The sequence below is a fragment of the Rhinoraja longicauda genome, chromosome 23 (genome assembly GCF_053455715.1).
Source record: "Rhinoraja longicauda isolate Sanriku21f chromosome 23, sRhiLon1.1, whole genome shotgun sequence".
NCBI classification, from domain to species: domain Eukaryota; kingdom Metazoa; phylum Chordata; class Chondrichthyes; order Rajiformes; family Arhynchobatidae; genus Rhinoraja; species Rhinoraja longicauda.
The window spans coordinates 5311033-5583729 of NC_135975.1; the positions used below are offsets into that span (position 1 = coordinate 5311033).

The following is a 272697-nucleotide window of genomic DNA, read 5'->3' on the forward strand; positions in this document are numbered from 1 at the left end:
GTGTTAGTGTGTGGGTAATGTAGCAGTATTGGTGTGTGTAATGTAGCAGTATTAGTGTGTGTAATGGTGCCATGTAGCAGTAACAGCGTTAGTGTGTGTAATGGTGCTGTGTAGCAGTGTTAGTGTGTGTGTGTAATGCAACAGTGTTCGTGTGTGTAATGGTGCCGTGTAGCAGTGTTAGTGTGTGTGTACTGGTGCCATGTAGCGGTTTTGGTGTGTGTGTAATGTAGCAGTGTTAGTGTGTGTGATGGTGCCATGTAGCGGTGTTAGTGTGTGTGTGTAATAGTGCCATGTAGCAGTGTTGGTGTGTGTGTGTGTAATGGTGACATTTAGCAGTGTTAGTGTGTGTGTAATGGTGTCATTTAGCAGTTAGTGTGTGTGTAATGGTGCTGTGTAGCAGTGTTAGTGTGTGTGTAATGGTGCCATGTAGCAGTGTTAATGTGTGTGTAATAGTGCCATGTAGCAGTGTTGGTGTGTGTGTGTAATGGTGCAATGTAGCAGTGTTAGTGTGTGTGTGTAATGGTGTCATTTAGCAGTGTTAGTGTGTGTGTAATGGTGCTGTGTAGCAGTGTTAGTGTGTGTGTGTAATGTAACAGTGTTAGTGTGTGTAATGGTGCCGTGTAGCAGTGTTAGTGTGTGTGTAATGCAGCAGTGTTAGTGTGTGTAATGGTGCCGTGTAGCAGTGTTTGTGTGTAATGTAGCAGTGTTAGTGTGTGTGTAATAATGCCATGTAGCAGTGTTGGTGTGTGTGTAATGGTGCCATGTAGCAGTGTTAGTGTGTGTGTGTGTGTAATGGTGACATTTGGCAGTGTTCGTGTGTGTGTAATGGTGTCATTTAGCAGTGTTAGTGTGTGTGTAATGGTGCTGTGTAGCAGTTAGTGTGTGTGTAATAGTGCCATGTAGCAGTATTGGTGTGTGTAATGGTGTCATTTAGCAGTGTTAGTGTGTGTGTAATGGGGCCATGTAACAGTGTTAGTGTGTGTAATGGTGCCATGTAGCAGTGTTAGTGTGTGTAATGGTGTCATTTAGCAGTGTTAGTGTGTGTAATGGTGTCATTTAGCAGTGTTAGTGTGTGTGTAATGGTGCTGTGTAGCAGTGTTAGTGTGTGTGTGTAATGTAACAGTTAGTGTGTGTAATGGTGCCATCTAGCAGTGTGTGTGTGTGTAATGTAGCAGTGTTAGTGTGCGAGTAATGGTGCCACGCAGTAGTGACAATGTTAGTGTGTGTAATGGTGCCGTGTAGCAGTGTTAGTGTGTGTAATGTAGCAGTGTTAGTGTGTGTAATGGTGCCGTGTAGCAGTGTTAGTGTGTGTGTAATGGTGCCTTGTAGCAGTGTTAGTGTGTGTGTGTGTGTGTGTAATAGTGCCATGTAGCAGTGTTGGTGTGAGTGTGTGTGTAATGGTGTCATTTAGCAGTGTTAGTGTGTGTGTGTGTAATGGTGTTGTGTAGCAGTTAGTGTGTGTAATGGTGCCATGTAGCAATGTTAGTGTGTGTAATGGCGCCATGTAACAGTGTTAGTGTGTGTAATGTAGCAGTGTTAGTGTGTGTAATGGTGCCATGTAGCAGTAACAGCGTTAGTGTGTGTGTAATGGTGCTGTGTATCAATGTTAGTGTGTGTGTAATGTAGCAGTATTAGTGTGTGTAATGTAGCAGTGTTAGTGTGTGTAATGGTGCCGTGTAGCGGTGTTAGTGTGTGTAATGGTGCCATGTAGCAGTGTTGGTGTGTGTGTAATGTAGCAGTGCTAGTGTGTGTGATGGTGCCATGTAGCAGTGTTAGTGTGTGTGTGTAATAGTGCCATGTAGCAGTGTTGGTGTGTGTGTAATGGTGACATTTAGCAGTGTTAGTGTGTGTGTAATGGTGTCATTTGGCAGTTTTAGTGTGTGTGTAATGGTGCTGTGTAGCAGTGTTAGTGTGTGTGTAATGGTGCCATGTAGCAGTGTTAGTGTGTGTGTAATGTAACAGTGTTAGTGTGTGTAATGGTGCCGTGTAGCAGTGTTAGTGTGTGTGTAATAGTGCCATGTAGCAGTGTTGGTGTGTGTGTAATGGTGACATTTAGCAGTGTTAGTGTGTGTGTAATGGTGCCATGTAGTAGTGTTAGTTGTGTGTAATGGTGCCATGTAGCAGTGTTAGTGTGTGTAATGGTGCCATGTAGCAGTGTTAGTGTGTGTGATGGGGCCATGTAGCAGTGACAGCGTTAGTGTGTGTGTAATGGTGCCATGTAGCAGTGTTGGTGTGTGTGTGTAATGGTGACATTTAGCAGTGTTAGTGTGTGTGTAATGTGGCATGTAGCAGTGTTAGTGTGTATAATGGTGTCGTGGAGCAGTGTTAGTGTGTGTAATGGCATCATGTGACAGTGTTCAAGGTGGTGGTGGTGGAATTAAATATATAACATTACTATATAACGCGTATACAGTATATATTACATTGTCAAGTGGAGGCATGTTAATGTGTGTAATGGTGTCATATGGAGGTGTTAAGTGTATAATGGTGTCATGTAGCAGTTAGTGTTAGTAATGGTGTAATGTGGCAGGGTTAGGGATGGTGGTGGAGTTATATGTGTGTGTTATTTAACATTCATATGTAGCGCCACGATTTATGCACCACCTTAATCACAACGCTGATCGCTACTAGAAAATGATATTTTTATTTAATTCGGTCGTGTATTTTTTAAGTTACAGAGGTTTTAAAGCGCTGCCCCCCCCCCCTGATTTATTGGTTTTCAGGGGGGGCGCTGTTGCGCGGCTGTGCTCAGTACGCATGCGCGGCATCTCCTCACTCTGTGCTCGGTACGCATGCGCGGCATCTCCTCACTCTGTGCTCAGTACGCATGCGCGGCATCTCCTCACTCTGTGCTCAGCACGCATGCGCGGCATCTCCTCACTCGCACCAAAAAAATGGACGCCGTTAGCGGAGCCGCCAGCCCGCAATCACCGGATCACCTCTCCTCTCTCCCCTTGCTTCTCTCCTCTCTCCCACACCCGGGAGACCCTCTCCCCGCTATCCCCCCCCCCCCCCCCCGGGACCTTTCACTGATCCGCTCCCCCGCCCCCCCCCCCCCGGGCCTTTAACTGATAGAAACATAGAAAATAGGTGCAGGAGTAGGCCATTCGGCCCTTCGAGCCTGTACGCACCGCCATTCAATATGACCATGGCTGATCATTCAGCTCAGTAACCTGTACCTGCCTTCTCTCCATACCCCATAGAAATCTCTCCATACCCCATAGAAAGAGTGATGCTAAGAGTGTGTCTGGGGGAGAGAAAATGGGGGGCTCTGAGAATGGGGACTGGGGAGTGGGACATCAGGGGTCGTGCGGAGGGGACTTGGTGGTGGGGGAAAGAGGGGTACTGGGAAAAGGGGAGGTCCCCCTCCCTCCGAGGAGAGAATGGGGGGTGTGGGGACGGGCCCTCTTTGCTAGTATATATATATATATAACATTGTCATATGGAGTTGTTAATGTGTAAAGATGTCATGTGGAGTTGTTAGTGTGTGTAATGTGGCAGTGTTAGGGGTGGTGGGTTTGTGTGTATGTAATTGTGTTAGTGTGTGCAATTGTGTCGTAGCTGTGTTAGTGGGTATAATGTTGTAATGTAGCAGTGTTAGGGGTGGTGGGTTTGTATGTGTATGTGTGTATATATATAAACATAGCACAGAAAGTAAGGAAATTTGTGTTTGGTAGATTATTTCTTTGTTGTAACAATGCTTCTTGGCAATAAATCTTATACCGTTGGAAAGCCTGTTTATTTCCCTTTTAAATGGTGCCACATTTGTAAGGAACATGCATTTGTGGGATGAGCAGCAGAGCTGAGTATATGGGTTGCGCCCATGAAAAATTTGCCAAATCTTCTCTGCCAATGCCAAACAGCTTATTCTGCTGTTGCTATTGACTCTTGTTTTGAGCTTCTGGTACCCCCAGGTGCTGACAATCAGGTGCCTGATTGGCACCTGATTGCCAGCATCTGTGAGCATGGGCCCTGCTACAGTGGTCAGTAGGTGTCTGCTCCAAGAATCGGCATGCCACGTTTGACTGATCTGGATAGGGCCCGTGCGAGAGGGCAACTTCAAGCTGGTGTTCCGCAAAACCAAGTTGCGGCATTATTTGGAGTGAGCCCTAGTACCATCTCCAAAGTGAAGGCCAAGTTCCATATAACGGGGGATGTCAGAGACAGGCCGCGAAGTGAGCGTCCCAAGAAGACGACACCCGAAGAAGACCGTTTCCTCACCCTGTCAGCACTTAGGAACCGTAGGCTGTCTTCTACAGATTTGCAGTCAAGGTTTGCAGGACGATATGGCCGACGGCTCTCTGCCCAGACAATTCGGAACAGACTGCACGCAGCCGATCTCCGGTCTCATAGGGCTGCCAGGAGGCCTGCCATGACTGCCCTTCACCGTCAGGCCCGTTTGCGCTGGTGTCGGCAGCACGTGCACTGGAACCTGAACATGTGGAGGAACGTTATGTTCAGCGATGAGTCCAGATTCTGCCTACGGCAGTTGGATCATAGGGTCAAAGTGTAGAGAAGACGCAGAGAACGCTATGCTGATTGCTGCACCGATAGAGTAACATCTTTTGGTGGAGGCAGTGTGATGGTGTGGGGCGGCATCTCCCTCACTGGAAAAACGAGGCTTGTCATCATTGGAGGCAATCTCAATGCAGAGAGATATCGAGATGAGATTCTGCAACCAGTGGCAATCCCATATCTCCACAGTCTGGGACCAAACTCTATCCTTCAAGATGACAATGCTCGCCCCCACAGAGCAGGGTTTCTCAGAGACTACCTCCAGAATTTGGGAGTGGAGAGGATGGAATGGCCTGCCAGCAGTCCTGACCTCAACCCCATTGAACACTTGTGGGATCAGCTTGGGCATGCTGTTCGTGCCAGAGTGACCAACACAACCACGTTGGCTGACTTGCGACAAATGCTGGTTGAAGAATGGGATGCCATCCCACAACAGTGTGTGACCAGGCTGGTGACCAGCATGAGGAGGAGGTGCCTGGCTGTTGTGGCTGTGTATGGTTCTTCCACACGCTACTGAGGCTCCTGTTTATTAAATGAATAAATTGCCAATATGTCTTGTTTCTTCAGACTTCAATCATCCAATCCACCAAACAACACCGAACAAGAGTCAATGGCAGAATAAGCTGTTTGGCATTGGCAGAGAAGATTTGGCAGATTTTTCATGGGCGCAACCCACATACTCAGCTCTGCTGCTCATCCCACAAATGCATGTTCCCCTACAAATGTGGCACCATTTAAAAGGGAAATAAACAGGCTTTCCAACGGTATAAGATTTATTGCCAAGAAGCATTGTTACAACAAAGAAATAATCTACCAAACACAAATTTCCTTACTTTTTGTGCTATGTTTATATATAGTGTAGGAAAATAACTGCAGAAGCAGGTACAAATCGAAGGTATTTATTCACAAAATGCTGGAGTAACTCAGCAGGTCAGGCAGCATCTCAAGAGAGAAGGAATGGGTGACGTTTCGGGTCAAGACCCTTATTCAGACTGATGTCAGGGGCGGGACAAAGGATATATATATAGATTATAGATATAGATAGATGCAGATATATATAGATACAGATATATATATATATCTATATCCATATCTATATATATCTATATAAATAGGATATATATGTGTATATCTAAACCAGTGTCATGTGGAGGTGTTAGTGTGTATAATGTAGTAATGTAGCGGAGAAGGAGTGGTGGTGGGGTTGTGTGTGTAGTATGTCATGTTGTAATGCATGAAAGACTTCATGAACTGAAGTTGTCAAGTGTTGTGACCACCTACAACTTGCTTGGTTTTGTCCTGCCCCACCTCTCTTCCAGCTATCTCCCCCTACTACAATCAGTCTAAAGAATGATCTCGACCCGAAACATTGGCTATCCATGTTGGCCGGAGATACGGCCTGACCTGCTGAGTTACTCCAGTACTTTGTTTTTTGCTTGAAACAGTTAATGTGTCAGGTTGATGAAGTGAAGTGTTCCGACCTGTGTGCGAGAATACACAAATAACAGAAAATCCTTTATTGATGGAAGTGACCCTGAACTGTGCTGCCTGGTTCAACAACACATCAGTCACAACGCACAACGACCTCAGTTCTTACACTGCGTTATTTTCCCTTTGTGAAGTAGGCCAGCCCATGAGAAACAGTCAAGCATTACACATGTGAGGTCATGCAGTAAGTTAAATATTGCCACATGTTTAACAGGTGTAATCATTGTAACAGGTTTAATGGATGTAATCATTGTGAATTCAGTTTTTGCATCCTCTGAGATTGCCTCAACAGGAAACTATTTGTCATCTTCAGGAACTCCTCTTGTGGTTCATGCGTCATCTACTTGCTTTTGACCCCAACCAGTGACTGTTGCATCAGTGAAGTCATCCTGTAACTCAAGTCCACACTTATGTTGCACATCATGTTCTCAGCCAGTCTTCTTGGGTGTTATGTGCAGCTATTAAATAATTTATGTGAACCTTCCGACTTCAGTTCTTCGTCACTCTATTAGGTCATAATAGGAACAGAATTAGGCCATTCGGCCCATCAAGTCTACTCTGCCATTCAGTCATGGCTGATCTATCTCTCCCTCCTAACCGCATTCTCCTGCCTCTTCCCCATAACCCCTGGTACCTGTACTTATCAAGAATCTATCCATCTGCCTTAAAAATATCCATTGACTTGGCCTCCGCAGTCTTCTGTGGCAGAGAGATCCATAAATTCACCAGCCTCTGATTAAAGAAATTGCTCCTCATCTTCCTAAAGGAACGTCTTTTAATTCTGAAGCTATGACTACTGGTCCTAGACTCTCCCACTAGTGGAAACATCCTCTCCACATCCACTCTATCCAAGCCTTTCACTATTTGGTAAATTTCAATGAGGTCCTCCCTCTTCCTTCTTAAACTCCAGCGAGTACAGGCCCAGTAGTTCTGATACATTAGTTCTGATCTCCAGTATTTCCATGATCTCTCCCTGATTCCACCTTGTCCATTGTCCAGCCTCTCGTGGTCAGTTGAGTTTAGTTTATCGTCACGTGTACCGAGGTACAGTAGAAAGACCTTGTTGCGTGCTGACCAGTCAGCAGAAAGACCATACATGATTCCAACCGAGCCACCCACAGTGTGCAGATACATGATAAAGGGAATATTGTTTAGTGCAAGATAAAGTCCAGTAAAGTCCGATCAAAAATAATCCAAGGGTCTCCAATGAGGTAGATAGTGGGTCAGGACCGCTCACTAGTTGTTGGTAGGATGGTTCAGTGGCCTGATAACAGCTGGGAAGAAAATGTCAGAGCACTTTAACTGCATATCCTAGTTAAAACAATCTCCCCTAACATAAGTCCATAAGTGATGGGAGCAAATTAGGCCATTCAGCCCAAAAAGTCTACTCCGCCAATTAATCATGGCTGATCTATCTCTCCCTCCTAACCCCATTCTCCTGCCTTCTCCCCACAACCCCTGACACCTGTACTAATCAAGAATCTGTCAACCTCCGCCTTAGAAATATCCCTTTCACCTCCTAGATGTGAAACACCAGTTGTTGTACTGTTGGAGACCGCACCTGGAGTACTGTGTGCAGTTTTGGTCTCCAAATTTGAGGAAGGATATTCTTGCTATTGAGGTCGTGCAGCGTAGGTTTACTAGGTTAATTCCCGGAATGGCGGGACTGTCATGTGTTGAAAGACTGGAGTGACTAGGCTTGTATACACTGGAATTTAGAAGGATGAGAGGGGATCTTATCGAAACGTATAAGATTATTAAGGGGTTGGACAGGTTAGAGGCAGGAAACATGTTTCCAATGTTGGGGGACTCCAAAACAAGGGGCCACAGTTTAAGAATAAGGGGTAGGCCATTTAGAATGGAGATGAGGAAAAACTTTTTCAGTCAGAGAGTTGTGAATCTGTGGAATTCTCTGCCTCAGAAGGCAGTGGAGGCCAATTCTTTGAATACATTCAAGAGAGAGCTAGATAGAGCTCTTAAGGATAGCAGAGTCAGGGGGTATGGGGAGAAGGCAGGAACGGGGTACTGATTGAGAATGATCAGCCATGATCACATTGAATGGCGGTGTTGGCTCGAAGGGCCGAATGGCCTACTCCTGCACCTATTGTCTATTGTTTTTGTTTGGTTAATAGGGGTTTGCACAGTAGGTTATAAGGTCAAAGGGTGTGTTGCATGGAGTCGCTCAAGCCTTCTGGAGTACAAGGCAGCTTCCGGCACACACTCGTAACACAGGCAACACGTATGTCCCGCTGAGTTACGCCAGCATTTTGTCTACCTTCGATTTAAACCAGCATCTGCACTACTGTCCTACACAATTTGTCCGTTCCACTGCAAAAACTTCCTCAAGGTGTGTCTACTTTGAAGAAGTTGTCGTCCTTTCACCGACGAGAGTTCAGCAACATCCTCTCTCACTGCTCCCCCTCTGTGATTCCGTGATATTACTTTGTCAGGCCAAACCCTTGGCCATCCTTTTCTCCTTAACTTCATCCAGCCTGGCTACACTCCTTGGCTCCATTGACTTCCAATTCCAGCATTGAAGAGAGCTGATTTAAATCCCTCCACCACTGGTATACATAACCTTAAAGGCTTTGCAGGAATATATTTTGAAATGTGACCAGAGCCATTGGTCTCCTGTGTACCAAAGCAAGAAAAAGGAACTGTAAAATATAAGTAAGATCTTTTTCATTGACCCCTAGGGAAAGACACAAAGTGCTGGAGTAACTCAGCAGGTCAGACAGCAACCCGGGAGAACATGGACAGGTGAAGTTTTGAGCCGGGACCCTTCTTCAGATCAGTCTGAAGAAGGGTTCCAACCCGAAACGTCGCCTAACCATGTTCTCCAGGGATGCTACCTGACCTGCTGAATCTGGTTTGGGAACAGCTCTGCCCAGGACAGGAAGGCTCTGCAGAGAGTAGTGTGTTCGGCTGAACGCACTATGGGACCTATACATCAGGAGGTGCAGATCCAGAGCCAGCAACATTATGAGGGACCCCTACCACCCCAGCAACGGACTGTTCCAGCTGCTACGGTCAGGCAAACGCCTCCGCTGTCACGCTGTGAAAACAGAGAGGATGAGACGGAGTTTCTTCCCACAGGCCATCAGGACTGTTAACTCTTATAACACCAGGGACTAATTTACAGTATTAATTTATTTTTTGTGTTGTGTCTTTTAGAAAAAAAATTCTATCCTGTTTTGTAGTTTAGCACAATCCGCAGGCATTGCCACTTTCATTTCACTGCACATCTTGTATGTGTATGTGACTAATAAAGTAGACTTGACGTGACTTATTCTGGCATACGTTGTAAGAAACAGCGTTAACCATGAGCCATTAAACGTCACTAAAAGGTGCTTTATTAAGATTACACACAGAGAGAACAGCTTTGCTGAACGGAACTAGTCCCATATCTGAGCAGGCATCAAAGCCCAGAAGTGGCACCATTTTGTTGCCATCGACGACGTAGAACTGCAGTTCGTGTGATTGTCCCCCTAGATGGCACTGCTGTTTGACCATTCCGACAGGGCTGACTGCACTGCCGCTGTGTGCTCGGAGGCTGGCATTACATGCTTTTAATTGCTCAGCACTCTTGGGATTCTGTACGCGAATGAAGACCGTTTTAGACATAACACATTGCATTTGGCTCCAGTGTCTATTTTCATTTCAACTGCCACTCCGTTTACCATCACTGTGGCCATTGGTTCGCTGTTCCGTGCATTTCGTACCTCAATGGAATGTGTTTGCAGCATGACGCCGTCGACCATCCATGCTGCTATCAGATAGATCAGACAAAGGCTCAGGCTGCAGCAAATGTGCAGCTTGTTTAGTCTTGTACTTGCTGAGACCACCTGGTCGGGATCTACAGCATTTCCAGAAATGATTGCGTCCTTTGCAGCCGTGGCAAATTTGGCCAAAAGCGGGACATTTCTCCCTCTTTGCAAACTGAGCACCTGCACAATTAGTGCACTCGGTAATAAATCGCAGCACAGGCTTGTCAAACTTTGCTCTCATTGCTATCTCAGGCTTCCGTTGTCTCTGAAACGCAGCCTGGACTGTATCAATTCCCAAATGTGTCAAATGTTGTGCCTCCGTCAGCGATCTGGCGTTACGAATAGTTAACTCATAATTCTCGCAAATGGAGACGGCCTTATGCAAAGTTAAGCCAGGGTCGCGGACAAGTTTTCTTCTTAGCTTATCACATGCGAGACCGCACACCAGTCTGTCTCTAATAAGCTCGTCACGGAGCTTGCCAAAGCTGCAACTCCTTGCTGCCTTTTTAATAGCGCAGATAAAAGATTCAATCGTCTCACCGTAATTCTGGTTCCATGAGTAGAACTTTACACGTTCGACAATAGGATTGGCCTGGGGCTCACATAAGTGGCGAAACTCAAGTTCTGGTCTCCAACTGGAGGCGTGGGTTCGAATCCCACTTCTGACACCATGTAAGAAACGACGTTAATCATAAGCCGATAAACTTCGCAAAAGGTACTTTATTAAGATTACACACAGAGACCATAGCATTAGCCTCTGTAAGGTTTCTCATCGTAGATCAGACTTGCACCAGCTAGTTGTATACCACTAGATGGCCTAGTGGAAAACCCGGCCTGGTCCAATGATCAGGAAAACCAGGTGTGGATCAAGTCAGCAATAGACAATAGGTGCAGGAGTAGGCCATTCGGCCCTTCGAGCCAGCATCACCATTCAATGTGATCATGGCTGATCATTCTCAATCAGTACCCCGTTCCTGCCTTATAGACAATAGGTGCAGGAGGAGGCCAGTCGGCCCTTCGAGCCAACACCGCCATTCAATGTGATCATGGCTGATCATTCTCAATCAGTACCCCGTTCCTGCCTTCTCCCCATACCCCCTGACTCCGCTATCCTTAAGAGTTCTATCCAGCTCTCTCTTGAATGCATTCAGAGAATTGGCCTCCACTGCCTTCTGAGGCAGAGAATTCCACAGATTCACAACTCTCTGACTGAAAAAGTTTTTCCTCATCTCAGTTCTAAATGGCCTACCCCTTATTCTTAAACTGTGACTCCTTGTTCTGGACTCCCCCAACATTGGGAACATGTTTCCTGCCTCTAACGTGTCCAACCCCTTAATAATCTTATACGTTTCGATATGATCTCCTCTCATCCTTCTAAATTACAGTGTATACAAGCCTAGTCGCTCCAGTCTTTCAACATATGATAGTCCCACCATTCCGGGAATTAACCTAGTAAACCTACGCTGCACGCCCTCAATAGCAAGAATATCCTTCCCCAAATTTGGAGACCAAAACTGCACACAGTACTCCAGGTGCAGTCTCACTAGGGCCCTGTACAACTGCAGAAGGATCTCTTTGCTCCTATACTCAACTCCTCTTGTTATGAAGGCCAACATTCCATTGGCTTTCTTCACTGCCTGCTGTACCTGCATGCTTCCTTTCAGTGACTGATGCACTAGGACACCCAGATCTCGTTGTACTTTCCCCGTTTCGTAACTTGACACCATTCAGATAATACTCTGCCTTCCTATTCTTACCACCAAAGTGGATAACCTCACACTTATCCACATTAAACTGCATCTGCCATGCATCCGCCCACTCACACAACCTGTCCAAGTCACCCTGCAACCTCATAGCATCTTCCTCACAGTTCACACTACCACCCAGCTTTGTATCATCTGCAAATTTCCTAATGGTACTTTTAATCCCTTCATCCGTCATTAATGAATATTGTAAATAGCTGCGGTCCCAGCACCGAGCCTTGCGGTACCCCACTAGTTACTGCCTGCCATTCTGAAAGGGACCCATTTATCCCCACTCTTTGCTTTCTGTCTGTCAACCAATTTTCTATCCATGTCAGTACCCTACCTCCAATACCATGTGCTCTAATTTTGCCCACTAATCTCCTATGTGGAACCTTGTCAAGGGCTTTCTGAAAGTCAAGGTACACCACATCCACCGGCTCTCCCCAGTCAATTTTCCTGGTTACATCCACAAAGAATTCCAGAAGATTAGTCAAGCATGATTTCCCCATCGTAAATCCATGCTGACTCGGAACAATCCTGTTACTACTATCCAAATGCTCTGCAATTTCGTCTTTTATAATTGACTCCAGCATCTTCCCCATCACTGATGTCAGATGCCTTCTCCCCATACCTCCTGATCTACATAGGTATCTTAAGAAAATAACTGCAGATGCTGGTACAAATCGAAGGTATTTATTTCACAAAATGCTGGAGTAACTCAGCAGGTCAGGCAGCATCTCAGGAGAGAAGGAATGGGTGACGTTTCGGATCGAAACGTCACCCATTCCTTCTCTCCTGAGATGCTGCCTGACCTGCTGAGTTACTCCAGCATTTTGTGAAATAAATACATAGGTATCTTTCCCTGTTATGAACCAGCATCTGCAGTTCCTTGTTATTACAAACCCCAAGGAACAGTGATTTGTGAGTTCTGCAGCTGGTATCTGGCTTATCATCTGTCATCAAAAGAGCATCTTAAACTTAAAGTGTAAGAAAATAATTGCAGATGCTGGTACAAATCAAAGGTATTTATTCACAAAATGCTGGAGTAACTCAGCAGGTCAGGCTTAACCTTAAATATCATCTTCACCATAGAATGAGGTCCCAAGGAACGCTACGACAAATGGCACAAGATAGCACAAGGACAAATTAGTCCATCCAATCAATGAGTAAGGGTAGGGAGAATGTAGGAAAGAAGTTGCGGGGGTTATGGAGAAAATACCAGAGCTCAGAACCAGAGCAGAGAGAACCATATTCCATATTTATTCACAAAATGCTGGAGTAACTCAGCAGGTCAGGCAGCATCTCAGGAGAGAAGGAACGGGTGACGTTTCGGGTCGAGACCCTTCTTCAGTCTGAACCATATTCCATAAGTCATTTCCAGAAAGGTGGAAACAAAATAGAAAAATTGAATTTAAAAAAAGGTCTGCTTCACAAGGAGATAAATATTGAGGAAATAATTTGTCTATTTTCAGCTATGAGATGAATTATTTACGAAGATTAGTTACGAAAATTATTTACGAAGACACGAAGATTTAAAACAAGATCAGATTTATTTAGAAAAACGTTAACATTATTATTTAGGAAAATATTATTTAGAAAAAATGTTATTTAGAAAAATGTTAACATTCTACTAAATATCACTGTAAAGAGTTACAAGGGTGCTGATGTATAAAACATAGAACATTTAAATGCTGTTTGTCAAACGGTGTTTTGGCCTTTATTTCTAAAAGGAAAAGGGAAGAAAAACAGAATTTGAGATAAAAAAATAATAAATAATAGTGAGAACACTGAGCGGTCAAGTAGCAAGTCATAGAATCATAGAGGAATACAGCACCTTATCGCGACTCTGCAATGCGTTGACGCGGGCCCGCTGGACCGGCAGCCACAGTAAGCGCTTGTCCTCCAGTTCACCGCTTGTCCTCCAGAAGGCAGTTCACGCCCACAGTCCGGGTGAGGGGCGGTCATAGACTAAGGCCCCGATCCCCAATCCCCAGCCGCGGCCGCCGGGCCCTGGTCATAGTCCCAGGCCCCGATCCCCAGCCTCGATTCCTAGTCGTGACCGCCGCTCCCCGGCCTGCGCCCCGGGTTCCAGCCTCGGCCGCCGGGTCTCTGCCGCCGCTCCCGAGTCCCCGATGCCCGGGACCCAACCTCGGCCGCCGGGCCCCGGTCATAGACCCAGGCCGGGCCTAGTCCCAACATCGGCCGGCGCTTCCGAGTCCTTGTTGCCGGGTCCCCGATCCCCAGCCTCGGCCCTGGTCATAAACCCAGGCCCCGATCCCCGGGTCCGGGCCTTGGCCGCCATTCCTCGGCCCCCAGGCCCTGGTCATAGGCCTAGTCCCAGGCCCCGATCCCCAGGCCCAGCCTCGGCCGCCGCCTCCCAGGTTCTGGTCTCGCCCGCCGGGCCCTGGTCATAAACCCAGGCCCCGGGCCTTGGCCGCCATGCCCTGATCATAGGCCTAGTCCCAGGCCCCGATCCCCAGGCCCAGCCTCGGCCGCCGCCTCCCAGGTTCTGGTCTCGCCCGCCGGGCCCTGGTCATAAACTCAGGCCCCGGGCCTTGGCCGCCATGCCCTGATCATAGGCCTAGTCCCAGGCCCGATCCACAGCCTCGGCCGCCGCCCCCCGGGTCCTGGTCATAGGCCCTAGGCCTAGTCCCAGGTCCCCAACCTGGGCCCCCACCCACACTAAACACTGCCCTCACTGCTCACCCAGGGAGTGCAGGCTCCTGGTAGCCCATCCATCCGTACGTGGAGCTGATGCTCTCAACCCCCAGCCCAGCGTCGGTCCACATTCACGGTGCTGAGGGTCCTGAGCTCTCTGCTGGCCCCACTGCACGTCCCAGGCCTTCCAATACCCAGCCCTCACAAGTAGCCTCCCCACCCTGAGCTGAGCCAGCGGGTGACTCATTGCAGTTGCACCACCAGGCTTCCAGCACAGCCATCATGGAACTTGGTACCATTTAGTGATGTTGAGCCTGGGACGAGCTGTGGGGGGCAAACAAAGAGAGGGAATGCACAAGAGGCATGGATAGGACAGGTTTGGAGGGATATGGACCAAATGCGGGCAGGTGGGACAAGTGTAGCTGGGACATGTGAGCCGAAGGGCCTGTTTCCAGGCTGTATCACTCTATGACTTAAGAGGCAACATTGTGAGTTCTCTGCAAAGCTTAATGATTCCTAGTTTTCACCAATGCTCTCATCCTTGGGGGAAGCAACTTGAGTGCAAAGTGAGGTGCTAGCTTAATACATTTAAACAAAATCTAGAATAATAGCTTGCAACCTATCGGTTTTACAGCCACCTCCATTGCCAGAGTGAGGCCACACACAAACTGGAGGAACACAACCTCGTATTCCTCTTGGGCATCTTACAACCCAAGGGTATGAACGTAGAATTATCCAATTTTAAGTAACTAATCTCAAATCTCCCCCGTCTCTTTTCCCAGTGCTCCACCTAGAGGCAACCCCCCCCCCCCCCCCCCTTATATTCCTTCCTCTGGCTTTACAAGTTGCTCCTATCTTTATCTCACACTTTTTGACTTTTTGTATCTGGCCTTTGTCCAACACTCTGCCTATCAAAAAGTGTCCTCTCGCCCCCCCCCCCCCCCACACCTGTATCCACCTATCACTCACCAGGCTTTGTCCTGCCCTTCTCTTTTCCAGCTTTCCACCAAGATGAGAGCCACCAAGAGTTGAGCTTATAGGACTTGGTATTACAATCCCTACTGTAATCGGCACCTTCTTAATCTCTTGAGTGGGGGTAGGGGTAAAGACTTAATTGGGGTCATCAGGTGGGCACCCTCCTTCCTTGGTGTTTCGTTGATAGGCAATGAATGATCCCTCACATTTTTCCCCAGTCTATGTTTCTATGTTTCTATGTCACCAACCAAGAGCATATCCTGACAAGCGCATTGAATTTGAAGCTCTCAATTCAACCACATCTCAGGTTATTTATTTACAGGGGTTGGACATCACTGCCAAGGCCTCTATTTACTGTTTATTCCTAATCATTGTGAGCAGCGGAAACAGATAAGAGTCCACTGCGTCATTGAGAGAACAGGTGTGGGGATAGTGCCGAAAACTGACACTGAGCTGCACTGAGCTAGAGGAGCAGCCATGGTCTCCATGAATTGTGAAGCAGGCTTGAAGGGCCAAATGGCCTTCTCCTGCCCCGATTCCTTATGAAGACTTATTTCCTTTCATGAAGGATGTTAATGAATGGGATACCAAACACAAGACACAATGTGCTGGAGTAACTCAGCGGGACAGTCAGCATCCCTGGGGAACATAGATAGATGACGTTTCGAATCGGGATTCTTCTCCAGACTGATGTTTTCAGTCCGAAGAAGGGTCCCGACCTGAAATGTCACCTATCCATGTTCTCCAGGGGTGCTGCCTGTCCTATTGCGTTACTCTAGCACTTTGTGTCTTTAGACATAAATTTAGCCTTTAGAAATACAGCGTAGATTGGAAGATTGTGACTGCATCCTAGCTTTTGGGAGGACTGTTCCAATATAATAATCTTCCAACCTACGTCATTGTGGACTTGCACTTTTTTACCTGCATTTTGTCTACAAAACTGTACTTCAATTATTATTTTCACTAGTTGTGCACTCTGTTTTAGTTTCTCTCTGCACTACCTGTTGTACTTCTGTATGGCCCGATTGCACTCGCGTATAGTATGACTTTATGAGGTTTTCACTGTATCTCGGTACACATGACAATAATAAGCCAAGAACAATACCAAAGCCAGAGAAACACAAGGGAGGATGTTGCCAGGACTTGAGGGCCTGAACTATAGGGAGAGGTTAGGCAGGCTAGGACTTCATTCCTTGGAACACTGGAGGTTGAGGGGTGATCTGAAGAGGTGTATAAACTCATGAGGGAAATAGATACGGTGAATGCACAATGTCTTTTTCCCAGGGTAGGGGAATCAAGAACCAGAGGACATAGGGACATAGGTTTAAGGTGAGTGGGGCAAGATAGGAACCTGAGGGGCAACTTTCTCACTCGGAGTATGGTGGGTAAATGGAATGGGGTTCCAGAGGGGATAGTTCAGTAGTATGATAACAGCAGGGAAGAAGCTGTTTCTGAATCTGGTGAAACATGCTTTCAACCTTGTATATTCCATGGCTGACAGGATTGGGGGGAATGACCAGGGTGAAAATGGCCCTCCGTTGTGATGGCTGCTTTTCCGAGGCAGCGAGAAGTGCAGATGCCTTAAATGCATCAATGAAAGCAATCTCAGATTGTAACAGAGAGTTCCACATTCTTGACGGCACAACAGGGAAGTGGAAGTATGAAGTAATGGGTTTACTGAAACAGGCCCACAAGATGTGACGAGGCTGGCTGACTCGCCAGGCTTGACGCAGTCTAATCTGCAGTCAGCATCGTCATCACCAGCACTTATTCTGAAATGTCTTTCATGCACAAATTTTATAATCCGACAGAGTTGTGGTTGTTCAGATGTGGCATACAATCAATTTTGAATTTCTAAACGTTTGGAAAGAACAGCAACATCGACACAAAATGGGGAGGGAATACAGTGTGCAACTGTAATGCTGCAAAATCAGCGGCAGATTCGAGCTCTTGAAAATCACGGAGAAATGCTTGCTTCAAATCTATTTTATTTTTAAATAACAGAAAACCTTATGCGGCCGCTGCATAGCAAAACGTAACAAATTTCCTGTAAGATGGCAGTTCTGCTTATGTTTGATGTTAAAAACAGACGCGGTTACACACAAATGCAAAAAACATCAATGGAAAACTACCAAATAAGTTACCTGAAAGTGGATTGCTGGTCGTAAATCAAACCTTCAACCTTCAGCAGAAGAAATTCTCATCTGACAACATTGGAAAAACTTGCGTGCAATTATTAAGCTTTGCTTTTTGGACACAAGGTAACAACTGAGAAAATCCTATTTCAAGTTCAAGTCAACGTTGCAAAGATATTGAAAAACCTTACAGAATTTACTCTTTTGTTTACTCAAGTAAAGCTCTGTTAATCCCTGACCATCCCTCTAAACAAGCTCAAACTAGAAACTGACGGAATGTGGCAGGGCACACCTTCGGAGTTGAGGAAATACATTCATAGCCCCAGAGAATTGCATAACACCACACGAGTAGGATTTTCAGAGCAGCACCACATGGCTAAACACAATGGCTGAGAATAGTCTGGGTAAGTAAACCACATTTTACATTTGTAGAGTGAACATTTCAAGGTAAACTCGATTAGCCTTATATACTGCTTTCTGTAAAACATAATCACGCATGTCAGAGTCGGTACAAGGGTCCAACAAGACTAATCTGCTTACTATTTCTTACATTCTTAAAACTGGAATCATATCTAAGAAATCTCTGAGTAAAGTAGTTTCTCCTGTAATTTATTCATCTGAATGTAACTATGTGTGTTAATGCAGAAATGAAGAGTTACTTACTTTTGACATCGAAATATATCATATCATATATCATATCATATATATACAGCCGGAAACAGGCCTTTTCGGCCCTCCAAGTCCGTGCCGCCCAGCGATCCCCGTACATTAACACTATCCTACACCTACTAGGGACAATTTTTACATTTACCCAGCCAATTAACCTACATACCTGTACGTCTTTGGAGTGTGGGAGGAAACCGAAGATCTCGGAGTAAACCCACGCAGGTCACGGGGAGAACGTACAAACTCCTTACAGTGCAGCACCCGTAGTCAGGATTGAACCTGAGTCTCCGGCGCTGCATTCGCTGTAAAGCAGCAACTCTACCGCTGCGCCACCAATATATCCCAATGAAATACCCTGAAGAGATTGGTAAGACTTTATGTTTAGTTTAGTTTAAAGATACAGCATGGAAACAGGTCCTTCGGCCCACACTGATCATTGATCACCCATTCACACTAAATGAGGCGCAAAGTGCTGGAGTAACTCGGCAGGTCAGGCATCTCTGGAGAACCTTTCGAAGCGAAATATGAGATGACCTCAAGCGAAATATGAGGTGCTGTTTTCATACCGCTGGGCTGTAAGCTGCCCAACCTAAATATTTCATATTGTCATAGTGAAGCCCACCGCAAATTGGAGGAGCAGCACCTCATATTTCGCTTGGGCAGCTTACAGCCCAGCGGTATGAACATTGACTTCTCTAACTTTAGATAGCTCCTCTGTTCCTCTCTTCCCCTTCCCCGTTCTACCACTGTCTTCCTGTCTCCACCTGTATCCTTACTTTGTCCCGCCCCCCCCTGATATCAGTCTGAAGAAGGGTCTCGACCTGAACGTCACCCGTTCCTTCTCTCCACCGAGTTACTCCAGCATTTTGTGATACCCTCGATTTGTACCAGCACCTGCAGTTATTTTCCTACCCTTCCAGTTTATGTATGTTAATAAGAAGTCCAAGTAAAATCAGATTAAAAGTTTAAAGTGACTCGGTTTGTTTTGGCAGAAAGATTGTCCATATATTTGATCTTCAAAATTACTATTTCTATTATCTTTTTGGGGCAATTGTGATCATTTTAAGTTTGCATACTGCAGGATTAGGAATCCACATAGCTATAATGAGAAAATAATAATAATAATAATAATAATAATATTCATTTATTGTCATTGCAACGAGTACAACGAAATTAAAAAATAGCCAATCCTGACGGTGCGTACAAACATATATGCAATAAATGCAAAAACAAATAAATACATAAATACAATTATATTAAGTACAAGATTTTTTAACGGTGTTGCCTAGTGCAAAGGTAGTGTTCAGTTCTCGTATGGCCCTGGGGTAAAAACTGTTCTTAAGTCTGTTTGTTCGGGATTTGATCGACCTGAAACGTCGACCAGAGGGCAGATGAACAAACAGACGGTGGCCGGGGTGGGATGGATCTTTTATTATTTTGCCTGCTCTACTGAGGCAGCGTAGGCTGAACAGGTGCTCCAGGGAGGGCAGTGAGCAGCCGATGATCTTCTGGGCCGTCGTGATGACCCTCTGAAGGGCCTTCCTGTCCTTTTCTGAGCAGCTGGCATACCATGTGGTTATACAGTATGCCAGCACACTCTCGATGGAGCAGCGATAGAAGGACAACATGAGCTTCTCCTGCAGGTTGGTTTTCCTGAGGATCCTCAGGAAGTGGCGTCTCTGCTGTGCCTTCTTTACTGTGGTGATGGTGTTGGTAGACCAGGTAAGATCCTCTGCGATGTGCGTACCCAGGAACCTGAAAGCGGGTACCCTTTCCACACAGACCCTATTGATGTAGAGTGGGTCGTATTCTACACTGGTTTTTCTAAAGTCAATTATAAGTTCCTTTGTTTTGGAGGAGTTCAGGACCAGATTGTTCACTGAACACCATGCTGCCAGCCTTTGGATTTCATCCCTATAGGCTGTCTCATCTCCTCCTGAGATGAGTCCAACCACAGTCGTGTCATCCGCGAACTTGATGATGGTGTTGGTGGGATGGGTGGGGGCGCAGTCGTGAGTGTAGAGGGAGTAAAGGATGGGGCTCAACACACAGCCCTGTGGTGAGCCGGTGCTCAGTGTAATGGCGGAGGAGAGGTGAGGGCCTATTTTGACGGTCTGGGGGCGGTTGGTCAGGAAGTCCTTGATCCATTGGCAGATGGTTTGGGAAAATCCAAGGTCGGAAAGTTTGGTGACCAGTCTGCTCGGGATGACCGTGTTAAAGGCAGAGCTGAAGTCGAGGAAGAGCATCCTCACATAGCTCCCCTGGTGTTCAAGGTGGGTCAGTGCAGTGTGAAGAGCAATGTCGATGGCATCCCCTGTAGACCTATTTGCTCTGTAGGCAAACTGGTGTGGGTCGAAGGTGGGTGGGAGGCTGGCTTTGATGTGCTGCAGGACCAGTCTCTCGAAGCACTTTGTGATGACCGGTGTGAGTGCTACCGGATGGTAGTCGTTAAGGCCGCTGATGACAGACTTTTTCGGCAGTGGGATGATTGTGGCGGACTTCAGGCAGGGAGGGATGGTGGATTTTAAAAGGGACAGGTTGAAGATTTTTGTGAAGACCTCAGATAATTGGTCTGCACATTCCCTCAGCACTCTGCCCGTCACACCATCGGGGCCTGCAGCTTTCCTGGGATTCACTGCTCTGAGCACGCGCTTAACATCATACTCCTGCACAGTGAAGGTGTTGCTGTCAGGTGCTGGAGAGGGTGTTATGTCTGCCACTGTAGCTTTCACCTCGAAACGAGCAAAGAAACAGTTAAGTTCCTCTGCCAGCGAGGCGTCGCCGTCGGCAGTCGTGCGGTTGCTGGTCTTGTAGTTGGTGATGTGCTGGATGCCTTGCCATACCCGCCGTGGGTCATTGTTGGTAAAGTGGTCCTCAATCTTCCTCTTGTAGGACGCTTTGGCATCCTTGATGCCTCTCTTCAGGTTGGTTCTAGCAGCACTGTATAGAGCTCTATCACTAGACCTGAAGGCGGTGTTACGGTCCTTGAGGAGAGACCTGACATCCTTTGTCATCCAGGGTTTCTGATTGGGATACAACCGGATGCGTTTGTCGACGGTGACATTGTCAACACAGTTTTGGATGTAGCAAAGTACAGTTGATGTGTACTCCTCCAAGTCCTGATCCTCAAAAATATCCCAGTTGGTCCTTTCGAAGCAATCCTGCAGCTGCGAGGAAGCTCCTTCAGGCCATGTCTTAACATGCCACAATATGCTGGTGTCATATGTCAGGGCAAGACACTAAATGTATTATCTGTAGCTCTTTAGATTGATTCATTTTAATGGTTAAACATTGCAATCTTCATGCCACAATCATACTTTGTTACCAAGATGCTGGCACGCTGGAGTTTGCTTTGTCATATTGAAAAGCCAACACTATGGTATTCTGTTTAGTGTAGCCTGAGCTCCAGCACTATGTTCTCACGCGAGGAAGGAGCCCCTTTGAGGATTGGTAACCCTGGCAAAGAGATTTTTAATTGAGTTTTCTATTGGTTCTCCTGCTCTTGTTGGCAGAATCAAACAACAGGAGTCTCCGAGGGGTACATTAAACCATATTCTCTACAGATGCCCACTTCATACTAACTCAGGAGTGACTCAGGACATAGCCTCTCTGCCCAGCATGTCCACATCAACCATCGAATCCGAATTCTATGTTCTCCTATTTTCTCAACACACGAGGGACAATTTACAAAGGGCAATTAACCTGCAAACCTTACATCTTTGGGACGTGGGAGGAAACCGAAGCACCTGGAAGAAACCCACGTGGTCACAGAGAGAATGTGCAAATTCCCCTCAGATAGCACCTGAGGTCAGTATCCATCCTGGGTTTCTGGTGCTGTGAGGCAGCAGCTCTACCAGCTGTGACTTAAGATAAAGCTTCAGAATAGCTACACTGTGAATACCAGGGAAATTGTTTTTTGTTTGCAGAAAAAGTGCTGGAGTAATTCAGTAGGTCAGACAGCATCTCTGAAGACATGGATAGGTGACATTTTGGGTCGGGACCCTTCCTCAGATTGAAGAAGAGTACTGACCCGAAACGTCACCTAACTATGTTCTCCAGAGATACCGCCTGACCCACTGAGTTACTCCAGTACACTGTGTCCTTTTTTGGTAAACCAGCATTAACATTTCCTTGTTTCGGCGTTCTTAATTTTAGAAGGTTTTAGTTTTCCCTGACTGTAATTCTGGTGACTGAAACCTTATATTCAAAACATAAATGCAAGCTTACAAGGAAGGTAATCTAATGTTCTGCAGTTGGAAAAGTCAATCCTCAACGTTGTATGAGAAAGTACATCTTGTTCAATTCCTAGTCAAAGGCATGGTTTGTAGCCAGTAATTGTGCCCAATCCTGGTGGCTCATTCAGATGCAAACAACTCTGAATTCTTCAGTGTCAGATTAAAAGATAAAAGACCAAGCGTTTAATTTTCATTAAGTGACAGCGGACTGATTTCACCCCCCCCCCCACCCCCCACCACAATCCTTTACCAAGGCTGTAAAGTTTACAAAATACAACCATGCATAAGATTAACTCGGTTTCTTCGTGATGATTAGAACTAATATCTGTTAATGTTGTTATTAGTGTTGCTGTTGGTACAACATATTAATTATATATAATTTCTCCTGGGGATCAAAAGCTAACATCACCCAGGATGATCAGCTATTTATACTGAGTGCCGAAGACAGAGCTGCATGTGCAATTCACTGATAAACTACAAATATACATACACACACAAATATAAACACTTGTGTGTGTATATGTGTGTGTGTATAAGCTCATAAGTGATAGGAGCAGAATTAGGCCATTCAGCCCATCAAGTCTACTCCGCCATTCAATCATGGCTGATCTAGCTATCCCTCCTAACCCCATTCTCCTGCCTTCTCCCCATAACCTCTGCAATCTGCACTAATATCATATCATATCATATATATACAGCGCGGAAACAGGCCTTTTCGGCCCACCAAGTCCGCGCCGCCCAGTGATCCCCGCACACTAACACTATTAACACTATCCTACACACACTAGGGACAAAAATTTTTTTTAACATTTACCCAGCCAATTAACCTACATACCTGTACGTCTTTGGAGTGTGGGAGGAAACCGAAGATCTCGGAGAAAACCCACGCAGGTCACGGGGAGAACGTACAAACTCCTTACTGCACCCGTAGTCAGGATCGAACCTGAGTCTCCGGCGCTGCATTCGCTGTAAAGCAGCAACTCTACCGCTGCGCTACCGTGCCGCCCTAATCAAGAATCTATCTATCTCTGCCTTTAAAATATCCGCTGACTTGACCTCCACAGCCTCTTTGGCAAAGAATTCCACAGATTCACCACCCTCTGACAAAAGAAATTCCTCTCATCTAATTCCTAAAAGAACGTCCTTCAATTTTGAGGCTGTGCCCTCTAGTCCTAGATTCTCCCACTAGTGGAAACATCCTCTCCACATCATTGGTACATATGTCAATTAAACATCCTCCCCTCCAATCCGTTACCCCTCCACCCCCCCCCCCCCCCCGTATCTCCCCTCTCCCTCATCCCCACCCTCCATCTCAGTCTCCCTCTTCAGTCCCCTATTCCCCTCCTCCATCCTCCCTCTCCCCACCCTCCACCAACCCTCCTCTGCTTCCTCCCCATACCCCCTCCCTCCCCTACTCTCTCTTCTCCCTCCCCTTCTCCATCACCACTCCATTCCCCGCCCCTCCATTACCTTGCCATCCCTCTTCTTTCCCCTATATTCCTCCATTCCCCCCATCGCCAGCACTCCATCCCCTCCACCCTTCCTCTCCTTTCCCCTACCCTCAGTCACTCCCTCCTTCCCTCCATAACCCCTCTCCCCTCCCTACCCCCTTCCCCCCACCATTCCCTACGCCCCTCCTCTCCCTCAATCCCACTCTCCCCCACTCCCTCTTTCCCCCCCACTCTCCCTCAGCTCCCCCACTCTCCTTCCTCACCTCCCCCACTGCCCTCCTCTCCCTCTATCCACCCTCCTCCCCCACTATCCCCTCCCTCCCTCTCCCTCCATACCCCTCTCCCTCAATTCCCTCACTCTCCCTCACCTCCCCACCTCTCCTTTCCCTCAATTCCCCCACTCTCCCTCCTCACCTCCCCCACTATCCCCTCCCTCCCTACCCCCTCCTCTCCCTCAATTCCCTCCGCTCCCTCCTCACCTCCCCCACTACCCCTCCCTCTCCCTACCACCTCTCCTCTCCCTCAATCCGCTCACTCTCCCTCAATCCCCTCACCTCCCCCACTACCCCCACCCCCTCGCCTCGATGTAAGCCACCGCCGACCCCGTTTCCTCCACCACGTCTGCGGTGAAGTTGACCCTGAGGCGGGGGCTGTGGGGCCGAGCGGCCTGGAGCCGGAGGAGGGGGAGGCCGAGGCTGCGGCCTAGGCCTTGCCCCGGGTCCCGCTCCTCTCCCTCCCCGTGGGCCCGGAGCAACGCCGCCGTCGCCGCACCCAGCCCGAGACCCCGGGTGCGGCCTCTCCCCGACCTCAGCCCAGGCCCCAGTCCGGACCGTGTCCGCTCCCCAGGCAGCGCCCGCAGCCCGGGCCTACCTCCAGCCCCAACCCCGGGGCTCAGCCCACGCCAGGCCCCGGCTCCGTTTCCGCCGGTCCCCGCGCCGACCCCAGGCCGAGCTCTCGGGTCAGGACCGTGTCCGCTCCCCAGCGCCCGCAGCCCGGGCCCAGGTTCGGCTCCATCCCCGGGGTGAGAGTGCGGGCCCGGCTCCCGGCTCCCGGCTCCCTCACTCGGGCCCGGAGCCGCCGGAAGCCGCGACTCATGGGCGCCGCCATCTTGTAACAGGACAAACTCGTGTGTAATGTGTATACCTGTGTGTGTTTCTATATATTTGTGTGTATATATAAGTACACGTGTGTGTGTATATATATAAATATTTGTATGTGTATATCAGTATATTTGTGTGTATATATATATACACACACACTAATTTATTTATATATATATATTTGTGTGAATATGTGTGTATATATATTATAGATATAAATTTGTGTGTATATATATATAAATTTGTATATATATATATATATATATATATATATACACACACAAATATACTTATATACACATACAAATATACATATACACACACACGTGTACTTATATATACACAAATATGTATACACACAGAGTTTGTCCTGTTGTAAAATGGCGGCGCCCATGAGTCGCGGCCTCACAAATATATATTTGTGTGAATATGTGTGTCTATATATATATATATGTTTATATATATAAATAAACATTTGTGTATATCTATATAAATTTGTGTGTATATATATATATATATATACACACACACACTCAAATATATATTTGTGAGGCCGCGACTCATGGGCGCCGCCATCTTACAACAGGACAAACTCGTGTGTGTGTGTGTATATATTTGTGTGTATATACAAGTACACTTGTGTGTGTGTATATGCATATTTGTATGTGTATATAAGTATATTTGTGTGTATATATAAGTATATTTGTGTGTATATATATACATATATATATATATATATAAATACATTTATATTTATACAAACAAATTTATATATATACACATATTCACACAAATATATATATATATAAATAAATTTGTGTGTGTATATATATATAAAGTTATATATATATATATACACAAATATACTTACACACACAAATATACAAATAAGTATATTTGTGTGAATATGTGTCTATATATATATAAATAAAAATTTGTGTATATATATATAAATTTGTGTGTATATATATATATATATATATACACACACAAATATACTTATATATATACACACAAATATATATATATATATGTGTGTGTGGGTGAATAAATACCTTCGATTTGTACCAGCATCTGCAGTTATTTTCTTATGTATATATATATATACATACACACAAATATATATATATATATATATTAGACCAAGTGAACCCGTTGGGCCCAAACCCCACCTGCATTGGTGCAACACTTTCTTCTCCCCTCTGCCTGCTCCCCCTCTGCCTGCTCCCCTCTCTGCCCTCTCCCTTCTGCCCTCTCTCCCTCTGCCTTCTCTCCCTCCATCCCTCTCAACCCCCCTTATCCTTCCTCCCTCCCTCCACCCCCTCCCTCGATTAGTCCCCCCCTCGAAGATAGATTTAAACTTTAAAATGTGAATAAATTAAAAAATATAACACCTATTTCAATTAAACTTCTTCCATTAGCACCAAAGGGACGACGGTGAGTAAAGTGGGCCTAAAATTGTCCCGCTATCATGTAGTTTTGGCTGTTGTTCAGGAACAAACAAACAATATATATATATATACACACACACACACACATTATACACACATCTATATACTAAAACTCTCGTTTGTTTATATATATATAATTCAGTCAATGCGCCATTTAAAAAAAAAGGAAATACGTCTTATAGGAAAAGATACACAATGTTCTGAGCTTCAGCTCCATTCCAAAGATCCGAGTACAAAAATCTAATGAGAAATTAGCCAACATTTCAAATTAGAAATTGGCCAACATTTCAAAGGTATTCCTCTTGTTATCACACCTTCCCCAGCCAACAATGGGCCATTCCTGAGGTCATCCATTGCCAGCCCTGATATGTGTTTTGGCCTTTTCTCACCCCCAGTTTATCCCCCCCCCCCCTTCACATCACTGCTTTCAATCTGAAGGAGGGTGTTCCAACCCGAAACGTCACTTATTATTTTTCTCCAGAGATGCTGCCTGACCTGCACAGTTACTTCAGCATTTTGTATCTATTTTAAAAGGCACAAATTAAAAAGGGAAAATTGTTAACGGTATTGGAAACAACACAATTCATTTTTGCGAGTTTAAAATCCTCAACTATGAACTTCAATACAAACATTCTGTTCTTAATCTGTTCTTATGTGCTCCATTAATTGTTTCTGCGTCGCTGCACAGATTCACAGAACTAAGTTAATTCACCCAATTTTGGAACGCAAGTATGCTCTCGTGTTAATAAAAAGCTACAGTGGTTTCTGTAGACTCATCAAATCCCTGAGCTGGGAGCTACCTTTCAGTAAAGAATTACCTTTCAGAGGTCATTGCGGTACATTATACACAGCGCCATCAATGTCAGTCATACAGCATGGAAACAGGCCCTTCAGCCTAACGCCTAAGGGTGGTGCAGCGGTAGAGTTGCTGCCTTACAGCACCAGATACCCGGGTTCGATCCTGACTATGAGTGCTGTCTGTACAGAGTTTGTAGGTGCTCCCCATGACCTGGGTGGGTTTTCTTCAGGATTTCCGGTTTCCTCCTACACTCCAAAGACGTACAGGTTTGTGGGTTAATTGGCTTGGTAAACTGTCCCTGAGTGGGCAGATGCAGTTTAATGTGGATAAATGTGAGGTTATCCACTTTGGTAGCAAGAACAGGACGGCAGATTATTATCTGAATGGTGTCAGATTAGTAAAAGGGGAGGTGCAACGAGACCTAGGTGTCCTTGTACATCAGTCACTGAAAGTAAGCGTGCAGGTATAGCAGGTAGTGAAGAAAGCTAATGTCATGTTGGCCTACATAGCGAGATAATTTGAGTATAGGAGCAAGGTGGTCGACGTTTCAGGTCGATCAAATCCCGAACAAAGACTTAAGAACAGTTTTTACCCCAGGGCCATACGAGAACTGAACACTACCTTTGCACTAGGCAACACCGTTAAAAAATCTTGTACTTAATATAATTGTATTTAATTGTATTTATGTATTTATTTGTTTTTGCATTTATTGCATATATGTTTGTACGCACCGTCAGGATTGGCTATTTTTTAATTTCGTTGTACTCGTTGCAATGACAATAAATGAATATTATTATTATTATTATTATACTGCAGTTGAACAGGGCCCTGATGAGGCCACAGCTGGAGTATTGTGTGCAATTTTGATCGCCTGATGCAGCATAGGTTCACCAGGTTAGTTCCCGGGATGGCGGGATTGACATATGATGAAAGAATGGATCGACTGGGCATTCACTGGAATTTTGAAGAATGAGAGGGGATCTTATCGAAACATTAAATTTCTTAAGGGATTAGACAGGCTAGATGCAGGAAACTTCACCTGTCAATGTCCTCCAGAGATGCTGCCTGACTCGCTGAGTTTCTCCAACACGTGGCATCTCACTCGTCCAAACCTGCAGCCTCTATTTTTGGATACCTCTGCCGTGGGGGAAAAGTTTCCGACTGTCAACACTATCTGTACTGCTTCAAAGCTTGAATACTTCGATCAGGTGCCACATCAGCCTCCTCTGCTCCAAGGAAAACAAACCCAACCTATCCAGCATCTCCTCGTTACTGAAGCGCTCCGTCCCAGGCAGCAGCCTGGGGGACCTTCTCTGCAACCTCTCCAGTGCCATCCTGCCCTTCCCTATTATACGGCTTCCAGAACCGTCCACAGTAGTCCAGCTGTGGCCAAAGCAATGGTCTATGAAGATTGACACAAAATGAGGGAGTAACTCAGTGAGTCGGGCAGTACCTTTGGAGAAAATGCTTAGGTGGCGTTTTGGGTCAGGTTACTCCAGCACAATGTCTGCACAGAACGAATGTTATGGGGGTTAATGTGTGGAGTTGAAGATGCAAGGGTCAACGTACAAGGCTGGAGATGGATGGTGTCAGTGTACAAGGCTGGAGATGGATGGTGTCAGTGTACAAGGCTGGAGATGGATGGTGTCAGTGTACAAGACTGGAGGTGGTTGGAGAACTCGACCAGTGTACAAGGCTGGAGATGGATGGTGTCAGTGTACAAGGCTGGAGATGGATGGTGTCAGTGTACAAGACTGGAGGTGGTTGGAGAACTCGACCAGTGTACAAGGCTGGAGTTGAGTCGGTCAGCGTCGAGGGCAGGAGGCGAGGCAGTTAACGGACAGCCCCAGGGAGATAGCAAGGACGTGGCATGAGGAGTTGAACCGCCGCCCGGGCGTCGGGCAGCGTCAACAATCGCCGTGAGCAGCCGAGCCATTGTGGCCGGTGGCCATTGTGACGCAGGCCCGAGCCCCAGTCAAACACAAACTGGGCGTAACAACTCTCGGTAGTGCCTCGATGTAGCGACTCTGTATAGCGACTCAGTGTAATAACTCTACTCAGTGTAGCGATTCAGTGTAATAACTCCGTGTAATGCCTCAATGTCGCGACTCAGTGTAACAACTGTGTAGTGTCTCAGTGTAGCGACTCCGTGTAATGACTATGTAGGGCCTCAGTGTAATAACTGTGTAGTGTCTCAGTGTAGCGACTCACTGTAACAACTCCAGTGTAATAACTCTATGTAGTGCCTCAGTGTAATAACTCTATGTAGTGCCTCAGTGTAATGACTCTGTGTAGTGTCCCAGTGTAGCGACTCAGTGTAATAACTCTATGTAGTGCCTCAGTGTAATGACTCTGTGTAGTGTCCCAGTGTAATAACTCTATGTAGTGCCTCAGTGTAATAACTGTGTAGTGTCCCAGTGTAGCGACTCAGTGTAATGACTCCATGTTGTGCCTCAATGTAGTGCCTCAGTGTAATAACTCTGTAGTGCCTCACTGTAACAACTCCATGTAGTGCCTCAGTGTAATAACTCTATGTAGTGCCTCAGTGTAGCGACTCACTGTAACAACTCCAGTGTAATAACTCTATGTAGTGCCTCAGTGTAGCGACTCACTGTAACAACTCCAGTGTAATAACTCTATGTAGTGCCTCAGTGTAGCGACTCACTGTAACAACTCCAGTGTAATAACTCTATGTAGTGCCTCAGTGTAGCGACTCACTGTAACAACTCCAGTGTAATAACTCTATGTAGTGCCTCAGTGTAGCGACTCACTGTAACAACTCCAGTGTAATAACTCTATGTAGTGCCTCAGTGTAGCGACTCACTGTAACAACTCCAGTGTAATAACTCTATGTAGTGCCTCAGTGTAGCGACTCAGTGTAACGACTCCATGTAGCGACTCAGTGTAACGACTCCATGTAGCGCCTCAATGCAGCGAGCGGCAACAATGTAGCGGCGCAGGCCCCGCCACCTCCAGACACAAGGACACGTTCCACGGAAGCAGCCAACATATATATTTTAAAATATATATATATATATATTTATTTAACTTATCCCATCCCCCCTCCCTCCGGCTATTTCCTGTGCCTCTTTCTCGGGTGTTGATGGGCGAGCCGTGTCCCTCCCCGGAGCTTGTGGAGAGACCTGAGCCTGAGGTCGGCATCGCGTCCCAGGCAGTAACAGCGGCGGCAGCAGCAGCAGCGGCAACAGCGACAAGCCTGGCCTGGCCTGGCCTTCCCACGATGCATGGTAACACCCGGCTTTCTCTTTCTTTTTTTAAAATCTTTTTCTCTTTATTCCCCCCCTCCTAATGTAGTGCTTCCGCCTCGGCTCGGTTCAGGCCAGAAACTTCCCCTCTCCCCTCCCCCTCTCTCCCCCCTCTCCTCCTCTCCTCCCCCCTCCCCTCCCCTCCCCTCCCCTCCCCTCGAGTTGATGGTTTCCCGAGCACGTTGCCGGCCGGGGAGAAACTGCAGCCCCAGAGTGTTGTGCGGTTCCCGTTTCAAACAAAAAAAACTATTCTCAAGGGGCTGGGGCTGGTTCCCCTGAGGGGGAAGGGCTGACATTGCCTACCGGCTCAGACATACACATACACTCTCAGAGAGAGAGAGAGAGAGAGGAGAGGAATATTAACTTTCTGTCGCCTCCCCCACCACCCAAAAAAAGAGGATGCATGAAGGAGAGAGGCCAGAGGCCGCTCTGCCGAGGAGAGGGAAGAATATGTCGTGCCCAGCTCGGGAGGCAGGTGAGTCCACACAACCCAAGACAAAACGCCAAGGCTTCCCACTATCCCATTATTTTTCTAAATCGGTTTCAACGATTGCACTTTTTGGTCGAAATAGTAGGTTGATTTTGTGGCTGGGCGGGAACACAACTTCCTCTTGTGGATCTGTGGGATTCCTTGCCTTGTTTGTGGAGGCCAAGTCAAGGGGGGGGGGGTTTGTGTGTTTTGTTTTGTTTTGTTTTGTTTGTTGCTGCTGTTGTTAAAAGGCGCAGAATGACAAATTCTTGATCGGTACGGGTTGTCACGGGTTGTGGGGAGAGAAGGCAGCGGAATGTGGTTTAGGAGGGAGGGAGAGATAGATCAGTCGGCCATGATCGAATGGCGGAGTGGACTTGAATGGCCTACTTCTGCTCCCCCACAACTTATGAAATTCCCACCAAACTGTCAGGCTATTAAACACAAGCTCCGGAAGACATAGACTTGTGAGCATTAGAAACGCACAGGCATAGAAAATAGGTGCAGGAGGAGGCCATTTGGCCCTTCGAGCCATTCATTGTGATCATGGCTAATCATCCACCACCATGTGCCTGCCTTCTCCCCATATCCCTTGATTCCGCTAGCCCATTAGAGTATCTAACTTTTGTCTTTGCACTATTATTGTTTGTTTGCTTTCTTTAATATAAATATACTGAACTTTTCTTAGTTTTATTATTGAGAGGGAAAGATAGATCAGTCCATGATTGAATGGTGGGGTAGACTTGATGGGCTGAATGGCAATTCTGCTACTGTAACTTTTGAACTTCCCAACAATTATCAGGCTATTTAAACACCATGACCTCCAAAAAAGCCCTGAACTACATAGACTTGGGGGGCATTGGCTTTGTCCTTCCATTATTATTGTTTGTTTGCTTTCTTTAATATATATATATATATATACTGAACTTTTCTTTTTGTTTATTATGGTGTTTACAGTGTACTATGTTTACATATCCGTTGTGCTGCTGGAAGTAATAATTTAACTGTTCTGTTTCGGGATATACATGACAATAAAACTCTTGACTCTTGTTCCAAGATGGAGGCTTCTGGGGTGAAGGTTTGTGAATGTCTTTGGAGTTTGAGTTATGTGGGCACGTACTAGTAATGGAAGGTCGCAGCCAAAGCCAGGAAGTGAGATGAGACTGAATGATATAATGAAAAAGAAATGCAGATGTTGGTTTGTACCAAAGATGGACACAAAGTGCTGGAGAAACTTAGCAGGCCAGGCAGCCTCCCTGGAGGACATGGATGGGCGATATTTTGGGTCAGGACCCTTCTTCAGACTGAATGATGTTGGTTCGGTTAGTGTGCTTGATAAGTCAAATGGTTTCAAGGTGATTTTTTTATAACACAGTGTTGAGGACCGACGGTGTTTAGCGATCACTTGATTTGACCAGTGACCTCTGCTGATTAATGGAAGTTAACCAGAAAACTTTAATTGCTTCAGATTGATTCTCTTGTGCAAAAACCCTATGTTGCAACGGCCTAGATTAACTGACAAAATATGTTCAGTGCGAGGAAGGGTCACGACCCGAAATATAAAATGTAGGAGTAGGCCATTCAGCCCTTCGAGCCAGCACTAATCATCCAAAATCAGTACCCCGTTCCTGCTTTCTTTCCCATATCCCTTGATTCCCTTAGCCCCAAGAGCTATATCTAACTCTCTCTTGAAAACATCCAGTGAATTGGCCTCCACTGCCTTCCGTGACAGAATTCCATCAATTCACAACTCTGCGTGAAAAAGTTTTTGCTCATCTCAGTCCTAAATGGCCTACCCCTTTTTCTTAAACTGTGATCCCTGGTTCTGGACTCCCCCAACACGAGGAACATTTTTCCTGCATCTCGTCTGTCCAATCTCTTAAGAATTTTTATATGTCACTATAGGATCCCCTCTCATCCATCTAAATTCGATTGAATACAAGCCCAATCGACCCATTCTTTCATCATATGTCAGTCCCGCCATCCTAGGAACTAACCTGGTGAACCTACGAGGTCGACTCCTTCTGTCGGGAAGGCAAAGGGCAGATAGGAAGATGCCGAACAGAGTTGGGGCTAGGACAAGTCCTTGCTTCACTCCGCCTCTCACGGGGAAGCTTTCCGACGTAGCACCATCAAACTGCACTGTCCCTTGCATGTTTCCTTGAAAGGACTGGTTGTGGTTTAGAAGGTGTGGTGGACACCCAAACCTCTCTAGCTCCTGGTAAAGGCCTCGTCTGCTGACAGAATCAAATGCTTTTGTGAGATCCACGAATGTGTTGTACAATGGGGTTTGCCGCTCTCTGCATTTCTCTTGAATTTGATGCAGGGAGAAGATCACGTCCGCCCGAGATCTACCTCCACGAAAACCACATTGCGCCTCTGGGTATATTCTGTCAGCGTGTTTGTGGAGTCTTTGCAGGATCACACTGGCAAAGGCCTTTCCTGTAGCGCTCAGGAGTGAGATGCCCCTGTTATTGCAGTCGCTGCCATCTCCCTTGTTCATCCTCCCACGGGCCCTTGCTCCTCACCTCCCACGTCTCCAGCAGCTCCCTCCCGGTCACACCGTCTGCCGAGCCTTTGGGCAGGTTCCCGATGGATGGTTTCTACTTCGTTTTTGTGAGACTGTTTGAGTGCACTCTGAAAATGATTCATGTGAAAAATGAGAATGAATGCAATAGATCTTCTCATTCAATTTCTTCGCCGGGCAATACACAAAACTCTACTTCCCCCTTTGCTGACATGTGCCTATCTTAGTTTAATTGTCATGTTCATAAATGATAGCAGCAGAATGAGACCATTCGGCCCATCAAGTCTACTCCGCCATTCAATCATGGCTGATCTATCTCCCTCTCAACCCCATTCTCCTGCCTTCTCTCGCTAACCTCTGACACTCGTACTAATCAAAAATCTGCCCATCTCCACCTTAAAAAAAAAAAATAGTCAGCTTTATCTGATAGAAATAAGCAAAAATGTCAAGTGTATTTGAACCATTGAGTGCAAAGATAGAGAGAGAGCGAGAGAGAGAGAGCGAGAGAGAGAGAGAGAGAGAGAGAGAGAGAGAGAGAGAGAGAGAGAACCTCAAGGGCTGAATTCTGAATCCCTACGGTCCTAAATTCTTGGTTAGAAGGTTAATGTATCCTCTTGATTCAGTGGAACCCATTTGGACAGCAGAAGCCACTGTGGCACAGCGGTAGACAATAGACAATAGGTGCAGGAGTAGGCCATTCAGCCCTTCGAGCCAGCACCGCCATTCAATGCGATCATGGCTGATCACTCTCAATCAGTACCCCGTTCCTGCCTTCTCCCCATACCCCCTCACTCCGCTATCCTTAAGAGCTCTATCCAGCTCTCTCTTGAAAGCATCCAACGAACTGGCCTCCACTGCCTTCTGAGGCAGAGAATTCCACACCTTCACCACTCTCTGACTGAAAAAGTTCTTCCTCATCTCCGTTCTAAATGGCCTACCCCTTATTCTTAAACTGTGGCCCCTTGTTCTGGACTCCCCCAACATTGGGAACATGTTTCCTGCCTCTAATGTGTCCAATCCCCTAATTATCTTATATGTTTCAATAAGATCCCCCCTCATCCTTCTAAATTCCAGTGTATACAAGTCCAATCGCTCCAGCCTTTGGTAGAGTCGCTGCCTTACAGCGCTTGCAGCGCCAGAGACCCGGGTTCGATCCCGACCACGGGTGTTGTCTGTACGGAGTTTGTACGTTCTTCCCGTGACCGCCTGGGTTTTCTCTGAGATTTTCGGTTTCCTCCCACACTCCAAAGACGTGCAGGTTTGTACGTTAATTGGCTTGGTGGATGTGTAAATTGTCCCTAGTGCCTGGGTTTTCTCTGAGATTTTCGGTTTCCTCCCACACTCCAAAGACGTGCAGGTTTGTACGTTAATTGGCTTGGTGGATGTGTAAATTGTCCCTAGTGTGTGTGGTGTTGCGTTAACATGCGGGGGATCGCTAGTCGGTGTGGACTCGGTGGGCCGAAGGGCCTGTTTCCGCTCTGTATCTCTAAACTGAACGATACTAAAAGACACAGTATCTTGGTAGTTGCTCTGCCGTTTAATACAAGTTGGATGTGAGAATTGTGTAAAGCATTTATGAAGCGAAGGTGGAAATTGAAGAGAATAATCTCAGTTAGGTTACAATGCCTGTCTGCCACCATGCATTTACTCACAAAATGCTGGAGTAACTCAGCAGGTCAGGCAGCATCTCGGGAGAGAAGGAATGGGTGACGTTTCGGGTCGAGACCCTTCTTCAGACTAATGTCAGGGGGGCGGGACAAGGGAAGGATATAGGTGGAGACAGGAAGATAGAGGGAGATCTGGGAAGGAGGAGGGGAAGGGAGGGACAGAGGAACTATCTAAAGTTGGAGAAGTCGATGTTCATACCACTGGGCTGCAAGCTGCCCAGGCGAAATATGAGGTGCTGTTCCTCCAATTTCCGGTGGGCCTCACTATGGCACTGGAGGAGGCCCATGACAGAAAGGTCAGACTGGGAATGGGAGGGGGAGTTGGAGTGCTCGGCCACCAGGAGATCAGTTTGGTTAATGTGGACCGAGCGCAGGTGTTCAGCGAAGCGTTCGCCGAGCCTGCGATTTTGTGAATAAGCATCTGCAGTTATTTTCTTATACTAAAAGACACAGTATCTTGGTAGTTGCTCTGCCATTTACTACAAGTTCAACGTGTGTGGATGTGAGAATTGTGTAAAGCATTTATGAAGCGAAGGTGGAAATTGAAGAGAATAATCTCAATTAGGTTGCAATGCCTGTCTGCCACCATACATTGTTGCTTACCAGATGAAAGTCTTGACAAGAAGATAGGACAGGAAGAGTGGATCCAAGGAACTGCAGATGCTGGTTTACAACAACAAAAAAGACACAAGTGCTGGAGTAACTCAGCGGGCCAGGCAGCATCGGGTGTTGGGTTAGGGGGAGAAGATAGGAGAATGAGGTTGAGAGGGAAAGATAGATCTGCCATGATTGAATGGCGGGGTAGACTTGACGGGCCGAATGACCTCTACGGACACTGTGACATCATATGTCAGCTTCTGTGAGGACAGTTGCATTCCCACGTGGACCCGGATCTGGTTCAACAATGATAAGCCCTGGTTTACAGAAGAACTCGGGCAGCTCCGCCAGTCTAAAGATGAGGCCTACAGGAGTGGGGATGCAGACCTCTACAGGCAGGCCAAGCACAAGCTGAGAAGGGGAATCAGAGCTGCCAAGAAAAGGTACTCTGGGAAGTTGAGGAGCAGGTTCTCAGCTAATGACTCAACTTCAGTGTGGAATGGCTTGCAAGAAATCAGCAGCTACAAGAGGAACCCCCCCAAGCTCCTTGGACAATCGTCAGCTGACCAACGACCTGAACGAGTTCTACTGCAGGTTCGATAGACCAAAACATAACCTCGATCCCCCCCCCCCCCCCCCTAATCATCACTTCACACCTACTGACAGCCTGATTGCTGTCTGCAAAGACTGGGCCCCTCCCCCCCCTCCTTCCCCCACCCCCTCCTTCTCCCCCCCCCCCTCCTCCCCCCCCCCTCCCCAATCACCACTTCACACCCACTTACAGCCTGACTCTGCAAAGACTGGACCCTCGTCCACAACCCACCCTCTCCTTGTTGCCCAACATCAGTCTGCCCACCTCCTCATCACTAACAATAGCAATTGAGGAGGTGGAAAAGCTATTCAGGGGACAGAAGTGCCGGAAATCTCCAGGACCGGACAATGTTTCCCCCTCTTACCCTCGAGCTCTGTGCCGAACAACTGGCACCGGTCTACATAGACATTTTCAATCAGTCCCTGCAAAGCTGCACTGTCCCTGCCTGCTTCAAAGTCTCCACTATTGTTCCTGTACCCAAAAAGACAAGGATTACTGGTCTTAATGACTACAGGCCTGTCGCACTGACCTCTAGTCATAAAGACCATGTGCTGGCCCACCTGAAAAATATCACAAACCCCCTGCAGTTTGCATACCGGGCAAATAGATCAGTGGATGACGCAGTCAACCTAGGCCCGCACTTCATCCTCCAGCACCTAGACCACCAGGATTTTGTTTGTGGACTTTAGCTCTGCATTCAACACCATTGTGCTAGAGCTACTACACTACAAACTCTCCCAGCTGACTGTGCCTGAACCCCTCTGTCAGTGGATCATCAACTTCCTGACAGACATGAAGCAGCATGTGAGGCTGGGAAAGCACATCTCGGACCCACAGACCCTCAGCATAGGAGCACCGCAAGGCTGCGTACTCTCCACTCTCCTTTACTCTCTCTACACCAACGACTGCACCTCCACAGACTCCTCTGTCAAACTCCTCAAGTTTGCAGATGACACTACCCTGATTGGACTGATCCAGGATGGGGAGAAATCTGCCTACAGACAGGAAGTGACACAGCTGACATCCTGGTGTCTTCGCAACAACCTGGAGCTCAATGCTGTCAAGACAGTGGAACTTAAATGACTCCACAGATGTGACTGTGGACTTTCGAAGAGACCCCCCTCCCCTCCCCCCACTCACCATAGAAACATAGAAAATAGGTGCAGGAGTAGGCCATTCGGCCCTTCGAGCCTGCACCGCCATGCAATATGATCATGGCTGATCATTCAGCTCAGTAGCCTGTACCTGCCTTCTCTCCATACCCCCTGATCCCTTTAGCAAAAAGGGCCACATCTAACTCCCTCTTAAATATAGCCAATGAACTGGCCTCAACTACCTTCTGTGGCAGAGAATTCCACAGACTCACCACTCTGTGTGAAGAAATGTTTTCTCATCTCGGTCCTAAAAGACTTCCCCCTTATCCTTAAGCTGTGACCCCTGGTTCTGGACTCCCCCAACATCGGGAACAATCTTCCCGCATCCAGCCTCTCCAACCCCTTAAGAATTTTATATGTTTCACAACACCACAGTCACATCTGTGGAGTCATTTAAGTTCCTTGCAACCATCATCTCCAAGGACCTTAAATGGGGGGCCACCATCGACTCCACAGTCAAAAAGGCCCAACAGAGGATGTACTTCCTGCGGCAGCTGAAGAAACACAATCTTCCACAGGCAATGATGGTCCAGTTTTATACTGCCATCACAGAGTCTGTCCTCACCTTCTCCATCGTGGCCTGGTTTGGCTCAGCCGCCAAGCACGACATCCGGAGGCTGCAACGCATCGTTCGATCAGCCGAGAAGGTTGTTGGCTGCAACCTTTTCTCCCATCGACGAACTGTACACTGCAAGGGCCAGGAAGCGAGCGGGCAAGGTCATCTCTGACCCCTCTCACCCCGGCCACAAACTCTTTGAAGCACTTCCCTCTGGAAGGCGACTCCGGACTGTCAAAGCAGCCACAGCCAGACGTAAAAACAGCTTTTATCCAAGGGCAGTTGCTCTACTCAACAACCAAAGTTCTGTCACCTCCTTTTGCTCTGGCATTTTACTTCATTCTTCACCTGTGTAAATTATAATGTTTTGTTCTGAAGAAGGGTCTCGACCCGAAACGTCACCCATTCCCTCTCTCCTAGATGCTGCCTGACCTGCTGAGTTATTCCAGCATTTTGTGATACCTTCCTATTTTGTTCTTAATTGTTTACTGTATGTCGTGTTGTTACTTGTGAGCAAAGCACCAAGGCAAATTCCTTTTATGTACACATGCTTGGCTAATAAAATGGATTCAATTCAATTGTACACCTAGAACTGATGAACTTATGTACTTATGAACTCACTGATGCCCAGTAATTCGATCAAACAAGCAACTCGTATAAAACTCCATAACATCTCGGGGCAGGTGAGGTTCGGGTCAGGGAATCCCCCCCCCCCACCTGTAACAACCCTAATACCTGCCAGGCTTGCCCCGCCTCTATCTTCTCTTTCCCCACCACAATCAGTCTGAAGAAGGGTTTCAATAGACAATAGGTGCAGGAGGAGGCCATTCGGCCCCTCGAGCCAACAGCGCCATTCAATGTGATCATGGCTGATCATTCCCAATCAGTACCCCGTTCCTGCCTTCTCCCCATACCCCCCGACTCCGCTATCCTCAAGAGCTCTATCTAGCTCTCTTGAATGCATTCAGAGAATCGGCCTCCACTGCCTTCCTTAGGCAGAGAATTCCACAGATTCACAACTCTCTGACTGACTGACTCGGAACGTCTCCTGTCCATGTTCTCCAGGGTTGCTACCTGACCCGCTGAGTTACTCCAGCGTTTCGTGTCTTGTTTTATTGCAGGGGCAGTCTACTTTTGGTGTAGAATTGGGCTTAACCTTGTTGCTTTAACTTTAGAGTGCAAAATTGTGAAAAGATTACCAGTCTGTCGTCGAGCAGTCGATCCTCCAAGACGAGCAATTCTCACTCAACTTGTCGTGAGAATAGCACAAAAATTCCAGTGGCAAGTGGTTCTTGAAAGCTTGAAAGACCACCCTGTTATCAACAGCAAAGTTATTGCTATGCATGCATCACAGCATTATTTTTGAAATGTTATAATTATTTTGTCTAGGTGAAAAATTTGTTTGTGCTTCTCTGTGAGAGTAAATACTTGCAAAAGTTAATCTGCTGTACCAAATTATTATTATTTTTTATCTTTTGCAGAAATATTTTGTCCCATTCCTCTTGGCTCTAGCCAGTTCACACAAGAAATTCTACCCATCTTGCATCGCGCCTATCTGGATGAGACTTCGGTGGATTATTTTCATTATAACCAAGTGACCGTGGTAAACAATAAAAGGCTGCTACATCAGGTATTATTATTAAAGGAAAGAATCTCCTTTACTGGCCCACAAAATAGTGAGGCATTTTCTACGTGCAGGAAGGAACTGCAGATGCTGGTTTGCAGCGTAGAGACAAAATGCCGGAGTAATCCAGCAGGGCAGGCAGCATCTCTGGAGGGAAGGAATGGATGACGTGTCAGGTCGAGACCCTTCTTCACACTGAGAGTCAGGGGAGAGGTAGACGTGGAGGTATGGAAGGGTAAGGTGTGAAAACGCAGATCAAAGGGGACGTTGGTCAAGGAAATGTATAATGCTACGTTGTTTTTCAACTCCCCCTCCCATTCCCAGTCTGACCTTTCTGTCATGGGCCTCCTCCAGTGCCATAGTGAGGCCCACCGGAAATTGGAGGAACAGCACCTCATATTTTGCCTGGGTAGTTTGCAGCCCAGTGGTATGAACATCGACTTCTCCAACTTTAAATAGTTCCTCTGTCCCTCTCTTCCCCTCCCCCTTCCCAGATCTCCCTCTATCTTCCTGTCTCCACCTATATCCTGCCTTTGTCCCGCCCCCCTGACATCAGTCTGAAGCAGGGTCTCGACCCGAAACGTCGCCCATTCCTTCTCTCCTGAGATGCTGCCTGACCTTACTGAGTTACTCCAGCATTTTGTGAATAAATGCTACGTTGTTGGCTGGAGGGGATGGTGACAACGAGGCACGCATTCAGTAACATTTATTCAGGAGGACAGCACAGAGCTAGGACGGGGGAGGGACGGAGAGAGAGAGGGAAAGCAAGGGTTACGAAGTTGGAGTATATTCATACGAATAATCGGCACACGTGACAATAGACTAAACTAAACTTCGATTCCCTTAGTGTTGAAAGGTCGACTGTCTTGCCTCGTATAAACTGGGCAACCGAAGGTCCATTGTCCACCAAAGATTCACAGCTACCGACTGAGGACATTTCGCTTTATCTTATCTCACATCTGACCACAACCCTCAGTTCTAGGTTGCTCGTGGCTATTTGGTATTTTTATAAAGTCAGACATAACAGAAGCAGCCACCTGTCCACACTGACTATTAATCATGTGTTTACACCAATCCCACATGGATCCCATTTTTTAAAATCCTTCCCATATTTCCATCTACTCCCCCCTGATTCAACCACTCATTACACACTAGGGGCAATCTACAGTGGCCAGTTAATATAGCATTGTTCCGAGTGGTTAATCGAGCCCCACAAAGAACTACAGAATTGTTTTTTTAGTTTAGTTTCGAGATACGGCGCGGAAACAGGCCCTTCGGCCCACCGAGTCTGGGCCGACCAGCGATCCCCACGTACTAACACAATCTTACAAGCGCACCACATACGCTAAGCCAATCAATCTACAAACCTGTAGGCCTTTGGAGTGGGGGGGAAACCAAAGATCTCGGAGAAAACCCACGCAGGTCACGGGGAGAACGTGCAAACCCTGAACAGACCTCACCCGTAGTGGGGATCGAACCCTGGTCTCCGGCGCTGCAAGCGCTCTAAGGCAGCAACTCTACCGCTGAGCCCGTGGTTGTACAGCGCGCATTTATTTTATTGGATAGAGAAGATGAATAAATTTAAAAAGAGGGAGATAGCCGTTTTTAAATTACTGCAGATTATTTTACGAAGGTTACGATATCCTTGGACTGTCTTTGATCGGACTTTACTGGACTTTGTCTTTCACTAAACGTAATCCACGTTATTCCCTTTATCATGTATTTGTACACAGTAGCCGGCTCGAATGTAATCATGCATAGTCTTTCTGCTGTCTAGCTAGTACGCAACAAAAGCTTGTCACTGTACCTCACTCAGTACACGTGACAATAAACTAAACCCAAATGACAGGACAATAAATGTCTTTAAAAACTCAATAGACAATAGGTGCAGTAGGAGGCCATTCGGCCCTTCCAGCCAGCACCGCCATTCAATGTGATCGTGGCTGATCATTCTCAATCAGTACTCCGTTCCTACCTTCTCCCCATACCCCCTGACTCCGCTATCCTTAAAAGCTCTATCCAGCTCTCTCTTGAATGCATTCAGAGAATTGGCCCCCACTGCGTTCTGAGGCAGAGAATTCCACAGATTCACAACTCTCTGACTGAAAAAGTTTTTCCTCATCTCAGTTCGAAATGGCCTACCCCTTGTTCTTAAACTGTGGCCCCTTGTTCTGGACTCCCCCAACATTTGGAACATGTTTCCTGCCTCTAACGTGTCCAACCCGTTAATAATCTTATACGTTTCGATAAGACCTCCTCTCATCCTTCTAAATTCCAGTGTATACAAGCCTAGTCGCTCCAGTCTTTCAACATATGATAGTCCCGCCATTCCGGGAATTAACCTAGTAAACCTACGCTGCACGCCTTCAAAGACATTGAAGTGAAATGAAAGTCACTTGGCAAATAGCAGAATGGTGAATGCTGTCTGACCTGCTGAGCTACTCCAGTATTTTGTATCTACCTTCGATTTTAACCAGCATCTGCAGTTGTTTTGCCGGTCCACTGCGAATTCTCCTCAAGGTATGTCAACTTTGAAGAAGTTCTCCTCTCCTCTCTGACGAGAGTTTAGCAGTCTGAAGAAGAGTCTCGACCCGAAACGTCACCCACTCCTTCTCTCCCGAGATGCTGCCTGGCCCGCTGAGTTACTCCGGCATTTTGGGTCTACCTGCTGTAACAGGAATCTTTTCTTTCTCTTTTTTTTTGTTTTTGAAAAGCATTTAATTTGCATGTAGGGAACCAGTTATGTTACTTGATACATAAACCCAACCCTGCATGTGGAAATGAGGGCACGACAACATGTTGTGATCTTGTGGTGTAAGAAAATAACTGCAGATGCTGGTACAAATCGAACGTATTTATTCACAAAATGCTGGAGTAACTCAGCAGGTCAGGCAGCATCTCAGGAGAGAAGGAATGGGTGACGTTTCGGGTCGAGACCCTTCTTCAGTCTGAAGAAGGGTCTCGACCCGAAACGTCACCCATTCCTTCTCTACCGAGATGCTGCCTGACCTGCTGAGTTACTCCAGCATTTTGTGAATAAATGCTTCCTTTCAGTGACTGTTGCACTAGGACACCCAGATCTCGTTGTACGTCCCCTATTCCTAACTTGACACAAAATGCTGGAGTAACTCAGCTGGACAGGCAGCATCTCTCTCTCACGAGCTAGCTTAATTTGCTGTCGAAACGAGGAACTGCAGATGTGGTTTATATCAAAGATAGGCGCAAGGTGTTGGAGTAACTCAGCGGGTCAGGCAGCATCTTTGGAGAAGGTAGACACAAAATGGTGGAGTAACTCAGCAGGTCAGGTAGCATCTCAGGAGAGAAGGAATGGGTGACGTTTCGGGTCGAGTTCTTCAGACTGATGTTTATACAACATCAATCTAAGAGTCCCCAAGGTGCCAATGATCTTGAGATGAGAGCACACAATAATGGTTTGAGATCCTACGGTGACACTAAGCAGGGTCCTGACCATAAAGAAAGTCGTGAACTGGACTGTCATGGGGGCAGTCTAATCCAAGGGCTTTATCACAATGTCCACTGAGCGTTTCGGGTCGAGACCCTTCTTCAGACTTGGGCGCAAGCAAGTCCCAAGAAAGCAGATGTGGCTGTGTTGGCGAGCCTGTGTCAAAATGTGGTCGTGGAGCAGGAGGGCAGGAGAGATCACAGGGGGGGAGCAGCGGGCGAGCATGTTGCTAAACTCTCGTCGAAGAGAGGAGGAGAATTCTTCAAAGTGGACATACCTCCAGTCTGAAGAAGGGTCTCGACCCGAAACGTCGCCCATTCCTTCTCTCCTGAGATGCTGCCTGACCTGCTGAGTTACTCCAGCATTTTGTGAATAAATACCTTTGGTGTGATCTTGTTGGTGTCGCTGTTTTACTTACTTTGAACAATAATCTTGTGCAGTTAAGTACTCTGTTGGGGAAATGTTTGTCATGCCAATGCAACATGTAGCCTCTTGAATCCAACCTTAAATCTGAACACATTAGGACACCTGCAAAGAACCTTCCAATCACTGAAACGTTGGTGGTAAAACATTCTTTGTTTACCGTCGGTGAGCCAGACCGGGATATAGCAGACTGCTTTATCCTGGGCTTTTACTTTTGTTCTGCCCGACGATAACGGGGTTGTATAAATTTATACTGATTAGCTAATTAATTGCATCGTATGGGAGGTGCATTCCCAATCTCGTTGTACAATGACAATAAAGATATATTATTGTATTTATGGATGGATGTGATGTGACAGATACATCTTCTGGATGCGCTGGGACGTATCCTCAGTGATGTGACCTGGGGTTATCGGGTGTTTCGGGCCCACAACGTCAGCCAACCTCGCCCAGGCCACCCAGCCGGGGTTGATCAGGCCCCGAGCAACCGCCCACGGATTAGCCCTCTTCATCCAAAGCCATCCAGTGGCTTTCTCTGCGGCTTCACTTGCGGATTGAATGGCCCTCTCCTTTGCCAGCCCCGTATAATAATATCTGGTCGTATTTTGGGATTGTTGGCATAAAAATTAAACAAACAATAGAAATCATGCGATCCAAATTAACTGACTTTTAACGATGCCCAAATCCAATAAGTTACTGCATGCAAATTGTTTCCTGGTAAATTGGAAGAAATAATGTCTTGTTTATTGATTATAGCACAATGACTGGCTGTTGGATATGGAGCAGAGAGGAAGCACCAAAGAGGAGCTGGCCACATCCTTTGCTTTTCTACTGTTTGAAACTGAAGATCAGGTAAATCAAATATCCGAATTTCTGGAGAGAAAGAACTGGGAATTTTACTGTTATAACCAAAGACTTTTTAAAATATCGGCAACACACGGATGTGTGAAAATTTAAAGATCAGAATTGCTTGTCGTCAGGCAACTCTGCAGCGACATAGTTGCCTTACAGCGCCAGAGACTCTGGTTCGATCCTGACTACCGTTGATGTCTGTACGGAGTTTGTACGTTCTCCCCATGACCTGCGTGGGTTTTCTCTAGAGAACTTCGGTTTCCTCCCACATTCCAAAGATGTGCAGGTTTGTAGGTTAATTGGCTTGTTGTAAAAAAAATTGTAGTGTTAAAAAAAAAAGGATAGTATTAATGTGCGGGGATCGCTGGTCAAGTCAAGTCAATTTTATTTGTATAGCACATTTAAAAACAACCCACATTGACCAAAGTTCTGCACATCTGATTAGGAAAAAAAAGAAACATACAGTGGCAGGCAGCCAAACACAACGGCGCGGCCATCTTGAACAAAATGTTTAACTAAAGCAGAATGGTGTCCCGCGGCTAGGATCATTGCACTGTGGCAAGGCCAGTGTTTATTGCCTATTCCTAAATGCCTCTGAGAAGATGGTGGGAGCTACCTTTGTGAACAGCTGCAGTCCTTCTAATGAAGGTACTTCCTAAAAAATAGGAAGAGAGTTGGGGAGAGAGTTCCAGGATTTGCATCCAGTGGTTTAGGTTTGAAGAAGGGTCCCAACATGAAACGTCAACTACCCATGTTCTTCAGAGATCGGTGCGGACCAGGTGGGCCGAATGGGCCTGTTTCCGCGCTGTATCTCTAAACTAAACTGAAGTAAACTGTCATCCTTAGTTTCACTATTTCACTCGTTAGTTTCACTCATTATCACCTTCTCCGCAGCCAACAATGGATCTTTGTGGGCTCCACCTTTCCTTGATCATCGATGCTGGCTTTGATTTGTCGTTTTGCATACATTTCATCCATTTGTTCTTCGTACCACTTCATATCTCTAGTTTCCCGTCTCCTCCGACTTTCATTCTGAAGAAGGGTCTCGACCCGAAACGTCGCCCGTTCCTTCTCACCAGAGATGCTGCCTGTCCCGCTGAGTTACTTCAGCATTTTGTGTCCATCTTCGATGTGAACCACAAGTTCAGATCGGTTCATAACCAGCGAAAGCAGAAGTTGAGCAGTTTAAAAATAATCTTTCCAAGTGGTTTAGTACAAGTTACATCCTGGTAGAGTGGGCTGTTGATGAATAACATTAAAGACGGATCTGCCATTGGCCGTTTTGAACTTGACCTGGTCCTGAGACTTGACTCCATCCTTGATCCAACCAACATCAATCTAAGGTATTTATTTCACAAAATGCTGGAGTATCTCAGCAGGTCAGGCAGCATCTCAGGAGAGAAGGAATGGGTGACGTTTTGGGTCGAGACCTTTCTTCAGACTGATGTTTATACAACATCAATCTTAAGAGTCCCCAAGGTGCCAATGATTTCCTTGAGATGAGAGCACACAATAACGGTTTGAGAGCCTACGGTGACACTAAGCAGGGTCCTGACCATAAAGAAAGTCGTGAACTGGGCTGTCATGGGGGCAGTCTGATCCAAGGGCTTTATCACAATGTCCACTGAACCTAATGTATATCTGGTTCAGGTCAGGCACCCAGACTCCCCGTATCTGTATACACAGTCATTAATAGGAATATTTGGGAAACAGGTTCAGTCTAAGGCCTTCAAGGAAGAAAGGTGCGTGACGCAAAAGAGAAAATTTGGGCGGCACGGTGGCGCAGCAGTAAAGGTGCTGCCTCACAGCGCCAGAGACCCGGGTTCGTGGCTGTCTACGGGTGCTGTCTGTACGGAGTTTGTACGTTCTCCCAGTGACCGCGTGGGTTTTCTCCGGGTGCTCCGGTTTCCTTCCACACACCAAAGCCTTGCAGGTTTGTAGGTTAATTGCCTCTAGCTGTGCAGGATAACATAGAACTAGTGCGCGGGTGGTTGTTGGTCGGCGAGAACTCAGTGGGCCGAAGTTCCTGTTTCAACACTGTATCTCGAAAAGTAAGTAGTTTAGTTTAGTGTAGAGCCCTTCGACCCACCAAGCCCGCCCGACCAGCGATCCCCGCACTTTAACGCCATCCTACACCCACTAGGGATGGTGTAGACATTTATACCAAGCCAATTAACCTACAAACCTGTACGTCTTTGGAGCGTTGGAGGAAACTGAAGGTCTCGGAGAAAACCCAGGCAGGTCACGGGGAGAACGTACAAACTCCATACAGACAGCACCCACAATTAGGATGGAACCCAGGTCTCTGGCGTTGTAAGTGCTGTAAGGCAGCAACTCTACCGCTGCACCACTGTGTGTGTGTGTGTGTGAGTTCCTTGCCACAGTGTGTTTTGCTTTCCTTTCTCAATGTCACTTTTCCTTTTGTTTTTTGTAGGCAAAAGCAGTCTGTCGCAAAGGATTGGAGACTGGGACCAGTGACTTAACGACCCTCGGAGATCCAGCGAAGGGTATGTTCATTTATACGCAATTACTACAGTGATTACTACTGCAATTACTGCAGTAATTACTGCAATTACACAGTCTGAATGAACGAGGGCATCTGTTACAGGAAGCGAAGATCACTTTATCGGGAGATAATTAATATACTTCCTTGTGATTGAGAAGTATAGACAATAGGTGCAGGAATAGGCTGATCATTCTCAATCAGTACCCCGTTCCTGCCTTCTCCCCATATCCCCTGACTCCGCTATCCTTAAGAGCTCTATCTAGCTCTCTTTTGAATGCATTCAGAGAATTGGCCTCCACTGCCTTCTGAGGCAGAGAATTCCACAGATTCACAACTCTCTGACTGAAAAAGTTTTTCCTCATCTCTGTTCTAAATCGCCTACCCCTCATTCTTAAACTGTGGCCCCTTGTTCTGGACTCCCCCAACATCGGGAACATGTTTCCTGCCTCTAACGTGTCCAACCCCTTAATAATCTTATATGTTTCGATAAGATCCCCTCTCATCCTTCTAAATTCCAGTGTATACAAGCCTAGTCGCTCCAGTCTTTCAACATATGACAGTCCCGCCATTACGGGAATTAACCTAGTAAACCTACGCTACACGCCCTCAATAGCAAGAATATCCTTCCTCAAATTTGGAGACCAAAACTGCACACAGTACTCCAGGTGCAGTCTCACTAGGGCCCTGTACAACTGCAGAAGGACCTCTTTGCTCCTATACTCAACTCCTCTTGTTATGAAGGCCAACATTCCATTGGCTTTCTTCACAGCCTGCTGTACCTGCATGCTTCCTTTCAATGACTGATGCACTAGGACACCCAGATCTCATTGTACGTCCCCTTTTCCTAACTTGACACCATTCAGATAATAATCTGCCTTCCTATTCTTACCACCAAAGTGGATAACCTCATACTAATCCACACTAAACTGCATCTGCCATGCATCCGCCCACTCACACAACCTGTCCAAGTCACCCTGCAACCTCATAGCATCTTCCTCACAGTTCACACTACCACCCAGCTTTGTATCATCTGCAAATTTGCTAATGGTACTTTTAATCCCTTCATCCAAGTCATTAATGTATATTTGTAAATAGCTGCGGTCCCAGCACCGAGCCTTGTGGTACCCCATTAGTCACTGCCTGCTATTCTGAAAGGGACACATTTATCCCCACTCTTTGCTTTCTGTCTGTCAACCAATTTTCTATCCATGTCAGTACCCTAACCCCAATACCATGTGCTCTAATTTTGCCCACTAATCTCCTATGTGGGATGTCCTACTGGCTCTCCCCTGTCCATTTTCCTAGTTACATCCTCAAATAATTCAAGAAGATTAGTCAAGCTGATTCGGAACGATCCTGTTACTGCTTTCCAAATGCTTCGCAATTTCGTCTTTTATAATTGACTCCAGCATCTTCCCCACCACTGATGTCAGACTAACTGGTCTATAGTTTTCTGTTTTCTTTCTCCCTCTTTTCTTAAAAAGTGGAACAACATTAGCTACCCTCCAATCCACAGGAATTGATCCTGAATCTATAGAACATTGGAAAATGATCACCAATGCGTCCACAATTTCTGGAGCCACCTCCTTAAGTACCCTGGGATGCAGACCATTAGGCCCTGGGAAATATGAAGTGATTGAAAGAAATATAAGCATTGTGCTCAGAAACAAATGTTAAGTTTGTGCTATAGTTTGTGCTATAATGGATAATAATAATAGTTTGTGCTATAATGTGGTATAAATGTTTGTGCTATAGTGGATGTTTAGGTCGATTCCTCAGTTTGGAATTTGCTCAAGGGAGAGTATATTTAATTATTATTTCTGTACTCTTGTTCTTGCTATTGAGGGCATGCAGCGTAGGTTTACTAGGTTAATTCCCGGAATGGTGGGACTGTCCTATGTTGAAAGACTGGAGCGACTAGGCTTGCATACATTGGAATTTAGAAGGATGAGAGGAGATCTTATCGAAACGTATATGGTTATTAAGGGGTTGGACACGTTAGAGGCAGGAAACATGTTCCCAATGTTGGGGGAGTCCAGAACAAGGGGCCACAGTTTAAGAATAAGGGGTAGGCCATTTAGAACTGAGATGAGGAAAAACCTTTTCAGTCAGAGAGTTGCAAATCTGTGGAATTCTCTGCCTCAGAAGGCAGTGGAGATCAATTCTCTGAATAAATTCAAGCGAGAGCTGGATAGAGCTCTTAAGGATAGCGGAGTCAGGGGGTATGGGGAGAAGGCAGGAACGGGGTACTGATTGAGAATGATCAGCCATGATCACATTGAATGGTGGTGCTGGCTCGAAGGGCCGAATGGCCTCCTCCTGCACCTATTGTCTATTGCTTCGAGGCATTGAACTGTAGCAGTTTACTTTACGTTAGAGAAGTAAGCCACGCGGAAACAGGCCCTTCGGCCCACCGAGTCTGTGCTGATGAGTGATCGTCCCGCACGCCAGCACTATCCCACACACAATAGGGATAATTTACAATCTATCGAAGCCAATTAACCTGCAAAACCTGTACGTCTTTGGAGTGTGGGGGGAAACTGGCACATCTGAAGAAAACCCGCAGTCACAGGGAGAACGTATATTTATGTATATTTATTTATTTATCTCTCATCTGGACAACCAGGGGGGCTATGTGAGGATGCTGTTCATTGACTTTAGTTCAGCATTCAACACAATAGTCCCCAGCAGACTGGTTGAGAAGCTGCTGGAACTGGGGCTTAGCACCCCTCTGTGTGCCTGGGTCCTGGACTTTCTCACCGCCAGGCTCCAAGTGGTCAGGATGGGGGAACACACGTCTAGCTCCCTCACCCTGAACATAGGATCCCCCCAGGGCTGCGTCCTTAGCCCCCTACTGTACTCCCTGTACACGCATGACTGTGGGGCCAGGTTCAGCTCAAACTCCATCATCAAGTTTGCTGATGACACTGTGGTGGTGGGCCGGATCTCCAACAACGATGAGAAGGCCTACCGGGAGGAGGTGGCTGATCTGGCACTCTGGTGTCAGGACAATAGCCTCCTCTTGAATGTCACTAAAACGAAGGAGCTTATTGTGGACTTCAGAAGGGCTAAACATCCAAGGACGTACACGCCACTGGAGATAAATGGGTCTACCGTGGATAGGGTGAGCAGTTTTAAATACTTGGGGGTCCGCATCACAGAGGATCTGACGTGGGCAACGGACATTGCCGCACTGGTGGGTAAGGCTAAGCAGCGCCTTTACCACCTTAGACAATTGAGGAAATTCAGGGTGTCTCTGAGGATCCTTCATTGCTTCTACTCTGGGGCTGTAGAGAGCATCCTGTCCGGCAACATTACAGTCTGGTTTGGGAACAGCTCTGCCCAGGACAGGATGGCCCTGCAGAGAGTAGTGCGTTCGGCAGAACGCACCATGGGAACTACACTCGTCCCCCTGCAGGACCTATACATCAGGAGGTGCAGATCCAGAGCAAGCAAGATCATGAGGGACCCCTGCCACCCCAGTAACGGACTGTTCCAGATGCTACGATCAGGCAAACGCCTCTGCTGTCACGCTGCGAAAACGGAGAGGATGAGACGGAGTTTCTTCCCACAGGCCATCAGGACTGTCAACTTTTGTAACCCCAGAGACTAAATTTTTGTCTACACTATAGTAACTTATTAACTTTATTTATATGCTGTAACTGTAATTCTTTTTTGTGCACAATCCGCAGGCATTGCCACTTTCATTTCACTGCACATCGTGTATGTGTATGTGACAAATAAATTTGACTTGACTATTTATGGAGTTATTTTTAAGGATTCGCACTCTGCAGATAAATTTGTGGCTGTATACTTTAGAGATGCAACGTTGAAACGGCTCATCGGCCCAGCAAGTCCGTGTTGAGTATCGATCGCCAGTCCACACTAGCTTTATGTTAGTCCACTTTCGCATCTGCTCCCTACACACCAGGGGCAATTTACAGAGGTCAACTAACTGACAAACCCACACATCTTTGGGATGTGGGAGGGAACTGCAGCACCCGCAGAAAGCCCACACGGTCACAGGAAGAACGTGCAAACTCCATGCAGGCAGCACCCGAGGTCGGGATTGAACCTGGGTCTCTGGCAATAGACAATAGGTGCAGGAGCAGGCCATTCGGCCCTTCCAGCCAGCACCGCCATTCAATGTGATCATGGCTGATCATTCTAAATCAGTACCCCGTTCCTGCCTTCTCCCCATACCCCCTGACTCCGCTACCCTTAAGAGCTCTATCCAGCTCTCTCTTTAATGCATTCAGAGAATTGGCCTCCACTGCCTTCTGAGGCAGAGAATTCCACAGATTCACAACTCTCTGACTGAAAAAGTTTTTCCTCATCTCAGTTCTAAATGGCCTACCCCTTATTCTTAAACTGTGGCCCCTGGTTCTGGACTCCCCCAACATTAGGAACATGTTTCCTGCCTCTAACGTGTCCAACCCCTTAATAATCTTATATGTTTCGATAAGATCCCCTCTCATCCTTCTAAATTCCAGTGTATGCAAGCCCAGTCGCTCCAGTCTTTCAACATATGAAAGTCCCGCCATTAACCTACGCTGCACTCCCTCAATAGCAAGAATATCCTTCCTCAAATTTGGAGACCAAAACTGCACACAGTACTCCAGGCGCGGTCTCACTAGGGCTTCCTATCCCACTGTCTCATCTCCCTGCACCCTAGCAGGAATTTATAGAGGCGAGTTAATCTACAAACCTGCACGTCATAAGATCACATGGCATAGGAGCGGAGTTAGTATATTTGGACCATTGAGTCCCGACTGCCATTCGATCATGACTGATCTATTTTTCTCTCTCAACCCCATTCTCCTGCCTTCTCCCCATAAACGTTGACACCCCTAACTAATCAACAGCCTATCACTGCTTTAAAAATATCCATTGACTTGGCCTGCACCTCCATCTATGGCAATGAATTCTACAGATTCACCACCCTGGCTAAAGAAACTCCTCCATGTCTACATTGTAAAGCTACGTCCTTTTATTCTGAGACTGTGCCCTCTGGCCCTGGACTCTCCCACTACCGTAAACATCCCGTCCCCGTCCGCTCTATCTTGGCCTTCTATTATTCGGGCTTGGGGATGTGGGGGGAAACCAGAGCACCTGGAGGAAGCCCACTCGGGCACATGAAGAATGTGCAAATTCCACACAGGCAGCATCCCAAGGTCAGGATCGAAGCCGGGTCTTTGGCACTGTGGGGCAGCAGCTCTACCTGCTGTGCCACTGTATGCATTGTATCTGTACCCATGACTGGGCATGTTAGAGCCACACAGATAACCGAGACTGAACGATCAGCTTCAGAATGCCCTCACCAGGCAACAGTCACAGAGGAGGTTGTGTTAAATTAGTCAAAACTCATATGTTGAAAGACTGGAGCGACTAGGCTTGTATACACTGGAATTTAGAAGGATGAGGAGATCTTATCGAAACGTATAAGATTATTAAGGGGTTGGACACGTTAGAGGCAGGAAACATGTTCCCAATGTTGGGGGAGTCCAGAACACGGGGCCACAGTTTAAGAATAAGGGGTAGGCCATTTAGAACTGAGATGAGGAAAGACTTTTTCAGTCAGAGAGTTGTGAATCTGTGGAACTCTGCCTCAGAAGGCAGTGGAGGCCAATTCTCTGAATGCATTCAAGAGAGAGCTAGATAGAGCTCTTAAGGATAGCAGAGTCAGGGGGTATGGGGAGAAGGCAGGAACGGGGTACTGATTGAGAATGATCAGCCATGATCACATTGAATGGCGGTACTGGCTCGAATGGCCTCCTCCTACACCTATTATCTATTGTCTATAAAACACCAGGTGACACGAGGGACTGCTAGATGTTGGAATCTTGAGCAAAACACAAAGTGCTGGAGGAACTCTGACAAAGGTCCGTGACCCTTCTTCATCCCGTCTGAAGAAGGGTCCCGACCTGAAACATCGTCTTGTCCATTTCCTTCCACAGACGGATGCTGTCTGACCCGCTGAATTACTCCAGCACTTTGCGTTTTTTTGCTGACGATTTCAGCAACTGCAGTTCCTGGAAGAAGTTTTTCTCTTTTTTCCGACGGTAGTTCTGTGAGACCTTCTGTCACTGCTGCCCCCCCCCCCCCCATGTAATCCCTGCTGCTTGACCATGTTCTGACCCAGGCTCACTACCCTCACCCACACTGCAATCAGCCTGACGAGTCCTGACCTGAAACGTCGCCTATTCATGTTTGGGATTGGGACCCTTCTTCAGATTGATTGTCGTAGTGGGGAGAGGTCCCAACCTGAAACATTGCCTGTCCATTCCCTCCGCTGATGCTGCCTGACGTGCTGAGTTCTTCCAGTACTTTGTTTTGTTAAGCAGTAGGTGCGTAATTAATGTAAAGGGGGTCAGCAAAAGCTGGTGGATGAGAAGCAAAACATTGAACCGCACAAAGTCTCAATATAGATGAGATACCCCTTATTAAAAGGGGCGCAGCAGTAGAGTTGCTGCCTCACAGCACCAGAGACCTAGGTTCAATCCTGCGTACGGGTGGTGTAAGAAAATAACTGCAGACGCTGGTACAAATCGAAGGTATTTATTCACAAAATGCTGGAGTAACTCAGCAGGTCAGGCAGCATCTCAGGAGAGAAGGAATGGGTGACGTTTCGGGTCGAGACCCTTCTTCAGACTGATGTCAGGTGGGCGGGACAAAGGAAGGATACAGGTGGAGACAGGAAGATAGAGGGAGAACTGGGAAGGGGGAGGGGAAGAGAGGGACAGAGGAACTATCTAAAGTTGGAGAAGTCAATGTTCATACCGCTGGGCTGCAAGCTGCCCAAGCGAAATATGAGGTGCTGTTCCTCCAATTTCCGGTGGGCCTCACTATGGCACTGGAGGAGGCCCATGACAGAAAGGTCAGAGTGGGAGTAGGAGGGGGAGTTGAGGTGCTCAGCCACCGGGAGATCAGGTTGGTTGAGGCGGACTGAGCGAATGTGTTGAGCGAAACGATCGCCGAGCCTGCTTACGGGCGCTGTCTGTATGGAGTTTGGATGTTCTCCCAGTGACCACGTGGGTTTTCTCCGGGTGCTCCGGTTTCCTCGCACACCCCAAAGGCATAGAGGTTTAAACCAGTGTCTGCAGTTCCTTCCCACAGGTATGCAGGTTGACTGGCTTTGGTTAAAAAAAAATCGTAAATTGTCCCTCGTGTGTAGGGTAGGTCTAGTGTACGGGGATGGCTGGTCAGCATTGCCTCGGTGGGCCGAAGGGCTTGTTTTTGCGCCGAAACCCTAAAGTCTAAAGATGCCATCGTTTTGTTTTACCCAGTTAAAGCTTCTTATTGGGGAGGGGGTAGGGGAAGAACAATGGATGCCCCCGGTGTAAGGACAATGGACAATATCATATCATATATATATATCATATATATACAGCCGGAAACAGGCCTTTTCGGCCCACCAAGTCCGTGCCGCCCAGCGATCCCCGTACATTAACACTATCCTACACCCACTAGGGACAATTTTTACATTTACCCAGCCAATTAACCTACATACCTGTATGTCTTTGGAGTGTGGGAGGAAACCGAAGATCTCGGAGAAAACCCACGCAGGTCACGGGGAGAACGTACAAACTCCTTACAGTGCAGCACCCGTAGTCAGGATAGAGGGGGGGGGGGAAGAACAATGAACGCCTGGGCGTGGGGGGCCGTCTTGAGGGAGGTGGGGGGAGAACAATGGACAATAGAGGGGGGGGGGACAAGGGACAATGGGGGCCGCTGGGGGTGGAGGGGGGACGGGACAAAAGGGGGAGTTGGTCTGTGTGCTTTGTAACTGCGAGCACTAGCTGGCCGCTATCTGTGTACATTGGGTAAGCAGGCAAGTTTGCACGCACTCTGTGCCTTGTCCGCGTGTGACAACAAAGTATTCTGCCGTTCAATTACCTTGCCTCTCCTTTGTGGCAGTGTAATAATGATTGCTATGCTGGTCTTCCGGTGTTGCTCCTGCTCGTCTTTATTGCTGTCGGGCGGTTGGTTTCAAATTGCGCGGGGAAGCTGTGGGCAGATCACATCGGGGTTGGGCGTTTCAAAGCTTTTTCCGGTGACGACTCAGGAAGTCTTTGAACAAAGTTTAATCTGTGCCTCGCTGAAGCCCCAAAACAAATGTGGATCCTGCTTTCGCCGGGATTATGAATGGATTTTGTCGACCACACCGAGAGAAGGACCTCACTGGACTTGTTGGGTTGTGCTTTTAAGGGAGGGAGAATCAATTTGGAGCTTTTTTTAAACAAAAAACAAAAAACGTGGCCTTGAGTCAGAAGTGCCTGTACGTCGACTATGGTGTCAAATGACAGAAGTAGACTTTTCACATCCTTATCTCCGGCGACAACTTATTGCAAAACAAAGAATTGCTGAGATATTTACCGGAATGTGAGCAAACACGGCACGGCACAGCAAATAGTGAGTACAGACAGAAAGTGCTGGAGTAACTCAGGGGGTCAGGCAGCATCTCTGGATACAACGAATGGGTGACGTTTTGGGTCGAGAACCTTCTTCAGGCTGGGGGGGGGGGGGGCGGGCTACAGAGATATGGAAGGGTAAGGTGTGAAAACGAGAGACCAAACGGGGTTGCAAATCAAGGGAAATGTAGCACAGACCGTTGCTAGCTGAGGGGAAGGTGCAAAGATAAAATTTAATCAGGTGGCTGGTGGGAGAACTGGGGGGGGGGGGGGATGGGGAGAGAGGAAAAGCAAGGGTCATTTGAAGTTAGGGAAGTCAATATTGATACTGCTGGGTTGTAAGCCGCCCAAGTGAAGTATCAGTTCTGGGACAGCAGTTGCCAAACTGGCATTCTTTTTTCATGTCGTGCATGGATCTAACGTGTTGTTTCTTGTGCTCCAGACAAAACAGCTCGTTTGGGTTACAGCATAGATTTACTATTAGGCAAGGCTAGGCTAGTGTAGTTTAGTTTAGCTTATTGCCACCTGTACAGTGAAATGCTTTTCCTTGCGTGCTATCCAGTCAGTGGAAAGGCAACACATGATTACAGTCAAGCAATCCACAGCGTACAGAGACAGGATAGAAACATAGAAAATAGGTGCAGGAGTAGGCCATTCGGCCCTTCGAGCCTGCACCGCCATTCAATATGATCATGGCTGATCATTCAGCTCAGTAGCCTGTACCTGCCTTCTCTCCATACCCCCTGATCCCTTTAGCAAAAAGGGCCACATCTAACTCCCTCTTAAATATAGCCAATGAACTGGCCTCAACTACCTTCTGTGGCAGAGAATTCCACAGATTCACTACTCTCTGTGTGAAAAAAAACTTTCTCATCTCGGTCCTAAAAGACTTCCCCCTTATCCTTAAACTGTGATAAAGGGAATAACCTTCAGTGCGAGGTAAAGTCCGATTAAAGATGGTCCGTGGGTCCCCAATGAGGTAGCTGGTAGTCCAGGACCACTCTCTGGTTGTTGGTAGGGGGCGGTTCAGTTGCCCGATAATAGCTGGGAAGAAACTGTCCCCGAGAGTCTGGAGGTGTGTTTTTTTAAACACTCTGTACCCCCTTGCCGGATGGGAGAGGGGAGAAGAGGGAGTGTCCGGGCGGGGCGAGACTGGTCCTTGATTATGCCGGTGGCCTTGCCGAGGCAGCGTGAGGTGTAGATGGTAGCTCTCCTTGACTCTCCTGATTTCCAACAGGATTGGACTCTAAAGGAGGAAGTGCACAGTTCTTGCAGTGATTCGCGATCAGTTGCTTAGTCATGATGGACCGTCTGTAAATGTGAAGCAGTGGCAAATGTCCAGTGTGATTCATTCAAAAGGCAGTCTTTTTTTGAAGTGTAAAGCAAAAGTTACGTGCTCTGCACTGTTTAATAACAAGTTTAAAACTTCTTGTATAATGTGTGGGGTGTCATAGAGTCATAGAGAGTCCTACAGCACACAAAGAGGCCCTTCGGCCCATCGTGTCCGCGCCGCCCGTTACCAAACACAGTCTAATTTTAATCCCATTTTCCCGCATTTGGACCGTAGCCCTGAATGTTGTAGCATTTCAAGTGCCCATACAAATGCCTCTTAAACGTTGTGAGTGTTCCCGCCTCCACCACCACCCCAGGCAGTGAGTTCCAGACTCCAACCACCCTCTGGGTGAAAAAGTTCTTTCTCACATCCCCCAGAAACCTCCCTCCCCTTACCTTGTATCTATGTCCCCTCGTTGTTGAACCTTCCACCAGTGGAAGAAGTTCCCTGCCATCTACCTTATCTATGCCCCTCATGATCTTGTACACCTCGATCATGACCCCTCTCAGCCTTCTCTGCTCCAGGGAAAACAACCCCAGTCTGCTCAGTCTCTCCTCATAGCCGAGGCCCTTCATCCCTGGCAGCATCCTGGCGAATCTCCTCTGCACCCTCTCCAAAGCTATCACATCCTTTCTATAATGTGGTGACCAGAACTGTACACAATACTCCAGCTGTGGCCTCACCAGTGTTCTGTACAATTCCATCATTACCCCCCTACTTTTATATTCGATGCCCCGGCTAATGAAGGCCAGTAACCCATATGCCTTTTTGACCACCCTATCCACCTGTCTTGCTGCCTTCAAGGACTTGTGTACCTGTACTCCAAGGTCCCTCTGTACCCCTGTCTTCCCTAGGGTCCTTCCATTCATGGTGTACTCCCTCTCCAAGTTATTTCTGCCAAAGGCATCACCTCGCACTTTTCAGGATTAAATTCCATCTGCCACTGCTCCGCCCATCTGACCATCTCATCTATATCTTCCTGCAGCTTGCAGATCCCTTCCTCGCTATTCAATGCAGACATGGACTTTTTTCCAAATAGCACTGTTATTATCATATTATATCATATATATACAGCCGGAAACAGGCCTTTTCGGCCCTCCAAGTCCGTGCCGCCCAGCGATCCCTGCACATTAACACTATCCTACACCCACTATGGACAATTTTTACATTTACCCAGCCAATTAACCTACATACCTGTACGTCTTTGGAGTGTGGGAGGAATCCGAAGATCTCGGAGAAAACCCACGCAGGTCACGGGGAGAACGTACAAACTCCTTACAGTGCAGCACCCATAGTCAGGATCGAACCTGAGTCTCCGGCGCTGCATTCGCTGTAAAGCAGCAACTCTACCGCTGCGCTACCGTGCCGCCTATTGTAAGCCTTGTATTCTAGTTTTATATAACTTGATGGTTAAATGCCTAAGGAACAAGTTATTAATAACCTGAACCCATGATAAACTGAATCACTGTGGCACAGTGGCCTTACAGCGCCAGTGACCCACGTTCGATCCCAACTAAGGGCGCTGTCTGTGCGGAGCTTGTACGTTCTCCCCGTGACCTGCGTGGGTTTTCTCCGGGATCTTCGGTTTCCCCCCACACTCCACAAAGACCTGCAGGTTTGTAGGTTCATCGGCTTGGCATCAGCGTCAATTGTCCCCAGTGTGTGTAGGATAGTGTAAGTGGGCGGGGATCGCTGGTCGGCGCGGACTCGGTGGGCCGAAGGGCCTATTTTCTGCGCTGTATCTAAACTAAACTAAAAAAAAAAAAAAAGCTATCCACTGTTTTGATTTTTAGATTTTTAAACCCGTGATATTATATTGCAGTGTTGGTCTGCAAACACTTAATTTGTAATATGAGGTGACTTTATTCGTTGTGCGTGAGGCACAGAGACACAGCTGGTAGAGCTGCAACCTCGTTCCCCCGTGGCTAGGGCTGAATCCTGACATCGGGTGCTGTCTGAGCGGAGTTTGCACGTTCGGCCGGGCGGGCCTCCCGGGTAATCTGGTTTCCTCCCTTGTCTCAAGTTTTGTGTCGTTTGGTGGGTTAAGTGGTCACCAAACAATACGATAGAACTTTTATTTATCCCAGGAGGGAAATTGATCTGCCAACAGTCACAAAAACACAAAGTACATGAAACATGAAATTAAAATGACGAGTGGAAAGGATTGGGGGATGTGCAAAGGTTGAGGGGGTGGAGGGGGGAGTCAGTCTCAGTCTACCCCACCACAGAAGGGGGAGGGGTTGTACAGTTTGATAGCCACAGGGAAGAAGGATATCCTGTGGCGTTCTGTGCTGCATCTTGGTGGAACCAGTCTGTAGGGGGGTTTTTGATAATTTTTACCATAACGTGTATCAAGAAAAAAAACCTGAAAGTATTTAGTCTATATTGCTTGCTCAACAACTGTTTTCTATGAATTTAAAGGCATCTTGAGAGATATATCTGCCTTCAAGGCTGACCAGCCATGATCACATTGAATGGCGGTGCTGGCTCAAAGGGTCGAATGGCCTACTCCTCCACCTATTGTTTTCAAATGCAAGTCTTTGTAAACCACAAACTTTTGTCAAAGCGCTGATGGCACAGTGTATTGATATTTGAAACTAATACAACACTCTCAGTCTAGGTTAGGTAAGGGGGAAGTGCAGTGAGACCTGGGTGTCCTTGTACACCAGTCACTGAAAGTTGACGTGCAGGTATAGCAGGAAGTGAAGAAAGCTTCATAACGAGAGGATTTCAGTATAGGAGTAAAGAGGTTCTTCTGCAGTTGTACAGGGCCCTGGTAAGACCCCATCTGGGGTATTGTGTACAGTTTTGGTCTCCTAATTTGAGGAAGGACATCCTTGTAATTGAGGCAGTGCAGCGTAGGTTCACGAGATTGATCCCTGGGATGGCGGGACTGTCATACGAGGAAAGATTGAAAAGACTAGGCTTGTATTCACTGGAGTTTAGAAGGATGAGAGGGGATCTTATAGGGACATATAAAATTATAAAAGGACTGGACAAGCTAGATGCAGGAAAAATGTTTCCAATGTTGGGGGAGTCCAGAACCAGGGACCACAGTTTTAGAATAAAGGGGAGGCCAATTAAACTGAGGTGAGAGTTGTGAATTTGTGGAACTCTCTGCAACAGAGGGCAGTTGGAGGCCAAATCACTGGATAGATTTAAGAGAGAGTTAGATAGACCTCTAGGGGCTAGTGGAATCAAGGGATATGGGGAGAAGGCAGGCACGGGTTATTGATTGTGGATGATCAGCCATGATCACAAAGAATGGCGGTGCTGGCTCGAAGGACCGAATGGCCTCCTCCTGCACCTATTTTCTATGTTGCTGAAGGTACAGTGTGTCATGGAGAGAGGGTGAGCTGTATTGTCCAGGATGCTCTGCAGTTTGAGGAGCATCCTCCCCACCAAGACCGCCTCCAGTGAATCCACCTCCGCCCCCAGCCTACCTGATGAGTTTGAGATAAATTGCCCCACGGGTGTGCAGATGAGTGGTAGAATCTAATGGAGAAAGTGACAAAAATAGATTGCGTTGAGTACAATGGGTGCTTGGACTAATGGACACAGTATTTTTTGCACTAATATTATGGTTACTAATTCGTTATATTTTTCCTTTACCATTTATGTTCATAAGTTCTCGGAGCACAATTGGGCCATTTGGCTGAAGAAGTCTACTCCGCCATTCAATCATGGCTGATCTATCTTTCCCTCTCAACCCCATTCTCCTGCCTTCTCGTAAGCTGCTGCAAATAATAATTTTATCAACGTTTTGGTTCTGGTCCATGCAGCTAGTTAGAGTCATAGAGTGATACAGAGTGGACAAAAGGCCCTTTGGCCCTACATGCCCAAGGCATTCCAACATGTCCCATCTACAGTAGTCCCACCTGCCTGCATTTAGCCCATATCCCTCTAAACCTGTCCTATCCATGTACCTGTCTAAATGTTTCTTACACGTTTCGATAGTCCCTGCCTCAACTACTTCCACCGGCAGCTCGTTCCATACACCCGCCACCCTTTGTGTGAAAAGGTTACCCCTCGGATTCCTATTAATTCTTTCCCCCTTCACATTAAACGCATGCCCTATGGTTCTCGATTCCCCTGCTCTTGGCGTCTACACGATCTATTCCTCTCATGATTTTATACACTTTATCCATGTTTTGCTTAATATTACCGGATGATGTGTGGAATATTTGAGATTGTTACATGTGCGTTAATGGATGGGTGAGGTACAGAAGAAAAGTACATGTGTCGATCCTTGGGTTGGGTTCAGATTGGCTGTGGCAAGTTAAGGTTGGGTTGGATTCAAGTCTTTTTTGAGTTTTTAAAAAATTTGGGGATAAAACATGGAAACGGGCCCTTTGGCCCACCAAGTCCCTGCCAACTAGTGATCACCCTTACACCTGTTCTATCCGACGCACTCGGAACAATTTGCAGAATCCAATTAACCTACAAACCCGTTTATTCACAAAATGCTGGAGTAACTCAGCAGGTCAGGCAGCATCTTGGGAGAGAAGGAATGGGTGACGTTTCGGGTCGAGATCCTTCTTCAGACTTTTTCCATGGGAAGGAGTCCTCACCCCCCACTGATGACCCCTTCTCCCGTCTCCAACGGACCCCCTCCTCTTGGACCCCCCCCGTTTGGCCAACAAAATAAATCGATTTGTACCAGCATCTGCAGTTATTTTCTTATATTATTTAACCTACAAACCCGCACGTCTTTGGAATGTGGGAGGAAACTGGAGAACCCAGGTCTCTCGAAGTTGGGTTTTAATTTTATATCCAGTACCACGACCTCTAATGATTTGACCTCCAAGTCAGAAGCGACCCAGCTTACACCCAATAGTCAGCACTGGTCACACCAGCTAATGAATTCCACGGGCTTGTATTTCTCACAAACTAACAAAAACGGTCTAATTCCCACTCTTGCAATGAATGCATGGTCCTCCATTTTACAATATACTGATGCTGTGTGGTGTAATTTCACGTCTTCAGAATAGAGAACTAACTGGCTTTTTGTTTTTAAAAAAGATGATTTTTGCTTTAAATGAGTATTGCCATGAGATTACTTAACTTCCATTCTTCTTATTGCCTTACAGGGGTATACCTTTGCAAATATTCTGACTTCCTTCACCCCTCGCCGTGGTACCATGGGAAACAAGGCTATATCGTTGTATTTAAAATAATTAAGGTAAAGGAAGAAAGCATTTTCATTATATATTATCATTGATTGAGATTTACCGTATTCTCCCCGATCCCTGGAGTATGTGTTTTTTTAAAATTCATTGAAAGGACATCTCTGACCTGGCCTGACCACTGGACAGGAGTTCTAAATTTACCCCGGAGACACCAGGAACTGCAGATGGTAGAATCTTGCGTGGAACAGAAAAGGCTCTGTCCCTTCCATCGACTCCGTTTACACCTCGCGCTGCCTCGGCAAGGCCAGCAGCATAATCAAGGACGAGTTGCACCCCGGCCACCCCCTCTCCTCCCCTCTCCCGTCGGGCAAAAGGTACAGAAGTGTGAAAACGCACACCTCCAGATTCGGGGACGGTTTCTTCCCAGCTGTTATCGGGCACCTGCAGCACCCTACCACAACTAATATAGTGCAGCACCTACTCCTGCACCTATTGTCCAGATTAAAGGAGGTGCTGTAAAATTGGCGGTGAACCGGTAGCATTAAACGCACGTTCAAGCCACATTAAACTTCTCCCCACATTCTCTTGAGCTCCCACAGAGATCTCAGCACTCAGCTATCACTGGGGTCGCCAACTTCCTCACTCCCAAATACGGGACAAGGTGTCATCACCGCCCCCGTGCCCCACGTGACCTCACCCAGCCAGCGGCCGCCATTGGTGGAGCGGGAGCACGTGGCCGCTGGCTGGGTGAGGTCACGTGGGGCGCGGGGGCGGTGTCGTCGCCCTTTGTCCCTTATTTGGGAGTGAGGAAGTTGGCAACCCTACTAATACGGGACAAGGGCGGTCCCATACGGGACGAACCAATTTAGCCCAAAATATGGGATGTCCCGGCTAATACGGGACAGTTGGCGACCCTACCTACCAACCATCTGCAGCGGCCAATTAGCCCCTCCATCCCGCTCGACCTCGGATGTGTGAGGAAGTTAGAGCTCCCGCAGGAATCCCATACGGTCATAGGGAGAACGTGCAAACTCCACACCCCGAGGTCAGAAATCTCCACACCCAGAGGTCAGAAATGAGCCCCTCTGATCTCTGGCGTGCCGTGAGGCAGCAACTCTACCAGCTGCGCCACCCCATTGCTGGTCAGGCAGTAATGGCCATGCGAAGCCAAGCAAGGTTTCCGATACCTTTTCCCCTCGATTGGCTGGAGCCTGGTGTGAAATCTGATATTCAGTCAACAGTTTGACCCCCCCCCCCCCCTCCAGTCGATCAGTCCACTTGTGACATTACTAGACGGAGGGACTGTCGTATGAGGAAAAATTGGAAAGGCTGGGCTTGTATTCCCTGGAGTTTAGAAGGATGAGAGGGGATCTTCTAGAGACGTACAAAATCATAAAAGGACTGGACAAGCTAGATGCAGGAAAAATGTTCTCAGCGTTAGGGGAGTCCAGAACCAGGGGCCACAGTCTCAGAATAAAAGGGAGGCCATTTAAAACTGGGGCGAGAAGAAATTTTTTCACCCAGAGAGTAGTGAATTTGTAGAATTCTCTGCCACAGAAGGCAGTGGAGGCCAATTCACTGGATGAATTTAAAAGAGTTAGATAGAGCTCAAGGGGCTCGTGAAATCAAGGGATATGGGGAGAAGGTAGGCACAGTTTGTAGATGATCAGCCATGATCACAATGAATGGCGGTGCTGGCTCGAAGGGACAAATGGCCTCCTCCTGCACCTATTTTTCTACGTTTCCATGCCCAATTATGTGATTCTGTAACGTTGGTTCAGAGGAGTGTGCAAATTACATTCCTCGTATGTCGCAAAACATACTTGGCTAATAAAGTGTGATTGTGATTGTGATTTTCTTTTACTGGACTTTATATTTCTCTCTGCCTCTTTGTGTTTAAGAGTAAAAGCATTGCCGTTTTTTTTTGTTTGTTTAACAGGGTAGAGTGAAGCCAGTGATTGAAAATTACACATCTGATTTCACTAGACCAACTCCTGCCTACACTTGCCATGTGTCAACCAACAGTGATAAGGTTTCTTCCCGAAACAGCTGCCTTCAGGCTTTTGAACTGACACAGGTAGAGGCTCGTAAAAAAACATTTTTGCATTTGCCTGAAACTCGTCCTGGATGTGCATTGTCGATGTTGCTTCAACGGGTTACTGATTGTGAACGATCAGCCATGATCACATTGAATGGCGGTGCTGGCTCGAAAGGGCCGAGTGGCCTACTCCTGCACCTATCGTCTATTGCTTTTCTCTGTTGGTGTGAGTTTTAATAACTTCACCGGCAATACACTTTTCTTTGGAAGCTGTTTTTTTGTTTGGTTTCAACGAATCAAGATCGATTAAGTGTTTAGTTCAGTGTAGAGATACAGCACAAAGACGGGCCCCTTCGGCCCACCGAGTCGGCGCCGACCAGTGATCTTCGTACACTAGCCCTATCCTACACGTGAGGGACTACAGTTGCTCCACAACTTACGATGGGGGTCACGTTCCAATAAACCCATCGTAAACCCAAAATATCGCATGTCAAAAAACGCATTTAATACACCCGATCACGTGACCGGAAGCTCGCTGCAGCTCAATAGACAATAGGTGCAGGAGGAGGCCATTCGGCCCTTCGAGCCAGCACCGCCATTCAATGTGATCATGGCTGATCATTCTCAATTTGTACCCCGTTAATAGACAATAGGTGCCCAGCGTTTGCACCATCGTAAAGTCAAAAAACCGTGAGTCAAAGCATCATAAGTTGAGGAGCATCTGTATTTACAATTTTACCGAGCCAATTAACCTGCAAACTTGGATGTGTTTGGAGTGTGGGAGGAAACCGGAGCACCCGGAGAAACCCCACGCAGGTCACGTGGAGAACGTACAAACTCCGTCCAGACGGCGCCCGTAGTCGGGATGGAGAAGGGTCTCGACCCGAAGCGTCACCCGTTCCTTCTCTCCAGAGATGCTGCCTGACCCGTGGAGTTGCTCCAGCCGTGTGTGCCTTCTATCTATCACTTGCCAGGATGTGGGTGGAAGGGGATTGAGGGAAAGGGAAGAGTAGCGTGTTATTGGGGGCCAGACGGAGGGGTATAGAGGGGAGAGAAGGGGGGGGGGGGGAAATAAAGCCAAAGGGAGTGATATAGGTGGAAGGGGACAGGTTGAAGGAAGGGTCTCGACCCGAAACGTCACCCATTCCTTCTTTCCTGAGATGCTGCCTGACCTGCTGAGTTACTCTAGCATTTTGTGAAATAAACACTTTTGATTTGTACCAGCATCTGCAGTTATTTTCTTAAACTACTCAGAGAAAACTCACGCAGGTCACGGGGAGAAGGTATAAGCTCCGTACAGACAGCACCCGTAGTCGGATTCGAACCTGGGTCTCTGGCGCTGCGTTCGCTGTAAGGCAGCAACTCTACCGCTGCGCCACCGTGACCGCCCTCAATGGGGTTTACTGGTGAACTCCGACTCGTTTGAGCGAGGAGCTCGTGTTCAACATTGTTTCAGTGACCTCTCTCTCTCTCTCGCTCCCCCTCTGTGTTGCAGTACTACCTGTACGATCCTGACCAGCATGAAGGCCGGCATTGTCCCCGTCACATCTACCCGGTCGCTATTGTAGCGTTTCAGTACCGAGACTGCAAGTGCAATTCGGCAGAGTCCAGGGAGAACGACACGTGAGTTCTCATCTGTTTGGAGAACGTGCAGTTTTAGTTTTACAAATGATCCCTGAAAACCCTGTGTTTGTAACTAATTATCTTTTTTATGTCACTTTTCTCCTTGCCAGAGACGCTCCAAAAACTCAAGGTAATTTTCATTTTCTTTTAAATTCTAGCTTATTTAAGCGCTTGTCTGTATGGCTCTTGAACGTAGTAATTGTATCTGATTCCGATGCAAACGGTTATAGAGAGAAGCCAAATGTTTTAAGGAAGTGCTTTTGTCTTTCAGTGCCACTTAGAAACATAGAAAATAGGTGCGGGAGTAGGCCATTCGGCCCTTCAAGCCTGCACCGCAATTCAATATGATCATGGCTGATCATGGCTAACTTTTAAGACGAGAAAGAAGGGGAGAGGAGAGGGGAGATTTAATAGGAACCTGAGGGGCACTGTTTTTTTGGGGAGCGGCACAGTGGTGCAGCGTTAGAGTCAGCACCAGACCAGGGTTCAGTCCCGACCACGGGTGCTGTCTGTACGGAGTTTGTACGTTCTCCCTGTGACACTGGGTTTTGCCCGGGTGCTCCGGTTTCCTCCCACACTCCAAAGACGAACAGATTTGTAGGATAATTGGCTTGGTATAATTGTAAGCTGTCCCCAGTGTGTGTGTAGGATAGTGTTAGTGTGCGGGGATCGCTGGACTGTGCGGACTTGGTGGGCCGAAGGGCCTGTTTTGGCGCTGTATCTCTGAACTAAAGGGTGTCAGGTATTTGATGTGGACTGTCCAATTGGGTAACTCAGGCAGGTACTATCACAACGTTTGAGAAGCATTTGGACAGTTACATGGATAGGCAAGGTTTGGAGGGATATGGGGCAGGCAGGTGGGACTAGTGCAGATGGAGCATGTTGGTTGCAGACTTTGCAGAAGCCAATAACCTACGTAACTGCACGTCTTTGGAGTGTGGGAGGAAACTGGAGATTCTAGAGGAAATCCGCGCAGGTCACTGGGAGAACGTACAAACTCCGTACAGACAGCACCCGTAGTCGGGATCAAACAAGGGTCTCTGGCGCTGAAAGCGCTGTAAGGCAGCAACTCTACAGCTGCACCCTTGTCTTCTCCAGACTTCTCTTTAGTAGTTTGGCCGAGCATCGGTGCCTGCACCAGAGGCAGTTGAATGTATCGTTTGCATGTGCAGCCCTGCTTGCAGACTTGTTAAAACCTCAACCCCTTGTGTTTAGCCGGGCAGTACTACCCATGGCGAGGAAAGCTCGTCAGCAAATCCAACCAGATCAGCGTGGCTCTCAAGTCGAATGGCAGCGCATTGATGCCCGTGGCTTTGTAAGTGTCCCCATTTTGCTCTCGGACTGCTCGGTCGCTCTCCTTTCCTTTAAAGTCACTGATCTGAATATCTGCTTGTGTGACGCTGTTCAAATTTTACTGCCCCCCGTGAATAACCTTTAGGTGTCTTAACGCAAGCACGTGGGAACTTATCCCCAGGTGGTTTGACGTTTGAAAGCAGAGCAGAGGTGCGACCAAGATTTTCACCGTATCTGCACCTCACCGTGAAGGACATGCAGTGCTGGAGCGACTCAGCGGGTCAGGCACCATTTCTGGAGAACGTGGATTGGTGACGTTTCGGGTCGGGACCCTTCTTCAGAAGGTTGAAGTCTGAAGAACTAGCCAAGTCTGAAGAAGGTGTCCCGACCCATATCGTCACCTATCCATGTTCTCCAGAGATGCCTTCTGACCCGCTGAGTTACTCCAGCACTTTGTGTCCTTTTGTGTAAACCAATAAATGAATTTTCCTGGTATCTGTGTCTCACTGTGCATATGACATTAAACGTGACTAGGCTTGAGCTAAAGTGTATCGTGTACAGTGCAGCAATGAACTGCAGATGCTGCTTTACACCTAAGATAGACACAAAGTGCTGGAGTAATCCAGCGGAACAGGCAGCATCTCTGGAGGGAAGGAATGGGTGACGTTTTGGGTCGGACTGAATACCAGACTGAATCAGCCTGAAGAAGGGTCCCGACACGAAATGTCACCCATTCGTTCTCTCCAGAGATGCTGCCTGCCCCGCCCGCTGAGTTACTCCAGCTTGTGTAGACTGGAGACTGATTACTCGATGAAGTTGATGAAGGCTACGAAACAAAAGTTCTGTCACACTGAAGGTTACGACGGTAGAGTTGTGCTGCGCTGAGCACACTTGGCTTGGGGCTTTGGAAACTCCCAGCTCCGTTGTTGTTAATATTAGGTTGTTAGGTATTCTACAACACAAAGAATACTACAGCTTGCCCAGTGCAGAGTTACTTGAAGAGAAGGTTTTACTTCTGCTCTGGGATGGCTTTCCCCCTCCCACAACATTTATTGGCTTTCAATGAAACTTGCTGTTGTAGGTTCCAAGTCAAAGTTTCACTCCAATTTGCAAGCTCATAAGTGACAGGAGCAGAGTCAGGTCATTCGTCCCATCAAGTCTACTCCGCCATTCTATCATGGCTGATCTATCATCCCCTCTTAACCCCATTCTCCTGCCTTCTCCCCATAACCACTGACACCCGTACTAGTCAATAATTGTCAATAGACAATAGGTGCAGGAGGAGGCCATTCAGCCCTTCGAGCCAGCACCGCCATTCAATGTGATCATGGCTGATCATTCTCAATCAGTTCCTCGTTCCTGCCTTCTCCCCGTACCCCCTGACTCCGCTATCCTTAAGAGCTCTATCTAGCTCTCTCTTGAATGCATTCAGAGAATTGGCCTCCACTGCCTTCTGAGGCAGAGAGTTCCACAGATTCACAACTCTCTGACTGAAAAAGTTTTTCCTCATCTCAGTTCTAAATGGCCTACCCCTTATTCTTAAACTGTGGCCCCTTGTTCTGGACTCCCCCAACAGTTCCGCGCCTTAAAAATACCCATTGACTTGACCTCCACAGTCTTCTGTGGCAATGGATTCCACAGATTCACCACCCTCTGACGAAAGAAATTCCTCCTCATCACCTGCCTAAAGGAACGTCCTTTTATTCTGAGCTGTGGCCTATGATCCTAGACTCTCTCACTAGTGGAAACATCCTCTCCATATCCACTCTATCCAGGTTTTGGCACGTTTCAGTTTAGAAGTAAACCCTGGATGCAATACATAGCTTACAGTTACACGTTCACCTGCAAACTGTATTAACTCCTTGTGTGTAGGAAGGAACTGCAGATGGTGGTGTACACTGAAGAAAGCCACAAATTACTGTAGTAACTCAGCGGGTCAGGCAGCATCTCCGGAGAAAAGGAATAGGTGGCGTTTCGGGTCATTCTGAAGAAGGGTATCAATCCAAAACGTCACCAATTCCTTTTCTCCAGAGATACTGCCTGACCCGCTGAGTTACTCCAGTAATTTGTGTCTTAATTCCTGTGTGCTGTGCCCCAGACGGTTAGGACAATGGGTAAAGAAGATTTTCATTCCCGTGAAAGGATGTGAAAGGATGTGCCATTTTGTGCGTGTGTGTGTGCGCATGTGCGTGTGTGTGCGTGTGTGCGCGTGCGTGTGTGTGCGTTACGTTGACTGAAAACGGGCCACAATCTCCCAATGGGCGTCAATGACTTCGCATTGCCAACAGGTGGCGCAAAGTTCCCATCACGGCCATGTGCCAAGAATTGTACCCTTAACACATGTAGTCAAAGAGAGACACAAGGAACTGCAGATTCTGGACTGTTGAGCAAAACACAAAGTGCTGGAGTAACTCAGCAGGTAGGGAGGGGAGGGAGGCGGGGGGGCAGGCAGCATCTGTGTTGGGAATGGATAAGGCAACGTTTTGGGTCGGGACTCTTCAGACCTCAGTCACAGAGAGATACAGAGAGTTCTTGCGAACCGTCAACCTCCCATTGAGCTCCGCTTATATTCCTTTCTTGGACCCTTTGTACACAGTCATCCTCGGTTCATGAGTACCTGTTTGTAAGTTCTAGGAGACGAATTAGGCCATTCGGCCAATCGAGTCTACATCACCATTGAATCATGGCTGATCTATCTTTCCCTCTTAACCCCATTCTCCTGCCTGGTCCCCATAGCCCCTGACGCCCGAACTAATGACCCTCACTGTTGTTCACCTTGTGATTCTCCGGTTCACCGCTGAACTCTGTGGACCCCCCCAGTCCAAATGCAAAGTTTTGCACTGTTGAATGTTTTAATGTCACCCAGGGCCTTGCGACTTGTGAATGGCACAACAGTGGTTTGTTGTGAAATTTCAAAATCCTACTCCTTCAACATGGATGACTCCAGCTAAATATTAACGTCTTTCAGGATCTGAAGAAGGGTCTCGACCTGTGACGTCACCCATTCCTTTTTCTCCAGAGATGCTGCCTGACCTGCTGAGTTGCTCCTGTGTTTTGTGTCTGTCTTTAACGTCATTTCATCTGTGTGTACGTTTTCTATTTTCAGACCGACCAATCTTGAAATTGAACGCATGATCAAGATTGAGGAACTGAAAGTCAAATTGCCCCAGGCAGTTTTCGTACGAGAAAATTACACCCGGAAAGAAGGTATTTAAGATTGATTTGCTCCATTTGTGAAGCGACGACGTGCTCAGCTGAATCACTAACCCATCGTGTTTGTCACAGTCTGTTTGGAAGGTTTATACTGCAGTTGGTATGAGCTGGTGGAATCCCTGGAGGAAGGCAGCACCCCTCAACTGGGCACCCTCTTGGCTGAGTTGGAAGAAAAGAACTTGGTAAGAAATGCTTTGGTTATGAAGTTTGGTGGCCACCTTTGTTTCGTTTCCACCCTAGTTCAAACAGGATGTAAGAATAAACTGAGTAGTTTCGTTTTGGTTAAGGGATTCAGTGTGGAAACAGGCCCTTCGGCCTACCGAGTCCGCACCGACCAGCGATCTCCGCACATTAACACTACCATACACACACACACACACACCAGGGACAATTTACACATACACCAAGCCAATTGACCTACATACCTGTACATCTTTGGAATGTGGGAGGATACCGAAGATCTCGGAGAAAACCCACACGGTCACAGGAAGAATGTACAAACTCCGTACAGACAGCACCCGTAGTCAGGATCGAACCCTGGTCTCTGGCGCTGTAAGGCAGCAACTCTACCGCTGCACCACCATGCCGGCCTAGCCAGTAACCACACACTGGCCAGTTTATCCTTGCTGATGGGGAAAGTTATAGAAGCAGTAATCAAAGATGGAATTATTAACTGGACAGATGTGCATTGATTACTGAAAGCCAGCATGAAATTTTTAAAGGAAAATTGAGTCTAAGTAACTTGATTTTTTTAATGAAGTAACAACAGAGAGGGTTGAGTTTAGTTTAGGAATACAGCATGGGAACAGGCCCTTCGGCCCATCGGGTCCATGCCGACCAGCGATCCTCGCTATACTTGCACACATTGGACAATTTACGATTTTTACTGAAGCCGACCAACCTACAAACCTGTACGTCTTTGGAGTGTGGGAGGAAACTGCAGCACCCGTAGAAAACCCACGCGGGCCCAGGGAGAACGTACAAACTTTGTACAGACGAGCACCGGTAGTCAGGATGGAACCCGGGACTCTGGCGCTGTGAGGCAGCAACTCTACCGCTGCGCCACCGTGCCGTCCGAATTTAATGAGAGAGCAAGGTGATTGATGTGAGATACACGGACTGGGCAACTGTTGAGATGTCACATAAATGTTTACATTTAGAGGTATGGCAGGGAAACTGGCCATTCGGCCCACCGAGTCAATAGACAATAGGTGCAGGAGGAGGACATTCGGCCCTTCGAGCCAGCACCCCGTTCCTGCCTTCTCCACATACCCCCTGACTCCGCTATCCTTAAGAGCTCTATCTAGCTCTCTCGAATGCATTCAGAGAATTGGCCTCCACTGCCTTCTGAGGCAGAGAATTCCACAGATTCACAACTCTCTGACTGAAAAAGTTTTTCCTCATCTCCGTTCTAAACGGCCTACCCCATATTCTTAAATTGTGGCCCCTTGTTCTGGACTCCCCCAACGTTGGGAACATGAGTCCACGCCAACCATCGATCACCCGTTCACACCAGTTTGACCTCATCCCACTGTCTCGTTCACTCCCTTCACACACACACAATCTAGAAGTCAATTAACCTACAATCCTGCACACCTTTGGGATGTTGGAGGAAACTGAAGCACCCGGAGAAAACCCACGCAGTCATAGGGAGAGCGTGCAAACTTGCGCACAGACGTGAGCCACCCGAGGTCAGGATTGAACCAGGGTCTCCGGCGCTGTGAGGCAGCGGCTCACCCCAGCTGTGCCACCGTGCTGCCCAAAGGCCTTGTCATCACAATTAAAAGCCACAGGGTCATGGTCATATGGTTGGAAAAATCAACTCGTGCAGACAAAATTTATCAAAGGGTTGTGGGCTGTTGACAAGGTAGATAGAAAGAAACTGTGGCTCTCATTGGCGAAAATGGCAAGATCCAGGGATGAGGGTGACTGGCAAAAGAACCCGAGGTAACTACAGGACTTTGACCTATCCATGTGCTCCACAGACGTTGCCCGATCTGCTGAGTTACTCCAGCACTTTGTGTCCTTTTGATATTTAGATTTAGAGATACAGCGCAGAAACAGGCCCTTCGGCCCACCGGGTCCGCGCCGCCCAGCGATCCTCGCACACTAACACTATCCTGCACCCACTAGGGACAATTTTTACATTTTACCCAGCCAATTAACCTACAAACCTGTACGTCTTTGGAGTGTGGGAGGAAACCGAAGATCTCGGAGAAAACCCAGGCAGGTCACGGGGAGAACGTACAAACTCCGTACAGACGGCGCCCGTAGTCAGGATCGAACCTGAGTCTCCAGCGCTGCATTCGCTGTAAGGCAGCAACTCTACCGCTGCGCCACCGTGCCGCCCGCTGTGATTATTAAGGGCGCTCTTGTAGAAAGGAGGAACTTCTTTAGTCAGAGAATAGTTAGTTAATCTGTGGAACTCATTGCCACAGAGGGCAATGTGGAGGCCAAGTCAGTGGATATTTTTAAGGTGGAGATGGACAAATTCTTGATTAGAACGGGTGTCGAGCATTATGGGGAGAAGGCAGGAAAATGGGATAGGAGGCAGAGATCAGCCATGATTGAATGGTGGAGTAGACTCGATGGGCCGAATGGCCTAATTCTACTCCTATAACTTGTGAACTTGTGAAAAGATATACATCATACATACACACAGCGAGTAATTTGGTGTGAAACGCATTGCCAGGTGTGATTGCATTGAAAAGTGTCTGAAAGTTTTTACAAATCCCTGGAAGTGCATTCGGCCCTTCGAGCCAGCACCACCATTCAATGTGATCATGGCTGATCATTCACAATCAGTACCCCGTTCCTGCCCTCTCCCCATACCCCCTGACTCCGCTATCCTTAAGAGCTCTATCTAGCTCTCTCTTGAATGCATTCAGAGAATTGGCCTCCACTGCCTTCCGAGACTTGGCCTCCACTGCCTTCTGAGACTGAGAATTCCACAGATTCACAACTCTCTTGACTGAAAAAGTTTTTTCTCATCTCCGTTCTAAATGGCCTACCCCTTATTCTTAAACTGTGGCCCCCTGGTTCTGGACTCCCCCAACATTGGGAACATGTTTCCTGCCTCTAACGTGTCCAACCCCTTAATAATCTTGTACGTTTCGATAAGATCCCCTCTCATCCTTTGCCCGCTCAGGTGCCAACCTCGGTCGGGCCGTCCCACGTCCTTCGCCCACCTCCTTGCCCCCTTGCGGCACTCTGTGCTCTGTTTTCTCTCACAAGGCTTCGAGCCTCCCCCTTGGTCGCCTCCTGTGTGATTACCCACGTGTCGTCCCAGTCTCGGCCAATGGCAGCCGGTTGTTTGCCTCCTTGTGATGCAACAATTGAGAGGTTGTCCCAAAGGCCAACAGTGGCGGCCATTATCTCAACTGATTTTAGAACGGGCCCACGTCCCCCCTCAAACCCGTCCCCTCTCGCCGTTCGGGTCGAATTGCACTGGGATATTGGCCCTGGGTGGAAGGAGAAGATCAACGAGCTGTAATAGGACACTCCACGGTAAGCTCACGAGGGATAGGAGTAGAAATTAGGCCATTCGGCCCATCGAGTCCGCCCCGCCATTCAATCATGGCTGATCTATCTCTCCCTCCTAACTCCATTCTCCTGCCTTTTCCCCATAACTTGTGAAGTAAGTAGAGAGAGAGAGAGAGAGAGAGAGAGAGAGACAGCGCAGAAAGCCACCGCCCTATACACCCTATACACTAACACTATCCTACACTCACTGGGGACAATTTATAATTTTACCATAGCCAATTAACCTACAACCTTGCTTGTCTTTGTGATGTGGGAGGAAACTCCGGAGCACCCAGAGGAAATCCCCTCGGGTCCATGGGAGAACGGACAAATTCCTTCTAGACGGTACCCGTAGACAGGATGGAATCTGGGTCTCTGGCGCTGTGAGGCAGCAGTTCTACCAGCTGCGCCACCGCGCGGCCCCTGCGCTGTTGAAAGCAACCACAGTATACACAGTTGCAATATGCGCGGGGCTGTGGGGATTCCCCCTGTGCTGGAGGTTTCTGTGCTTTGCACCCTCCAGGAAATGCTGCCTGAGAGGAGAGGAATCGAATCGATAGCCTTCCCGCTAGTCTCCACTCGTTGCCTAGTGGCTCCCTTTTAATGAGATGTACAAGTGCGACAGGCAATTTTATTTTGACACCGATCCGGGTGGCCTGGTGTGTGATTCACGAAAGGTTACTCTACAGCAAATGAGATGAGGAAAACTAACAATGTTATGGTTTATTGCAATGGGAATTCAATACAAAAGTTGCGAGGTTATGTTAAGAGTTCAGTGTTAGGCAGCACTGGGAAGTCACCCAGAGTACCCTTGTAAACGTGATCTCCCCATTTAACAATGGACGTTCGTGTGGGAATAAGGTTTAACTGACAAATACCTGGGTTGTCAAATAGCCTGGGCGGCACGGTGGCGCAGCGGTAGAGTTGCTGCTTTACAGCGAATGCAGCGCCGGAGACTCGGGTTCGATCCTGACTACGGGCGCCGTCTCTACGGAGTTTGTACGTTCTCCCCGTGACCTGCGTGGGTTTTCTCCGAGATCTTCGGTTTCCTCCCACACTCCAAAGACGTACAGGTATGTAGGTTAATTGACTGGGTAAATGTAAAAATAAGAAAAAATTGTCCCTAGTGTGTGTAGGATAGTGTTAATGTACGGGGGTCGCTGGGCGGCGCGGACTCGGTGGGCCAAAGGGCCTGTTTCCGCGCTGTATCTCTTAAAATTTTTTTTAAAAATTGTCCCGCCCCCCCCCCTAACATCAGGCTGAAGAAGGGTCTCGACCCGAAACGTCACCCATTCCTTCTCTCCTGAGATGCTGCCTGACCTGATGAGTTACTCCAGCATTTTGTGAATAAATACCTTCGATTTGTACCAGCATCTGCAGTTATTTTCTTATAATACCTGGGTTGTCGTCTGAGGAAAGATCGGACAGGCTAGACCTGTTTCCACTGGAATTTGGAAGAACGGGAGGTGACTTGATTGAAACAGATTAAGGTCCCGTGGAGTATTGAGATGGTACAGCAGTCTGAAAGTGCACACCTCCAGATTCAGGGCACCTCATTGGAGACCCTTGGACTATCTTGAATTGGACTTTACTGGACTTTACCTTGCACTAACTGCCGTACGGTTTATCCTGTATCTTTGACTGGGATAGCGCGCAACAATAGTAAGCAAAAAAAAGTCTCTGTACCTCAATGCACGAGAGCACACTAAACTAAACTGGGAGGATCAGCAGAATTTCACACGTGTACTTTTATTTATTTCCAGGCAATTGTAAAATGCCTACAGGATCAGGGGCTCCTTATATTGTTCAGCCATCGTGTCTGCAGCACTGCGGGAGGTGAGTGTGCACAGAAAAAGGGCATTGTAAATATTGGAGATATTATACCGAGGAGACTCTTCATAACAACGGGTATTTTGTTATATTGCAGAAAGCCGCAAGACTACGCCGGGCACAATACAGGCAGTCTTCATTTTTAAATCGCCAAGAATATCACATCTTAAAGGTATTAACTTTCTGTTTATTCTTGTCTCGTAACTTCGTTTTCTCATCCGAAGATGTTGGGAATTTCTCGGCTCCTTAATGGCGAACGTTAAAATGGTCTGGAAAGCCTGACCTTTCCATTTCTAACTGGTAAATGGCATTTCCCCCATCTCATGAGAATTCCTGTATATTAAAGGTACATACAAAGCGCCGGAGTGGGTTGGAGTAGACTTGATGATTCGAATGGCCTAATTCTGCTCCTCGAACTCATGAACTTATGGGTCAGGCAGAATCTCTGGAGAAAAAGGATGGGTGGGATGTTTCTTCAGACATTTCTGTATATTGTTCTGTATTTTAGTTTAGTTTAGAGATACAGCACGGAAACAGGCCCTTCGGCCCACCGGGTCCGCGCCGACCAGCGATCCCCGCACACTAACACTATCCTACACACACCAGGGACAATTTTTACATTGTCCAAGCCAATTAACCTACGTACCTGTACGTCTTTGGAGTGTGGGAGGAAACCAAAGATCTCTGAGAAAACCCATGCAGGTCACGGGGAGAACGTACAAACTCCGTACAGACAGCGCCTGAAGTCGGTTTGGTACAGATATTGTGGCTCAAGTCGGTAAGTACCTGAGAGTTTTGAAATATAACATCTTGCCCGGGTTACTTGAAGACCAAGCTTCACGGTAACAAGGCATAAACTGGATTGACTTCCAGTTTACTAATAGCAGTATTAAGAAATTTAATTTAAAAAGTGGTTAAATGGATTTTTGTGCGGAGTGTGGGCATTCTTTGAAAATGTATATTCGGGAGATGCATATCTGGTTTCTGGGTTGCATATCTGGGTTGGGAGGCCACTTTAAATGTAATCGCTGATGGCCATAAACATCGTGAAAATTCCCACGCAAACTGTCGCCTCCAATCTACCTGTCAAATGTCCTGACGGTAAATAAATTTGCTAAACACAAGTATTTTATGGTATCTTCAAACGACTTTACTTATTTTAATATTATGTGCTTCTAAATGCATCTAAGAGAAACTAGCAAAGCTGGGGACAGCGTGCGACAGACAGCGCCCGCAATAAGCAACGATACCTGGCCACAAACCAGCTGTCGTCGAGAGATTTCACTCCGGTTGATTTCTCAGCGACGCGCTGAGATCCACTACGATCCTTGGAAGACTCCTCACGATCATGCCCGCGACACCCCGGCGAACTGTCGGCGACAGCCTAATCGCCGGCAGTCGCCTTGAAATCACCTAAGTGAGTCAGGTCCTTTAGTGTGCGGGGATCGTGGGCCTGTGCGGACTCAGTGCACCAAAGGGCCTGTTTCCGTGCTGTATCTCTAAACTAAAGTAAACTAAGGCACAGATAAGGGTAGACAGTCAGAACCTTTTCCCCAGGTGGAAATGTCCAACATCAGAGGGCATATCTATCTATCAGAGGGCTCCTTCTATCTTCCTGTCTCCACCTATATCCTTCCTTTGTCCCGCCCCCCTGACATCAGTCTGAAGAAGGGTCTCGACCCGAAACGTCACCCATTCCTTCTCTCCTGAGATGCTGCCTGACCTGCTGAGTTACTCCAGCATTTTGTGAATAAATAACAGAGGACATGCTCAGTCCGGGGCACATTTTTAACCCGAGTCTTGTCGGGGGCCTGGGTTTTCTCCGAGATCTTCTGTTTCCTCCCACACTTCAAGTTTGTAGGGTAATTGGCTTTGGTATAATTTGTGCTGTGGATGAGTGTTCACGTTGATTTTGTTATTGTCCTTTGCCCAGCAGATGTTGGCCAGCTAAGCCACCCTCGCCAGCGCTCTCCTTTCTCGGCCAAGATCGCGCCGCTCCTCCAGGCTGTTGGCTACGCGCTGGCGGCTGGCCAGGGGCCTGTGGGTGACCAGGAAACTCCACGCAACAAGTCAGTCGAGGACCGCCTGGGCGAATACTTCGAAATGTCGTCGTCTGAGGCGCTGCGGAATTCCCGCCAGACGTGCCGAAGCGCGGACGGCGCCCCCCCGCTGGCGGACGGCGAGCCGGCGGCCGAGGGCGGCTCGGCCAGTCCCAGAGACGGCCAGGGATCGGCAACCTCCCAGCTCTCCCCCTACCTGGCCGACCCCACGAGCTACATACTCCCCGTGTCGACGGTCCTGAAACTGCGGGCAAACTACCTCAAGATGTGCCAGCGGTCCGGGGCCGGCGCCAAGCACAAGGTTAAGCGCGCCTCGAGATCGGCGTCTGCGGAGCCCTGGGCGGCAGACGGCCGTAACCCAGGCCCGGCTCGAGGTAGAGGGCCCAAGTCTCGGCGCCAACCGGAAGCCAGTGTCACCCCCGGCTCTGGGGTGAACCAGGAGCCGGCAAACGGAGACCGAGGCGCCGACGCGGGAAGGGCAGACCCAGCCAGCAAACCCCCGGCGGGCAGGGGCGCCGATGGGGTGAGGAACAAAGGCAGAGCCGTGACTGCCCGGGAGGAGAGCCGGCTGCCCGCCAAAGTGGCAAAGCCGGCCTCCTCCAGGCCGGGCCGCACCACCAGGTCTCAGACCGCCAGGGCGAAGAGGGCCGCGGCCGAAGAGGCGGCCGAGGCTGCGGCGGCGGCCAGGGGCAGCGCGGGGGTGCAGCCCGTCCCCGCGGAGCCCAGCGAGAAGGGGGCAAGGGCGACCGGAGAACCTCTGGAGCCTGGGCCGGCAAGGAAGAAGACCAACAAGTGCAGGAAGGCCCGGGCGGTAAAACGCAGAACGCAACGCAGTCAAACAGGTAGGGAGAACCTCAGTCCCCGACCTGAAACGTCGCCTGCCCCCCATCCCCAACCCCAACCCCCACCTGCCCCCCCCCCACCCCAACCCCCACCGTGTCCTCCAGAGATGCTGCCTCAAGATGTGCCAGCGGTCCGGGGCCGGCGCCAAGCACAAGGTTAAGCGCCATTAGTTTGTTTAGTTTAATTTCAAGATACAGCATGGAAACGGGAGGAAAATCATTATCATCAGAATGACATTAGAAACATAGGGAAACATAGAAAATAGGTGCAGGAGGAGGCCATTCGGCCCTTCAAGCCAGCACCGCCATTCAATGTGATCACGGCTGATCATCCACAATCAGTACCCCGTTCCTGCCTTCTCCCCATATCCCTTGATTCCGTTAGCCCGAAGAGCTAAATCCAACTCTCTCTTGAAAAGGAAACCCAAATCAAAAATGTGCTGTGTCAATTAAACTCGCATACTGCTATTTACCTTTAGAGATGCAATGTTGAAACAGGCCCTTCGGCCCTCTGAGTCCGTGCCGACCACTAGTTCTATCTCATGCACAAGGGGCAATTTACACAGGCTCAATTAACCGATAAACCTGCACGTCCTTGGGATGTGGGAGGAAACCGGAGCACCCGGAGAAAACCCCCGCGGCCACTGGGAGAACGTACAAACTCAGACCAGACAGCACCCGTGGTCAGGATCGAGCCCGGGGTCTCTGGCGCTGTGAGGCAGCAACTCTACCGGCTTGCCACTGCAATCGCAAACAGTCCTGACTAACACGACTGTGTCGGGCAGGAGATGCTGTGTCAAACCTGCCCTGACTTTGCGGAACACTCTGGAAGGCATGCCCTGTGCCCCGGCCAATCTAGATCCCACAGCCAACATCACGATGGACAGATTACCGGCTCTCTGTCACACTGTGGTTTGTGGGAGGTTCACAAGTGATGGGATTCGAATTGGGCCATTCGGCCCATCGAGTCCACTCCGCCATTCAATCATGGCTAATCCCTGCCTCCTAATCCCATTTTCCTGCCTTCTCCCCACAACCCCTGACACCCGTTCTAATCAAGAATCTGTCGATCACTGCCTTAAAAATATCCACTTGCGTGGCCTCCACAGCCCTCTGTGGCAGTGAGTTCCACAGATTAATCACCCCCTGACCAAAGAAGTTCCTGCTTGCCTCCTTTCTAAAAGAGCGCCCTTTCATTCTGAACTAGTCCGGTTACTACAGTGAACTACACCTCAAACACTAAAATAGCCATGCGTTCCAACTCTCCAAGTAGTGGCAGTCCGTTTGTGGTGTGAAGAAAGCAGTCCTCTCTGATAGTTTCTTGGCCTCTGGCTGAAGGATGGGAAGTATGAGATGCGTTCCCCATTGCAGAGCAGGGCGATGGCTAGAAGGATACAAGGGTGGCGTTTCAGCGGCCTTTGGATGGGCACATGGCTGTGCAGGGGGATGGAAGGATGTGGGTATTATGTATGCAGACGAGAGTCGGTCTTACTTCCTCTCACCTTAAACAAAAGGACACAAAGTGCTGGAGTAACTCAGCGGGTCAGGAGAGCATCCCCGGAGAACATGGTTCGGTGACGTTCCGGGTCGAGCCCCTTCTTCAGACTGATTATACTTAGGAGGGGGGTGGGGGGGGGGGAGAGAAGAAAGCTGGGAGAGGCAGGGGCATTAATAGGTCAACACAGTTGAAGGAGGCGGGGGGGGGGGGGTGGCGATCAGCAGCTGGTCTGAATAAAGGCCAAAGATGATAAAGGAAGGAAGAAAGATGTAAGTCAGGTTTTGAAGAGTTGCGTATTGTAAAGCCAATTCAGTTGAGGGGAGAAATAGGTGGGAGTAGTCCAGGTTAGGCACAGGGGGAATGATCGGTGGGGGGGATGAAGGGAGGGGGGGGGACGATGTTGGGGGAGAATGGGGGAAGGGTACTCTGCCATATTGTTTTTGATATACCTGCCATAGGGCGAAAAGATTTTGATTCTATGGGAATCGAGAGCCAGAGGGCATAGGTTTAAGGTGAAGCGGGAAAGATTTTGTAGGAATCTGAGGGGTAACTTTTTTCACACAGAGGGTGGTGGGTGTATGGAACGAGCTGCCGAAGGAGGTAGTTGAGGCTGGGACAATCGCAGTTAGACAGGTACATGGATAGAACCGGTTTAGAGGGATATGGGCCAAACGCAGGCAGGTGGGACTAGTGTAGATGGGACGTGTTGGTCGGTGTGGGCAAGTTGGGTCGAGGGGCCAGTTTCCACACTTGTATAACTCTACGATTCTACGCATGTTGATTGTTCCTTTCGCTCTTTCCTGTTTCACCAATTGTGTTGCTTTAAAGCAGTAGTTATCCGATTGTGAATGACCTTGTAAACTGCTTGTCTGCTCGTGTTGCAGGATTGAACACCGCGCATAGTTCAAGGTACGGTGTCTGTACCTGGAACTTTGTCGAGGGCAAGCCGGACGACAGCCCGCCAGCCTCCGTGCAACCCCTCTCCTCGGGCATGAGCACGGACGAGTCGCGGTCGAAGAAAGGCTCGGAGGTGGGGAACTGGCTCTCGGAGAATGGCCTGGGGGCCGACATGTTGGAAACGGACGCGCTGAGCATCCTCGCGGACCTTGCGATCAGTTCCTCCATCACGCCGCTGCCAAAGTCCAAGCAGAAAAACGCCCAGTCCTCGCGGCGTGCGGCGGGGCGGGGCGCGCCCAGCGTTGGGGGCGGCAGGCGGCTGAACGGCCCTCACAGTGCTCCCGGCGCAGGGGTGTACGTGGTCGGCCACGAAGGCGGCGCGAGGTTCCGGGGCAGGCCGGGCATCGCGGCCGTCTGCCCCTGCCCGGAATCGGCGCTGCCCCGCCGGGGCCGGGTGCCGAAGCAGCAGGCGCACAAGACCGCGGGCGCCCTGGTCTCGGTGGACCACTCGTACTGCCGGTCGAACCGGGAGAGGGATAGGGTGCGCTTGGCCGTGGCCAAGATCGTGCAGCAGGACGACGCCATCCACCAGTCCACGTCCTCGTCCACGTCCACGGTGGCGCAGGGCAGGAAAGGGCGGCGACGGGTGCGCTCCAAGGCGGCCTCCAAGGGCGAGGAGCATAGCTACGAGGAAGGGACGCTGGTGGGGAGGGTCTTGCCCTTCAGGCGGGAGGACAGCCTCTGGACAAATGGCGCCACACCACACCCACAGAAGGACAGCGACGCCTTGTCAAAGTGCGCCTGGGTGCCCGATAATAACCTGACCGATGCGGGGCAGAGCAAGTTCGATCAAGCCTTCCAGCGGTCTCGCTTGGTGCAGGAGGAAAAGGACATCGTGAAGGTGACGTTCGAGTGGAAAGGACCATATCTGTACCAGTGGGACAGCAAGTACACCAACGATCCCATGGAGAAGTCTGTGAACCGGGCATTGCACGGGTAAATTTACTTTACTTTGGAGATTCAGGGCGGCAACAGGCCCCATCGAGTCCAGCGATCCCCGCACATTAACGCTATCCTACACGCACGCACGCACACATGCAAACACACACACACACACACACACACACACACACACTAAGGCCGATTTACACAAACACACAAGCCAATTAACCGACAAACCTGTACGTCTTTGGAGTGTGGGGGGAAACCGCTGATCTCGGGGGGGGGGGGGGGGAACCCACGGGGAGAACGCACAAACTACGTACAGACAGCACCTACAGCCAGGATCGAACCCGGGTCTCCAGCGCTGCAAGACAGCTACTCTACCACTGCGCCACCGTGCCGCCATTACGATCATCTGGTCACAATGTCTTGTGCCTTCACAATCGTGCCACCACTTGCACTTGTTTAGTTTAGTTTAGTTTAGAGATACAGCGCGGAAACAGGCCCTTTCGGCCCACCGGGTCCGCGCCGCCCAGCGATCCCCGCACACTAACACTATCCTACACACACCAGGGACAATTCATACATTTACCAAGCCAATTAACCTACAAAACTCGTACGTCTTTGGAGTGTGGGAGGAAACCGAAGATCTAGGAGAAAACCCACGCAGGTCACGGGGAGAACGTACAAACTCCGTACAGACGGCACCCGTAGACGGGATCATATCATATCATCATATCATATATATACAGCCGGAAACAGGCCTTTTCGGCCCACCAAGTCCGCGCCGCCCAGCGATCCCCGTACATTAACACTATCCTACACCCACTAGGGACAATTTTTACATTTACCCAGCCAATTAACCTACATACCTGTACGTCTTTGGAGTGTCGGAGGAAACCGAAGATCTCGGAGAAAACCCACGCAGGTCACGGGGAGAACGTACAAACTCCTTACAGTGCAGCACCCGTCGTCAGGATCGAACCTGAGTCTCCGGCGCTGCATTCGCTGTAAGGCAGCAACTCTACCGCTGCGCTACCGTGCCGCCCGGGATCGAACCCGGGTCTCCGGCGCTGCATTCGCTGTGAGGCAGCAACTCTTGTGTTGTGCTTTAAATCCCTGTTCCTTTTTGTTGCAGGCTTTGGGATCCAACCATCCAGGAGACCATGAAAGACGTGAAGCTAATTCTGCACATGTGGATGGGTCTGTTTTACACCAAGTCCAGCGCCGTGCTGCGCACCTCCGTGAGGATGGTGCAGGATAGTGCGGCCTCCGCCAGCAAGGAGCCGACAGCCGTGCTGGACCTCGCCACGAGCGACAGCGAGCCCGAGCCCCAGGCCCAGTCTCAGGCCCAGCCCGAATCCCAGGCCGAGCCACAGGCCCAGCCCGAGGTCGAGTCCCAGGCCCAGCCCGAGGTCGAGTCCCAGCCCGAGGTCGAGTCCGAGGCCGAGGTCGAGGTCGAGTCCCAGGCCCAGGCCCAGGCCGAGGTCGAGTCCCAGGCCGAGTTCGAGTCCCAGGCCGAGACTCAGGCCGAGCACCAGGCCGAGACACAGCCCCAGCCCGAGCCGGAATCCCAGGCCGAGTCCCAGGCCCAGGCTGTACACCAGCCCCAGGCCCAGGCCGAGTTCGAGTCCCAGGCCGAGACGCAGGCCGAGCACCAGGCCGAGACACAGCCCCAGCCCGAGCTGAAATCCCAGGCCGAGTCCCAGGCCCAGGCTGTGCACCAGGCCCAGCCCCAGGCTGAGGCCGAGCCGGCTGCTCCGGAGGCCCAGCCAGTGCCGGGGCCGGTCACGTCCTCTGTGATCAGGAGGGTGGAGAAGCAGCCGGACCTCGGCGCATGCCCCGACGGAGAGGCACCGGCCACCGGGGAGGAATCAACCCCGGGGGGAGACGACGGGGAGAGTGACGGCAATGAAACGGCAGCGACCGCAGCAGCGCGCACACCCAGCCCTGACCTGGCACCAACCGCAAGCACCGTGGCCGAGGGAGTAAGTATATCACCGCAGACCAGGGATGAGCTATAGCTCAACTCCAAAGAAGAATTGGAAGTTCTTGGGGGAGACAGCTTGGTTTTGCCTTGATGCTGATGCAAATACAGCTCGGTGATGGTTGACAGTCTGTGGGGGGGGGGGGGGGTGGTGACAGTGGGGGGTGACAAGGGTGGTGGGGCGGTGACAAGGGGGGGGGGGCGGTGACAGTGGGTGGGCTGGTGATGGTGGGCTGGTGCTTGACACTGAGATACAGGGGGTCTGGGCATTGGTGGGGCCTGTGGGCCTCTTTGTCACTTCCTTGTGTTGAGGTGGAAGCTGTGGAGGTCGAGGGGGAGGGAGGGGGAGAGAGGGGAGGTGAGAGAGGGGAGGTGAGCATGAGGGGAGGTGAGTGAGGTAAGGTGGGAGCGAGGGGAGGGAGGAGAGGGAAGGGGGAGGAGAGAGGAGGAGGGGGGAGGTGGGAGGGGGAAGCGAGTGGGGAGGAGAGGTGGGTGAGATCAAGGGAAGGGGTGAGGGAGGTGGGAGAGAGGGAGGGGATGTGGGGGAGGGACGGGAGGTGAGAGAGTTGGAAGGACTGCGGATTGTCGTGGAGAATCGTGGGGGAAGGGAGGACACAGAGTTTGGAGGGCTGGGCTGTGTTATTGAAAGGGAGGGAGGATATAGACAGTGGGAGGGGCGGGGTTTTTTCGGAGGGAGGGAGGAATGAAATCCAGTTTTTCCACAGACCTTTGTTATTCTCTATGTCTGTTAAAACATGAAGCAAGCAGTTGCAGGCAGTAGAAAACCAGTATAACCACTCGTGTCAATGCCCATGGGATGAGAGTTCTTGAGACTTTGCATTACGCACCTTTCTTGGAACTGAATTAGAACTATTCTACTTGAAGCCAAGAGGCAACAGTTTTGTTTAGTGCCCATGGTTATCGTGTTTTAACTTGGTTTTACTTCCAGTGGTGTAATATTTCACAAGATATTGATATGGCTGGAAATGCCAGCACTCCTTTAGTTTAGAGAAACAGCGTGGAAACAGGCCCTTCGGGTCTACCGAGTCCGGGCCGGCCGACCAGCGATCCCTGCACACTAACACTACCCTACACACACACTAGGGACAATTTACAATGTTACCGAAGGCAATTCATTAACTGTCAAACCTGCACGTCTTTGGTGCGTGGGAGGAAACCGGAGCAACCCGGGGAAAACCCACGCAAGTCATGGGGAGAACGTACAAACACTATGCAAACAGCACCCGTAGTCAGGATGGAACCCGGGTGTCCGGTGCTGGAAGGCAGCAATCCTTGTTCTTGAACTGAGGTGTAGGTTAAGTCAACTACATTAATGGGTCGATAATCGTGCCAAACTGGAGTATAATAGGTAGAGCAAAGGGGACGGGACAGAGTGCAGAATACAGTTCTCGGCTTTGTAGCGCACCAGTTCCATGGACAAAGTCCAACGTCCGCAATGGGGTAGAGGTGAATTGGAAAGTAGCCTTACCAATGGATGGACCGTTCAGAAGCCTGATACCCAGGCCAAGTTGGGTAAAGAGGGAGAGAGAAGGGGAAGAGAGAGAAAAGGGGGAAGAGAGAGAAAAGGGGGAAGAGGGGGGGAAGGGGAGAATGGGGGGAGAGAAGGAGGGATGTGGATGGAAGGAGGGAGGAGGGAATGAGAGGGAGGAGGGGAGGGGAAGAGAGGGATGGGGAGGAGGGGGGAAATAGAGAGAGGAGGGCAGAGATAGATTGATAGATTCTTGATCAGTGCGGGTGTCAGGGGTTATGGGGAGAAGGCAAGAGAATGGGGGAGATAGATCAGCCATGATTGAATGGCGTAGTAGACTTGATGGGCCAAATGGCCTGATTCTACTCCTATCACTTAAGATGGCAGATTTGGTTTCCGGAAGACTGAAACAGATTGTTTTCCCAATAGTCTGTTAACTTTAACTCCAAAATTATTTATTTTACCTGTACTTTAATTTCCCGCTGTGGGATTTGAACCTGGTGTCCTGCTCCCATCGGGCTGAAGCTTGAAAGGGTGTGGAATCAGGCTCGGGAACAGCTTCTTTCCCCTCTGCTCTCGGGCATCTGTACTGCCCTTCCGTAAGCTAGGGTCCCGTCCAATTCACCTCCACCTCATTGTGGACATTAGACTTTGTCTCTGGAACCGATGCACTACAGTGCTGAGAACTTTGTTCTGCACTCTGAATGAAAGGCATAGATAGAGTGGATGTGGAGAGGATGTTTCCACTGGTGGGAGAGTCTAGGACCGGAGGTCACAGCCTCAGGCTTAAAGGAGGTGAGGAGGAACCTCATTAGTCAGAGGGTGGTGAATAGACAATAGACAATAGACAATAGGTGCAGGAGTAGGCCATTCAGCCCTTCGAGCCAGCACCGCCATTCAATGCGATCATGGCTGATCACTCTCAATCAGTACCCCGTTCCTGCTTTCTCCCCATACCCCCTCACTCCGCTAACCTTAAGAGCTCTATCCAGCTCTCTCTTGAAAGCATCCAACGAACTGGCCTCCACTGCCTTCTGAGGCAGAGAATTCCACACCTTCACCACTCTCTGACTGAAAAAGTTCTTCCTCATCTCTGTTCTAAATGGCCTACCCCTTATTCTTAAACTGTGGCCCCTGGTTCTGGACTCCCCCAACATTGGGAACATGTTTCCTGCCTCCAACGTGTCCAACCCCTTAATAATAAACCGAAACTGCAAACTTTTAGGTCAAAGATTCAGAATTTAGACGATATGATTGGGATCTTATTGTGCAGTGAATTGCAATGTGTACTATTTTATGTGGTATTCTAAATTATACTCTTTGTTTTAGGAACAATGCTGCAATCAGGAGCCTTCAGACCTTGAGAACAGTGCAAGGTCTGAAAGTCAGCCTCAGCACCATAGTTTGGATCAGGGATCATCGACTCCTTTAACAGGTTTGATATTTGACACATAGTAGAAATGTCCTGATTGGTTACATCTGCAGTGGACGGGAGTAAGAGGGAGACCTTTACTTTAGTTATAAGAAAATAACTGCTGGTACAAGTCGAAGGTATTTATTCACAAAATGCTGGAGTAACTCAGCAGGTCAGGCAGCATCTCAGGAGAGAAGGAATGGGTGACGTTTCGGGTCGAGACCCTTCTTCAGACTTTGGTTATTGTACTTTAGAGTTCCAGCGTGAGAACACGGCTGAAGGGCCTGTTTTCACGCTGTATCTCTCAGCTTAAAAAACCCCATAAAACTCAACTAAATTCAAGTCGTCTTTATGGCCTCGGGGCGTAAAAGATCCTGTATAACACTGTTGTAAACTGTGTGGGGGAGGGGTTATCTCTGTTGTACTGCCTAAGACTTAGCCAACCTTATTAAAAAAAGATTAACTGATCATTATCACACTACTGCGTGTGGAGATGGCCGTGTACGTAATGGCTGCTACATCTACTCTGCACCGTGATTCATGTCAAACGTCTTTAATTGGCTGTAAAACATTTTGGCTTTTTCTGGAAGGGAGAAGTTGCAAAGATAGAACGCCACAGTACACTCACTGATGACCCTTGGACTATCCTTGATCAGACTTTGCTGGGTTTACCCTGCACTAAACGTTATTCCCTTATGTATCTGTAAACTGTGGACGGCTCGATTGTAATCTTGCAGCTGACTGGATAGCACGCAACAAAAGCTTTTCAATGTGCCGCTGTACACATGACAATAAACAAACTAACTGAAGTTCAGTAAAATGGGAACAGCACCAGACCACTTGGTCCTTTGAACCTGGTCTGTTATTCAGTACAGGCTTGCTTAATCCTCTGCCTCCAAACCACATCACTGCTCTCTCCACACACGCACACACACGCGCGCACACACACACACACGCACACTACCATATCGCTGCTCTCTCCACGCGCACACACACACAGTATCATGTCCCTGCTCTCTCCACACACACACACACACACACACACACACACACACACACACACACACACACACACTACCATATCCCTGCTCTCTCCACACACGCACAAACACACAATATCATGTCCCTGCTCTCTCCACACACACACGCACACTATCATGACCCTGCTCTCTCCACACACACACACACACACACACACACACACACACACACACACACACACACACACACACACACACACACACTCACACTATCATGTCCCTGCTCTCTCCACACACACACACACACGCACACACACACGCACACACACACACTATCGTGTCCCTGCTCTCTCCACACACACACACACACACGCGCACACACACACACTATCATGTCCCTGCTCTCTCCCCACACACGCACACACACTACCATATCCCTGCTCTCTCCACGCGCACACACACACAGTATCATGTCCCTGCTCTCTCCGCACACACACACAATATCATGTCCCTGCTCTCTCCACACACACACACACACACACACACACACACACACACACTCACTCACTCACTCACTCACTCACTCACTCACTCACTCACTCACTCACTCACTCACTCACTCACTCTCTCTCTCCCTGGTTGTGGGTTTTAACAAGATTTTGAGGTTAAATGTTTTGACAAATTCTAAATCATATGCAGCTCTATGATATATTTAGGTTTATTTTTGTCACGTGTACCGAGGTGCAGTGAAAAAGTTTTTTTTTTGGAGTGTTATTCGATCAAAACTGGTAATACCACATGAATACAATCACGCCAAACACAAGTACTAACGGGAGAGGGAAGAGCAAGATGCCAGAGTGAAGAGATGGAAACAAAGAACAGCAGATTCTGGGTAATACACAAAAGGACACCAAGTGCTGGAGTAACTCAGCAGGTCTTGCAGCATCTCCAGACAACATGGATAGGTGACGTTTCAGGTGGAGACCCTTCTTCAAACTGAAGAAGGTTCCTGATGTGAAACGTTTCCCTTCCATCTTCTCCAGAGTGGCACGGTGGCGCTGTGGTAGAGTTGCTGCCTGACAGCGCCAGAGACCCGGGTTCGATCCTGACTACGGGTGCCGTCTGTACGGAGTTTGTACCTTCTCCCTATGGCCTGCGTGGGTTTTCTCTCAGATCTTCGGTTTCCTCCCACACTCCTAAGGCGTACAGGTTTGTAGATTAATTGGCTTGGTATAACTGTAAATTGTTCTTAGCGTGCATAGGATAGTGTTGATGTGCGGGGATCACTGGTCGGCGTGGACTTGGTGGGCCGAAGGGCCTGTTTCTATGCCGTATCTCTAAACTAAAAGATGCTGCCTGACCTGCTGAGTTACTCCAGCACTTTGTGTCTCAGAGTGAAGTCTACGGTCTTCAGCATTGTCGTGTAAATTGTTTGCCCATTACTCTCCTAAAATGGCAACTGCGATTCAAGATTGGCTGGGAAGTACTTTTGGGTGCCCTGAGATCGTCAAAAGTGCTATAACAGTGAAAACTCTTTTCTGTATTCAACAGATGAAGGTCGTGCAGCTGAAACAATGCAACACCACACTGTCCCAGAGAACACAGATGATGCTGTCGGATATTTGGCAGAAAGGAATTTCATTGAAACGGGTCCGGCCGTGGAACAAGCTGAGATTATTCGGCGAGATTCACGGGACGAGCCCAAAGGTAATCAGACCACTAAAGAAACACTGTTAATCCCTTACCGTCTCAACCATGACCACCAGAATTGTGCGTTGTGTCCGTCGACTCTTCTGGTAATTTGTAAATGTCATTTTTGTGTTGTGTTGTAAAGTGTTGAAATCTAGCTTAGTCTGTCGTCGTGCGTACTGAGGTACAGGGAAAAGCTTTTTATTGCAAGGCAGCATCTCTGGAGAAAAAGATTAGGTGGCACTTCACAGCAGTTCCTTCCAAGGTTCCAGGCCGAAATGTCACCTTTTGTTTTCGCGCCAGAGATGCTGCCTGACTCCTTGAGTTACTCCAGCAATTTGTGCCCATCTTTGCTGTAACCAGCATCTGCAGTTTCTTCCTGCACAGCAGACTTTGGCCATTCGGCCCATCGAGTCAGCTCTGCCATTCGATCACGGGCGATCCATATTTCCTTTTCAACCTCGTTTGTCCTGCGTTCACCCCGTAGCCTTTGACGCCCTCACTCATAAGGAGCCTATCAATCTCCGCTGTAAAAACACCAAATGACTTGGCCTCCACTGCCACCTGTGGCAATGAATTGGGGATAATGTACGGAGTGGATGTGTTTCAACTCGTGAGCTACGGAAAGCATGAAGAATATTAATATTAAAAAATATGAAGTACATCTGAGTAGATATTTGAATCTGTACAGACGGTGATGTAGATTCAAAGTCGTCTTGTATACACTGGAATTTAGAAGGATGAGAGGAGATCTTATCGAAACGTGTAAGATTATTAAGGTGTTGGACACGTTAGAGGCAGGAAACATGTTCCCAATGTTGGGGGAGTCCAGAACAAGGGGCCACAGTTTAAGAATAAGGGGTAGGCCATTTAGAACTGAGATGAGGAAAACCTTTTTCAGTCAGAGAGTTGTGAATCTGTGGAATTCTCTGCCTCAGAAGGCAGTGGAGGCCAATTCTCTGAATGCATTCAAGAGAGAGCTAGATAGAGCTGTTAAGGATAGCGGAGTCAGGGGGTATGGGGAGAAGGCAGGAACGGGGTACTGATTGAGAATGATCAGCCATGATCACTTTGAATGGCGGTGCTGGCTCGAAGGGCCGAATGGCCTCCTCCTGCACCTATTGTCTATTGTCTTGTTGAGTCTCATTGTCTGAACTCATTCTCCCCTCGCACGCAGCTAACAATGGCCTGTTGTCTCCGTTATCACCGCTACGTTTTTTGCATATCTTTCATTTGTTCCATATCTCTCTACATCACTGTCTATATCTCATGTCTCCCTTTCCCCTGACTCAGTCTGAAGAAAGGTCTCGACTGGAAACGTCACCTATTCCCTTTCTCCACACGATTCAGGGACTGTTTCTTCCCAGCTGTTATCAGGCAACTGAATCGTCCTACCACAACCAGAGAGCAGTGCTGAACTACTATCTACCTCATTGGTGACCCTCAGACTATCCCTGATTGGACTTTGCTGGCTTTACCTTGCACTAAATGTTGTTCCCTTATCCTGTATCTACACACTGGCTCGATTGTAAACATGTATTGCCTTCCTGCTGACTGGTTAGCACGCAACTAAAGCTATTCACTGTACCTCGCTCGGTACAAGTGACAATAAACCAAGCTAAAGCAGAGTTACTCCAGCGTTTTGTGCCTATCCTTGGTGTAAACCAGCATCTGCAGTTCTTTCCTTCCACATTCTGAATCCGTATGTTTTTTCTCTTTCAGTCGCAGAGAACCAGAGTCCATCAGCAACACCGTCTATCGGCCCGGATTCGATCGTGGAGAGGGCCAGAGGGGTGGACGGCGACGGTGGGCTTGCGATTGAGTGTGGCCAGCGGGGAATCATACGGCAGTCTTCGGTGATCAGAGAGCTGCTGTGGACTAAGCCCCAAGCACAGCCGCTGCCCCCCAGCACCACGCGCAGCACCACGCGCAGAACCACGCGCAGCAGCACGGTTACTCCAGCGAGCCGCCCCAGCTCGCACCCACAAGGCTACCGTCACCTTGGCCGCAGGGAGAAAAGGACACGCTGGGATGAGGGCCCGAGCCCGCCCTGGAGAGGTTTGCGGGGCGATGAGTCCGACTGCCACTCCGCTATGCCGGAAAGCCCCGCTCCACCGGAAGGCACCGCTCCGCCGGAAGGCCCCGCTCCGCCGGAAGGCCCCGCCCCGACAAGGGACGCGCAAAGCCGTCCCGGGACGCCAGACTCGAGCAGCCACGGCGACCGCAGCGGTGCGGATACCTGCAGTCCCGTGCACGCTCCGGCAACCGCGCCGGGGGACGAGGCTGCCGACTCCTGGGGTGGGAATGGTGCTGGCGATCAGCAACGTGGAGAGGATGCAGAAACGTGCCGCAGGAGAACTGCTTGGCCAGAGCTCAGCATCTCACCAGCTCACAAACCTCAAGGCTGCCTGGAGATTCCCTCCACCAGAGAGGGCCACAGACACCTGATAAAATACACCTCCCACGCACAACTCTCACCCAGAGCAGATACATCTCCCACCCCCATATACACCTCCCCCCATCCACACCACTCGCCCAGAGCAGATACACCTCCCACCCCCATATACACCTCTCCCCAACCACACCTCTCACCCAGAGCAGATACACCTCCCATCCACAGAGCCACCTCTCCTCACCTCTCACCCAGAGCAGATACACCTCCCATCCTCACCTCCCACACACACCTCTCACCCAGAGCAGATACACCTCCCATCCACAGAGCCACCTCTCCTCACCTCACACCCAGAGCAGATACACCTCCCATCCTCACCTCCCCTCACCCACACCTCTCACCCAGAGCAGATACACCTCCCATCCACAGAGACACCTCTCCCCACCTCTCACCCAGACCAGATACACCTCCCACCCCCATGTACACCTCCCCTCACCCACACCTCTCACCCAGCGCAGATACACCCATCCACACCTCCCCTCACCCACACCTCTCACTCAGAGCAGATACACCTCCCATCCACATGTACACCTCCCCTCACCCATACCTCTCACCCAGAGCAGATTCACCTCCCATCCACACCTCTACCCACCCACATCTCCCACCTAGAGCAGATACACCTCCCATCCACAGAGACACCTCTCCCCACCTCTCACCCAGAGCAGATACACCTCCCACCCCCATGTACACCTCCCCCCACCCACACCTCTCACCCAGCGCAGATACACCCATCCACACCTCCCCTCACCCACACCTCTCACTCAGAGCAGATACACCTCCCATCCACATGTACACCTCCCCTCACCCATACCTCTCACCCAGAGCAGATTCACCTCCCATCCACACCTCTACCCACCCACATCTCCCACCTAGAGCAGATACACCTCCCATCCACAAAGACACCTCTCCCCACCTCTCACCCAGAGCAGATACACCTCCCACCCCCATGTACACCTCCCCCCACCCACACCTCTCACCCCGAGCAGATACACCTCCCATCCACAGAGACACCACTCCCCACCTCTCACCCAGAGCAGATACACCTCCCACCCCCATATACACCTCCCCCCACCCATACCCAACCCGAGCAGATACACCTCCCATCCACAGAGACACTGCGCCCCACCTCTCACCCAGAGCAGATACACCTCCCAATATCAGACACACCCCTCCCCACCCACACCTCTCACCCCGAGCAGATACACCTCCCATCCACACCTCCCTTCAACACCTCCCATCCAGAGCAGATACACCGCCCATCCGCATATTCGCCTCTCCCCACCTCTCACCCAGAGCAGATACACCTCCCATCCCCCTATACATCTCCTCCCACCCACACCTCTCACCCAGAGCAGATACACCTCCCATCCTCACCTCCCACCCACACCTCTCACCCAGAGCAGATACACCTCCCATCCCCCTATACATCTCCTCCCACCCACACCTCTCACCCAGAGCAGATACACCTCCCATCCTCACCTCCCACCCACACCTCTCACCCAGAGCAGATACACCTCCCGTCCTCACCTCCCACCCACACCTCTCACCCAGAGCAGATACACCTCCCGTCCAAATGTCCCATCCACACCTCCCATTCACAGACACCCCTCCCATTCACATATACCCCTTTCCTCTTCCACATTGCCCATCCAGAGCAGATACACCTCCCATCCTCAGACCCATATCTCCCCATCCACATCTCCCATCCAGAGCAGATACAGTCCCCACCCTCACCTCCCACCCACACCTCCCACCCACAGACTCGCCTCCCGTCCACAGACACACCTCCTCCCATCCACGCCCCTCCAGAACAGATACACCTCCAATCCACAGACGCAACCCCCCCCGCCCGCAGCAGGACGACGGGTGTGAGACAGTGGACTACTACGCCGACTCGGACACCGAGCCCGAACGTGTGCGCCGCGGTGCGCCGAAGCGAGCTCTGCCGGCCGGCAGAGGCTTCCTGAGGGGCGCGCGCGGCGGCGAGGCCCGGCCGGGCGGCGGGTCCTTTCTTGGAGAGGGCTGGGCCGGTCTGGCGCGGCGAGGACGGCCGACCAGGAGGAAGGGTTTGGCGGCGGCGGGCAGGGAGAGGTCCCGCTGCGACAGGCGAGCGGGGGAGAGGGGGCGAGCGCCGACAAGAAGGGGCGCTGCCGGGGAACGGGGTTATCCGCCCGGTGGTTTGGCCGAAGATGACCCGCTGGTCCAGCCAGAGCCAGAGCAGCCGTCGCCCCTCATTCGGATCCCCCAGTCCGCCGCTGAAGGCTACAAAGTCTTCCCCAACTTTAGCGTCACCGCCAGTGTGCACCAGGCCTCAGCGGGGACGTGTCGGTGTGGGCGGGCGGCCAGGATGTTCGGCAGGCTGGAGCAGCAGGGGTCCCCGCCCTGGGACGGAGAGCCACCTCGCCCCCGGGGTAAAGTCAGCCCTGTCCGCAACATCCTCGACTTCGAGTTCATCCACTTCTCCCGCAGTCTCCAGCGGATCAGCAGGCCGGACCCCCCCCGGCACCCAGGCATCTTCCCCTGTGGCCCGAGGGGGGGCGGGTCGGCCAGGCGTGGGGGGAAGGGCCGCGGTGGGCCGGGCTGCGACGAGACGGGGTCCCCGCTGACGGTCACCATATCCCGCCCGGTCACCACCGGCGGCTGGAGACGCCCGGGTAACAACGACAACAACAACTACTGTAACACCGGCCCCCAGCAGCCGCTCACCAGCGGGGAGGGCACCAGCGGCAACACCGGCGCCGGCGGCAGGGACTGGCTGTGCGAAGGAGCCACTGCGGCAGCAATGGCAGAGGCCGCAGCATCGTTCCACCAAGCCAAAGACCACAACAGCCGCTGCAAGAGGCGCTGGGTAGCCCCCCATTCCCAAGCGCCCAGCCGCGGCGGAGTAGTAGGAGGAGCAGGAGGAGGCGAGGAGCAGGACCAGAGATGGTCAAAGAAGCCGCGCTGCTCCCGGGGGGCGGGGCCCCGGCCCGGGGAGAGGCGGAGGGAGGGGGCTCTGGGCGAGAAGAGGAACTGGCGTGACCCCTCCCTGTGCCCAATGACCGATACCGACCACTGCAGCTTCCACCGCGGCTCACACGCACCGCGACACGAACCGTGGAAAGCCAGCTACAGGTTTTATGTCTACCAGACAGATGCTGACCCGTTCTTTCAGGAAGTTAAGGTAATTGTTCATTTCATATATATATATATATGTGTATATGTGTGTATATATATGTGTGTGTGCGTGTGTATATATATATATATATATATATATATATATATATGTGTATATGTATATATGTATATGTATGTATATGTATATATGTATATGTATGTATATGTATATATACATGTGTATGTATGTATGCATGTTTATATGTGTGCATATAGGTGTATGTATGTTTATATGTATATATATGTGTATGTATATATATGTGTATATGTTTATATATGTGTATGTATATATATGTGTATGTATGTTTATATAGGTGTATGTGTATGTATGTATATATGTATGTATGTTTATATGTATGTGTATATATGTGTATGTATGTATATGTATATGCATATCCCTCAGTCTGAGGAAGGGTCTTGACCCGAAACGTCACCCATTCCTTCTCTCCTGAGATGCTGCCTGACCTGCTGAGTTACTCCAGCATTTTGTGAAATAAATACCTTCTATGCGTATATATGTATGTATATGTGTATACACATATATACATGTATATATGTGCGTGTGTGTATGTAGAAACAGAAAATAGGTGCAGGAGTAGGCCATTCGGCCCTTCGTGCCGGCACCATGGCTGATCAACCAACACCAGTACCCCTTTCCTGCTTTCTCCCTCATATCCCTTGATTCCGTTAGCCCAAAGAGCTAAATCTAACTCTCTCTCGAAAACATCCAGTGAATTGGCCTTCACTGCCAATGTTCCCCTGGCAGCTTGCTCCATATCAGAGGCAGCAGAGCAGGGCAGTAGTTGGAGCAGACTTAGCAGCAAGAGAGGAAGGAAGGGTCTCGACCCAAAACGTCACGGTGGCGCAGCGGTAGAGTTGCTGCCTTACAGCGAATGCAGCGCCGGAGACTCAGGTTCGATCCTGACTACGGGTGCTGTACTGTACGGAGTTTGTACCTTCTCCCCGTGACCTGCGTGGGTTTTCTCCGAGATCTTCGGTTTCCTCCCACACTCCAAAGACGTACAGGTTTGTAGGTTAATTGGTTGGGCAAATGTAAAAAAATTGTCCCTAGTGGGTGTAGGATAGTGTTAATGTGCGGGGATCGCTGGGCGGCGCGGACCCGGTGGGCCGAAGGGCCTGTTTCTGCGCTGTATCTAAATCTAAATCTAAAAAATCTAAAAGTCACCCATTCCCTCTCTCCAGAGATGCTGCCTGTCCTGCTGAGTTACTCCACGTCTTATCTAAGGCAGTAGGTGGATTTGTTGTAGAAGAACTAGTGTGAGTTGGGGGCAGAATGGAAATGTGCAATATACATATACAAATGCACATGCATGTGTATGTGTATTTCCTTGTAAGCGTGTTCTGTGCAAGTGTATCCCGGCTTTATGCGAGGTTGATATTTGTGGCGCTACGAGTTTAATGATGGGTCAGGATAAGTGGAAGACAGTTTGTGAATGTTTAGCCATTTGTTCAGAGTGAATTAATCTGTCGTTTCCTTTATTTAGTAGGTACTGGTAGCTAGGGTCCCATATTAGTAAGGTTGCCAACTTTCTAACTCCCAAATAAGGGACAAACGGTGACATCATCGCCCGCGCCCCGCGTGACCTCACCCAGCCAGCGGTCCCACCCCCCCCCCCCCCCCCCCCCTGTGTCCACACCGACCATTGCTCCACGTTATCCCATTTTCGCGTCCACTCTCTGCACACCGGGGGCGATTGACAGAGACCAATTATCTGACAACTCCGCACGTCTTTGACACATGGAATATTGGGCGGCGCGGTGGCGCAGTGGTAGCGTTGCTGCCTCACAGCGCCAGAGGGCCGGGTTCGATCCTGCCTACGGGTGCTGTCTGTACGGAGTTTGTACATTCTCCCTATGACTGCGTGGGTTTTCTCCAGGTGCTCCGGTTTCCTCCCGCACTCCAAAGACGTACAGAAGTGTAGGTTAATTGGCTTCAGTAAGATTGTAAATTGTCTCTCGTGCGTGAGATAGTGCGCGGGGTGGTCATTGATCGCGCGGACTCGGCGGGATGAAAGGCCAGCCTCCACGATGTATCTCTAAACTCTAAAAGACCGGAGCAGAGGACCGGAGGAAACCTAAGTGGTCGCAGGGAGAATGTGCACACTGCACGCAGACAGCACCCGAGGTGAGGATCGAACCCGGTCTCTGGCACCGTGAGGCAGCAACTCAGAGTTGTGAATCTGTGGAATTCTCTGCCTCAGAAGGCAGTGGAGGCCAATTCTCTGAATGCATTCAAGAGAGAGCTAGATAGAGCTCTTAAGGATAGCGGAGTCAGGGGGTATGGGGAGAGGGCAGGAACGGGGTACTGATTGAGAATGATCAGCCATGATCACATTGAATGGTGGTGCTGGCTCAAAGGGCCGAATGGCCTCCTGCACCTATTGTCTATTGTCTCTCCCAGCTGTGCCATCCTCTTTGTCTGTGTCTTCCGGTGTTTAATGGTTTGGGTCCGCTTCCTACAGCAGACATCTCCTTTTGACCTCTTTTAACCTGAGACCAATGTGCAAAGATGTCCCTGTTGCCGTTCAGAGGCCAAATACCAAGCCGCACGGACAGGCCCTCAGCTCTGCGGCTTTGCTCTGTGGCCCTTTGCCTCGAGTATTTCTGTGGGAGCGCCACAAGTCCCCCGTGAAGGTCGTCTTGTGTCTCGTTGATTTAATAACTCCCGCAATCTTTCAGGACTTTCTGAAGAAGGAAGGCCACGTGGAGATAAGCTTGTTGGACCTCGCGGCTGTGCACCCTCACCAATCTGGCAAAGTGCTTGTTATTATCCGGAACAAAGACGTGGAAACACATTTGCATCAGGTGAGGGGAAGCTGTGGGCACCTGGATAACCAGGGCACGAGGGCCATCCTGCTAGCTCTCTTGTTAGACCTGTACAGGCTCTCCTAATCAATCCCACTTTTTCCCCCCCGGACCCCTGCAAATGGGTCTCTTCAGACTGATTGTAGTGGGGGGGGGGGGGGGGGGGGAGAAAGCTGGAAATTAGGGTGGGGGGGCAAGACAAAGGCAGGCAATTAATGGGTGGCAAGGAGGGTTTGTGTGGCAGATGAGTGGACCAAGCTAGAGACATAAAGGTGTTAGATGAGGGGAGAGGTGGAGTGATATGTAAAGTAAGTGAGAGGGATATGTGGAAGGCGAATGGGGGGGATAGTGGGAGAAAAGGGAGGCCACTGGGGTGGGGGTGGGGCACAGGAGGGGGGGGGGGGGGAGAAATAGATGAGTGGTTTTGTACCACATCCAATGTGTTTGCACTGCACTGACTTCAATGGGACACCCATCAGGCGTTGTGTCAAACCTTTTGGGTAGATTGGGTGAAAATCATCTCCTGCCTCTCCTTCAGCGGCGCGTTTGACCAGGCTGGCGGTCCTGTCGATGCTCAGTTGTATCATGTGTCGGGGGGAACTGCAGATGCTGGTTTACACCCAAGAAAGGCGCAGCATGCTGGAGTCACACAGGGGGGGGGGGGGGACAGGCAGCATCTCTGGGTAGAAGGGACGGGCGACGTTTCGGGTCAGGACACTTCTTCTGACTCTCATTCTGAAGAAGGGCCTCGGCCCGAAACGTCGCCCATTGCTTCTCCCCCCCAGGGACGCAGCCTGGCCCCCCCCACCTCGCCGAGTTACTCCAGCGTTTTGTGTGGGCCTTTGGTGGCGTTAAGTTTGCCGCGGGCATTGAATCCGTGTGCTCTGTTGCTCTCTGCCAGATTCCGTCCCTGCTGGGTTTGAAGCGGATGCAGTGCGTTCAGTTTGCTGCGGTGGACTCTCTGAGGGACCTCAAGGACCAGACCTATCGGGAGTTGTTTACCTCGGGAGGCTTCATCGTTTCCGACGGGAACGTGCTGGACAAAATTACTCCAGGTGGGTGTGTGCACTGGTTCTTCTATTAAGCAAAGACACTAGGAACTGCAGATGCTGGTTCACCCCAAAAAAAGACACAGAATGGTCCTTCTCCACTTAGACAGCCGAGGCTGTTCCTCCCCTTCGCTTGCTTTAGAGTTTGGAGACACAGCGCAGAAACAGGCCCTTCCCCCTGCCGAGTCCGCCCGTGCCGACCAGCGATTGCCCCTTCTATCCCACACACCAGAGACAATGTATCATTTACTGAAGCAAATTAAGTTAGAAACCCGCACATCTTTGGATTGTGGGAGGAAGCCAGAGCGCCCGGAGAAAGCCAGCCCTTGAGGTCGCGGGGAGAACGTACAAACTCCGTACAGGCAGCACCCGTAGTCAGGATGGAACCCGGGTCTCTGGCGCCGAGAGGCAGCGGCTCTACCGGCAATGAAGTCCCAGCCCGATCAACGTCTGTCCACTGCAGTAGCTTAAGCGGGTCAATGCGTGAAGCAGCTCTGCGGCCTTTAAATGTGGAGGATTTGATGGCTTCTTTTATTTTGCACAACCAGAGCACTTGCAACAGATATGTGACCTGCTGGAGGCTGTTGGCTCCGAGTCTGAGTGGAAGTGGATGGTACATTACAGAGAGCTCAAAAGGCTGAAGGAGTTTGCAAGGTCAGTTTGTGTCAAGAGTGTTCTATAAGCTTCGTACGTCCTAGGAACAGAATTGGGCCATTCGGCCCATCAAGTCTACTCCGCCATTTAATCGTGGCTGATCTATCTCTCCCTCTCTCTCAACCCCGTTCTCCTGCCTTCTCCCCATAACCCCTGACACCCGCACTAATCAAGAATCTGTCAATCTCCACTTTAAAAATGCCCATTGACCCGGCCTCCACAGCCGTCTGTGGCAAAGAATTCACCACCCTCTGACTAAAGAAATTCCTCCTCATCTCCTTTCTAAAGGTACGTCCTTTTATTCTGAGGCTGCGCCCTCTGGTCCTAGACTCTCCGACTAATCCTCTCCACATCCACTCCATCCAGGCCCTTCACTATTCACGGCTTGCTTGCAGCAGTGTTGTACCAGTGGGCACCTGTCGTCTGTGATTTGGTTGCTGAAGAGGGTGATCCCGTTGCTGTGAAGATAGTCGTTGGATAGGAGTTAATGGTGGGCTTTGGGAGGAGAGGAACACCCCTGTCCCCTGTCTCCATCAATGGTGTGGATGTGCAGTTTACCAGGGAGTACAGATACCTTGGAGTGTACACCTGGACAGTAAACCGGACTGGTCCAGGAAGGGACAGAGCCGGCTGTACTTTCTGAGGCGGCTCCACTCCTTCAACGTCTACATTGAGATGCTCCAGATGTTCTGCCAGTCAGTGGTGGCTGTAATAGCGCCACCTTTGGTTGGAGGATTGTAAATGATTGAATAAACCACAGTACGTACAGCTGTGCAGTCATGTTCCCTGATGTGACAGGTAACTGATCTACATGAGAGAAGTAAAACAAGTCCTCTCTGTTTGGGGTAACCTGCGATTCCAAAGGTAATCTAGACCTGGCATCAGCATTGCTGTGCTCGGGTGTGTTCGGCAAAAAAAGAAATGTTGCCCCTCGGTTTCGTATTAAATCTTTCCCCTTCACCTTACAACATGAGGCGTGTGGTGCATCTGCAAATTCTGCAGTGGCACACTTGCTTTGATTTACATATAATTCAAGTTTTCATGATCTTCAGGGTTGCATTGACTGCGCTTTTCGGTTGCAGCTCCTAGACTGTGGAACAGCATCCCTCTCCCATCAGAACTGCCCCCTCCATCGACTCCTTTAAGTCCAGGCTCAAAACCTATTTCTACTCCCTAGCGTTTGAGGCTCATTGAGGAGGCGCTGTGAACTGTTTTGTATGTGCTGTTATGTTTGTGTGCTACTGTATGTTTCATTTTTTCCTTAGTACCTAATCAGATGTACAGCACTTTGGCCAACGTGGGTTGTTTTTAAATGTGCTATACAAATAAAATTGACTTGACTTGATTATTAATTTTGGCACTGATCTCTGTTTCGGACGGTGACACATTGTGATCTGTTCACCCAGGGAGGACAGTGAGGCCAGGTGGAAGCTTTCCCTACTGACTCGCAATCTTGAAGCAAATATTGTAGAGGTGCTGCCTTTCCACGGCTGTGACTCGAAGTTCCAGACCAAGTACGACTACCTCGATTGCCTCATCAACCTGCAGGTCCAGAGAATAAGCTCCAGGTTCGCGGTGTTTCTCTCGGGTAAGGTGTAACGTTGCAACAGGGCCGATCGTTTTGCTGAACTCCTTCGCTCAGTCTTAACCCGCTTTACCTCCCCCCTTCCCATTCCCACACTGACCCTTCTGTCCTGGGCCTCCTCCACTGACAGTGAGGCCAAATGCAAAGTAGAGGAACAGCACCTCGTGCTCCGCTTGGGCAGCTTACGCCCCAGCGGTCAGATTCTAGATTTCTCTAACTATAGACAATAGGTGCAGGAGGAGGCCATTCGGCCCTTCGAGCCAGCACCGCCATTCAATGTGATCATGGCTGATCATTCTCAATCAGTACCCCGTTCCTGCCTTCTCCCCATACCCCCTGACTCCGCTATCCTTAAGAGCTCTATCCAGCTCTCTCTTGAATGCATTCAGAGAATTGGCCTCCACTGCCTTCTGAGGCAGAGAGTTCCACAGATTCACAACTCTCTGACTGAAAAAGTCTTTCCTCATCTCAGTTCTAAATGGCCTACCCCTTATTCTTAAACTGTGGCCCCTGGTTCTGGACTCCCCCAACATTGGGAACATGTTTCCTGCCTCCAACGTGTCCAACCCCTTAATAATCTTATACGTTTCGATAAGATCCCCAGGGTCTTACTTCAAGTAACCCTTGCATTCCCTCCCTCTCTGCCCCCCCCCCCCCCCAGTACTCAGCTTCCGTGCGTTCAGTGAGAATGAACCAGTCTATACAATCTTTCTTTTCACAATTAAAACCCTCTGGACCTGGTGAATCTCTCCTGTACTCTTTCCAATGCCGACACATCCTTGCTGTGGTGTGGTGTACACAGTACTGCAACTGCGTCCTGACCAATGTTTCGCACGGTTGCAACGTGATGTCTCAACACCGATCCAGGCGACCCTCCACACTGCAGCAGTCTGGGTAACGGAAATACACCCGTACAGAACTTGACCTCCCACCGACCGCAGCGTACGGATACACGATAAAGGGAATTTAATAAAGCGAGTTTAATGCAAGATAAAGTTGGGTTAAAGATAGTCCGAGGGTCTCCAATTAGGTTGATAGTAGCTTGAAATAATGGCGTCAAAGAATGGAGTGCTATGCGCGTCACAGCGGGTGGAGCTGCTGCCTCTCAGCGCCGGGTGCCATCGTGACTCTCGGTGCTGTCTGTGTGGAGGTTGCGCGTTCTTCCCTGTGAACGCGTGGGGTTTCCTCCAAACCATCCTCCATTTGGACGGGTAAATTATTGTTCTCCCCGAGCATTGTTCTTTTGACGCATGAATCTTTTGGAAGAACCGGTTCACGAATTGCTAAATTGAAAACTTCCAAATCTATAATAATCTGCCCGTCGTCTTTCAGGTAAACCTGAGAACAGAGAAGTCTTCGCCCAAAATGGAATTGTTGTCATGGACGTAAATAACTTCACGAAGGATTTAAGGATCCTAACTACTCATGTACAAAGTACCTTGGTCACGGAAAATGGTAAGACTTAATTGTAGTTTATAGTGATAGAACGTGGGAAAAGGCCCTTCGGGGTTTGGTAGTGGTGGAAGCCTTGAGAAGTCTTGAATGCATTCAGAGAATTGGCCTCCACTGCCTTCTGAGGCAGTGAATTCCACAGATTTACAACTCTCTGACTGAAAAGGTTTTTCCTCATGTCCGTTCTAAATGGCCTACCCCTTATTCTTAAACTGTGGCCACTGGTTCTGGACTCCCCCAACATTGGGAACATGTTTCCTGCCTCTAACGTGTCCAATCCCTTAATAATCTTATATGTTTCGATAAGATCCTCTCTCATCCTTCTAAATTCCAGTTTATACAAGCCTAGTCGTTCCAGTCTTTCAACATATGACAGTCCTGCCATTCCGGGAATTAATCTAGTAAACCTACGCTGCACGTCCTCAATAGCAAGAATATCCTTCCTCAAATTTGGAGACCAAAACTGCACAGTGCTCCAGGTGCAGTCTCACTAGGGCCCTGTACAACTGCAGAAAGACCTCTTTGCTCCTATACTCAACTCCTCTTGTTATGAAGGCCAACATTCCATTGGCTTTCTTCACTGCCTGCTGTACCTGCATGCTTCCTTTCAGTGACTGATGCACTTGGACCCATTTATCCCCACTCTTTGCTTTCTGTCTGTCAACCAATTTTCTATCCATGTCAGTACCCTACCCCCAATACCATGTGCTCTAATTTTGCCCACTTTCAGGGAACCATGCATCTATGCTCCTAGATCTCTCTACTCTGCAATACTGTCCAGGGCTCCTCTGTTTCCTGTAAGTCCTGCCCTGGTTTGACATTCCAAAATGTGCTTGTTTATTTACAAAGTGCTTATTTATTACCACCTTACTGTTATAAAGGAAGGGATCACCTTCAGTAGTTCAATGGGTACTTTATTGCCGCATGCACCTAAGTACAGTGAAACCATTTATTTTGCATAGTTTAGTGACAATCCAGCGTTACATTCGACACAATCCTACCAAATATAAGAGTGTAAGATAGACCACAATTATTTTTTTGTATGTTGAGGCAAGAGTCTACTGCCGGACCCTGACGTGAGAGGACGCTGGCGTTGCGTATTCGCCGCTTTTTCCGTCAGGATAGTTTGTCTGTTTGTTTCTATGTTAATTGTTTTTGTAAAGCGCTTTGAGCATGTGATAAGGCGCTATATAAAATAAATGGATTATTATTATTATTATTATAAGTGGCCAATGAGTTATATAGCCTGATGAAAGCTGATCAGCCTGAAACGTTGACCCAGTCTCTCTCTCACTGATGCTTGCTGACCTGCTGATTATTTTAAGCATTTTCTGCTCAACGCTCCTGTTGAACGTTCACCCATGCTCTTCTCATTATCCCCAGTAAGAGACGCTGGGAAGCTGAAGAGTTCAGCATCTCTGGTTTTTTAAAATAAAGACAAAACATTTTTAATGCTGAAATGTTAAAACAAGTCAGAAAGTATTGGGACAAATCGAGGGTATCACAAAATGCTGGAGTAACTCAGCAGGTCAGGCAGCATCTCTGGAGAAAATAGGTGATGTTTTGGGTCGAGACCCTTCACTCTGAAGGGTCTCGACCCGAAACATCACTTATTCCTGTTCTACAGAGGTGCCCCTTGACCCGCTGAGTTACTCCAGCATTTTGTTTCTAACTTTGGGTTTAAACCAGCATCTGCAGTTCCTTGTGCAGGAAAGAACTGCAGGTGCTGGCTTAAATTGAAGGTAGACAGAAAATGCTGGAGTAACTCGGAGGGAACAGGCAGAATCTCTGGAGAGAAGGAATGGGTGACATTTCGGGTCGACACCCTTCTTCAGACTGATCCGGCTGAAGATGGGTGTCAACCCGAAATGTCACCCATTCCTTCTCTCCAGAGATGCTGCCTGTCCCGCTGAGTTACTCTAGCACATGTCTATCTGCAGTTCCTTCCTACACATTTCAAGTCTAACCGTTTCAGTCCCATATAGTCTAACCTTCCAGACCATGTGGGACCTTGTGGAAGTCCTTGCTAATGATTCGTGGAACCGTACATTTGACTCATTGCTGTTGTGCCAATGTGTGGATAAGAGCTATTATCAGGATTTGTTCTGTACTTGAATTTTACTATGTTGGGGATGTTCAGTAGAATATTGATAAGGTCAGTAGATTTTCACAAATGCATGAGGTCGTAATTAGAGTTAGAATTATTACTGCCGCTAAAAGCAGCTTGATCTACATGCTAATGTTTCAACATGCAACAGAATAATGTGACATAGTACACTGAGGTTGCTAATGTTTGCTTTTTCAGCTATTGAGGATGAAGATTGACTCCACAGAGACCCAGTTGGGATTGTCCTTCGGGGAAACCACAGCCACACATACTTCACAAATGGATCCAGACGTGTTCTGAGTTATGATTTTATTTATGATTGGTATGCCAAAGCAATAGTTGGGGGATTGGGGAATCTTTTCAGTGATTGTGGTGTTTTGGAAAACCAGGAAAAATATCTTCATTTTTTTTGTCCACGATTGCGTTTCTGCACTTCCTATCGGCGTGAGTGAATGAATCTTTGCCTGATCTTGGAAACCGGTTTTAACAAAAATCTGCAAAAGTTTGGTTCTGGTATTCTGTTAGAGCTGCAGAACAATGAGCATTTCCATGGGGAAGGGGATTGCCAATTCTCATTATCCATCTCTGGTCTTCACATTAGCTTCCCATTCGGGCAGTGGTAACTGGAGTTTGGGGATGCAAATCCCCCCTCCCCTTGCTTTCTACAGCAGACAAGAGTTTCATGGAGATACAAGAATATTTATCTTGCATGCAACACAGCTGCAAACCCATTAGAATACTGACCCTACCATATTTAGTCAACTGGGGAAAACCCCTTGAAGGTCTCAGCAGGGATTTGACCAGGATTAATCTGTAAAGCCAATTTACCTGGCTATATCTTGATTTATTGATGTTATGGAATATAATTTCCTGCTGGCAAATAATCAAATGGGTGGTCATACATCCAGTTTTAAATTGTGATTGATACTGTTGAGGAAGGTGTTATGTTTTAAGTCAGTATTTAACACTGCTGTTTGAAAATTATAAGTTATTTTTAGTTAGTTATCCCTGCATCAGGCAGAGTTTTTTCCCCAATAGGTATGCTCCATGAGTTTGATTGTCCTTCACATTCCCCCTCTGTTAAAAAAGCTGAGATAGAGTTGGATATGTGGATTAGAAATAAATTGACACAAACCTTCAGATTTCTAGTGTTCATTGGAAAGTCTTAACAAAGATAGCAATAGAAAAGGAATCGATATTCCTGCTTGGCAGAGCTACCACATTTGATCAATTTTATTTGTTAACGCACCTGGTTATGTATTTTTAACCTGCATTGGTTCACACTAAAATTACTTAACTAAATGGTGGAATGTATATTTTTATATTTATTTGTAAACTTGTACATATTTAACGTGTCAAAATAAAAAATGTGCTTCAAAAGTTGGCACATTGCATTTGTTAGTAAGTTTTATTAAAATATATAAAATGCTGAACAATGACCTGCTTTGTGGAAGATATTTCTGTGCAGTTAGGTATTCCGTGATAGTTGGATGTGTGGTCAGTGGGAATCGTGCTCTTCACAAAGGATCACAAGAACAATCCCGGTCGGTCTGAAGGAGGGTCCTGACCAGAAATGTCTGTCTGTCCATTCCCTCCACAGACAGCATATGAATAATTCTGTGCAACACGTAAAGTAAAAGTAACTCTATGGATTTCTTCCAATACTAGCAAGTAGCAGTGACTGAAGTTTGTAACAGAACAATCCGAGCATACTAATTGATTTCATTGTACCTTTGGTCCAAAAGAGTCAGGCCGCACATTTTAGTAGTAGTACAAGTGCAGCAGCGAGGAGTTTTAATAAACTTTAGGTCAATGCAAATTAAGCATAACATTTCATGAACTGCTTGGATCTACACCTCGTTCTGAAAATCAATTGGTCATTTCAACCCCAGAACTGTAAAAGGATATTTTCCCAAATCAAAATATCTTGTTATTGTACTGACCTCATTATGGGGGGAAAACCCCCCCCCCACTGATTCCAGACTTGTTTAAACTTGCAGAATGACAGGTAAACACCAACCGCAACTATCCAGGCTCAAAGTTCACTCTACAATTTATGTTTAAGCACTTAGTTCCTCTCTGACAAATATCTTTATCATGGTATAAGAAGGTACTACAGGTTACACCAAAGAGGCACAAAATGCTGGAGTGACTCAGCAGGTTAGGTAGCATCTCTGGAGAAAATAAATAGGTGACGTTTCGGGTCGAGACCCTTCATCAGCCTGATCATCTTTATGATAATGATAACCTATACCATCTCCAAATGCTTTGCACCAACTAAGCTCTTTTGACATGGCCTGCCAAACCTACCACTTGCTGCAGATTGCATCAAGTGTCACATTTCCAACTTGGTTTAGAATCCAGGAATTCACTGCCACTTTAGCTAAAACGGCTGACTCCATTTAGTTGCAACCCAAAGCAAGAGATGCGCGTGTCTTGAAACGGGCTCTGCATGTGACCAAATAGGCTTCATTATCCATGTTAGATTTTAAAAGCACGATTTATCCATGTATGTAGTTTCCAGGGTCAGAGTTAATCAGATTTAAAGCAACAACAGAGTGCACCCCAAACTATTTGCAACCTAGTGAATAAAAGTATTAACAATTAAGGTCCTATGATGTTTAGAAATGGCAGGTGGTACATACAACTTTATTGTGAAGTTGCAATTGTACACAATCAATCCATCATAAACAGTTAGTCAATTATGCAATGAAATTTTAAACCTTTAAATGTTCCAGCTGATGTTAAAGCAAATGGCAGTAAATACTTTCACATACAGTATGGAATATCAATTCAGCATTTTTACATCTTTCCATTTTACAGTCAAGAATGCATCCAAATTTAGTCACTATTTTTCCACCCTCCAAAACCTTTGATCAAAACAGGAGACACAAGCAAATTGCTATCTTTGAATTGCACCCCTTAAGATATCAGCAAAAAATTTACACATGATGCCAAAGACAAATAATGGGGTTACCATCTATAATCAGTGCAATACTTGTCAGGATCTTGAAGATGCAATTTAAAATTAAGCAGCCCCCACATTACAAACTCTTCCCGCAGAGCTCCTGCACCAGTTGAATCAACCAAGTGCATATCAGGGCTATTTTGTTTCTTGCTGCTCATCTTCTCCAAAGATGTCATTCTGTTTGCGCTTCATTTCTTCAAAGTCTAAATCTATCCCAGTCATCCGCCTGTAAATATCTTTGATATCATCACAGGTGGTCTCAAAGTGAGTAGTTGCATCGTATGTTCTTGAAATGAAAATCTGTTGAATATCAAAAAGTAACTGTTACGAAGCAAGTAATGCCATGAGACTTAAAGATTGGCAGAGCAGAATCAGTTCCCCACAAACCAGTGAGCCCAACCAGTTCCGCAGGCTTCAATTTCAATTTGTCCTCTCTGATCAAAGTCGTCAGTGTAACAGATCGATGGGTCCCCCCCTCCTTTAACAAGACCTGAGGGTATCTGTCCCCAAGAACCTAAACTCTTCCTCATTAGGCACAAACTAGTGGGTGACAAGTGCAACACAGGGTGGCATAGCAGTAGAGTTGCTGCCTTGCAGCAGCAGAGACCCAGGGCCGATCCTGACTACAGGTGCTCGACTACAGAGTTTGTACATTCTCCACGTGGGTCTCCGTCTCCCCCCCAGCTCTTCGGTTTTCTTCCACACTCCAAAGACATACAGGTTTGTCAGTTCATTGGTTTGGTTAAATTATAAATTGTCCCGAGCGGGTATAGGATAGCGAGGATTGCTGGTTGTTGCTGACTCGGCGGGCCGAAGGGCTTGTTTCCGTGTTGCATCTTTAAACTAAGCTGCCAAACCATTCCCTCATATTGACTTGAAGTGAACATTAACTATGCATGGGATCTGGGCATTACTGGCAAATCTCAGATCAATTACTCAGCCCTAATTGCCTTCGGTTTAATATTCTTTAAGTGCTGTTTTTGTCGTCACTTGCCATTAAGATGCTGTCCATGACATCTCTTGATTGCACTGTTCTGGTTTGCTTATATATGAACTGCTTCCAATAGTTACCCTCCCTTTCAAAACCTCATTACCTATTCCTTTAAAGTTCAGCCATGCCCAGAAATCTTATTACATCTAAATTGGCAATTTTTTCACCAGCAAATCATTCCATTCATTGTTCATCTCTTGCTCATTGAAGTTGCTGAGAAAAGTGTTAAACTGAAATCATTTCGCAAACATTACAAGGTGATCAATGCTCAAACAATCTGGCATCTATTTCCAATGGCTATATAAATTTACAATTCAAATGACAAATTTCAGTGACTGGTTTATGACTGATTAATAACACAGCAATATTCTCCTACCTGTGTTTCAGTTCCCGAGTCAAGTGGAAGATACATATCACTGATGCAAACAAATCTGAAAGAAAGTTATAAATTTTGATTTCTACACATTATCCCAGAAAGAAGACAGCTTATACAGACCACTGCAATCCAATCTATCGGCTCCCATCAAAATTAAATGGCAAGGCCGGAAATGTCAATCATCATTTGGGTTCAACTACATCCATTCTCTTGCAATTGTAAAATTTCTCCTCAGATTATAAAGTCACCAGAAAAAATGCACTAGTCACAGTACAAAATTCCCAAATCATCCCACCACTCTCTCCAAAAATAATGCAAAGGATTGGTTTGGAGAAAAGAAAACTACAACTAAATGATCTGCAATGAACTGCTGGATAAACTTAGCGGGTCAGGCAGCAACTGCAGAGGGAAATGGACAAACTACATTTCCTGTCCACTCCCTCCACAGTTGTTGCCAGCGCTACTGAATTCCCTCAGCGGTTTGCTTTTTACTTAAGATTCCAGAGGACATAGACTCAAGGTGAGAGGGGAATGATTTATTAGGAGCCCAAGGAACAATTTTCACTGAGGGTAGTGGGTCTTCAGAATGAGTTGTCAGGTAGTTGAGACGGTACTATGACATTTAAAGACAGGTACACGGATAGGAAAGTTTTAGAGGGATTGGGTAAACCCTGACACATGGGACTAGCTTAGAAAGGGCACTTGGACAAGTTGGGCGGAAGGCCCTGGTTCTGCACTGCACCACTGTTCCAGCATCTGCAGTTTCTTGCATCTCAACAATGATTTGCCTCATTTGCTTTCCCATGCTGTACTGACAAGCCATTCAACTCCAGCTCCTGAGAAGTTATGCAGCATGAGATTAAAAAGCAAAATGTGCCCTAGTGTTAACGGCTACATCAGGGAATATGCCAGTGCATCATTTCATGGGGGAGGGGGTGAACAGCAGCTGCCATAAGACACAAGTATTGGGAGCACAGTAAATAAAAATCCATCCCGGCCCAAATTAGCAAGATAATTGGTAGGTAGAAAGCTCATTTGGATCAGAAACAATGACAGATCTGTTGGGCTGAGGAACTAGTTCTGTATGCTTGTCAACAAGGGGAGTTGAGTATAGGAGCAAAGAGGTCCTTCTGCAGTTGTACAGGGCACTAGTGAGACCGCACCTGGAGTACTGTGTGCAGTTTTGGTCTCCAAATTTGAGGAAGGATATTCTTGCTATTGAGGGGGTGCAGCGTAGGTTAACTAGGTTAATTCCCGGAATGGCGGGATTGTCATATGTTGAAAGACTGGAGCGACTAGGCTTGTATCCACTGGAATTTAGAAGGACGAGAGGGGATCTTATCGAAACAAATAAGATTATTAAGAGGTTGAACACGTTAGAGGCAGGAAACATGTTCCCAATGTTGGGGGAGTCCAGAACAAGGGGCCACAGTTTAAGAATGAAAGGTAGGCGATTTAGAACAGAGATGAGGAAAAACTTTTTCAGTCAGAGTTGTGAATCTGTGGAATTCTCTGCCTCAGAAGGCAGTGGGGGGCAATTCTCTGAATGCATTCAAGAGAGAGCTAGATAGAGCTCTTAAGGATAGCGAAGTCAGGGGGTATGGGGAGAAGGCAGGAACGGGGTACTGATTGAGAATGATCAGCCGTGATCACATTGAATGGCGGTGCTGGCTCGAAGGGCCGAATGGCCCCCTCCTGCACCTATTGTCTATACTTTCAATTGCAACAAGTTTTACAAGATGGATTGAATGGCCACATTCTGCTACTTTGCATTATGGTCCAAGATATGGGCGGCACGGTAGCGCAGCGGTAGAGTTGCTGCTTTACAGCGAATGCAGCGCCGGAGACTCAGGTTCGATCCTGACTACGGGTCCTGTACTGTAAGGAGTTTGTACGTTCTCCCCGTGACCTGCGTGGGTTTTCTCCGAGATCTTCGGTTTCCTCCCACACTCCAAAGACGTACAGGTATGTAGGTTAATTGGCTGGGTAAATGTAAAAATTGTCCCTAGTGAGTGTAGGATAGTGTTAATGTACGGGGATCGCTGGGCGGCACGGACTTGGAGGGCCGAAAAGGCCTGTTTCCGGCTGTATATATATGATATGACATGATAAGATAAAATCTAATATTTGGATAGGTGTTTTATCTAGTGATCTTTTAAAATGCTGCTTTTTACCTCATCCCTCTTCCCCCCCCCTCTCCCTCTCTAAAGTTTGGGTTTTCATTCGCAATAGTCGATTCATACCACGTGGGACAGTGACGCTACTGGCCCTTTATCTTTCACGCCCTCATCAGGACAGCTGGAACAAGTCTGAAGTCTGTGATTCATGCAATAGTCTGTTAGTTAATCACACATCCATGATCAACTCTACACATCACTACAGCAGATTTTCTAATGCTTCTGACACAATTCACTGGCTGGTCACTTCAACACCACCATATTTAAAAATATGGGCCTATTTATTGAACCAGATCATTACCGCAATGGGATGGAGGATCTCTCATAACAGGCCATCATTCTATCAAAATTACACAGAAGGTTTTCATGTTTATGAGCAAAATATTAAATCATACTTCTGTTCCACAGGCTCTAGAAGGTCCAATGCTGGTTGAATTTCACTCTCAGGTTCACTGGTCTCCACTGTTGTGCTAATGATGGCAATGTACTTTCCTTGAGCAGCTACATTGTGAGCATGAGATACCATGCAGATGTAGATGTCTGGGGAATGCATGAAAAGATTATGACACCAAATAATGTAATATTATCTCAAGCTCTCCAATGGATTGCACTATTGACAATATTAATGGACAAGAAATTCCTATGGAAGTTAGATATTTCTTAATACTGGCTTCTTTTCCAATCTTAAACCGTCTTGACTTGTTAATGAGCACCCTTCATTATACTGCAACCAGGTACAGGTGCACGCAATGTCAGCTCCAAGAAAAAGGGAGGAGAACCATTTATTGGCTTTGCTGAATCATAAACCAAGCTATGAATTCTGCACATAAACCTCTTGAGAGGACAATTCACCCCAGTCACCCCCTCTTCTTTCATCAGACAAGGTACAGAAGTTTGAAAACACATCTCTATTCAGGGATAGTTTCTTCCCAGTTGTTATCAGGCAACTGATTTGTTCTTTCATCAGTTAAGAGTGCGGTCTTGACCTCCCAACTATCTCATTGAAGATCTTGAAGCTATCTTTAATTAGACTTGCTCTAAAAGTGTGGACGGCTTGACTGGAATCATGTAGTCTTTGGCTGGGTAGCACACAATCTTTTCACTGTACCTCCGCAAACATGACAATAATAAACTAAACACAACTGTCCACTGCCAATGGGCTGGCCTTTGCACTCTTCTCCAGTGCTGTAATGTATGCCGATGTGCGCATGCTACTTACCAGATTTTCTGTTGACCTGGTTTTGTGGAATGATGATCTGACAGGAATTTACATCTGCTATGGTCTTAATGGGGTGGTTCAAGATGCAGATGACCCTCACCACTTGGCCAACTTTCTTCACACGGTCAGGTATGTAACTTGGATCACAGATCAGCTGCTTACAGCGTGCAACCTGCAAACGGAATACACTTAATTCAAATCTGTCACAGCAGCAGATTCAACAGAACCAGTTGCAGTACTGCCAGCAAGCACCGTTTTACGGAAACATTTCAAAAACAAGTGTTTTTTTAAATAAAAAGTGCTGATTTCTCAATGTATACAAAAATCGCGACACGGTTGTCATCTATGTATTAATACTCTTGTTTGTTCCTGAACTATAGCCAAAATGGTACACGATAGCGTGACAATTTTAGACCCACCTTACTCACCATCGTCCCTTTGGTGCTAATGGAAGAGGTTTCATTGAAATCGGTGATAAATTTTTTAAGTTATTCACATTTTAAAGTTTAAATCTATCTCCTGGGGAGGGAGGAGGGAGGATAAGGGGGGAATGGAGTGGGGAAAGGAGGGGAAGGAGATGGTGCTGCACCAATGCAGGAAAGCTTTGGGCCCAACGGGTCCACTTGGTCTAGTAAAAGATAAAATTGACTTTTTTTGGAGCATTGTTCTGATATTTGCTGGATGAAGTGGTACCAATCACAGCATCTTAAATGAAGTATGCTGTTAAGGCAAGCATTTTAATTTTAATTGGCTTTGTTGGAATTCAAGTGTTTTGCCACAAAGGTATTTAAGCTCATGTACTGACAATGTGGCGTTCAGTATCATGCATCAAAATCAGTATTTTTAAAAACTGAAAAGACAACTATACTAATCTACAAACAAATTTTAACAGAATTTGTGACTGTAATGATAAAAGTCAATGTCCTCCGAAGACGACATCCAACTTCTAAAATATGCACGACTGGTAGAAATGCAAGCTGTTCAGGCACGTCTCTGAAGAATAGACTAATTTGCAGCCTTCTCTGGTGCACCAAGTCAAAATGTCACTGGAGAATATGTGAGCTAATCAGACTGTAAACACTGAAAACATTACACATACTTACCTAAAGTGTTACGCTGTGGTTGCCGCTGGGAAAACTGGCTCTAAGAAATTTCACAAGAATGAACAACGAATCCCTAGAATCTCCATTCAGCAAGCGATTTTCAAATTTTGATAATTTCCCGATCACCCACAACATCCTACTTTGCTTTTTTTTTTGTTTACAACATACCTGCAGTAGATTAAAATTGTGCTACAAAACAAATCATCATAGTTGGAAAGATTCAGGAGCTCTTCAATAGCTGATTTAGGCTGGCAAAGTACTTAAGTTCTCACCTCTCCTTCAGACTTTACTCCAACCACATGTCCATTTTCCATTACTATCTCTTCAATAGGCTTGTTTAACATATAGGTCCCACCATATATGGCACTTAACCTACAAAAGGAAAACCTGGTTTTCAACTAGTATGCTCAACGTGCATGCGTCCAGAAGCAGTGCGGCAGATTCCGAGCAGCAATTCTCAAGCGACACTCCTTTAAGAAACAATTAGACAGGTACATGGATAGGGCAAGTTTAGAGGAACTTGCCCAAACACAGGCCGCTGGGACAAGTGTAGATGGGACATTTTGGTTGGTGTGGGCAAGTTGGGCCTGTTTCCATACTGTATGACTATGATTCATTCCACAGAGAAAACAGGGAAAGTGCAGATATGAATTGCCCAAAACATCCATGCTATATCTGTTCATTTAATGATTAGTTCAATTCATGAGCTGTGATCATTGTGTTTGCTTGCACCCCAGTTTGGACGCACTCTGGAAGCCACAAATGTGTTTAAGTTCAAACTGCGTGCATTTGGATTCTCAATTCAATTTTGATTTCCTCTACTTTAAAAAAAGATTAAATACGTGGAATCTGTAACTTGCAGAGGAATCTATAACCATTAGAGTAAATCTTGGAACTTCACTGTATAATCAAACAATTATTGTTGTAATTGAGATCAAAATGTGATGCAGCTTTTATATGCAAACTAATGCCTCAAAAGCTTCTTATTAAAAACACAGGTACAGAATGAACCAAGGGATACTTGGTTTCACACCACAATCATGTTACATCTCCTTTTACTCTGAATTGTCAAATGGCCTCTGCTGTGAACCATAGCTGCTATGAACCGGTCCTGCTGAGCTGGATGGTCACATCGCACAGTGAACCGGCACAAACCTACTTGCACTTTATTCTGTTTTAAAACTGTTCCAAATTTGTTTCATTGGGTTGTTTAAATTAATACTGACTAGCTAATTAATTTATTGCATTGTATGGGAGGTGCATTCCCAATCTCGTTTAAGAGAGAGTTAGATAGAGCTCTAGGGGCTAGTGGAATCAAGGGATATGGGGAGAAGGCAGGCACGGGTTACTGATTGTGGATGATCAGCCATGATCACAATGAATGGCGGTGCTGGCTCGAAGGGCCGAATGGCCTCCTCCTGCACCTCCAGTACCGGGCCCTGGTGAGACCGCACCTGGAGTACTGTGTGCAGTTTTGGTCTCCAAATTTGAGGAAGGATATTCTTGCTATTCAGGGCGTGCAGCGTAGGTTTACTAGGTTAATTCCCAGAATGGTGGGACTGTCATATGTTGAAAGACTGGAGCGACTAGGCTTGTATACACTGGAATTTAGAAGGATGAGAGGGGATCTTATCGAAACGTATAAGATTATTAAGGGGTTGGACACGTTAGAGGCAGGAAATATGTTCCCAATGTTGGGGGAGTCCAGAACCAGGGGCCACAGTTTAAGAATAAGAGGTAGGCCATTTAGAACGGAGATGAGGAAAAACTTTTTCAGTCAGAGAGTTGTGAATCTGTGGAATTCTCTGCCTCAGAGGGCAGTGGAGGCCAATTCTCTGAAATACATTCAAGAGAGAGCTAGATAGAGCTCTTAGGGATAGCGGAGTCAGGGGGTATGGGGAGAAAGCAGGAACGGGGTACTGATTGAGAATGATCAGCCATGATCATATTGAATGGCGGTGCTGGCTCAAAGGGCCGAATGGCCTACTCCTGCACCTATTGTCTATATAAATAAACAATTACATCTCTTATGTTTGCATTTATTACAAGACCTTTCTTGCACAGGATCCCGATCTAACACGAGTTTTCCACTGAATGTTCTAAGATAGTTATTCACTTATCCATTTCATACAGCAACCACTCACCTGGCAAAGCCCTGAGGCAACTCTCCAAGGCCATAGAGTGGATAAAGGTATGGACTTTTCCCATAACGAGCTAGCGATTCACTATAAAGTTTAATCCTGTTTATCGTCTCAAGGCAAGGTTGGTCAAGGTAGCTGTAAAAAGATCATTATTTTTTAAAATGAAAGAAATAATCACAGGGTCACACTAGAGCCAGTGCCACTCATTTCTGACCTCACTTGTAAGTAGTAGCAGCTGCTTCTTCCAAAAGGCACAGATTTTTTCACGTGAAACATTCACATGACAGATACCTCAAAGTAATAAACTAAATGATCCATGGAAGAACGAAAGCCAAAGCCCTTTGGCTTTGTTTGGCATCCATAAATGAGAACAAAGTCCAAAGCACTAGGTCAAATTGAGCAGCATATTGTATAATAAAGAGAACAGTATGTACATAAAAATTTGCAAATTCAAATAGAAATTGGAAAAACAAATTGTATAGAATCAGATGGGGGAAAAAGGAAAAGCACAAATAATGCAAAGCCAACCGCGCCCAGTAGAGTCAGGCATATTGCCCTGACCATGGCTTTGGTAATGTTCAGCTATAAGATATTTAACCGCTCAGCAACAAGATAAAATTTAACTAAGGAAATGAAATTACAAGAAATCCAAAACGAGGCAAATTTAATGAAACAGAACAAATTAATCAAAGATTTCAGAGGTCTTTTCAACACGTGGCCAAGATGCTGAACATGGAAGATAAATAGCATAAAATGCCAGAGGGAGTGCAAAGATGCTTCACAAGACAGTGGAACTATTGTATTAAAGACTACGTTAACTGGGCCTGTATTCACAAGAGTTCAAAGATTAAGGGGCGATCTCAATGAAATAAAATTCTGATTGTGCTTAAAATGCAGCTGCCAGGAGGATGTTTCCTCAGGCTAGAGGGAGATATAAAAACCAGGGGACAGAGTTAAGGAAAGAACAAAGCATTTAGGGCAGAGAGTGGTGTGTCCATGGAATATTCTACTGCTGAATGCACATTACACAGATGGATGTGTTTCAAGACAAACCACATCAAGGCATTTAAGAAGAGAGCAGGCATTTGGCATTCAGATAGAGGATTAGTCATGATTGTAAAGACCTCAGACCAGGGCTGAGTGCATTTTTTTGGCTTCTATTTATATCTGTTTCCATGTTAAAATGAGAACGTTCAAACAAATTTATTGCAGCCCCAGTTCGATTAACAGTTTAGAATCTATATGATGAGAGGTGGCACATTAGGGGAAAAAGTGAAAACAGCGCCTCAATTCACGCCAACTTAAGCTGTAGACACAGTTTATTTTGTACAATTAAAACGATTTAAAATAAACTATATTATCAAAATCTAGATGGGGAGAGGTGGGACATATTATCTTCTTGGCATTAAAGCAACAAAATTCAGCAAGTATTTAAAGTGGTCAGTGCTGTATATCAAGTACAAGGAAGATAGAATCATTTAGCGTTAATCACTCACTCATCAGTCCTATACAAGGCCAGGGCATGGCCTGTGAAATCCATGACATCCTTCCCCAAATTACATTTCTCGTATATGTTTCTCATTGTTGTTTTCTTGGGGTCAAAACCATCCCAAGTTGAAGGATCATTTTCATCGTAGAGAGCCACACGCTGCAGAAGTTTCCTATACCTATTTTTTTCCATAATGCTCAGCAAGCCTACAAAGAAAAGTTCACATTTCAACACATTTGCTGCAGAACTACAAAATATTGGTTAAATTAGTTCAATGACTAAGTGTGGTAGGCTGTAAATCGGAGAAACACAGCTATTCAGCTTCCTGTATGCATCCCACTCCATTAAAGCAGTATTTAGAGTTATCTCGTAAATTAAAGTCCAAAATTACATCAAAACCCATACCAATGGCTGCATAATGCACCAGGTGATGGACACCAAGACCAGCCATTAACTTTAATGTGCTGACAATTCTGAAGTTCAGAAACTCTAACCCCACCACCATTCTTCAAAAGACAAAATCCACTGGGTGAATTTTTACCAACTCAAAAGTTTATTAACTGATGGAGGAAACCGAATTGCCACAAAGTTTGCTGAACAGGAAACAGTGCTCAATGCCAAGGACTGAGATCTAGGTTACCACGATCCTTCAAAGTTAAAGCTTCAGCTGTAGTATTATTACTTCGAAGTTGCTAGCACATTAAGAAAAAGTGAAAACAGCGTCTCAATTCACCCAACTTAAGGTGCAATTTACTTTGTCCTATTAAAATGTGCTTAATTTTCAATTTTTGGACTGTAATTGTGTGGCTCATTGCCAAGATGCAAACCAACAAACAACCTAATCCACAGTGAGTTAACATTGAGGTGGAGCCACTTTGCAGGGCTCATTTAGTCTGTGGTACCTCTCTAAGCATTCCCATCAGTGTCATTCTCCCTCTAACCTGTTCCCTCAGCCCATCGATACCCCCACCCCAATTCTCCTGCCACCTTTTAAACATTACGGGTAATTAACAGTAACCAAGTACCCCAAGGCATGTCTCAATATCATCTGCTTCTAGAACCTATGAAGGATCTGGGAACACCTAACATAAATGCATAGTCTCAAAGAGAATGTGGAAACTGTACATTGACAGCATGAGGTCTGGAACGAGAGCTAAAAGGCAGCAGCCGCAACTGCTGTGCCACCTTACTGACCCAAAACGACCTTTATTTCTCTTTCCACAGATATTGCCTTAGCTGCCCAGTCTTTTCAATATTTTCTTTTGATGTTTAGTTATTTGATAGATCTGAAATTATGGACAAAAGCCCCAGAGTTAATTTTCAAAACAAAATTATTCATGGGAATTTGTGGGAAGGCCAAGTTTCCACATCCTATTCGACAGCTCTAGCTACAAAAACCTCTGAACAAAACGTTTATCAGTTGATAAATTGTTATGCGCAGGTTACAACTTTCCCAATTATTTCTATTGCATACCCGTAAATCCTGGGTCCTTTTTAACCCTTTTTGTTTTACTCACTGGAATACACAGCTTCTTTCTCAGTTGAGGGGACTTTGTAGACTTTGCCTTTTTTGTAAACATAACTGCCATCAACAACCTTAAAATCAAGGTAACGGGTGACCTCTGTATATAGAAGCATCCTCACAAGTTGTCCTGCAAAGAAAAGCATTAGACTTTTAAAATGCACGTCGGATTTTAATTACAAAGGGTAGAGAAGTGGAAATTTCAAGACATGGAAACAGCATTTACTGTGCCTTAAAATCTATTGCACATTCAGCCTAGATTTGTTTTTTATTGTAGGAGTTGAACTACGGATCATCTGAAGAGGGAAGTGGACAGCCAACATGTCACGATTAATATGCCAACTATTTAACACTATACCTTCCAGAGCACACCATTCCCTCATTATACAATTAAATACAAGCTGTACGGTCTTGTGTGCACATGGGATGCCGATTGTCCTTTCAGGTTGGGCAGAGGTTCACTTGCACCTCCTCCAACCTCATCTAATGTATCCATTGTTCAAGATGTGGACTCGTACATCAGCGAGACCAAACGCAGACTGGGCGATCGTTTCGCGGAACACCTTCGCTCAGCCTGCCTGAACCAACCTGATCTCCCAGTTGCTGGACACTTTAATTCTCTTTCCCATTCCTACACAGGCCTTTGTGTCCTCGGTCTCCTCCATTGAGTGAGGCTAAACGCAAATTGGAGGAATAGCATCTCATATTTCGCTTGGGCAGCTTGCAGTGCAGTGGTATGAATATTGATTTCTCTCACTTCAGGTAGTCCCGGCATTCCCTCTCTCTATCCTTCCCCCACCCAAGTCGCACTAGCTTCTCATTTTCACCCTACAAACAACTTACAATGGCCCGTTTCCTTTATCATCGTTAGTTTTTTGCATATCTTTCATTCATTGTTCATTTATCTCCCCACATCACCGTCTATACCTCTCGTTTCCTTTATCCCTAACCAATCTGAAGAAGGGTCTCGACCCGAAATGCCACCCATTCCTTCTCTCCAGAGATGCTGCCTGTCCCGCTGAGTTACTCCAGCTTTTTGTGTCCATCTTCGGTTTAAACCAGCATTTGCAGTTCCTTCTTACACACCACTCTAACCTGTTCCTTTTTATATAGTTCTGGGATATGACGATGCACTGTGATGTGCCGCAGAACAGAATAATGGCAACAGCAACCAAACAAATGAATGTATGTGCCTGTTCCTGTGGAAGCTCCTAAATGTTACTGAGCATGGGACAAAGGCAAATCTTAGCTCAATAATTTGGCGGTTCCACAAGAGCATCACCTACCATTGTAACAAGGAGAAGCACAGTCTTTATCCAGCTCTATTGATCTCAAGAACAAAGTTAAGCTTCAAACTGACAACTCCCTCTAACTGGTTTCTCCATCTAAACCATATCAGTTTATTTCAGTGGGACAGTTGACATTTCAAAGGATTCTTCCTACCATTTGCCATAAGAAACTTTGGGATCAGGTCCACGTTCCAGTCTCTTCCCCTGCCCATGGATTCTGGTGGTGAACCAGGGAGATTAAATCTTTTATACAGCTGAAGAAAAGAGCAGAAATTTATAATGGTACAAGCTGATGGTATGGAGGTTGAAGCAATTTCTTTTAAAAATATGCACAAAATAGAAAAATCAAACTTGTGCAAGCCTGAAGTGCATTACTTTTGTTGCCAAGGATCAAAATGTAAAATCAAAATTACTTTGTTCAAGTAGAGCAATGCAATTCTCTGAAACACTGCAACAAAACAATAAAATTGTTATTTGCACTTAAAACATAAAATATTTAGATGTTGATTACTTAAACAATTCTGCCTCAGGTAATGAGTTAAAACCCAACACATAATTAATTGCAATCTTGATACCACATGTCATTCCGATCAAAGTTCAGCATCCCAAATGATTCAATGCTAAAATAGTGACCTGATGCAGAGCCCAAAGTTGCAACATGAAAATTCTTTTTGATCCAAACCATGTTCCCCATCTCATTAATGGCAAAATAGTGGGCATTGCTCCAAATGCAGAAATCGACAAATTTATCAGTTCACAAAGTTTGAAATTTGGCCACGGATCAGAGGAAGGCAAATTTCAGATATTCCCAACATAGAGCATTTCCAACCAAATTCTATTCATTCTTTTAATTTTGTGCAGGCAACTCAAAGTAATTGAAACCACAAAGCACGTTGCTGATGGAAATCAAACCACCCGTGAAGATGCAACTGAGAACAAGTGGGGAGGGGTTGGGGAGAAGACACTTGCAACATTTTGGAACAATATAGAAAGAGTCAAGCCTACCAAAAGACCTGAATGATACTAGGGCATGGACTGATGTGGCACGTATGACAATTCCTTGCTTTACGAAATCTGCCATTGGCTCCATCATGTCCAACATGTCGGACATAAAGCAGTTTCTCATCATAATGAATAGTACACTGCATTCGCAATCAGTAGGAATATGCAAAATATTTCGACTAGCATTTTTAATCTATGAACTTTCATTTACTGAAACCTCTTCCAAAAATTCACACTTCCATTAATGAAGGAATTGTATTACGCACACAAAACTTGTGTCTTGGTCATTACGGGAAGCAAATTAAGCACTTAATTGTTATTTAATGAAATTAACATTACAAAGTCCCACTGTCATTGATCAGACATCTTAAATACTTTCTCCAACTACAGGTCAGAAGCCGAGTAGCCTGCAACAAGTTAGTTATAGGACTGATGATAGAGGTCTGACGGCACACTATTTAAGTTGAGGTACTCCAACACCACAAACAGCTTAATTACACACCATTTGTCACCAGTAGACAATACATACCATGTTCAAATTTCACTTCAATTGTTTGTCAATGCCAGTTTGGCATCACTTTCCAAACTTATGGCTTTTTATCAATTAGAACAGGAGCACCAGACACCACCTGAAAATTTCAACTCAATATTAAAACCATCCCAATTCTAATGGAAACTAACCATCCCTTCCATCTTTTGACCAAACTCTTTGGAATTTCTTTGGTAACCTAACTTTAAGAGTACCTTCATCTTAAGGACTGCAGCAGTTTACCGCTGTCTTCTGACTGGCAATTAGGAATATCCATCAGCCTTGTCAGCCACATCCAGAAGATAAAAAGCAACAGGTGCCTGAGGCAGAGGAAGAAAGCAAGCAATGTTATACTTACATCTTCCAAAGGGGTTATAGATGCACTTTCACCCCCATAGTAGGAGTTGCGATCCATGTGAAGGACCTTCTTGCCTTTCACTGACATTATTCCAGAAAGGATACATTCCTATAAAAAGGTTAAAAAAAAGGCCTGGTTAACAGACTGCTGGATCAAATGAAAAAGAAAAAAAAGAATTTACTGAATGTATAATTGAATCCTGCATTACAATAATTCGCATATAATCTTTGAACAGTTGTAAACAGAATGAGAAAAGTTTCAGTACAATTCAAATGCAGAATTATAAATTGATAATTTTCCAATCAAAAAGCGATGTGAAAATTAGTTCAATAAAGATATACGAACTGCATCATTCAGCTCCATCAGGTTTTCAAAATTCTCCAGTGAGAAAATTGTATTCTAATGCGTCAAATAATTAAACAAGTTATTTACAAGGGAGAAATTGGCGGAACAGAAGTTGAAATTACAGAATAGCAATCTGGAGGTGGGGCTAATAATCCAGATATTGAAATTCAAATCCCATTATGGGGCTGTGGCATTTAAAAAGTCTAATAATAGCAAGCATAAAAAGAATGGAATTTTGAAAGACGGCATTTGGTTCAATCGAGACACGAGAGACTGAAGATGCTGGATTCTCAGGCAAAAAATAAACTAGCGGAAGAATTCACTGGATCAAGTAGCATCTGTGGAAGGAAATGGATGTATGACATTTTGGGTTGTGACCCTTTCAGCCTGAGAGAGTAGAGGTGAGATAGGTAGAAGAGGACAGCAGGGTGCAGATGTGGAATCAGATTGGGGAGCGAAATGTAAATCTTTTGCTTCAATGTGATTCAAGAGAAGAAATCTGATCTGGGCTGTGCAAGAGACTCTCCAATGGAGTTAGCTCTTGCGTACCTGCAAGTAGACTAGTTCAAGTGCAATACAGGTGGGTAATAAATGCTAACCATCTCATTAAAATGAATAAATGATTTGTAATTCAACAGTGAACTATCAGATTTGTGCAGAACATCATACTTGGCATGTGCATTATGTTTGATGGAAAGTTCAGTATCTAGTTTGGACTGGGGCCACAATAGTTTCAGGATGTTAATTCATGCATGCAGTTATGGATAAATCAGCATGATCTACAAAGACATACTGCTGACCAGAGTGTGAATTTTTATTGGGACGGCAAATGCGAGGTTACGCTGACACTGATAATGTCAAAGCTAACTTTCATTTTACTTAAATATAATAATGCGCATCAGTAAATTTTGCAAGGAAACCTTCATATCACCCAATAAGTTTGATTACACAATATAAAATACAAATCTTAACACTTGGAATAGATATGTCAATTTTTGTTAAATGCTGACAAGAGATAAAGGCACAAATTTAAATTATTTGATGATGCAATTGCTTGAATGATTTAAACTTTAACCACAGTTGCATAAAAATAGGCAGGAGGAATTCTTCCACAACAATTTAATTATGGAAGATATATTTGAGATTTACAAATATAAATGCTGCAAATCCAAAATGAAAAACAAAAAGCTGAGATATTCAGCAGACTTGACATTGTCAGTGATGGTGAAGTCATCAACCTGAAACTTTTTTCTAAAGATGCTGTCTCACCCATTTTCTATCACAGTGCAACCTGTGATAGAATGTGTATCGAAGCTAACTAGGTCTGAGAATAAGAATATTTATTTTGTGCATCCCAGATAGGACCAAGGTTATTAGTTTTTAATAGCTATAAAAGACATAAAGTGCAAACCATAGTTCAATGTACTTAAAGCACCAACACTGGAGCCCAGCAATAAAATTTACAAGATAGCCCAAAGATCAAAACCAGGACAAATTTAAAATGTCTTCCTCACAACCTATTTTTTGCAGTGTTCACAAGCCGTTACTCACTTATGCCTGACCTACTTTTTAAACTATAACTAAGACACCAAAGGAAGTCCAGTAATTCAGATAGCATAGAATCAAAGCATGCTCAGTCTCTACTCCCGAGGGAGATTGCAGCTGCAGCCATTAAAAAATACTGCTTCAACTCTGTACCCAGTTCTGATGAGTTCTGAATTTTTTTTTCATATTGATGCATGGTACTTTGGCTTTCACAAAGACTTTGCAGCTTTGCTTATTTTTTAAAGATTCTCTCAAGCCCTGCATCCAGCGGAGGAAAAAATTATCGGCACATTGATCTGCACATTATGCATTAAAGGGTTGCTGCCTTCTCTCCAGCCAGACCTCTCAGCAAAAGGACCTTGTGGGACATTTTGCACAGAACCCAATCTTTCATTCACAGAACTGCACCTGGCTCCATCCCCATTCTGGCTCCATCCCCACCTGAAACTTAGTCAATTATTTGGACATAGTTAATGTTGGTAATTTAAAGCTTCTGGTTAGATTCTACTGCATGTTTTGTATTATGCAAATAAACTGCTACCAATAAGAAATTGCCTTGTGTTTCCTCATTATTACCCATGTATCAGCATTAAAGATGCCAAATTGCATCCATACAAAATTAGTTACATTTTCTAGCGATAACTTGAAATCACTCATGCCTCTCAACAGCAATCCTTTAAGGCAAGATTCTCAAAGCCAAAATCATATAACATTAGTAATAAGGAGAGATCCGTCCCATGAGCTGCAGAACCAGCGATTAAACCCACATGTCTTCACTGTGCACACCTTACTTTCTCAGTGCACAAGAATTCTTATCTGTAAGAGATGCTTAATTGGCCAGGGAACCAAACTCATGCTCAGCAACCAGTCACCTATTTTTAAACATACACTTGCATCCACAAATGCCAAAGGCAGAGTTGTCAAGATGTCACTGGAAATCCCTTGTACACAACCCAAGTCAAAGTTCTAAACAAATAATTCTAATGTCTTGGAGGAATTAAGAGTGGGGATAAATGGGTCCCTTTCAGAATGGCAGGCAGTGACTCGTGGGGTACCGCAAGGCTCGGTGCTGGGACCGCAGCTATTTACAATATACATTAATGACTTGGATGAAGGGATTAAAAGTAACATTAGCAAATTTGCAGATGATACAAAGCTGGGTGGTAGTGTGAACTGTGATGAAGATGCTATGAGGTTGCAGGGTGACTTGGACAGGTTGTGCAAGTGGGCGGGTGCATGGCAGATGCAGTTTAATGTGGATAAATGTGAGGTTATCCACTTTGGTGGTAAGAATAGGAAGGCAGATTATTATCTGGTGTCAAGTTAGGAAAAGGGGACATACAACGAGATCTGGGTGTCCTAGTGCATCAGTCACTGAAAGGAAGCATGCAGGTACAGCAGGCAGTGAAGAAAACCAATGGAATGTTGGTCTTCCTAACAAGAGGAGTTGACTATAGGAGCAAAGAGGTCTTTCTGCAGTTGTACAGGGCCCTAGTGAGACCACACCTGGAGTACTGTGTGCAGTTTTGGTCTCCAAATTTGAGGAAGGATATTCTTGCTATTGAGGGCGTGCAGCATAGGTTCATTAGGTTAATTCCCGGAATGGCGGGACTGTCGTATGTTGAAAGACTGGAGCGACTAGGCTTGTATATACTGGAATTTAGAAGGATGAGAGGGGATATTATTGAAACACAAGATTATTAAGGGGTTGGACACGTTAGAGGCAGGAAACATGTTCCCAATGTTGGGGGAGTCCAGAACCAGGGGCCACAGTTTAAGAATAAGGGGTAGGCCATTTAGAACAGAGATGAGGAAAAACTTTTTCAGTCAGAGAGTTGTAAATCTTTTGCCTCAGAAGGCAGTGGAGATCAATTCTCTGGATGCTTTCAAGAGAGAGCTAGATAGAGCTCTTAAAGATAGCAGAGTCAGGGGGTATGGGGAGAAGGCAGGAACGGGGTACTGATTGTGAATGATCAGCCATGATCACATTGAATGATGGTGCTGGCTCGAAGGGCCGAACGGCCTCCTTCTGCACCTATTGTCTACAGCTAGGTTTGTAAGACTACAGTACGGCTTTCCCCAACTAGCACATCTTCCAAAATATGTATACTTCTATACTCTATCACTGTAATAATGTTTCAAAAATTATATTACTTGAACGAAGTAAAGAATCCCATTGGAAGTCAAGTTATTTTTATACGGATTTGATATTTCAAATGTTAAATGGTTGGACTTTTGTTCAATTAAACTTTCGAAGGGAAATGAGATGTTCAAAAATAACAAAAAAAAAATCACTTCCTTATGAAATCAGTGCAAACAAGTTTACATCAGTAAAACCATTAATGCTTTCCTTATCCCATAATTCTGCACAGTTTAACATCATGAGAAAGCTGGAATCTCTATTTCAAAATAAACATGCACGTTTTCCATGTAACCCATTACTTTAACAGATTTGCAATGGATTAACTCGTGTCTCAATGAGGATAAAACACGTTTAAAGCATGCACCAATTTCCATCCTGCCCTTAAATATACCTGGACTATCTCTGACATCTCCCTCCCGTTTCTGGACCTCACCATCTCCATCACAGGAGACAGACTAGTGACGGACATTTACTATAAACCCACTGACTCGCACAGCTATCTGGACTACACTTCTTCCCACCCGGTCCCCTGCAAAAAGTCTATCCCCTACTCCCAATTCCTCCGTCTACGCCGCATCTGCGCCCGGGATGAGGTGTTTCACACTAGGGCTTCCGAGATGTCCTCGTTCTTCAGAAAACGGGGCTTCCCCTCCTCCATTATAGATGAGGCTCTCACTAGGGTCTCTTCTACATCCCGCAGCTCCGCTCTTGCTCCCCCTCCCCCCACTCGCAACAAGGACAGAATCCCCCTCGTTCTCACCTTCCACCCCACCAGCCAGCGGATCCAACATATCATCCACCAACATTTCCGTCACCTACAACGGGACCCCACCACTGGCCATATCTTCCCATCCCCTCCCTGCGTTCCGCAGAGACCGTTCCCTCCGTAACTCCCTGGTCCACTCGTCCCTTCCTACCCAAACCACCCCAACCCCGGGCACTTTCCCCTGCAACAGCACGAGATGCAACACCTGTCCCTTTACCTCCCCCCTCAACTCCATCCAAGGACCCAAACAGTCTTTCCAGGTGAGACAAAGGTTCACCTGCACCTCCTCCAACCTCATCTATTGCATCCGCTGCTCTAGATGTCAACTTATTTACATCGGCGAAACCAAGCGCAGGCTCGGCGATCGCTTCGCTGAACACCTGCGCTCGGTCCGCATTAACAAAACTGATCTCCCGGTGGCCGAGCACTTTAACTCCCCCTCCCATTCCCAGTCTGACCTTTCTGTCATGGGCCTCCTCCAGTGCCATAGCGAGGCCCACCGGAAATTGGAGGAACAGCACCTCATATTTCGCCTGGGCAGTTTGCAGCCCGGTGGTATGAACGTCGACTTCTCCAACTTTAGATAGCTCCTCTGTCCCTCCCTTCCCCTCCTCCTTCCCAGATCTCCCTCTATCTTCCTGTCTCCACCTATATCCTTCCTTTGTCCCGCCCCCTGACATCAGTCTGAAGAAGGGTCTCGACCCGAAACATCACCCATTCCTTCTCTCCCGAGATGCTGCCCGACCTGCTGAGTTACTCCAGCATTTTGTGAATAAATCGAAATGCATGGAATGATTTCGCAATGTATAAAATACATTACCTGCATCCATCTTTCGGTATTCCAAGCATTGTCCCCACTGGCTGGAGTAAACATTTTACCACAGTTTTGTAAAATGCCTTGCAACTGGGCCAATTTATATTGCAGGCCATCCCTCTTCAAATTAGAATGGGGATTAAGATTATAAAATAAAGCTAAACATCCTGCTATTGGCAAGAGCATATTTTACTGCTAGGAAGGGGCAGCTAGAGATTTAGTGGATCCATGGGCTTTAAGACTCAAGCTTCCAACACAGTCCATCTCATCCTGCTATCTCCAATCTATCTATTTGAGGCTACATTGTGATGCCAAACTACACAGCATATACTGCTTTAGTACTCCACAACAAAAATCTGACAACGTGTTATTGCTGCCAACACCCAGATTTCTCTAAACTACAGGTACTTGTAAAGACTAAATCATCCAGTGTTTAAGCAATGACTACAAAGGAGTTTTTTTTAACAATACCGAAAAAAGCCAATCCATTCTGTAGGCACCAATTAAAATTTGCACTTGGAAAAGTAATCCATACAAACTATCAATTAAATAATATTAACACTGTTCTTGTTATTCAGCCTGCAGGCTCATTATCACCAGGCAGTCACTAAATCTATTATTTTCCCCATCTCTATTTTCTTGCTACCTTTGGAAAGTAAAAGTCCATTATTATTTAAAGTTGCTAATGCATCAGAGTTTGAACTTTTATTAATCCCTACCATTTTTAGTACTACAATCATTCATTTTCATATTCCCATCCAACAACCCGCCCATCACATTACCGGCTTCATTGCATTCTTTATAACAGGGCAAGTTTTTAGTGCATCAAATATTAAAGACAAAGAAGAAAAATAATCTTTATGAAAAATTCAGGTCAGGCAGCATCTGTGCAAGGAGAAACTGTGATCTTTTGTCAGAACCAAGGGTCGCAGACCCAACACATTGAGTTTCTCAGACCTGCTGAGTTTTCCCAGTATTTTTTTGTTGTCCAATTAGAAAACGTTGTCTTTTTGTCCTACTTCATCCACATACAAGGAAATTTATTCAGATCACTAATAGAATAAGTGCGCCTTAACTACCCAAAACATTTCAGATCTTAAAAACAACAGATAAGAATATATATATTATTTAATGACTCACAACTGAAGATAATTTCAAAATAGTCCACAATACTTGGGATAGCACAGTGGCAGTAGAATTGCTGCCTTACAGCACCCGGGTTCGATCCCGACTACGGGTGCTGTCTGTACGGAGTTTGTATGTTCTGTGACCATGTGGGTTTTCTCCAGGTGCTCCAGTTTCCTCACACATTACAAAGCTATGCAGGTTTGTTTGTAAGTCAATTGGCTTCTATAAATTGGCCCCGATGGGTAGGATAGAACTAGTGTACAGGGGATCATTAGTCAATGGTTCAAAGGGCCTGCTTCCATGCTGTATCACTAAATTTAAACATTCTGCACATAAGTTACACATTCAGCCAAGATTCAAAGTGTCGCAGGCATCAAAAATTGAGCCTAGCCATGTTGTTTTTATCTCCATTCTTCACGACAGGTAGAAAATGTTTTGATGTATATTTAAGCATTTAGAAATCTGATAATCATAATTTGGTAAATTTCATGTGGATGACCTAATGTGCATGACAAAATATAATCATGTTTGTCCAACATGCATTTTATTTACTTCTTCAACCCACAAAATATGATTTGGACATTTAATAATCTGCAAAGTGAGAAACAATCTTTCCACTCCAATATCAATCTTCCCCTTTGCAAACCTGATCTACAATTATGATCCATCTAATTGCAATTTGAGATTTCCCTAAAGTAGATTAGTTCCATCTACTCAAATGTTAATTTAACAACTGCTGAACGCAATCAACTCAGGTCTTCCATAAGGAGAGCACATTAATCAATTGTCACAATCTGCCAACCTTTTCCCTCTTGAATCACTTCACCTCTCACTGGTTTAAGTAACTTTCTCCCAGCATAATTGTTGAATCTACAATTCAAAACAGAACTGAAACTGGGGCTATACACTTCCACATTACCCAATGTACCACCTGTACCTGTTTTTGATCACATCCAATACTACGAATAGTTTTTCTCTTCTGCTTAATGTAGTTTTTTTGGTTTATATTGTGATATTATAAAAACACTGAATCAAAGACAAGGATTATAAAATATGCAGCACCACATTCAAATCTGTGGTTATGGTTCAAGCCTCTATAATTCAGTATAATCGGAAAGTTAAGAATTGGCAACACACGGAGAAAGAAAAAAATGGTTTCATGATGACAACTTTCATCAAAATACAACCTAGTTTATAACTGTACAAAAGGATTCCATATTGATTTTCAAATTGACTACATCTTCCACATCGTGGACAATCACCCCATGTTACCATTTTCATCTTTTAAAATGTGTAGGAAGGAATTGCAGATGTTGGTTTACACCAAAGATAGACGGCATTTGTGTCTATCTTCATTTTTTTTAAAGCTTGATTATATACTCTCTCCATTAATGTCAAATGGACTAACATTGATTTCTGCCACAATAATGATCCAACAGTTGCTCCCCCAAAAAATTGTTAACTTTCCACTACATGCCATCTCTAATTTTTACATTACATTGAATTTGAAAAATAAAAGTACAAAACAGATCTCAATGAAGAACAAGCCCACGGTTAGGCCATGCGTTGAAGTTACAGACTTAAAAGGAACCCGTTTCGAGATTTTAATAGCCTAAACACCAAACCAATCCATCACTAGTATCTGCCGGTAGGAATGAACGTGGGTGACAGGACTAATAAGGAATCGTATACTGCAAACACAATTCTTCTTCTACATCTTTACAGTGAAGGTACAAAACCCTCGTTTATTTTAGAGGTAAGATTAGAAGGATTTATCACCATTGTAACTCTCCTGGACGAGAAATTATAACATTGTGCAGCCAGCCATTTCCGCAACTGACCTAACGGACTGGTTTAAAATGCCGGCGGTGAAAGGAATCGACGTCGTAGTGCCACATAAATCACCTTTTTAAGGTCGTCATGGGAGATTATACACGAATACTCAAACGCCTCTCTTACTAGCCAAACCTACAAGGAAACGTTGTGCCAAAGGATACTAGATTTCCAGCCTGAAGAAGGCTAACGACCCGAAATGTCGGCTGTCCATTCCCTGCCTGGACCCCCACCGGAGGAGCAAGACTTTGTGCTTTGCTCTAGATTCCAGCATCTACACTCCCCTGCGCCTCTTTATTATGTTTCCAGTCGGTCGTCCAGCCCCACCTTCACTGGAGCACAGGCATTGAGAGTCGATGGGGAAGGAGGGTGAAATAGAAACGTAAAGCCGGGACAGCCAGGGGGAAGCGGGACGGGATTACAGAGAGAGAAAGAAAGAAATGCAGGGGGGAACGAGAGGGAGAAGGTTTACATCGGGCTCTCTCCTATCACTACTCTATAAGGGGCGGCAAGGACGTGGCGTACCGGTAGTTGCTGCCTCACAACGGCTACTGCCTGCACGGAGTTTGTTCATTCTCCGTGACCCAGTGAGTTTTCCCGTGTACTTGGGTTCCCCACCACAAAGACGTGCAGGTTTATGGGATAATCGGTTTTGATAAAGATTATAAATTGTCGTGTGTGTGAGATTGTGAGAGTGACAGTGTTAGTGTGCGGGGGGAATAGTGTTAGTGTGTGGGGGGATAGTGTGCGGGGGGATAGTGTTAGTGTGCGGGGGGATAGTGTGCGGGGGGATAGTGTTAGTGTGTGGGGGGATAGTGTGCGGGGGGATAGTGTTAGTGTGCGGGGGGATAGTGTGCGGGGGGATAGTGTTAGTGTGCGGGGGGATAGTGTGCGGGGGGATAGTGTTAGTGTGTGGGGGGATAGTGTGCGGGGGGATAGTGTTAGTGTGCGGGGGGTAGTGTTAGTGTGTGGGGGGACAGTGTTAGTGTGCGGGGGACAGTGTTAGTGTGCGGGGGGTAGTGTTAGTGTGTGGGGGGATTAGTGTGCGGGGGGATTGTGTTAGTGTGCGGGGGGATAGTGTCCGTGGGGGGGGACAGTGTTAGTGTGTTAGTGTGCGGGGGGGCCAGCGTTAGTGTGCGGGGACTCGGTGGGGCGAAGTCAAGAGCCTGTTTCCGCGCTGTATCTCTAGACTAGACTAAACTGAACCGGGCCGGGCCCACCCGCTCCAGCCTGACTCAGCGGCCAGGCCCGAGGCCGGGGCGGACGCCGGCAACACCCACATCCTCCCATCACGCCATCACCCCACACACACACACACACACACACACACACACACACCGTCAGCCCGGTGCCTAGCACGATCACGTCGTACTCCTCGTCCATGACGGCAACGATTTCCTTCCTCAAATCGCTCTGCGATCCGTTGTCGTTGGCGGCGACGGCGAAGAACTCGAACCTTCCCTCCGACTGGAACCGTCACCCGCTCTCCCCGGGACCCGCGCAGGCGCACTAGGCCACACCCTTCCCCCCGCGGGGAAAACCTCTGGCGCCTGTGCGCACGCGTCAGAAGCCACGCACCACCCTCCCTCCGTCTCTCCTGGCATCGGTGCTGCTGGGAGGCGGGCTCGGCCAAAGATACTAGAGGAGCAAGATGGACCACTCGACTGTAAAAAAAAAACCGTGGTACGTCATGGCGCCATTTTAGTACGCAGAAACTTGCAGAAACATTTAAAAATAAAAAATAACAAAAATCTGTGAATTGATAGATGAGATATATTCTGCATTTTTTAATGGTATCATCACACATACTGTTCCCCCAAAACACTGATTACACTGCGAGAGGCATATAGCGAACGGCAGATTTTGCTTACTAAAATGGCGGACGTAACGCTCCTTTGTGTACTGCACCAGTATAGTGTGCTGGTACAAAGCAAAGGTATTTATTTCACAAAATGCTGGAGTAACTCAGCAGGTCAGGCAGCATCTTAGGAGAAAAGGAATGGGTGACGTTTCGGGTCGAGACCCTTCAGACTACACTTCAGTATAGGCGATTTCAACGGAGTGGTCCATCTGGCTCCTCTAGTATCTTTGGGCTAGGCTGCCTTCACTGCGCAGGCGCAGCTGGGCCGGAGCTCGGAGATCGTCGACTATGCCCGCCCGTACGTTGTTGCGCAGGCGCAAACGGCCCGACCGCCTTGGTCACGTGCAGCGGGAGGGGCACCGGCCGGATGTGCGGGGCAACCTGTGTGCAGGCGCGCTGTAGACCACACGCCATCGTCTTCATCATTCAAGCCTCACAATGGTAATGAAATCATATTCAATGTGAATAAGTAACATATCGCACTTCATTCAATCCAATACCCAGAAATTTACAAGACGTTCCTCAGGGTCACTTAATTTATACTAGAATTAGAGCAAACAAAATTAGCCACCTACAGTCACTATATCTATCCATGGACTATCCCAGAGTGGAACATCCTTCCAGACACCGCCAGATGTGCACCAACCTTGTCACTCTTCAAGTCACAGCTCGACAACTTGGACATGGATCATCTCACCAAACTTGCCCACATAAAAATCTAAATTACCCTTTTGCAACCAGTACCCAGGTGAGCGAAACCTGCACGAGATAGCCCAGCTGTTGGCGGTTGTGCAGTGGTAGAAAGCAGAAAGCAAATCTGGACAAGTTTAGACAATAGGTGCAGGAGTAGGCCATTCGGCCCTTCGAGCCAGCACCGCCATTCAATGTGATCATGGCTGATCATTCTCAATCAGTACCCCGTTCCTGCCTTCTCCCCATACCCCCTGACTCCGCTATCCTTTTACAGTTCAACTTACGTCATATTCAATATTATTCATTGTGGATCAGCAAATCTTGACAAGTTTGTTAAACTAGCACACAATCTTGCCTTTTTATTTTGTTTTTTTCGTGTCCTCAGGACATCATGGCTCAACCAAAACATTTCTATTTTATTTTTGTTTTACATTTCTGCGATTGGTTGTCAATATACATCAAATAAAGGCAAAGCTTGCACTCAGGAATCCCATTGCTAATTTGACCTTTATTCCTCGTCTGAATAGAAATCTGGGCAGTGCTACAATTTAAGTTTCCCATGAAAAATTCTTATTTTTAATTTTTACTGTGCACAAAGTAAATCAATTTGGAAGTACCCCATTTTATTGATTTTTACTAAATATCAAATGGTCATAGTGGAACAGTGTGGAAAAAAGCCCTTTGGCCCAACTTGCGCACACCGGCCAACATGTGCCAGCTACACTAGTCCCACCTGCCTGCGCTTGGTCCATATCCCTCCAAACTTGCCCTATCCATGTACCTGTCTAACTGTTTCTTAAACGTTGGGATAGTCCCGGCCTCAATTACCTCCTCTGGCAGCTTGTTCCATACACCCACTTCCCTTTGTGTGAAAAAGTTACCCCTCAGATTCCTATTAAATCTTTTCCCCTTCACCTTGAACCTATGTCCTCTGGTCCTTGATTCCCCTATTCTGGGCAAGAGATTCTGTGCATCTACCCAATCTATCCTCTCATGATGAAAAACAAATATAGTGATGCAGCTTAATAAACCATAATTTGGTGGTGCAGTGGTAGAGTTACTGCCTTATAGCACTTGCAGCACCGGAGACCCGGGTTCGATCCCGACTACGGGTGCTGTCTGTACGGAGTTTGCACGTTCTCCCCGTGACCGTGTGGGTTTTCTCCGAGATCTTCGGTTTCCTCCCACAGTCCAAAGACGTACAGGTTTGTAGGTTAATTGGCTGGGCAAATGTAAAAATTGTTCCTAGTGTGTGTAGGATAGTGATAGTGTGCGGGGATCACTGGTCGGCGCAGACTCGGTGGGCCGAAGGGCCTGTTTCCGCGCTGTATCTCTAAACTAAAACTAAATTTATATCAAGATCAATTATCATTTATCTTTTTTAAACATTGGCAACCTTGTTCTACTCCCTTCTCAAGCTATTATTGTAAGCAGAACCAAACTACTCATAATATTCGCCTGCTGTCATCACTTTTAGATTGCATGTTAGGTCAACCAGCTACCTTTACTTTCCAGACATTGGCTTCCTCACATATCATTGAACCCCTTTCTTTGCTTCTTTCGTCTCCAAGCTCACTACTCCAATGCTCTAATTAACAATACTTCCTCCTTCTGTCCTCCATAACCACTGAAGGGTCTCGTCCCGAAACGTTGCCCATTCCATCTCTCCAGAGATGCTGCCTGTCCCACCGAGTTACTCCAGCTTTTTGTGTCTATCTAAATAGCAACCAGCTTAGTCAAAGCACCGTCTACATCTTATCTTTGGCATACTTGATTATACTGTCTCTAAAGACCTGATATAAAAAAATTCTGCTTTTGTATTTACATCCCTTCATATAATCTCTAACGCTGTCCCTGCAACCTTCTTCAACCTAATAACCTTTTCCCTATTCTGCGACAGTTTTACTATTGCACACCTGCAGCTGTTCAACTAGAAACTGTAGGAACCTCTGCTGTTGAGACCAAAGAACAAATAAAATTGTAGCCTGCTCGCTCCTCCATTTCATGCCTGTTATTCAAGCCTGTTCCACCATTTGTCAAAATTAATCTTCTATCTCAACTCCATTTCCCTGCCTTATCCCATATCCATGAATTCTTATTATCCAGACTTAACAACTTTGGACTTGAGTCCTTTTTCTAAAATATCTTGTTTGACTAAGCTTATGCTCATTTAGTTAATATCTTTTGGATTAAATTATTTAATTAATTTATTGCATCGTATGGGAGGCGCATTCCCAATCTCGTTGTACCCCTGTACAATGACAATAAAGATATATTGTATTGTATTGTATTGGATTTTTATTTCAAGAGATGCCTTTGGATATTTTTGTTAACTGTCCTACATAAGTAGAAATTATTCTTGTCGCCTGTCCTCTATTTTTGCTCCTTTCTGAAGTTTTGACTCAAGCTGGGACTTACTTCCACTGCAATGCAACAGGCAAGAGCCACGAGTTATTGGTTTATTTTTGTCCTATTGTTATCGAGATACAGTGAGAAACATTGTTTTGCAACAGGTGGCTCAAAAAGAAAAAGGAAGCATAGAATATAGAGTAGTACAGCATAGGGGCAGGCCGTCCGACCCACGATGTCAATAGACAATAGACAATAGGTGCAGGAGGAGGCCATTCGGCCCTTCGAGCCAGCACCGCCATTCAATGTGATCATGGCTGATCATTCTCAATCAGTACCCCGTTCCTGCCTTCTCCCCATACCCCCTGACTCCGCTATCCTTAAGAGCTCTATCTAGCTCTCTCTTGAATGCATTCAGAGAATTGGCCTCCACTGCCTTATGAGGCAGAGAATTCCACAGATTCACAACTCTCCGACTGAAAAAGATTTTCCTCATCTCCGTTCTAAATGGCCTACCCCTTATTCTTAAAGTGGTACGTGCTTTAATACAATTGTATCTTCTGCCTGAAGGAAAGGGTGGGAGGAGAGAATGATCGGGACATGGGTCGTCCTTGACAATATTGGTTGCTTTGTGACAGTGCGTAGATGGAATCGATGGGGTTGGGGAAGCAGGGAGTGATGGCGAGGCTAGTTTGCGTAATGGACGAGGCTGCTTTCACAACTCTCCTCAGTTTGGGCAGAGCAGTTGCCGAACTAAGTTGTGATGCATGCCGATAGGATCTGTAGAAATCGGTTAAATTTATTGGAGACATGCCAGAATTCCATAGACTTCCAGTATGTCGAGGTGTTGTTGTGCATTCTCAATGCAAACTCAATGCTAGCATTTATTTCAAGAGGGCTCGTATACAAAAACAGGGATGTAATGTTGAGGCTCCGTAAGGCGCTGGTAAGACCAGATTTGGAATAGTGTGAGCAATTTTGGGCACCACATCTGAGGAAGGATGTGCTGGCTCTGGAGAGGGTCCAGAGGAGGTTTACAAGAATGATCCCAGGAATGAGTAGGTTAACCTATGATGACCATTTGTTGCCACTGGGCCTGCTGTACTCGCTGGAGTTTAGAAGAATGAGGGGGGACCTCATTGAAACATACAGAATAGTGAAAGGCTTGAATAGGGTGGATGTGGAGAGTATGTTTCCATTAATGAGAGAGTCTAGAACTAGAGGTCATGGCCTCAGAATTAAAGTACGTTCTTTTAGGAAGGAGTTGAGGAGAAATTTCTTTAGTCAGAGGGTGGTGAATCTGTGGAATTCTTTGCCACAGAAGGCTGTAGAGGCCAAGTCAGTGAATATTTTTAAGGCAGAGATAGATTCTGGATTAGTACAGGCATCAGAGGCTATAGGGAGAAGGCAGGGGAATGGGGTTAGGAGGGAGAGATAGATCAGCCATGATTGAATGGCGGAGTAGATTTAATGGGCCGAATGGCCTATTTCTACTCCTATTCCTTATGACCTTTCATGGCCGTAGCATTGATGTGTTTTGAGCAGGGTCAACATTTGTCAATAAACACCACCACTGTTGCATCTAACACCTTTCTGATCACTCAGATATGAAAACGTTCCTCCCCTCTAATAAGGCCTTATAAATATATTTTTTAATCCTTCATTATATCTCGGCAAATCTGCTGGACAGCCGATTTAAACCTCACTCATCTAACCCTCTTTGTTTTTGACCATTTAGCAATTAAACAAATACTGGCTTGAGGCTTTTATTCTAACAAGTTCCATGTCACAAGAGGAAAAAAATAAAGATTTGCTCAAAGAATCAAGAGGATAACTCCCTCACTGGGATAACAGGTAAGAAAAACAATGAAGGATTTTCAGACTGTTTGTAAGGTCTTATCTCCAATTGAGCTGAGCTTTATTAATCAGGGCTAATCTTTGCACCACTGATTTTTGGTTTGTTGCAGATTCAATTCAAATAGTTCCAACTTCTAACAGGCTAATGAACTCTACAAACACCAACTAAACTTCGAACTATAAACTGTCTAGGTTGAACTAGGAACTTTGGGCTTTAATTTTGCTTTGTACTAATATTGGGGTTTATTTATTTTTTTAACTTTTTTGGTTTGCTTATTATGTTATCTATTGAGTATTATTTACAAACCTCTTGTGCTGCTGCAAGTAGAAATGTCATTCTTCAGTTTCGTCAATGAAACGCTTGATGTTTCTCGACCCGAACTGCAGATTCGGGTCGAGACCCTTCTTCAGACTGAAAGTCAGGGGAGTGGGATTGAAGGGTCTCGAACCGAAATGTCTCCCGTTCCTTCTAACTATAAATACTCTTGATCCTTGACTCTCTCTGACTTCCTGATCCTCCCCTGGTCTTCTCAATTTCTGGTCTTTTTCCCAAATGCCCGCCCGCCCCCCCCACCTTTATCCATTTTAGTCCCCCTCAACCCATTTCACCCAAAGGCTTTCATAGAATTTGGAGGGGAACTCCTGTGCCTTCTGCCTGATGGGAGAGGGGCACATTGCCGCACTGGTGGGTAAGGCAAAGCAGCGCCTTTACCACCTTAGACAACTGAGGAAATTCAGAGTGTCTCTGAGGATCCTTCATTGCTTCTACTCTGGGGCTGTAGAGAGCATCCTGTCCGGCAATCTCACAGTCTGGTTTGGGAACAGCTCTGCCCAGGACAGGATGGCCCTGCAGAGAGTAGTGCGTTCAGCAGAACGCACATTGGGAACTACACTCGTCCCCCCTGCAGGACCTATACATCAGGAGGTGCAGATCCAGAGCAAGCAAGATCATGAGGGACCACTGCCACCCCAGTAACGGACTGTTCCAGATGCTACGATCAGGCAAATGCTACTAGAATCCTTATGCACTTGGCATGTTGACCTGCACAGGTCATGTGTAAAGCTGCAAGAGAAATAACTTAAATTATGTATAGGAAGGAAATACAGATGCTGGCTAACACCAAAGTAACTCCGTGGGTCAGGCAGCATCTCTGGAGAAAAGGGAGAGGTGACGTTTCAGGTCTGAAGACTCTCTGAAGAAGGGTTTTGGATTCTCAGTCTGAAGAAGGGTTTCAAGCCGAAACGTCACCTATTCCTTCTCTCCTGAGATGCTGCCTGATCTGTTGAGTTACTCCAGCATTTTGTGTATCTTCGAAGTTACAATTATGTTGTATATGAAAATCACAGGACAGCCAGTTATTTTGAAGTGCAGTCACTTTAAAAGGCACAACAGCCTGAAAGCAGCATCATGGGAAGATTGCGTAGTCAAGAAGGTTTCTGGTACATTGGCCTTTTATCAGTCAGGATACCGTCTATAGAAGTTGGATTCCTATGTTACAATTGTACAAGACGTTAGTGAGGCTACATTAGAGTATAGTGTCCAGTTTTGGCCACCCTGCTATAAGAAATATGTTGTTAAGCTAGAAAGAGTACACAGAAGATTTATGAGGATGTTGCCAGAACTTGAGGGCCTGAGGTAAAGGGAAAGGTTGGGTGGGCTAGGACTATGCACAGTCTTTTACCCTGAGTATGGGAATCAAGAACCAAAGGACATATGCTGTCACGCTGTGAAAACGGAGAGGATGAGACGGAGTTTCTTCCCACAGGCCATCAGGACTGTCAACTTTTATAACACCAGAGACGACATTTTTGTCTACACTATAATAACTTATTAACTTTATTTATATGCTGTAACTGTAATTCTTTTTTGTGCACAATCCGCAGGCATTGCCACTTTCATTTCACTGCACATCATGTATGTGTATGTGACAAATAAACTTGACTTGAGTGACTGTGTTGAGACTGGTCCTTGATTATGCTTGCAGCCTTGCCGAGGCAGCGTGAAGTGTAGATGGGCCACTCTCATCCCTGATGCGGTGTCTCGGCCCAAAATAAAATCAACTGTTCCTTTCCATCCCCAGGTGTTGCTCGACCTGCTGAGTTCCTGCTTGTTACTCCAGATTCCAGCATCGACTGCTCCTGACCTAGCGTCTCCATTATTAGATTTTTAAAAGATTTTTTTTTTAGATTTAGAGATACAGCGCGGAAACAGGCCCTTCGGCCCACCGGGTCCGCCACCGCACATTAACACTATCCTACACACACTAGGGACAATTAAAAAAAAAAAAACATTTGCCCAGCCAATTAACCTACATACCTGTACGTCTTTGGAGTGTGGGAGGAAACCGAAGATCTCGGAGAAAACCTAATTTGTTAACTTCCTGTTTAAATACCACAGGATATAAAACTCTACTGTTGGATTTGTTCCAACAGAGCTGATTATGCATATCCTGCTCACATGGAAGCAGGAGCTGATTATGCATATCCTGCTCACATTTTGCATATCCTAACACTTGAAGTAACTCAGAAGCTCATATTCTCATATGATTATGCATATCCTGCTCACATTTTGCATATCCTAACACTTGAAGTAACTCAGAAGCTCATATTCTCCGGAGGATATGGATAGACGATGTTTCAGGTTGGGGACCTTATTCAGGAAAAGTCTGAAGAAAGGTCCTGACCTGAAAGATCACGTATCTATGTCCTCCAGAGATGCTGCCTCACCTGCTGAGTTACCTCAGATCTATGTATTTCACTGTTTATGTATTCCTGTCGAGCCCCATGCCCTCCAAGTAACCCCTGCACCCCCCCTCTCTTGTTCCTCCCCCACCTTAGTCGTCTTACTCGTTCCACTGTTCACATCCCTCTCTCCCTCCATTATCACTTCTTCCCCAGCCAACAGTGGACCATTATGTGCTCCACCCTTCCCTGGCCATCTGTTTCCGGCCCTGATTTGTTCATGCCTTTTCCTACGTCCAGTTCTCCCCCCCCCCTCCCCCTTTCCCCCCGCTGTTTTTAGTCTGAAGAACAGTTCCGACCCAAAATATCACCCATCCTTTTTCTCCGGAGCTGCTGCCTGACCTGCTGTGTTTCTCCTGCACTTTATGTCTACCTTCAGTATAAACCAGCATCTGCAGTTCCTTCCTACATCCTCCAAGTATTTTGTATGTTTCAATGTGGAGAAACTATCAAAGAGAAAGCAGCAGGGCAACAGGTGAAGAGGGGGTGTTGGAGAGTTGGGATTGTTGGGAAATAGTAGTGAGCTCTGTCCACAGGCTGAATGGGGTTAAGGAATGTGTCGAGATATCCAATAGACAATAGGTGCAGGAGTAGGCCATTCGGCCCTTCGAGCCAGCACCGCCATTCAATGTGATCATGGCTGATCATTCTCAATCAGTACCCCGTTCCTGCCTTCTCCCCATACCCCCTGACTCCGCTATCCTCAAGAGCTCTATCTAGCTCTCTCTTGGATGCATTCAGAGAATTGGCCTCCACTGCCTTCCAAGCCCAAGTTGCAGTATCAGGTAGAAAGAAATGACTGCAAACGAGATTGGTTAAATATTGTTTATTTTGTGTCAGTCATAGAACCTTGCAGAACCTCTAGTGCTTCTGGTTTCTTGAGCAGTTGGCTTGCTAGTGTTCCTGCGTTGTCTGGAGAATCACGTATCCCAGCGTCTACTAGAATCCTTATGCACTTGGCATGTTGACCTGCACAGGCCATGTGTAAAGCTGCAAGAGAAATAACTTAAATTATGTATAGGAAGGAAATACAGATGCTGGTTTACACCAAATTAACTCCGTGGGTCAGGCAGCATCTCTGGAGAAAAGGGAGAGGTGACGTTTCAGGTCTGAAGACTCTCTGAAGAAGGGTTTTGGATTTTCAGTCTGAAGAAGGGTTTCAAGCCGAAACGTCACCTATTCCTTCTCTCCTGAGATGCTGCCTGATCCGTTGAGTTACTCCAGCATTTTGTGTATCTTCGAAGTTACAATTATGTTGTATATGAAAATCACAGGACAGCCAGTTATTTTGAAGTGCAGTCACTTTAAAAGACACAACAGCCTGAAAGCAGCATCATGGGAAGATGGCGTAGTCAAGGTTTCTGGTACATTGGCCTTTTATCAGTCAGGATACCGTCTATAGAAGTTGGATTCCTATGTTACAATTGTACAAGACGTTAGTGAGGCTACATTAGAGTATAGTGTCCAGTTTTGGCCACCCTGCTATAAGAAATATGTTGTTAAGCTAGAAAGAGTACACAGAAGATTTATGAGGATGTTGCCAGAACTTGAGGGCCTGAGGTAAAGGGAAAGGTTGGGTGGGCTAGGACTATGCAGAGTCTTTTACCCTGAGTATGGGAATCAAGAACCAAAGGACATATGTTTAAGGTGAGAGGGGAATGATTTAATAAGAACCTGAGGGGCAACTTCTTCCACACAGAGTGAAGTGGGTATATGGAATGAGCTGTCAGAAGTAGAAGGTGTCAGCTGTCAGTAAGGGAGGCATGGTGGCACAGCGGTGGATTTGCTGCCTTACAGTGCTTGCAGCACTGGAGACCCCGGTTCGACCCCGACTATGGGTGTTGTCTGTACGGAGTTTGCACTTTCTCTCTGTGACCGTGTGGGTTTTCTCCAAGATCTTCGGTTTCCTCCCTCACTCCAAAGACATAGGTTAATTGGCTTGGTGTATAAGTGTAAATTATCCCTAGTGTGTGTAGGATAGCATTAATGTGCGGGGAACGCTGGCCAGCACGGACTTGGTGGGCCGAAGGGCCTGGTTCCATGCTGTATCTCTAAACTAAAAGTAGTTGAGGTAAGTGCTGTGAACAATATTTACACGGTGTTTGGATAGATACATGGATAGGAGAGGTTCAGAGGGATATGGGCCAAAGATGGGCAGGTGGGACTAACATAGATGGGGCACCTTGGTTGGCATTAACAAGTTGGACCGAAAGGGCTGTTCAATACTGTAGGACTCTGTAGAAATTGGTCATTAACGTGATTCTGTAACAGTGAAATCCTACAACAACTCCCTTAGACAGTATTGGTGATGTCGGTAGAAGAACACATATTGCCTGGTGCCTTGCAAAATGTTCCCTGAACTTCTTCAAAGTAGGACCTTTTGCAAGTATGACATTGGTTATACAGTTGACTGGCCATAGGCAAGGCAAGTCGTAGCCCCTTCTGGCATTTCTTACCAACAATGGTCCAGAGTCGTGTTAATCTAGTGATGAACAATCAGTTCAGTTAGATGCCAGCAACAGCCGATGAGATTGTAGACAATAATTAACGCAGGACAGTCACTGATAATTAACCTGAGTCTGAAAATGAAACATTAAAGCTTGATCTGTTGATCACCAACCAAAGTACTACAAAAACAAACTCTAATATTATTTTCAGTATCCAGTGTGACCTCTAGCACACTGTAATTTAGTGGGCATAAAGAGCTCTGAGTGTGCTGGTTAATACCACAGTTTATATAGTTTCATTTTATTCAGATACAACACGGAAACAGTCCCTTCGGCCCACCGAGTCTGTGCCGACCACGCCCCTGCACATTAACACTATCCTACACATACACACTGGGGACAATTTACAATTTAATCAAACCTGTACGTCTTTGGAATGTGGGAGGAAACTGGAGCAACAGGAGAAAGCCCACGCAGGTCACGGGGAGAACGTACAAACTTCGTACAGACAGCATCTGTAGTCAGGATCAAATCCGGGTCTCTGACGCTGTAAGGCAGCAACTCTACTGCTGCACCACCTTAGAAATTGGTCATTAATGTGGTCAAGAGGCAGCTTGATGTAATGCAGCAGTGGTAATGTGGTAAAGAGGAGGGTTGCGAGCGTCTCCACTTAATGGCCATGGGATTTTGCTTCTACCGTTGCACGGTGGCGCAGCGGTAGAGTTGCTGCCTTACAGCGAATGCAGCGCCGGAGACCCAGGTTCGATCCTGACTACGGACGCCGTCTGTACGGAGTTTGTACGTTCTCCCCTTGACCTGCGTGGGTTTTCTCCGAGATCTTCGGTTTCCTCCCACTCTCCAAAGACGCACAGGTATGTAGGTTAATTGACTGGGTAAATGTTAAAAATAAATAAAAAATTGTCCCTAGTGTGTGTAGGATAGTGTTAATGTGCGGGGATCGCTGGGCGGCGCGGACTCGGTGGGCCGAAGGGCCTGTTTCCGCGCTGTATCTCTAAATCTAAAAAAAATCTAAATCTCTAAATGAGTTAAAAAGAGAAATCTCACCCGAGCGACCTTTGAAATCCTTTGCCTGCACATCGGATCCTAATGTAAGCAGCGTCTCAATAGTGCTACTGTGTCCTTCCTTGAAAAGGCAGAAAAAACACAAGGTTTGTTTGCCAGCAAGCAAAGTTACAAGATAGACATTCACTCTGAAAAGAAAATGGAGTTTCTAATCTTCAACAGCTTGTGCACACTGCTGTAGAAGTTATATGAGAATTGACATGGAATTTATTTTGCCCTGCTGCGTAGGACAGGTGACTATATCAAATTAAGCAGGGCATCAGCTGGGGGGTAGTGTGAATTGTGAGGAAGATGCAATAAGGCTGCAGGGTGACTTGGACAGGTTGTGTGAGTGGGCGGATACATGGCAGATGCAGTTTAATGTAGATAAGTGTGAGGTTATTCACTTTGGAAGTAAGAATAGAAAGGCAGATTATTATCTGAATGGTGTCAAGTTAGGAAGTGGGGATGTTCAACGAGATCTGGGTGTCCTAGTGCATCAGTCACTGAAAGGAAGCATGCAGGTACAGCAGGCAGTGAAGAAAGCCAATGGAATGTTGGCCTTCGTAACAAGAGGAGTTGAGTATAGGAGCAAAGAGGTCCTTCTACAGTTGTACCGGGCCCTGCTGAGACCGCACCTGGAGTACTGTGTGCAGTTTTGGTCTCCAAATTTGAGGAAGGATATTCTTGCTATTGAGGGCGTGCAGCGTAGGTTCACTAGGTTGATTCCCGGAATGGCGGGACTGTGGTATGTTGAAAGGCTGGAGCAATTAGGCTTGTATACACTGGAATTTAGAAGGATGAGGGGGGATCTTATTGAAACATATGATAATTTGGGGATTGGACACATTAGAGGCAGGAAACATGTTCCTAATGTTGGGGGAGTCCAGAACAAGGGGCCACAGTTTAAGAATAAGGGGTAGGCCATTTAGAACGGAGATGAGGAAGAACTTTTTCAGTCAGAGAGTGGTGAAGGTGTGGAATTCTCTGCCTCAGAAGGCAGTGGAGGCCAGTTCGTTGGATGCTTTCAAGAGAGAGCTGGATAGAGCTCTTAAAGATAGCGGAGTCAGGGGGTATGGGGAGAAGGCAGGAACGGGGTACTGATTGAGAGTGATCAGCCATGATCGCATTGAATGGCGGTGCTGGCTCAAAGGGCTGAATGGCCTACTCCTGCACCTATTGTCTATTGTCTATTGTCTATCAATAAAGTGAATAGCCAGTCTTTTCCACAAGGCAGAGTCTAAAACTGGAGGGCACGGATTTATGGTAAGAAGGGAAAGTTTAAAAGAGACCAGAGGGGTAACTTTTTCCACACCGAGAGTGGTGCGTATATGGAACGAGCTGCTAGACGAAGTGGGTATAATCACACCATGTGCAAGCCACTTGGACATTATGCAGGTTAGTCTCCTGTAAAACACAGTGCTGAAGGAGCTCAGTGGGACAGGCAGCATCTGTGGAGGGAATGGACAGGTGAAGTTTCGGGTCGGGATCCTTCTTCAGACTGATTGCTCAAGATTCCAGCATATGAGGCTCCTTGTGTCTCAACGTTAATCCCCTGTGCTTCTCACACTGACAACAAAGCAACAGTGACCAGGGCTCTTGTTCCCAACCTTCAGCCCATTTCTGCTTTTTCAAAGGAAGTCACAGTGGCCTAAGCTGTTGCAGTATAGACCAGCATTTCCCTTAATTTCATTGGCAGGCTTTCCCTTAGCAACATGATCTTGGCTGGGAGCCCAGGTTGTGTGCCCGATTAATCCCGATTTAGGAAGCTGGCTTCAGGAAGAGTTGGAGCAGGTAGCCAAGAAGTCCTGCCCTGGTATAGGGTACGCCATTAACCAAGGGATTAACACAGCCTTCAATTTAATTAGAACCTTATATGGGGAAGCTGACAAAATACTTCCTTAAATCCAGGTTAACTACTTAATAGGAAATTGAACTTTCAGTTTGTCATGCACACATAAGGTAATTCTTCCAAAATTCTCTTTATACAGAGTCCATAAGGTTATGTGATAGGAGAAGAACTAGGCCATTCGGCCCATTAAGTCTACTCTGCCATTCATTCATGACTGATCTATCCCTCCTAACCCCATTTTCTTGCCTTCTTCCCACAACCCCTGACACACGCACTAATCAAGAATCTATCTATCTCTGCCTTCACAGCCTTCTGTGGCAAAGAATTCCACAGATTCACCACCCTCATCTTCTTCCTAAAGGAACGTCCTTTAATTCTGAGGCTATGACCTCCAGTGCTAGACTCTCCCACTGGTGGAAACATCCTCTCCACATCCATTCTGTGCAAGCCTTTCACTATTCAACCACATCCAATTATGTTAAATAAATGGTTTTGAATGAATCATGGACCTTTGCCTGCAGTTGGTTTATATATGTACCAACTATGACCATCGCCCAGACCTTCTGATTACCATTATTTTATCATTGTTACCAATTGTAATTATTTACTTCAAAGCAAACCCCAAGTTACTGCCCCAAATACCCAATAACGGTGCTCTAAGAATGCCAGTTTCTGTAGACATTGACTGAATAGAAAAAAGATTTATGTTTTGGGAGACTCCTCAGTGCAGAAGCAAATGCATATTTTGTGAGTGAGAGGATGGATTTGGAACAGGCTCAATCAGAAACATATAGACCAAAACATAATCTGCTGGAGGAACTCAGCAGTATCTGTGGAGGGAAATGGACAATCAATGTTTCGGATTTGGATCCTTTGACTGAACTGAAAGAGCAGAGGGGAGATGGCCTAAGCAAAGAGGTGGGTGGAGAGCGGGACAAGCACTGGCAAGCTGCGGGTGGATCCCAGGACGATGGAGTTAAGTGGGGGAGAGAAGGATGCAAATAGTGACAGAGGCTCAGAGGTGGCAAAACGCGTTTATGACCAGAGGGCACAGCCTCAGAATAAAAGAACATACCTTTAGAAAGGAGTTGTGAATCTGTGGAATTCTCTGCCTCAGAAGGCAGTGGAGGCCAATTCTCCGAATGCATTCAAGAGAGAGCTAGATAGAGCTCTTAAGGATAGCGGAGTCAGGGGGTATGGGGAGAAGGCAGGAACGGGGTACTGATTGAGAATGATCAGCCATTGAATGGCGGTGCTGGATTGAAGGGCCGAATGACCTACTCCTGCACCTATTGTCTATTGTCTATGAGGAGGAATTTCTTTAGTCAGAGGGTGGTGAATCTGTGGATTTCATTGCCACAGATGGCTGTGGGAGGCCAAGTCACTGGGTACTTTCAAAGCAGAGATGGACAGGTTCTTGATTACGGGAAGAAGGCAGGATAATGGAGTTAAGAAAAGATAAATCAGCCATGATTGAATGGCGGAGTAGACTTGATGGGCTGAATGGCCTAATTCTACTCCTATAACTTATGGAACGAACTATTCAGGTGAGAGGGGCAATGATTAAAGGAGATGTATGGGGCAAGTTTTTTTTTCACAGAGGGTGGTGGTTACCTGGAATGTGATGCCAGGGGAGTTGATAGTGACATTTAAGATGTTGTTTAGATAGGCCTATGGATATGCAGGGAATAGATCAACATGAATCATGTGCAGGTGGATGAGATTAGCATCATATTCAGCACAGATATTATGGGCCGAAGGGCCTGTTCCAGTGCTGTATTTTTCCATGTTCTAGCTTAGTGTGGGAAACGGAAAAATAAATTAAAATGGCTAATAATAGGAAGCTCCAGTTGGCCATGGCAAACAGAATGCAAGTGCTCAGCAAAGCAGCTCATAATATTCCGACATGCTTCACCTTCCTTTCCTAACAGATCCCTTCACCTACAGCCCACGAACAAGTGGGCTAGTTAGCCTCTAGGACCTCTCCAACCAGGGGAAATTGTGCAAGATCCCACAGCAATTAGCAGTGGGCTAGATGATAGTGAGCCTGACATGAGTGGAAAGGGCGGCACAATGGCGCAGCGGTAGAGTTGCTGCCTTACAGCGAATGCAGTGCCGGAGACTCAGGTTCGATCCTGACTATGGTCGCTATCTGTACGGAGTTTGTACGTTCTCCCCGTGACCTGCGTGGGTTTTCTCCGAGATCTTCGGTTTCCTCCCACACTCCAAAGACGTACAGGTATGTAGTTAATTGACTGGGTAAATGTAAAAATTGTCCCTAGTGTGTGTAGGATAGTGTTAATCATCATCGGATCGCTGGGCGGCGCGGACTCGGTGGGCCGAAGGGCCTGTTTCCGCGCTGTATCTCTAAATCTAAATATCTAAAATCTAAATCAATAATGAAAAGAGACTCAGGCCAGACCATCATCGCAGTGAAGAAGCTGATCACATAATGTGCCTTGCAATCAGTCATAGGCATTGGCTGACCACAGTGTGTTTCACCAGATCCACCAAAACATCTCTGTGACTCCACTGGGCGGTGTGATTATTTTAAGTAGATTCACCAGAACTACAAAGCAGCAAAACAGGAAATCCCGCCACAGTCCCCTTGTATTACCAAATGTTTTTGGAACGCTTTAACAGTGCTGACATTTTAATGGGCAGCGGGAAATGCATTTCTGAGCTTTGTAGCGGATCATCCGGTTTTAATTGAGCTTTCTAAAGTGTGAAAACAAGACAATCAGCACAGCAGCAACATTGCCATCAAATTCTTCACGACTGACCTTGGCCGCATAATGCAGGGCTATCAGGTTCATGTCCGTGGCTCCCTCATTAACATTAACGCCAAGCTCCGTGACCAGGAAGTGAATAGCTTTGTCCTGCGCTGTCACCGCAGCTCGATGCAGAGACTGTGCCCCCAAAGCGTCGGTGGCCGAGAAATTCGCCTGAAATAGACAGCGAGGTTTGTGGGTCACCGCAACGAACGAGCTGCATAAATGGCCTGGATAGAATGGACGTAGAGAGGATGTTTCCACTAGTGGGAGAGTCTACGACCAGAGGGCACAGCCTCAAAGGATGTACCTTTAGAAAGGAGATGGAGGAATTTCTTTAGTCAGAGGGTGGTGAATCTGGAATTGATTGCCACAGAAGGCTGTGGAGACCAAGTCAATGGATATTTTTAAGGCACAGATTGAGTTTCTTGATTAGAAACATAGAAACATAGAAAATAGGTGCAGGAGTAGGCCATTCGGCCCTTGGAGTCTGCACCGCCATTCAATATGATCATGGCTGATCATCCATCTCAGTATCCCGTACCTGCCTTCTCTCCATACCCCCTGATCCCTTTAGCCACAAGGGCCACATCTAACTCCCTCTTAAATATAGCCAATGAACTGGCCTCAACTACCTTCTGTGGCAGAGAATTCCACAGATTCACCACTCTCTGTGTGAAAAAGAACTTTCTCATCTCGGTCCTAAAAGACTTCCCCCTTATCCTTAAACTGTGACCCCTTGTTCTGGACTTCCCCAATAACGGGAACAATCTTCCTGCATCTAGCCTGTCCAACCCCTTAAGAATTTTGTAAGTTTCTATAAGATCCCCCCTGGTTCTGGTGTCAGGAGTTATGGGGGGGGGAAGGCAGGAGAATGGGGTTGAGAGGGAAACAGGTCAGCCACGATTGAATGGCGGAATAGACTTGATGGTCTGAAAAAGGACTAATTCTGCTCATAACTTATGAACCTTATCAGGTCCATTACAGTAGAGCAGACCAAACAGTGCTCAGAATCACTGCCAGATAGAGCAAATGAGGAGGGCAATGGTGCTTTTAAAGGGAAGCTAGATTGCTTATTTACTTGGTGACCATTCAGTCCATTGGATCCATACTGTTCCTCAATCGCGCATTCCCTTCCGTTCGCCCTCCCCCTGTTCTTATTTTCCTCGTAGCCTGTAACTTATTCTCACCCACTTACCTATCAAACTCCCTTTGATCCACTTGCCTCCAACCTAAGGGGTAATTCACAGTAACCAATTAACCTACCAACCTGTTGTGGGAAGAGAGAGGAGACGGAACCCTTGCAAAAGTCACGTGTAAACATCACACAGGCAGCACCGTTAACAGTAGAATCGAAACTGGGTCACTGGTGTTTGTGGCAGCGGCACTAACTGCTCTGCTTTTGTGCCACCCATGTACATGATTTGTAATGATTTTATTCACTGGGTGGGGTCGGGTGTTGTCTTCTTGCGAGCAGGCAAATAAGAGTTTCCCATTTAGACAAAGAAAGATAAAGCATGGAAACAGACCAAGTCCGCACTGACCGTAAACCACCCACTACTACGTTCTCGTCACCAGATTTGATCACCCACACATGAGGCGATTTATAGTTAACCTATCAAACTGCATGTTTGAGATGTGGGAGGAAATGAATGTGGCCACAGGGAGTATGTACGTGAACAGCACCCGAGGTAAGGATTGAAACCAAATGTCTGGCAAATTGAAGTAATAGCTGCACTAGCTTCATCACTTGTGCTGGCAATAAATTGGTGTTCAGGAAGGACATGTAAGCTAGATGCAGATCAGAATTCAGAATCAGAATTACCTTTATTTGTCATCCAAAAAACAAGTCTTTTGGACGAGATTTCGTCACCCACAGTCCAACAATAGAGCAATAAAATAAGCAAATTACACAACCCCAACCAACACAAAACACAAAACAAAAAGAAACATCCATCACAGTGAGTTTCCTCCAGTCACCTCCTCACTGTGATGGAAGGCCAGAATGTCACTTCTCTTCCCCTGCCGTCAGATGCGGGCTAATACACAAAAATTCAAATTCAAAAACACTTTATTTTATGGCAATTTACAAAGGCATGTAGAGTAGTACAAAAAACTATTGGGGGGGGGGTTAGCAGGGGGACTGGGGTGGTTGGGAGTTGAGGAGTTGGGGACAAAGCCTTGGGGACAAAGGTTACCCTTTGAGACACAAAGGACACAAAGTGCTGGAGTAACACAGCAGGGCAGACAGCGTCTCTGGAGAACATGGAGAGGTGACGTTTCTGGTCCCCTAGACTTGGGGTCTCGACCCAAAATGTCACCGATCCATGTTCTCGAGAGATGCTGCCTGACCTGCTGAGTTACTCCTTTCACACCTAGGCTAGACTGGACAAGATGGTAAATTGTGTACCGATTTCAATAAAACTACTTGCATTATCACTAAAGTGACGACGGTGAGTAAGGTGGGCCTAAAATTGTCGCGCTATCGTGTACCGTTTTGGCTGAAGTTCAGTCACAAACAAGATAACAAACGAGAGTTTTAGTATATAGATGCTTTCTAAAGTCAGCACCTAAATATCTTTTTAACCAGTCTGTCAACCAATCCTGCTACAGTTAAGATAAATGGTTTATTTGTTGGTATAGTATTATCAGTTGTACCGAGATACAGTAAAACATTTTTTTGTGTGTCATTCAGGTAAATCTCAGGACTCATTAGTAAATAGCACACAATTGTAAATAGGTGGCACAGTGGTGCAGCAGTAAACTTGCTGCCTTATAGCGCCAGAGACTTGGGTTTCGATCCAGAACTACAGGTGCTGTTTGTATGGAGTTTGTTGGTTTTCCCTGTGACCGTGTGGGTTTTCTCCGGGTGCTACGGTTCCCCACCCCCCACCATCCCCAAAACATGCAGGTGTGTAGGTTAATTGGCTTCTGTAAATTGTCCCTTGTGTGTAGGATAAAACTGGTGTACAGGGATCGTCGGTCGTCGTGGACTCAGTGGGCTGAAAGGACTGTTTCCACACAGTATCTCTAAACTACACCAAATAGATGCAAGTAGATTCGCCCAGGCCAGCACACAATGTGTCGCCATGCTCCAGGGCCATCTTGAACTGAATGGAAGCACAAGTCTGTACTTGCCCGGGTGTGCCACATATTCCCTACGTCCCTAAGACTGTGCCGAATTAACACTTGATTCCCCCGTCCTCTGTGTCATGGGTATTCAGGCTGTGTAAGGAAAGTGCATAAAGAATGGCCCACATGTATAATTTATAGCAAAAAACAAACTGCTGGAGGAAATGAGTGGAGCCGGCTGCATCTGGGTAGGGATTGGACAGGCAAGGACCCTCCTCCATATAATTCATAGCAATGATTTGGCGTGGTTTCTGTGTATTCTTTTTGGCTTGTCACATCCTTCTGAGATATTTAAACAGAGAGAGAGTTTACACTCCAGTTGGGTGCAGTCACGATGGTACAGCGGTAGAGTTGCTGCCTTACAGCGAATGCAGCGCCGGAGACTCAGGTTCGATCCTGACTACGGGCGCCGTCTGTACGGAGTTTGTACGTTCTCCCCGTGACCTGCGTGGGTTTTCTCCGTGATCTTCCGGTTTCCTCCCACACTCCAAAGATGTACAGGTTTGTAGGTTAATTAGCTGGGCGAATGTAAAAATTGTCCCTAGTGGGTGTGGGATAGTGTTAGTGTGCGGGGATCGCTGGGCGGCGCAGACCCGGTGGGCCGAAGGGCCTGTTTCTGCGCTGTATCTCTAAATCTAAAAAAAAATCTAAAAGAAAAACTCACCCCGTGCCTGTGCAACAGGAGCTTTGCAATCTTGATGTGGCCATGCTGCACAGCATCCATGAACGGGGTAATGCCACAGCTGTCTTTGGCATCTGGTCCGTAAGCACATCTACAAACAATTGGCAGCAACATTTCAAAGCCAGCCATTCCTGATCTTCCAACAAATAAATAAAAACACATTGACAATGCATGAAGTAAGGTTGACGTGGATGCTAAAGATTGCTAAAATCTTTGGAATGGAAGATCACAACTGTGCTCAAACTAGGTTTTCAGGGCATTGAGGACAACAGGGGATAAACCATTCCCACTGACAGAGCAGAGAGTGTCGGATGAGTGCAGAGCCTGAACATTAGAACCTTTCAAGAGTTAAGTTAAGAAGTACTTTTACATGCAGAAACTTGGAAGTCTCTATTACAAATGCTTATTGGACCTAGGGCACAGTGGTGCTGCTGATAGAGCTGGTACCTCAGAGCTAGAGACCTCGGTTCAGTCCTGACCTTGGGTGCTGTCTGTATGGAGTTTGTACATTCTTCCTGTGACCACATGGGTTTCCTCAGGGTGCTCTAGTTTTCTCCTAGATCCCAAACTCATGCAGGTGTGAAAGTAAATTGGCCCTGTGAAGTGGGATATCATAGAACTAGTGTGAACAGGCGATCGATGGTTGGTGTGGATTTAGAGGCCGAAGGGCCTATTTCCATGCTGTATCTTTCACCAATCAATTGTTATTTTCAAATTTGAGTGCAAGATTTATGATAACAAAAGATCGTAAGGGAGATGGGTCAAGGCAGGCATCTAGAGTTAAGTCACATGTCAACTACAATCCCACTGAATGTGGAAATGGACATAGACAATAGGTGCATGAGTAGGCCATTCGGCCCTTCGAGCCAGCACCGCCATTCAATGTGATCATGGCCGATCATTCTCAATCAGTACCCCGTTCCTGCTTTCTCCCCATACCCCCTGACTCCGCTATCCTTAAGAGCTCTATCTAGCTCTCTCTTGAATGTATTCAGAGAATTGGCCTTCACTGCCCTCTGAGGCAGAGAATTCCACAGATTCACAACTCTCTGACTGAAAAAGTTTTTCCTCATCTCTGTTCTAAATGGCTTAGCCCTTATTCTTAAACTGTGGCCCCTGGTTCTGGACTCCCCCAACATTGGGAACATGTTTTCTGCCTCTAACGTGTCCAACCCCTTAATAATCTTATACGTTTCGATAAGATCCCCCCTCATCCTTCTAAATTCCAGTGTATACAAGCATAGTCGCTCCAGTTTTTCAACATATGACAGTCCCGCCACTCCGGGAATTAACCTAGTAAACCTACGCTGCACGCCCTCAATAGCAAGAATATCCTTCCTCAAATTTGGAGACCAAAACTGCACACAGTACTCCAGGTACTTTGTCCAAAATCAAAGTACTGCCGGATGTTGAGTGAGCAACCTTCAATTCAAACTCGGCCAGAGCAGTTTATATGGTTACCCACATAATATCCATCTTTTCTTTATCAGAACATAGGCTTAAGCACAGAGTCTACAGGATACAATGCAGCAGCTGACTAAACCTATCTCTCTGAAAAGAAAAGTTACGATGGAGAACACCATCTCTAGGTTTAGTGCAAAGAAACCATCGTCATATATTGTTTTTTTTCATCATTTTCACATCGATATTTGAAAAACCCAACCCAACTGGTTGTTTACACCACTGCCACAAGAATTGTAGTAGTTCAAGAACACCTTGTACAGATGTACTGTGCATGAAATGTCTTTGATTCTGTTGTGCTTAAGACTCTCAGTAACTCTGACAACCAGGGACAGGCAATAACTGGGACCTAGTCAATGACATCGAGCTCCAGAAAATGAATACCAAGATCTTTTTCTTATTATTGAATCGTATTCAGGCTCGTCTACACATAATTTCATAAACAAAATAAACCCTTTTCAAGAGTGCCAAAAAGCTTTTTGTATCTGGAACATTTCCTGTTGTTTTCCCCACACACAATCGTCTCTAGTCAGCTCACAGGACAATGATGATATTGCCAGGGAATCACACCCAAAGCTGGGTAATGGTGTCAATGGGAACCTGCCCCTACAGTTTTCAAAGAACAAAGCTGCAATAGTATTAAGAAAATGATGCACTCTTGGCAGTAGTAGTACTCGAGTCATCCCATATCCGTGGTGATACAAATCTCAACATGGGTAAAAAATAAGGCTGAATATTTAGATTTAGATTTAGAGACACAGCGCGGAAACAGGCCCTTCGGCCCACCGAGTCCGTGCCGCCCAGCGATCCCCGCACATTAACACTATCCTACACACACTAGGGACAATTTTTACATTTACCGAGTCAATTAACCTACATACCTGTACGTCTTTGGAGTGTGGGAGAAAACCGAAGATCTTGGAGAAAACCCACGCAGGTCACGGGGAGAACGTACAAACTCCGTACAGACGGCGCCCGTAGTCAGGATGGAACCTGAGTCTCCGGCGCTGCATCCGCTGTAAGGCAGCAACTCTACCGCTGCGCCACCTATTTCAGATGCATTGCTATCAAAGTTGGAATACTTGTGACACTGGTCTGTATATGGGGCATAGAAGACACAGCTCATGCAGAGCCTTTAATAAGGGAGGACATCAATCACATCTGCGACTCTACTAACAATACTGTAGACAATACAGCATCAAGAATTCAAACGATCGGCATGTCTTGTGATAGCAGGCTGCATCTTGCATGAGCCTTTGAACCCAAAGCCTTTGCACTGCGGAACCTGGTGTACCTATTATGCATGCCTTAAAATAGAATGATGCATGCCTTAAAATAGAATGCTGCATTCAGCACCACTGTTATTGAATATCCCACTGTTTCAAAAAAGGAGCTTACCTTTCCAGAAGTACTTGCACAGCCTCAGTGCACCCGTGCATGGCTGAAAAATGGAAACAATTTGCAGATTGAATCAATTGATGCTATTCTTACAATTTGTCCAAACAACCATATCTCTAAAGGGGCATTGTGTTTGCTGAAACACTACTTAACAAATCCATTTTAGTTTTGTTTTAATTAAATTTGTCAATCGTACAATATATTCTGTGTCTAAATGATTTGCCGCTTTGGAAAAAATATCTGCACAAAAACAAACCTTTTTTTGTGCTGAGCTATGATCTACCTCATTGGAGACCCTCAGACTATTTTAGATTGGACTTTATCTTGCACCAATGGTTATTCCCTTTATCCTATATCTGTACACTGTGGACGGCTCGATTGCGTTTGTGTATAGTCTTTCCGCTGACTGGATAGCAAGCAACAAAAAGCTTTTCACTGTACCCCGCTTCATGTGACAATAAACCAAATTTATATTGTGGCCGATTTGGTAGACTTGAAAGGCCGTGGATTCAAATCTCAGGTTGAAAATTGAATCCTAAATTAAGTCGGATTTGATTTGACGTTGGCAAGAGGTCAAGTCAAATCACTTTGAGGTTTCAGTCCTAAATCATGAACAATGCTTTCAATGTAATACTAAGGGGATTCTGCTCTCTTAAAGGTAATGTCATTTGGATGAGTCAGTAATCCAAAGCCTCTTCTGTTCTCTGAGCTGATCCTAAAACATTAAATTGGCCAGGACAGTGGTATATTCCCTAGTCCAGGCCAATTATCCCCCATTTAATACCGTCTAAATAGAGTAAGTGCTCAGTTATCACACTGCTTTCTGCAGGATCCTACTAAGGCCTTTTTTTTATAGTACAGCAGCAAATACTACCCTCAACTGGTAGAGTCCTTTCTCATTTCTATCCACATATAAATGCCCAAGTTTTGAGATTAAAGATTTTGTTTTAGTTTAGTTTATTATTGTCACGCGTACCGAGGTTTAGGTGAGGGAACTAAATGTAACATATCTACTGTACAAAGTTAGGCTGTGGGGAAAGATGTGCTACGAGGAGGATATAAAGAGGCCTCAATTGGTTTTTGACAAATTTGGCGAGTGGGCAAATGTGTGGCAGATACAGATTAATGTGGATAAATGTCATTCTAAAAACAGAAAGACTGATTGTCTGATTGGTATGTGATATCATGAGAGGTAGAGTCATAGAGGGGAGATACATTTCCTCCCGGTGGATGTAACAAGAACTACAAACCATCATGGCTGCCAGCAAAAGACTACAAAACCCATAGTCAGCAGGGCTGCCTGCCCTGCTGACACTGATTGCTGCTGACACTGATTGCTGCTGACACTGATTGCTGCTGACACTGATTGCTGCTGACACTGATTGCTGCTGACACTGATTGCTGCTGACACTGATTGCTGCTGACACTATTTGCTGCCCAGCTGAACCAGATGAGCTGATTGCCTCAGTGAGAGAGCTAAAAGGGAAGGGAAGCAATGTATTTAAAAAGAGAGACAACGACTGGAGCAGACAGGGAGAGAAGCAGTGTTTGAGTTATATTTTGTAAGAAGGCAGCAAACTACAGTTTTGATTTAACTACCTGTTTTGGTTTTGTGTACCTGTCTGCAAACAATTAAGTTTACCTGTTTTTGGAAAAGACTAAATATATGGAATTTAAGTTTGAAAACAAGAACTTTTCTGTCTTCATTTCCGGCACCCACACCTCCCAACCTTCAAGAGAAAAGCTCCCGACCTCTCAAGACATCACAGGTAATAAGACTGTGAAAAGAGAGGGTGGAACATAGCCAAGGTGAGACCTTATGCAATAGTGTCTGAAAGTAAGAATCTAGTGCAGCTAGAAGCTGAAAGGCAAATTATACATTGGTCTCCATTGCAAGAAGATTTGTGTACAGGAGTAAAAATATCTTGCTGCAGTTGTATAGCATCTCGGTGAAGCCCCATGTGGATTTTTTCTATGCAATTCCTTTTCTTAGGAACGATGGTCTTGTAGAGAGAGCAGTGAAGATTTACTAGACAGGTTGCTGGGCTGGCAAGGCCGATGGACGAGGAGAGATCGGGTCAGCCAGACCAATATTCTCTAGAATTTAGAATAAATATTTAGAAACCTATAACATTTCAATCCACAACCAGTGCTTAGCAACAGGAGAGAACTGACATTGGAAGAAAAGTTTTCACCTGGGTGGTGGCAAACATGTGTAACTCAATCATTAAATTCATAACAAGAGGAGTTGAGTATAGGAGCAAAGAGGCCTTCTGCAGTTGTACAGGGCCCTAGTGAGACCGCACCTGGAGTACTGTGTGCAGTTTTGGTCTCTAAATTTGAGGAAGGATATTCTTGCTATTGAGGGCGTGCAGCGTAGGTTTACTAGGTTAATTCCTGGAATGGCGGGACTGTCATACGTTGAAAGACTGGAGCGACTAGGCTTGTATACACTGGAATTTAGAAGGATGAGAGGAGATCTTATCGAAACGTATAAGATTATTAAGGGGTTGGACACGTTAGAGGCAGGAAACATGTTCCCAATGTTGGGGGAGTCCAGAACAAGGGGCCACAGTTTAAGAGTAAGGGGTAGGCCATTTAGAACTGAGATGAGGAAAAACTTTTTCAGTCAGAGAGTTGTGAATCTGTGGAATTCTCTGTCTCAGAAGGCAGTGGAGGCCAATTCTCTGAATGCATTCAAGAGAGAGCTGGATAGATCAGCCATGATCGCATTGAATGGGGGTGCTGGCACGAAGGGCCGAATGGCCTCCTCCTGCACCTATTGTCTATTCTATTGTCTAAATACCTTCAGGATGAAGGTAATATATTTCTTAAAGCCAAAGGGACCAAGGAATATGGGAAGAAGTGGAGGATTAGCCGTGATCCTGATGAATGGTGGAGCAGATTCAATGGACTTGAATGGCTTAGTCCTGCTCCATTTTTCTATTCTTCGATGTTTTGAGGGGATATGGGGAATTAGGTCACCGATCCACCAAGATTGTTGGTTGCTGTGCCTTTTGTTTTATGCACTTTGTTCCTCGGGATTGTGGGAAACGGTATTTCGATTTTCTGTCTGTGTAAACTGGCTGAGGATTGACAATAAAATTGACTTTGACTTTGACTTGAAGATCTCAATGAATGGATAAAGAATCTAGGGGCTAAATACTCTTGTCCCTCCAATTCCTGGAATAACCATGATTGTAGGGCTTGTTTTGAAATGGAGATGAGGAAGAACTTTTTCAGTCAGAGAGTGGTGAAGGTGTGGAATTCTCTGCCTCAGAAGGCAGTGGAGGCCAGTTCGTTGGATGCTTTCAAGAGAGAGCTGGATAGAGCTCTTAAGGATAGCGGAGTGAGGGGGTATGGGGAGAAGGCAGGAACGGGGTACTGATTGAGAGTGATCAGCCATGATCGCATTGAATGGCGGTGCTGGCTCGAAGGGCTGAATGGCCTACTCCTGCACCTATTGTCTATTGTCTATTGAAAGAGATAATATAACAATAGTAATTGTTGGCTTTTCTATATAAAACCAATTCGGCAAATATGCAGCAAGCAGAAATGCCTACTTTTAAAGGCAAACAATTAATCATGAACTAAACGATAAAACAAAGGAAATTTAACAAAACTATGAATATTTTGTGAACATGGAACTGGTGTCACCTCCTAGCTGTGGGAGGCCTGCACTGCACTGCACTGCACTCATGATCAGGAGGGCTCATGGCCAAATACTGAATACTGATAAGCAGTCATTTAGAACGTACATCATCAGTGGCCGAAGACAGACACAAAAATGCTGGAGTAACTCAGCGGGACGGGCAGCATCTCTGGAGAGAAGGAATGGGTGACGTTTTAGGTCGAGACCCTTCTGACTCCAGGCCATAATCTCACAGAACATTTCAGATTTTATCACTTCCGGCTGTCTGCCCTTTAAAGCCTCCAACCTTAGAAACATAGAAAATAGATGCAGGAGTGGGCCATTCGCCCCTTCGAGCCAGCACCGCCATTCAATATGATCATGGCTGATCATCCTAAATCAGTACCCCGTTCCTGCTTTTTTCCCGTATCCCTTGATTCCATTAGCGCTGAGCTAAATCTAACTCTCTCTTGAAAACATCAACCTTATCGTTCCCCAGCCCAGCATGGTGCGGTTTTATCTTCTCCCCAAAATCCATAAACAGAACTGCCCTGGCAAGCCCATTGTTTATGCTTGCTCACCGCCTCATCAGTGACTGCTTCTAAATTGTCGGTTAGGCCCAGGAGCAAATCCATGACGTGATCCTCCAACTAAGCTGTTACATTCAGAGTCAAGCAGCCAAAGAACAGGAGCAGCCAAAAGAACAGAAGTATTGGCAGGTGGTTCCTCTTTAATCTTCCTTCTTAGCAAAACAACTTGAGCTTTTTACTCTCAGGATGTGATTTCCAGAGTTCCCCTTGATTGCAAAGATCAAGAGCATTGTTTCCAGTGCACACTTCAATTCCAATAGAATCTGCCTCACTCAAAATTACTTTAAGTAATAACAGAGAGACACAAGAAACTGCAGATGCTAGAATCTTGAACAAAACACTAAGTTTTGGAGTAATTCAGCGGGTCCCGTTGAATTATTCCAGCACTTTGTGTTTTTCTTAGGTAGGCACAATGGTACTCCGGTAGCGTTTCTGCCTTACAGCACGGAGTTCAATCCTGATTACGGGTGCTTGTCTATGTGGAGTTTGTACGTTCTCTCCGTGACTTGCCTGGGTTTTCTCCGGGATCTCTAGTTTCCTCCCACATTCCAAAGACGTACAGGTTTGCAGGTTAATTGGCTTGGTGTAATTATAAATTGTCCCTAGTGCGTGTAGGATATCGTTAGTGTGCGGGGATCGCTGGTCATTGCGGACTCGTTGGGCTGGGGGCCTGTTTCCACGCACTATCTCTAAACTAAACTAAATAACATCATATTTCTATTAGCAGAGAATTAGCAGAGATTCGCCTGTGGAAGTAGAATTTGTGTGGAGCACATTGAAACATTTAGGCTTCTGCTTCCTTCAACTCTCCCTTCCCTCTGACCACAATAATCTTTGAAAACGATAAGGACTGCAGACACTTAACTACTAGAAGATAGACACAAAAAGCTGGAGTAACTCAGCGGGACAGGCAGCATTTCTGGAGAGAAGGAATGGGTGACGTTTCGGGTCGAGACCCTTCTTCAGACCCTTAACTAATATTTGTTTAACCTCATTTCATCCTCCAGGTCTTGGACTTTATTGTGGCAATACAACCAATAAAAATAAAATGTGATAATCATAATATGCATTCTTTCTTGTTGAAAGGATTAAGGAGAGAGACCATTTCCTCGGGTAGGCAAGTTCTGGAACAAGGCATGACCTTAAGATTAGAGCAAAAAAGGGGAAAGCTGCTGGAGAAACTCAGTAAATCCGGAGGCATTTGTGGAGGGAAATGGAGATGCGTTTTGGATTGAGATCTGATGGACTGAAATCGTAGAGGTGAAGTAGCCAGTTTCAAGAGATGGGCGAGTTCTTACATTTAGATTAGAAGTTCAACGTAATGTCAGGAACCAGTTGTCCATAAAGTGTAGTGGAAATCTAGAACATATTTCAAAATGTTGGTAAAATGAGGGGAGAACTGAAAGATCAAAACTCGTTGACAGATACTTGATCAGCAAGAGTATTAAGGGTTGTGGAATTGGTAAGTGGATTAAATTAGGTAAAAGATTGTCAGGACAATGTTGAACGGCTGACTAGTCTACTTCTGCATTAAGGCAGGGCCAGCATAAATAGGCCATTCAGCCCCTCAAGCCTTGTCTGCCAAATCCTCAGCTAATGTGAATGAATGGGAAGACTGATCCAATGTTTTAGTGTAGTTGGGCAAAATGGTCGACTTGAACACAGTGGACTGAAAGGCCCATTTCTTTGCACTGTCCAACTCTATATTTGTGGAAGAAAGATTCTGACGAAGGGTCTCGCCCCAAAGCATCACCCATTCCTTCTCTCCAGAGTTGCTGCCTGTCCCGCTGAGTTACTCCAGCATTTTGTGTCTATATTTGTGGAGATCAGCATTACAATAATATAATCGAGAAGTGCCCATCTTTAACCCCCACAGTAGACCCCAGTACACATCACCTGCAGTGTGAAGGGGAGTCCTCTTCACCTTGCTCTCCACATCCCAGATGCCCGGGCTGACTTTGAGAAGATACTGGATAATTTCCGGATCACCTTCACGACAAGCGATGTGAAAACAGTTCCAACCATCCTTGTTTTTCAGGGTCGGATTTGCTCCAGATTCAATCAGGTCTTTAATCACCTCCAGGTTCTTTCTTGTGCAAGCCATCATCAGTGGTGTCCTACAAGGTAAAAAGAGAAATGACCTCCTTGTGCGTTTGAGACACCTGTCACAGATCAATGGGTGATTGTAGCACTTGGCACAATACAGATTCCAGCATCTGGGTGGTTTGGTCTCCTTGTCAAAACCGCCCTTGAGCACCACCTAGTGTCCCCCCGTTGTATGCACATGAACATGGGGCAATACGCGAGTTCGGTATCTCGACTGCGCGTGACCAGGTCATAGGTCGCTTGCGCTAAACATTCTCGCTGGCAGACCTGCGTTTCATCCCCATTTTCCAGTTTTGCTTCTTCGAGGTAAGAAAATGCTGCTTCCAAATCTATTAACTAGGTGTATTTATGGTTAATTTGTCCAAAACAACGATGATTGTGTTGGTTTTATTGCTTCATGCTTCGGTGAGTGACCGAGATCGTGACGATTTTCTTTTCCATGGTGACTTGTACCGTAAATGTAATGGACATTGTTACAGGACCCTATTTGAATTAACATATGATTGACTTTGTTATTTATTTTGTTTTATTTTTTTACTGGGCGCATTTGTGCAACTTTGGGCTGTGGGACTAGCACGTATCACCTGAATAAGTGGATGCAGAGTGTGTGTGAGACAGCCACAACTGTCAATTTGCAACGGGAAACTGTTTCTGCCCACCTCCCTTCAAACTCAAGGAAAAAGAAAACTGCAGATGCTGGTTTAAATCGAAGGTAGACACAAAATGCTCAGCGGGTCAGGCAGCATCTCGGGAGAGAAGGAATGGGTTTCGGGTCGAGACCCTTCTTCAGAAGTCTGGAGAATAAGCGAGTTCAGTATCTTGCTTCTTCAGACTTCTGAAAAAGGGTCTCGACCCGAAACGTCACCCATTCCTTCCTAAATATTATTCCCTTTATCCTGTATCTGTACACTGTGGGCAGCTTGATTGTACTGGATAACATTCAACTAAAAAGCTTTTCACTAATAAACCAAACTAAACTAACCTGACAAAAGTGTACAGGCGAGGGTCTCTATCCATAACGTCGCCTATCCATATTCTCCAGAGATGTTGAGTTACTCCAGGGCTTTGTGCCTTTCATGGTGTACAAATACTTAGTGGGCAATTATGGGGAACAGAGGAAATCATTTTTGCCCAAAGCAGGAAGCCCACATGAGCGGGGCAAGCAAACTGTAAAAGGTTCTGAGGGGATCGTAGGGAGGATTATTCACTGAGAGTATTTGGATTCAGAAAACAAGAGGAAGGTGGAGTCAGAAACTCTGACCATAGAAACATTGAAAATAGGTGCAGGAGGAGGTCATTTCGCCCTTTGAGCCAGCACCGCCATTCATTGTGATCATGGCTGGTCATCCACAATCAGTAACCTGTGCCTGCCTTCTCCCCATATCCCTTGATTCCACTTGATCATCTTTAGGAAATATCGAGGCACAAAGATGAATCAGCCCTCCGACCAAGCTGAAAGAGTATTGGGCCATCGATGGAGTTCTATAACAAGTAATGTACCACTAGGATTGGTGCTGTGACCATTGTTGTTTGTAACACAGGTGTGTTTAAATGTGACCATTGTTGTTTGTATCACAGGTGTGTTTAAATGATTTGAATGGGAATATAGGTGGCATGATTAGTAAGTTTGCAGACGACACAAAATTTGTTGGCATCACAAAATGCCGGAGTAACTCACCAGGTCAGGCAGCATCTAGGAGAGAGGGAATGGGTGACGTTTCGGTCAAGACCCTTCTCTTTCACCCATTCCCTCTCTCCTAGATGCTGCCTGACCTGCTGAGTTACTCCAGCATTTTGTGATACCTTCGATTTGTACCAGCATCTGCAGTTATTTTCCTACACAAAATTTGTTGGAGTCATAGATAGTGAAGATGGATGCTTAGGGATACAGTGTAACGTCGGTCAGTTGGAGAGTTGGGCAGAGTAGTGACAAATGGAATTCACTCCAGCCAAAAGTGAGGTTTACACTTTGGAAAGTCAAATCCTGGTAAGACGCAGAGTAATTGGCAGGAGCTTTGATGTACAGAAAGATCTTGGGGTGCAAGTTCAGAGCTCCCTGAGAGCGGTGACACAGGTGGACAGAGTAGTAGCAAGAGTATTTGGCACGCTTGCCTTCATAGGCCACAACATTGAGTGTAAGAGATGTTGCAGCTCTACAAAGCTTTGGGTTGACCACACTTAGAGCACCGCGTACAGTTCTGGCCGCCAGTCTACAGGAAGAATATGGTAGCAACGGAGAGAGTGCAGAAGAGATTCACCAGGACGTTGCCTGGAAAGAACAGCTCTCATTACACAAAGAGATTGGATCGGCTGGCTTTTATTCTCACTGGAATGTTGGAGACTGACATTTGTAAAATTATGGAAGGTATAAACATGATGGATTGTCAGAATCTTTTTTCCCCAGGGTAGGGAAATCTACAGAAGGCAGATGTTTAAAGTGCAGGTGAAATTTCATTGAGGTACAAGGGGTAATTACTTTGCACAGAGTGCTGAATATCTGGAATGAACAGACTGAGAGGCAGATACAATTCCAATGTTTAAAAGGCATTTGGACAGATACTTAAATAGGAAAGACGTGGAGAGATACAGGCCTGATACAGGCAAATGTGATGAATGTAGATATGAATCAGGGTTGGCATGGACAAGGTGGGCTGAATGATTCTATATGGATCCCATCATGCAGCACTCTATAGCTTGTTCTGCCAAGGCAATTTGTGTTCTCATCCCAATAGCTCTCATGTCAAGTCAAGTCAATTTTATTTGTATAGCACATTTAAAAACAACCCACGTTGACCAAAGTGCTGTACATCTGATTAGGTACTAAGGAAAAAATGAAACATACAGTAGTAGCACGCAAACATAACAGCACATACAAAACAGTTCACAGCGCCTCCTCAATGAGCCTCAAACGCTAGGGAGTAGAAATAGGTTTTGAGCCTGGACTTAAAGGAGTCGATGGAGGGGGCAGTTCTGATGGGGAGAGGGATGCTGTTCCACAGTCTAGGAGCTGCAACCGCAAAAGCGCGGTCACCCCTGAGCTTAAGCCTAGACCGCGGGATAGTGAGTAGCCCCAAGTCGGCCGACCTGAGGGACCTGGAGTTAGAGAGGTGGGTTAGAAGATTTTTGATGTGGGGGGGGGGGGGGGAATGTCCATTTAGGGCTTTATATGTGAATAGGAGGAGCTTGAAGTTGATTCTGTACCGTACAGGGAGCCAGTGGAGAGAGGCCAGAATCGGCGTGATGTGGTCCCTTTTACAGGTACCCGTCAGGAGTCTCGCTGCGGCGTTTTGGACCAGTTGCAGGCGGGACAGGGAAGATTGGCTGATCCCAGTGTATAGGGAGTTGCAGTAGTCTAGGCGGGAGGAAATGAAAGCGTGAATGATTTTTTCAGTGTCGTCGAATTGGAGGAAAGGTTTGATTTTAGCTATGGTACGAAGTTGGAAGAAGCTGGCTTTTACCACAGCGTTGACTTGCTTGTCAAATTTTAATGCAGAGTCAAATATCACGCCGAGGTTTTTGACATGTGGTTTGACTAGGCAGGATAGGCTTCCAAGACTGCCTGTTATCGATTTGATGGAGTCGGGGGGGGGGGGGGGGGGGGCGAATAGGATGACCTCAGACTTGCTCTCGTTTAATAGACAATAGGTGCAGGAGTAGGCCATTCAGCCCTTCGAGCCAGCACCGCCATTCAATGCGATCATGGCTGATCACTCTCAATCAGTACCCCGTTCCTGCCTTCTCCCCATACCCCCTCACTCCGCTATCCTTAAGAGCTCTATCCAGCTCTCTTGAAAGCATCCAACGAACTGCCCTCCACTGACTTCTGAGGCAGAGAATTCCACACCTTCACCACTCTCTGACTGAAAAAGTTCTTCCTCATCTCCGTTCTAAATGGCCTACCCCTTATTCTTAAACTGTGGCCCCTTGTTCTGGACTCCCCCAACATTGGGAACATGTTTCCTGCCTCTAATGTGTCCAATCCCCTAATTATCTTACATGTTTCAATAAGATCCCCCCTCATCCTTCTAAATTCCAGTGTATACAAGCCTAATTGCTCCAGCCTTTCAACATACGACAGTCCCGCCATTCCGGGAATTAACCTAGTGAACCTATGCTGCACGCCCTCAATAGCAAGAATATCCTTCCTCAAATTTGGAGACCAAAACTGCACACAGTACTCCAGGTGCGGTCTCACCAGGTGCGGTCTCACCAGGGCCCGGTACAACTGTAGAAGGACCTCTTTGCTCCTATACTCAACTCCTCTTGTTACGAAGGCCAACATTCCATTGGCTTTCTTCACTGCCTGCTGTACCTGCATGCTTCCTTTCAGTGACTGATGCACTAGGACACCCAGATCTCGTTGAACATCCCCACTTCCTAACTTGACACCATTCAGATAATAATCTGCCTTTCTATTCTTACTTCCAAAGTGAATAACCTCACACTTATCTACATTAAACTGCATCTGCCATGTATCCGCCCACTCACACAACCTGTCCAAGTCACCCTGCAGCCTTATTGCATCTTCCTCACAATTCACACTACCCCCCAGCTTAGTATCATCTGCAAATTTGCTAATGGTACTTTTAATCCCTTCATCTAAGTCATTAATGTATATCGTTAATTGGAGGAAGTTCTGTGCCATCCAACATTTTATGTCCTCAAGGCAGTGTAAGAGGCTGTTTAAATTTGACTGGTTGTTGGGTTTCAGGGGGAGGTAAAGCTGAATGTCATCGGCATAGCAGTGGAAAGAAATGCCGTGCCTTTGAATGATTTGGCCAAGGGGGAGCATGTATAGAGAGAAGAGAATGGGGCCTAGGATGGAGCCTTGTGGAACTCCGCAGGAGAGGCTAGCTGGAGCAGAGGAATAACTGCCTATGTTGATGGCGAAACTCCTATCTTTGAGGTAGGAAACGAACCAGCTCAGGGCCATCAATGCCAACCGCGTACCGGAGACGGTCAATAAGGATGGTGTGGTCCACTGTATCGAACGCTGCGCTGAGGTCGAGAAGGAGCAGGATTGCACAGTCGCCAGTGTCGATGGCGAGAAGCAGGTCGTTGTGTACCTTCAACAAGGCAGACTCTGTGCTGTGGTGGGCTCTGAAACCTGACTGGAAACTTTCCAGGATGGTGTTTTGGTGTAGGTAGGGCACTAATTGGTTTAGAATTGCCTTTTCAAGGACTTTTGACAGGAATGGCAGTTTGGAAATGGGTCTGTAGTTGCTAGGCAAGGTGGGGTCTAGGTTAGGTTTTTTCAGTAGGGGCTGGACCACCGCGTGCTTGAAACAGGTTGGAACAATGCCAGTGGCCAGAGAACTGTTGATAATAGAGAGGATGCTGGGACCGGCTATTGCAATGACATCCTTCAGAAGGGCAGTGGGGGCAGGATCAAGGGGGCAGGTTGCAGGTTTTATAGCGGAGACAAGCTTTGCAAGGGAGGATAGAGTGACGGGTTGGAAACAGTCCAATTTAGATGAACAGACTAGTGAGACAGCTAGGTCACGGGTGGGAGGGGAAATGTTCATTCTAATGTTCTCAACCTTGCTGGTGAAAAATTTAGTGAATTCTTCGCACTTAGCAGGGGACCCAACTAAGCTGGTACTGGGGGCGGGACATATGACAGAGGTAATTGTGCTAAATAGGACCTTGGAGTTATGAGAGTTTTTGGAGATAAGGTCGGAGAAGTATTGTGCTCTAGCAGACTTTACTGCTTCCTGGTATTTTAGAAGATTGTTTCTCAGAATTTCGAAGGAAATTTGAAGCTTGTCACATTTCCACCTCCGTTCCGATTTTCTGCACTCCCTTCTTAGGGCTTTGGTGGTGTCATTGAGCCAAGGCCGACCTTTGGGCTTAGGCTTTTTCATTTTAAGGGGAGCGATAGAATCCAGGATGGAAGAGCAAGTGATATTAAATAAAGAGGTGAGATCCTCTTTTTAGAGGTGAGATGTGATGTGAGATACCTGCTTCCACCATCCCCCTCAGGCAGTGCACTCCAACTTCAAGTCACCCCTCCTAGACTGTGGAACCACATCCCTCTCCCCATCAGAACTGCCCCCTCCATCGACTCCTTTAAGCCCAGGCTCAAAACCTATTTCTACTCCCTAGCGTTTGAGGCCCTCTGAGGGGGCACTGTGAACTGTTTATGTATGTGCTGTTATGTTTGTGTGCCATTGTATATTCGTTCTTAGTACCTGAACCGATGTACAGCACTTTCGTCAACGTGGGTTGTTTTTAAATGTGCTACACAAATAAAATTGACTTGACTTGACTTGAATGCCAAGGAATGCAGAGCCAAGTTGTCTCTCCTGACCGGGCTAAAGGACCTGCAGCTCCCCAATGAGCAAACCGAGGACAATAGACAATAGGTGCAGGAGGAGGCCATTCGGCCCTTCGAGCCAGCACCGCCATTCAATGTGATCATGGCTGATCATTCTCAATCAGTACCCCGTTCCTGCCTTCTCCCCACACCCCCTGACTCCACTATCCTCAAGAGCTCTATCTAGCTCTCTCTTGAATGCATTCAGAGAATTGGCCTCCACTGCCTTCTGAGGTAGAGAATTCCACAGATTCACAACTCTCTGACTGAAAAAGTTTTTCCTCATCTCAGTTCTAAATGGCCTACCCCTTATTCTTAAACTGTGGCCCCCTTGTTCTGGACTCCCCCAACATTGGGAACATGTTTCCTGCCTCTCACGTGTCCAACCCCTTAATAATCTTATACGTTTCGATAAGATCCCCTCTCATCCTTCTAAATTCCAATGTTATACAGGACTGTCAGCAAGCGGTGTGCACTAACCAGTCGGCTTTCTTCAAAGCGTCAACCTTGGCCCCTCTCGCTAGCAGATACCGCACACACTCGGCGTGGCCCATGGACGCCGCCTCATGCAAGGCTCGCTTGTAATCGCTGTTCACCAGCTCCACATCAGCTCCGAGTTCCCCGACCAGGTATCTCAGGATCTCCGGGTGCCCACGTCTGGCAGCATGGTGTAGCGCCGTGTCTCCCGAGCGCCCAAAGTGCCCCTTGACCATGGCAGCCCTGACACTCTCACACCTGCACACCTCGTCCTGAATGAAGTTCAGGTTCCCTTCTTGGGTCGATCTGATGAGCCGTTTGACTTTGTCCTCCATGTCACTTGTCAGTCTACATCGTAAACACAAATCCAGGTGAAATTAAAATGGTCAAATAATTACTCTATAAGAAAATAACTGCAGATGCTGGTACAGATCGATTTATTCACAAAATGCTGGAGTAACTCAGCAGGTCGGGCAGCATCTCGGGTGCTGAATGAGAATAATTACTCTTCTCACTTGTGATGATTGCAAACCTATGTATTTGCTGCAGCCGAGGAGTCTGAATTTGATGGGCTGTTGTGTGACAGGTCGCCCCTCCTGAGAATCAATGAGTCCTTCATCCGAGTTGAGGTCCACCGTGGCTTGGGCATCAACCTCTCACATTGCATCGGGCACAATCCATGCGTTATATCACAAGGAGACTCGTCCCTTCTGGTTCATCCTTATTGCTACCAGCGTCTAGACAACAACACGAGTCTGAAGAAGGGTCTCGACCAGAATCCCAGGAAGAGTCTCACCCATTCCTGCTCTCCGGAGACTCTGCCTTTGTCCCGCTGTGATTACTCCAGCGTTGTGTGTCTATCTTACGGTTTAAACCAGCATCTGCAGTTCCTTCCTACAACATCACATCACATGAGGTTGAGCTCCGCCTGCAGAACCCGGTGTCCGACCATGAACCTACCGAGGACCAGAAATTAGCAACACTTAAGAGAGAAAAAAGCTCCATGCTTTGGAGTTCAGGACCCTCTTCATTCCCCTAGGCTTGCAAGCAATTGAATAACAAACATTTGGCCCCGGTGTTTAAATGCAAGTCGACTAGAGGAGAAGGTTTTTATTCACAAAATGCTGGAGTAACTCAGCAGGTCAGGCAGCATTTCAGGAGAGAAGGAATGGGTGACGTTTGACGTTGAACAGTTGGTTCCAACCACTTTCAGATGCTGCCTGACGTGCTGAATTACCCCAGCACTTTGTGAATAAATACCTTCGATTTGTACCAGCATCTGCAGTTATTTTCTTATACTAATAGTTACAAGGGATTGCCTTGGCTTTGCAGCAATTTTTCCAGAGGATTCCCTAGTCCCCCTACTTTATTTGCAGGGAGTCATCCGGATTGTATCAATAATTGCGGGGAATCCTGAACAGATGATCAATTTCTACCGAAAACAGGCACAAAATAAAAACCTGGAGTAACTCAGCGGGGCCAGACAGCACGCCCTGGAGGAAAGGCATAGGTGACATTTCGGGTCGAACCCCTTCCTCAGACTGAGAGTCAGGGTAAAGGGGAACGAGAGAGAGAGAGAGACAAATGCGTGGAAGATACGCAGAAAGCAACGATAATCAAGGAAAGGTGGAGCTCACAATGATCCATTGTTGGCTGTTGGGTAGGCGATAACGAGTTATACAGACAGTGGAACTCAACAGGGCGAAAGTAAAACTAGTACGATGACTAGTGTAAGAAAATAACTGCAGATGCTGGTACAAATCGAAGGTATTTGTTTCACAAAATGCTGGAGTAACTCAGCAGGTCAGGCAGCATCGCAGGAGAGAAGGAATGGGCGACGTTTCAGTCTGAAGAAGGGTCTCGACCCGAAACGTCACCCATTCCTTCTCTCCTGAGATGCTGCCTGACCTGCTGAGTTACTCCAGCACTTTGTGAAATAAAATAGTACGATGACTAGGGAGAGAGAAAGAGAGAGTGAGAGAGAGGGGTTACAGTGGGAGAAAGGAGGTTGGGGCTGGGTGGAGTTTAAACCCACATTTGGTGTAGGACGTAAGTATAGAGTGCTTTAATAGTCTCGAACCAGTCTGAAGAAGGGTCTCGACCCGAAACGTCGCCCATTCCCTCTCTCCTGAGATGCTGCCTGACCTGCTGAGTTACTCCAGCATTTTGTGACGCCTTCGAGGGGATGCAAGGGTTACCTGGAGTTAGAGAAGTCAATATTGCTACCGTTTTCCTTGGTTATAAACTGACCGAGCGATGTTTGAGGTGTTGCCCCCCCCAGTTTCTGCAGTCTCCTCAAAGTGCAACATGGGGTTTGCAAGGCAAAGGACTCCCTGGAGGTGCGTCATTGATCGCGGGGATACCCCCAAAATGTGTCAATATTCTGCAACCTCTTGCAAGAACCGTCTCCGAGTAATCCGTGAACAGCACGTAGTTGTCCCAGACTGAGACGAAACGCCACCCCTCTCACTCTCTCGCCCTGTCTGATTGGTAAAGCACAGCCTTGATCTAAGGTCGCCAATCAAAGTCTCTTGTTTCCCTGAATGAGGTTAGCGTCAACTGCGGGAAGATGGCAGCTGGAAATGTGAAGCAGAGTTTTTAAACTGAGGAGCTGCCAATTATTACCGACCGTGGCAAAGGGATAATGTCACTGCGACAATCATGTTGTAGTGGAAGAGAAATGTAGTTTGGGGCTGGGTGGAGTTTAAACCCACACTGGGTAAGTATAGAGTGTTTTAATAGTCTCGAACCAGTCTGAAGAAGGGTAAGAAAATAACTGCAGATGCTGGTACAAATCAAAGGTATTTATTCACAAAATGCTGGAGTAACTCAGCAGGTCAGGCAGCATCTCTGGAGAGAAGGAATGGCTCTCCTGAGATGCTGCCTGACCTGCTGAGTTACTCCAGCATTTTGTGAATAAATACCTTCGAGTCTGAAGAAGGGTCTCGACCGAAACGTCCCCCATTCCTTCTCTCCAGAGATGCTGCTTGACCTGCTGAGTTACTCCAGCATTTTGTGTCTAGTGCTTTAATAGTCAGTGTTATTAACCAGTTCGCAAGCAGAATGTCTTGGCTTTGAGTTCTATACGCGAGTTTGGTATTACAACTGTGCGTGCGTGAGTTTGTCCAGGTCTAGGGTCATTCGGGATAAACATTCTCGCCAGCTGAGCTACTGTGTATACATTACATAGAAACATAGAAGGAGGAGGCTATTCGGCCCATCTGCACCTTTACGATCAATAGTTGTTTTGACCTGCGTTTCCTACGTACTTTCCAGTTTTGCTTCTTCGAGGTAAACAAATACTGCTTTCAAAACTATTAACTACAATACAATACAATACAATATATATTTATTGTCATTGTACAGGGGTACAATGAGATTGGGAATGTGCCTCCCATACGATGCAATAATTTAATTAGCTAGTCAGTATTAATTTAAACAACCCAATGAAACAAATTAGAAACAGTTTTAAAACAGAATAAAGTGCAAGTAGGTCTGTGCCGGTTCACTGTGCGATGTGACCATCCGGCTCAGCAGGACCGGTTCATAGCAGCTATGGCCCTGGGGATGAAGCTGTTCCTGAGTCTGGAGGTGCGGGCGTAGAAGGCCTTGTATCGTCTGCCCGATGGTAGAAGTTCGAACAGATTGTTGCAGGGGTGTGAAGAGTCTTTGTGGATGCTGGTGGCTTTTCTGAGGCACCGTGTGTTGTAGATGCCCTCCATCTACAACTAGGTGTATTTGTACAAAACTACGATAATTTTGGTGGTTTTATTGGCTTTTCCTTGGCTGTCAATTCCGTCTTGCGTGCGTTCACAATTCACACAAATTTTAACTGGGTTGTTCCAGTCAATAATATTGCACAGCTGAGCGGGCCAATAAAAGCAAAACAAAGGGGACATTCAAAATTCTAGTTCTAACCAAAGGTCTTTGACCTGAAAGGTTAAACATGTTTCTCTTACTGCGCGTGTTGCCTGACCTGCTGGGCTTTTCAGCATCTTTTTTTTGTATTTGTGACTAATGGTGTGGTGGTTATTTAGTGATATATCTCACTGCTCAGGTCTTCTACCTGAAATATTTCCACGGACGCTGCCTGACTTGCTGAGTGTTTCCATCCAGCATTTTCTGTCTATTGTGACTATTTCATACAGATGGATTTGTTTTTGATGAAAATGGAAACAGAGGTAATGTTCTGGGGATAGAACAGTGTGGTGTGACAAATTGGATTGGGTCTTTGACAAGTACGATGGGCCAAATGGCTTCCGTCTGTGCAGTATGATATTATTTGTCTGCAGTCCTCATCTATGTCATTGCTGGAATCCCCATATTTACACTTCCCAATGTCACCACACTCAAGCTTACTGAAGAAAATTTAAGGTATTCATTCACAAAATGCTGGAGTAACTCAGCAGGTCAGGCAGCATCTCAGGAGAGAAGGAATGGGCGACGTTTCGGGTCGAGACCATTCTTCAGACTGAAGAAGGGTCTCGACCCGAAACATCGCCCATTCCTTCTCTCCTGAGGTGCTGCCTGACCTGCTGAGTTACTCCAGCATTTTGTGAATAAATACCTTCGATTTGTACCAGCATCTGCAGTTATTTTCTTACACTTGCTGAAGAAAATGGTCACTTCCCTCCTGCTATCTGGCTTAGCCGGCATGGAGACAGGCCCGTTGGTCCACCGAGTCCACGCTGACCATCGATCACCCGTACACTAATTCTATGTCCAACATGCTAGGGGCAATTTACAGAAACTAATTAACCTACAAGCCTGCACGTTGTGGGAATTTGGGGGAAAAGTCCAAAGGAAACCCACATGGCCGTAAGGAGAATGTACAAACTCCACACAGACAGCACCCGCAGTCAGGATTTTGAACCCGGGTCTCTGGTGCTGTGAGGCAGCAGCTCTACCGCTATGCCACCCTGCCGCCCAACCAATTGGTACTGTGGCCAGCCAATCTGTATAGACCTTGCATTGTGCTAGAAGTGGTCCGATCAATTCCTGAAACGTCATCCATTCCTTCTCTCCTGAGATGCTGCCAGACCTGCTGAGTTACTCCAGCATTTTATGAATAAATCCCTTAAACAATGTTTAATAATATTTTTTTATTCTCTTTGCAGCTTATATTCTGTAAACCACCATGGCAGCAACTTGACTTGCGTTAAGATGACTCAGCGTAAGTCCAACTGTTTCTTTTACTGTTAACATTTACAAATTTGAATTGATGTTTGATAAATTTGATCTGCAGTTTCTTGTGTCTCTTTGTTTTTAACTTTGAATGAAGTTTCTTGCTTTGCGATCCCATTTGAAATTTAACATCTCTGACCGTGTAACATTCAGGTGGTGTCAGCTTAAATTTTACACAGCGATTTTACACAGCGAATTCAACCTGTAACGTTCCAACTTGGAGGCAAGAATCTCACAGTGCACTATGCTTCGAAGGCAATATAATCATTCCTTGAGTTAAAAAAGAGCTTGTATACACTGGAATTTAGATGGATTAGAGGGGATCTTATTGAAACATATAAGACTATTAAGGGATTGGACACGCTAGAGGCAGGAAACATGTTCCCAATGTTGGGGGAGTCCAGAACCAGGGGCCACAGTTTAAGAATAAGGGGTCGGCCATTTAGAACGGAGATGAGGAAAAACGTTTTCACTCAGAGTTGTAAGTCTGTGGAATTCTCTGCCTCAGAAGGCAGTGGAGGCCAATTCTCTGGATGCTTTCAAGAGAAAGTTAGATAGAGCTCTTTAGGATAGCGGAGTCAGGAGGTATGGGGAGAACGGGGTACTGATTGTGGATGATCAGCCATGATCACATTGAATGGAGGTGCTGGCTCGAAGGGCTGAATGGCCTACTCCTGCACCTATTGTCTATTGTCTAAAAGAGTTCAGATCGTGGAAAATATTTTGTTTTCCTGAACTGCAAAGGTTGGGCAAAATGCACCATGATATTTTTGTAGAATGTAGTCCCATTGACGATGCAAGAGAAATGTTGTGAGAAGGCTGGAGAATGGAGTCGAGATGGAAAAATAAATCAGCCACGATCGAATGGCAGAACAGACTAGACAGAATGGTCTAATTGTGTCCCTTAGTTAGAAAGTTAGAAATCCATGATACATAGACTTAAAGGCTTACAGCAAAAAAATGATATTAAATGTTTAGAAATGTCGGAATATCTACATCTTGGGATTTAAATATATGAATTGATTTTCTTTTCGTCTGCGCAGGTAGACGAGGCAAGCGGAGACGACTGGCTCCCCCAGACTGCTTGTCCTTGAGCAACAGTAATGCGGGTGCAGTTTCACTGACCCAACCATTCAGCTATTTGGCCGCTGGCAGAGATTCACACAGGGGCCTCTACCCGTGGGACAGGAGAGCACCGACCCAGTTAGACCCCGTCCAAGGCCAGGCGCCGCGCAATGCTGGCAGGGTCCCGGAGACCACGACCAGTGGTAAAGCCACCGCTGGCCGGTCGCACTCGGAGGTGGATCTTGATTTTGACCCCGGTGACTTCCTTGCCAGTGACTCGTCCATTGAAAGTGACGTGTTTGCCCTGCACTCAAACTCCAGCGGGGAGCGACCTGGGCTGTCACTGGGACGGCCGTCGAAGAATAACGGCGTTGGAGGGAACGCCGCCTCCACAAGGAGTCGAGAAGATGCCCCTGCCGCTGCCTTCCAGCTGAATCCGATGAGGAATGGGATCGCTGGAGCTGAGCTGGATATTGACCCACTCCCTGACTCCTACTTCGGACTGCTGGGATGCAGAGGCTCCCACTCCCAGCCTTCCGGACACATCATCCAACTACCAGACGAAATACTCGGGGCTGTATTCTGTCACCTGCCAGCGGTGGACTTGTACCGCCTCAGATCGGTCTGTCAGCAGTGGCGACGTGTCCTCAGTGACCCAATGGTAAACCTTGGCTTCTTTAGATATCAGTGTGTTCTTGTACATTCCTTCCGTTCCTTCCCACCTCCCCACAAACATTGATTCCAGACACAAGGAGCTGCAGATAGACACCAAACGCTGGGGCAACTCAGCGGGTCAGGCAGCATCTCTGGAGAAAAGGGATAGGTGACGTTTCGGGTTGAGACTTCCTACACAAGGAACTGCAAGTGCTGGTTTACAATTTTAAAAAAAAACTACAGTGCTGGAGTAACTCGGTTGGTTAGGCAGCATCTCCGAAGGACATGGACTGGTGACATTTTGGGTCGGGACCATTCCTCAGATTAATTGTGGCAGAGGGGTAGAAAGCTGGAAAAGAGATTCCATAAAAGCGATACAGAACTGGATGACACAAGGAACTGCAGATGCTGGAATCTTGAGTAAAACACAAAGAATTGGAGTAACCCAATGGGTCAGGCAGCGTCTGTGGAGGGAATGAACAAGTGAAATGGCCAAGGAGGCCAAGTCAGTGGATATTTTTAAAGCGGAGATTGACCGATTCTTGATTAGCAAGGGTGTCGGGGGTTTTGGGGAGAAGGCAGGGAAATGAGGTTGAGTGGGGAAAGTAGATCAGCTATGATCGAATGGCGGAGTAGACTTGATGGACCGAATGGACTAATTTTGCCCCTGGAACATAAATGCACTATCGATGGGTAAAAAATGGAAATGCTGTTGGGTCAGAAGCAGCTGTGAAAGGAGAAACAGGGACAATGGTTTGACCCTGAAGACCACTGACTCACTTTCTCTCTCCACGGATACTGAGTGCATTCAGAATTGTGTGTTTTTATTTCGGATTGCATGCATCTGCGTATTCTTGCTCATTGGTGTTGGGGATGTGAACTGTAAAGGCTGAAGGACAGGTTATGAGAGTCGATGAGTTTTGTTGTGAGAGTGTTGAAGTCTTGCCGATCTTGCCGTAAACATGGAACCATTTCTACGATCATTGTTCTGTTTGTCTTAACTTGGTTTCACAGTTTGCGCCGTGGAAAAAGCGTTACTATCGATACAGGAAGGGAGGGGGGAGAGCTGTGATGGAAGTGGACACCATTCTGAAAGCAAATAATATTACAAAGGATAACGAACTCTGCATGTTAAATCTTATAAGGTGAGTGTTTGGTGTTACAATGACCAAATTCAATATCCTCGCTAAATTTATCATGTTATTGGGACAACTTAATTGGATAGAATTGAGAGGAAGTATTTATCAGGGCAGGACCGCCTATCTACCTTAAAGAGGTAACAACAGAGCGTCACGGTGGCGCAGCGGTAGAGTTGCTGCCTTACAGCGCCCGAGACCCAGGTTTGATCCTGTTACGGAGTTTGTACGTTCTCCCTGTGACCTTGTGGTTTTTCTCCAGGTGTTCCGGTTACCTCCCACACTCCAAAGATGTATGTGTAGGTTAATTGGCTTCGGTTAAAAAAAAAATTGTAACGTCCCTAGTATGTGGTATTGTGCTGGTGTACGGAGTGATCACAGGACAGCGCGGACTCGGTGGGCTTCCGCACTGTATCTTTACAATGTAAACAGAAGTCATAAATTCTGATAGAACAAAGCCAGAGGTAGTGCTGTGTAGGAACCATACATATAATTGTAATATAATAAAACATTTTGGGAAGAAGCCTCTTTGCTGGGACTGACAGCGTAGAGCTAACCTTGTCATGGACTGTTTGAAGGAGAGGTGCCGGTAGAGTGAAGTTAATTTAAATTTAATCATTTAAGAAACATTTAGACAGGTACATGTATAGGATAGTTTTAGAGGGATATATATGGGCCAAACGCAGGCCAGTGGGACTAGTGTAAATGGGACATGTTGGTCGGTGTGGGCAAGTTGGGCCGAAGGGCCTGTTTTCACGTTGTATGACTCTGACTATTATGCTCGATGAATCATAAAGGACCTTAGATGAAGGAGGTATCACAAAATGTTGGAGTAACTCAGCAGGTCAGGCAGCATCTCAGGAGAGAAGGAATGGGTGACGTTTCGGGTCGAGACCCTTCTTCAGACTGATGTCAGGTGGGGCGGGACAAAGAAAGGATATAGATGGAGACAGGAAGACAGTGGGAGAACTGGGAAGGGGGAGGGGAAGAGAGGGACAGAGGAGATATCTAAAGTTAGAGAAGTCAATGTTCATACCGCTGGGCTGCAAGCTGCCCAAGTGAAATGTGAGGTGCTGTTCCTTCAATTGGCAGTGGGCCTCACTATGGCACTGGAAGAGGCCCATGTCAGTAAAGGTCAGACTGGGAGTGGGAGGGGGAGTTGAAGTGCTCAGCCACCGGGAGATCAGGTTGGTTAAGGCTGACTGAGCGAAGGTGTTGAGCGAAACGATCGCCGAGCCTGCGTTGAAGGAGAATCATGAATCATTAAGGAGTTTAATATGCTTAGAAGCAATGTTATTTTATGTTGCAGCGTTTAATGTTGCAAAAACATGCAAGAGCATTCTCATATATTGATGTGTAGGAAAGAACTGCAGGTGCTGATTTAAATCGAAGGTAGACACAAAATGCTGGAGTAACTCAGTGGGACAGGCAGCATCTCTGGACAGAAGGAATGGGTGATGTTTTGGGTCGATAAGGGTCAGAAGAAGGGTCTTGACCCAAAACGTCGCCTCCAGAGATGCTGCCTGTCCCGCTGAGTTACTCCAGCATTTGGCATCATATATTGATGTCGAGCTTCTTGAGTGGTCAGGGCAGATGATGAAGCTTTTTAAACATTGCTTTGTGGGATGCAGATGTTGCTAATATGGCCGTCTTTTTACCCATGAGAGGAGCTCGGGCTGTGAACCTCTGCAATCATTCGAGTGAAGTGCTGTTGGGTCGAGGGTTCCAGGGTTAACACCTAGCAGTGAAGAAAGAGTGGCAGTATATTTCCAAGTGAGGATGGCGCTCAGTGTGGAGGGGAACCTGTGAGTGGTGGTGTTTATATATACCTGATGCACTTGGCATTGCTGAGCATTAGAGATTTTGTTTAGAGATACAGCATGGAAATGGGTCCTTCGGCCCACCAAGTTTAGTTTAGTTTATCGTCACGTGTACCGAGGTGCAGTGAAAAGCTTTTGTTGCGTGCTAACCAGCCCGCGGAAAGACAATACATGATTACAATCGAACCATCTGCAGTGTACAGAGACCAGGCTGACCTACACGGGTTCTATCTTACACACGAGGGGACAATTTGCAGAAGTCAATTAACCTACAAACCTGTACGTCTTTGGAGTGTGGGAGCACTCGGAGAAATCCCACGCGGTCACAGGGAGAACGTACGCACTCCAAAGAGACAGCACCCGTAGTCAGGATGGAACCTGGGTCTCTGGCGCTGTGAGGCAGCAGCTCTACCGCTGCGCCGCCCTGGTTGTGGGTTTGTGAACTGCAGGCAAATGGCTTTGGTGAGCAATTGCAGAGCATTTTGTAGATGGTGTTTACTCTTCACCTAGCCTCCCAGCTACACCGCTGTGCCACCACTGTGAGATTATCTATCTCGATAGCTAATTCCGTGGGGTGTAGAAAATCCAGTTAGACTTCCCAGTGGGAGTGTTTTTAGCGACCAATGGCTTAATGTTTTGTAACCTCTCTTCCTGTTTTTACAAACTTTCTAATACTTGTGGATTTTGTTTTTTTTCATTAGATATGTGTCATCGTTTCAGCTCAGGCGATCGGTAAACACTGAGGCTGTCTTGAATTGCCTTCAGGGCCACTACCTCTTTAATCAGTCCAAGTTATGCATCAGCCAGTTACTTCCTGAGGTAAACAGTGCAGCCGGGGTGAGTTTAGCCGGGACCTTTCCTTCCTTCCTGACAGTGTTGCGTTATCTTGAACAGACAAAAAGTCTGGAGGTGCAGATCCAGAGCCAGCAACATTATGGGGGACCCCTACCACCCCAGCAACGGACTGTTCCAGCTGCTACGGTCAGGCAAACGCCTTCGCTGTCACGCTGTGAAAACGGAGAGGATGAGTTTCTTCCCACAGGCCATCAGGACTGTTAACTCTCATATCACCAGGGACTAATTTAATTTAATTTACTGTATTCATTTTTTTTTGTGTTACATTTTTTTTCTTTTCTATCCTGTTTTGTAGTTTTAGCATAATCCGCAGGCGTTGCCACTTTCATTTCACTGCACATCTTGTATGTGTATGTGACAAATAAACTTGTTTTGACTTGACGATGTGAGTTTTCAGAACATAGAACAGTACAGCTTGGCTTAAGATGCCTGTACCGAACATGATGCCAATATAAACTAATCCTACCAGCCTGCAAATGATCTGTATCCTTCAGTTCCCTCCATTTCCTGCCTGTGCATGTGCCTGTCTAAATGCTTCTTGAACATTCTATCATTTCTGCTTTGGCAGTACTTTCCCAACGCCCACCACTCTCTGTGTAAACAAAAACATCGCGCCCCGCACATCTCCTTCAAAGTTTGCCCCACTTGCCATAAAACTATGCCCTCTAATTTCTAATATTTTCACCCGGGGGGAAAAAAAAGGTTCTGTCTGTCTCCCTTATTCACGCCTGCCATCATTTTGTAAACTTCTATCAGGTCCCCTCTCAGCCTCTGACTCTCCAGGGAAAACAATGCCAGTTTGCCCAACCTCAGCTTATGGCTAATGCTCTAGTCCAGGCCACATCCTGGTGAAGCCCTTCTGCACTTCTCCAAAGCCTCCACTGCTTTCCTGCAATATGGCAACTAGAACTGCAGGTGGTGCTAAAGATGAGGTCCAATCAAAGCTTTGTACAGCTGCAACATGCCTTCCGACTTTAATACTTAGTGTCCCGACCCACGAAGGCAAGCATACCTTACACCTTCTTATTCACAAAATGCTGGAGTAACTCAGCAGGTCAGGCAGCATCTCAGGAGAGAAGGAATGGGTGATGTTTTGGGTCGAGACCCTTCTTCAGATCGATGTCAGGGAGGTGGGACGAAGGAAGGATATAGGTGGAGACAGGAAGATAGAGGGAGAACTGGGAAGGGGGAAGGGAAGAGAGGGACAGAGGAACTATCTAAAGTTGGAGAAGTCAATGTTCATACCACTGGGCTGCAAGCTGCCCAGGCGAAATATGAGGTGCTGTTCCTCCAATTTCCAGTGGGACTCACTATGGCACTGGAGGAGGCCCATGACAGAAAGGTCAGACTGGGAGTGGGAGGGAGAGTTGAAGAGCTCAGCCACCGGGAGATCAGATTGGTTAATGCGGACTGAGCGCAGGTGTTGAGCAAAGCGATCGCCGAGCCTGCGTTTGGTTTCGCCGATGTAAATAAGTTGACATCTGGAGCAGCGGATGCAATAGATGAGCAGCCCAGCGGTATGAACATTGACTTCTCCAACTTTAGATAGTTCCTCTAAAAGTAAATGGGTTTGGCACAGGACTAAAATAAAAAATTTAAATTAAAAGTTGAAACTTGAGTTAAGGGTTGGATGTACAACTGTGGTTATTGTCTCCCGGATCTACTCCCTTTAATTTTTATAGTTATACATATTTTTTAATCCTCTCTTCCCAATAGTTTATAGTTTTTTCCTTTCTTCTGTATTTTTTATTTTCTCTCTTTAAAATTTTTTAAATTGAAGCTATGTAAGAACTCTGTAACAAATGTGTCTTTTATTTCTATTTGTACATATGCTTTTCAAAAAAAAAAAAAAAAAAAAGATAGTTCCTCTATCCCTCTCTTCCCCTCCCCCTTCCCAGATCTCCCACTGTCTTCCTGTCTCCACCTATATCCTTCCTTTGTCCCGCCCCCCTGACATCAGTCTGAAGGGTCTCGACCCGAAACGTCGCCCATTCCTTCTCTCCTGAGATGCTGCCTGACCTGCTGAGTTACTCCCGCATTTTGTGAGTAAATACCTTCGATTTGTACCAGCATCTGCAGTTATTTTCTTACCTTACACCTTCTTAATCGCTCTATCCACTTGTTTAGCTTAGTTCAGAGATACAGCGTGGATCAGGCCTTTCAGCCCACTGAGTCCGTGGCAACCAGCGATCCCCGCACATTAACACTGTCCAACACACACTAGGGCCAATTTACATTTATACCAAGCCAATTAACAAACAAACCTGTACGTCTTTGGAGTGTGGAAGGAAACCGAAGATCTTGGAGAAAACCCACGCGGTCACGGGGACAATGTACAAACTCCGTTCAGACAGCACCCGTAGTCGGGATCGTATCCAGATCTCTGGTGCTGTAATCGCTGTAAGGCAGCAACTCTACCGTGCCGCCCCTAGTTGTAGATAGAATCTTTGCAACCCAGCTATACAGAGAGAATTGCATAACCTTGTGATTTTTGTTTTTAATGCTATTTTAGACTTCAAGCACTTGGGCGATACAGGCTGTGATTGTTCTCCTGTCGAATAGTGTACAAGAAATCCAGAGACTTGTATCCTGTCTGGGGCCACCCTGTTCGACTCTGCCAGCGACGGAGCTAGTCGAAGTCTTGTACTGCCTGGCCACTTTACTGTTTGCCCTGAGAGAGAAAGGCATCCGCATCAGCAACAGGTACCACCCCCCACCCCCCCTCTGCTCCGGCTCCTGATCATCAGTGCAGGGCTCCTGGCGGGCTGGTTGCAGCAGCATCAGTGTGTTGGCTGTGGACACAGTGAAGCTGCAGTCACGTCTGCAGTGGCGTCCGTGTAAAAAGCACCTAATCGTCATGTGTAGAAAGGAACTGCAGGTGCTGGTTTACACCGAGGATAGACACAAAGTGCTGGAGTGACTCAGCGGGTCAGGCAACATCCCGGGAGAGGATGGGTGACGTTTCGGGTCGGGACCCTTCTTCAGATCTAATTACCATCCTGTTGCCCTGCCGTCTGTTGTTTATTTTTAGATTTTTAGATTTATATTTAGAGATACAGCGCAGAAACAGGCCCTTTGGCCCACCGGTTCCGCGCCGCCCAGCGATCCCCGCACATTAACACTACCCTACACCCACTAGGGACAATTTTTACATTTGCCCAGCCAATTAACCTACAAACCTGTACGTCTTTGGAGTGTGGGAGGAAACCGAAGATCTCGGAGAAAACCCACGCAGGTCACGGGGAGAACGTACAAACTCCGTACAGACGGCGCCCGTAGTCAGGATCGAACCTGAGTCTCCGGCGCTGCATTCGCTGTAAGGCAGCAACTCTACCGCTGCGCCACCGTGCCGCCACGCTGCAGGTCCTTCCACCATTTTCCCTGACGCTGCAGGTCCTTCCACCAAATTCAACACTGTCCGTGGAAACAGTTTGCGTTCAGTTTATTGTCACGTGTACCGAGGTACAGTGAAAAGCTTTTGGTGCGTGCTAACCAGTCAGCGGAAAAACAATACATGATTACAATCGAGCCGTCCACAGTGTACAAATACATGATAATGGGAATATCGTTTAGTGCAAGATAAAGTCCAGTAAAGTGTGATCAAAAATAGTACAAGGATCTCCTAATCTGAGGAAAGACATTCTTGCCATAGAGGGAGTACAGAGAAGGTTCACCAGATTGATTCCTGGGATGGCAGGACTTTCATATGAAGAAAGACTGGATAGACTCGGCTTATACTCGCTGGTATTTAGAAGATTGAGGGGGGATCTTATAGAAACTTACAAAATTCTTAAGGGGTTGGACAGGCTAGATGCAGGAAAATTGTTCCCGATGTTGGGGAAGTCCAGAACAAGGGGACACAGTTTAAGGATAAAGGGGAAGTCTTTTAGGACCGAGATGAGAACGTTTTTTTTCACACTGAGTGGTGAATCTGTGGAATTCTCTGCCACAGAAGGTAGTTGAGGCCAGTTCATTGGCTATATTTAAGAGGGAGTTAGATGTGGCCTTGTGGCTAAAGGGATCAGGGGGTATGGAGAGAAGGCAGGTACGGGATACTGAGTTGGATGATCAGCCATGATCATATTGAATGGCGGTGCAGGCTCGAAGGGCCGAATGGCCTACTCCTGCACCTATTTTCTATGTTTCTAAGGATCTCCCATGAGGTATATACTAGTAGCTCAGGACTGCCCTGTTGTTATTGGTAGGATGATTCAGTTGCCTGATAACAGGTAGAAGGGTTAATGTTTCAAGTCAAAACCCCTTTATCAGAATTGAGATGTGATCTCCTCTCTATAACCTTGCCCCTCCAGCTCCTTGGATGCACGGCTTGTCTCGTGCTGAAATAAAGTATGAGCATTTATTTTATTTTATAAACTGTTACTAATGTAAATATGTTTCAGGATTCATTATAATCTATTCTACACACTCTACCTGAGGGAGAATCCAGCCACTGCCTCTAGAAAACAGTTGAAGGATCTTTGTTCATCTCAGGACTCCCACAGGTGAATATTTTATGCTCGTTTTGTGTGAAAGATACATCCTCTGGATTAAAAAAAAATATATATTTAGAGATACAGCGCAGAAACAGGCCCTTCGGCCCACCGGGTCCGCGCTGCCCAGCGATGCCCGCACATTAACACTATACTACACCCATTTGGGACAATTTTTACATTTGCCCAGCCAATTAACCTACATACCTGTATGTCTTTGGAGTGTGGGAGGAAACCGAAGATCTCGGAGAAAACCCACGCAGGTCACGGGGAGAACGTACAAACTCCGTACAGACGGCACCCGTAGTCAGGATCGAACCTGAGTCTCCGGCGCTGCATTCGCTGTAAGGCAGCAACTCTACCGCTGCGCCACCGTGCCGCCCTTGGGAGGGGGATGCGCTGGGACGCATCCTCAGTGATGTGACCTGGGGTCATGGGGTGTTTCGGGTCTCACAACGTCAGACACCCTCGCCCAGGCGACCCAGCCGGGGGTGATCAGCCCCCGACTTGCATCCCGGCAGCAACCGCCCACGCACGGGTCAGCCCTCTTAATAACTACTCTGCAGGGGTTGGGAGACCCTGGTGCGTGGAGGGACCGGGGCTCTGTGGGGTGAGTCCTGGCCGGGCTCCTACTGAGTCTCACCAGGTTCAAGGCCTGTGCGCTGCCACCTCTTTCTCCTTCCCCGAGCATTTCATCCTTGCCTGACGGCATAAGGCCTTTCCGTAGCCTACTGGGTTTCTTTCACTCGGAAGACATAGACTGGGGTGCCAACCCATCCGGTCCCGGGTGCTGTCTTTCCGTGCCGTCAACCGTCTCTCCAGTAGTCACCAAACTATTCTTGGCTGTCGCCCAGTTTTTAATAAATCATACTTCATTCCACCAGTCAAAAGTTATGGATAAAAGGCCGTGGCTTCCCTCATTGCTTGCAGTTTTGATTCAGTTCCTCCTTCCATAGAGTGCAGCACAGTGGTGCAGCGGTAGAGTTGCTGCCTTACAGCGGCAGAGACCAGAGTTCCACCCTGACTACGGGGGCTGTTTGTACGGAGTTTGTACGTTCTCCCTGTGACCACGTGGGTTTTTTCCCACACTCCAAAGACATACAGGTTTGTAGGTTAATTGGCTTCAGTAAAGATTGAAACTTGTTCCTAGTGTGTAGGATAGTATCAGCATCCAGGGGTCGCTGGTCGGTGCGGATTTGATGGGCTGAAGGGCTGAAGGGCTTGCTTCCGTGCTGTATCTCCAAACTAAACTTTAAAAAACCCCACATTTTCAGTCTGAAGAAGGGTCTCGACCCGAAACGTCACCCATTCCTTCTCTCCTGAGATGCTGCCTAACCCGCTGAGTTACTCCAGCATTGTGTGTCGACCTTCGATTCTAACCAGCATCTGCAGTTTTTTTCCTACATAGATTGCTCGAGGTGTTGAATGCATTGAGCACCTATGCATTTTTAAAACTAATAATAATATGTATGAATTGTTATGCTTGTTCTCATACTTTGCATTTTACTCGTTGCTTTTGGAAGTTATTTAAACTGGGTTCTCCCTGTTGCCTGAACCTCTGCTTTCTTTTTAAAAAAATAGACACTTGAGGAACAACGCAAGCCTGAATCCAGAGCTGCAGCGAATACTGAGCCTTGAAACTTCACCACACCACGTGATAAAAATAACGGGATATGCAGGTATTTTGAGGTATTTTGAGACTGTGTCTCCCACACTGCAATACAACGTTGCCTAAAGCATACGGCAACAACATGAATACCTAAGGATATGGGCAATCAGAAATTATATGTTGGTGAGTCTCACATAGAGTCATAAGAGTCGGAGTCTTACAGCGCAGAAACAGGCCACTCGGTGTGTGCCGACCAGTGATCTCCCCGTACTGTAACACTACCCTACGCACTAGGGACAATTCACAATTTTACCGAGGCGCAGTGGGTCGACAGTGGACTGTCAAAAAGACACTTGGACGGGTACATGGATAGGACAGGTTTGGAGGGATATGGGCCAAACGCAGGCAGGTGGGACTAGTGTAGATGGGACAAGTTGGCCAGTGTGGGCAAATTGGGCCGAGGGGCCTGTTTCCACGCTGTAAGACTCTGACTCTTATGGCTCTATGTGAGACTCGCCCAACATATAATTTCTGATTGCCCATATCCTTAGGTATTCGCTGTTGTTGCCGTATGCTTTAGGCAACGTTGTATTGCAGTGTGGGAAGCACAGTAGGTAGGGCCTCTGCCTCACAGCTCCAGCGACCTGGGTTCAATCCTCCTCTCCAGTACTGTCTTTGGAGATTTTACACGTCCTAACTGTGATCATGCAGGTTTTTTTCCCAGATGCTCCGTTTCCCCCCATATTCGAAGGACCTTGCAGTTGGTAATTGGACTGGCTGCTGTAAATTCCCCCTCTTGTCCCGTTTTCAATGCCACGATATCCAATTTTGCTTCAGAGAACCAAAACTGCGCGAAGTTCTCCAGGAGTGGTTTCACTAACACACTGTGTAATGGTAATGAAGCCTCCCCATTTCTAAGCTCCAACCCCTCCACAGTAAATGCTCCTGAATGAGTTTAAAACAAAATACGGGGCAGTGAGGATTCATGGTCTATATACGTCTTAAAGCAACTGATCCATGCCGTGAGCATTTACCTTACCAACATTTAAGAGACATTTGGATAGGTACTTGGGTAAGAAAGCTTAAAGGGATATGGGCCAAGTGTGGGCAAAGGGGACTAGCTTAGTGGGGCATCTCAGTTGACATGGACAAGTAATAGACAATAGGTGCAGGAGTAGGCCATTCGGCCCTTCGAGCCAGCACCGCCATTCAATGTGATCATGGCTGATCATTCTCAATCAGTACCCCATTCCTGCTTTCTCCCCATACCCCCCGACTCCGCTATCCTTAAGAGCTCTATCTAGCTCTCTCTTGAATGTATTCAGAGAATTGGCCTCCACTGCCCTCTGAGGCAGAGAATTCCACAGATTCACAACTCTCTGACTAAAAAGGTTTTTCCTCATCAATGTTCTAAATGGCCTACCCCTTATTCTTAAACTGTGCCCCTGGTTCTGGACTCCCCCAACATTGGGAACATGTTTCCTGCCTCTAACATGTCCAACCCCTTAATAATCTTATACGTTTCGATAAGATCCCCTCTCATCCTTCTAAATTCCAGTGTATACAAACCTAGTCGCTCCAGTCTTTCAACATATGACAGTCCCGCCATTCCGGGAATTAACCTAGTAAACCTACGCTGCACGCCCTCAATAGCAAGAATATCCTTCCTCAAATTTGGAGACCAAAACTGCACACAGTACTCCAGGTGCGGTCTCACTAGGGCCCTGTACAACTGCAGAAGGACCTCTTTGTTCCTATACTCAACTCCTCTTGTTATGAAGGCCAACATTCCATTGGCTTTCTTCACTGCCTGCTGTACCTGCATGCTTCCTTTCAGTGACTGATGCACTAAGACACCCAGATCACGTTGTACGTCCCCTTTTCCTAACTTGACACCATTCAAATAATAATCTGCCTTCCTATTCTTACCACCAAAGTGGATAACCTCACACTTATCCACATTAAACTGCATTTGCCATGCATCCGCCCACTCACACAACCTGTCCAAGTCACCCTGCAACCTCATAGAATCTTCCTCACAGTTCACACTGCCACCTAGCTATGTATCATCGGCAAATTTTCTAATGGTACTTTTAATCCCTTCATCCAAGTCATTGATGTATATTGTAAATAGCTGCGGTCCCAACACCGAGCCTTGCGGTACCCCACTAGTCACTGCCTGCCATTCTGAAAGGCACCCATTTATCCCCACTCTTTGCTTTCTGTCTGTCAACCAACTTTCTATCCATGTCAGTACCCTACCTCCAATACCTTGTGCTCTAATTTTGCCCACCAATCTCCTATGTGGGACCTTGTCGAAGGCTTTCTGAAAGTTGAGGTACACCACATCCACCGGCTCTCCCCTGTCAATTTTCCTAGTTACATCCTCAAAAAATTCCAGTAGATTAGTCAAGCACGATTTCCCCTTCGTAAATCCATGCTGACTCGGAACGATCCTGTTACTGCGATCCAAATGCTCCGCAATTTCGTCTTTTATAATTGACTCCAGCATCTTCCCCACCACTGATGTCAGACTAACTGGTCTATAATTTCCCGTTTTCTCTCTCCCTCCTTTCTTGAAAAGTGGGATAACATTAGCTACCCTCCAATCCACAGGAACTGACCCGGAATCTATAGAACATTGGAAAATAATCACTAAAGTTGGGCCGAAGGGCCTGTTTCCATGCTGTATGACTCTATCTCTAGCAGGGCTAGTGCAGTATTGGGTAGAGCCTGAGACACAAGGTAGAATCGTGAATATAAATTCAAGCAGTCAAATAAATCTTGAATAATGAAAAAAAAATTGACAATAGTAACCATAATGTCACCAGATTGTTATAAAATTCCATTTGGCTTATAAATGTCTTCATGGAAATAAAGGTGATGTCCTAATCAGGCCTGGACTGGATGTGGCCCCTTCCACCAATGTGAGCAATCTTTCATTGACTCCTGTGGGGAAGTTAGGCCTGAATAATAATTGCTGCCATTGGCGTGGACATCATCACCCGATGAACAAAGTATCTCTGAAGAAAGCAGCTCCCAAGAAGCCATCAGACTGTAGAATGCAAGGGATGAGAAATGGAGGAAAGCCTTGGTCTATCTTGCGCGGTTTGTTCAGTTTGTTAAATTGATTTGTCTCGTGCTCAGCGTTCCACTCCCAATCTGACCATGGTACATTGAAACGTACATCACTGATGTTGTTAATCCTTCTCCTACCCAAGGCACAGGTAAAACCTCCGTACTGATTGAGTATGCAAGGCGCAGACCCCACCTCCGCTTCCTGTGTGTACGTCCCACCAAGCCTGTTCCAGAGGAGGTTGATCACCTTTTCCCTCCCAATGTGGTGTTTACAACGATGCGTGCCAAAGCCTATCAGTGTATAGGCCACAAGTAAGTCGGAAAACGAATAGGCATGTATTCAGTCCTATTGTTTTAATGCGTGTGTGTGTGAGTGAGTGTGCGTGTGTGTGTGTGTGAGTGAGTGAGCGTGCGTGTGTGTGTGCTGATGACTGGGCGTGTACCTGCACATGCGTGCACAGGCTTGGGTACAAATGACCACATTGCACGCTGAAAGTCGAAGTAGGGTCTCGACCCCAAATTGTCGTCCATTCCTTCTCTCCAGAGATTCTGCCTGTCCCGTGGAGTTGCTCCAGCATTTTGCATCTATCTTTGGTTTAAACCAGCATCTGCAGTTCCTTCCTACACATTACTTACTGTTCTGGCCTGACCTGGCGAAACAATAAAAAAAGGAATGATGAAGCATCCCCTTTAAGGTCTGCTCTGACAAACAAGCTACAGCTGGATCAGATTTATGGTTGTCAGATCAATTCATCTGATCCTTGTCCGTATAAACCCAGGAGTGCAGCCAGAGGGGGGAAGAGAGAGGAAGCAGCTGGAATGTTTTCTAGACCATTTTTGTCATCAGCGATCAAACCCTACACCAGCACTATCCTGCACACCAGGGACAATTTACAGAAGCCAATTAGCCCACAAACCTGTACTTCTTTGCAGTGTGGGAGGAAACCGGAGCACCCGGAGAAAACCCACGCAGTCACAGGGAGAACATACAAACTCCGTACAGACAGCACCCGTAGTCAGGATCGAACCCGGGCCTCTGGCGCTGTAAGGCAGCAACTCTACTGCTGCACCACTGTGCCGCCCAAAGGTGGCTTGGACGAATTGGGCCGAAGGGCCTGCTTCTGTGCTGTACAACTCTATAACTGTGCTTTGAAGCTACCTCTAAAATATCAATACTTTCAGGTGTGATAGCAAATGCAATGGCTATTTTCATAAAGTTTTTTTTTTAAAATGGATTCTCATAGTTATAAATGATTTGTAACAGATGCAACAGCAGAGAACTGATAAGTCTTGAGATTTCATTAAAGTTTTGACAAAAGGTTATTTGAACTTTTGTTCCAGGTACCATCAGAAGAAGAAGCTAATGATTTGTGGCCTGAAACCGTTCACTGTGCTTGGATCCCCTGAAGCACAGGGTAGTCTTTCCCGGGCAAATTCGATCTGTTGGAGCCTCAGTGCCTTTCTCTCCTCTAAGGATGAGGCCATCAGTGTAGCTCATGTACCAGGAGGCTACAGGAGCTCGTGGGGAGGTATCAGGCCCATGGAACATCACGAGAAATTAGTGAGTCTTCAAATTGCAGCCTGAATTATCTTCTAGCTATCCCAGCTGTGTCCAGGCCTATCCTGAAGAAGGGTCTCGACCCGGAACGTCACCCATTCCTTCTCTCCAGAGATGCTGCCTGTCCCGCTGAGTTACTCCAGCATTTTGTGACGGGTATCTTCTATCCTGAACCTTGTTCTTGTTGGTAGATCCATTGCCTGCACCTCAACTTCATAGGTACATGCAGGAGTAACAAAGGTTGTGTTAAAAATGTAAAAACAGGGAACTGCAGATGCTGGTTTACACAAAAGGATGAAAAGTCAGATCAGACAGCATCTCTAGAGAATATGGATAGGTGATGTTTCGGGTCGGGAGAGTGATTGTGGGAGGGAAGGAGGGTGGGGGGGAAGAAAGCTAGAAGAGAGGAGAGGCAGGACAAAGTATTGCAGGTATCTGCCTATCAAAAAAAAACCCGCCTGTGTTTATTTATTACCTGCCATTCTTAGTTCTGCCTCTCCACTCTTTCAGCTTGGTTGCTTGATAGTACAGTGGGCTGAAGGGCCTGTTTCCACGCTCTGTGGCTCTCTGTGCCTGACTGTTGTGTTGCCACAAATCTGCCATTTGCAGTTCCTGTGTGAAACTTCACCCTCATCACGCGATGCTTCTCGATGTATTAGTATGGAGATTCATTTCATTTTTCATCACCTTTTCAAACTGGGATTAATCATGGCGTTGTTTCAGGAACTGGTTGAAGATGTGAAGAGGATTGGGACAAAGATGGTGGATCTTCATGAAACCAGTTACTTCATGACTCACGATGGTAAAGTTGGTTATGATCGTTGGGTACAGACATTCTCCCAAAATATAAGGAGGTTCCGTTTCTTTTTGCCTTACATTGGATGTTGTCCTGGAAATACTGAGAGTATTTTTGCGGTTTAGCGTAGAAGAATGGGAAAAGAAACAGTTCACAGTTCAGATTCATGACTATCTAACGAATCTTGCAGTTGTTTGAGAAGTTTGGCTGGGATTTTGTATATTTTTCTGGCTTCTAGTTTAAAGTTGCTTTCAGAGTCATAGTCACACAGTATAAACATAGCACAAAAAGTAAGGAAATTTGTGTTTGGTAGATTATTTCTTTGTTGTAACAATGCTTCATATCATATCATATCATATCATATATATACAGCCGGAAACAGGCCTTTTCGGCCCTCCAAGTCCGTGCCGCCCAGTGATCCCCGCACATTAACACTATCCTACACCCACTAGGGACAATTTTTACATTTACCCAGCCAATTAACCTACATACCTGTACGTCTTTGGACTTTGTTCTTGGCAATAAATCTTATACCGTTGGAAAGCCTGTTTATTTCCCTTTTAAATGGTGCCACATTTGTAAGGAACATGCATTTGTGGGATGAGCAGCAGAGCTGAGTATATGGGTTGCGCCCATGAAAAATTTGCCAAATCTTCTCTGCCAATGCCAAACAGCTTATTCTGCTGTTGCTATTGACTCTTGTTTTGAGCTTCTGGTACCCCCAGGTGCTGACAAGAATGGGATGCCATCCCACAACAGTGTGTGACCAGGCTGGTGACCAGCATGAGGAGGAGGTGCCAGGCTGTTATGGCTGTGTATGGTTCTTCCACACGCTACTGTGGCTCCTGTTTATTAAATTAATAAATTGTTAAATTGCCAATATGTCTTGTTTCTTCAGACTTCAATCATCCAATCCACCAAACAACACCGAACAAGAGTCAATGGCAGAATAAGCTGTTTGGCATTGGCAGAGATTTGGCAAATTTTTCATGGGCGCAACCCATATACTCAGCTCTGCTGCTCATCCCACAAATGCATGTTCCTTACAAATGTGGCACCATTTAAAAGGGAAATAAACAGGCTTTCCAACGGTATAAGATTTATTGCCAAGAAGCATTGTTACAACAAAGAAATAATCTACCAAACACAAATTTCCTTACTTTTTGTGCTATGTTTATATAATCAGGCCCTTCGGCCTAACAAGTCCATGCCAACCACGATGCCCCATCTTTGGTAGTCCCATTTACCGCCATCTGGCTCATCCCCCTCTAAATCTTTCCTATCCATGTACCTGTCCAAATGTGTTGTTTTGTCCTGTCCTACCGAGTACTTTAAACATTTTCTGCTGTCCTTTCAGATTTCTTAAACCCAGAGTAGTTTTTGTAGTGTTAATATTTTCTGCTTTGTTTGTTTTAGGATATTTGAAGCTTTGGCAACTTAGCAAACCCGATCTATCACAGTTTGATGTTATCCTTTTAGATGAAGCTGAAGATTGTAGTCCTGGTAAGATGATCATACCTTCCACTTAATGCATCATCGGAGTGTGTTTCACTTTGGTAGGACCGGCCAAGGTAAGATTTAAACAGTAAAATGGTGCAGGTAGATAATTCCACGAACGTGGCACCACAGATGGGCAGGATGGTGAAGACGGCGTTTGGCATGCTTGTCTTCATCAGTCAGAGTACTATGAGAGCTGGGGCGCCATGCTATGCTACACAAGACATTGGGAAGGCAAACATTTGAAGTACTGTGTACAGTTCTGGAGGCCCTGCCCTAGGAATGTTGACACTAAATTGGAAAGAGTGCTTTCTTGTTGCGTGCTTTCCAGTCAGCTTTAATAACTCAACATGATTACAATCAAACCACCCACAGTGTAAAGATACACAATAAAGGGAGTAATGTTTAGTGCAAGATTGAAATCCAGTAAAGTCTGATAAAAGATAGTCCAGGGATCTCCAATTAGGTTAATGTTAAATCACGGCTGTTTTCTAGTTGGTGATAGGATAGTTCAGTTGCCTGATAGCAGCTGGAAAGAAACGCAAGAACTATGTCTCGGGAAAAAAACTACAGATGCTGGTTAAAATCGAAGGTAGACGCAAAATGCTAGAGTAACTCAGCGGGTCAGGCAGCATCTCTGGAGAGAAGGAATGGGTGACATTTCGGGTCGAGACCCTTCTTCAGACTGACCCGAAACATCACCCATTCCTTCTCTCCAGAAACGTAAGAACTATATGCCTCGCCTACACTAGTCTCACCTGCCAACATTAGGCCCATATCCCTCTCAACCTCCTGAATCTCCCCGCGTCACTTTATCTCCTCTTGAATGTTCTCTTCTTTTCAGTCATTCTAGACATCGTACTCTCTCAGAAATGTGGGAAGCTTCTTGTGGGAGATCCCCATCAACAGATCTGCAGTTTCAAAGGTGCTTCTGAAGCCCTGGTTGAAGCACACCGTCCCACCCTTCTCAGTCTAACACAGGTAAGGTCTTACTTATTCTTCATGTGTAAGAAGGAACTGCAGATGCTGGTTTAACCTGAAGATAGATACAAAAAGCTAGAGTAACTCAGCGGGACAGGCAGCATCTCTGGAGAGAAGGAATGGGTGATGTTTCGGGTCGAGACCCTCCAGCTTTTTGTACAACGAGAAAGCTGCCTATCTTACTTATTCTTTAATGTCTGTCCACAATGTTCTTTTCAAACCCACAAATAAATAGCCCAGCCTGGCCCTAAGTAAGACATGTTTGCAACTACAGTGTCAATGGTTTCCTTATTGTCAGGTGTAGAGCGATACAGTGAAATGCTGATTCTGCAGGTCATCCATCAAATCATACCATACGTTGGTAGAATAGATCCTCTTCTGCAACAATAATATAATAGATCCCAGGCGAAATATGAGTGCTGTTCCTCCAATCGTGTGATCGTTTCGCTCAACACCTTCGCTCAGTCCGCCTTAACCAACCTGATCTCCCGGTGGCTGAGCACTTCAACTCCCCCTCCCACTCCCAGTCTGATCTTTCTGTCATGGGCCTCCTCCAGTGCCATAGTGAGGCCCACCGGAAATTGGAGGAACAGCACCTCCTATTTCGCCTGGGCAAGTCAAGTCAAGTCGAGTCAATTTTATTTGTATAGCACATTTAAAAACAACCCACGTTGACCAAAGTGCTGTACATCTGATTAGGTACTAAGGAAAAAGCTTGCAGCCCAGTGGTATGAACATTGTCTGTCCCTCTCTTCCCCTCCCCCTTCCCAGTTCGCCCTCTATCTTCCTGTCTCCACCTATATCCTTCCTTTGTCCCGCCCCCTCCTGACATCAGTCTGAAGAAGGGTCTCGACCCGAAACGTCACCCATTCCTTCTCTCCTGAGATGCTGCCTGACCTGCTGAGTTACTCCAGCATTTTGTGAAATAAATGCCTTCGATTTGTACCAGCATCTGCAGTTATTTTCTTACACTATATAATGATCCTTAATAACTGCAATGTACGTCCCTGTAGCCTCTTTAACAACTTTTTTTACACAAAGGGTGGTGGGTATATGGAACGAGCTGACAGAGGAAGGAGTTGTGGCTGGTACTATTTACACTCTTGGCTTTTGGTTCTTTCAACAAGTCTGCCAGCAGTGGTGGTGACTTGTCAGTTACTGTGGCTCAGATGTGCTCCACTATTTCTTCTCATTGTACCAAGGAGGTTGAAAAGTCGGTTCACTGGTGATGTGTTAAACTTGGCCATCGCGCGCTAGTATTGGACTGACACAGCTGTGGTACATGACCGTGTACCGTGCTGCTGGGTGATTGCAGCGTCACCTTTCTCATTAGGATTTCTTTCTGTGCAGAGTTTCCGATTTGGACCTGAGATTGCTTATGTTGCCGCAACAATTCTGGACGTGTGCAAACGAGTCAAAGACAAGACCTTGGTCGGTGGAGATCAAGATGGTAAATGGCAAGGACACTTTTTTGAGACCGAGAGAGTGATGTGTGAGTGTGGGTTGGTGGGTGGCAGTCAATATGAAGTGGGTGCATTAAGTGGGTGGATATGTGGTGTTGTGGCAGGTTGCTGTGTGGAGCCAAGGGTGAATGGGATGGTGGTTACTCAAAACCAAACACTTGGTGAGACACTGTTTGCCTTGCTCTTTGCATCAGCTTTGCCCTGTTGCTCTTTTCATGCTTTAGAGGTACCAGTTGAAACGTTCAATCTTTTCACTAGTTGAAAGCTTAAGGGGCGGCACGGTGGCACAGCGGTAGAATTGCTGCCTCACACCACCGGAAACCCGGGTTGGATCCTGACCACGGGTGCTGTCTGGGCGGAGTTTGTACGTTCTCCCCGTGAACTGCGTGGTGCTCATTTTCTCCTAAACTTCAAAGACGTACAGGTTTGTGGGTTAATTGGCTTTGGTAAAATGCCGAAAGTGTGTAGGATAATGTTAGTGTGTGGGGGTGGCTGGGGCCTGTTTCCACGTTGTACCTCTAAACTAAACTTAAACCCCTTGACCTGAACAGAGAGGGGATTCAGTACTGATTTCCCCAATCGCAACAAAACTGTAAGAAGCTTCAAGTTGATGCCGGCAGTAATCCTGCAACCACCTCATTACAGATAACGCCAGCGGAAGGTCAGGTGGCCAGGTGGCAATCTTGTGCGGGACCACTGCTGCTGTCTTCGACGAGGCTGTGCGTATTGTTACCAGCGACAATCCAACCAAAATATATTTAATCGGAGTGAGTACCTTTGTGCTTCTGTGTCGGATGCACTGCCCCCTCGGCCACTGATTACAAGCTTTGCTTTGTGTTCATGGCATTCTGAATGTCTTCCACCATTCCTCTCCTTAGGGACTTGATAAGTTTGGAATGGACACGATGCTGGATATTCAGATGCTGATGATCAAGGAGACGGAACGAGCAGCCGGTGAGTTTAGCTTTAAATATGTCATTCAATCTTTTCTGCACAGATTTCTATCTATGTTCCTGATAAAATTATGCTGAAGACTTATCTTTTCTGACTGTGTTTGATTTTGAACTAGAGGGTCCCAGTCTTAAAATAAGAATAACCAGGGGGAAATTGATTCTATATGTACCCTATGTACGCCAAAGACGTACAGATATGTAGGTTAATTGGCTGGGTAAATGTAAAAATTGTCCCTAGTGGGTGTAGGATAGTGTTAATGTACGGGGATCGCTGGGCGGCACGGACATGGTGGGCCGAAAAGGCCTGTTTCCGGCTGTATGTGTATGGTATGGTATGGTAAGTTCTGAAGTTCTGAGAATTTATAAAAGCTTTATGGATGTTAGGATTAATACTAATCCACAAAACTGCACTTAAGTGCAAAGAAAGATGTGATTATTATTAGTAATCTTTAATGATACATAACACCAGATTAAAACTAAAGGAATTTTGTGCTTTTCAAATTAACTCGGAAGACCAGATGAGAATAAGTGCAGGAGTCGGCCAACAGGCCCATACATTCTTAACATTGCTGGTCAATGCTGGTCTCAACTCTTCTGTACTGGTTCCACACATTCCCTGGTCTTCCAAAAACGAATCTACTTCCTCTATAAGTACTTTACGAGGATGTTGCCAGGACTAGAGGGCCTGAGCTATAGGCAGATATTGAGCAGGCTGGGACTCTATTCCTTGGAGCGCAGGAGGATGAAGGGTGATCTTACAGATCTTATAGGTGTTCAAGATCATGAGAAGAATAGATCGGGTAGATCCAGAATCGCTAGGTGAATCGAGGACCAGAGGACATAGGTTTACGGCAGAGGGGAAAAGATTTAATAGGAATCTGAGGGGTAACTTTTTCACACAAAGGGTGGTGGATGTATGGAACCAGCTGCCAGGATTCAACACAGAGAGATTGGAGGCCAATTCTCTGAATGTATTCAAGAGAGAGCTGGATAGAGCTCTTAAGGATAGCGGAGTCAGGGGGTATGGGGAGAAGGCAGGAACGGGGTACTGATTGAGAATGATCAGCCATGATCACATTGAATGGCGGTGCTGGCTCGAAGGGCCGAATGGCCTCCTCCTGCACCTATTGTCTATCATCTATTGACTCCGCTATCCTTAAGAGCTCTATCTAGCTCTCTCTTGAATGCATTCAGAGAATTGGCCTCCACTGCCTTCTGAGGCAGAGAATTCCACAGATTCACAACTCTCTGACTGAAAAAGTTTTTCCTCATCTCAGTTCCAAACGGTCTACCCCTTATTCTTAAACTGTGGCCCCTTGTTCTGGACTCCCCCAACATCGGGAACATGTTTCCTGCATCTAACGTGTCCAACCCCTTAATAATCTTATACGTTTCGATAAGATCCCCTCTCATCCTTCTAAATTCCAGTGTATACAAGCCTAGTCGCTCCAGTCTTTCAACATATGACAGTTCCGCCATTCCGTGAATTAACCTAGTAAACCTACGCTGCACGCCCTCAATAGCAAAAATATCCTTCCTCATATTTGGGGACCAAAACTGCACACAGTACTCCAGGTGCGGTCTCACTAGGGCCCTGTACAACTGCAGAAGGACCTCTTTGCTCCTATACTCAACTCCCCTTGTTATGGCCAACATTCCATTGGCTTTCTTCACTGCCTGCTGTACCTGCATGCTGCCTTTCAGTGACTGATGCACTAGGACACCCAAATCTCGTTGTACGTCCCCTTTTCCTAACTTGACACCATTCAGATAATTCCCTGCCTTCCTATTCTTACCACCAAAGTGGATAACCTCACACTTATCCACATTAAACTGCATCTCTGGAGAGAAGGGATGGGTGACGTTTCCGGTCGAGACCCTTCTTCAGAAACGCCACACCATTCCTTCTCTCCAGAGATGCTGCCTGCCCCGCTGAGTTACTCCAGCATTTCGTGTCTGCCCTGGCTGTCTTTGTTAAGTTTGTGGCATTGCGAGCTAAATGTGAGATGTCTGTGGAGAATAATTGCCAGGGTGATCTCTTCTCTTGGAAAGGCCTTGAAATCCGGGATCCGCTCGTCCGCCTGTTTGAACGTAAAGGGGGTTTTCGTGGATTGAGAAACTACGCGGTGCAGGTTGGAGACTCTGTGCTGGAGGAGAGCATTGCAATTGTGGAGAAGTACAGTCTGGATCTTCCATCACTGGTGGAGAAGATCACCAACCAATGCGTCAACTGCACGACGCTCGCAAGTAAGACCGCAAGCTCGCAGCTGCCTCCTCTAATCTTCTTAATAATCTTATACGTTTCGATAAGATCCCCTCTCATCCTTCTAAATTCCAGTGTATACAAGCCTAGTCGCTCCAGTCTTTCAACATAACCTTTCCTTATTTTGACCTTTAACTGTCCCTTTTGTTCTTCCAAAGATGTGATTCTGGGAACTGTGCACAAAGCAAAAGGATCCGAGTTTGAGACGGTGCAGATAGCTGAAGACCTTATAAAACTTCCAGGTTTTCGCCATGACCCTCACGTTCTTTCAGGGTTCAGGATAGGCAAGTATTTCTCCGCTCTTTTTTAAAATCTAAAAGACATGCCATCTAAAAGTAGGATAACACGCAACTGTTTCTCACTCCCCCCTCCAAGGACTAGGGGGCTCTGTCTCTGTTTGCGACCGGGGGGGAGGGGGAGCAAGGGCAGAGCTGCGGGGTACCGAGGAGACACGAGTGATGGCCTCATCTATGATGGGAGAGGGGACCCTCCTGTTCCCTAAAGAATGAGGACATCTCGGATGTTCTAGTACGGAACACCTCATCTTGGGCGCAGATGCGGCGTAGACGGAGGAATTGGGAGTGGGGGGGATAGAGTCTTTGCAGGAAGCAGGGCGGGCAGAAGTTTAGTCGAGATAGTTGTGGGAGCCGGTCGGTTTGTAATAGACGTCAGCCAATAGTCTATTTTCTGTGATGGAGACTGTGAGATAAATTAAACATATGCCTGGCACCACGTACGACTACGCTGCCATTGGAAATAAATGAGGGTAAGTCACATCAAGCAACATTATAAATCTTCCCCCTCCATCATTCTAAAAAAATGCGAAACTGTTCAGATATCCGATGACACTAATTGACGTGTTATTAGTTTGGTTTAGAGAGGCAGCGTGGAAACAGGCCCTTCGGCCCATCTTGTCCGCGCTGACCAGCGATCATACACCAGCTCTATCCTGCACACTAGGGACAATCTACAGAAACAAATTAATTTACAAACCTGTATGTCTTTGGATTGTGGGAGAAAGCGGCACGGTGGCGCAGCGGTAGAGTTGCTGCCTTACAGCGAATGCAGCGCCTGAGACTCGGGTTCGATCCTGACTACGGGCGCCGTCTGTACGGAGTTTGTACGTTCTCCCCGTGACCTGCGTGGGTTTTCTCCCAGATCTTCGGTTTCCTCCCACACTCCAAAGGCGTACAGGTATGTAGGTTAATTGACTGGGTAAAATGTAAAAATTGTCCCTAGTGTGTGTAGGATAGTGTTAATGTACGGGGATCGCTGGGCGGCGCGGACTCGGTGGGCCGAAGGGCCTGTTTCTAAATCTAAATCTAAAATCTAAAAAACCGGAGGAAACCCACACGGTCACGGGGAGTAGATGCAAACTCCGTACAGACAGCACCCGTGGTCAGAATCGAACCCGGGTCTCTGGCGCTGTAAGGCAGCAACTCTACCACTGCGCCACCGTGCCGCTAAAAAATAATTTTTTGAATTTTATGTATCTCTGTGTATCGTGTTAGAGGACTGTTAAACTGCTGCAAGTGAGAATGTCATTGTTCTGTATTCGGTGCAAATGACAGTTAAACACTCTTGACTCTTTCCTCATTTGTTGCCTTGTGACGTCACTGTGTCGATGCAAATCCCACCTCTATCCCCAGACTCGATCCCAGATGTCAATTGGAACTTGCTTTATATTGCCGTGACCCGGGCGATGAGACGTCTCGTGATGAGCAGGTCCTTGGAATATCTCCTCTCCTTCGCCAGTGTGAGTAGGATTCTTAATGTGTTTGAGTCTCTCCCTTGCCCGCTGAGTAAGGGCATCGAGGGGCGGCACGGTGGCGCAGCAGGTGGAGCTGCTGCCTCTCAGCTCTTCTCCATCCCTGGCCCTCTGACCATCTTTCATTTCCGTCACGGTGGTGCAGCGCTAGAGTTGCTGCCTCACCGCGCCAGAGACCTGGGTTCGATCCTGACTACGGCGCTGTCTGTATGGAGCACCCGATGTTACACTGGGTTTTAACATGCAACTCTTCCCTTGACCACGACATGCACTTAATTTGCATGTTATAACCCAGTTTCAATTGTAACAATATAACCTGGAGTTTGCATTTATTTATTTTTTATATATCAAAAAATACTTTATTCAAGTAATAAATATTTACAAAACATCTTCTTTTCAACAACCCCATCCGACATTTCCAGAGGTTACACGTTCAATACAGGTATTCATTTCCAAGTTTACACAGAAATTTACACAGAATCCCTTATTTGGAGGGGCGTCTCCACCACACCCTGCCCCCCCCCCCCATGTCCAGCAGCGGAAGGACCCTAGACTATGGTCCTCCCCTGTGTGGAGTTTGCATGTTCTCCTTCTTCTCTGGAGGCTCTGTGTAAAATAAACTTGCCCTGCACTTCTCCTTTAACCTTTACCCCTCTCACCTTAAAGCTACACCATCTACTCTGTCTGCCCCCCCCCACCCCCCCTGAAAAAAGGTTCTGACCATCTTCGCTTATCTTTGTCTCTCATAATTTTGTAAACTTCTATCAGGTCTTTCATCACACTTCAGACGCACTTTCCTTTATCCTGAATGATTGCCTGTGCAGGAAAACTCAACCAATCTGGTATCTGACCATTTGGAAATCAAGAGGGCAGCACGATGGCACGGCGGTAGAGTTGCTGCCTTGCAGCGCCGGAGACCCGGGTTCGATCCTGACTAAGGGTGCATGTCTGTACGGAGTTTGTACGTTCTCCTCGTGACCTGTGTGGGTTTTCTCCGAGATCTTCGGTTTCCTCCCACACTCCAAAGACGTACGGGTTTGTAGGTTAATTGGCTTTGTGTGAGTGTAAATTGTCCCTAGTGTGTGTAGGATAATGTTAGTGTGCAGGGATTGCTGGTCGGTGTGGACTCGGCGGGCCGAAGGGCCTGTTTCTGTGCTGTATCTCTAAACTAAACTCGAAACATTCATTGATAGTCGTGTGTCTGTCTTGCCTGAGTTGAGCATGCCTTTGGAAATCAGTCCCATGTTCTCAGACGTTTCTTGCACTAACTCCCACTTGTGGGTTCTCTGGTTCCTGTGTTCCCTCCCATTCCACACAACCTTCCCCTCCCCCCCCTCCCCCTGACCAGAGCTCCATTTCCCAGTCTGATGTTCAACCCTTTGGTTCCATTTCCCACATACCCTTTAAATTGATCAGAATCCTCTTTCTCACACTCCCTGTGAACTTACAACGTGCGCGGGCAAATGTATTTTCATGCTACGTAGCATATATTTTTAAAAAACCACAAATTAAAAATGAGTTAGTGTATCAATACAAAGAACTTTCAATAGTCTGGAAACCCCGCCAGTCCTGTGCCAGATTATCAATGTTAATGTAAACTCTCCTAAAGTGATTCATCAGAGCATTAATAATCATAATTTGGCACCGCAGCACGTGAGGACATGTGATAATAGGAGAGAAAGGTTTGATAGTTTTTGGGGAGTATCTTAAAAGAATTAGGGAGAGAGTGTCAGCACCTCAAGCTAAAGCAGCTGAAGGGAGTGTTTACTTTCTGTTGAGTTTAGAGATACAGCGTGGAAACGCCCTTTTTGCCCACTGAGTCCACATCGATCAGCGATTCCCGCACGTTAACGCTATCTTACACACACACACACACACACACACACACGGGACAATACAATTTTACCAAGCCAATTAACCTACAAACCTGTACGTCTTTGGAGTGTGGGAGGAAACCGTAGATCTTGGGGGAAACCCACACAGGTCACGGGGAGAACGTACAAACTCCGTACAGGCAGCACCCGTAGTCGGGATGGAACCCGGGTCTCTGGCGGTATAAGGCAGCAACTTTACTGCTACGCCACCGTGCCCGCCCTTGACAGAAATGAAATATGGGCGGGAGGCCCAGGAACGGGGAAGAGCGATGGATTTGTGGGTCCTCGCTGTAGGAGCCCTTTGTTAATGAATGATAACGCCTGCAAAGTCCTATCTACATGCCCATGACGTTCACTTTACCTAGTCGCATGGTCAGGGCCAAGCTCCAAAGCTGATCAGCATCGTTCAGGGCAGTATAGTACTTCCCCTGATGAATGAATGAATGAATGAATGGCCAGCTGCTCTGATAGAATGGCACTGACAGCTGGCTCGGCCTGCCCACCCGCTTACAAAATTGGCCTTGATACTACGCGTCCGTAAAGCAGGCTGGAAATCACTTGGCACCTGAATAAAAACAATTTTTCTTTTAAAAAGATAAGATGGAAAAAAAAAAAAGATGTTTGATATAAGATGAACACAGAAAAGCTGGAGTAACTCAGTGGGACAGGCAGAATCTCTGGGGAAAAGGAGTAGGTGAGGTTTCGGGTCGAGACCCTTGAGATTTGAAATAACCTCTGCTGCCAGTCCCTTTGTTCTCTCAAAGGCTTTTAGAGAAACATAATGGGACAGATTCTCAAGGACTTGCCAGCAAAAGCCCACAACCAACTAGGGTCTTCCCAAGGGAAGGCTGGGGCCCAACCCTTGGGTCAGTCGACTCTAGCTTCAAGTAGCCTGCAGAAGACAAGGTCCAGAGCTACGTGAGCTAAGTGTGGGCAATTACGACTAGCTTAGATGGGCATCTTGGTTGGAACGGACAAGATGGGCTGAAAGGAAAGTTTCCTTGCAGAATGACTCCATGCCTCTCCGTTAATAGTTAAGTCACTGTGTCGAAAGAGGGTCTCGGCAAGAAACATCGCCTGTCCATTTCCCTGCACAGATGTGTTGGAAGGAACTGCAGATGCTAGTTTAAACCGAAGATAGACGCACAAAGCTGGAGTAACTCAGCGGGACAGGCAGCATCTCTGGAGGGAAGGAATGGGTGACGTTTCTGAAGAAGGGTCTCGACCCAAAATGTCACCTGTTCCTTCTTTCCAGAGATGCTGCCTGTCCCACTGAGTTATCCCATTTAGAACGGAGATGAGGAAGAACTTTTTCAGTCAGAGAGTGGTGAAGGTGTGGAATTCTCTGCCTCAGAAGGCAGTGGAGGCCAGTTCGTTGGATGCTTTCAAGAGAGAGCTGGATAGAGCTCTTAAGAATAGCGGAGTGAGGGGGTATGGGGAGAAGGCAGGAACGGGGTACTGATTGAGAGTGATCAGCCATGATCGCATTGAATGGCGGTGCTGGCTCGAAGGGCTGAATGGCCTACTCCTGCACCTATTGTCTATTGTCTATTGTTACTCCAGCGTTTCGTTTTCACCCAACAACTAACAATGGCTTATCATATCATCATATCATATATCTACAGCCGGAAACAGGCCTTTTCGGCCCTCCAAGTCCGTGCCGCCCAGTGATCCCCGTACATTAACACTATCCTACACCCACTAGGGACAATTTTTACATTTACCCAGCCAATTAACCTACATACCTGTACGTCTTTGGAGTGTGGGAGGAAACCGAAGATCTCGGAGAAAACCCACGCAGGTCACGGGGAGAACGTACAAACTCCTTACAGTGCAGCACCCGTAGTCAGGATGGAACCTGAGTCTCCGGCGCTGCATTCGCTGTAAAGCAGCAACTCTACCGCTGCGCCACCGTTTCCTGTATCATCGTTACTTTTTTGTATATCTTTCATTCATTGCTGTTTATCTCTCTACATCATCGTCTATATCTCTCGTTTCCCTTCTCCCTAACTAGTCTGAAGAAGGGTCTCGACCCGAAGCTGCCTGTCCCGCTGAGTCACACCAGCTTTTTGCGTCGCTCCACAGATGATTCCTGACCCGCTGAGTTCCTCCAGCATCTTGTTTCGTGCTTTTTATAATCAAATCCTAACAATGCAGTTGGTTCCACTCATTAATCGTTTCTTAGCCCTGCCCTGCCTTTAGTTTAATTAATCCGTTACTCAGTCCCGCCCTGGTATGTTGTGCAAATCAGATAGGATCTTTAAGAAAATTCCAGAACCAGGGGCCACACAGTCTAAGAATAAAGGGGAGGCCATTTAAAACTGAGGCGAGAAAAAACTTTATCACCCAGAGAGTTATGAATTTGTGGAATTCTCTGCCACAGAAGGCAGTGGAGGCCAAATCACTGGATGGATTTAAAAGAGAGTTGGATAGAGCTCTAGGGGCTAGCGGAATCAAGGGGCATGGGGAGAAGGCAGGCACGGGTTACTGATTGTGGATGCTCAGCCATGATCACAATGAATGGTGGTGCTGGCTCAAAGGGCCTAATGGCCTCCCCCTGCACCTATTTTCTGTTTCTATGTTTCTTCCCGGTTTCTGAACCTTACAGTGAGAATGAGAATACCACATTGGTCATAAGGTACTTAGGGAAACCTTGAGGCTTGTATACACTGGAATTTAGAAGGATGAGAGGGGATCTTATCGAAACATATAAGATTATTAAGGGGTTGGACACGTTAGAGGCAGGAAACATGTTCCCAATGTTGGGGGAGTCCAGAACAAAGGGCCACAGTTTAAGAATAAGGGGTAGGCCATTTAGAACAGAGATGAGGAAAAACATTTTCAGTGAGAGAGTTGTACATCTGTGGAATTCACTGCCTCAGAAAAGCAGTGGAGGCTAATTCTCTGAATGCATTCAAGAGTGAGCTAGATAGAGCTCTTAAGGATAGCGGAGTCAATAGACAATAGGTGCAGGAGTAGGCCATTCAGCCCTTCGAGCCAGCACCGAGTCAGGGGGTATGGGGAGAAGGCAGGAACGGGGTACTGATTGAGAATGATCAACCATGATCACATTGAATGGTGGTGCTGGCTCGAAGGGCCGAATGGCCTCCTCCTGCACCTATTGTCTATTGAGATCATGAAAGGTGCTTTTTTTTATGTATTGTCAGTGCAATTCTGCAAAAGATCAAAAAGGATTTGGTCACCTTTCATCGTAAGTGATGTTTGTTTTGCTGGTGCCTTGCCACAAAACTCTAACTGGATTTAGCCATTAAGGCAGTGACGCGTCACATCACAAATGGGACTCGGAGCATAAACCCTCTTCTCATCTGTTAACGAGACAAAATATTTTGCCTGTTTACATCCCGCTCAGAATGTCCGCACCCAGGCAAACATCTACGTCAAGTCAAGTCAATTTTATTTGTATAGCACATTTAAAAACAACCCACGTTGACCAAAGTGCTGCACATCTGATTAGGAAAATGAAGCGTTCAGCATGCTGTTGACCAATGTAATCCATGAGAGGAGATCTTATCGAAACATATAAGATTATTAAGGGGTTGTACACGCTAGAGGAAACATGTTCCCAATGTTGGGGGAGTCCAGAACCAGGGGCCACAGTTTAAGAATAAGGGGTAGGCCGTTTAGAACGGAGATGAGGAAAAACTTTTTCAGTCAGAGAGTTGTAAATCTGTGGAATTCCTTGCCTCAGGCAGAGAAGGCAGTGGAGGCTAATTCTCTGAATGCATTCAAGAGAGAGCTAGATAGTGCTATTAAGGATAGCAGAGTCAGGGGGTATGGGGAGAAGGCAGGAACAGGGTACTGATTGAGAATGATCAGCCATGATCAAATTGAATGGTGGTGCTGGCTCGAAGGGCCGAATGGCCTCCTGCACCTATTGTTTATTGTCTATTGTCCATTTCTCGCTGTAGAGAGAGGGCAATCTGAACAAGATGACTGGAGTTTATCAAGATAGACACAAAATGCTGGAGTAACTCAGCGGGACAGGCAGCGTCTCTGTTTGGAAGGAATGGGTAAGATTTCGGGTCGAGATCCTTCTTCGGACTATAATTCAGGGGAGACTGAGACACGGAGATAAGGAAGCGTAAGGTGTGAAAGAGACATCAAAGGGGACGAAGGTCAAGGAAAATGTAGAGTAGATGTAGAGTAGTTAACTAGGGGTAGGCGACAACGAAGGACATAAAGATTAAAAGTTAATCAGGAAGACAGTCAGACTGGCCAGAGAACTAAGATGGGGGAGGGATGGAGAAAGAAGGAAATCAAGGGTTACTTGAAGTTAGAGAAGTTAAGATTCATACCGCTGGGGTGTAAGCTGCCCAGACGAAATATGAGGTGCTGTTCCTCCAATTTGCGTTGGGCCTCACTCTGACAGGGGAGGAGGCCCAGCATCAAGTTTGTCGAGGTCAGCATCAGTTTAGGTTTGGAGTTGTACCCCGCCTCTGAAACCTGTTTCATCTCAACTTTGCAGGAATATTTCCTGAAGCCCGTGCTGACTGCCAACCTGCTTGGAAAGGAGTTACCTCCTAAATGCCATGTCAGGGGATGCTTGAATCGCATTTCCAGTGAAGCAGTGTTAACCATGGAGAAAGCATCAAGTCCACAGGTAATTACCATCGCAAATTCAAGTGATAGGGTCAGAATTAGGCCATTCGGCCCACCGAGTCTACTCCACCATTCAATCGTGACTGATCTATCTATCCCTCTCAACCCCATTCTCCTGCCTTCTCCCCATAACCCCCGACACCATGTAGCGCAAGACATTTGATGGGTATCATTAAATGAATAACTCTTGGCGAGGGTATTGATTTTTTATTGATTATATGGGACTGAGGTACAGTGGAGAAACTTTGTTTTGCCTGGTTTCCAGGCTAATCATCGCTCACATGTGCAACGATGCAAAACAAGATTTTTCCACCGTGTCTCAGTCCATGTGACAATACAAAACGTATTTGGAGTCATAGCACGAAAACAGGCCCTTCGGCCCAACTTCCCCATGCCGATCATAATGCCCCATCTACACAACTCCAACCTGCCTGAGTTTGGCCCATATTCCTCTAAACCTTTCCTCCCCAAGTACCTGTCCAAATGTCTTTTTGACAGCCCTCTCTCAACCCACTGCACCCTGAACCCAACACCCCAATCATGAACTGTGTCCTCTTCTCCAAACATAGCTACCCAACCCTGCGTTTCACCCCACCAGCCATTCTGTGAAATTAGTTGAACATTAATTTCTCTAACTTTAGATAGCTCCTCTGTCCCTCTTCCTTCCCAGTTCTCCCACTGTCTTCCTGTCTCCAAATACATCCTTTCTCTGTCCCGCCCCCTCCCCTGACATCAGTCTGAAGGGTCTCGACCCGAAACGTCACCCATTCCTTCTCTCCTGAGATGCTGCCTGACCTGCTGAGTTACTCCAGCATTTTGTGATACCTGTGAAATTAGTATCTCTCTTACCTGTCGTAGTTAGAGTCATAGAGTGATACAGCGTGGAAACAGGCCCTTCAGCCCAACTTGCCCACACTGCCCAACATGTCCCAGCTAGACTAGTCCCACATGCCTGCGTTTGGCCCATATCCCTCCAAACTTGTCCTATCCATGTACCTGTCTTAACTGTTTCGTAAACGTTGGGATAGTCCCAGCCTCAACCATTTCCTCTGGCAGCTCGTTCCATACACCTGCCACCCTTTGTGTGCAAAGGTTGCCCCTCAGATTCCCATTAATGCTGTTGCAGAGCTGTGCATTGGCACGATGCATTGCCACGATGCATTGCCGGGTGGTGAGTGGTTTTGCAGTGGGCCTGGTGGAAGCACAGGCTGTGAGCAAAATGTCATCACCTGCAGGAGAGCACAGGAAGGTGGCAACCATCGACACGAGGGAGAGTGAGAATATAACAGTGACGCAGCGGTAGAGTCTCTGCCCCACAGCACCAGTGACTGGGTTCCTTCCTGACTACGGGTGCTGTCTGTACCGAGTTTGTACGTTCTCCCCGCGACCACGTGGGTTTTCTCCAGGTGCTCCGGTTTCCTCCCACTTTCCAAAGAGATACAGATCTGTAGTTTAATTGGCATCAGTAAAAATTGTGACTTACCCCTCGTGTGTAGGACAGTGCTGGTGTACAGGGTGATCGCTGGTCGGTGCGGACTTGAAGTGCATGTTTCCGCACTGTATCTCCCATGTCTAGTAATGCCTCTGCGTTTTATTACTGTGCATTGTTTTTGAGTTTTCCCTCTTTTGTTGTGTTTGATTTGCTTCTGATCTCGGGCAGTGTGGACGGCCCTCTGTGGGCGGCCCTCTGTGTTACGCGTGCACGAGGCAGCGGATTGGTCCACTGATCCATCTCCTGGCTTCTCCACAACTGGTCAGAACAGGCGTTAGAACAGTCGGGAGAGGCCGCGATCCCCCTTGAAGTTTCCTGAAGATGGGGGTGGGCATCTAATCGTGCCGGAAGAGCTCGGACGGTCTAGAGGTATTTCCACCTGCACTGACCATCAGGAACGGTGTTAATTCTGATGTTGTCAGACACCCTGTTTGTGCAGATGAATAGGGGGAAAAAAACTGTAGATGCTGGTTAAAATCGAAGGTAGACACAAAATGCTGGAGTAACTCAGCGGGTCAGACAGCATTTCGGGAGAGAAGGAACGGGCGACGTTTCGGGTCGAGACTCTTCTTCAAACTGAGTACTGTATTGAGACAGAAGATGGTCTGAAGAAGGGTCTCGACCCGAAACGTCACCCATTCCTTCTCTCCCGAGATGCTGCCTGACCCGCTGAGTTACTCCAGCATTTTGTGTCTACGTTGTGCAGATGAAAATCTACACTGATTCATCATTGAAACTTGGAAGGCATCTGTGGTGTTATTTAAAATGCAAATACAGTAAACCTTCAATATAACAGACTATAGGGGAAACGTAAAAACTAGGTGCAGGAGTAGGGCATTTTAATTTACCACAGAGTCCAAAAGTACGGAAAGAAAAACAGGGCCAATCCTGCTGGCAGCAGTATCAAAGGCTTGGATCCCTCCTCAATGTCTCTCCTCATCAATCAATACCAATGTTGTTGACCATCTGGTGACATTTTTTATTGGTGCTTGCTCTACATAATATGGTTTACAGAAATAACTGCAACCCCAAAGTCATTCCTTTGCCAGATATGATGAAATGGCACATGAACTTAAGTTTCCCTCAACGACTAGGAACAGCCCCAGCTCATGCTTCTTATTTTCTTCCAAGGGTTCTGGAGGTTAATTGACAATGTTTGGATGACAAAGCTGTGGCCTGGTTACCAGCTGTCTCCTCAATCCAGTCCAATCAATGTGGGAGTCCTCTCTGTGAAGGATCACAATTCCTCGTCTGCAGCAGAGTCTTGCGACCCATTGCCGTGTTTGTTCTGAAATTTAGTTTAGAGATACAGCAAGGAAACAGGCCCTCGGTCCACCGTGTCTGCACCGACCAGCGATCCCTGCACACACTATCCTACACGCACTGGGGACAGTTTTTACACATACACCAAGCCAATTAACCTACAAACCTGTAGGTCTTTGGAGTGTGGGAGGAAACCGAAGATCTCGGAGAAAACCCACAAGGTCACGGGGGGAACGTACAGACTGCACCCGTAGTCGTGATCGGACCAGGGTCTCGGGCGCTGCAAGCGCTGTAAGGCAGCAACTCTACCGCTGTGCCACCGTGACACGGACCCGAAATGGTGCATTGTAAAACGGAATACAGATACCAATTAGAAAATGAATCCCCTGTGCCTGCTGCCCATGACCACGTGGATGGTAAAGATTGTGGGTTTTGGAGGTGAAAGCAGGAACAAAGAACTGCAGATGCTGCTTTACACAAAAGGACACAGAGTGCAGGAGTAACTCACCGGGTCAGGCAGCATCTCTGGAGAGCGTGGACAAGTGGTGTTTCAGGTTGGGACCCTTCTTCAGCCAAGGATACCAATTTTTTGTTATTCAATCACAAATAAACATGAATTATAACATCCATGCATATTATGTGCAAACAAGGAAGTCCTTACTAATGTTATGAATGAAAAGATAAACAGGAATTTGCTGTTGCAAAAATTTGACCACAGGCCTATCATGCAATCAACACTTAAATCATCCGTTCATTCAAACAAGCTTGCGCATCAAGATATTACTTTTTCAGGCTTCTGTGTTTTTAATCAAATAGTATCAAAGTATCAATTCTAATCAAGTATCAAATCTAATTCACATTAACCATTTGGATGCAGAATTAGCAAAGGTAGGCATCACTCCTATGTATATTTATAATTAAAAATAGGACACCAAATTTCATAAATACAATGATGTAAATGCCAAGATATTTACACAGCTCCTGTCAAAACTATACATCTTTCTATTGGAAGAACCCGTTTCTTCAGATTGTTAGCCAGAACTTGCTAATTTAGGATGGTATATGAGCCTACTTCATAAGTGATTGGAGCAGAATTAGGCCATTCGGCCCATCAACTCTACTCCGCCATTCAATCACGGCTGATTTAACTTTCCCCTCAACCCTATTCTCCTGCCTTCTGCCCATAACCCCTGACACCACTCGATCATAAGATACTTGCTAGGAAATTCTTTTTAATGCAAGGAAAGGTGCTAGTTCTAGATTTGGCCTACCTACACATAAGACTAAGGGTTAAGCCTATTTCAAGAGAGAGTTAAATTTAGCTCTTTGGGCTAAAGGAATCAAGGGATATGGGGGAAAAAGCAAGAACGGGGTATCGGATTTTAGATGATCAGCCGTGATCATATTGAATGGCGGTGCTGGCTCAAATGGCCTACTCCTGCACCTATTTTTCAATTTTTTTAAGCGCTCACACAAGTCATTGTTATGTTAGCTCTGCCACTTGTAATCAGCCATGGTAATGGGTCTTCAATCTACAAAAGGATTGTACCAGGACTATTTCCAAATAGGTATCTGATTTTACCACACACGTCTGGTATTTGGTATCAAATGCACAGATATTAGTGTGGGATTTGGCGTGAATAGACAGTTGATGGTTGGTACGGGTGAAGTGGGCCGAAGGGCCGGTTTCCATGCTGTATCTGTCTGTGATCCTCAGGTGCTTAGCTAAGGGGATTTAAATTAAACTTGTCATTGCGCGGCACATGAAAACAGGGCACTACGATAAGCAACTTCTAACCCTGAGACCGATCCTTTGAGAAAAGGAAATACTCCAATCATTAGAAAAAAAACAGTGCAGCTGCCAAGCAATACATCTTGATAAAAAAATAAACTTCCATCTGGATAACACATGCAGAAATCGAGATGTGGATCAATTTTTATTTTGCTGGTGAACGTAATAGAAATATATAATTATAACCATTTATCTCGCAAAGTTCCGAATCTTCTGCTCATCTCTTTGCCATCAGTTTAATGGAGGTTTAAAAAAAGTCTCCCACAAATAAAATCTCGAGGTAATTCCTGATCCTGGCTCATCCGTTAAATGTAACTGAGGAGAAACAATTGGCTGTGGTCCATTTTCTACAGTCTCTGTTCCCGACAGCAGAAGGGAGACAAAATATATCCAAATGGCTCGGTAATGTGGGCAATGAAGGAAGGCGGTCTGAATTTATCCCCGCCTCTGGTGGCGGCTGTGGCACGTAAGACGCTGATTCTTTGGCTCATCCTCAGGCCTGTTTATGTGTTGTCCCCTGCCGCCGCCACTGTGCATGGTGGTACCATCTGACCGGTTGGTGAAAATCAACTCTCTGCTCCTCGCTGTAAAAGTCCAGACTCGCTTGTGGTGACCACTGTTTGTACCTCCGTCAGTGCCATCGGAGTCAGTTCATGCTCAGCGACGGCTGGCCTGGTGCACCAACTGGGGGAAAGACAGGGGCAAAGGTGAGCAAAACGTACTTCCCAAAGATCTGAGACAGCAACTCAACAACCACTGGTTTTATTCTCGCCCTGGGTGGAGTCTGCGCTGGGCGGCTTTCCTCTTCGAGTGCTTTCTTCCCAAGTGGAACACACTGTCCCGTTCACCTCTACCCCATTGCGGACATTGGAACGGATGCACTACAATGCTGAGATATACATTCTGTAGTCTGTATCTTCCCCTTTGCCCCATCTACTGTACTTGAGTTTGACTTGCTTGTATTTACGTATCATATTATCTGATTTGATTGAATAGCATGCAAATCGTACTGCAGGAAATTGACAGCTTAAAGCCAACTTACACTCATTTAAAATATTGTCATATTCATTGAACAGTTACAGCACAAAAACTGGCCCTTTGGGCCAATGAGTCCATGCCGTCAACCAATTACTCATTTACCCTAATCCTCCTTTTAATTCCACTATTCTCTCCATAGTCTCATGAGTTCCCCCACAGATTCTACCACCTTATTCTTAAACTGTGGCCCCTTGTTCTGGACTCCCCCAACATTGGCCGAATGGCCCAATATCCTATCCATGTACCTGTCTAAATGTTTTTTTAACTCTGCGATAGCTCATGCATGAGCACACTTTACAAAGTTACAACAGTGGCAGGCCATTCAGATGAACAGATACATGCTAAAGCTCATGCATCACAACAACCTCACCCTGCATCTAACCACATTTATACAAACTTCACTCTCTCCCTAGCTAATGTGCACACCTAGCTTGCTTTTAACTACACCGATTCTCGGTGCATGGGAGTGGCAAATCTCCCTCCAATCCCAAGGGAATTCCCAATATATCACCATCCTTGCATCATAAGTTCTAGGAGCAGAATTAGGCCATTTGGCCCATCAAGTCTACTCCGCCATTCAATCATGGTTGATCTATCTCTCCCTCTTAATCCTGTTCTCCTGCCTTCTCCCCATAACCCCTGACACCCTTACTAATCAAGAATCTGTCAATCTCTGCCTTACAAATATCCATTGACTTGGCGTCCACAGCCACCTGTGGCAATGAATTCCACAAATTCATCATCATTGGAGCAAACTAATGCAACTCTCAGCCTGCCAGCTCCATGGGTTTTCTGTTGTGCAGGCCTGGATAGAGTGGATGTGGAGAGGATGCTTCCACCAGTGGGAGAGTCTAGGACCAGAGCTCATAGCCTCAGAGTTAAAGGACGTTTCTTTAGGAAGGAGATGAGGAGGAATTTCTTTAGTCAGAGGGTGGCGAACCTGCGGCTGATGTATTTTGGTGGTGGTGGTGTTGGAGTGATTGTATAAAGAAACTAACATTCAAAATCAAGAGTAGACACAAAGTGCAGGAGTAACTCAGCGGGTCAGGCAGCATCTCTGAAGAGACCGCATCGGTGACGTTTCAGGTCGGGACCCTTCTTCAGCGATGGTGCCTGACTCGCTGAGTTACTTTAGCACTTTGTGTCTATAAATCAGCATCTGCAGTTTCTACATCAAGTAGTATAAGAAAATTACTGCAGATGCTGGTACAAATCGAAGGTATTTATTCACAAAATGCTGGAGTAACTCAGCAGGTCAGGCAGCATCTCGGGAGAGAAGGAATGGGCGACGTTTCGGGTCGAGACCCTTCTTCAGTTTCTACATCAAGATCAGGACTGTTCATTTATCATTTGGCCTGGCACAATGAAATTCTTACTCCCTGCAGTTTTACGGGCACATTAGATGCAACCAATAAACAAATAAACAATACATTTTCAGTTATTCTAAGTAAATTAGACAGTGAGAGTGCAGAACTGCAAGTCTGTAGATTTTATAATCTACGTACAGTTTTATATGTATAATTATAATTCCATATATACTGTAATATCGTATTGTGGTACATTACTCACTTTCTGTTTTTACAAACCAATGGCCAAACGAAGAGTAAAATGACCAGCAATATGACGAGGCAGCTGCCCATGCTGGCCCCTTTGGATGAAGGAAAAAGAAATAGGGGATTAAAAGTTGGTAAACATTCAGGACTCGCACAGCACAGTAGACGTGTGACTTCTGGATTACAGTGGCTCCAGAATGTAGTTCACCTTCTGCCACCTTCTCAAAGGCGACCAACACTGGCTCTGTCCACAATCCCCTCATCCAACAAGTTGCATGAGACCCTGACCCAGTCACTGAAAGGAAGCATGCAGGTACAGCAGGCAGTGAAGAAAGCCAATGGAATGTTGGCCTTCATAACAAGAGGAGTTGAGTATAGGAACAAAGAGGTCCTTCTACAGTTGTACCGGGCCCTGGTGAGACTGCACCTGGAGTACCGTGTGCAGTTTTGGTCTCCAAATTTGAGGAAGGATATTCTTGCTATTGAGGGCGTGCAGCGTAGGTTTACTAAGTTAATTCCCGGAATGGCGGGACTGTTGTATGTTGAAAGACTGGAGCGACTAGGCTTGTATACACTGGAATTTAGAAGGATGAGAGAAGATCTTATCGAAACGTACAAGATTATTAAGGGGTTGGACACGTTAGAGGCAGGAAACATGTTCCCAATGTTGGGGGAGTCCAGAACAAGGGGCCACCGTTTAAGAATAAGGGGTAGGCCATTTAGAACTGAGATGAGGAAAAACGTTTTCAGTCAGAGTTGTAAATCTGTGGAATTCTCTGCCTCAGAAGGCAGTGGAGGCCAATTCTCTGAATGCATTCAAGAGAGAGCTAGGTAGAGCTCTTAAGGATAGCGGAGTCAGGGGGTATGGGGAGAAGGCAGGAACGGGGTACTGATTGAGAATGATCAGCCATGATCACATTGAATGGCGGTGCTGTTCAAATGGCCTCTTCCTGCACCTATTGTCTATTGACCCAGATCCGTTCAGGAATTGTGCCAATATATTCCAGACACTATAGATGAGGGATTATTACAAGCCCAGGAACTACATTGGTTTAGACTGTAGAGATACAACGTGGAAACAGGCCCGTCGACCCACGGAGTCCACGCTGACCAGGGATCACCCCGTACACTAGCACTATCTTACACACACTAGGGACAAATTACAATTTTACCAAAGCCAATTGACCTACAAACCTTTGGAGTGTGGGAGGAAACCAGAGCACTCGGGGAAAACCCACGCGGTCACAGGGGAGAATGTGCAAACTCCGTAAAGACAGCACCCGTAGTCAGGATCGAACCCGGGTCTCTGGTGCTGTGAGGCAGCAACTCTACTGCTGCGCCACCGTGCCACCCCTTATTAATAACAGAGGGACTAGCCTGGTTAGGTTCACCGGCATGCAAAATTTAATCCATGAGGTACTTCTTAATGTTTAGTAAACTCTGCTGCACTAAAAGACTATCAAGACTTGAGGCCAGTTCATTGGCTATATTTAAGAGGGAGTTAGATGTGGCCCTTGTGGCTAAAGGGATCAGGGGGTATGGAGAGAAGGCAGGTACGGGATACTGAGCTGGATGATCAGCCATGATCATATTGAATGGCGGTGCAGGCTCGAAGGGCCGAATGGCCTACTCCTGCACCTATTTTCTATGTTTCTATGACACCACAGTTGACCGAGAGTTCACGTTACATCAATCAGTTTAATGGATCTGTAAACAGCTATTGATCTCAGACTTTAAGGAATTATTCACGCCATGAAAATAGCTACCAATCCTCCTTTGAGATTTGGTTCCATTTGCTTTATGGAGCTGAATGTCACGAGAGGAATGCCAAGGGTGGTTGTTATCCTGTTTAATACTGAAAGGAGATAAAAGGTTTTAACTTTACGTCCTGAGCTGGTGATTGCAGGATGTGGGAACCATTGATGTGATCAGCATTTATTGCCCCTCGTGAATGGTTAGCACGCAAAAATATTTTCACAGTATCTCGGTACATGTGACAATAAACTAAACTCAACTCATTTCGGAGGGCAGTTAAGAGAGACATTGTTTGTGGATCTGAAGTCATATCTGAGTCATCTTCATACGTTCATTATGAACATGAACTTGTATACAGATTATCTATTTTCCTTCTCCAAACAGATTCTAACTTTGTCCACCATCTTTCTGTCAGAACCCCCCCCCCCCCACCCCCTCCTCCCGTACATCAACCTTTTACATACCTAGCTTTAGACAATAGACAATAGGTGCAGGAGTATGCCATTCGGCCAGTACCACCATTCAATGTGATCATGGCTGATCATTCTCAATCAGTACCCCGTTCCTGCCTTCTCCCCGTACCCCCTTTGTCCTGTCCTTCCTCTCTTCCAGCTTTCTCTCCCCTCCTTCCCCCCATCCCCTCCCCCTTCATTCCCCTGCAATCAGTCTGAAGAAGCTTCCTGACAGGAACGTTCCATGTTCCCCAAGGATACTGCCTGTCCCGCTGGGTTACTCCAGCACTTGCTGTCAGTTTTTAACCAATAATGGTTTGTAATTCCAGATGGATTAACTGAATTAAATGTCCCCAGTTTGCTGGGCTGGGATTTGAACATGCGTACTTTAGGTTACTACTCCTGACCTCCAGACCAGTAACATAACTCCTGTGTAGCTCCTCAATGCAACTATTTCAATTTCTGAACAGTCATAAACCCCTTTTCCTTGCTCCTTACCGATGACTAATCCAATGCTCTTTCCAGAAGGCACTGTGCGATTGATATCTGTGGGAGACAAAAATGAAGAAGTTTGATATTTATTATGATCGCAACTTTCTACAGGAACATCAACGTGACATTAAGGACAAATGGGAGGTTTTCACCCATTGCACACAAACCTTGCCCAGTGCTCACTAAATCATACGGGTTGGAAAGAATTGAAGGAGAAATGTCAACCTCTTATTTATGGTTAGGGAGGTTAATGGCAGACCATCTCATCAGTGCTGGGCAATGGAACACTATTTGGTCCAATACTACTTCCCGAACCTTATAGGCTAGTCTGAAGAAGGGTTCTGACCTGAAGAGTCACCTATTCCTTTTCCTCCAGAGATGCTGCCTGACCGGCTGAGTTACTCCACCAATATCGGCTATCTCACTTCAAGACTTCATTCACAAGGTCATAAGTGATAGGAGTAGAATTAGGCCATTCGGCCCATCAAGTCTACTCCGTCATTCAATCATGGCTGATCTATCTCTCCCTCCTAACCCCATCCTCCTGCCTTCTCCCCATCACCTCTGACACCCGCACTGATCAAGAATCTATCAATCTCTGCCTTAAAAATATCCACTGACTTGGCCTCCACAGCCTTCTGTGGCAAAGAATTCCACAGATTCACCACCCTCTGACTAAAGAAATTTCTCCTCATCTCCTAACTAAAAGAATGCCCTTTAATTCTACCACTCTTGGTGGTGGTCTGACCCTTTTTCAAAGAGAGTCCACACAGCCCAGTGTACAATGGATGAAGACTCTCTATCCAATTCCTGCTCTATTGATCATTCTCTTGATCCAACAATGCTTCTCCTGGTGTACCTGGCAATAATAAACCAATACCAAATCTCAGTCTGAAGAAGGGCCCGATATTTCTGGATATTTTTGACACCCGTACTAATCAAGATTCTGTCAATCTCCGCTTTAAATATACCCAATGACTCTTCCCCATAGCCGTCTGTGGTACTGAATTCCACAGATTATCGCCCTCTGACTAAAGAAATTCCTCCTCATCCCCTTTCTAAAGGTACGTCCTTTTATTCTGAGGCTGTGCTCTATGGTCCTAGACTCTCCCACGATTGGAAACGTCCTCTCCGTATCCAGTTGGTGACTAGTTAATTGCCCAATCTGCAGGAAGGATGTAACTATGTTGTAAATGGTACAAAAGGGATTCACAAGCATGTTACCGGGGCTTGCAGGTTTGAGTTATGAGGAGAAGTTGGACAGGGTGGGATATTTTTTCCATGGAGCGTTGGAGGTTGAAAGGTAATCTTATTGAGGTTTGTATACAAGATCATGATGGGCAAGGATAAATTGAATGCTCACAGTCTTTTTCCCAGGGTAGAGAATTCCAAACCTGGAGGGCATAGGCGTAAGGAGAGGGTGAGAGACTTAAAGAGGGATCTCGGGGGTAATTGATTCACTCAGAGGTAGTCTGTATCTGGAATAGAGGAAGCTATGGAAGCAGATACAATTACGCTTTCAAAACACATATGGACAGATATAAGCATCAGAAAGGCTTAGAGAGATATTGGCCAAATACAAGCAAAAGGGATTAGGCCAGTATATCAACTTGGGTGGCATGAACAAGTTGGGCCGAAGGGCCTGTTTCCATGCTGTACATCTCTATGGTTTTATTTCTATGATAGAAAAGGTGGTGTCGCTGCTAACTCATTCTCCCATGCACAGCACAATTTAAGCCGTTCTCAGCTACTTAGAGAGGTTAAAATCACATTATGCAGTCTTAGTTTTTAGCTTTTTTTTTAGAAATACAGCATGGAAACAGGCCCCTCCCAGTCCACGCCAACCAGCGATCACCCGAACACTTGTTCTATTCTATACTCTAGGGACAATTTACAGAAGCCTTTTAACCTACAAACCTGCACGAGTTTGGAATGTGGGAGGAAACCGGAGCACCCGGAGAAAACCCACGCGGCCGCAAGGAGAACGTGGAAAGTCTGTACGGACAGCATCAGAAGTCAGGATTGAACCTGGAGGTCTGGCTCTGTCAGGCAGCAACTCTACCGCTGCGCCACCGTGCCGCCCCGCCCTCTGTCTCCATACCAAACACATTAAAGTGAGCAGTACTCTGCCCCATTGCCCGTCCACCATTTTCACTGCACCCACCGTCGGCGACGATGGTACTCGGATCTCCCTGCTCTCCTCCACCACCTCTTGTTTAAAACGGAACAGGGGATACTAGTCCATCCCCATCTCAGCCTGTTGGTCAGAGTGCACCAAGTAAAGGTTGCTGGACGAAACCAAGCATGGAAGCCGAACAGAGATATGCTGAACTAGACCCACTTGAGGACAGGTAATTCTCAGGCACTTGGAACAGTCGTGGAAAACTGGCACCAGGCCCCTTGCCTAGTTTCACGGCACATGTAAGAGGCTGACCTTCGGGCTATGATCCATGTGAGTCTAAGAGGAAACTGGATTGACCTTCAGAGCATGAGATGCAATGAGGAATTGTTGCTCATTGTTTCCAATGCAGCATTATTTGGCCCTGAAATCAATGAAGTGTATTCACTCCAAAGGCAACTAATATTTAGAGCATTGTGCAGTTAATGCAGCACCACATGCTGCAGAGGTCCAGGTCTGCATCTCCTTAAGGTTGACTGACCATGTCCTGGTACTGACCACTTGTCTTCTGCTTTGAAGACTGGTATCTTGATTAGTTTAGCTTAGTTTAGAGATACAGCGAGGAAACAGGTCCTTCCGCCCACCGAGTCCGTGCCGACCAGCCATCCTCGAACATTAACACTATCCTACACACGTGGGACAATTTTACAATTATACCAAACCAATTAACTTACAAGCCTGAACGTCTTTGGAAAACAGAGATCCCGTAGAAAACACACGCATGTCACAGGGAGAACGTACAAACACCATACATTAGTCAGGATCGAACCCGGGTCTCTGGCAGTGTAAGGCATGCAACTCAACTGCTGCGCCACCGTGTCGCATCATTGTTTTTTGCTTTAATTTTCTTTTAGACATTTTCAAAAACTTAAGTGGTTTACAAGATTCTTCTACTGCTTCCGGGTGCTTTATGTTTGGAAGAGGGACACCATAGAACACCTTGCTGAATGTAACATTCAAGAGAGGGCTAGATAGAGCTCTTAAGGATAGCGGAGTCAGGGGGTATGGGGAGAAGGCAGGAACGGGGTACTGATTGAGAATGATCAGCCATGATCACATTGAATGGCGGTGCTGGCTCGAAGGGCCGAATGGCCTCCTCCTGCACCTATTGTCTAACAGTGTGGACACATCACTGTCGACAGTACCGTTGCAAGACTGAGGCAAGACCATGTGCCTGAGTCTCTGATGTGGTGAATTATATTTTCAGGTCCTTATTTATCCCTCAGTCAACCTTTTTCCAAAACGAATTATCTGAGCATTTTCACGTTGGCGCGATCTCTCAGTGAACAGACTCACTGCTGTATCTTTGTTATAGCAGTGATCACACTGCCAGAATGCTTTGAGGAGATACTGAAGAAAGGTCTCGACCCGAAACGTCAAGTCTGAAGAAGGGTCTCGAACAGAAACGTCACCCATTCCTTCTCTCCAGAGATGCTGCTTGTCCCGCTGAGTTACTCCAGCATTTAGTGTCTATTCGTCAGAATACCTTAATGGATGTGCAGTCCCCTGGGCCATTTTAAAGCAACCATGAAGGACAATGTGCAAGAACAAGCATTTCTTGCTATCCAGCACATTGCTGGCCTTTAACACCTTGATTATCCGAAGCATCGTCCAAGGTCAACAATCACATGCACAAAACCCTCTTTGCAGACTCACAAAAGGACAGAAAGTGGTGGAGTAACGCAGCGGGTCAGGCAGCATCTCTGGAGAACAAGGAGGTGACGTTTCGGGTTGGGACTGAAGAGGCGGTCCCAACCTGAAACGTCACCTATCCTTGTTCTCCAGGGATACTGCCAGACCAGCTGAGTTACTCCACCACTTTCTGTCCTTTTGTGTAAGTGGTTCCTTGTTTCTAAACCACTGCCTTGGCTGATTCACTACATGTGTCGGAAGGAACTGCAGATGCTGGTTTATAACGAAGATAGACACAAAATGCTGGAGTAACTCAGTGGGTCAGGCAGCATCTCTGGAGAACAGGAATAGGTGACGTTATGGGTAGGAACCCATCTTCAGACCGAGGCTGAAGAAGAATTCCTACCCGAAACGTCACCTATTCCTGTTCTCCAGAGATGTTGCCCGACCCGCTAAGTTACTCCAGCATTTTGTGTCTATCTTCTGATCCATTACAGGTTCAAAGCAGCCACAGGGAACGAAGCTCAACTGGCCTAGACTAATTCAGATGTCCCAACAACATCTCAGCAAAGTGACTGACAATCTTGCTATCCATTCAGGATGCACGCTAGACTTCACTGCAACTTCCTCATTTCAGCTTCTTGGGAAAGAAGCCGGAATATAACAACCATTCAAAACATTGCAGATCCAACACACTACGTTCAGACTTCCCAGGAAGAAGTAGCCATTGCTTAGTATTAGTTTAGTTTAGAGATACATCATGGAAACAGGCCCATTCGCCCCAACGAGTCCACGCGACCATTGGTCACCCGTACGTATCCTAGACACTAGGGACAATTTACAGAAGCCAATTAACCTACAAACCTGCACGTCTTTGGAGTGTGGGTGGAAACCGGAGCACCCGGAGGAAACCCACGCAGTCACGGGGAGAACGTGCAAACTCCGTACAGACAGCACCCTTGGTCAGGATCGAACCCGGGTCTCCGTCACCGTAAGGCAGCAGCTCTACCGCTGCGCCACCGTGCCGTCCAATCAACTTTGAACAGAACAAGGACGATGAGCCCATCCCATCTACAGGTCGGTGGTTAAAGAATCTCCAACTTATTCCAGTGGGGAAGTTCCAACTTCCACACCAATCGCATTCAGGATATTATTTCAAAGGAAAACTCATTGAACTCTACCAGGAGTTTGAAAGGGAAATTGTTTGGCTATAGAAATCAAGCTTTCAGTTTTAAGTTATTGAGTCAATTACCTGCTAATGATAGACGTAGGACATGTCAAAACCAAACCCGGTAGCTTTCAGAGAATGTCTTAGAGGAGGAACGAGGCGGAGAGGTTTGTGGAGGGAGTGTCTGAGCTTGAGGTCACGACAGATATCAGGAAGGCTACGAAGCGACCAAAATTGGGGATGATCAAGACAGCGAAATTAGTAACAATCAGGCATTTTGTGAGTAGGGGGGTTGCTGGAGATGGCAGAGGGAGGGAAGAAGTGAGACCATGGATGGTAACCTGACTGAATGTAACTGACCTGAGGCACCAAGAGTAGAAGCAATTTCAGAAGTTGTTTCTGAAGTTGTGGAAGAATGTACTGATGTTTCTGCCAGTGCTTTCCTGGTTGTTACTGCTTCCATTCCTAAGTTGGCTTTAATATAAGAGGAAGAATATTTACAGTTAGCTACCTTTTGCAGAAGTTAGAAAAATGTCTACAATGTTTATACCGTTAGTTTAGTTGAGTTGAGAGATACAACGTGGAAAACAGGCCATTCGGCTCATCGGGTCCGTGCCGACCGGTGATCACCCCTAGACTGGTTCTATGTCCTACACATTCAGAGCAATTTACAGAAGCCAATTGACCAGCAAACCCGCACGTCTTTGGAGAGTGGGAGGAAACCGGAGCACCCGGAGAAAACCCACAAGGTCACAAACATATAGGATTATTAAGGGGTTGGACACGTTAGAGGCAGGAAACATGTTCCCAATGTTGGGGGAGTCCAGAACCAGGGGCCACAGTTTAAGAATAAGAGGTAGGCCATTTAGAACTGAGATGAGGAAAAACTTTTTCAGTCAGAGAGTTGTAAATCTGTGGAATTCACTGCCTCAGAAGGCAGTGGAGGCCAAGTCTCTGAATGCATTCAAGAGAGAGCTAGATAGAGCTCTTAAGGATAGCGGAGTCAGGGGGTATGGGGAGAAGGCAGGAACGGGGTACTGATTGAGAATGGTCAGCCATGATCACATTGAATGGTGGTGCTGGCTCGAAGGGCCGAATGGCCTCCTCCTGCACCTATTGTCTATTGTCACAGGGAGAACGTGCAAATTCCATAAGGACAGCCTGGATCGAGCCTGGGTCTCTGGCGCAGGGAGGCAGCAACTCCATCGCTGTGCCACTAATACTGTTCATCAGGAAGTGGGAAGATACTTTAGTACAGTGCTCCGATGTCCTTTATATTACATTCTAGTGAAGGTCGGGGCTGCCCAAATATAACACGGGTGATCATCTGTCAGAATGATTGGGTGGCCATTGGGGTTTGTAATGGGCCACCCTAGAAGCATGGGCGGCACGGTGGCGCAGCGGTAGAGTTGCTACCTTACAGCGAATGCAGCGCCAGAGACACGGGTTCAATCCCGACTACGGGCGCCGTCTGTACGGAGTTTGTACGTTCTCCCCGTGACCTGCGTGGGTTTTCTCCGAGATCTTCGGTTTCCTCCCACACTCCAAAGACGTGAAGGTTTGTAGGTTAATTGGCTGGGCAAATGTAAAAATTATCCCTAGTGGGTGTAGGATAGTGTTAATATGCGGGGGTCGCTGGGCGGCGCAGACCCGGTGGGCCGAAGGGCCTGTTTCCGCGCTGTATCTCTAAACTAAACTAAACATGCAAAGTCTGACACATTCTGTAGACTACTGACCTGTGGTGCTGAACATGACTGTCGTTTCAGCTGCTGTGCTCTGTTTTCTGTCTGTGGGCACTGGTGATGGGGACCCGGTTGCAACAGTCGAGACGCTTGACGTCGACCTTACTGCCGTCCGTGTCGTGTTTAAGGGTTCCCGTCCTACATTTTAATTTGTATACAAACGGGCGATGTTTAGGAGAAAGGGATATTCAAAACAGTTTGGAAAATGCTGTCACAGAATTAGCAATTTCATTTTAATTTTCCAGGCTGTGCCCTGGGACAATGAGCAACGAACCTGAGGTGTTTGTGATTAATGGTGGGACTGCGGAGGTTTGCCTTGTGACGGGAAGGGGTCTTGTTGCAGTGGTCGGGGCGGTGGACTCTACCGCTGCTGCTGTTAGTGTCGTCACCGCCGATGACAAGGAGCTTCCTAGTGCTTCTGGCGTGTGATAAAACAGAACAGACTTAGAGTGAGCCCGCACTGCCTGTCTCCATTCCCCAGTAAAACAGAACTCTTGCCCTTGACCACGTGTGGATTCCGAGGGATTTCCACTCCCTCCTCCTTGACAATGTTTACTGAAGTAAGAGGACATTGCAGATGGCGGGATGGGTGGGAAGAGAACAGAGCTGCAACACTGAAGGAGTCTGGCGCTGTTTGCAATGTGTCACTCCATCGCAACACAGCACTGGGCTCCAGGGCTTTCGCCCTACATTAATGCTCCACAAGATCCTTGCCCCACCCTAACAAACAGAAACATAGAAAATAGGTGCAGGAGGAGGCCAATCGGTCCTTCGAGTCAGCACCGCCATTCATTGTGATCATGGCTGATCATCCACAATCAGTAAACCGTGCCTGCCTTCTCCCCATATCCCTTGATTCCACCAGCCTCTGCCTAATTCTCTTTTAATTTCATCCAGTAAATTGTCCTCCACTGCATTCTGTGGCAGAGAATTCCACAAATTCACAACTCTCTGGGTGTCAACTCTCTGGCCGCCATTGGTGGAGCGGGCGCACGTGGCCGCTGGCTGGGTGAGGTCACGTGGGGCGCGGGGCGGTGACGTCACCCTTTGTCCTTTATTTGGGAGTGAGGAAGTTGGCAACCCTACTAATATGGGACAATTGCGGTCCCATACGGGACAAACCAATTTAGCCCAAAATACGGGATGTCCCGGCTAATACGGGGCAGTTGGCAACCCTACCCTCCATCCTCAGTCAAAAAGCTGCCCCTCAGGTTTCTAATAAATCTTGCCCCTAAACACATGTCCTCTTGTTTTCGATTTACCTTTCCCTGGGCAAGCTTACCTATTCCCCTCATATCCTATACACTTCTTATAGAGATGAATAAAATCATGAGGTGGACAGATGGGATGAATATCTGGCAAGGTCTCATCTTCTCGGTCTTCCTCCAAAGCTACACCTGACGTGAGCCATTCCAGTCTCCACTAAAATGAACCCCTAGAAACCTACGTCAAGGGAGAGGTCACATTTTTGTAGCCTTTGAATCAAATGTAATCAGTAACTAAATTTTGTGTCTAACATTGTTAGAAGAATGCTACAAATTTAAGTTCATGGATTAACATTTAAGTTCATTGATATCAAGCATGTTAAGGAAACAGCTCTCCTTCAAATATCATTTAATATTATCCAAATACTATGACATTTTTCATTGTATTCCCTGAAAAGTAACTGCAGCAAACAGCAACACACCTGTCGTGACTGTAATGTCCACTGTTGTTGTATAATGCTCTGCTGTAGTTCCCGAGGTTTCTGGTGCTACAGATGTAGGTTCTACAGATGTTGCTAAAGACGTCATTGCTGTAAACAGATGACCTCCTGAATTTTCGTGCACATAAAACTTGATGCGTTTAAAACCAACTTAATCCGGCACAGTTACCAATGTAATGTTGCCTTTCACAACACACCCTCAATGTTATAACAAGGAACTGCAGATGCTGGTTTATACCAAGGATGGTCACAAAATGCTGGAGTAACTCAGCGGGTCAGCCAGGCAGGGCCAAATGGCCTCCTCCTCCACCTATTTTCTATGTTTCATTTTCTATGCATCTCCGGAAAAAAGGATTGGGTGACGTTTGGGTCCGAAGAAGGGTTTTGAGCCGAAACCTCACCCATCCATTTTCTCCAGAGATGCTGCCTGACCCGCTGAGTTACCCCAACATTTGTGTCCACCCTTAATGTTTTAGTTCAAAGTAAGTATTTAATTATAAAGCAATAACCGTCCCTTAACCAGTCTCACCCACAATTCTAGGGTTACAGTAATCTAATGGGTAGTATAAGAAAATAACTGCAGATGCTGGTACAAATCAAAGGTATTTATTCACAAAATGCTGGAGTAACTCAGCAGGTCAGGCAGCATCTCAGGAGAGAAGGAATGGGTGACGTTTCGGGTCGAGACCCTTCTTCAGACTGATGTCAGGGGGGCGGGACAAAGGAAGGATATAGGTGGAGACAGGAAGATAGAGGGAGATCTGGGAAGGGGGAGGGGAAGAGAGGGACAGAGGAACTATCTAAAGTTGTAAACTATCTAATGGGTGTCGGTGGCACCACTGATGGTAATGTTAGCCAGGTGCTATCTGTACTTACAAAGTTATGATGGATGAGATTCGGGGCAGGTACAGTCATTCAGAGTGACTGCCGAATTGTGCCATTGTAGAAGGACAGACTGAAACGCTTCAGCTTAATTTTTTGGAATCGGAAGACATCCTGTGGTTTTCATAGATAACAAAGTCACCTCTACAGTCATTCTCAACTGGGGATTCCATCTCTGTCAAATGAGACCTGTAATTTTTAGAGTTTCAATGCTTATATACATACAGCGTGATAACAGGTCCTTCGGCCCCACTTGCCCACACCGGCCAACATGTCCCAGCTACACCAGTCCCACCTGCCTGCATTTGGTCCGTATCCCTCCAAACCTATCCTATCCATGTACCTGTCTAACTGCTTCTTAAATGTTGGGATAGTCCCAGCCTCAACTACCTCCTCTGGCAGCTTGTTCCATACACCCACCACCCTTTGTGTGAAAAATGTTACTCCTCGGATTCCTATTAAATCTTTCCCCCTTCACCTTAAACCTATGTCCTCTGGTCCTCGATTCACCTACACCGGGCGAGGGTCTCTGTGCGTCTACCCGATCTATTCCTCTCATGATCTTGTACACCTCTATGAGATCACCCCTCATCCTCCTGCGCTCCAAGGAATAAAGTCCTAGCCCGCCCAATCTCTCCGAGTTGAATCCTGGCAGCATCCTGGTAAATCTTCTCTGCACCCTTCCCAGCTTGACAACACCTTTCCTATAACATGGTGCCCAAACCTAAAAACAATGTTATGTCCTTCAATGCATTAAATGTGGCACCCTTTATTTGTGCACAGTGGATGGCTGGATTGTATTCTTGTATGATCTATTCTTTGACGGGATAGCATGGACACAGAAGCTTTTCACTGTAACTTGGCATGCATGACAATAATAAACTAAACAAAAATAAACTGGACAAAACTAAAATAAACTAGACTGTAGAGCTTCTTAAAGCCTCGAGACCAATCGCCCCGAAGCCTTGGTTGTTGTAGCCGGAGACTTCAATCTCCAGCCACCCACCCAGGCAGATGACCAAAGTACCACCAGCATGTCCCTTGTCTCATCAGGGGTCAGAACATCCTTGACCACTGCTACACACCAATGAAAAATGCCTAGGAAGTAACTGCGGATGCTGCTTCAAACCGAAGACAGACACAAGAAGCTGGAGTAACTCAGCGAGGACAGGCAGCATCTCTGGAGAGAAGGAATGGGTGACGTTTCGGGTCGAGACCCTTCTTCAGATAAAGAATGCCTCCCGCTCTGTCACCAGACCACAGTTTGGGACATCTGACCGCCCAGCTGGTCTTCTCCCTGCCTGCACACCAGAACTAAACTAAAGATTCATTCTTCAAAGCATCAGAACAAAAAGACCCGTCTCTGTGTGGCCTGATGATATATGCTCGGGCTGTGCAATATTCTCTTTTGCAAAGCCGTATTTAGTATTTGGGTGAAATCAATCTCAAACAGCCGAGACTGCACCCAACACTGTACAAAAATGCAGCGCCGGAGACTCAGGTTCGATCCTGACTACGGGCGCCGTCTGTACGGAGTTTGTACGTTCTCCCCGTGACCTGCTCGGGTTTTCTCCAAGATCTTCGGTTTCATCCCACACTCCAAAGATGTACAGGTTTGTAGGTTAATTGACTGGGCAAATGTAAATAAATAATAAAAGCGTCCCTATTGGGTGTAGGATAGTGTTAACGTGCAGGGATCGCTGGGCGGCGCGGACCCGGTGGGCCGAAGGGCCTGTTTCTGCGCTGTATCTCTAAATCTCAGAAGAAAATCAAACAAGCAAAACTGTTTCACGGCAGAAGGTGGGGCTAAAATCTCAGAAAGTAAGAGAGGCTGGTAACAGCCAGCAAAGCGGCAGTTTGTGAAAAATACTTCTACGAACAGATATGTCAGTAAAAAAAGATGATGAGTGTTTGAAATAATCTACCAGCCAAGATTAAAGGGGAATATAAAAGCATGATCGGTAGGGCTAGGTGCTGAGTTTTTTTTTTCTTTTCGATACGATACGATAGAACTTTATTTATCCCAGGAGGGAAATTGATCTGCCAACAGTCATAAAAACACAAAGTACATGAAACATGAAATTAAAATGGCGATTGGAAAGGATTGGGGGATGTGCAAAGATTGGGGAGGGGGGGAGTCAGTCTCAGTCTAGCCCACGACAGAAGGGGGAGGGGTTGTACAGTTTGATAGCCACAGCGAAGAAGGATCTCCTGTGGCGTTTGTTCTGTGCTGCATCGTGGTGGGACCAGTCTGTTGCTGAAGGTGCTCCTCAGGTTGTCCAGTGTGTGTCATGGAGGGGGTGTTGAGCTGTATTGTCCAGGATGCTCCGCAGTTTGAGGAGCATCCTCCCCTCCAAGACCACTTCCCGTGAATCCAACTCCGCCCCCAGGAGGGAGCCAGCCTTCCTGATGAGCTTGTTGATCCTATTGGTGCCCGCGGCCTTCGCCCTGCTGCCCCGGCCACACGGCAGCGAAGGTGATGGCACAGGGCCACCACCGATTGGTAGGACACCTGCAGCATCTCACTGCAGACGTTGAAGGAGCGGAGCCTTCTCATAAAGTACAGCCGGCTCTGTCCCTTCTTGTACAGGGCCTCAGCGATCCTGGAACAGCAGTCCTGCTGCAGAACACATCCGCTTCCCAATAACTCAAGCAGAGTGAGAGCCAGCAAAGTTTGGCAAAGGACAGAGGAGAACAGATGCAGCAAACGTGCTAAAGATGGACACAAGATGCTGGAGTAACTCAGCGGGGCAGGCAGCATCTCTGGAGAAAAGGTTCAGACTCCGAAGAAGGACCCATTCCTTCTCTCTAGGCTTGTATACACTGGAATTTAGACGGATGAGAGGGGATCTTATCGAAACGTATAAGATTATTAAGGGGTTGGACACGTTAGAGGCAGGAAACATGTTCCCAATGTTGGGGGAGTCCAGAACAAGGGGCCACAGTTTAAGAATAAGGGGTAGGCCATTTAGAACTGAGATGAGGAAAAACGTTTTCAGTCAGAGAGTTGTGAATCTGTGGAATTCTCTGCCTCAGAAGGTAGTGGAGGCCAATTCTCTGAATGCACTCAAGAGAGAGCTAGATAGAGCTCTTAAGGATAGCGGAGTCAGGGGGTATGGGGAGAAGGCAGGAACGGGGTACTGATTGAGAATGATCAGCCATGATCACATTGAATGGCGGTGCTGCCTCGAAGGGCCGAATGGCCTACTCCTGTCACCTATTGTCTATTTTCTATTGTCCAGAGATGCTGCCTGTCCCGCTGAGTTACTCCAGCATTTTGGGTCTATCTTCGGTTTAAACCAGCATCAGCAGTTCCTTCCTGCACAGCACGTGTGCCAGTTCTGCAGAGTGTTGGAAATGGTTTTCAGAATCAGTCTCCAGCCAGGTTGCAGCTACATGAACTGTTCAGGATGCCACCACTGGCAGATGGGACATTTACTGCATGCCGCATAGCAGCATCAGAGACAGACACAATGCATTAACTTTGTTATATATAACCATATAACAATTACAGCACTGAAACAGGCCCGTTCGGCCCTACCAGTCTACGCCGACCACTCTCCCTGACCTAGTCTCATCTACCTGCTCTCAGACCATAACCCCCCAATCCCCTCCCATCCATATACCTATCCAATTTACTCTTAAATAATAAAATCGAGCCTGCCTCCACCACTTCCACCGGAAGCTCGTTCCACACAGCCACCACCCTCTGAGTAAAGAAGTTACCCCTCATGTTACCCCTAAACTTTTGTCCCACAATTCTGAAGTTATGTCCCCTTGTTGGAATCTTCCCCACTCTCAAAGGGAAAAGCCTACCCACGTCAACTCTGTCCGTCCCTCTTAAAATTTTAAAAACCTCTATCAAGTACTGTTATAGGCAAGTCAAATTTATTGTCATATGCACAAATACAGTAAACAGCCCTGCTTGTGACTGCGGGCATCCTGACTAGACCAGACCACACGATGTGAACGACCGCTCACTGAGGCTTTTCCCTGGTGGCATCAAGGCCCTGGCTTGGATGTCTACCCTTGACCTGCAACTTTAGGCTGTGCACGCCCCACGCAAGAAGAAGAGGTTGTCCCTGGTGTGTGTGTGGGGCGGTGTTAATGTGTGTGGATCGCCAGTCGGCACGGACTCGGTGGGCCAGGGGGGGGCTGTTTCCGCGCTGTACCTCTAAAATTAAAATAAAACTAAATTAGGCCATCGAGTCTACTCCATCATTCATTCACGGCTGATGTATCTTTCCCTCTCGACCCCATTGCCCTGCCATCTCCCCGTAACCTTTCAGAAGTTCCGAAGGACTTCTTCCACAATTTAGTTAGGTAACTCTCATATTGTTACCTTTTTAAAAATCGCCATTTCTTCATTCTTGGGGTGTGGATAAGCATCTGCAGTTGCCAACATTGAAAACATGGTAATTATTGGCCAGGTATGCTCACCTCTGCACATTCAGTTTCGATTCCCTGTCACAATGTCTAACCTTTAAAACAAGGAAACATTTCTCCCTAGACTTAGTTTCAGTTTGCACTAAAAATATCTTACAAATAAAAATATGAACATTAGATATAAGGGGCGGTGCAGTGGTAACTTTGCTGCCTTACAGCGCCAGAGACCCATGTTCATCCTGACTATGAGTGAAGGCTGTACGGAGTTTGTACGTTTTCCCTGTGACCGTGTGGGTTTTCTCCGGGTGCTCCGGTTACCTCCCACACTCCAAGGATGTACGTGTTTGAGGGTTAATTGGCTTCTGGAAATTGTTTCTTGTGTGTAGGATAGATTTTCTGCACGGGTGATCGGCGGTTGGCACGGACTCGGTGGGCCGAAGGGCATGTTTCCGCGCTGTAAGGGTGCAGCGGCAGAGTTGTTGCCTTACAGTGCCAGAGGCCTGGGTTTGATCCTGACTATGGGTGCTATTTGTGCGGAGTTTGTACGTTCCCCCAGTTACGCGTGGGTTTTCTGGGTGCTCCGGTTTCCTCCCACACTCCAACGATGTGCAGGTTTGAAGGTTAATTGACTTCTGCAAATTGCTTCTTGTGGTGTAGTTTAGTTTTAGTTAACAGATACAGCGTGGAGACAGGCCCTTCGGCCCACCGGGTCCGCGCCGACCAGCGATCCCCGCACATTAGCAATATCCTATACCCACTAGGGACAATTTTTACATTTACCAAGCCAATTAACCTACAAACCTGTACTTCTTTGGAGTGTGGGAGGGAACTGAAGATCTCGGAGAAAACCCACGCAGGTCACGGGGAGAACGTACAAACTCCGTACAGGCAGCACCCGTAGTCGGGGATCGAACCTGAGTCTCCGGCGCTGCATTCGCTGTAAGGCAGCAACTCTACCGCCGTGCCACCGCGCCGCCCAGATAGTAGGATAGTGCTGGTGTGCGGGTAATCACTGGTCGGCGCGAGCCCGGCGGGCCAAAGAGCCAGGTTTCATGCTATATCTCTAAAGGTCTAAATCAGATTGCTTGTTGGTTTAGCTCACTCTGAAATTTTGTACAGGACCCCTCAGGTGGCCTCACCCAACGTCTTGTACAACTGCAACACGACCTCCCAACTCCTATACTCAATACGCTAACTGATGAAGGCCAATGTGCCAAAAACCTTTTTGACCACCTCATCTACAGTACCTGCGACTCCACCTTCAAGGAACCATGCACCTGCATTCCTTGATCCCTCTGCTCTACAACATTCCACAGTGCCTTATCATTCACTGTGTAGGTCCTGCCCATGTTAGACATTCCAAAATGCAACACCTCACATTTCTCTGTATTAAATTCCATCAAACATTCCTCTGCCCACCTGGCCAATCGATCTAGATTCTGCTGCAATCTTTCACAACCATCTTCACTATCTGCAAAACCACCCACTTTTGTATCATCAGCAAACTTGCTGATCTTGCTCTGTATGTTCTCATTCAAATCACTGATAGAGATGAAATGCTACAATAGACAATAGGTGCAGTAGTAGGCCATTCGGCCCTTCGAGCCAACACCACCATTCAATGTGATCATGGCTGATCATTCTCAATCAGTACCCCGTTCCTGCCTTCTCCCCATACCCCCTGACTCCGCTATCCTTAAGAGCTCTATCTAGCTCTCTCTTGAATGTATTCAGAGAATTGGCCTCCACTGCCTTCTGAGGCAGAGAATTCCACAGATTCACAACTCTCTGACTGAAAAAGTTTTTCCTCATCTCCGTTCTAAATGGCCTACCCTTTATTCTTAACGATTGTTGAAATGCTAAATACTTGATTGAAATGACACACATATGATGTATACTCACTCTCTCACTCCCCGTGAAAATGAGAAGTTAAGTGAACATTAATGTGGCTGAAGGCAGAATTTGCCGATACGCCACATTGGCAGATAAGTTAGCAAAGGTGGTAGACACCACAGCTAGGGGTGTATTTATAGAAATGTTTGCCAATTGAACAGAAAGGCGCTAACTCAAATCACTATGAAGAAACGGCAAGTTCAGTTGAGTTTAGTTTAGTGTCACGTGTACCGAGGTACAGTGAAAGGCTTTTGTTGCGTTCTATCCAGTCAGCGGAAAGACAATACATGATTACAATCGAGCCATTTACAGTGTACCTGTAGATACATGATAAGGGAATAACGTTTAGTGTGAGATAATGTCAGCAAAGTCCGATTGAAGATCTCCAATTAGGTAGATAGTAGTTCAGGACTGCAGGGTAAAGCCAGCCAAGTACCCTGTATAATGGTACAAAGTGCTACTTGAACTTTGCCTGGCAAACGAACACATTACTGCACTGCTCTCAATGTCAAGGACAGGGTCATCTTGCTTCTCATGCACTCTGTAGGCCGTTCCTCCGGAAATACTTCCCGGATGATGCAGCTTCAATAACAGCCAAGAAGCTCGACGCCATGCAGCGGATAGCAGCCTCCTTGACAGGTGCCCCCTCCACAAACCAAGTCTTCCCTCCAACACCAATGCCCAGTAGAAGCAGTGTGTGCCATCTACAGGGAATGCATGGCAGCAACTCACCAAGACTCCTTACCTTCCAAACCCACCACCTCTACCAGCCAGAAGGACCAGGAGGCAGATACAGGGCAAAAGAGTAACTCAGTAGAGAGTAGCTTACATTGAATTCTCCAGTTTTAGATAACTTCTACAAACATCTCCCATCTTTCCCCCACCCTTCTCCTCCCCCAACACTCCCATCCTTACTTTCTCCCCCCCCCACCCCCAGCTCCCTTCCCTGGAACAACTTTGCACTGGTTTCTCAACCCCTCCCCCACACCCTTATCCCCTCTCCTCCACTTAAATTCTGCTAACTAGTCCAAGACTTGGCAACGATGCATCCCTCTTGGGCACACACTTGCTTCTCTCTCTCTACCCTTTGTCCAACAGTCTGCCTCTCAGGGAACCCCTTTGGCCTGAGGTCACCTTTTCGCTTGAGGTCATCAGTTTGCCGGCCATGATTTGTCCTGCCTCTTCTCGTTTTCCAGATTTTTTTCCCCCGCTCCTCCCTGCCACAATCCGCCTGACTAAGGGTCCAGACCCGGACCGTCACCCATGCATTTTCTCCACAGATGCTGCCTTACCTGATGAGTTCTGTCTACTGCAATTTGTGTCTACCTTTGGTATAAACCAGCATCTGCAGTTGCTTTTTATTGCATTAGAGAATAAAGCACTTATAAAGATCAACAAGATATTTGACGTGTGGAGCTGCAGGTGCAGGGCAAAGTCAGAAATGAGTATTTCTCATCTGCAGGTACAATGCAAACAGATATGGATGTTTGAGAAATCACGGAAGTGTAGGAGGGTGTTTTGTACTTTACCCATACCCGATATCTGGCTTTACTCAGATAGGCACAGACACAACATAAAACAGCTTGTTGATCAATGGTGAGTCCATTGAACAATTAATTGTCAGTCTGAAGAAGGGTCTCGACCCGAAACGTCACCCATTCCTTCTCTCCAGAGATGCTGCCTGTCCCGCTGAGTTACTCCAGCATTTTGTGTCTACCTATTGAACAAGTCGGTTTATGAAAAGGCCTCATCGATGCACATCGGGAAGTAGCGTGAGCAAGCCCAAACTGCAACGGTGATGGCATGGCGGGCACGAGTAAAATTCTTGAGGACGCAAAATATGCAGATGTTGGAATCTTGAGCCAAACACGAATGCTGGAGGAAGTCAGAGGAAGTCAGGCAGCATCTGTGAAGGGTAGGGACAGGCGACCTTTATGGTCGGGACCTGTTATCAGACTCTGGAGAAGGCCACGACCTGAAACATGGCCTATCCACTCCCTCCACAGATGCTGCCTGACCCGCTGAGTTACTCCAGCACTTTGTGCTTTGCCTGACGTTAGAATTCTCTTTCACTTATAACACAATCATATTTTATTCTTCAACACGTTGGAAGGCAAACTGAGGTTTAATTTTAAGTCATAAAAATGCAAGCTTCATCTTCCAGTTTCCAAAGATACTTTAATTGATTCACTACAACTGACATGTGATGAAAGAATGGGTCGACTGGGCTTGTGTTCACTGGAATTTAGAAGGATGAGAGGGGATCTTACAGAAACATATAAAATTCTTAAGGGATTGGACAGGCTAGATGCAGGGACAATGTTCCCGATGTTGGGGGGGAGTCCAGAACCAGGGGTCACAGTTAAAGAAGAAGGGGTCGGCCATTTAGGACTGAGATGAGGAAAAACCTTTTCACCCAGAGAGTTGTGAATCTGTGGAATTCTCTGCCACAGAAGGCAGTGGAGGCCGATTCACTGGATGTTTTCAAGAGAGAGTTAGATTTAGCTCTTAGGGCTAACAGAATAAAGGGATATGGGGAAAAGGCCGGAACGGGGTACTGATTTTGGATGATCAGCCATGATCTTATTGAATGGCGGTGCTGGCTCGAAGGGCAGAATGGCCTCCTCCTGCACGTATTTTCTATGTTTCTATGTTTCTACAAGGCCTCTGACTAGTGATCGTTTAGATCTTACTACTTTTCCCTCAAGTTTAAATGAGCAACCTCCACTGATCTTTAAATCACCCACCAATCTTTCCATTAATAGGTTCAACTAACAATCCAGCATCTGCAGTAACTCTCGTCTGGATGATGTTGTGTTTTTACTGTTTTGTTGTTTCATTGACGGCAACGTTTTCCATAAGTCACAGACAAATGACGGAGACAAAATCGGACGATTAAAGTATCGGTGCAGAAAGGAAAAAGCCAGCACATTGGACACTTGACAACAAGGCTTTACGGCAAGAACAAGTCAGTGGGCGAGACTATGCCTCAGCAGTGAGTTAGTGGCACTCGAAGATGCGTTACAAGTTAAATAAAAGGGTAGATCACACATGCCAAAGGTATGATGGCCTCTGTGTAGTTCTGCAGTCAGAGAACAAACAAAAAAAGGAACGCAGAATGTTTGTGAATGGGATGAAAGCGTCAAAAATCAATGTGCTTCAAAGCCGTGGGCGACAAGACAGAAATCAAACGATGGGAGAAACACAGTCAAGCTCGGAAGACTAGGGTGGGATGTTTATGTGGATGTGCTGAGAGCTCAGAAAGCAGGTTATTAAAATGGCCTGCGCAGCTTGCAAAGTCAACCCAAGCGTCTTTAGGTAACAAACCTGAAGTGTCATGGACGGTTGGAGTCAAATCCTTAGGGATCTCAGTTGATGAGGTGCTTGGTGCTGGTGGTGGAGTACCACCCATCCCTGACAATTGCAGGTACAAAGAAAATAAACATCAGTTAAGTAGGAAGTACTGGCAGGTAGCTGTTGATTTATATACAAACAATGCTTCGTTCTGAGTGTCGGTTTGACTCAAACAGCAGTACTTTTGGCTTCCTGAACCCGAAAATTGAAGACTGTCTCTTCAATTCCAGGACTTGGTCACACAGCTAACACTTCCGCAAAGCTCAATGTGAGTGCAGTGTTGTCTGAGCTGCCAGGCCCCAGACGAGAGGTTTCCTGGCTGTTCTAGGGTCTACAGATATTTACACAGTTGATTGCCCACCAAGGGCTGAGAAAGCTTGTGTTGATGCAGTACATTGGTAACTAACTTATTGCAGTGATCTCCATTGAGCTTCTTAATGGAGTGAGATGAGATGAGGAAAAACATTTTCACCCAGAGAGTTCTGAATCTATGGAATTCTCTGCCACAGAAGGCAGTGGAGGCCAATTCACTGGATCTTTTCAAGAGAGAATTAGATTTAGCTCTTAGGGTTAACAGAATCAAAGGATACGGGGAGAAAGCAGGAACGGGGTACTGATTCTAGATGATCAGCCGTCATCGTATTGAATGGCGGTGCTGGTTCAAAAGGGCCGAATGGCCTACTCCTGCACCTATTTTCTATGTTTCATGACATTCAACAGGAGCTGAGAGAGACCGTAGGATACCAACCAGTCTGGCGACACGTGGAATGTGTAGGAAGAAACTGCAGATGCTGGTTTAAACCGAAGATGGACACAAAACGCTGGAGTAACTCAGCGGTTCAGACAGCATCTCTGGAGAAAAGGTGACGTTGCGGGCCGAGACCCTTCTTCAGATTGCTGAAGTCTGAAGAAGGGTCTCGACCCGAAACGTCACCGATTCCTTTTCTCCACAGATGCTGTCTGAGCCGCTGAGTTACTCCAGCTTTTTGTGTCCGTCTTTGGTTTAAACACATGGAGCGCGGATCCAGTGGTCTCAGTTTAGCCCTGGACAACCCAACATCAGCCGGTCCACAACGAGATCCGTGCGGTGATAAAGTCACTGATGGTGGAGGGTCAGTGAAGGGCAGGGAGTTCCTGTTCCACCAGCTTCCCAGAGGGAACCTACCTCTGTGCATCTGGACACAATAGGAGAGAGCTAGATAGAGCACTTAAAGATAGCGGAGTCAGGGGGTATGGGGAGAAGGCAGGAACGGGGTACTGATTGTGAATGATCTGCCATGATCACATTGATCACATTGCGGTGCTGGCTCGAAGAGCCGAATGGCCTACTCCTGCACCTATTGTCTATTGTCTAACACACTCTGCAGGGTCAGGCTAAGCAGGATTCTGGAGTATAAACTGTATAACCCAAGAAGCCCTGTACAACTGTACAGTTTAGTTTAATGTCACGTGTACCGAGGTACAGTGAAAAGTTTTTGTTGCGTACTCTCCAGTCTAAACTGTAAAGCACGAGTAGAACAGGAGACCTTTGGACAATCTTTAATCGGACTTTACTGGACTTTATCTTGCACTATATGGTTTCCCCTCTATCCTGCATCTATACACTGTTGACGGCTTGATCGTAATCTTGCAGAGTCTTTCCACTAACTAGATAGCATGCAACAAGAAAGCTTTTCATTGTATCTTGGTACACGTGGTAATAAACTAAACCAAACTAAACTAAACTAAACACGATGTAAGCTGGGAGTATACTGTTCAACTGTAAAAAATATCTTTGCTCACAGGTCCTGAAATGAGGGTGGGAACCAATGCATCAAAGTGTGAAGTGGCTGGGTGGGACATGCTGTTTCATAGAGTCATAGAGTGATACAGTGCCTTCGGCTCAACTAGCCCACACCGGCCAACATGTCCCATCTACACTAGTCCCTGCCTGACTGACATTAAACTAAACTGTACAGTTGTATAGGGCTTCTTGGGTTATACAGTTTATACTCCAGAATCCTGCTTAGCCTGACCCTGCAGAGTGTGATAGACAATAGACAATAGGTGCAGGAGTAGGCCATTCGGCCCTTCGAGCCAACACAACCATTCAATGTGATCATGGCTGATCTTTCTCAATCAGTACCCCGTTCCTGCCTTCTCCCCATACCCCCTGACTCCGCTATCCTTAAGAGCTCTATCTAGCTTTTTCTTGAATGCATTCAGAGAATTGGCCTCCACTGCCTTCTGAGGCAGAGAATTCCACAGATTCACAACTCTCTGACTAAAAAAGTTTTTCCTCATCTCTTTTCTAAATGGCCTACCCCTTATTCTTAAACTGTGGCCCCTGGTTCTGGACTCCCCCAACATTGGGAACATGTTTCCTGCCTCTAACGTGTCCAACCCCTTAATAATCTTATATGTTTCGATAAGATCCCCTCTCATCCTTCTAAATTCCAGTGTATACATGCCTAGTCGCTCCAGTCTTTCAACATACGACACTCCTATCCATGTACCTGCCCAAATGTTTCTTAAACATCGCGATAGTACCTGGCTAAACTACCTCCTCCGGCAGCTCGTTCCATACATCTACCACCCTTTGCGTGAAAAAGTTACCCGGCAGGTTCCTATTAAATCTCTCCCCCCTCACCTTAAACTTATGTCCTCTGGTTCTCGATTCCCCTACTCTGGGTAAGAGACTTTGTGCATCTACCTGACGTCTACCAGAATACATTTTATCAAGATAAGGCTGGGATATGCTGCAACGGAATATATGTTATCAAGATAATCTACATATTGCGATGGTAGACACAAAAAGCTGGAGTAACTCAGCGGGACAGACAGCATCTCTGGAGAGAAGGAACGGGTGACGTTTCGGGTCGAGACCCTTCTTCAGACTAGTTAGGGAAAAGGGAAACGAGAGACATAGACGGTGATGAAGAGAGATTTTTTAAAAATGAATGAAAGATAGGGAAAAAAGTAACGATGATAAAGGAAAGCAGGCCATTGTTAGCGGTTTGTTGGGTGAAAACGAGAAGCTGGTGTGACTTGGGTGGGGGAGGGATAGAAAGAGAAATTGAAGCCTGTCATCAGACATCACAGGTCTGCAAAGCAACTGGTATGAACCATATTTAGAGAAGACTATTCTGGTATGCAAGGAGTGGAGATCCATACATTCTGCATGCAGAAGTAAAACCGAAATGGAAACTTTGTTAGCTCATTGAACGACTTCTATTCAAAGTGCAGTCTCTCAGCTAACGCCATCAGCAGAACTTGATTTTTTTTCATCGTGATAAGCTTTCCCTTTACTCTATGACTCTATGACTAATGATAACACAAGTTGGTCCTTTGAGACCAAAGCTCAGTGCAGCCAAACGCCAAGACTCTATGGGAGAGGACCTCAGTCTAGGGTTCTTCCGCTGCTGGACATTGGGGGGCAGAGTCCGGCGGGGATTCTGGGGAAGGGAGATCATCGCAGGGGATCAGACGGGTAGCAAAGGTGTTCTGTGTAAAGCAGATGATAACACCACTGAGCATATGCAGGAAGGACATGCAGATGCCGGTTTACACCGAAGATAGACACAAAATGCTGGAGTAACTCAGCGGGACAGGCAGCATCACTGGAGAGAAGAAATGGGTGACGTTTCGGGTAGAGACCCTTCTCCAGAGCCTGAAGATGGGTCTCGACCCGAAACGTCACCCATTCCTTCTCCCCAGAGATGCTGCCTGTCCCGCTGAGATACTCCAGCATTTTGAGTCTAACTATTGAGTTCGCCACTATTGAACGTACGGATACTAGGAATATGTGAAGAGTTTTTGCAAGGATTTTGTTTTGTGTATATTTGTTATTCTGAATAAAGTTTGTTTTTGACATAAAAACAACTCTTAATTGGAAGGTTGGAAAACTATCCTTGTTGTATTCTGCTATAGAAACCCATTAATTCTTTGGATGAAACCCACGGCTATTAATGAAACCCACAAACACTGTTGTGCAAATATTATTGTTTGTCTGCGACTTTCCCTCTTGAGACTCACCGAGACATCCCAATTTAAAGACCAAAGGTGCATTGCCCAACCCTGTTTAAGTAAACTATTAACCTATGTATGCGATTAATCCTGCCACAGGAAGAATGTTGTTAAGCTGGAAAGGGTGCAGGGGAGAGTGACAAAGATGGTGCCAGGACTTGATGGCCTGAGCTATAAGGAGAGATTGAGCAGGCCAGGGCTCTATTCCTTGGAGTGCAGGAGACTGAGGGGTGATCTTACGGAGATGTGCAAAACCACGAGGGGTATAGATAGGGTCTCGACCCGAAACGTCACCCATTCCTTCTCTCCCGAGATGCTGCCTGACCTGCTGAGTTACTCCAGCATTTTGTGAGCAAAATCTCTTGTCTTTTACCCAGGGTAGGGGAATCAAGAAGACAGAGGTGAGAGGGGAAAGGGACAGAGGTGAGAGGGGAACGATTTAATAGGAACCTGAGAGGCACATTTATCACACAAATGGTGTTGGGTACATAGAACAAACTGCCAGAGAAGATAATTGAGGCAGGTACTATAACAGCATTTAAAAGGCATTTGGAGAGGAACGTGGATAGGCAGGTCGAGAGTGATATGGGCCAAACATGGGTGGCTGGGAATAGCTTTGAAGGGGCATCTTGACCTGCATGATTGGGTTGAAGGGGCTGTTTCTGTGCTGTTTGACTCTATGACTCTATCACTAATGATAACACAAGTAGATGGAGTGGTAAAGAAGGCATATGATATGCTTGCCTTCGTCAGTCGGGACATTGAAAATAAATGTCAGGAAATCATGATGCAGCTGTTTCGGACTTTGGCCACCATCGGAGTTCTGGTCGCCCCATTGCAGGAAGGATGAGGAGGCTTTGAAGAGGGTGCAGAAGACGTTTACCAGTATTCTACCTGGATTAGAGGGAGGACACAAAATGCTGGAGTAACTCAGCGGGACAGGCAGCATCCCTGGAGAGAAGGAACGGGTGACATTTCGGGTCGAGACCCTTCGTCAGGCTGATGAGAGGGTATTAGCTATAAGGGGCGGTGAGATAAACTTGGATTGTTGGAACACCAGCGGCTGGGAGGAGACCTGAGAGAAGCAACTAAAATTACGACAGGCATAGATGTGGCAGATAATCAGAACATTTTTTTTCCCCCACGGTGGAAATGCCAAAGACCAGAGGGCACAGCTTAACGTGAAAAGGGCAAGATTTAAAGGAGATGGGCAGGGCAAGTTTTTTACATGTCTGGAACACGTTGCCTGGGGTGGTGGTGGGGGTCGATTTGTGGGGTCTAAGCAGCTTACATGAATAAACAGAGCGTGTTCTATGATGTGGATGAATAGATATAATTTCACTTTCAAAGTAATGTACTGGGCAAGATGCTTTCAAAAACAACTCTAAAAGTTAATATTTAAAATGGGAGATGTAACATGCCAGTCAGAGGTGATTAGAGCTCATAATGACACTGGATGTGATATCAGCTCCTATTTAACTAATGTTTAACTAATGGCTTTTCACTGCACATCATGGGAATAATTTGAATCGTGGCATAAGGGTATTGTGGCAATTTTCAGAGGGAAAGTTAACTTTGGATTCATACATTCTCCACCAAGGTAGTGTTTTTCACATTGAGACTGGTTGTGTTGTGTTCTCATTGACACAGCTTGCTTGTTTCGCATGACCGCAGGGCATGAAGCAGATAAATATTAGTACACATTGCCAATCCCTGTATTCCTAAAGACAAGAGTCAAATAGTCTTACAGTGTGGAAACGGGCCCTTTCTGCAAACTTGCTAATCTTGCCCTGTATGTTCTCATCCAAATCATCCCGTCCTTTATAAACTCCACTGGCTCCCCATCCCCCAGAGAATCCAGTACAAAATCCTCCTCATAACATACAAAGCCCTCCATAACCTGGCCCCATCCTACCTGACCGACCTCCTCCACAGGCACACTCCCACCTGCACCCTCCGTTCTGCCGCTGCCAATCTCCTATCCCCCCACATCCGGACCAAACTCAGATCCTGGGGGGACAGGGCTTTCTCCATCGCTGCTCCCACCCTATGGAACTCACTACCCCAAACCGTTAGAGACTCCTCCACACTCACCACATTCAAAACATCACTGAAGTCTCACCTGTTCAGTACTGCCTTCAACCACTGAAGGTCACCTCACCTTCTGTCTCCTTTCTCTGTTCATTTATTTATTTACTTATTTATCTATTTATTAATTTCCCTATGTTCTCAAAATCTCTGTAAAGCGTCTTTGAGTATATGAAAAGCGCTATATAAATAAAATGCATTATTATTATTATTATTATTGATGTAGATGACCAACAGTAACGGGCCCAGCACCGAACCCTGAGGCACACCACTAGTCACAGGCCTCCAGTCCGAGAAGCAACCTTCCACCATCGTCCTCTGCTTTCTTCCATGAGGCCAATTTTCTACCATTCAGCTACCTCTCCTTGGATCCCATGCGATCTAACCTTCCAGAGCAGCCTACCACATCGAAAGCTTTGCTGAAATCCACATGTACAACATCTACAGCTCTGCCCTCATCGACATTTTGGTCACGTCTTCAAAAAACTCAATCAGATTTGTGAGACTTGACCTCCCACGTACAAAACCATGCTGACCGTCCCTAATCAGCCCTTGCCCATCCAAATGCCTGTATAACCTATCCCTCAGAGTACTCTCCAGTAACTTACCGACTACAGATGTTAAGCTCACCGGCCTATAGTTCCCAGCATTTTCCCTGCAGCCTTTCTTGAATAGAGGCACAACATTTGCCACCCTCCAGTTTTCCGGCACCTTTCACGTATTTAAAGACGACTCGTAAATCTCAACCAGGGCTCCCGCAAGAGAGAGATAGATCAGCCATGATTGAATGGCGGGGTAGACTTGATGGGCCGAATGGCCTAATTCTACTCCTATCCCTTATGACCTTCTGAGATGCAAAAAGTGAAGCCAGAGGAAGGAATAGAGGTGGAAGATGGCGGGGGAGAAGGGGACAGGGCGAAATGGGTCCAGATCTAATATTGTCTAATATCAGGGAAGAGCATACATTACACTTGTGTTTCACATGTGAAATCGCAATGATGTTGGAAATTGCAAATCAGTCCAAACGAAGCAGGGTGCCGAATAAAGTGAGATTAAGATCAAACCGCTGCTAAAAATCTGAGATAAAAACTGAGTCACGGTGATAAATAGCAGGAAGTATTAAAGTGCAAAATCCCTCAGTGACAATTGTTTCACAGAGGATGACTTCCTAGAGGAAATTAGAGTGGAAAAGAGTGAAACATACTCTTCAAGCTATTATTTTTCAATCTGTGCAGTAATTGAAGATTTCCACCCCCCTCACGGTGATAAATAGCAGGAAGTATTAAAGTGCAAAATCCCTCAGTGACAATTGTTTCACAGAGGATGACTTCCTAGAGGAAATTAGAGTGGAAAAGAGTGAAACATACTCTTCAAGCTATTATTTTTCAATCTGTGCAGTAATTTGAAGATTTCCACCCCCCACAAGATAGTGCACTTAGAACAACTGCAGCCCACGGAAAAGTTACATTTTAAAAAATAATGATAATTGACTGTAAACATTGATCCAGGAACTTCTCATCCTCAAAGTATTTGATAAGGGACAGAAGATGATGAATTCAGGGCCCTGATTGCAGAACAGTGCTTGCTAAGATAACTTAGCACCATGTTATACAGTTCCTTCACCCATGAGGGTATTGGCCTGGTCATATATGTGCTTTAGTGTTAAGATTCAGTGCCAGAGCCCTGGGTTCGATCCTGACTGCGGATGCTGCCTGTGCAAAGTTTCTACGTTCGCCCCGTGACCTGCGTGGGTTTTCTCTGGGATTTCCAGTTTCCTCCCACATGCCAAAGACGTACATGTTTGTAGGTTAATTGGCTTGGTTAAAAATCGGAAATGATCCCTAGTGTGTGCGGGATAGTTGGTGTGCGGGGATCGCTGGTCGGCATGGACTCGGCGGGCTGAGGGGCCTATTTCCGTGCTGTATCTCATAGAAACATAGAAAATAGGTGTAGGAGGAGGCCATTTGGTCCTTCGAGCCAGCACCGCCATTCACTGTGATCATGGCTGATCGTCCACAATCAGTAACCCGTGCCTGCCTTCTCCCCATATCCCTTGATTCCGCTAGCCCCTAGAGCTCTATCTAACTCTCTCTTAAATCCATCCAGTGAATTGGCCTCCACTGCCTTCTGTGGCAGAGAATTCCACAGATTCACAACTCTCTGGGTAAACTAGAGAGTAAAATCTCTAAACTAAAACTGAACAAAAAATGAAATATTAATAGATGATAGTGGATAGAGAATTCACCAACATGCTTCCCTGCTGCTTGATTCCACAGCTGAATTATCCGTGAAGACGTTCGGAGATCGGTCAATTGGGAAGTTGGAGTGGAGATGTCTGAATCAATGAGTGAATGAATGAATGATTGAATGAATGATACTTTATTATCACATGTGACACGTCACAGTGAAAGTCATTGTTTTGCACGCCATTCACAAGGTATGCAAAGAGTCGCCACCTAAAGGGCGCCGACAGATTTACAAAGTGGTCAATGTAGTCCCCAATGGTCCCCCTTTGTTCATCGAGTCATAGACTCATCAGCCCAACTTGCCCACACTGGCCAACGTGTTCCAGATACACTAGTCCCACCTGCCTGCGTTTGGCCCATATCCCTGTCCCTGCCCTACCTGTCCTATCCATGTACCTGTCTAATTGTTTCTTCAACATTGCGATAGTCCCATCCTCAACTAGTTCCTCTGGCAACTCGCTCCATACACCCACCACCCTTTGTGTGAAAAAAAGTTACCCCTCAGATTCCTATTCAATCTTTTCCCCTTCACCTGACACCTATGTCCTCTGGTCCTCGATTGCCCTACTCTGGGCCAGGGATTCTGTGCGCCTATCCGATCTATTCCTCTCATGATTTTATACACATTTGTGGGGTTTACGGATAGTTTAACCTTGCTTCCTAAGTTCCAGAAAAATATCGGGTCAGATTTCATAGCCGAATGACGAGCGTAAGAGTCATGTCACACAATCTTCACACCGCCATAGTAGAAAGTTACGTGCTACTTACATACGCACTGCAGGATAGGATCTGACCATTTGGCAAATTCTGAGCCGTTCTGACATTTGATGAGATTAGATTTTCCCGCTTTCCTCTTATATCCCTTCTGGCACTTCAGCCGGAGTTTCCGACCAACTTCATACCGCGTTTCCATTATGTCACTCATATCTACATTTTCAATATTAAAATTGGGTTTGCTGCAGCTGGCTATTGAACAAAAAAGAGATAAAAAAAGATTGATGTTATTCCAGTTTAGTCTTTTGTTTGGTTCGGTTCATTGTCACGTGTACCGAGGTACAGCGAAAAGCTTTTGTTGCGTGCTTACCTTTAGTCAGCGGAAAGACAATACGTGATTACATTCGAGCCATTCTCAGTGTATGGATACTTGATAAAGGAAATAATGTTTCCCAAATAGTACTTCCTCTGTCAATAAATCGTGCCAATGTATATCATCAGCACATTAGATTTTTATTTAAAGAAACTTCTACTTTCTCTCATAACATTGGTAATTCGCATATCACTGTACCTTAATTGGTACACGTGACAATACAAGACCTTTGAAACATTGTCACAGTCTACCGTTTGACGTTTCTTCACCCACACTTAAAAATTCATGCATGGTTCTTTTGAAGGTTGACACAAAATGCTGGAGTAACTCAGCAGGTCAGGCAGCATCTCTGGAGAGATGGAATGGGTGATGTTTTGGCTCGAGACCCTTCTTCAGAAGGGTCTTGACCCGAAACGACACCCATTCCTTCTCTCCCGAGATGCTGCCTGACCCGCTGAGTTACTCCAGCATTTTGCGTCCACCTTCGATTTAAACCAGCATCTGCAGTTTTTTTCCTACACATGCTTGGTTCTTTGTTCTCTTCCTTAGTTCATTTTAATCCAGAGAGAATGTTTACAAGGTTCAATACCCAACAGAGTCAAATTTCCCGGAGATTTAGGGATAGGTCCAGACTTCTCGAAGCTAACACCTGTTCCGAGAAGAGTCTGATAAAGGATCCCGACCCGAAATGTTACTAGTCTGTTCCCTACCCAAATGCTGCCCGACCTGCTGCGTGACGCCAGCACTTTCTGTTTGACTCCACATTTGTTTTGTGTAGGAAGGAACTGCAGATGCTGGTTTGCAACCAAAGATAGACACAAAATGCTGGAGTAACTCAGCGGGACAGGCAGCATCTCTGGAGAGGAGGAATGGATGACGTTTCGGATTGAGACCCTTCTTCAGACTGAGAGTGTCTCAGTCCCTAGAAGGGTCTTGGCCCATTCCTTCTCTCCAGAGCTGCATCCTGGAGAACATGGATAGGTAACGTTTCGGGTCGTTGCCCTTCTTCAGATCAAATGAACATGATTGCTATAATTTATTATACAGGAGCAGGGGGAAATCAACTTGTTGACTGACTATCACACATTTATTTCAGGGAAACATGTGGAAGGTGGATGCCAAATGTATTTTCAATTAATTAAAATTTCATACAATAGTATACAGGATCTTGACAATAACTTGAATGTAAACAATTACCCCAAATATCGTGTGATTTAAATTTATTTAATACACTTAGGTTTAGGTTTATTATTGTCACACGCATCGACGAACAATGATAAGCTTTGTTTTGCATGCAATACAATCAAATCAGATAATACCAAACATAATTACAACAGGTAGTGCAAAGGGCAAGATACAGAATGCAGTGTTTAGTTTACAGCATTGTTCGGCACCGGTTTCAATGACAAAGACCAATGCCTGCAATGAGGCAGAAGTGAATCAGACAATAGCCTAGATTACAGAAGATTACGTTCAGAAGCCTGATTGCATCAGAAGCTGTTCCTGAGTCTGGTGGTGCGCGCTTTCAAATTTCTGGGTGGGATAAGTCTTTGATGATGTCGACTGCTTTTCCAAGGCTGTGTGAAGTGTGTGGGAGTCTGTACCTTCTCCCCGTGACCTGCGTGGGTTTTCTCCGGGTGCTCCGGTTTCCTCCCACGCACCAAAGGTTAATTGTCTTCGGTAAATATTGTAAGTTGTCCTCAGTGTGTAGGACAGTGCTAGTGTACGGGGAGATCGCTGGTCAGCACGGACTCGGTGGGCCAAAATGCCCGTTTCCGTGTTGTATCTCTACAGTAAACTAAACTAAAAGTGGTCTCTTTGCAACTGCATCTCCATATCGACCATTAAAAGGTACCATTTATTTCCAATCACGGCATTAATTTACCCACCTTGTTATGAATGGTGCATGTATTCAGATGAAGTGCCTTCAATTTTGCCCTTTTATCATTTTTGTCCCTCCGTTAACTCCTTTAACTTTCAGATCCTTTTTCCCCCCCCAAGAATGAAATGTCAAAGACTAACGGACATAACTTTAAGATGAGAGGCCAAAGTTTAAAGGAGATATGTGGAACAAGATCTTTACAAAGGTGACGGTGGGTACCTGGTATGTTTATCTCAGGTATATTTTTTAATGTTTGCATTCTCTGATTCTTTCTGAGACACTCTTGGTCTCAGTAAACAAAGAAAACATAGAAAATAGGTGCAAGAGTAGGCCATCCGGCCCTTCGAGCCAGCACCGCCATTCAATATGATCATGGCTGATCATCCAGAATCAGTACCCTGATCCTGCTTTTTCCCCCCCATATCATATCATATCATATACATACAGCCAGAAACAAGCCTTTTCGGCCCTCCAAGTCCGTGCCGCCCAGTGATCCCCGTACATTAACACTATCCTACACCCACTAGGGACAATTTTTACATTTACCCAGCCAATTAACCTACATACCTGTGGGAGGAAACCGAAGATCTCGGAGTAAACCCACGCAGGTCACGGGGAGAACGTACAAACTCCTTACAGTGCAGCACCCGTAGTCAGGATCGAACCTGAGTCTCCGGCGCTGCATTCGCTGCAAAGCAGCAACTCTACCGCTGCGCTACCGTGCCGCCCTTGATTCCATTAGCCCTAAGAGCTAAATCTAACTCTCTCTTGAATACATCCAGTGAATTGGCCTTCACTGCCTTCTGTGGCAGAGAATTCCGCAGATTCACGACTTTCTGGGTGAAAAAGATTTTCCTCATCTCAGTCTTAAATGGCCTACGCCTTATTCTTAATTCTTAATTCACATTTCTACTAAGCCTAGATAGAGTGGATGTGGAGGGTAGTGTAAGAAAATAACTGCAGATGCTGGTACAAATCAAAGGTATTTATTTCACAAAATGCTGGAGTAACTCAGCAGGTCAGGCAGCATCTTAGGAGAGAAGGAATGGGTGACGTTTCGGGTTGAGACCCTTCTTCAGACTGAAGAAGGGTCTCGACCCGGAACGTCACCCATTCCTTCTCTCCTGAGATGCTGCCTGACCTGCTGAGTTACTCCAGCATTTTGTGGATGTGCAGAGGATGCTTCCACTAGTGGGAGAGTCTAGGACCATTGGTCCTCGGCTCAGAATAAAGGGATGTACCTTTGGAAAGGAGATGAGGAGGAATTTCTTTTGTCAGAGGGTAATTATTTTCTATGTTTCTTGGAACCTATTTTCTATGTTTCTATGTCTACTATTCTGGTCAGCCATATTCAAGATTCAAGATTCAAGATTCAAGATTCAAGATAGCTTTATTTGTCATCCAATATTGGACGTAATTCAGTCACCCACAGTCCAACAATAAAAGCATTAAATAGGCATTAAAATTACACAACCCCAAAAACACACAAAAAAAGAAACATCCATCAAAGAAACATCCATCACAGTGAGTCTCCTCCAGTCCTCTCCTCACTGTGATGGAAGGCCACAATCTATTTTCCCTTCTCCTGCTGTCCTCTCCCGCAGTCAGGTTGTTGTGGTTGCAGGCCGCGCCGGACGGTCCGCAGCGGCCCGAGCCTAAGGCGAGTCGCAGCCGCTCCCGCAGCCACGGAAGATGGCCGGCTCCGCCGATGATAAGTCCGATCCGGGGCGGGCGAACACGCTGCCGCTGTTGCTGTACGTCGGGACGGTCGTGGCTCCCGACATTGAAGCCCCCGCCCAGCAGAGAAAAATCCCGCGGCATATTTTAGGCCGCGCCGGACGTTGAAATGTCCGTGACCCAAGCCCCGCAACCCGGGGCGGGCGAACACGCTGCCGCTGCCGGAGCTCCCGATGTCGGCATCCACGCGGCCCGAGCCTAAGGCAAGTCGCAGCCGCTCCCGCAGCCTCCGAGGACGGCCGGCTCCGGTGATGGTAAGTCCGATCCGCGGGTTCTGCGAACCGGAGCCCTGGAGGCAGCCAGCTCCAGGAGTTGGGCCGATGGTAGGCCGCAGCAGGAACGGAGACACGGCCCAGAAAACAAAGGTCGGGTCTCCGTTCGGAAGGGACACCTATTTACAATTTTACAGTTCCCCCCCTCCCCCCCACATACACACATAGTACACAAACACAAAAACACCACATCACAACTACAATTAAGACAAAAAAACAACGAAAACACAAAGACAAATGGACCGCAGGTAAGCCGCAGCTGCTATGGCAGCGCCGCCATTTTAATTCAGAGATGTATTGCCCAACAAAGACATTCAGCGCAGTTTCAAATGTGTTTTCATTCAGCCTCTTATGGTAACACTGAACATTCAGTTCAAACATTAAGTTGTTGGACAATTAACTCAGCCTAGAATTATACAGCATGGAAGCAGGCCCTTTGGCCCAACTCATCCATGCTGACTATAATGCTGCATCTATTCCAGTCCCATTTGCCACTAAATCATTATTGTCCAAGTACCTGTGCAAATGTCTTTTAAATTGTGTTGTAGTACCTGCTTCAACTACCTCTTCTGACAACGCGTTCCATGTACCCACCACCTTCTGTGTGAAAAGGTTGCCCCTCAGATTCCTATTAAATCTTTCACCTCTCACCGTAAACCTATGCCTTCTGGCTGTTGATTCCCTTACTCTGGAAAATAGATTCTGTGCTTTTATCCTGTCTATTCCCCTTAATGATTGTATTGACCTCTATAATATTACCCCTGGTCTTCCTGCTCGATAAGGTGTAAATTCCTAGTCTACCCAACCTCTCCCTATAATTCAGACGCTCAAGTCCTGGCAACATCCTCGTAAATCTTCTCTATCAACTTTCCCGCGTAATAGAGTCATAGAGTCATAAAGTGAAACCGTGTGGAAACAGGCCCTTCTGCCCAACTTGCCCACACCGGCCAACATGTCCCAGCTACACTGGTCCCACCTCCCTGCGTTTGGTCCATATCTCTCCAAACCTGTCCTATACATCCATGTACCTGTCTGTTTCTTAAACATTGGGATAACCCCGGCCTCAACTACCTCCTCTGGCAGCTTGTTCCATACACCCACCACCCTTTGTGTGAAAACGTTACCCCTCAAATTCTTATTAAATCTTTTCCCCTTCACCTTAAACCTATGTCCTCTGGTCCTTGATTCACCTACTCTGGGCAAGAGTCTCTGAGCATCTACCCGATCTATTCCTCTCATGATTTTGTACACCTCTATAAGATCAACCCTCATCCTCCTGCGCTCTGGAGAATAGAATCCGGTACGGTGGTGCAGCGGTAGAGTTGCTGCCTAACAGCGAATGCAGCGCCGGAGACTCAGGTTCGATCCTGACTAAGGACGCCGTCTGTACGGAGTTTGTACGTTCTCCCCGTGACCTGCGTGGGTTTTCTCCGAGATCTTCGGTTTCCTCCCACACTCCAAAGACGTACAGGTATGTAGGTTTTGACAGGGTAAATGTAAAAATTGTCCCTAGTGTGTGTAGGATAGTGTTAATGTGCGGGGATCGCTGGGCGGCGCGGACTCAGTGGGCCAAAGGGCCTGTTTCCACGCTGTATCTCTAAATCTAAAAAAAACCTCTCCCTAAACCTCTCCCTATAGCTCAGGCCCTCTAGTCTTGGCAACATTCTCATCTTTCCTATAGCCGGATGATCAAAGCTGGGCAGGCTGGGAGTTTATTTGGACTACCAGCCTACGAACATGCTGGCAATCTGGGGAAAGTCTCCACAAAAGCGGAAAGTATCCCTGGAGAAAAGGAATAGGTGAAGTTTCGGGTTGTGTTTTCATTCAGGCGAGCACTGTGGAATGGCCATTTGAGTTACGGAGATTTGGGTTTACAGATGCCTTGCGTTATGACAAATTACTGCAATATTAAGTTTAGGTTTAGGTTTATTATTATTGTCACGTGCATTGAGGTACAGTGAAAAGCTTTGTCTTGCATGATTTCCCAACAGATCAGATGTACCATACACCAATACAATCAACTCAAACCCAACAGCAAAGGGGAAGGTGCAGAGTGCAGGATATAGATTTTTGTTTAGATTTAGAGGTACAGCGCGGAAACAGGCCCTTCGGCCCACCGGGTCCGCGCCGCCCAGCGATCCCCGCACATTAACACTATCCATCACACACTGGGGACAATTTTTACATTTACCCAGTCAATTAACCTACATACCTGTACGTCTTTGGAGTGTGGCAGCAACTCTACCGCTGCGCCACCGTGTCGCCGTACTTCTCGGCATAGTCGTACACTGAAGGGCATCAGTTCCGGAGACAAAGTCCAATGTCCACAATGGGGCGGAGGTGAATCGGACAGTACCCCAGCTTATGGAAGGACCATTCAGTAGCCTGATAACAGAGGGGAAGAGGCCGAGTGTGGTGGTGCACGCTCTCAAGCTTCCGTACTTTCTGCTGGACGGGAGCGGGGAGAAGTGGGACCTAGGAGGGATGAGTCTTTGATCATGTTGGCCATTTTTCCAAGGCAGCGCGATGTCAACGATGGGAGGTCTGGCGTCGATCGCACTGTTGTAACATTGTAGTTTTCATGCTCCAGGCATTTGAAATTGCATTCTGAATCATGCAATATTTTACAGTTTAATGATTGAAACGGCTGACTCATTTGGCCAGAAGTACACTGTTGTCTGTGGGAGCCTACTGTCGACACACTGCATTCCAACAGTAAGCACACAGAAGTCATTAGCTGTAAATTGTTTTGGAATATCCTGCAGTCATTCTGTAAAAGGTATCTGCGAATGTGGCAGTTATTACCCATCTCCTGACTCTCTGTAGCTTGTGCCACTGTAAAGATAATAGAATATAGAACAGTACAGCACTGGAACAGGCCATTCGGCCCTCAATGTCCGAGTCCAACATGATGCCAAGTTAAATCTATCTCCTCTGCCGGCACGTGATCTAAATCCCTCCATTCCGTGTATAATAGAACATAGAACTTCACAAAAAAAAAGATGGCACAGTGGCGCACCGGTAGAGTTGCTGCCTTACAGCGAATGCAGCGCTGGAGACTCAGGTTCGATCCTGACTACGGGCGCCGTCTGTACGGAGTTTGCACATTCTCCCCGTGACCTGCGTAGGTTTTCTCCGAGATCTTCGGTTTCCTCCCACACTCCAAAGACGTACAGGTATGTAGGTTAATTGGCTGGGCAAATGTCAAAATTGTCCCTAGTGTGTGTGGGATAGTGTTAATGTGCGCGGATCACTGGGTGGCGCGGACCCGGTGGGCCGAAGGGCCTGTTTCCGCGCTGTATCTCTAAATCTAAAAAAAAGATACAAGTGTCACAAAGTGTAACTCAGCGGGTCAGGCAGCATCTCTGGAGAACATGGGTGCGCTATGTTTCGGGTTGGGACCCTTCTGAAGACTGAGAACCATAGACAATAGAAAATAGACAATAGGTGCAGGAGGAGGCCATTCAGCCCTTCGAGCCAGCACCGCCATTCAATGTGATCATGGCTGATCATTCTCAATCAGTATCCCGTTCCTGCCTTCTCCCCATACCCCCTGACTCCGCTATCCTTAAGAGCTCTATCTAGCTCTCTCTTGAGTGCATTCAGAGAATTGGCCTCCACTGCCTTCTGAGGCTGAGAATTCCACAGATTCACAACTCGCTGACTGAAAAAGTTTTTCCTCATTTCAGTTCTAAATGGCCTACCCCTTATTCTTAAACTGTGGCCCCTTGTTCTGGACTCCCCCAACATCGGGAACATGTTTCCTGCATCTAGCCTGTCCAATCCTTTAAGAATTTTACATGTTTCTATAAGATCCCCTCTCATCCTTCTAAATTCCAGTGAACACAAGCCCAATCGATCCATTTTTTTCATCTGGATTAAACCAAAGATAGACACAAAAGGCTGGAGTAACTCAACGGGTCAGACTGGTCTGCTTGCTTCTATGACTACAATAGGCTACATTTTGGAAGCAATAAACAGAAAATGATCCTCTGTCTTTTAAACAGCGAATGTTTAGTTTAGAGATACAACATGGAAATCGCCCTTCGGCCCATCGAGTCCGCACCGACCAACAATCACCCCATACACTTGTTCTATGTCATCCCACTTTCGCATCCAGTACATGTGGGGCAATTTACAGATGGCAAAAAACCTGCACGGTTTTGGAGTGTGGGAGGAAACCGGAGCTCCTGGAGAAACCCCACGCGGTAAGGGGGGGAGAATGTGCAAACTCTGCACCCTTAGTCAGGATCGAACCCGGATCTCTGGCGCTGTGAGGCAGCGACTTTACCGCTGCGCCACCGTGCCGCCCCATCCTAGTTAAGAGATTTGATAGAGGTGTTTACAATCTTGAAAGCTTTAGACAGAATAAAGAACTCCATCGCAGAAACGCGATTAGTAAGAATCGCACCGGACTCGCCACTCAGAAAATAAAGGTTCCAATTGATGTGATTCTGCATCAGATCCACAGCTCTGCCATTCATTTATATGTTGATGTTGGTGGCAATGCAGAGGTTGGAGGGTTTTGAGTCATAGAACGTGGAGGCAGGCCCTTCGGCCCAACATGCCCACATCGGCCAACGTGTCCCAGCTACACCAGTCCCACCTGCCTGCGCTTGGCCCATATCCTTCTAAACCTTTGTGCAGGATATAGTCCTGATTCTTTCACTGATAAAAGTGCCAGGTGTGGAAACAAACAGGAGACAAAGTCTGTCTTGTTAATTCTTTGTTGCCATGAAAGCAAAACAGTCAAAGCCTGTCAACAAATGCAGGCATGCCTAGGAATCTCGTAATTGACAGCTTAAATAAATACGCCTCCATGTACAGTCTATCGTTTCAGTTTAGTTTAGCTCAGTTTGGAGGTGCAGTGCGGAAACAGACCATTCGGCCCCTCCGAGGCCACGCCGACCAGCGATCCCCGCACACGAGCACTATCCTACGCACGAGGGACAATTTACAACCTTTACCGAAGCCAATGACCCCACAAACCTGCACATCGTTGGAGTGTTGGAGAAAACCGAGCACCCAGAGAAAAAAGGGGAGGGCGTAAAAAACTCCGCACAGACAGCACTCGTAGTCAGGATCGAACCTGGACCTCTTGCGCTGTGAAGCAGCAACTCGACCGCCGCGCCAACGGTGCTGCCCATTACAACTATTACACTTGTGTTTGGCTTGATTGCAATCACGTGTGGAATTACCTGACTTGACTGGAAAGCACGCAAAACAAACGTTCTCACTGCACCTCGGTACACACGGCAATAACAAACCTGAATCAATAGACAATAGACAATAGGTGCAGGAGTAGGCCATTCAGCCCTTCGAGCCAGCACCGCCATTCAATGCGATCATGGCTGATCACTCTCAATCAGTACCCCGTTCCTGCCTTCTCCCCATACCCCCTCACTCCGCTATCCTTAAGAGCTCTATCCAGCTCTCTCTTGAAAGCATCCAACGAACTGGCCTCCACTGCCTTCTGAGGCAGAGAATTCCACAGATTCACAACTCTCTGACTGAAAAAGTTCTTCCTCATCTCCGTTCTAAATGGCCTACCCCTTATTCTTAAACTGTGGCCCCTTGTTCTGGACTCCCTCAACATTGGGAACATGTTTCCTGCCTCTAATGTGTCCAATCCCCTAATTATCTTATATGTTTCAATAAGATCCCCCCTCAACCTTCTAAATTCCAGTGTATACAAGCTCAATCACTTCAGCCTTTCAACATACGACAGTCCCGCCATTCCGGGAATTAACCTAGTGAACCTACGCTGCACGCCCTCCATAGCAAGAATATCCTTCCTCAAATTTGGAGACCAAAACTGCACACAGTACTCCAGGTGCGGTCTCACCAGGGCCCGGTACAACTGTAGAAGGACCTCTTTGCTCCTATACTCAACTCCTCTTGTTATGAAGGCCAACATTCCATTGGCTTTCTTCACTGCCTGCTGTACCTGCATGCTTCCTTTCATTGACTGGTGCACTAGGACACCCAGATCTCGTTGAACTCCCCCTCCTCCTAACTTGACACCATTCAGATAATAATCTGCCTTTCTATTCTTACTTCCAAAGTGAATAACCTCACACTTATCTACATTAAACTGCATCTGCCATGTATCCGCCCACTCACACAACCTGTCCAAATCAAATAGACTGCAGAAGGCATGTCTGTGTAAGTCCAGTCCTGTGCTGTTATGTTTGTGTGCCATTGTATGTTCGTTTCTTAGTACCTGAACTGATGTACGGCACTTTGGTCAACGTGGGTTGTTTTTAAATGTGCTATGCAAGTAAAATTGACTTGACTTGACTTCATGTGGACACAGTTTAAGAATAAGGGGTCGGCCATTTAGAACTGAGATGAGGAAAAACTTTTTCAGTCAGAGAGTTGTGAATCTGTGGAATTCTCTGCTTCAGAAGGCAGTGGAGGCCAATTCTCTGAATGCATTCAAGAGAGAGCTGGATAGAGCTCTTAAGGATAGCGGAGTCAGGGGGTATGGGGAGAAGGCAGGAACGGGGTACTGATTGAGAATGATCAGCCATGATCACATTGAATGGCGGTGCTGGCTCGAAGGGCCGAATGGCCTCCTCCTGCACCTATTGTCTATTGTCTATTGACTTAACATAACATAACATAACATAACATAACAGAACTTTATTTTCATTCGGTATAAATACCGAACAAAATTTCAGCAGTCACAAGACACAGCAAAAAGGAAAAGAACACAGGACACACGACCCCAACACAAACATCCATCACAGTGACTCCAAACACCCCCTCACTGTGATGGAAGGCAACAAAACTTCCACTCTCTTGCAATACTGTGACATTCTTTTGCCTGATTCCAGAGTAACCTGTCATTCACTTTCGTGCAAAACACTGCAGATGTACAAAATCTGAAATAAAACTGAGATACCCAGCAGATCAGACAGTGTCTTGTCGAGCCAGGAATAGAGTCATCGTTTCAAGCTGAAGGCTTCTCATCAGAATGGGGCTGCACGGAGGCTCAGCGGTAGAGTTGTTGCCTTACAGCGCCAGACACACAGGTTTGATCCTGACTACCGGTGCTCCCTGTACAGAGTTTTTTTACTTTCTCGGTATGCGGGATTTCTCCGGGTGCTCCGGTTTCCTCCCACACTCCAAAGACGTACAGGTTTGTACGTTAATTGGCTTTGGTGAAACACAGTAAAAAATTGGCCCGAGTTTGTAGGATCGTGAAAGTGTGATCGCTGGTCGTCATGGACTCAGCGAGCCAATGGGCCTGTTTCCGCGCTACGCCTCTCAACTAAACTAAGAAAATAAATGAAAGGTTACTTTTCTTCTGCGTGCTGGTCCAAGCTCATCAACTTGAACATTGGCTCTCCTTCTCTCTCTCTCTCTCTCTCCACAGAGGCTGTCTGTCCTGTTGGAAATGTCTCTAGCGTTCCATATTTTTATTTCACGTTTCCAGCATCTCTAGACTTTCAACTTGGAGATAAAGGGCTGGTATCATTTACAGCGGCCACAGAGATTAGGCAGCGATGGGTCTGTGTTCTGGTTGGTTCAATATAAGGAGAGGGATTTATAATGTTGGTAGTAGGGTCAAACCCTTTCCACAATTTAATGACTAATGAATTAACTTGGCTGGAGCCACCAAAGACATGGCTGCTAAATGTGCTGACAATGCAAAGGTAGGCAGGAGGCTAATTAGCGATATAGATAAGTTTCAGAACTTTGCAATGCAGACATGTGTTCAATTGCAGGTTTGTTTAGTTTAATTTAGTTTAGTTTAGTTTAGAGACACAGCACGTAAACAGGCCCTTTCGGCCCACCGGGTCTGCGCCGACCAGCGATCCCCACACATTAACACCATCCTATACCCTTCTCGGGTCAATTTTTTACATTTACCAAGCCAATTAACCTACAAACCTGCACGTCTTTGGAGCGTGGGAGGAAACCGAAGATCTCGGAGAAAACCCACGCAGGTCACGGGGAGAACGTACAAACTTCCGTACAGACGGCACCCGTGGTCGGGATCAAACCCGGGTCTCCGGCGCTGCATTCGCTGTAAGGCAGCAACTCTACCGCTGCGCCACCGTGCCGCCCGTACAACAAGTAAGTAGGAAAGCTCGTAGCATGTTAATGCTTTGGGGAATTGAAGGCAAAAAGAAGGAGTTTATGTTCCAGTCATATTGGACATTGGCGAGACCACAGATGCAACATAGAAAGCATGCTGTTGGGTTCGGGAACAGCTCTGCCCAAGACTGCAAGAAATTGCACAGAGCTGCAAATGTAGCCCAGTCCATTCACACAGACCATCCAACATACCACTGACTCCATCTGCATTTCACGATGCCTCGGAAAAGCAGCCAACACGACCAAAGCCCTGTCTCACTCCGGCCACTCCTTCCTCTCCCTATTCACATCGGGCAGAAGATACAGAAGCTTGAAAGCCCGCTCTGCCAGACTCGGGAACAGCTTCCCCCTCTCATCAGACGTCTAAGCAGTCCTTCCATAAGCTAGGGTGCTCTCGAATTTACCTCCACACCATTGCGAACATTGAAAAGCTTTGGTCAGATGATTGCAATCAGATTTGATCAGATGAATAGAACTCAAAGTGCTGGAGTAAAGAAGCATCCCTGAAGGACATGAATAGACAACATTTCTTTCTTGGTTGGGACCCTTCTTCAGACTGGTTGTAGTAAGGAAGGGGAAAGCTGGAAAAGGGAGATTGGGGTTTAAAGCATAGCAACTGATAGATGGGTATGTGAGAGGGAGGTTTGACTGTCAAATGGGTGGGCAACAGCTAGGGAGCAGGTGAAACCTTACTAAACTCGTTCTTCTAATGCTGGCGGGCATGGGAGAAATAAGGAGACAGCTACACGCCTACCTTTGAAATGGAGTATGTGCCAATAGAGCTCTAATTTAACATAAGATAAGGTGAGGCTGAGGGGGGAGAGACGGTAAAGACTGCTCCATAATCAGTACGAGCCTTAGCGCCATTCAGCATGGAAACAGGCCCTTTGATCCAACTTTTTCATGCCAACCGTGCGTCCACCTAAGCTAGTCCTATTTGCCCACATTTGACCCATTGCCCTCGAAACATTTCCTATCCATGACTCTGTGTAAATAAAAAAGTCTTTTAAATGTCCCCACCTGAAAATTCACCTATCCATTTTCTCCAGAAATGCTGCCTGACTCGTTGAGTTGCTCCATCTTTTTCAAAGTTCAAAGTGAAAAGTCAACTTTATTGCCAATTTCCAGTTAGTTTACACAGACAGAAAATCGAAATACCGTTTCCCACAATCCCGAGGAATAAAGTGCATTAAATTAAGTTAAAATTAAAAAGGCACAGCAAACAACAATCAATATAAAATATAGTCACTTCAATGAAAAAAAGATGAAGATGAATATATTACAATAAAATAATAATGAACAGTAGTGCAAAGCCTGTCCATAGCAACGTTAAAAAAAGTGTCTGGTGCTGGATGTGCGTGTGTGTGGGGTGTTAAAGTCCAGGTCCAATGGGGGCAGGGGAGAGAGGAGGGAGGGAGGGAGGGGAGAGAGTTCAGCATCCTGACAGCCTGGTGGAAAAAACTGTTCTTTAGTCGGGTGGTGCTCGACCTCAGGCTGCGAAACCTTCTCCCTGAAGGCAGGAGGGTGAAGAGGCTGTTGGAGGGGTGGGAGGGGTCACCCACAATGCTCAATGCTTTGTGGGTGAGGCGGGTGGTGTAAAGGACCAGGAGTGTTGGGAGTGAGGCGCCAGTGATCCTCTCAGCAGTGTTCACTATGCGCTGCAGGGTCTTACGGCTGGAGGCTGTGCAGCTTCCGAACCACACAGTGATGCAGCTGCTGAGGATGCTCTCAATGGCGCCTCGGTAAAAAGTGTACATGATGGGTGTGGGGGCTCCCCCTCTCTTCAGTTTGCGGAGGAAGTAGAGGTGCTGCTGGGCTTTCTTGGCGATGGACGTGGTGTTGTTGCTTCAGGAGAGATCCTCGGTGATGTTCACCCCCAGGAATTTGGTGCTGCTCACCTGCTCCACAGCAGCACCATTGATGGTCAGTGGGTGGGGGTGTTGGGTGTGCGTTCTCCTGAAGTCGACAACAATCTCCTTTGTTTTCTCCACATTCAGGAAGAGATTGTTGTCTGTGCACCACGCGGCCAGCTGGTTCACCTTCCTGTAGTGGGTCTCGTCGTTGTTGCTGATGAGACCCACCACGGTTGTGTCGTCCGCAAACTTGACGAAGTGGTTGGAGCTGTGGGTGGGTGTGCAGTCGTGGGTCAGCAAGGTGAAGAGCAAGGGGCTTAACACACATCCTTGTGGGGCCCCCGTACTCAGCGTGATGGTGTCCGATGTGTTGCTGCCGACCCGTACAGACTGGGGTCTGGCAGTGAGGAAGTCCAGCAGCCAGTTGCAGAGAAGGGGGCTGAGGCCCAGATTTGTTAGTTTACAAACCAGCTGCTGGGGGATGATGGTGTTGAATGCTGAGCTAAAGTCTATGAACAGCATCCTAACATATGAGTTTTTAGTGTCCAAGTGGGTGAGGGCTGGGTGTAGAGCAGAGGAGATGGCATCCTCAGTGGACCGCTTAGCTCGATATGCAAACTGAAACGGGTCCAGGGAGGGGGGAGGTTGGAACTGATCTGCTTCATGACCAGCCTCTCGAAGCACTTCATGATGGTTGAAGTCAGCGCTACAGGGCGGTAGTCGTTGAAGCAGGATGGAGAAGACTTCTTGGGCACAGGTATGATGGTGGTTTCTTTGAAGCACGAGGGAACAACAGCCTGGCTCAGGGAGATGTTGAAGATGTCTGTGAGGACATCTGTGAGCTCAGCTGCGCAGTCTTTTAGCACACGACCAGGAATGTTGTCAGGTCCAGAAGCTTTTCGGGTGTTAATCCTTAACAGTGTGCTCCTCACACTGCCTGGAGACAGACAAATAGCCTGGTCGTTGGGGGGGGGGGAGTTGTTTTCTGCGCAGGTGTGTTGCTCTGTGCTTCAAAGCGTGCGAAGAAGCCGTTGAGGTCGTTCAGGAGAGAGGTGTCACTGTCACAGGTCTGTGGTAAGGGTTTGTAGTCCGTGATAGTCCTAATACCCTTCCACAGGCTCCGTGTGTCTCTGCTGTCACTGAAGTGGGCTGTGATACGCTGTGATACACCAATTTAGTTTGGATTAGTTGAGAGATACAACTCAGCAACAGGCCCTTTGGCCAACCGAGTCCACGCCAACCAGCGATCCCTGCACACAAACACTATCCTACACACACAAGGGACAATTTACATTTATACCAAGCCAACTAACCTACAAACCTGTGGAAGGAAATTGGCGATCCCGGAGAAAATCCAACGCGGTCACGGGGAGAACGTACAAACTCCGTGCAGACAGCACCCGTTGTCAGGATCGAACCCGGGTCCCTGGGCAACAACTCTAAGGCAACAGATCTACCACAGCGCAACCTTGTCGCCCGCTTTATTGGAACAAATAAATAAGAACAGCCCATCAAGACGCATAGAGGTCCAAGAGGATAAGCTGCAGGGAAGTACTTCACTTAGACGTTCTGAACTCAATTTGGAGCAAATAATCCATGAAACCCAAGACGTACAAAATGATTGGAAACTATGGAGCTAATTACAAAATCTTTCCTGTTGCAACATGCAGCAGAGAATGGAGACTTGCCTTCGGCATATACTAAAGAACACCAAATATACGGGAGTTGCATCTAAATACATGGCGTGCTTGTAATACATGGGGCGGCAGAGTTGCTGCCTTACAGCGTCAAAGACCCGGGTTTGATCCTGACTACAGGTGCTGTCTGTACGGAGTTTGTACGTTCTGCCTGTGACCTGTGTGGCTTTCCTCCGGGTGCTCCGGTTTCCTCCCACACTCCAAAGACGTGCAGGTTTGTAGGTTAATTGGCTTCAGTAAAATTATAAATTGTCCCTGGTGCATGTAGGACAATATTAGTGTGCAGGGATCACTGGTCGGCGCGGACTCGGTGGGCCGAAGGGCCTATTTATATGGTGTATCTCTAAACTAAACTGATAAAATGGGTGAATGAACACACGAGATAGCTGTGGATATGATATCATCACCATTATGGAGATATGGGCTGCCAGGGTCAAGTAAGCTGGACATTTGATATTTGGAAATGATGGGCAGAAGAGGAACAGTTTAGTTTAGTTTAGTTTAGAGATGCAGCGCGGAAACAGGCCCTTCGGCCCACCGAGTCCGCACCGACCAGCTATTGAGGGCGTGCAGCGTAGGTTTACTAGGTTAATTCCCGGAATGGCGGGACTATCATATGTTGAAAGACTGGAGCAACTAGGCTTGTATACACTGGAATTTAGAAGGATGAGAGGAGATCTTATCGCAAGTTGGAATGAAGAGCCTGTTTCCACACTGTATGACTCTCTGGTCTCCCTTTATTTTACTTAAATTTACAATGTCACCTGGTATTTGTGCTCCTCGCCACAGAAAACTAGCTGCCTCCATTAGTCTTCCCAACATCTTTCTCAAACTCTGTGAGCGGCACGGTGGCGCAGCGATAGAGCTGCTGCTTATAGCCCCAGAGATCCAGGTTCGATCCTGACTACGGGTGCTGTCTGTATGGAGTTTGTACGTTCTCCCTATGACCCATGTGGGTTTTCCCTGGGTGCTCCGGTTTCCCCCCCCACACTCCAAAGACGTACAGGTATGTAGGTTAATTGGCTTTGGTGAAAGTGTGAATTATCTCTCGTGTGTAATGGATAGTGTAAGTGTTCGGGGAACGCTGATCGGCGCGGACTCGGTGGGCCGAAGGGCCTGTTCTCTGTGCCGGACTTCTAAACTAAACTAAACTACTGGAATTGAACCACGTTAAATGTTCCCTTGTTAATAAATGCCTTTTATTAAACCGGACACTTCCTAGAAACAACTTTGTTGATTGCATTGAATAACCATGGTAGAGTTGGGCTTGAATGGCAATGGAGATGAGCAGAGATTTGCAAACCTGACCTGCAGTGAATCTGTGGACCGGAAGACTGGTTTCAATTCTGCTCTGACACTTGGACAGTCAACACATACACAAGGAGAGGGAGCACAAGGCTGAAGATTAGAGTTGCTTGTGGAACTAGGGGAGTTGTGATGATGGGAGGCACACAAGATGTACCTAATGCATTGGTACCACAGTGCAGCACAACCCCAATGAACAAAGTTGCCAATGCTTTCTGCCACTGACAACCAACTTAAAATAAATTTGCCAGCAATTTGCTCAAAAAAGAGCACTTTCTAATTTGGTGATTGTCATTTCAGGATTGCCTGTCATTTTGTATGACTATATGATTTGGCTTCAAAGCAGAATACTTCAACATTTTATCATCGGCTTTCTTGATAAAACAGGCGAACGGTACATTTCTCTCGGCGAGACCAAGGCTCTGGAGCGAACTAGACTACCTTTAAAATGAAGCATCTCGTCTTTCAGGTCTGTCGGGTTGTGCGTTTCACAGATCGCAAGCCAGGGACAGAGGAATATGGAGACAGACGGGACTAGAGAGGGTGACAAAAAGCTGGAGTAAGTCAGCGGGTCGGGCAGCATCTCTGGAGAGAAGGAATGGGTGACGTTTCGGGTGGAGACCCTCCTTCAAACTTTCTGTGGAGACCGAGAAAGCTGGTATCACTAGTAGGCAAGATGGCCAAGAAGGCTTTTGGCACAATGGCCTCAATGGGTGTGGCCATCGAGTGTACAGGTTGGGACATTATGTTACAGTTCTATAAAAGTAGTTCCCAGTATGCAGAGAGTGCATTCAAAAGTGGGATAAGATGGAAGCAGTATGAAAGGGTCATCCATGGTCAGTGTGTTCGTTTTCTCCATCTCTCCATCTCTCCCTCTCTCCCTCTCTCCCTCGCTCCCTCTCTCTCTCCCTCCCTCCCACTTCCAGCAATTGATCTCTCATATTTGAGTGTTTTTTGTGTACTTTTTGACTTTTGGTCAAAATCCACAAAAAACAAAGACAGGAACCCAGTGATAGCCTCTACATCATTACTGATTGTAGCCTGCAACCAAATGCTTTCAATGAATTGTCACACTCTTATCTGGGCTACACCCATTGTCCGTCCGCTGGTGGCTTCACCGTCAGGAAGTGCCCTCGATATCTCTCACACAGTAAAACTGATGCAGCGCCAATTTGGCTTAACTTACCAGCTATCTTCCACTGGCTTCCAGATGATACAAATACTAAAAACTGTTATGATCTTTTTGAGACTGTGACTGCATAATGAACAGTGAGCTGCTGGTAATGCAACTCTTAATAACATAAATAGGGAATTCAACAAGTAAAAGACTCAAAGTGCTGGAGTCACCCAGCGGGTCTGGCAGCATCCTAATCCTAATCAGTCTGAAGAAGGGTCTCGACCCAAAACGTCGCCCATTCCTTCTCTCCCGAGATGCTGCCTGTCCCGCTGAGTTACTCCGGCAGTTTGTGTCGAGAACCCTAATTTAATAGGTCAGGCAGCATCTCTGCACGACATGGATAGGCAAAGTTTCGGATCGGGACCCTTCTTTGGCGGCATCTTCCCGAAATGTCACCTTTCTATGTTCACCAGAGATGCTGCCTGACCCACTGAGTTACTCCAGCTCTTTGTGTGGTTTTCTTTGTTGCAAACTAGCATCTGCAATTCAACAACCCGGGCTTGAAAACTAAATACCCATTGTTCAGAATTTAGGGAGATTTCCACATTTCATTATGTATCAGTGTTAATAGTTCATTTAGAAATGAATATGCAACTTTTCAGGTATATTTTCTTGGAAAGCAACGTTGCTTGGATTGGCTGAATTCCTGAAAGTTGATACACAGCACTCTCCCTGATTTAGTCATAAATGGAGGAATGAGTGGTTTATTTGGCACTGTCATCCTGTTCTGCTCTACTTCTGCGTCTTCTTCTTGCGTTTGAGGCAGCAGAAGTTATGTAACGCCCTCCAGGCGCTGTAGCCAGTGCAATGTGCTGTTGTCGAGGGCCGTGAGGTCTACCCCTCCACCAGGGGGACGGAGGACAGCGCAGTCGACAATGACGTGCTGCGCTGTTTGCTGGTCTGCTCCACGCACGCAGGGGCTGCTGATGGACGCAACCTCCAACGATGTACGTTGGCGTCGAACCGGCCGACCCCTGTGCGGAGCAGGTTCATGGCGGCCCACTCTTTGCGGGGCGTGTCCGAGCCGGGTGGGGCTGTGGTGTTCGGTGCGGCATTGAATTGAGGAGGTCGCGATGTTCTGCTCTTCAAGAACCATGACCGTACACTTCAACTACAATTTCATTAAACTTTCTCACATTTCCCAATTCTCAAACATACTTTAGAGTTTAGAGATACTGCACGGAAACAGGCCCTTCAGCCCGCCGAGTCCTCGCCGACCAGTGATACAGGCCCTTCAGCCCGCCGAGTCCGCACCAACCAGCGCCGACCAGCGAAACAGGCCCGTCCGCGCCGACCAGTGCTCACCCCGTACACTAGCACAACACTACACACTGGGGACAATGTACAATTTTACCAAAGCCAAATGACCTACAAACCCGTACGTTTATGGTGTGTGGGAGGAAACCGGAGCACCCGGAGAAAACCCACGTGGTCACAGGTAGAACGTACAAACTCCGCACAGACGACCACTCGTGGTCAGGATCGGACCTGGGTCTCAGGCGCTGTGAGGCAGCAACTCTGCCACTCTAACATGAATTTTAAAAAAACATTTAGCGTGTGCAATGGTGTTAAACATTCGCACAAAATGAGGAAGTGAAATGTATTCGTCCTTTTGATTTTCCCTTGAGAATTGTTACCTACTCTCCATGTAGTGAACGCCAGTGTATCCCCTCGCCAGGAGTGCAAGGATCGAGTCATAGAGTCATACAGCACCAAAACAGGCCCTTCTGTCCTTTGCACAAGGCTCGTGAGTGCTCGTGATCAATAGCCAACCTAAGTGCTCCTCACCCTTTTGAATGGGCGTGGGGCAGGAACTACTATCTACCTCTTTAGAGACTCTCACACTATCTTTGGTCGGACTTTGCTGGCTTTACCATACACTAAACGTTATTCCTTATCTGTACACTGAAAATGGATCGATTGTAATCATGTATTGTCTTTCCAGAGCCAGGGGGTTACAGTTTAAGAATCAGGGGTCGGCCATTTAGGACTGCGATGAGGAAAAACTTTTTCACCCAGAGAGTTGTGAATCTGTGGAATTCTCCGCCACAGAAGGCAGTGGAGGCCGATTCACTGGATGTTTTCAAGAGAGAGTTAGATTTAGCTCTTAGGGCTAATAGAATCAAGGGATGTGGGGGGGAAAGCTGGAATGGGGTACTGATTGTGGATGATCAGCCATGATCACATTGAATGGCGGTGCTGGCTCGAAGGGCCGAATGGCCTACTCCTGCACCTATTTTCTATATATCTATGTATCTATTGCTTGGTATAAATGTAAAAATTGTCCCGAGTGCAAGATAGTGTTAATGTGCGGGGATCACTGATCAGCACGAACTCGGTGGGCGGAAGTCAAGTCAAGTCAAGTCAAGTCAAGTCATTTTTATTTGTATAGCACATTTAAAAACAACCCACATTGACCAAAGTGCTGTACATCAGTTCAGGTACTAAGAACAACGAACATTCAATGATGGCACACAAGCATAACATAGAAACATAGAAAATAGGTGCAGGAGTAGGCCATTCGGCCCTTCGAGCCTGCACCGCCATTCAATATGATCATGGCTGATCATCCAGCTCAGTATCCTGTACCTGCCTTCTCTCCATACCCCCTGATCCCTTTAGCAAAAAGGGCCACATCTAACTCCCTCTTAAATATAGCCAATGAACTGGCCTCAACTACCTTCTGTGGCAGAGAATTCCACAGACTCACCACTCTCTGTGTGAAGAAATGTTTTCTCATCTCGTAACAGCACATACATAAACAGTTCACAGCGCCCCCTCAGAGGGCCTCAAACGCTAGGGAGTAGAAATAGGTTTTGAGCCTGGACTTAAAGGAGTCGATGGAGGGGGCAGTTCTGATGGGGAGAGGGATGCTGTTCCACAGTCTAGGAGCTGCAACCGCAAAAGCGCGGTCACCCCTGAGCTTAAGCCTAGACCGCGGGACAGTCAGTAGCCCCAAGTCGGCCGACCTGAGGGACCTGGAGAAAGAGTGGTGGGTTAGAAGATTTTTGATATAGTGGGGGGGGCAAGCCCGTTTGTATGTGAATAGGAGGAGGGGCCTGTTTCTGCTCTGTACATATAAAACTAAAAACAATAGACAATAGACAATAGACAATAGGTGCAGGAGGAGGCCATTCAGCCCTTCGAGCCAGCACCGCCATTCAATGCGATCATGGCTGATCACTCTCAATCAGTACCCCGTTCCTGCCTTCTCCCCATACCCCCTCACTCCGCTATCCTTAAGAGCTCTATCCAGCTCTCTCTTGAAAGCATCCAACGAACTGGCCTCCACTGCCTTCTGAGGCAGAGAATTCCACACCTTCACCACCCTCTGACTGAAAAAGTTCTTCCTCATCTCCGTTCTAAATGGCCTACCCCTTATTCTTAAACTGTGGCCCCTTGTTCTGGACTCCCCCAACATTGGGAACATGTTTCCTGCCTCTAATGTGTCCAATCCCCTAATTATCTTATATGTTTCAATAAGATCCCCCCTCATCCTTCTAAATTCCAGTGTATACAAGCCCAATCGCTCCAGCCTTTCAACATACGACAGTCCTGCCATTCCGGGAATTAACCTAGTGAACCTACGCTGCACGCCCTCCATAGCAAGAATATCCTTCCTCAAATTTGGAGACCAAAACTGCACACAGTACTCCAGGTGCGGTCTCACCAGGGCCCGGTACAACTGTAGAAGGACCTCTTTGCTCTTATACTCAACTCCTCTTGTTATGAAGGCCAACATTCCATTGGCTTTCTTCACTGCCTGCTGTACCTGCATGCTTCCTTTCATAAGGCCACAAGAGCCATAGGATATTCATTCATAAACTTCCAGGAAAATGTGGGCGATGGAATTAGGAGCCGGGTGAGTTTTAACATTGACAAGAGCAGAAAAAACTTAATCTAAAAACGTATTTCATGAGTGAACTTGAAATGGATTGAGGCCCCAAAGCAAACTATAGTTGCTTCATCAAAAATTAAAAACTACTTCTGCAGGAAATCAAAAATAAAAGTAACAAAGAAACATTGCAAGGAGTCTCCACTCTCTTCAAAGGTCATCGACTTGAAAAGTTATCTCTGTTTCACTTTCCAGAGATCGCATGTCTGGTATTTTCAGCTTTAATTGCTCCAACTGGGGCTTTTGCCTCCATTATTTTCATCTGGATTTTGTTCTGCACGTTTTGGGGGGTTTTGAGATACAGCATAGAATCAGGCCCCTCGACCCACCGAGCCCACGCCGACCATCGATCACCCCTTCTATGTTATCCCACTTTCTCGTCCGCTCCCTGCACACCAGTGGGCAATTTTACGGAAGACAATTAACCGACAAACCCACACCTCTTTGGGACCTGAGCATCTTGAGGAAACCCACGCGGTCACAGGGAGAACATACAAACCCCACACTGGCGACACATATCGATGCCTGTGTCTCTGGCACTGTGAGGAAGTGGCTCAACCAGCTGTCTTACTAAACCACCTCATTGTTACTTCAAATGTAATATAAAGGAACTGCAGATGCTGTTCATACCAAAGACAGACACAAAATGCTGGAGGAACTCAGCGGGTCAGGCAGCATCTCTGGAGAGGTGACAGCTTGGTTTGGGACCCTTCTTGAGAATTGTATTCTTTTGTATCTTCTATAAACTAAAACTCTCGTTTGTTACCTTGTTTGTGACTGAACTTCAGCCAAATCGGTACGCGATAGCGCGACAATTTTAGGCCCACCTTACTCACCATCGTCACTTTAGTGATAATGCAAGTAGTTTTATTGAAATCGGTGTTATATTTTTAAAGTTATTCACATTTTAAAGTTTAAAAGGAGGGGAGGGGTTGAGGGGTGGAGGGGGTAGTGGGGGAGAAGGGAGAGGGGAGGGGGTTGAGGAGAGAGGAGGGGGGGGGTAGGACAGGGTGCTGCACCAATGCAGGAGAGGTTTGGGCCCAACGGGTCCACTTGGTCTAGTTCTTTATAATTTTCATTGCTTCTCTACCCTCTCACCGGTAATGTATTACTATATTAATATTGAAACTTCTGTGTCTTTTCCAAGATATTCCTCTGTCCCATTACTTTCCTTTGATTCCCTGATTCCATAAATCCTTGTTCCCGGTGACACATTCTTCCTTCGTCACTGCATTGTTTTTTAAGTGCCTTTGTCCTCATTTATCCTTTGTGAATCCATTTTGTTTAGTTTAGTTTCGAGAAACAGCGTGGAAACAGGCCCTATGGCTCACCGAGTCTGCACCGACCACTGATCCCCGCACACTAACACTATTCCCCACACTCTCAGGGGCAATTTACACTTATACCAAGCCAATTAACCCACAAACCTGCACGGCTTTGGAGTGTGGCCAAAGATCTCGGAGAAAACCCACGCAGATCACGGGGCGAACGTACAAACTCCGTACAGACAGCACCTGTAGTCAGAATCGGACCCAGGTCTCTGGCGCTGCAAGCACTGTAAGGCAGCAACTCTACCACCGTGCCACCAGCCTGCTTATGAGTTGAGTTTTGCAGGAAAATAACTGCAGATGCTGGTACAAATCGAAGGTTTCACAAAATGCTGGAGTAACTCAGCGGGTCAGGCAGCATCTCTGGGGAGAAGGAATGGGTGACGTTTCGGGTCGAGACTTCTTCAGACTGATCAGTCTGCAGAAGGGTCTCGACCCGAAACGTCACCCATTCCTTCTCTCCAGAGATGCTGCCTGACCCGCTGAGTTACTCCAGCATTTTGTGATACCTATGAGTTGAGTTGAGTTTAGTTTATTGTCATGTGTACTAAGGAGCAGTGAAAAGCTTTAGTAGCGTAGGAAGCAGTCAGTGGAAAGACAATACATGATTATAATTGAGCCGTCCACAGTGTGCAGATACATGATAAAGGGGAATAACATGAATAACGTTTAGTGCAAATAAAGCCAGTAAAGCCCAATCAAAGATAGTCTGAGGCTCTCCAATGAGGTAGATGGTATCTCAGCACTGCTCTCTAGTTGTTGTCTGAAGAAGGGTCTCGACCCGAAACGTCACCCATTCCCTCACTCCTAGATGCTGCCTGACCTGCTGAGTTACTCCAGCATTTTGTGATACCGTCGATTTGTACCAGCATCTGCAGTTATGTTCCTACACATCTAGTTGTTGGTAGGTTGGTTCAGGTGCCTGATAACGGCTGGGAAGAAATTGTCCCTGCTGTTCGTGCTCTTAGTGGAGCAGTGCAAGATTAGCTTGAATTGGTTTGGCTTGGGGAATGTCCTAATCCCATATGTTCACTCTTGCATTTTCAAGGTTGACTCACATGGGGAATGTCCGAATCTCAAGAGTTCACTCATGCATTTTTCATGGTGACTCTCATAAATTTGTTAGTTTCATTTGTAAGTTGGTCAATTGTTTAGAAGTTGGCTGTTGGTCTTGTCTTGGGTATTTCTGGAAATTACCTCCAGTCACATTTTTTCCAGATCAATAGCCATTTTTCTTAGAGTCCCTCTTGATCCTTCTAAATTCCAGTGTATACAAGCCTAGATTGTTCGAATCATATAGTTTAATTGTACAGCATGGAAACAGCCCATCAGCATCCACCCGTACATTAGTTCTATCCTCACACTAGGGTCACTTACAGAAAACAATTAACCTACAAACCTGCACGTCTTTGGAGTGCGGGAGGAAACTGGAGAAATATGGAGAAAACCCATGCAGGTCACAGGGAAAATGTACAAACTCCGTACAGGAAGCATCTGTAGTCAGGATCGAACCCGGGTCTCTGGCGCTGTGAAGCAACAACTTTAATGCTGTGCTGCACTGTGCCTGGAAGAGGAAGTAGATAAAGTTTTGAAAGGCCAGGGGTTATAGGGCCATGTGAAACAGAAAGAGAAGAGGAAATGAGGCCTGGGGAGATCGGCAAAGGTCACGTTGAATTACAGAGCAAACCTGAAGGGCAGAGTGGTCTATTCCAACTCCTTAATTCTTAGTTCTTAATTTAGTTTATTGTCACGTGTACCGAGGTACAGTGAAAAGCTTTTGTTGCATGCTAACCAGTCAGCAGAAAGACAATACATGATTACAATTGAGCCATTTACAGGGAATAATGTTTAAAGGCAGCAAAGTCCGATCAAGGATAGACTGTCCCTCACAAGGATACAAAGTGCCGGAGTAACTCAGCGGGTCAAGCAGCATCTCTGGAGAACATGTAGTATAAGAAAATGTAGTATAAGAAAATCTCTGGAGAACATGGATAGGTGACGTTTCAGATCAAGATACCTCTTCATATTCCCGACTCGAAACATCACCTATCCATGCTCTCCAGAGATGCTGCTTGACCTGCTAAGTTACCCCAGCACTTTGTGTCCTTTTGTGCAAAGCAGCATTGAGGCATAGATTGATACAGCGGGGAAACAGACAGGCCCTTCGGCCCAACCTGTGAACACTGACCAACATGTCCCATCTACACTAGTCCGCGTTTGGCCCATATCCCTCCAAACCTGTCCTATCCAAGTACCTGTCTAACTGTTTCTTAATCGTTGGGATAGTCCCTGGATCTGAAGTTCCTTGTTACTACTTTCCATCACCTCCCAAACCCACAGTCTTTACCACCAACGTGATCAAGGGCAGCAGGCAAAGGGGAACCAGGTTCTCCTCCAAGCTGGACACCATCCCGGCTTGGATATATGTCACTGTCCCTTCATCATGACCGGGTCTAGATCCCAGGGGTCCCTCTCCAACAACGTTGTGGAAGGAATCTTACCAGAAGAACTGCAATCATTCTTAAAGGCAGCCTTGAAGACAACCTTCCCTGATGCTGCCTGATCCGTTGACTTCCTTCAGCACTTTTGCTATAAATGATGTAAGGGAGCTTTATCTTTACGTACCTTCCTTCCACGACACTGGGTACTCATGCCCTGGAGGATAGGTGAACGAGTGATATATCTGCAGTGGTGTGTGGAGAATACAGATGTCGAAACAAAGATCTGCAGATGCCGATGAATACGCAAAAGGACACAAAGTGCTGGAGTAACTTAGGCTGGCAGGTACCGTCTCTGGAGAACATGGATACATGATGTTTTGGGTGGCGCCGCATCTTCAGGCTGCTATGCTGACAGTACAATACAATACAATATATCTCTATTGTCATTGTACAACGAGATTGGGAATGCGCCTCCCATACGATGCAACAAATTAATTAGCTAATCAGTATAAATTTAAACAACCCAGTGAAACAAAATTAGAAACAGTTTTAAAACAGTATAAAGTGCAAGTAGATCTGTGCCGGTTCGCTGTGCGATGTGACCATCCGGCTCAGCAGGACCGGTTCATAGCAGCTATGGCCCTGGGGATGAAGCTGTTCCTGAGTCTGGAGGTGCGGGCGTAGAAGGCCTTGTATCGTCTGCCCGATGGTAGAATTTCGAACAGACTGTTGCACAGGGGTGTGAAGAGTCTTTGTGGATGCTGGTGGCTTTTCTGAGGCATCGTGTGTTGTAGATGCCCTCCAAGGCTGGTAGCTGTGTTCCGATGGTCCTCTGAGCTCTATGGACTACCCGCTGAAGAGCTTTCCTTTCTGCCTCCGTGCAGCTGAGGTACCACACAGGGATGCCATGTGTTAGGATGCTCTCTATGGTGCAGCGGTAGAAGGTCGGCAGCAGCTGTTGGGGTAGACCAGACTTTTTCAGTGTTCTTAGGTAGAACAGTCTTTGCTGTGCCTTCTTGACCAGCGCAGCAGTGTTAGTGGACCATGTGAGATCCTCCGAAATGTGAGTGCCCAGAAACTTGAAGCTGGACACTCTCTCCACACTGTCTCCGTTGATAAAAATCGGGGCGTATTCCCCGTTGTGTGACCTACGGAAGTTGATGATCAGCTCCTTGGTCTTGGAGGTGTTTCGGGACAGGTTGTTATCAGAACACCAGTCCGCCAGGTTCTGCACCTCCGCTCTGTAGTTTGTTTCCTCACCGTTGGTGATCAGCCCGATCACCGTTGTGTCGTCTGCAAACTTGACAATGGTGTTGGTGTCGAATGCAGGAACACAGTCGTGTGTGAATAGGGAGTAGAGCATGGGGCTCAGAACACAGCCCTGTGGTGTGCCGGTACTCAGGGTGATAGACTGGACTGATCCTACTTTGCTAGATGTTTGTGCCCCTCGTTCCCTCTTCCCTACAACACTGGCATGCCTTCACTGTTCGTGTCACGGTCCGTGCTGTGTGAGGATATAGATCTCTGCCTGATTTACACTAAAATACTTGATGTTCATACCGCTGCACAAGCCACAAAATATGAGCTATCGCTGATCATAACTTAAAGTCATACAGCATGGAAACGGCTCCTTTGTCTCAACTTGCCCTCCCCGACCAACATGTCCCATCTACACCAGTCCCACTGCCTGTATTTGGCTCACATCACTCCAAACCTGTCCTATCCATGTCTCTGCCCAAATGCCTTTCAACTTCTCTCTCCTCCACTCATGTCAATTTTATTTGTATAGCACATTTAAAAACAACCCACGTTGACCAAAGTGCTGTACATTTGATTAGGTTCCAATAGAAAAAAAAATGAAAACATACAGTAGCACGCAAACAGTTCACAGCGCCTCCTCAATTAGCCTCAAACGCTAGGGAGTAGAAATATGTTTTGAGCCTGGACTTAAAGGAGTCGATGGAGGGGGCAGTTCTGATCGGGAGAGGGATGCTGTTCCACAGTCTAGGAGCTGCAACCGCAAAAGCGCGGTCACCCCTGAGTTTAAGCCTAGACCGTGGGATAGTGAATAGCCCCAAGTCGGCCGATCTGAGGGACCTGGAGTTAGAGAGGGGGGTTAGAAGATTTTTGATGTAGGGGGGGGAGTGTCCATTTAGGGCTTTATACGTGAATAGGAGGAGCTTGAAGTTGATTCTGTACCGTACAGGGAGCCAGTGGAGAGAGGCCAGAATCGGGGTGATGTGGTCCCTTTTACGGGTACCCGTCAGGAGTCTCGCTGCGGCGTTTTGGACCAGTTGCAGGCGGGACAGGGAAGATTGGCTGATCCCAGTGTATAGGGAGTTGCAGTAGTCTAGGCGGGAGGAAATGAAAGCGTGAATGATTTTTTCTGTGTCGTCGAATTTGAGGAAAGGTTTGATTTTAGCTATGGTTCGAAGTTGGAAGAAGCTGGCTTTTACCACAGCGTTGACTTGCTTATCAAATTTTAATGCAGAGTCAAATATCAAATGTGTGACACAGATGTGCATTTTATCGGGATGCATCACAGCTTGGTTTGGGAACAGCTCCATCCAAGACCGCAAGAAATTGCAGAGATTTGTGGACCATCGCACAAACCATCACAGAACTTCAGTCCGAAGAAGGGTCTCGACCCGAAACGTCGCCCATTCCTTCTCTCCTGAGGTGCTGCCGTGACCCGCTGAGTTACTCCAGCATTTTGTGAAATAAATACCTTCGATTTGTACCAGCATCTGCAGTTATTTTCTTACAATATCACATAAACCAACCTCCCTTCCACTGATTCCATCTACATTTCACGCTGTCTCAGCATAATCAAGGACACTGGCCACTCCCTGTTCTCCCCTGTCCCATCAGTCAAGTGATACAGATGTGTGAAAACACACCCCTCCAGCTTCTTCCCAGCTGTTATCATCCTACCACAACCAGAGAGTAGCTACTATCTACCGCATTGGAGACCCCCTGGCTAATTGTAATCGGCCTTTACCACTTTATCTTGCACCAAACATCATTCCCTTTATCACGTATCTGCACACCGTGGATGGCTCGAGTGTAATTGTGTATTGTCTGACTGGTTAGCACGCAACAAAAGATTTTTCACTGCACCTCCGTACAGGTGACCAACTAAACTAACCAAATCTAAGGTTGGGCTATTGGAGAGAACTGACATCTCCTGGAATTGAAACATTAACCTGGCTGGTGCCACACACAGAGAGAGAAAAGATCAAGAGGGACTCTTAAAAAAGTGGTCGTCCTTCATTTCCATTGCATATTTGTTTGAATAAAAGTATTGACGATGTGGTTGCATAGTTGGCTCGGCAAGACTGAGATGGAGTCTGGCCGGCAGTTCAGTTGAAGATCGTTGCAGGGGAGCAATACATAGGTTAGCGGTGTGTTAAAACGGATCCCAATGTAAGGCTTGAGAGAGGAAGATACAGAGTGCTGGAGTAACTCAGCGGGTCAGGCAGCATCTCTGGAGAACAAGGATGGATGACGTTTCTGCTCTACAGAAGGGTCTCGACCTGAAACATCACCTATCCATGTTGGCCTGAGATGCTGAGTTACTCCAGCACTTGGTGAAGCACATGTTGAGGAGACTGAAGAAGGGTCTCGACCAGAAAACGTCACCCATTCCTTCTCTCCAAAGATGCTGAGTTACTCCAGCTTTTTGTGTCTATCTGCGGTTCCTTATTTCTAATGCAAGATATAACTGAGAGAGGGAGGAGGGGGAGGGAGAGGGAGGGGAGAGGGTGGGAAAGGGAGGGAGAGGGAGGGAGAGGGAGGGAAGGAGAGGGGGGAGAGGAG

The 272697-nt window shown here is 46.7% G+C and overlaps 5 protein-coding genes across 13 annotated transcripts; 2 read left to right on the forward strand and 3 right to left on the reverse strand.

The window, feature by feature from the left end:
• Window positions 1–30056: 30056 nt before the first annotated feature.
• On the forward strand, window positions 30057–105541 carry LOC144604813 (uncharacterized). Of its 3 annotated transcripts, none has more exons than XM_078419511.1 (25): window positions 30057–30233; window positions 39295–39443; window positions 44080–44175; window positions 46610–46682; window positions 61516–61607; window positions 63494–63631; window positions 65088–65215; window positions 65326–65345; window positions 66431–66530; window positions 69615–69715; window positions 69794–69903; window positions 75007–75079; window positions 75171–75245; window positions 77007–77975; window positions 80358–81366; window positions 82451–83300; window positions 86118–86223; window positions 88734–88889; window positions 90594–94486; window positions 97180–97305; window positions 98207–98360; window positions 98903–99008; window positions 100415–100596; window positions 101926–102048; window positions 104351–105541. In XM_078419511.1, exons 1-25 carry the CDS (start codon window positions 30089–30091, stop codon window positions 104368–104370), a joined length of 8994 nt encoding a protein of 2997 aa, XP_078275637.1. In that variant the 5' UTR covers window positions 30057–30088; the 3' UTR covers window positions 104371–105541. The 3 variants fall into 3 exon arrangements, with proteins under 3 accessions (XP_078275637.1, XP_078275638.1, XP_078275639.1); XM_078419512.1 differs by having other exon boundaries at window positions 77010–77975; XM_078419513.1 differs by lacking the exon at window positions 30057–30233 and adding an exon at window positions 30516–30726.
• LOC144604814 (rab GDP dissociation inhibitor beta) lies at window positions 103960–131414 on the reverse strand. Its single transcript, XM_078419514.1, has 11 exons — window positions 131229–131414; window positions 121317–121424; window positions 119582–119681; window positions 118134–118268; window positions 116624–116822; window positions 115131–115262; window positions 113259–113358; window positions 111884–112055; window positions 111060–111204; window positions 108488–108542; window positions 103960–107420 (listed from the first exon to the last, which is right to left on the reverse strand). The coding sequence occupies exons 1-11, from the start codon at window positions 131271–131273 to the stop codon at window positions 107256–107258; spliced, it is 1356 nt and encodes a 451-aa protein (XP_078275640.1). The 5' UTR covers window positions 131274–131414; the 3' UTR covers window positions 103960–107255.
• Window positions 131415–140218: 8804 nt separating this feature from the next.
• On the reverse strand, window positions 140219–169692 carry ankrd16 (ankyrin repeat domain 16). Of its 3 annotated transcripts, none has more exons than XM_078419521.1 (8): window positions 169516–169692; window positions 167321–167665; window positions 160315–160535; window positions 154198–154240; window positions 151321–151429; window positions 147537–147698; window positions 142905–142983; window positions 140219–140382 (listed from the first exon to the last, which is right to left on the reverse strand). In XM_078419521.1, exons 2-8 carry the CDS (start codon window positions 167650–167652, stop codon window positions 140219–140221), a joined length of 1110 nt encoding a protein of 369 aa, XP_078275647.1. In that variant the 5' UTR covers window positions 167653–167665; window positions 169516–169692. The 3 variants fall into 3 exon arrangements, with proteins under 3 accessions (XP_078275647.1, XP_078275648.1, XP_078275646.1); XM_078419522.1 differs by lacking the exon at window positions 169516–169692 and adding an exon at window positions 167850–168205; XM_078419520.1 differs by lacking the exon at window positions 169516–169692 and adding an exon at window positions 167833–168205.
• Window positions 160780–208363, forward strand: fbxo18 (F-box DNA helicase 1). Of its 4 annotated transcripts, XM_078419519.1 has the most exons (22): window positions 169928–170036; window positions 172435–172490; window positions 173545–174227; window positions 175235–175365; window positions 177878–178013; window positions 180544–180734; window positions 182432–182533; window positions 184103–184200; window positions 187352–187520; window positions 188550–188769; window positions 189490–189568; window positions 190979–191065; window positions 191904–192040; window positions 193391–193490; window positions 194149–194270; window positions 194382–194457; window positions 196509–196703; window positions 196878–197003; window positions 198369–198475; window positions 204848–204982; window positions 206642–206842; window positions 207909–208363. In XM_078419519.1, exons 2-21 carry the CDS (start codon window positions 172481–172483, stop codon window positions 206780–206782), a joined length of 3045 nt encoding a protein of 1014 aa, XP_078275645.1. In that variant the 5' UTR covers window positions 169928–170036; window positions 172435–172480; the 3' UTR covers window positions 206783–206842; window positions 207909–208363. The 4 variants fall into 4 exon arrangements, with proteins under 4 accessions (XP_078275642.1, XP_078275645.1, XP_078275641.1 ...); XM_078419516.1 differs by lacking the exons at window positions 169928–170036; window positions 206642–206842; window positions 207909–208363 and adding an exon at window positions 160780–160830 and having other exon boundaries at window positions 204848–205257; XM_078419515.1 differs by lacking the exons at window positions 206642–206842; window positions 207909–208363 and having other exon boundaries at window positions 204848–205257.
• A 1303-nt stretch (window positions 208364–209666) lies between these two features.
• LOC144605065 (uncharacterized) lies at window positions 209667–243053 on the reverse strand. Of its 2 annotated transcripts, XM_078420113.1 has the most exons (7): window positions 228469–228514; window positions 221814–221957; window positions 221534–221677; window positions 220158–220271; window positions 214825–214872; window positions 212136–212214; window positions 209667–210212 (listed from the first exon to the last, which is right to left on the reverse strand). In XM_078420113.1, exons 3-7 carry the CDS (start codon window positions 221547–221549, stop codon window positions 210095–210097), a joined length of 375 nt encoding a protein of 124 aa, XP_078276239.1. In that variant the 5' UTR covers window positions 221550–221677; window positions 221814–221957; window positions 228469–228514; the 3' UTR covers window positions 209667–210094. The 2 variants fall into 2 exon arrangements, with proteins under 2 accessions (XP_078276239.1, XP_078276238.1); XM_078420112.1 differs by lacking the exons at window positions 220158–220271; window positions 221534–221677; window positions 221814–221957; window positions 228469–228514 and adding exons at window positions 233733–233819; window positions 242867–243053.
• Between the last annotated feature and the right edge of the window lie 29644 nt (window positions 243054–272697).

What these genes read in the sequence shown, in the direction of transcription:
- LOC144604813 (XM_078419511.1), top strand. Translation starts at nt 30,089, where the DNA reads ATGGGCGAGCCGTGTCCCTCCCCGGAGCTTGTGGAGAGACCTGAGCCT. An exon ending in CCTCGGAGATCCAGCGAAGG is followed by an intron (nt 46,683 to 61,515) that starts GTATGTTCATTT and finishes ATTGCCTTACAG; the next exon opens with GGGTATACCTTTGCAAATAT. An exon ending in GAGTCCAGGGAGAACGACAC is followed by an intron (nt 65,216 to 65,325) that starts GTGAGTTCTCAT and finishes TCTCCTTGCCAG; the next exon opens with AGACGCTCCAAAAACTCAAG.
- LOC144604814 (XM_078419514.1), bottom strand. Translation starts at nt 131,273, where the DNA reads ATGGACGAGGAGTACGACGTGATCGTGCTAGGCACCGGGCTGACG. An exon ending in CTATAACCCCTTTGGAAGAT is followed by an intron (nt 119,682 to 121,316) that starts GTAAGTATAACA and finishes TCTTTTCTTCAG; the next exon opens with CTGTATAAAAGATTTAATCT. An exon ending in GCCTTGTATAGGACTGATGA is followed by an intron (nt 115,263 to 116,623) that starts GTGAGTGATTAA and finishes ATCTTTTTACAG; the next exon opens with CTACCTTGACCAACCTTGCC.
- ankrd16 (XM_078419521.1), bottom strand. Translation starts at nt 167,652, where the DNA reads ATGGAGGACAAAGTCAAACGGCTCATCAGATCGACCCAAGAAGGGAAC. An exon ending in GACTCCCCTTCACACTGCAG is followed by an intron (nt 154,241 to 160,314) that starts GTGATGTGTACT and finishes TCCATTTTTCAG; the next exon opens with CCATGCACGGGTGCACTGAG. An exon ending in TCCTGTTGCACAGGCACGGG is followed by an intron (nt 147,699 to 151,320) that starts GTGAGTTTTTCT and finishes TGTCTATTTCAG; the next exon opens with GCGAATTTCTCGGCCACCGA.
- fbxo18 (XM_078419516.1), top strand. An exon ending in AAAAATAACGGGATATGCAG is followed by an intron (nt 184,201 to 187,351) that starts GTATTTTGAGGT and finishes CTCCTACCCAAG; the next exon opens with GCACAGGTAAAACCTCCGTA. An exon ending in CCAAAATATATTTAATCGGA is followed by an intron (nt 194,271 to 194,381) that starts GTGAGTACCTTT and finishes TCCTCTCCTTAG; the next exon opens with GGACTTGATAAGTTTGGAAT.
- LOC144605065 (XM_078420112.1), bottom strand. Translation starts at nt 243,023, where the DNA reads ATGAGTGACATAATGGAAACGCGGTATGAAGTTGGTCGGAAACTCCGG. An exon ending in GAGCATTGGATTAGTCATCG is followed by an intron (nt 212,215 to 214,824) that starts GTAAGGAGCAAG and finishes CTTCATCCAAAG; the next exon opens with GGGCCAGCATGGGCAGCTGC. An exon ending in TTGGTTTGTAAAAACAGAAA is followed by an intron (nt 210,213 to 212,135) that starts GTGAGTAATGTA and finishes TCTTTCCCCCAG; the next exon opens with TTGGTGCACCAGGCCAGCCG.